The sequence below is a fragment of the Peromyscus maniculatus genome, chromosome 9, assembly GCF_049852395.1.
Source record: "Peromyscus maniculatus bairdii isolate BWxNUB_F1_BW_parent chromosome 9, HU_Pman_BW_mat_3.1, whole genome shotgun sequence".
NCBI classification, from domain to species: Eukaryota; Metazoa; Chordata; class Mammalia; order Rodentia; family Cricetidae; genus Peromyscus; species Peromyscus maniculatus.
In genome coordinates, this window is record NC_134860.1 from 82159244 (window position 1) to 82447601 (window position 288358).

Sequence of the window (288358 nt, forward strand, 5' to 3'; positions counted from 1 at the left end):
CACAAGTAATATAAAATATCTTATTGTAACTCTAACCATGCAAATGAAATACCTGTATGACAAGAACTTTAAATATTTGAAGAAAGAATTTGGAGAAGATATCAGAAGATGGAAAGTTCTCCCATGCTCATGGTTAGGTGAGATTAACATAGTAAAAATGACCATTTTTTTTTACCATAAACAGTCTACAGAGTAGACACAATACCCACTAAAATCCCAACAGAATTATTTCTAGACCTTGAAAGAGCAATACTCAACTTCATATGGAAAAACAAAACCGCTGGGTAGCTGAAACAGTCCTGTACAATGAAAAAACTTCCAGAAGTATTGTCATCCTTGATTTCAAGCTCTACTGCAGAGCTTGTATAGTAGTAAATCTACATCATATTGGCATAAAAACAGACAGGTGGATCAATGGAATCCAATCAAGGACTCAAAAGTAAATCCACACACCTATGGCCACTTGATTTTTCACATAAATCAAAATTATACAATGGAAAAAAGAAAGTATATTCAACAAATGGTGCTAGCATAACTGGATCTCAGCATGCAGAAGAATGCAAATAGATTCACATCTATCACCTTGCACAAAACTCAAGTCTACATAAATCAAGATACACTGAACTTGATAGAAGAGAAGGTGGGGAATAGCCTTGGACACATCAGCACAAGAAACAACTTCCTGAACAGAACACCAATAGTGCAGGCACTAAAATGGACAATTAATAAATGAGACCTCATAAAACTGAACCGCTTCTGTAAAGCAAAGGACACCATCAACAGGACAAACAGGCATCCTACAAAATGGGAAAAGGTCTTCCCTAACCCCATCTGACAGAAGGCTGATTTCCAAAATATATAAATAACTCAATGAAACTAGACATTAAAAAAAATCCAATTAAAAATGTGGTACAGATCTAAACAGAGAATTCTCAAAAGAAGAATCTCAAATCTGAGAAACACTTAAAGAAATGCTCAATGTCCTTAGTCATCAGGGAAATGCAAATCAAAATGACTCTGCTATTCCACCTGACAGAATGCCTAAGATATATCAGAAACACAAGTGATAACTCATGTTGGAGAGGATGTGGAGCAAAGTAAACCATCCTCCTCCACTACTGGTGGAAATGCAAACTTGTAGAGCCACTTTGAAAATTAATATGGTTGTTTCTCTGAGTTGGTAATCAATCTACCTCAAGACCCAGCTATACCACTCTTGGTCATATACTAAAAGATGCTCAGTTACACGACAAGGAAATTTGCTCAACTATGTTTAAAGCAGCTTTATTCATAATAGCCAGAAACTGGAAACAACCTACATATCCTCAATTGAAAAATGATAAAGGAAATGTGGTACATTTATACATAGAGCATTACTCAGCTGTTAAAAATGACATCATGAAATTTGAAGGCAAATGGATAGAACTAGAGAAAATCATCCTGAATGAGGTAACACAGACCACAAGGGGCAGACATCATATGTACACACTTGTAAGTAGACATTAACTGTAAAGTAAAGAATGGATATGCTGCAGTCCATAGACCCAGAGAGACTGGTTAACAAGGAGGGCCCAAAGGGACACTGGGATCTCCCAGGGAAGGGGAAATAGAATAGATTTTGTGAATGGACTGGGATGGATGGGGGTGGGAACATGAGGAAATAGGTCGGGGGAAATACTTAAAGAGCTGACTGGAAAAAGGGGGGCATTTTGAGTCAGCTAAAAACCTGTTGCCAGGAAAACTCCAGTAATCTACAAGGATTACTTCAGCTAAGACCTCTAGCAATTGCATATATGTAGCCTGAACTGGTAATGTCCTGTGACCAGGCAGGTCTTCCAGTAGAGGGACTGAGACAACATCACAGCCATACAACCTTTGACCTACCATCTGTCTTGCCTATGGGATGTGCTGGAAAGGCTGGTAAGGACCAAGGGTGGCACAGAGATTGTGGGAGTGCCCATCCAATGACTATACCAACCTAAGATCCATGGCATGAGAGTGTGCCCACTCCTGACACTGCCTGGAGTTCGAGGACCCAGAGGCTGGATGGCCCAGAGAAGTAGGATAGAAGCAAACAGTAGTAGAGGGGAAAATGTCCATGTAATGATACCTAAGGATATTTCACACTCATAGCTGTGTGCCTAGTCTACTAGTCCTCAGAGAGGCTTCCAGCAACTGGTAGAAACACATGGAAAGACCCACAGTCTAACATTAGGCTAAATTGAAGAAATTCTGCTGTAGAGAGGGAACAAAGATTGTAGGAACCAGAGGGGTCAAGGACATCACAATAAAATGCATAGAGTCAACTGACCTAGGCTCCTAGCAGCTCACAGATACTGGACCAGAGAGCTTGCATGGAACCAACCTAGATCCTCTGCATATATATGACAGTTGTGTACCTTGCTTTTCTTCTGGGACTCCTAACAGTGGAAGCAGGGGCTACCTCTGACTCTTTTGCTACCTTTTGGGACCACACTCCTCATACTGAGCTGTCTTGCCCAGCCTTAACACAAGGTGAGGTACTTAGTTACTACAGTTTGATGTGTCATGTTTGGTTGATCTCCATGAGAAGCCTGCCCTTTTCTGAGCAGAAGTGGGGGACGAGTGGTTGGGGGAGAGAGGAGGAAAAGAGAAGGAACTGGGAGGAGAGGAGGTTGGGGAATCTGTGGTCAGAATTTTAATCAATAATGGAAAAAATAATATAAGGAAAAAACTTTAAAATGAAAATCTGAAAGGCATAGATAAAACAGACCAGGATAGAACAAAATGTTGCAGAAGAGAATTTCACAGCTCAGTCCACTCTCACATCATTAGCTCCCTCTGTAAAAGACAAAGAATAAAGGAAACCCTAACAAAGATTTCAGCCACTTCTCCTTATCTTATAATTATCACTGAATATTTCATTTTGTGAAAGTATGTATCTTTTCTACCAAAGACTGATATAAAATGTAGACTCTTAATGAAGAACTGTTAAATGATTACTAACAGGTTTTCATTTATTCTTACTTTTAAATTTAAAAGGTCTTAATCAGTCAGAGCAATTGTGAATCCTATGTCTGGACACCTAACCAGAAGTGAATGGCAGTTAAAGCATTGATTTTTTCTGATATTGTAAGGCAACATAACAAACATATGAAGCTGTTTTCAATTAGCTTTTAATTTCTACCAACCTCTTAAGTAATTGATGGTTATAGTAAAAATCATACACTAGAGACAGCATTTCAAAACCGTGAGTTGTCAAAACACTTCACAGTCCAGATCTACATGCAATGACAAAGTATGATGAATTGTGATATTTTCAGAAAGTTATCAACAAAAAAATTAGCTTGCTGATCTTTAATCCACCTTTTCATACCAACCATGAACAATTTTAAGGACATCAAAACAAATGGGAGTAAATGTTCAATATCATTTTCCATGCTAATAATAAAAATAATTGAAATAATTAAGTTTTACTGTGGCACCATTTCAGAGATTCTCAACATGAAGTCACTAAATACCCATCATTTAAAAAGAGTCAGTACTATCCACATGTATAGACATAGCAATCACAAGAAAACTGGGATGGGGAACAAGACAAAACAAAAAACCCACAGTGTTTTCCTCCAATCATCCTGTAAATCACTCCTGCTTTACTTTCTGGATGATAATGGGAATGAAAAATAAATAAATAATGAATGACAGCATATTCATGAAAGCTTCAGTGGAAAGATACAACTAAAACTTCAGTCTCAATGTAGTAGTAAAAATATGAGGCAGTTAATATAATGCCAACTTGCAGCAAATTGCAGATATTAGAATGACAGGATACTAAAGGTTGAAGATGGGTAACGGGATAGTCATAAAAAAGAAGCCCAGGTCAAGTTTAAGCATTTTAAAACTTACTAAAGTTTCACCTCCCTTCGTGTGTGTATGTGTGGTGGGGGGCAGTGTTTAGGGAAGGCATGTTCAAATAAATGTGCACAAGTATCAAACTAACAGAGATGTGATTTATCTTCCAAAAAAGCATGGTTATTTTACTTGCTCACTAGAGAAATAGAGCATACTGTTTTGTCTGGTGAGAAAATTATCTTACCTAAATGTCCAACTTACAAGTTATTACAAAACTCATTAGCTTGATATGTGTGTGCTAACAATTATACATAATATATTCAGGAAGCATGAAACTATAGAAACTAGGAAGTAATTAGAAAACAATGAACTCTGAAGAAATCTGAAAGATTTAAACCAGAGGCTTTACAAAGATGGGTAAATCATGAGCGGTTTCTAAACCATGTTCTTAAACCAAGGAATTTACATCAAAAGGACATACGATTTTAAAATGATGATAATTGATGTAGAAGTTTTTAATATTACATGTGCCTCTTAGCTCTAAAACTTTATGTGCTATAAGTTCTAAATGGTATATGGTATTTGGAATACACAGTATCTATCTCATTGAAATGGTAATAAACATTAACTTAATTCTTACTTGTTTTGTTTTATTTTCATTTCTATGAATCTGCTATGTACATATAAATGTATGCATGAAATAATAATTAGTGGAAAAAGAGTACATGAATTCGAAGAAAAGCAGGGGAGGGTATGTGGAAGGCCTTGAAGAAGAGGGAAGGGAGAGATGTTGTAATTAAATTATAATCTCAAAAAGAAAAGAAAAGCATGACAAACCCTTCAAATTATAGTTCGGTATTATTATTTAATAAAATTATTATTATTTTCAAACAAATGTTTGTGCAATTCTCAGTTTTGCTTACCATGTAGATTACTTTACTTTCATTAAAGGACTAGCCCAAGAGGAAGCTTTTTTAAACAAATGATGACATCTATCAGTATCTAACTACAAAAGTGATGCTTCCTATGTAGGTGGGTATTATAAATCAAACATGGCTCCCAAGTCAACTCTTACAAAACATTTCATCGGAGTCTTGGTTACAGTTTCAGAGGTTTAGTCCATTATCATCAGGTTGGGGAGTGTGACCCTGGAACAGTTGCTGAGATCTTTACATCCTGATCTGCAGGCCAGCAGGCCCAAGTAAAAGGGAGGAATGCCAGGCTACCTTGGCTTTTGAAACTTCAAAGCCTACTCCCAGGGACCCAGCTCCTTCAAAGAGGCCAGATTTCTTAATCTTTCCAAGCCCCATTCATGAACTGGGGAATAAACATGCAAATATATAAGCCTATGGGGGATATTCTTATTCAAACTACCACATGGAGGTAACATTCATATAGAAGCTTGAAGAAATTACCAAAAGACATTCTGGTAGACTCACAGATTGGTGCCTAGCTCAGTTGTTGTCAGAGAGGCTTCATTAAGCGACCGATGGAAAAAGATGGAGACCCACAGCCAAACATTAGTTGGAGCTCTGGGAATCCTGAAGAAGGGGAGAAAGGGAGAAAGAATAGTAGGAGCCAGAGAGGTCAAGGACACCACAAATAAACCCACAGAATCAACAAACCTGGGCACCTAGGGGCATGCAGAGACTGAACCAACAACCACAGAGCCTGCATGAGACTGACCTAGATATTCTACATATATGTTACAATTGTGTAGCTTGGTTCTCTTGTGGGACTCCTAACAGTGGGAACAGGGGATGAGGTCTCTGGCTCTTGGGACCCTACTCCTTATACTGGGTCACCTTGCCCACCCTAAATACATGGGGAGGTGCGTAGTCTTACTGCAATTTGATATGCCTTGTTTTGTAGACATCCATGGGAGACCTGCCATTTCCTAAACAGAAATGGAGGAGTGGTTTTGATTGAGAGGTGGGAACAGAAGAATGGGGAGGGACTGAGAGGAGAAGAGGGAGGAGAAACAGCAGCCATGATGTTAAATAAATAAATAAATAAATAAATAAATAAATAAATAAATAAATCTTAAGTAAATACAAAGAAGAAAAAGAAAAAGAAACTACCAAACAAAAATATTTTGTAGAATATTATTCTGAGGTGTGTTGCATTTATTTATGCTGAGGAACATTGGTTTAATGATGCAAAGATGTGCTGCATTCTTTTGTGTTGTAATTATGTAACTTTGTGAGGCTGTGTTATTTTGCCTATCTAAACACCTGATAGTTTAATAAAGAGCTGAATGGCCCATAGCAAGGCAGGGGAAAGGGTAGGCAGGTCTGGCAGGCTAAAAGAATAAATAGGAGAAATCTGAGAGGAGAGGAAAAGAAATAAGAGAACAAGAGGAGGAGGATGCTAGGGGCCAGCCACCCAGCCACCCAGCCACCCAGCCAGCCATGAAGTAAGAGTGAAAGTAAGATATACAGAAGTAAGCAAAGGAAAAAGCCCAGAGGCAAAATATAGATGGGATAATTTAAGAAAAGCTGGAAAGAAACAAGACAAGGTAAGGCTGTGCATTTATAATTAAGAATAAGCCTCCATGTGTGATTTTATTTGGGAGCTGTGTGGTGGGCCCCCCAAAGAGCCAAAAGAGTAAAAAGGAAAAAACAACAACAGTATTTAAGTGCAGGGGAAGAGCTAAGGTATTCCAAACATTGTGAAGAAAATATACAAGGTTCCTGAGGTTTGAGGAATATCAGAAATGCAAAATCTGAAGGACTCATGAATACAAAATATGCTTTCTTCCATAATCATGTCTTCATTTTCTTGATCTATTTCATATATTTTAGTGAAATAGTACAATGTTTTATTAAGTAAATTTCATGCACACTATTACTTTAAGCTTTCTAATTCATTTAATACTGTTCAATGGATATCTACATTCTACAAATAAGTATGCTGTTAGTGTTTACATGTGGAAGAGTACCTTGGCAGATGGATCATGGCCAAGGAATGCCACACCATGCAACCAATCTCACAAAGGGAGAGCCTAGATGGCTGAAATGTTTTAAAGGGCCATAGGGAGAATATGCAACTCCTGGCATTAGTAGTAATGTGTCATATTTGCCAGCAGGTGATGATGTGGCTGCGGTCCCTCAGTCACTGAAGATGGCCTGGGGTGGGGGGAGACACACCTGGTTTCTAACATTACCTGGTTTTGTTTATTATAAACTGAGAGGAAACAGGAAGGGATGACTGATGAGGTAGGATGGGGGTAACATGCTCTTTGGACTGCCTCCTGTATCAACAACCCTGGGGGCCCAAGAAAGCCGGGAAGTGGCCAAGTCCTGGAGGAGAAGGCTGTTTCATGCACTGTCTGGGCTCTGCAGGACCATCTGGGCCTAGGCACATGCAGGTCACAGTTGGGGCAATTTGTGAGACTGGGACTAACTGAGGCAAGCCAGAGTTGAATCACATACATAGTAGGTTGTAGCAAATTTAACCTTAAAGTTCTCGTATCCTACAATAATCCATACCAATCCAAAACATCTCAGAATTGTAGTTGCTTCCTTAATCTCAAAAGGAGATACAATGGCAAACAGAGACTTCATTAGGACTAAGAAGGTTTGCAGTTGTTGTTCTATGCCACGTGGTCATCTGAAGATGATGATTAATTCACATGACCCATACTCTAACCTCAGTAAAGATGGCTGCCAGCCATGTGGCTGTTTACATTCTGATGAGGTCATCAGCTGAGATGGAGCAAAGCCACATTTTTTGCTATTTTATAGCATCTGTTTTCCTAGTACGTGTGTGTGTGTGTGTGTGTGTGTGTGTGTGTGTGTGTGTGTTGATTCCAAGTTACACACACACACACACACACACACACCTTAAATTAGAGTTCAATCCAAGGCATACACATACACAGAGTTGAATCCAAGTTATGTACACACACACACACACACACACACACACACACACACACATATATCATAAACAAGAGTTGAATCACACACATACACACACCACACACATAGATTTTTAGTTATAAATTTTTTGTTATCCATTTTAAGCCAAATTTTGTTATAGATTTAATAGATTTTTAAACATACCCAATGAGCAACTTAAAAATCCTGAGATGACACTTTACAGCATAATATTAAGAGATTTATTTTAGAGCAGAGCACAGAGAAATCATGGAGAGAAACGAATTTTAAGAGTGGAAAGTAGAGAAAGTATAAAGTGGAGCACGTTTAAATATAAGATATTTAGGGATCATTTGCCTGTGCAGCAGCAGTTGTTCTGATTTTTTAGAATTTGAAAGTCAGGTTCACTTTTTTTGCCATTGTTCTGTACTGAGGCCAGGTTGTTGTAATAAAGTCTGAGTCTGTGAAGGAAGAGGGAGACTGTTGCATAATAGAATACCACATCCTATGGGTGTGTTCCTATTAGCTCCAAGAGGGAGCCAAGAGCTAAAGCTATGGGACTGTAGACTGGAGCCTCCAGAAACAGCCAGGAGAGTGCAGGGGAAAGGGGAGCCAGTATAGAGTCTTCAGTAGAGAGACCCATTCCACCTGGTGTAAATGGCCAGAGCTGAAAGAGAGAGTTGCCCACATGGTAGGAGCAACAAGGGTGTAGAAGCTGGATCCAGGAGCTGGAGAGACACTTATGATATAGGACCAGAAGAATAATGGGTTAGGGAACAAGGAGAAACAACCAGGAACTGAGAAACAGATAGGTTACCCTCGTGAAGGGCACAGCAGGCCAGAGCGAAGCAGCAGCTGAAGAATCGAACTCGGGAATTTGGAATCAAATTTTGTCTGGGGTAGAAGCCAGCAGGAACACATGATCCATACATGCTTTACAAGTCAGATTAGCATTTTGGCTCAGACCCCACGCAGGAGAGAATATGTGGGTGCTAGGTGTGTTCACACCGCAGCTGGCCGGCACTTCTGCGTTCCCCTTCTCTCTTGCTAGGTCCCTGTCTGGCTCCCACTTTGCAACAATCTTACAGATCCATCAACAGTAACTTAAAAACAGGACACTCACACAATGTTGAGGAGAAACCAGGCACAAACAAACAAAGCTTGAAGCATCGAGAAAAAGGGAATGGGGAATGTTTTTCCATCCCCCTCCCCCTCAATCACTTGCAGTATAAAAGGGAATAAATTTGGAGCCCTTCCGAAGCAGAGAGGCTTTGGTACTCATGCGTGAGCAAGAAGGGATGGTCCAAGGCCTGAAGTACAAGGCATCCCTAGGACTCAGAGGGACTGAACAAGGAAGACCAAGCCATTCAGTGGGTCATTACCTCACTGGACTGAGGTCAAAGACTAAAAGCCTGAAGGAGACTCTGTGCCTAGTACCAGGACTTACAAATGAAGCCAAGAGGTAAAAACAGAGCACAAAAATGAAGGGAAAGGGTCAGAGGTGGGGTTAGCAAAGAGGGGCAACTGTAGCCTTAAAGACTGTGACTGGGGATACCTCCTCCTCCAAGAATATCAGAGGGGTGCCCAACGCTCGGTGGTCACTCCCTCAGATCCAGGGAAGTGTTTATTCTGACCAAAGGGAAAACTTACCAATTGCCGCGGACTGTTGGATTGGGTCAGTGAGCTGGAAAGTGACTCTGTTGTAGGTGGACTGGCAAGAAGGGACTAAATCATGGGGTGACTTAGACATGCCCTCTCCCCCACCCCACCCCACCCCACCCCACCCCACCCACCTAAGGGGAGAGCATGCATGCATGCACCAGGATATCCTCCCAAGTCTTGTCACCAATGTTAGGGGTTAACTGCTGATCTATTGGGACCTAGGTATGCCGCAGAAATCACGTCACAAACAAATCTCACACAAGATATTTATGCGAGGGGGGGCAAAAGGCCTCTCCAGAGCAGGCACACAAGAAAGAAAAAGAAAGAGAGAGAGACAGAGAGTAAGGACAGAGAGAGGGCCAGCATGGCAGGGAAGTTTTAAAGGGGCATAGGGAGAACATAGGACTCCTGGCAACAGTGGAAGTGGAAATGTGCTGTAGTTGGCAGCAGATGATGAGCGGGCTGCTGGCCCCATGTTGCTAAAGGCAGGCTTAGGAGCCCGTGGTTTTAGCATCTACAATTGAGGAACTTTCCCCTTTTATTTAAATTGGAACTTTTTCTAATTATCTTCAGTATTTATTCATATAACAGAACTTTTTTTGTTTTTGTTTTTCGAGACAGGGTTTCTCTGTGTAGTTTGGGTGCTCGGTAAACCAGCCTGGCCTTGAACTCACAGAGATCCACCCGGCTCTGTCTCCCGGGTGCTCGGATTAAAGGCATGTGCCTCCACCATCTGGCATAGCAGAACTTTTAAAATATGGGAAAAAAAAAATCTGTAAAAAGATGCGGTGATGTTTTGTGTTCCCCCAATATACTGTGCATCCTAATAAACTTAACCTGGGGTCAAACGACAGAACAGCCACTAAATAGACATAGGGGCCAGAAAATGGTGGCACACGCCTTTAATCCTATCACTTGGGAGGCAGATAACCATTCAGATCTCTGTGAGTTCAAAGCCACACTAGAAACAGCCAGACATGGTGACTCATGCCTTTAATCCCAGGAAGTGATGGCAGAAAGCAGAAAGGTATGTAAGGCATGAGGACCAGGAACTAGAGCTGGTTAAGGCTTTAGGCTTTTAGCAGCAGGTCAGCTGAGATTCATTCTGGATGAGGACTCAGAGGCTTCCAGTCTGAGGAAACAGGATCAGTTGAGGAATTGGCAAGGTGAGGTGACTGTGGCTTGTTCTGCTTCTCTGATCTTCCAGTGTTGACCCCAGTACCTGGCTCCAGGTTTGTTTTTATTAATAAGACCATTTAAGATTCGTGCTACATAAAGGTTATATAATTAGCTATCTTATCAATTTTAGCTTTTACTCCCATACATTTTAAAACTTAAAATATAAGCAATAAGTAAAGATTTATTAGCACTGGGAAAAGAATTGTGCTATTAGTTTCAACTGTATGTTAGATATGATTTTGAAAATACATAGAGAGCAAAAATATTATACAAAACCTTATGTCCTCCCAAACTAAGATAAAAGCAGTTATACTTTTCATATGTTTACATAATGGAAAAAATAGGAGCATTGCATGGTCTATCCACATGAGTTTTAGTTAAATTTATCTATGCACCAGTCAGTTTTACTTATTTTAAAGAGGAAAATAAAACTATCTTTCAAAAATAGCAAAAAAAATCACTAGACATAGAAAAATATTTCCCCAATTTATTCTCTGTTCTCTATAAATTATTTCCTTAAAGATTTATCCAGAATTATCTAAAGGAAATAAAGCTTTTATGATCATCACAGAATACACATTTATTTTAGTTTAATTTTTCTTGACTCATTCTCTTCAGGAAGTTCTGTAATAGTCAGTTTGTATTTGTTAGGAAAACCAAAAATGCTTATGACAATGTGCACTCCATATGGCCATCATTGCTTATGCATTTTCTCTAAAGAAAGGGCTCTTTTCCTCCTGTTGGGTTGCCTTGTCCAGTCTCAGTGTGAGAGAAAGGAAGAAAGGAAAGAAAGAAAGAAAGAAAGAAAGAAAGAAAGAAAGAAAGAAAGAAAGAAAGAAAGAAAGAAAGAGAAAGAGAGAAAAAGGAAGAAGGAAGGAGAGAGAAAGAAAGGAAGGAAGGAAAGAGAGAGAGAAGGAGAAAGAGAAAGAAAGAAAGAAAGAAAGAAAGAAAGAAAGAAAGAAAGAAAGAAAGAAAGAGAGAGAAAGGAAGAAAGAAAGAAAGGAAGGAAGAAAAAGAAAAAGGAAAACAAGCAGCAGCTTTTCTGGAACTCTGCAGCTTTGTACAGTTGTATTGGTGTATGTATGTGTATGTGTGCAATATGTGTGCATTTACATATATATGTGTATGAGTGTGTATGTGCTTAACATTTTATTACTTATTTATCAGGTATGTAAATAAATATGTATGTAGGAGTGATGGTTTAAATAGGAATGGCAATTATAGACATACATGTATTTGAAAGCTTGCTCCATAGGGAGTGGTACTATTAAGAAATGTGGCCTTGTTGGAGGAAATATGTTACCATGAGAGTAGGCTTTGAAGTCTCATTAGCTCAAGTTCTTCCCAGTGTGACACACAGTCTCCTTCTGCTGCCTGTAGATCAAGATGTAGAACTCTCAGCTCCTTCTCCAACACCATGACTGCCTGCATTCCACCATGCTTCCACCATGACAATAATGGCCTAAACCTCTGAAACTGTAAGCCAGATCAAATTAAAATGTTTTTATTTATAATAGTTGCCATGGTCATGGTGTCTCCTCACAGTAATAGAAACCCTAACTAAGACTGTAGATATAGGTTAACATACCCTGCTCTGTGTGGAGGTCAGAAGAAAGACCTGTAGAAATCAGTTCTTTCCTTCTACTTTGCAGGTTTCAGGGACAAAACTCAGGTTGTGAAGCTTGAGAGCAAGTGCCCTTACCCAGTGAGTCATGGCACTGTCTCCAGTATTTTATTTTTGAAACAAAGAGATCTTAGAATTGTCTTGTTTTTCTGTCAAGTTTGTAAGGCAGTTAGTACTTTCAGGGAAGTGGGCAGGGAGATGATCACTTCAGAATCATAGGCAGCATTTCACATCAGCAAATATTTCAAAATTACAACTGAGTTTACAAAGATGAGAGGGGGGAGAAAAGCTTGGCTGCTGTAGAAGTATGGTTATAATCATAAATTTTAAAAATTATTTATTTTCAGGGACAGTGCCCTCCAAAATTTACCTCATGTCATTTATTCCCTTAACGACCATCCTCAATCTGACTGGCCTCTAAAAAGGCCAAATTTATGTGGATTCATGCAAGGTCTTTTAAAAATAAATCTGAGGAATAGAGAGGTATATAAATTGCATATGAAATGTCAACTGTGAAGAGTGATCAGGGCCAGGAGGATGGAATAGCAAAGGGCATGAAGGCTGAATTTTGATAGAAACTTGGTGCCATTACCTACTTCCACCTTTCATCCATCAATGTGTCTCTTACATGCTGAATTATAGATAATGAAGTAGTATATGAAATAATAATTACCAATGATGATTATTAATGCTCAAGAATATAAATAAGTCAAATCACTTGAAAATATAATTATTCTATTCATTAACATGGATAAATCTCTCTGTAGTTAATCCAGGGTTACTGTTTAACAACACAATTGAAGCAACCCTAAATTCTTATTTTGTTCCACAATAAAGCATATGTTTCTCAGAGTTATTTTCAATGACTTCAATAATTTAATAAGTTTCTTTTGTATCTTCTGTAGTACTCATAATGGTAATGAAAACATTTCATATATTTAAAATAAAATCAATGATTTATGGAATAAATTAATAGCTTATTTAATTATATACTCATATTTCATCAAGTTGTGAAATTAGAGATTTAGTAAAAAACTATACCTTGAAGTTTTAATTTTTATCTTTTGTTTGGCTAGGAATGCATCTTATGATAGATCTTCCACATTAATTAATTAAACATTAAGCGATGCTCTTTAATAGAGCAAAATAAAAACATACATAGATAAAACCTCTGCCGCACACACATCCACACACAGAAGATCCTTGACTTATGTCAAATATGGTCCATATAAACCCACAGTACATAAAAATGTTAATGTTAAAAGTGGATTCAACACTCACGTTCTTTTGAGTAGTGTAGCTTATCAGAATAGTGCACTCTATTTACTATTTACCTACATGCTCTTGTGGCCAACTAGAAGAAGCAGGTCTTGACTGATTCCTTCAACTTGTGAAAGACCAAGGATAAATTCCTAGAGAAAGAAAAGATAAAAATTAAAACTTCCAGGTACAATTTTTACTAAATTTCCAAGTTTTCAGAATGAAAATTAAAAATTGTAAGTCAGACTACCTCAACTCCAGTCCCATCTGTGTGTTATGTATGTATGAGTATATAAACATACACATGCACATATTCACATAAATCTGTTCAATATAGTTCTACCCCTGAGCTTCATAGGGACTTTTCTAATCAGGAAAATAAATCTCAGAGAGGTTGTGTCATTCCCTACTGAAATTCATAATTCTCACTGAAATCAAAGGTCTAGGCATTTGTCCCAGACTTCTTAACTTACCACGGAATTCCTCTCCATGTTGTCTTTACCTTTCCGTTCTCATCACTTACAGTCGAGTCATACATTATCTTCTTTTCCAACAGTGAACAGGATAGATGTATTTTTTAAACTTTTTTATTATTAAGAGATTTTCTATTCATTTTACATACCAACCACAGATTCCCCTCTGTAGATGTAACCAACCATCTTATTAAATAAGAAACACAGAACCAATGTAAAAGAGAAAGCCAAGACAGAGCTCAGAGCTAAAATCTCACCCTTCGTCCTGCGAGCTCCTAGCTTCCTGAAAGAGAGCTTATTGATGTAATCAACAGTCTTATTAAATAAGAAACACAGAAACAATGTAAAAGAGAAAGCGGAGAGGTCAGAGCTCAGAGTTAAAATCTCACCCTTCCTCCTGCTCTCCCAGCTTCACGAAAAGAGAGCTACTTCCTGTCTGTAAGTTGATTTTCTAGTCATTCTGCCTTCTCATTGGTTGTAAACCCAAACACGTGACTGCCTCATCACTGTCTGAATGTACAACCCCCTAGGTCTTAAAGGCATATGTCTCCAATGCTGGCTGTATCCCTGAACACATAGAGATCTATGGGATTAAAGGCGTGCACCACCACCACCACACTCTGTCTATGGCTCTAATAGCTCTGACCCCCAGGCAACTTTATTTATTAACATACAATCAAAATCACATTTCAGTACAAATAGAATACCACCACAAGAGCTATTTCCTGTCTGTCCATCTTTTCATAGTCTTTTGTTCTGCCTTCTCATTGGTTGTAAACCCAAACACGTGACTGCCTCGTCACTGTCTGTATGTACAGCCCCCCAGGTCTTAAAGGTATATGTCTCCAATGCTGGCTGTATCCCTGAACACACAGAGATTTATGGGATTAAAGGCGTGCACCACCACCGCCACACTCTGCCTATGGCTCTAATAGCTCTGACCCCCTGGCAACTTTATTTATTAACATACAATCAAAATCACATTTCAGTACAATTAGAATACCCCTCTCCTCTCTCCTCCTGCTCCCCAGCATTCCCCCACAACCCATTCCCCATTCCCAATTCCTGGTATATATTTCATAACTACCCCATACACTTCAGATGGCAGAAGTTTCTGTGATTCATGATGACCAAAATGTCTTAGTTACTTTTCTCCTGCTGTGATAATACACCATAATCAAGTCTATTTGTAAAAAAGAAAGCACTTATTTTGGACAGATGGTTCAGTGTGTTAAGAGTTCACGATCATATCAGGCAGCACGATAACAAGTCGGTAGGCATGGTGCTGGAGCATTAGCTGAGAACTCACACATGAAGTGTCTTAGTTAGGGTTACTATTGCCAAGAAGACATACTATGATCACAGAAACACAAAGAAAATATTTTATTGAGGTGACAGCTTATAATTTCAGAGGTTCAGTCCATCATCATCATGACAGGGAGCATGGAGGCATGCAGGCAGATGTAATGCTGGCTGCATCTTGATCAGAAGGCAGAAGAAAATGAGCTGATAGTCTGAGGGGAGCTTGAGCAAAAGAGGCTTCAAAGCCCACCCCCAGAGTGATGCACTTCCTCCAACAAGGCCACACCTCCTAACAGTGCCACTCCCTTTGGGGGCTGTTTCCTTTCAAATTACATTGAGACACAGTTGTAGGTGGACTTTTCTATCCTGCCTACCAGCTCCCAAATAACCAAACAGAGAGTTCTGATTAATTATGAAATCTCAACTGATAGCTTAGGCTTGTTTTTAACTATCCCTTATAACTTAAATTAACCCATATCTTTTAATCTATGGTTTATCCACCACATAGCTTTTACCTCTATCCCATTTTGTGTGTCCAACTCATTCAGCATCTAGATGGCTACTCTTCCTCTCTGCCCTTCTTATTCCCAGCATTCTTTCTGCCCCCAAACTCCTGCTTAGCTATTAAACCAATAACACTGATACATCTTCACAGTGTACAAAAAGATTATTCCACAAAACACAGCCATGAGGCAGAAAGAGCTAACTGAGAAAGGGTGTGGTTTTAAACCCTCAAAGCCAACACCCAGTGGCATACATTCTCCCACAAGGTCATACCTACTAATCTTTCCACACACTTCTACCAACTAAGGACCAAGTATTTAAATATATGAACCTATGAGGGCCATTCTCATTTAAACCACCACACAAAATGTTAATAAAATTTTAGAGTCAGAAGGGGATAATTAGAAAAATGAAAAGCCCTAGCATATATCCCATTATTTCAATATTCTAATCCCAATTCCATTATCCCATTATTCCATGTATTCCAATTATTCCATGTATTAAATTATTCCAGTATTCCATTATTTCCACCTATACTCACAGTAAATAAGCAAAAATTGGCTTTCTTGACTTGGATTTCTTTGTGTAATGATACCTGCTCTGTGTTGAGGCATCTGTCCTAAACTGAAGCCAGCAGGGAGTTTTCAACTACGAATACATAATTTTGCAGTGCATTGACCTTTAGTACTGTTCTCTAAAGTTACAGACTTTAATACTGCTATTTGTCAGTACAGAAGCTATTCCCCATAGTGTTTCCTCTTAAATATTCCTTTCTTCTTTGTGTGCATACATTATGGTTGTGCTGTAGAGTCCTAAAGGGAAAAGAAAAGATCTGAGAATTATTTCTATATGCTGTGGACATTATATTTTCATCATTAATCAGCGTATGATATACAAAGCATGCTTGCTATGATGCTTTAAAGAACTATACAACTGCTAATCTGGCACCTAAAGTCACTTGTAAAAATATGGGTAAAATGCATAAATTGTAATATTGCTGTTTAAATTTTGCCTAAATTGAATTGCTTTAATATTTTTCAAGAAAGTGGTAGAGAACTTAACACAATCACTTCTTCAAGTTTTTGACAGTCTGAAATGGTAGGTTGTATCCTTAAGCAGGTTTTATTACTTGGATGTAATGAAAGTGTATCAGAATAAAACTTTCCACTTACAATTTTCTCACATCAGTGACTGATTTAGTAATTTATTTTGAAATTCTTTTTTATAGCATGGATAATTTATCTAGCCCCTGAAACAAAGATAGAATTGGTTTTGTTTGTAACTGATAAAACAGGATAGCTGGAAATGGATATGTCAGCACTTTTACGAGTTTTAGAGTAATCAGGAATGTAAAAATAGTTCTCTAGTGTTCCAAGAAATAAAACCATTTTGTTACAACATTGGGTGCAGACTCTGAAAACTTTCTAACAAATGCTATATTACATTTTCTCCCAAATGAGATATTTCTATGCAATCTCTTCAAAATATAGTATTCAAATAACTACTTCTTGAACTTGAAGTCCCATTTTTTAAGCTTACTTTTTTTGACATACTTTTGAAGTCAGTATCAGAGAGTATATAATTATCTTGTCATATTTTGTTTGCTGGATACATTTTCTTAAAATTATACATACAGGTCTTCAGAATTTGGGGTAAACACTTATGATCCACTATTTGTGTCTTCCATTCAGTGGCAAGAAAAGATGATAAGAACTTTACATACATTAGCACAATCACAAAAACTAAAAATGAAAACCTTCAGGAAACAGTGGTATAATGCAGAAAGGGATGTGGATTTATATTGCTTTATGTTTGTGTAGGTCTTGACAATCAATAATGTGTGTATAAGTGTATCTTTTGAACTGACTACATAAACTCAAGAGCTTTTTAATATTACTTATTTTTGTTAATTCATAGGCTAACAGCGTCACAAATGTCTAATTAGTTGACAAAGTCATCAAAATATTCTCTTGACGGAATAAAAACCAGCTTATTCTGTACTGCATGGCAAAATATTATTATGTGCTCCAGGCCTGGTAATGTACTTCAGAAGCAGAGACCTAGTATAACATGCACAGGGTCCTGGGGCTAATATATATACTAGATATATGCATGCATCTGAGCTTCTGCAGAATTCAGAATCTTAGTTTTCAAATTACATTTTAATCATAATTTGCCTGCCAAAACAAATGTATGTATAGTTTAGTGGGATCTGTATTTAACCTGATCCTACCTAAACTTATTTGTTAACATAAATTATTAATGATGAATCATGGGATTATGCTCTGTTTGCTATATTAGATGTGCAGAAGAATTCCTGAAGGTGAATAACATTTAAATTACTGGAAACGGCAATCTAAATTCAGAGGTCTAAAAGTGACAACCACTCAAAGTATAACAAGCCTGGCCCTGGTCCTGAACTGATTGTTGTATTGATACTAATGGTGCCACTCAAGAGCCAGTCTTCTTTGAATCCTACATGTCAAGACAGGAGATGGGGAAATGACTTCTTGACAGCTTTGAACACACATCCAGTAGAAGGTTGCAGTAGTTTAGGAACTGCAGTGTGAAACTGCATTTTTATAAAAATATATCTTACATTCTAAGAGATGAAAAATTTTATTGGAACACACAGTTGGAGTTAATAGCATACCTTGAGGTCCTTTCCATCTTAAAATTGATATCCTACCTTGTTTAATCTGCCTTTAAGGGAACAATGTAACAACCAGCCTTACTTGCCTTAGATTTCCCATGAAATAAACTTTTACATCCTAATCTAAAATATAGCTGTAGTCTTAAATTATATACTGTTCCATGCCCCTGACCCAAGAGTAATGCATGTGTTTTTACATGTGTGTTATGATAACGATTTGCTCCTGAAAACAGCAAATGAAGATAGTCTTATAAAATGAATGCCTGCCATAAATGTTGGATGCGACATACACATATTGACTTATAACATTGGTTTGTTTGCTTTCTGGTAAGATGGGGTCAGTTGGATTCAGTGGCTTTATCCTCTGTGAAAACCTCTAAGCTTCTTCTTTTTTTTTTTTTTTTTTGAAGTACTCCTCATTCCTTCCCCATGTCATACATTCTGTTATTCAACACAAGAAAGAGCAAAGTCCTTTATTTGGGCACACATACAAAGGAACACACACAGAATCACAGACAAATGGATTCACAAAACAGAATTCAGTCAGGTACAGACATTCATGCAACAGACAGACAGGAAAATGGAAGACATGGGGAAGGAGGAGTAGAAAATTCAAATCTGGGCTCACTCTTAGTTCAATGACACCAAGGGGAAGTACTTTATTATTTCTTTCCCTTAGTAATCCTGACGCATTATTGATGACCGAATTTATCATTAATGCATGGACCTCTGGGAAGTAAATTATGATTTGGGGCTGCGATGTTCACAAGTTTTACCAAACCAAAATTAATGCTAATGATGGAAGAGTTCTAGTCAGGATTATCAATAAGCAGTCAACCTAGTGAAAGAATTAATGATTAGTGATCATGATCAAATTGATCAACTATGCTACATTAAAGCAATTATGTGGGAAAAATTCAAGACAAAGAGAGAAATTGGGCAATTTTAATAATTCAGAAGCTGAAAGTTCTGGAGATGAGCCAATAAAATATTTGTGCTAGTAAACAATATGAAAAAACAGAATATAAATCCAAGGATGATACAGCTATTGTATAAAATAAATTAACAGAAAGATTGTTAAAATCAGGAACCTAAATATTCACCGTAATTCAATATAAATAATGTAATTTCTAATACATAACTGGAAAGGAGACAAGTATTACAAGAACTAGTAAAATGGTAGCAATAGCATATATTGATTTACTTCATTGTTCGCCTAATAAATATTAGTAGCAAGTTACATATGTTAAATTCTTGAGCTGTTATAATAAGTAAAGACTGTGGTTCCTTCAGATTCTCAAAGCACCTAAAATCTAGTACTGTATGATACATACAAATTAAAACATGTAACGAATTTACAGAATTCTACATAAGAATGATCTGATTGAAACTTATTTTTAGCCAATGAAAATAGTTTTCTTTGATTTTACACATCCAGTGGAAGGATCTGGGGACCTGTATCTTTCCAGCAGAGCAGCTCAAGTTAATATAAGCTCTGTTTTGTATTGTTCTTCCAAGATCATTACTTAGGACAAGAAGAAAGACCAAATGAGCCATTTGCTGACATTTAAAGTCTCAGTTTAGAAATGACACAAATGTGTCCCTTAACATTTCCTCAGCCAAAGCAAGTCACAAAATGAATAACTAAAGGTAAATAAAACCAGAAATTGCAAACTTACAGAGTAGGAAGAAATATAATGGAAAAATATGTGAATAATTGTGATTATTACAAACTTTTTTGATTTAATTTTATTTTATAATTTAATTTAATTTTACATATCAGCCATGGATCCCCTTGTTCTCCCCGCTCCCTCGCCCCCTCAACATCTTCCCCCCAACCCACCCCCCCTATCTCCTCCAGGGCAAAGACTCCCCTGGGGATTGAGTTCAACCTACTAGATTCAGTCCAGGCAGGTTTAAGGAGAGGAGAGAGAGGCATGCTTTGATCTCTTGCTCTTTTGCTTTTCCTTTTTTTTTTTTTTTGAGGGACACGAATATGTAGTGCATAACAGTGATGTATGTCATTTCAATGGTAATGTTTAAACGAGTTTATAATATCTGTCTTAATTCAAGGTTCTTCTGGCTGGCTCTGAGGAATACGGCTTCAGTGTTATAAGCCAGCTTTAGATATGGCCACAACAACTGAGAATGAACCCTGAACAAACTAGCAAGAGGCAGAGGTTCTCCTAACAAAAGCCTAACTCACCTGAAAAAGAAAGCAACCACCACATGAGCCTGGAAGAACATATATTTTTGATTTAAAAAAAAAAAAAGTCTGAATACAAATGTACCCCTACTCAACATGATGACCACAGTTCTCAAGAATTTAAACACCAAAGAAACAACTTGTGAGACAGTGGGTATGTGCTGTTTCAAGCTTCCAAACTTGTTATCATGCTATATAGCAATATATAAAAAACATACAAATGAGCTGTAGGAGCTCCCTGGCAGAACTTTTGGGGACACTTATGTATACTATCAAACCATCTGCAAGTAATGGTACTTTGACTTTTTCAATTCTGTCCCCTTGATCTCCTTTTGTTGTCTTATTGCTCTAACTAGAACTTCAAGTACCATATTGAATAGGTATGGAGAGAGTGGACAGCCTTGTCTTGTTCCTGATTTTAGAGGAATTGCTTTGAGTTTCTCTCCATTTAATTTGGTGTTGGCTATTTATTGTTGTATATTGCTTTTATTGTGTTTAGGTATGTCTCTTATATCCCTGATGTCTTCAAGAGTTTTATGTTGAAGGGGTGTTGGATTTTGTCAAAGACTTTTTCAGCATTTAATGAGATGATCATATGGATTTTTTCTTTCAGTTTGTTTATATGGTAGACTAAATTTGCAGATTTTCATTTGTTGAACTATCTCCACATCTCTGGGATCAAGCCTGTTTGACCATAGTGGATGGATCTTTTTTATGTGTTCATGATTTCGGTTTGTGAGTATTTTATTGGGTACTTTTTTATATCAATATTCATAAATGGAAATTGGTTTGTAATTGTCTTAAATGTTCACTCAAGTCTAGTGTGATATTCACTTCCTGTGACCTCTTGATCCAAATGTAGAACTCTGAATTCCTTCTCCAGCACCATGTCTGCCTGCACATCATCATGCTTCCTACCATGACAATAATGTACTAAACTTATGAAGCTGTAAACCAACCCCAATTAAATGTTTTCCTTTATAAAAGTTACTGTGGTCATGGTATCTTGTTACAGTAATAGAAACTCTAACTAAGACAGAAACTCTTAATAAAAAAAAAACCTTTAATTGATGACTGTTTACAGTTTTTAGAGAGTTAGTCTCTATTTAGCATGCAGAAGGCAATACTCATGGTTCTTGAGCAGCATCTGAGAGCAATATATCCTGATCCACAGGCAATAGGCAGAGAGAGACTAGATCTAGCATGGTCTATAAAAACCTCAAAGCCCACTCCCAGTGACAAACTCTCCAACAAGGCTACATCTCCTCCAATAAAGCTATACTTCCTAGTCTTTCCCAAATTGTTCCATTAATTGGTTACTCAGTGTTCAAATATATATATAATGTCTTGTAGGGCATTCTCATTCAAACTACCACAGGTACCATGCAAGTCTCTAAAGAAGGGAAGCAATCAACAGCCCTACAGAGCTATGATGCCTATGAACCACAATGATCAGCAGAATGGTACCTGTCATTATTGCTCCAATGATACACCATGACCAAAAACAAGGAAAGCGTTTACTTGGCTTATATTTTTCCATTGTATTCCATCACTAAAGGAAGTAAGGACAAGAGCTCAAGCAAGGCTGGAACCTGGATGCAGTAGCTTGTAGCACGAATCTTAAAGAGTCTTATTAATAAAATCAAACCTAAGCCAGGTATTGGGGTTAATGCTGGTAGATCAGATGCAGAACAAGCCACAGCTACCTTACCTTGCCAATTCCTCAGCAGGTCCTGTTTCCTCAGACTGGAAGCCTCTGTGTCCTCATATCCAAATGGCTCTCAGCTGAACTGTGCTGCTAGAAGCCTGAAAGCTTAACCAGCCAAATGCTTCTCTTGTTTCTGGTCTTCACACCTTATATATCTTTCTGCTTTCTGCCACCACTCCCTGGGATTAAAGCCTCACTTTCTGGGATTAAAGGCATGTGTCATCATGCCTGGCCACTTCCTTGTGGCCTTGAATTCACAGAGATCCAGAGGAATTCCTCCCTCTGGAGTGCTAGGATTAAAGGTGTGAGTGCCACCATTTTCTAGCCTTTGTATCTAGTGGCTGTTCTGTCTCTGACCCCAGATAAATTTATTAGGGTGCACAATATTTTGGGGAACATAATACCACCACAGTAGCTAATGCAGAGGCCATGGAGGGGTATGCTTTCCTGGCTTGCTCAGCCTGTTTTCTTATGAACCCAGGACCACCAGCTCAGGCATGGTACTACTCACAATGGGCTTGTCCCTTTCCCATTAGTTACTAATAAAGAAAGTGACCTACAGCTAGATCTAATGGAGGCATTTTTTTTCAATTGAGTTTCCCTCATTTCAGATGACTCTAGCTTGTGTCAACATAAAACTAGTCAGCACAGCACCATCCCCCTAACTGCTTAGTGAAGGCACACTATACATTGGCAGTTATCAGTAGCTATTGAATTGGACTTAAGAGAGGCTCAATAAGAGGAAAATCATACCTAGTACTGCACACCTGGCCAACTACCCCCCCCCCATGCTAGTGAAATCATGGATCTTAAATCATGGATCTACAACCACCACATTAGTAAACCTGCGTAATATTTACAACATGGTTCTGAATTTAGAGTCAAGAAGGATACAGGGAAGGGATTTAAAGATTTCTTCCACAGTTAAGGAAAGCTGCTGAGGTCTGATGTGTGGCAGGTAAATACCTGTAATGAGGCTTGGGAAGTCCACTGCATGAAGCTATGACTGAAGCCTTGGAGACCCCGAGATGTTGGAGATGCCAGTGCCCTTGAATATCTGCCAAGGATCATAGCAAACATGGTGGGGATCCAGCCCAAAAGAGACTGTGTTGCAGTTAGCAAAGCTGGAAGAGAAGAGCCATCTGATACACTTTTAAGCATCAGGCGTGCAATTGTAGAATTTAGAGATTGGTTTGCTTGTTTTTGTTCTTTCTTTGGTCCAGCATTTCCACATTATTTCCCTTTTTGTCCCTTTTGGAATAATAATGTATATTTTGTGCCATTGTATGTTCGAAGTATGTGATCTGCTATTGGTGGAAGTATTAACAACTCCACACAGTTAAAAGAAAGGTTTATTTTGTGGGGTAACTTACAAGGAAAGGGATAGGTTACAAGGTCCGGGAAAGGTGAAGGGCAGTCTGGCAGTGTTCTCTGGAGAACTCTGCTTGGTCTAACTCCAGGATCCAGGAACCCAGAGAGCCAGCACATCTGGATCTCAGATCTTAAGGGCTCCTGTCTCGGCCCTTCCTTGTAGGTGTGACAATTACCAGAAGCCTCAGTGAGGATAGTACTTCCAGCTCAAAGCATGAACAGCTACCCACTACAATCTGCTTTTTTTTTAATTTTCATTTTACAGAGGTTTAAAGTTAAGAGATTGCCTTGAGTTTCAGAAGAAATGTTGGACTTTTGACTTTTAAACTGCTTGAGTCTGTGAAAGACTATGGGGACTTTTGACGTTGGTCTAAATCCATTTTGCACTATTATATGTCTATAGGCCTATGATAGCTAGATAGTGGAGTATGGTGAATTGAATGAGAATGGGCCTGTGTTACCTGGTGTTACAGTATTTGTTAGATGGCTTTGGCTCTTAAAGGGAGCATTGTCAGCCTAGCTGGAAAATTTTCAGTTTAACTCTATGTGTGTATTTATTCCCCATCTTATGTGTATTATAAACATTTTTAGGAAGATAGTTAATATTATGATTCCTTATGACTTTTTCCGACATTTGTACTGTTACTTTTTGTTATGTTTTAAAGCATTCAAATTAACTGTATACATTTTGGAATATCACTATTTGCACATTGGTTATAAGAACTGCCATATCAAAAATTACATGCCTTGATAACATGAAATATTTTAATCACTGTATTGAAAAAACAGAAAATATTTGTCTGGCATTGATATAGATCTTCTATCAGCGAAAAAAGTGTGAAATTTAGTGTGGAGGGGTCCTTAAGCTGAGTGTTATCAAGGTATTCAGGGGAGTTGTGAAATTGTGTGCATATCTTTTCTGAAAGATAGCTCTCTAGTAATTTTTTTCATAAAATACCTGGATAGTTCTCAAAATTTTATACTCCTCTTTTTTAGTATGAAAAAGCTATGTTTGAACCATGTTTTAAATAAGGCATTTGATCATTCATAACCTGACTCATTTTTTTTAAATTTTAACTTAACAACAATATTGAGAAAATGGAGTGTTCCTTATGAAAAACTAGTAGAATATTACTTTTTAGAAAAAATTTTAGTTAGGAGTTTTCTCACATGGTGTAAATAACAATAACTACTTACTAACCCATTCTCTTGTGATAATAAATCTGTTTACTTAAAGGGTATTATTTTATTGTGTCCTTATAGATGAAGTATCAAATGTATTTTATAATATTTCCCACCTTAAAAATGAGAAAATTAAAGCCGGGCAGTGGTGGTGCACGCCTTTAATCCCAGCACTCGGGAGGCAGAGCCAGGTGGATCATTGTGAGTTCGAGGCCAGCCTGGACTACCAAGCGAGTTCCAGGAAAGGCGCAAAGCTACACAGAGAAACCCTGTCTCGAAAAAAAAAAAATTAGAAAATTAGTAAACTAAAAATTCTATTTCAGGATTCTAGTTCTTACAATAGGATAATTCAATGGAATTGATGGTGTTTTATTTCATCAGTACATGAAATCAATTTCTTTAACAAGGGTTCTCAACCTTTCTAATGCTGTGACCCTTTAATACAGTTCCTCATGTTGTGGTGCCCCCCAACCAAAAAATTATTTTCATTGCTACTTTATAATTGCAATTTTTCTATTGTTATGAATCATAATGTAAGTATCTGAGGTTTCTGATGGTCTTAAGCAACCCTTATAAAAGGGTTAGTTAACCCCAAGCGTCGTGACCCATAGGATGAGAACAATTGCTTTAGAAGGATGAGGCATTTCTTGTTATATTCAAATGTGGCAATGTTACTTTCTTTAGTCAATAAAAGTGTAAAAGGTATATGTCACAGAAGCTCTCAGAACCATCATAAAATTTGTGATGTTCTTTTATCTGCCTTTGTGATGACTGAGCATACAAGAAGCACAATCATTGTCAGCCTGGATCAAAAACTAAAAAGTTGTGGTATATACCCCAAACCCCTTGAAAATCTAAAGCCAAGAGTCATTAATAGGAAATTGACTTCATTTCTCTGTCCAGTAAAAACAAGGAATATATTTGTTGTTAGAACAAAACACACATAGTCTGATTGGTACATACAACAAGCATATTGGACAGTTTTGGTGGTAGTTTACATAGCTTGACTCCTGCCTCTAAGTACTTCACATTGTGGCTATATTACTGTTCTTGATTTTACAAGTGAACATTTTATTTTTTTCCCAATGTATGTCCTTTCATTTATTCTTTAAATTTTCTGAAGAAACTTTAAAATTCCTTGCCTGGTACCAGTTTGCAGAGAACAATAATTAGATATAAGCTTGTCAAACTTTCTCAAAAAGCTATTTTGAAGATGGGGATATATTCTGACGTTAGAATAGGAAATCTGTGTGAGGTCTAAAAATACTTATACAAAGCTAACTGAAGGAAATATGAAGTATATTTGGCCCATCAGTGATTCATAAAATATCTACTGTGAAATCGGTGCTATCTTGTTATAAAAAAATAAAATGATTTTTTTATAAAAGTACTTACTTTTTTTTCTACTTATATGACTGCTAGATTTCTGCAAGAAAATGGAATGGGATTGTCCAGAATATTCTATTTATAAACGTAAGTGACCATAAAAGTTTTGGCAAACAAGAGGATGCTAAGAATGATGATGAGAGGATGAAGTGAGCAGCTGGTATCAGTTGCCAGCTCATAATGTGTCAAGCACTAGGTAGCTTGTTTGCTGGAAGCCTTCTGAAGGGGGTACAATTACATTCTAAATGGTATAAAGCAGATGCTTGGTAGAATTAGTCCCTAGGAAACTGACTTAGAATCCCTATACTTCATTGTTCTTAATCACCCTTTTTACACTTCCCTGTGCAATACAGAGGAACTCTCAATTCCTCTAACACTAACATTTCTGATGATGTGGGACCACAGACTTTGGTCTGAAAATCATATTTTATTTCTCATGAGAATTGGCAGACCTATAATTAGAAAACACAGAATTAAATAGTCCCTCATTTAAAAGAACAAAAATGCCAGAGCCAACCATCTTCAAAACAGAGATGCACTGTTTATTTATAACAAATTAATTTATTATAATAGTAGTCTTCAGCATCCTCATATAATGCAGATCATAGCACACAACCAACAAAAAGAAACTGATTTGATCTTCTCTTCTCAGAAATCAGCCCCCTATAGCAGAGCTGAGTGGATCAGGATGGAGCTGAAATGTTGTCAGGGTTAGGACTGAACAAACAGGAAAAACATTGTTGTGAAACACCCTCCCTTTGATTTATATTGTATGATATTCTCTCTCTCTCTCTCTCTTTCTCTCTCTCTCTCTCTCTCTCTCTCTCTCTCTCTCTCTCTCTCTCTCTCTCTCTCTCTCTCTCTCTCTCTGCTGACAAATAAAGTTTGCCTGGAGATCAGAGGGTGGAGCTAGCCACTAGTTAACCATAGAAGCCAGGCAGTGGTGGCACACACCTTTAATCCCAGCACTTGTGAGGAGGAAGCAGGAAGATCAGGAGTTCAAGACCACCCTGGACTAAAGGAGATTGAACAAGTCCAAAAAAGAAACAGAGCCAGGCAGTGGTAGTGCACACCTTTGATCCCAGCACTAGAGAAGTGAAAACAGGAATGTAAGGCAGATGGAGACAGGATCTCACTGGCCACATTCAGTCTGAGGATTCATAGAGACAGGATATCTCTCATTTGGTCTGAAGAATTTGTAGAGGTAAAGAAGACTCTGGACTTAGCCCTCTACATGAGAGAGTTGTGTAGCTTGGTCTGTTTGAGGATCCCCTGACAGTGGGAATAGGATCTATTCCTAGTGCATGAGCTGGTGTTTTGGAGCCCATTACCTATGCTGGAACACTTTGCACAGCATTGATGTGTGTGTGTGTGGGGGGGGTGGTTGGAACTGCCTCAACTGAATGTGCTGGACTTTGCTAACTCCCCGTGAGAAGCCATAACTTTTCAGAGGAGGGGATAGGGGTGGGCTTGGGGGAGGTAAGGCTGAAGGGGGGAGTGGGAAGAGGAATGAGGGAGGGATCTGTGGTTGGTATGTGGAATGAATAAAAAAATTCTAAAAAAAAAAAAAGTATCTAGTGATTGGCTGTTCTGCTTCTCTGATATTTCAGCTTTCACCCTCCATGTCTGACTCTGGGTTTTTGTTAAGACTAATTAGAATCACAGATCAGAATTCCTTCCTTGTTCAGTTTAGTTTTACAAGCCTGAGTTTAAAGCCAGTAAAACATTTGTTTAATTAAATCCCAAACTATAAATGAGGTATTTACGTGTTTTATTTTTATAAATAATAATAATAATAGTAATAGTAATATGTATGCAATATACCTTAACTTTTAGAAAGAAATAAAATCAAATGAAATAATATTTGTTCAGCAGATTTCTCTTTTCTGAAAAAAATATCTGTGAAAACAGAGTATTATGTAAGAGTGTTGTATATTACCTTTTTCTTTCAGGTCTGGGGAGGGAAAATTAATTAAAAAATATACACACAAAATCATTTGAAAGGCTTTAATTCAGGTAAATCAGGAACTGAAAATACAGTGTTTGTCACAGTAGAAAAGTTAGTTAGTTTTGCTCTTTGTTGTCCTTCATGGATTTCGAGTTGCCATGGCTTCCTGTCTGTCATGTTCATGACAAGCATTCAGAGCACAGATACCGTAGGAGGATTACTTGTCTGAGAAAACGCATTCTACCGAAGGCCTTTATTTCTGGCTCACTGACACTATTCACCTAAACACGCAATGAATGGCCAAATAAGCTGTACTTAGCTTTTTTCTTCTGTTGTCAATGTCAGAACCTTTAACCTGGCATGCTTATTTCAGAGTAGGTTTTATTTCTCATGAGTTGTCCAAATGGTGCCTCTTAGTGGTAAGTGGGGGAATAACACAGTGTCATTAAATGCCCTTCATAAGCCCTTTAATTCAATTTGACTCAGCATTGTTAACTAATAGTCTCTTGATTACACATTTTTCTCTTGATACAGTAGTTACAATGCCTTGTTTTTGATTTTGTTTTTTCAAGACAGGGTTTCTCTGTGTAGCTTTGCACCTTTCCTGGAACTGACTTGGTAGCCCAGACTGGCCTCCAACTCACAGAGATCCGCCTGGCTCTGCCTCCCGAGTGCTGGGATTAAAGGCCTGCGCCACCACGGCCCAGCTACAGTGCCTTCTTATATCACTGACAGAAACATTTTATATATGTACTATCCACTATATTCACATACAGATTTTTAAATTAAAATTAAATTTCAATAGCCAGAAAGTTCTATTATATAGCACTTCATTCTAAGGCTATGATTATATTATATATAGTAAACATATATATTAGTACAAAACATTAATACTTAAATTAAATACTTTTATACATTATCAAAAAACAATCTATAATGTCTATGTATAAAATGTTATTATAGTTCAGCAATATTACTTTTGTACTAAAAGACATTTTTTGTTTAATTTCTACATTACAACTTTGAAACTTTGGTTTCTTGCCTGTGAACTGATTGATTTTTTTCAGCCTTTCTCCAGAGGCCCTGTGACATTTTGAGCTGAAATGACCAACATTTGGAGCTATCCTTTGTAATTATTAATTTCATTATAACCCCTTATAATTAAAATAGTTTTTTCCTCATTTATCTGATATTAATTCTGAAGATATTACTAGAATATATTTTTATCAGAATTGTTAATATGATTTGCACTTGTTTTCCTTTCCAACAAAATTATTGAAATTGGTTTTACATGCACACATTCAGATACCATGCATATACATAAATCATCATAAATTCACTTATTCCTTTAGTTTAAATTGCATTAAATGGTTTGGAAATTGAATGTAACGCAGGGTCCACCAGTCTCTTATGCTATGGAAGAGAAACCTAGAGGAAGAAAGACTTTAGCAAGGGACGTTAGGTCAGTGGGAACATGCCTTTAAAAACCATTATTATCTCATCAAGAGTGAGATAAATTGATCCCTGCCACAAGACAATAGCAACAACCAACAAAGGATGAATGCTTTGAAAAAGTGAACTAAAATAAGAATTTTCCTAATTAGAAAAATAGACTTAATTACTTGACACAGTGATTGGAAGAGGACCATCACATAGCTGGCTATTATAAAACCTTTAAATATTGTCTAGTGAGCCTTAGGTCCTAGAGTATAACCCATTGTTTTATTTTGCCATGGTGTCAAATCTTCTAAAAGCTTCCTAATGCTGTGACCTTTTTAATACACTGCTCACGTGACAGCCAACCATAAAATTACATCATTGCTATTTCATAGTTGTATTGTTGCCACTCATGAATATAGAGGATATCTGATATGCAACCCCCAAAGGGGTCACAACCCACAGGTTGAGAACTATTCTTCTAAACGCTTATGTTTATACCATAGGCCCTCGCTGCTCTCACACTTACTCAGAGACACTTCCTATGGGCAGTGTCAATCAATGCAGAGGGCAGGAATCAATGCAGAAAAGCATGGCTGGTCAAATTACCGAGAAAAAGACAGAGTGCTCAACCTACATGGGCTATCTCTGTATATTCCCTACCTCCTGCTAAGGCTAAAGGAACATTTCAGAAGAGAAGGTGGAAAGAATGCAAGTACTGGATGATGATAAGGAGTGCTGTGATGTGCTGTCTTCTGGACTTGACTTAACTATTGCACTTACAAGCTCCGGCACAAGACCTGCATAAGAACTGCACCAGATCAAACCAGTCAGTGAGCAAGGTCCTCTCCAGGACCCATCCATTACAGAGGAGCTGTTGGCAGTAGATAGATGGCTGTTGACTGAATGGTCATCAGTCTGAAGGTGTGGCCACTGGTTGGTTTACCATGCCCCACAAAGGCATACCAGGGCAGTACGAATTAGACCTAGTGAGTTACAAATAGTAAAGAGAAGAAGTGAAGTTAGAAGGGGAAGATGTTGGAGAGCACAGGGGGAGCTAGAAAGGAGAAATTGAGAGTGAATATGATCACATTTCATTGTGTACATATGGGAAATTCTCAAACAAAAAAAAACTATCTTTGAAAATAAACTATACTTAATACTCTTCGATTTAAGTCATATTTGTCTTCATCAACATTTGGTCTCAAACACAGGACAAATTATTAACTGAGGTGCCCATTTAACATATCAAAGTTGACCTGTCCCCAGATTCTCCCAGCACCCCTCAATCCCTACCTGTTACAGGGTATGGCTGGCATCCACCATCCTCTTCCCTGAATTGTCTAGCCCAGATATTGGGATGCCAATCTTCCAGTTGCTTTTTTCTTATATAATCCAGTACTTTTGACTACACACACACACTGGCCTTTTTTTTTTAAATCATTTCCCCTTTTGAACTCTTGATCTCTGCCCTGCCTCCATGCCTTGTCCTCACATGGCCCAGATCAGGGGCATGTTCACTTTGGACCCTCCTAGATGTCTCTGCCTCTTTCTGTTTTATCCCTTTTATCTATAATAAGCCTTCTCCCACTGTACTTAGGAACAGTCTGTCTTTCCTTTTTTCTTCCTTTCTTTCATTCATCTGGTGCTGAAATCATGGGAGTGGCATGAATGAGTTCCCTGCCTAGAGACTCAGCTGCTCAGAACCAAGCTGCTGATTTGACTCTCCTAAGGAATTCAGATCTGCTGGCTTCTGCCATCCATCAAACTTGATTCCAAATTCTAGGATCCCATTCTTCAGCTGTCACTTTCCTCCACTTGCTTCATAACTACTTAGCTCTCTCCTGTTCCATGTAACTATCTCTCTGGGCTCTGGCCTACTACATCCTCCATGTGGACAAATCGCTCTACTGAAAACATTTACTCTATACGTATATCTCTGTTTTTTGCAGTCTGCTTTGCCTCTGGCCTGCCACAGGGTATCTCTCTACTAAGTTGCAAGTTTCCTCTCCTCCCCTTTGGGGTTGCAATCCAGAGAGAAGCAGTATCTTGTATTTATACAAAATTCATAAATACATACATCTGCAGACACTAGACCTAAGCATATTTTTATCATTATTTCTGTATGATTCAGAAAGGAATGGCAAGAAACATAACTTTTATAATTAGCTCAACTTTCAAAATTGTATATTGCTAAAGATAAAATTCTACTTGGTCTTACTACGTATAGTAATCTCTTACTTTTCTAATATTTGAAAGTCATTATATTCATTCAGAATCAATTTAATGATTATCTTCTAACTGTGATGAGAATATCAGCCCATTTCAATGAAGTCACCTTCAAATTGTTACATATCAATTACTAATCAATCATATCTTTGTCAGTAGACATTTCTGTTTTCAAGACTGGAAGTTTATTTCTCCTTGTCTGGAAAGCAGGTGACCAATAGTGGGGAAACCCATGTCCAATAACTGAATGACAGACATCAAGATGTAACAATCAGAATCTCTCTACTAATTTGGGAAAGGGCAAACAGACATCTCAGCTTTATAAACACATGGGGGAAAGGCTGTGGTCTTTGGAGCATATATCTTACCCTAAATTTTTCATCTAGACTGTCTCATTATTTTTCCTTTTCACAAGCACTAATGATATAATATGTCCTTATCAATATATTGCCTGCTGATTGCCATGTTTTTTTCCTGAGTACTAACCTATGCAAAAATAATACATCTTTCCCTCAAAACACAAATTTTTCTCAAAGAGTGTATATGCATGTATGTGCTATCATTAGGGTAGTTGGTCAAGCTATTAAATTTTCCATATTGTGATTTAGTTTCCCCATTCTTAATGTAGGTCTATTAACTTTTGAGGTAATTGGAGAATTAACTAAAAAGACATGCATGTAAAAAATTAATCTAATACCTAGCAGTGGGAAATAATAAATACTGTTTAAAAAGTAGACAAATTTTGATTCATACTCCCACAGATAGAAAATAATATTTATTACTGGCCTGTGCATTTTGCATAAGCTAATTATATTCATAAATTGGCAGTTGCTTGATAAATGACTTTGTTTTAGTTAGCCAATTAAAATGTTATTGTAGTGAAATGAGGATCACCATATAGCCATTGTTGTGACTATACTGAAAAAAACCATAACACAGTATCCAGAAATGGACATTTCCTCAAAATAGTTAAAAGTGAAAGAAACCTCAGAACAAAAACAAAAAACACATAAACAAACAAAACAAACGCTCTAATTTATATTTCTCAGTGGAAACTAATATTATGTTTATATTATATCACCGATAACATAATTAGCAGAATAATTGAGCCAAATGAATCATGGATGAAAATCTGATCATCAGAAGGCACCATGCTGGTAATATAAAGCTTGTATGCTTTATTCTTTCTTCTTATTGCAAAACCAGATTTCTCTTGTGATTTAGTAGATAAGCACTGGTGTCTATTTCAAGGGTATCTCTTAATAACCAATGCTTTGATATCATGATACGTTTTATGTGAATGATGAACCTTGAATTAATTTATTACTTCAAAGAAGAATTTGCCACATGGACAACTGTTTTTAATAAATTTATTTACAACTAACTAATGTACAATTTGTTGCTTGTCAAAACATTAGGAATTGTATTCTTGTTCCATGTTGAAGATAATTAGCTAAAAATTTCTCTAGGAAATGCAAACAGAAAGAAAAAGCTACTAAATTAGGACTCAATATTCTATATTTAGTCTCTGTTTGATTTTAAAAATAAATTAAAGAAGTCTTCTGTTCACATAAAATAAAATATTTCAGCATAATATCTTCATGTCTGGCTGAATCATTTTTGATTTCAGGATAACCAGTGTAAACACAGCATATAAAACAGACTCATTTGGAATCTTTTAAATAATGAAACATAATACATATTCTTATTGGTAATATATTTTAATTAACACTCAAATCTTAGTGTTTTGATGTGGTGCTAGTGTCCAAATTTTAGTATAATGAAAAACTGAATGTAAAGATACTTCACAGCTAAAAGGAAAAAAAGCTGTTCATGTTCCTTAATTCTGCTGACCCTCTGACTCTTTATTGAGTGCCTCCTTGCTCAAAGGCAACTAGAAGTATATCTGTGTTGAAAGTACATTCCAGATCACTTTAAAAATATTAAAAAAACGACCGAAGTTTGAAATATAATCATTAGTTAGTATTTATTAAATATCCACAGAGATCTATTTACCTTCCTAATACTCTAATTCTTCTCTTTAGAAATAATTTCTACATAAACCAGGCTTGAAACACACACTTTAAATCCCAGGAGTCAGGAGCTAGAGGCAGGCAAACTCCGTGAGTTTAAGGACAACCTGCCCTACATAGTAAGTTCAAGGACAGACTAGGATACATAGTAAGACCCTGTCTGAAACACACACACACACACACACACACACACACACACACACACACACACACACACACACACACATGCAAGACAGAGGGGCTGTTGAACTGGAAGCTACCTCCTGCTGATTAGCTTTCATAATGCTGGAAGTTGTTCTTCCTGCTGCCCAAGAAAAAAAGTACAAGCTACCATTCAAATCTGGCAAGACAGATAGGCTCACTTGGAAAGTAGTGACATGTCTGTTTTAGGGTTAACTAACCACTTTCTGATTGGCATGAGGCTTATTTCATAGAAGAGAATTCATTCCTTGTACTGTAAAACTGAGGAAGACATAGGACCCAGTGGAAAAGCCACTACTGTTGTTTTACTGAATGGGCATTTTTCAAACTGCCTTTCAAATTTTATAAAATTTATAAACATAAATTTAAAATTGATGTTTACGGCCAGCATATGTTTATGCTGTTCTCAACCTTAGTCTATGTAGGATATTTTTACCGTGGGCAAATAACTATTAAACTACTTAGAATAAGTGACTACGGAGTTCTTGACCCCAAAGGGAACATCTATATCACCCCTTCCAAGTCTCAAGGAAGATCACAGAAGAGGGACCTTCTGCAGCAGCTAAAGAGTAGGGAAATGTTGTGAAACACTGTTCTGGATATGACATAAATCAATTGTGGGTACCTACACAAAACCTGTACAGGATACAGCCTGTTGCTATTCCATTGTGGATCCAAGATGGAATGATTTGACCTCTCCTTTCTCTGAGGAGTCATTCTCATTTAATGGCTGGGGTGAGGAAAATCAGTTTCTTCAGTGATATGGCTACTACTGTAAAAGTGTCCGTGCTTTGGTAAATGGCCCTACCCATGAACACACAAGCAAGCTTAATTAAGCACCTGAGTTATATATATATATAAAATCTGAGTAATAAAGTAAACTAGGAAGATGCATGAAAATAGGAGGTGTTCTTTTTTTTCTGAATGAAGAATTTAGCAAGAGTAGAAAAGAATGAAAAAGGGTAACAGAGGATGAAAATGACAAAATTACATAATGTATATATTATATATACATTTAAGAATACATTTAAAGAAATGTGGTAGGTTATATTACAAATTAAATAAGTATTTAGAATTGGGAGAAATAACTTCCACTCATACCTTGTTTCTTAATCATAATGAAAACATTAAAATGAATAAAGCAGCCACAAAAGCTCACAAAGACTAAGACATTTTTAATAAAATTGAGTTTATTCTGTAATGCACGATTTGAAACTTTACAACAGTTGAGAGTTGCTGTCTTCTGTCCATGACATGGCTGTTGTGTGCATGAATTCCCAGCAGTAATTGCTACTGAACAGGCGTGGGTACATTAACATAACAACAAGTGTGCAGGCAGGGCTCATAGGTCCCACCCCTCACTGAAGAGATATTTGCAGATAACAATGGCTGGGGAAAAGCAGGGGTAGTGCCTCAGTGGTGTAACCACTAATAAATTGCCCTTATGCAAGTAAATAACCAGAAAATCATGATCATGTAGCCCCTTAATAAACACAGTAGTCCAGAAGAAGGAAGAAGTGGAGACAAAAAGAAAAGTACAGGGAACTTGTTGGGAAGAAAACTTAAAATATGAAACAAATGTTTAAAATAATAAATAATAACTGAGAAAGTTCATCAGTAAAAAGGAAAGGTGCTTATAGAAGACATTGCATAAATACTCAGAATTTAATAACTTATACAACAGCCAGTCTTATGTTGTTTAGGGGGTTTTCTATATATTTGTAATTTTTTGTTAAGTATTAAGGTTTGAATGTGAAATGATTCCCACAAGAGTCTGTAAAAACAGCTCAATTAATAAAGTGTTTGTCATGCCAGTATGAGTGAGGACCTGGGACTCATGGGGGAAACAAAACTAACCTGGTGGCAAATACTTGTAAGTCTAGCACTCAAAGGCTGAGACAGGTGCTTCCCTAAAGTTTGTTGGGCATCTGGCCCTTCCTGATCAAGAAGTTCTCAGGCCACTGAGAGCCCTTGCTCAAAAAAACAAGGTGGGAGGCACCTGAGGAAGAAGGACACTCAAGGTTGTCTACACATCGGAAAGAGAGAGGAGGGACAGAGAGAGAGAAAGAAAGATTGATTTTCAAGTAAATAAAATTAGAAATGCAACCAAAGGCTCATATAAATACTTTGACTTCAGTTGATGGTGATATTTTGGAAGACAGTGGAACCTTTATGATGTGAGGCTATCGTGGCTTGGACCTAGAGGAGGGTAGACTCTAGCCCAGCCCTTTCTGGCCATAGTGTCTTTCTGCTTCCTGATGGAAAATGTGAACAAGCTTGCTGATACTGTATAGATAACAAGAACATAGATCCTTGTAACCTTGCCTGGCAAACCATGGCTTTGGCATTCATAAGCTCCAGAAGAGAGCTCACTACTATTATACTAATAAATCAGCATAATTTTAGACTGCCTTCTAAGTACTTGTCCTTACAACCACAGATTAGTGTAGCTTTCAGCCTTCACCAGAAAGGCTTCTTTTTGCAATGGCCATTGAATAATGGAAACTCACAACCAAAGTGCCAACAATAAGTGAGTGCTGACTGTTAAATTAAAAATGGCTGTAGATATCTCCACCGTTATCCCATCTTCAAGGCTCAGGGGATATCACCAAAGAGCTGATGAAAGATTTTAAGAGGCAGAGTTTCAGGATGATTGATGGAGGACAGGACAAGGTGAATGTACTCATGAACTCAGAGCAATCATGCTGACCTGCACAAGATATGCATGAGAACAACCTAAGCAACATTCTACCATGAATAGGGAAAACCCAACCAGAGCTGAGGACCAATTGACAGTTGACGGCTACTAGGAAAGCGAGTGTCATTTGTCTTCAAGAACATGGACCCTGGTATATTCCCCATGCTCCACTGGACTACACCCATCTGTTCATATGGGCAACTCAAATTATCAAAAGAAAAAGCAAAAGAGGAGGGAGGAGGAGGAAAAGGAAAAGGAGGAGGAGGAGGAGAAGGAGGAGGAGGAGGAGGAGGAGGAAGAGAGACAAAGTTGTGAAGGGGCACATGTTGTGGATGTTCAGGAAGAGCTGGAGGGATGAAGTATGTCATGCTTTGAATTGGAAATCCATCCTATTGGCTTTGGTAATTGAATACTTAGTGCCCAGTTGTTTGTGCTCTTTCAGGAGGCTTAGGATGAGCAGCCTTGCTGGAAGAAGTATGTCACTGGAGGCAAGATCTGTGTCCCACAGCCTCTCCTTATTTTTAGTTTGCTCTCTCTATTTAAAACTGTAGATATGATTTATCCACTACCTGCTTCTGCAACCATATAGCAGACTTTTATGCTTCCAGAGCTATATGTCAAAATAAATGCTTCACTCTATAAATTGGCTTGGTCATGGTGTTTTGCCACATCAACAGAAAAGTAATAAGGTAAGAGTATAAATATAAAAAACATCTGAACAACTAGAAAAAAAGTAGAGCCTTTGCTTATTAAAATATTTATTCCTTATAAAGAAATGATAATTTATACCTGCAGCATTAATTGTATACTATCAAATTTTGTAAAACAGTGGGAAATTTCCTAGCCAAAATTATTAAAGAACAATATAAATTATAATATAATTTATGGTGTTTATGGATAATATTTAAGATAATTTGAGTCACCACTATTTATTTAAAATGGCATGTTCTTTTCAGTGTAATGAAATTAAATATACGTTCATTTATGTTTATCCCTATCCGTGAGGCTATTACCTGAGATTTAAAGTTTACCCAACCAAAACCAATCTTGAGTTACAATATAATTAGAATGTCAAATCAAACACATTTACTTGTTTTGGCTTCACTTGAAGTCCCAGAGTGCAGCAATACCAAGAACTTTGTTAAAACGCTGTGTGTTTGTAAATGAGTCAAGTTTACTTTACATAATCTGGTCTTTTTACTTGTTTTAGAGTAACATAAGGAGAACACCTCTTTCTTCATAAAGGAAGAAAATTCATTTCTATGAGATGCTTGCAGATTCCTCCTATCTTATATTAGTGCTGACAGAATCATTAGAATGAAGTTTCTCAGTTATAATGCTGGATTTCTTTAGTACCACCTGGAGAACTGGACGGAAAAAAAATTGTGTTCAAGTCTGCTCTACTACATATATTTGAGATAAAGGGTTCGCTTTTTATGAGACTACAAGGGATGTTGATGATGAAACAGTGTAAGAAATGCCTCAGCAGGGGGAAAAGGTATTATACTTCAAATGCTCAAAACAGTGAGAGACTGCAGGATGTGAAACATACTGCAACACAATATAACAAGCTAAACCCACAGATGAGGCATGCATTGAGGTGCAGAAAGCCTAGGAAGCTAATATAAAGTTTCACTGCACCATTGGCTATCTTTCAGACCAACAAAAGCAATCCTCTTAAGAACAGGAATAACATCAAGGAAAAGTCATAATTACATGGGTGGATACCTCAAACTACAAATCCTATAGACTCACTAGTCCCTCTGTATTATGTATGATAAGTATACTATCAGGCGGTTTACCTCACAAATACAAAATCAAATGCAGAAAAGGAAGACAAAAAAAAGTTCCTACTTCAAATATTGACTTCTTCACTGTCTTCATATCTGGCAAGTCACTGGGGTTCTTTAGGCAGCATTAAACAATGATATTGGGAGGCGACAATGGCTCAGTGTGTCTTTGCAGAGCCCATTTAATATGGTAATGAGAAATATATTGCTATAGATAACATCTGTGAAGTAATAGAAAAGGCCACAACGTGGTTAAGAATAATGACAGAAAGAAGATTTATTCTTATTCTAAAGTGTTAGAGTTGTTATGAATCAGTCTCCCTTTTTTTTTCTATACAGAATTAAAATGATGGCCTGACTCAGAAGGATAGATGAGGACTAAATTGGACAATTATCACTTGCTGTGGACCAAACAATGTAGTCATCTAATCAGCCTACCAACATTGTATAATGATGTGTTGTTTTTTTATGTAGTTAAAAATTGGTTACAAAAGCTCAATAAAGGCTGTATTGCTGAAGAAACAAATATTATTGTAAAGTTTTACTTTTCTGAAATATGCTATTGATGTAAAATTAGGAATTTAAGATTAAGATAATATAAGATTTAAAGAATATTTTATCGCAAGTTAGTTTTATATTATAGAAAAGAAACAATGTATTCATGTTCAATACTAACGTCTTCTTATTTTCTGGACCAATTTGTGTGTTGAATTATCTTTGCTTTTTTCAGAATTCCAAACCATCTGGATGAATATTTATAAGTAACTTGTATCTTTTTCTTAAATTCTTTTATTATTTTTAAGATTTATTAAATATGTGTGTGTGTGTGTGTGTGTGTGTGTGTGTGTGTGTGTGTGTGTGTGTGTGTGTAACAGAGAGAGAGCAAGAGAGAGAGAGATCCCCTAAGAGCTGGAGTTACAGACAGTTGGGAGCCATCTGATATCACTGCTGAGAACCAAATTCAGGTCCTCTGTAAGATCAGTAATTGCTTTGTGCTACTGAACAAAGTAGCACAAAGAACTCTTCAGCTCCCTATTGTTTTAATTTTTTTTTACTATTTTCTTCTGTGTATGGTGTGTGTTTAAGTATATAGGTGTGCACATGTGCATGAGGTGCCTACAGAGGTCAGAAGAAGGCATCTAACCTCCTGGAGCTGGAGGTATAGGCAAACCCACTCAACATGGGTACTGGGAATCGATCTCTGGTTTTTTTTGCAAGATCAGCAAGTTCTTTTAACCACTGAGCCACTAATTAAACCTATCTTTATAAAACTATAATGTTCAATTTTAATTTCAAAACTCTGCTAAGAACTGAGGAGATAGATCAGCAGAGCACTTGCTGTACAGGCATGAGGACCTGAAATCAGACAGCCAGCACCCAGGTTAAAGTTTGGTGTGACCAGATATACCTGTAAACTCAGCGCTGGGGTAGAAAAGGAAACAAGGATTACTGGGGTTTTCTGACCAGCTATCCTAGCAGGAACACAGCAAGCTTTTTGTTCGAGGAGAGAGCCTGTCTGGAGGGAATAAGCCAAGGTAACATTCGAGGGCAGGGTACAAGATATCCCCCTGAGGCCTTGCAAGATGTGCATGCCAACATGTGCACACATTGGTACACATACTTACACCACACTCACACACACACACACAGAAAGACAGAGACAGAGACAGAGAGACAGAGAGAACCATAAAAAAAACTATGATAAAAAATACATTAAGAATCACCAAATAATGTATTTGAGGACAAATGAGATTTTCTTGTTTTGTTTTTAACCTGTTTGATCCACACAGAGTACTTAACTACCCCCTCCCTTAGCATCTTTTTATAGAGCAGGGTTTATATAGCAGGAATTCCTCTCAACATTTCTTTAAATCTACTATGTGATATGGATATGCCTGATCCACTCAGGTAATCCGCTTTTCCACCTGCTCTTTAAATATAGGGGTGTCCACTCAAATTCCTTAATCCACCAAGTCTTCTATGGCACATTAACCCCCTAACACTACTCCCACACTCACAGTTTCGTAATTAGTTACCAAAGTCATGTGATTTCTCACATATCTATGTAATTCACTTGTGTAATGAGTGCTGTCACCAACACAGGGGGCAGAGAAAACTCAGCATCTTTCCCTCCAGACCCGAGTATCTGCAGTAGATCTACTACACTATTCTCAATTGTTTCAGTTCTGCCTGACTTGATTAACAAGTCCTTCCCTTCTTATATCTCCAGTCCTACTACCTTGCATTTTCATATATCACATTTCTCTCCTGATTGTACAGTAAATCCTTAACTACTCCACAAATTCCAGCATTCCTTTGTGGCTTTATCACCATCTCTGTCTTGAAATATGAATCTGAAAAGTAAACAAGACAGTTTGGTACTGGCTCATATCACAGGGGAAATACACATTAATTTACAGTTTTCTCTTGCCCACACTTACTGCCAACTTGACCCAACAGGTAAGGAAAAGCTTCATGTTTCTATGAACAAACTAAATCCCGAGACAGGAAGGTGGAGCTTCCCAACATATCCAGTGTCTAGTGTTAGCAAGTCACATTAACGCCCAGGAATACAATGCCAGGTCTCCTTATGCTCTTGCAGTTATGTTCAGTATGATTTTTCCTTGTGGCCTTTATTTTCTGAAAATGCATTCACTTCACACATATATCCTAAGGAAGTTTTCCCAAGGTTTCACTTTGGAGGCTGAAGCCATTAATACTGCTAAGGAAGCCTCTGTGGAAGATTAATGAGATTAAGTCCCTCCTTGCCCATCTTTCTGCAGCCCCTCTTTTATATATGATTTATAGCCTTGATAAAATGAGAGCATTAGAATTTCCATAATGTTTCTGTCTTCTGGGCCTAAGTTCTTCATAACTGGGATCTCTTCAAAGACCATGTTATCTTTGATCCCAATCACTTATTGCTTCTTGGCAAGAAATATTCAATAAATACTTCTAATTATGTAAAATCCTAAGTCAGTTCTAGTCTTATGGCTACAATTAGACCAATGGGATATATAATTTTAAAGACACTGATCTTATTAATATCCCACAGTACTGTGCTGCCTGTTAGCTTTGCTGCTCACACTTCTACTTTGTAGCCCTGTCTTCCTGACACCTAACAGCCTTAACGTTTGTTTCTCAGTGATTGTTGTGAGACACACAGTACTCAGCATCTTTCATTATCTCCATTGCTCTATGTGTGAAGAGACAAAATAACAGTGATATTAGCACAAACCTAATAAAACATACACTCACTTAAACAACTTGCATGCACATTATAATTCTTAAGAATATGATATATTTGAAATTCATAGAAAAATATACTTTTGTTCTGGTATGTTAGGAAAAAATGAGAAAATTTTGACTAGATACTTTTAGTCAATCTTTATGGTTTAAAACATATTCTGTGGTGCTACTGAGGTGGCTCAGTCCAAGAACCCACACTGTAGAAGGAGAAAAATAATTCACTTCAAGTTGTCCTCTGATTTCCACACAATGTCTGAGATTGCATGTGCAGGCATGCACATGCAAAGGCACACACACAAATAAATATAATATTAATTTTTTTAATAAACATACATCATAATATTAAATATAAATATAATATTTTTGTAAAAACAATTAATATATTGACTTGTTTACTAACTGGTACTTCAGATACCTTCCCAGGAAAAACAAAACTGCTGTTCTAGTGTTTGGAGTACCATACATCAACTCTACTGAGTGTCAACTAATCTCATGCCACTTCTTTTCATGGTGCATTGTGTTTTATGTCTGCAATTGTTCAGTATTCCAGCAGAGGAGTCTGAGGTGTGTGAAAATGTCAGAGTGCAAAAGGGTGGCTGTCTCTTTGCATTGTGAGTCCACATTTACTACATCAATGTCGATCACGCTGTCATTCCACAAAGACACATCAACTTAAAATCTTCCTGGTGCAGTTTTTAGGTAAGGAAAAATGTATTATGCAAAATGAAGAATTGACAGCCAAGAGGTAAATGCTGCTAAATGTCAGTTGACATAATCATGAGCGAGTCACATGAGAAACCATATGTTTTCACTATATGTCAGAGTATTCGCTGAAAGAACAATTTCAGAGAAGTGGAGCAAACTTCTCACTACACGGGGGTTTCTTAGAAGCAAGCTTCTTTGGAAAATTGCTGATTGCATGAAACATTTCCTTTACAATATCTAGACAAGATTGTCCACAGTTCATAACAAAATGCAAGATTATTATGATCATCACATTCAACCATTTGTGAAGAAATATTGACTTGTAAAAATAAGCATTTTTTTTTCATGAAAAGGAGTGGCAATCACTGGGAAGAATTAAAAGGACAAGAATTGATTTTTTTCCCTGTAAACAATAAGCTGAGGGATGGGGAAGAGGTTCCGTGGTAGCAATAGTTGTCTCAAGTGTACAGAACCCTGGGTTCAATCCATAGTATTGAAAAGAAATATTAGCTCTAAAAAAAATCCAAAACTTCAAGAGGAAATGGATTTTTAAAGTAATTATTAAAATTCCGAATTTATTAAAGATTTGTGTACAGTTTCTATTTTGTTAAATTTAGAAATGCCATCACACACATAGTATTATACAAGATAATTCACTGATTCTTTTTTAATAAAATTGGTTGCGTCATTTTTGTACCTTCTGCTCTTTTATCCTACCAGTATCTTATAACATATATTTGAATTTTAGAATGTCTCTTGCTCTCTGGCTTGAGTGTCCTCTATTATTTTTCTTATATAGTATTGCTCTACTAGTTAAAAATTAAGTCTCTCTTGCAATTTAATGAGCACATGAGATTTACTTAAAAAAAGAATTCATTTCTAGTTGTCATTTCATCTAAACCAAATTGTCTTAAACTTAGTGACTTACAATGGTACTGTTGGCATCCTGTCCATATGATTTTCTGCATCAAGAATTTGGACAGGGCTTGGCTAGAGAATTCTGTCGCATACAGATTTGACTAACACCTCCTGATGCCACTCAATTGTGAGCACACTGTCCTAGGGGCTCCATGCAAACTTAAGGCTTTGGCATGGGTGCTAGAAATCCCTATCTCCAGTTAGACTCAGAGATTCAGCACATATAACAGTTTGCATTTGCATCTCAGGATCCAAGGAAGCAAACTGGAAACCTCTGAGTTCTAAAGGCATATCTAACATGGCAGAGTTATTTTTGCTGTTTGATTCATTAATGCTGAGGGTTGTTCCTCAATACCTATTGAAGATTTCCACCATGACCCCAAAGATAGCAAAACGCAAGAACATCCTACTCTCTAAAATATTTTTTTAAAAAATTGTAATATTGCTTGTAAACTACCCATTTCCCTCGATGTACTTAAAATTTGCAATAGAGTTACTCATAAAACCCACCACAAGTTATTGTTGTATAAAATGTCTTTAAATTGTTGTTTAGGAAATAATGAAAAGTGTTTCTATATGTACAGTAAAGGCACTATTTTAAGCAATATATTGTCAATCTGCATTTGTTTGTATTTAGGTTTGGGAACACATAGTCTCAGATTACAGGATGTTATTTGTTCATTATCACTGCCACAAAGCTGCCAAAGTGTAAGAAGGAATTCTGTTTTCCAAAGGGAAGACATAGAAAAGGAATTGTGGCTCCACTTACTCCACATGAGTTATTTATACTTTTTTTTTTTTTTTACATATCAAAGTCCTTACCCTTCCTCAGACTTCCAAATTCTGATCATTTATATTACAGCCCCTGAAGAAAATGACAAATTTCCAATTTTGAATATGGTAAATAATAGTAACTTATAAAACAAAGCTGACATTCCATACTAAACAATTACTCATTTGGGACATTTTACTTTAATGTAGAAAGAGTAGAGGAATTTCTTTTATATTCAGAAATTTTTTTCATTCAATATATTTTGATCATGTTTTCCCATCCTTCAAGTCCTCCCAGAAGTTCCTCTCTGTCTCTCTCTCTGTCTCTCTGTCTCTGTCTCTCTGTCTCTCTCTTTCTCTCTCTCTCTCTCTCTCTCTCTCTCTCTCTCTCTCTCTCTCTCTCTCTCTCTCTCTCTCTCTCTCTCTCTCTCTCTCTCAACAACAAAACCAGCTGAAACAAATCAAAATGAAGTAACAATTCCTAACACATGTCACTGAGCTTGTTTTTTCAGGACCAGAGCTCGGCCCGCACTAGAGTGCGGCTGACATGCCTGGTGACACTCTATGGGAGAAAACTCATTTTCCTTTGCTGGTGGTTGTAAATTGCAGATAGCTTCTTTGTCTTTTAATTTTTTTTAAATTCACTTTACATACCAATCACAGATTCTTCTCTCAGGCCTCCTCCTGATCCTCCCCGCCCCCACCTCACCCATCCCTCATCCCCTCCAACAGGGTGAGTTCTCCCATGCAGGAACAGCTAAGCCTGGTACATTCAGTTGAGGCAGATCAAGCCCCTCCCCGCTGTATCAAGGGTGAGCAAGTTATCCTGCCACAGGTAATGGGCTCCAGAAAGCCAGCTTCTGCACCAGGGATAGATCCTGATCACACTGCCAGGGGCCCCTCAAACAGACCTAGCTACACAACTGTCTCTCTTATGTAAAGGGTCCAGTTCGGTGCCAAGAAGGTTCCATTAGCAGTCAGTCCAAAGTTCATGAGTTCCTTTGAGCTTGATTCAGTTGTCTCTGTAGATTTCCCCATCATTATCTTGACCCGCCCCCCCCCCACTTGCTCATGTAATCTAATCCCTCTTCCCTCTCTTCGACTGGACTCCCAGAGCTCGGCCTGGTGCTTGGTTATGGATCTCTGGACCTGCTTTCATCAGTTACTGGATAAAGGCTCTATGATGACAGGGTATTCACCAATCATATTATCAGGGTAGGCCAGTTCAGGCATCCACACCAATATCACTAGTAGTCTAATCTGGGGTCATCCTTGAGGGTTTCTGGGAATTTCTCTAGCACCAGGTTTCTCCCTTACCCCATAATGTCTCCCTCTACAGATAGCTTCGTGGTTATGAATGGAATAAATATGAGCATAGTCCTATTATGTCTAGAAGACACTTTTTCCTTGGAGTTATTCATCACTTCTGGGTCTTACAATAAATATTTCCACCTCTTATGCATAGATCCCTGAGCCTTGGGGGAAAAGCTTTGATGAAGACATCGATGTTGGGACTGAGTGAGTGCCCAAAAGTCACTTACTGTATATTGCCTAGTTGTGAGTCTGTGTTAGTTCTCATCTATTGCAAGAACCCTCTCTGATGAAGGATGAGTAAGTTACTTATCTATGAGCAAAACAAAATGTCATAAGATGTCATTTTATTGCCATTTTTTTAGCAGAATAATAGTATTAGGTTTCCTTAGACCCTTGGCTTATGTAATCTCATGTTCTTGGCCATTTTAGTAGTATCAGTTGTGCCTGTGATGTTTGTGGATTTCCATTTTGTCTCTTTTGGCCAATAACACAAAAAGATGTAAATGATTCCTGGAAATGGAGGTTTTACTTAATTTCATAAGACACTAAGTTGAGGCATTGTGTTCTCTACTGTTTGATGGTTCCATTTAGATTCATCTCATATATGTATACACTTTAGGAAGGTTTTACAGCAGTAGGCTGCCACATGATTTTTCAATGAACTTTAGTAATAGTTGTCCATCCCCATATTTCCCTTCTTTCCCCTTGTATCCAATACCCCTCCTTATTTAACTCTCCTATTCTAGTTTTCTGTTCTGTTGTTTTTCCATAACAATATATTATATTTCTTCTCCCTTGGAAAATCTTTTATTTCATCCAGTTCCTTACTATGTAACTAACGTCTGTTTATTCAGATTGTAGCACACACATTGAAAGCTCAAAAGCTAGCATCTATATATTATATATATATATAATATATATATATATATATATATGAGAAAATATGCAATACTTGTCATTGGGGTCTAGATTACCTCCTTCAGGATGATTGATTATAGCTTTATCCATTTACCTGCAAATTTCATATTTCTTAACAACTAAATAATAGTCCATCATGTAAATACACTCAATTTTCATTATCCACGGATACATTTCTAAGGTATTTCTAACTGCTGAATATTATGAATAGAGCAGCAGCGAGTGTGGATAAAGCAAGGATATGTCAAGTGGGATACAGAGTCATTTTAATGTATGCCCAAGAGTGGTATGGCTATGTCTTGAGGTAGATTTTGTCACAGCTTCCTGAGGAAACACGCACTGATTTTTACAACAATCATACCATTGGTGGGAGATTTTACTCCTACCAGCAATGAAAAAGCATTTGCCCTTTTCTTCGCATCCTTTATAGCCTGTGTTGTCATTTGTTTTATTGATTTTAGACATTCTGACTAATGTAAGATGAAATTTCATAGTATTTTTAATTTGCATTTATCTGACTGATAAGCATGTTGAGAATTTTTTAAGTGTTTCTTAGCTATTTGTGTTTCATTTGTTGAGTACTCTGCTTCATTCTGTACCTCATTCTTTAAATAGGCTATTTGTTTTCTTGATGTTCAATTATTTTAACATTATGTATATGTATATATATATGTAAATAGAATCATAGGTAGGTAGATAGGTATGTACATACATACATACATAAATGATAAATATAACAAAATATATATGGTTTATGTCATTTGCAAATACTTTCAGGCTTAGGTCATGATTTTTTCTTTCTTGTCATTTACCTAACAAACTTCATTGTCATCCCCTGAGGAACTTGCTCAGCATATCCTCCAAGCTACTGTTTTGCTATTGGTACTTGCTTGTTTTATCTTATACTTGAATCAGCATGTATTTCTTCTGCAGGCAAAGTTTGCATCTAATTCATTTTTCACACTATAAATTGGCATTGAATATGCTAAATAATTGTCAGTTTTATGAAATCTTGAGCCTATTGCTACTTGTGGAAAAGGAATTAATTGCAGAGACCTGCATCAAGACTAGGTTTGCTATTTAGTCACTGTGAGTCTTCAAGAAAATTAATGTTCATAGAACAGAGTAAAAATTTTTGCATGCTTAAGGATATTGTTTCAGAATAAAATGAGTTGTGATATTCAAACCACATAGCAATGAAATGACAATTATTAGCCATTATTATCCAGGTATGCCCAAAAGATATTAAGTGGTACTCTAAAAGCATGAATGTTGGTAAAATTGTTCTGTAGTAAGTTGTTGTCAGAGTAGAATTTAATATTTTTCTTGTTGTGACCCAATTCTAGTAATTAACATTAAGTTGAGTTTATAAAAAGATCAGGGGTAGATTTATATGACACTGCCATAAGGAAGATTTGAAACTCCCAGTGCTTTGTAGTGCTAGAACGCAATAGCTCATTAAGGCATGTTAACACGTCCACATATTTCTAAAGAGAATGCCGTGATCTGGGTGTCTATTACTCCATCAACGTTTACAGCTCTATTTAGTGCATCTCTGTAGGCTATCATTTCATCCTTAAGTTGCCTATACTGAGTACAAAGTTAGCAGATAAAGACTAAATAACTGCCGTGAGAATAAACTAATCGAGAAAACACTTCTCGCCCCCCCCCATTTTATTTGAAAATAGCTTTGTTTCTCCCTCACATAATATTTCCTGATTACAGTTTCAGATCCCTCCACTCCTCCCAGTTTCTGCCCATCTCCCTTCCCATCTGGATCCACCCCAATTCTGTCTCTAATTAGCAAACAATTAGAAAACAGACATCCAAGAGAAAATAATAAATTAAAACAAAAATGTAATAAGATATAACAAAAACCCAACACACTGTAAAAGGTCAAAACAAAACAAAAACAAACAAACAAACAAAAAACAGAAGGAAAAGAGCCCCCCAAAGGCACATTAGACAGACATAGATGCAGAGACTCCCATGTGCATACTCAGAAATCCATAAAAACACTAAACTAGAAAGCATAGAGTAAGCAAATGACCTGTAGTGTAGAAAGACTATATATATATATCATATATGATATATACATAGACAAGCTGACACATACTTCTGTCCATTAAAAAGTTTTTAACCAAATACTTGAAGTTTTTTTATATGTCATCCATTTGTGAAATAACCTTGCAGAGTTTCAACAAAATATACTATTTTAAGTAAGAAAATAAAGTTTAAAATGTGTAATGCTTTGTTTTCATTTTCATTCAATCTAGAAAATATTTCATTACTTTTTTCTTACTATCTTGACCCATTTTTTTCATTTAGTAGTAAGTTGTTCAGTTTCCATGAGTTTATAAGCTTTCTATTGTTTTGCTGTTGTTGAAACTCATCTTTAACCCATTGTGGTCTGATAGGATGCATGGTGTTATTTCAGTTTTCTTGTATGTGATGAGACTTGCTTTGAGTTTGAGTAAGTGATCAGTTTTGGAGAAAGTTCCATGATGAGCTGAGATGAAAGCATCTTCTTTTTTGTTCATGTGGAATATTCTACAAATATCTAGTAAGCACATCTGCTTTACTATGTCTGTTAGCTCCAGCACTTCTCTGTATGGTTTCTGTCTGGATCATGTCAGCAAATATCTGTGTGTAAGGGCCAATAAAACTTTAGTGCTGTTTTTTGTTTGTTTGTTTGTCTTTTACACAAACTTGGGTGCCTTGTGTTTTGGTGTATAGATGTTCAGAATCACCATGTTCTCTTGGATTTAGTGTCCTTTCCTATCTCTTCTGATTAGTTTCGGTTCGAAGTCTGTTTTTCAGATATTAAAATGGGTTCAACAGCTTGCTTCTTAGTTGCATTTGCTTGGACTATCTTTTCTATCTTTTTAATCTGAGATGATGTCCACCCTTGATGTGTCTCTTGGATGCAGCAGAAGGATGGATCCACATTCCTTCTGTTAGTTTGTCTATCTGTCTGCTGTAGAGCTGGAGATGAGGTTGGTGAAATGGATATAGTGGAAAGGAGGAAGATGTGAAGATCTTCAGCTAGCCCAAGCTGCTTCTCTTGTTGGGGTGGACTGCAGGTTCCCAGGAAAATACCTGTTGGAGTTGGTGGATGGGATTTTAAGATGGTTTTGAAGGAAATTTGGAGGGGAATGTCTGTGTGATCCACTGGAGATGGGGCCAGAGAGGAAGGGAGGTTTCAGTACACAGTCAGCTACAGTCTTGGGGAGGAAACTAAGGGGATGGATTTGGAGAAGAGGATCTGAAGAGGTGAAGAGGTACACTTAGCCTACCTGCTTCCCAGCCAGGAGTCCAGAAAGCACTTCTAAAAAGTCATAATGTCCTAACTCAAAACACAAATTATTAACAGCAACATTGCACTTATGCCTATAGAAATTCTCCCTTGTTTCTACTTTTTTATCTATCATCTACCTACCTACCTACCTATCTATCTATCTATCTATCTATCTATCTATCTATCTATCTATCATCTATCTATCTATCTATTTTAATCTGCATATTGATATTGCGTGTATGTGAGTGTATATGAATGTATGCACTTGCCAAGGTGTGTTTACATGGGTAAAAGACAACTTTCAGGAGTCATATCTCACTTTCCACCTCTCTGAGGCATGATCTGGATTGCTTGTGCCTCTGGGCTATGCACTCCTTGCTAGGTGGCCCATGAGCTTCCAGACTGTGTTCCTGTCCTCTCCTCCCATCTTGCTACAGGGGTGCTGGAAGCACAGATGTACACTGCCACATCGTGTTTTTCACATGGATTCTGAGGATGCAGTACTGGCTCATCAAGCCGGCAACACCAGTGTCTGACCAGCTGAACTACCTACCTGATCACCGCAAACTTTGTGTCCCTAATTTCCTTAGTTTAGACTATCATCATAGAGATAAGTTTCTCAAACTTTTATGGTTGTTTTCAAAACTTGAATATTCTTGAATTGTCTCTCATATTTTGTGGAAAGCACTATAATGAGAAAAAAATGCTATACCAATTGAAGATTTATATTTTTGTAAAGAGTCTTTGTTTAATTATTTAAAAATTTTCTGCTAAGATAAAGTAAAAATTCATTTAAACATAAGAACCAGAAGGTAGATATATTTTGACTTTCAATATTATAAAGAAGAAACTATCATTCAATAAAGTATATTAAGGGAATAGCTTCCTGAAAATTATTAAACATGTAAAAAAAATAGATGAAATTTTAAATGTTAATGAATGTAGTTATTAAAGAACAGGGTGTTATTAGACAAGAAAACATAAATTGTAAAGTTGACTTTTTAAATTTTTAACTTCTTGCATTTACAAACTGTTATTGAATTATTAATGAACCTCAAAGAAGACAATTGGTCCATGCATATTTCACTGTATTAAATTCTAAAAACATATAATATTATCAGTGTAAAACTTGAGACATAGGTATATATCAGTTAAAATAAGTATCTTGGGGTGAGAGGAGGGAAGAGGGGGATCTGTGATTGGTATGTGAAATGAATAAAACATTTCTTAATAAAAAAAGACAAAAAATTAGTATCTTACTGTGAAAGCATTCGTTTTAAAGCATAAAATGCTTTCATATTTTACTGTTATGCCATGAGTAGTTCTAAATCATTATATACATATACACATACATATATACATACACACACACACACACATACACACACACACATATATATATATAATTCTGGACAATTTAAGATTGAAATCTTGGAAACTGAATTTATCTCTAGAAAGGTAATTGCCCTTATTTCTGAAGTAACATTTTAAAATTATTGGCCTGTAATCAACTGCTCAGGCTCTCATAACAAACACCATATACTTTGTGACTTCAGAAACGGACACACTTTCCCTGGGTTCTATACAATAGAATACAATATGGAGGAGACAGTTGCAAGGGTGTCTCAACACTAGAGTTTGATATGGAGGAGCCAGTGTAGGCAAGGTTTGTTTCTACTAGATTTCTTATATTGTCATAAAAATACTGTTATCTCTGCATGTGGTAGACAATCTTCTTGTTAGTCTGCAGCGATTTAGAACAATACAAGAGACTGAAGCACAGCTCTGAGTGCTTCTGTAAAGGCATTTCCAGGGAGAACTGCTTAAGGGGAGTAGACCTGCTTCCAATGAAGGCAGCAGCATTCCTTGGGCTGAACGTTTACTCTAAATAAACAGAGTTTTATAAAGAAGAGTACAAATTGCTAGGAGACACTTTCAAAATGTTCAACATTCTTTGCCTTCAGGGAAATGCAGACTAATACTAGTTTAAAATTCCATGGTTTCCTTTCTTTTTTTTTCCCTGCAAGCAGAGTTGGTTTCAAATGAGAATCAAGGTTGCAACATATCACAGCGATTATATAATATTGCAAGAATGATGACGATTAAAGTAGTAGCTCTTCAGTGTCTCAATAATAATAATAATAATAATAATAATAATAATAATAATAATAATAATGGTAAATAGTAATGACATGTTGAAATGCTGAAAGAATTTTACTTAACACAAATATGTACAGGATATTCTTATAACTAAAAAAAAGGTAAAAATAAGTAATGGTTGTATGACAAGCAGACAAATCAAGAAACTAGATAACACAGATGACAGAAACCTTTGGGAGGCCATTGGTGACAATTAACATTCTATTACATCAATAAGTATAATAGGAACCTAAGAAAACTGAGAAGTACCTGACAAAAAGTACTATTTACCATGGTGAGTAAACCCTGGGGAGGGTAAAGCCTGTCTCCATATTGTGAAACACCTCTACAAGGGTGTCATAGATGAGGGAAAGTGTATCTAAATAAAACAGCCTGGTCAATTTCCACAGAAATAGCTATTTAAATAGATATATGTATTTAATATTCATGTAAAGTACACTATTAAGTGATATAAAACTAAATTTTCAAAAGTGAATTAAAATTTAATTACCTATCAGGTAAAGGAGCTTATAAGTTTGAACCTATTATATGCCAAGGAAAAAAACCTCCATTTTCTTTGCACATCTGAGTGGCTTCATTATAGTATAGTTAATATGCAATTCCACTGTAAAGAACCTCTAAACATTGGCTTTTAGAAACACAACCTTAAATTAATAAAAGGAAAAAATAAAATAAAGTACAAAGAATGAAAATTCCTAAAGCAGGAAATATAGTTGTCTCCAAGTGAAGCTTCCAGTTCTGGGAATGAGCTACATTAAATCAAACTGTTGGTCAAATGAACCCCATGGGGAATCCCCCCCCCCCAAAAAAAAACAATTTATTGCCAAGGATATTGATTTTTTTCCAGAAACTAATGATAAGACCTTATTGCTGAAGACAATACCTATATAACTCATTGAACATAGAGAAATCAAGTTTGTGCCTAACAAGAGCCTGGACCACCTACTGACAAACGTTCAGGTACTAGAAGGTACTGTTCATTTACTACAGGAGTAAGGTAAACAACAACCTTACTACAAGCTCTTCTATCTACAATGTGATCTGTCTACAGGATGTGCTAGTGCAATAGCAGCACAAAGATGGGATTGACAAATCAAATCTGATTGGATTTAAGGCTTACTCAATGAAATGGAACCCATCCCTTGGTACTGCACAGGTGGCTTAAAACCCTAAGATTAGATAGGTCAAGGACCTAGCTGAGAATCAATCACTCTTGTTCTGCTAAAGGAACCCAGCAATGAAAAGATTCCTAAAGGACAGTCTGTTATATCAGTAGATCTGTATCTCACTCAGCCATCATCAGTGAAGCTCCCCCCCCACACACACACAGTAGAAGAGAATAATACACAGACCCTGAACTAGACAATATGCCGGGAATGACAGATCTTGGAACACTTGATCCTAAATGGGTTGCCTCCATCAAATCCCTCCCTTCAGGTAGCAGGAAATTCTGCATAAGAGGAGGCAAGAAGATGGTAAGAGCCAGGATGAGACCAGGGAAGAAAGGGTTTCCATACGTAGCAGAATGGATGCACAAATGAACTCACAGAGAGTGTGGCAGCATGCACATGGCCTGCATAGATGCCTATGGGACCCCAGTATTGTGAGGAGAGGGAAACTCAAGCCTGCATCCCTAACTCAGAAGCAATCTCCAATTGAAAGACACTTGCAAAGAAAAGATAGGTTTTATTTCCGCAAAGGAGTCTCTTTGAGTGTACAAAACATTCTTACTGAAGTCCAGGTCCCATGCCCAGTAGTAAATTACCAACATAAAACAAATTCATTGGCATTTTTGAAACTTCTTTGTTGATAGTACCTTGCCTGGGATTATTATTTTATTTTTTTTAACCATCCAGATCCTTTGTGTCTATAGTACATAATGTGATTTCTTGTTTCATGTTCCTATGGGATTTCTTCATGTAAGAACTGTGCTTCTCTGCATTTACATGAGTTTCTTAAGCTTTTTCTTTTACTTTGTTTCTTCTTATTTGTTTCTTTTGTCCTATCCTATTTTACTTATTTTTATTTCATCTAGTGAATTTTAAATACTAGTTTGTATTTCAATGAAAGAGAGAAAGAAAAAGTGTAGATTTGGTAGAGGGGATGTGGAAGATCTAGGAGTTCAGGGAGAAGAAATCATAATCCAAATATACAGTATTAAAATTATCTATTTTTCAATGAAAATGTATCTTATGGAAAAAAAGATTAATGCAGTAAGAAAGAACCTATGCTGAAAACATGATCCAATAAAAATAACAAAAAGATGAATGAAATAAAGTAACTATCATTTATATTTTTTTATATTTACAAGACTTTAGTGTAGAATTAAAATGAAATGACTATGAGAGTAATAAAATGCTCTTATTATACTAATGTTCATTCTTCAAAAAGCACATATAAATGTACTACAGTCTTTTCATTGATAAATAACATTCTTATTTCCTTGACTACATAGTCTGAAATGTGAGTTGAAATAAAAATTATACTATGTTCAAACCCTATTAAGCAGACTGAATACTCTTCTGCTTGTTTGTGGAATGGGTAGTTGAGGCAGAGAGAGCAGCTGGAGACAAAATACAAATTTTATGGTAAAATTTGCAAATAGTATTATTAAACAAATATTAAATAGCTTAAGTTAAATCAAAACCTCTCACAATTAATAATGTATTTTAATTATGTGTTTTATAAAACTAAAAGGGTGTAATACATCAGCTACAAAGGCAAATCTCATAAAGTACCACATTAGTTAATGATTGGACAATTTCAACTTTTAAATCCTGAAAAAGTAGCTAATTTTTGCAACATGAAAAAAATCATTCTGATAGGACTTTCACTTTTCCTTATGTAGTATAAATATCTCCATGATGTAGTTTCTACATTCATAGATAATCTTAGAGGAATTGGATCCAAATCATGTTTTTGCATAGTAGTATTCTTTTTATGTAAGTGTGCATGAAATGTTGGTCCATCCTAAATTTAATAAAAAAAAAACACTATGAGACATGAAAGGAAAGATACATCAAGATGCAATAATAGCAAGTGATTTCAATACATTACTCTTATTAATAAGTAGATCATTGAAATCAGATAAGCATCAACAAAAAAAAACTTTATTATTAAAGTGTGTGATCAAATAAATGGACTTAACAGGTATCTACAGAATATTCATCAAACAGATGAGGAATATACAACCTTGTTTGTAAACAGAGGATGAGTCTTTCTGTCCTGATAACTGTCTGGTCCCAAATACCTGCAGCAGCTTTCCAAATTACCACACAGAGGCTTATATTAACTATAAATGTTTGGCTGATGGCTCAGGCTTATTACTAACTAGCTCTTACAAATAAATTAGCCCATATCTATTAATCTATTTATTGCCACACTGTCTGTGGCTTACTAGTTCTCTGGCATCTTGCTTCTGAATCAGTCAGCTTAAGTCTGTCTTGACTCTGTCCCTCTTCTTCTGAGTCCTTAGTTTGATTCTTCCACCTAACCTTATCCTGCCTTTCCATTGTTATTATTATCATTTTAATTTTTATTTATGCTTTATTATCAACCAATGAGAGCAATAGGTATTCACTGTGTACAGAAGGATCATCCCACAGCATTTCCACCTTTCTGTCTAATCAAAAAGGAAGGTTTTAACTTTAACATAGTAAAATTGCATACAACAAAAATAGCTATCAAGCAAGAATTATAGTTACAGTAACTAGTTTATTTATATTTGACAACATCAGAGAAAACATTCAATTATATTATCTTATCTTGGTGAGTCTGAAGTTTCATATCTAATTGACCTTTATTATAACTAAGCAAAACTATAATTATAGCTATCTAGTTTTTTTTTCATTTTACATACCAACCAGAGACCTCCCATTCATCCTCTCTCCTGCCCCTGCCCCATCTTCCCCTCACCCCTCCCTCATCCCCTTCTCCAACAGGATAAGTTCTCTCATGGGGGAACAGCTAAGCCTGCCTGATACATTCAGATGAGGCAGGACCAAGCCCCTTCCCACTTTTTTCAGAGGTGAGCAAGTTGTCCAACCATAGGTACTGAGATCCAGAAAGTCAACTCATGCACCAGGGACAGATCCTGATCACACTGCCAGAGGCCCCTCAGATCCATCTACACTACTGTCTCCCATATGCAGAGGGGCCAGTCTGGTTCCATGTGGGTTCCACAGCTGTTGGTCTAAAGTTCATGAGTTCCTTTGAGCTTGGTTCAGTTGTCTCTGTAGATTTCCCCATCATGATCTTGACACCACCACCACCCCTTGATCTCTTTCCTCTCTTCAACTGGACTCCCAGAGCTTACCTAGTGCTTAGTTGTAGATCTCTGCATCTGCTTCCATCAGCTACTGGATGAGGGCTCTATAATGACAGTTAGGGTATTCACCAATTTGATTACCAGGGTAGGCCATTTCAGGCACACTCATCACTACTGCTAGTAGTCTAAGGTGGGGTCGTCCTTGTGGATTCCTGGGAATTTCCCTAGCACCAGTGATATAGATATATAGGATATATAGATGATAAGAAAAAGGGTAGATTAATGAACCTACTTTTAAAGAACAACTTGTTTAAAATGTTTTACATTGGTATAGATTTTAGTTTATGTTTAAAATGTTTTACATTGGTATAAATTTTAGTTTATTGATATAAACTTGAAGTTAATTTTGTTATACTGTATATATATTCTTGTTTGAGGTATTATGTTTATGTAACTCATTTAAAATTGTAATGGATAATTAAGAAATAGATTAATAATTAGTCATCTATGATAATCATATTTATAGCCATGTTAGTTAAGTCTTCTAGGTATGCATAGATATATTTCAGATAGATAGGTAGTCTTTAAGCACTTCAAAGACCTACAGAATATGGCATTTAAAATGTTTAAAAAATTTAGACATTCTGGACAGTGAGACATGTCTGCTCCTGACAGCACTGGATTTACTTTGGAGAGGAGGATGGGCATCGAAGACACTCCATATGGAGTTTATCTTCACCTTAGCAAAAATATCCATTTGGGCAAGAAACTGTTCTTGCCTGGACTGCTTGATCAACTGGACATGCAGGACCCATAGGAAGGTGACCACTGAACTTTGCTTGATAAAATGGTCCTTCAGGTTCCTGCTTCACAGAGGAAACAGCCAGACATTCTACAGGACACAGAGAAAATTGAATGAGAGACTCTAGGCCTGTGGGCTGAAGACAAATGCCCCTACTTTACAAGAGAACTTTGGATAACTGTCCAGGCTGTCAGCTGTCGCTGTCTACCCTGCAAGACTCCCGAAAGTTGCTTGCATCCTTCTCCCATTTCTCAGGTAGTATTATATCCTTCTGAAGTCTTTGATGTGGTTAAAGACTAGATACTTACAATTTTCCTTAGTTATGATAAAAGATAAGTTAGATATAAAACCTTAAACTCACAAATATAAGATAGATAGGATATCTTCTTTAATATTGTAACTGTAATTCTTGCTCGATAATTGTTTTGTTATATGTAATTTTACCATGTTAAAGTTAAAACCTTCCTTTTTAAAAAACAAAAGAAGGAAAGGGGAAGTGCTGTGGATATCGCTCTATATAAATAAAACACTGATGGCCAGTGACCAGACAGGAAGTATAGGTGGGACAAGGAGAGAGGAGAATTGGGGAAACAGGAAGAAGGAGGGAGAGACACTGCAGCCACCGCCAGGACAAGCAACATGTAAAGACACCAGTAAGCCACCAGCCACATGGCAAGGTATAGATTTATAGAAATGGGTTAATTTAAGATATAAGAACAGTTAGCAAGAAGCCTGCCTTGGTCATACAGTTTATAAGTAATATAAGTGTCTGAGTGATTATTTTATACATGGATTGTGGGACTGCGAAGCTTGGTGGAACCTGGAGAGAAGCCCTCCAGCAACACACCAGGTTTCTCCCTTACCCCGCAATGTCGCAATGTCTCCCTCTATCAAGATATCTCATTCATTCCTCTCCCACTCTGTCCCTTCTCCAGCTTGACCATCCTGTTCCCTCATGTTCTCATCACCCTTCCCCTACCCTCTATTGCCCCCCTCCCAATCCCCAGTTTACTCATGGGGATTTCTCCTTCCCAGGGCAATCCTGGGTCCTCCTTGTTTCCTAGCTTCCCTGGAGCTTTGCATTGTGATGTCATTATCCTTTGCTTTACATCTAATATCCACTTATGAGTAAATACATACCATATTTGTCTTTCTGAGTCTGGGTTACCTCATTCAGGATGATATTTTCTAGTGTCATCCTTTGCTTTCAAATTTCATGATGTCATTGTTTTTTATAGATAAGTAATAATCCATTGTGTATGTGTACCTCATTTTCTTTTCCCATTCTTCAGTTGGAAGGCATCTAGTTGTTTCCACATTCTGGCTATTACAAATAATGCTGCTATGAATATGGTTGAGCAAGTGTCTTTGAGGTATGCTTGAGCATCTTTTGGGTATATGTCCAAGAATGATATCATTGGATCTTGAGGCAGATTGATCTCAATTTTCTGAGAAGTCAATATACTGATTTCCAAAGTGGCTGTACAAGTTTACATTCCCACCAACAGTGGAGGAGTGTTCCCTTTGTTCTATATCCTCTCCATCATAAGCTGTCATCAGTGTTTTTGATCTTAGCCATTCTAACAGGCATGAGATGGTATTTCAGTGTCATTTTAATTTGCATTTCCCTGATAACTAAGGATGTTGAGCAATTCCTTAAATGTCTTTTGGCTATTTGGGATTCTTCTGTTGAGAATTCTCTGTTTATATCTGTTTTAGCCCATTAAAAATTGTTATTATTAAGAAATTTCTATTAATTTTACATACCAACCACAGATTCTACTCTCCTCCCTCTTCCTGTCTCCCAGCCTCCCCCGCAAACCCAACATCCCAGTTCCCATCCCCTCCAAGTCAAGGTCTTCCATCGGGAGTCAGCAGAGCCTGGTACATTCAGTTGAGGGAAGTCCAAGCCCCTCCCCACTGCACCAAGGCTGGGCAAGATTTGTAAAGACAGCCAGCCAAACTAGTGGAAATCCATGAACTGTGGACCAATAGCTGTAGCTCATTTTTTAGATTGTTTGGTATTTTGCTGTCTAGTTTCTTGAGTTCTTTATATATTTTGAATATCAGCCCTCTGTCACATGTGCAGCTGGTGAAGATCTTTTCCCACTCTGTAGGCTGTCATTTTTGTCTTACTGACCATATCTTTGCCTTACAGAAGCTTTTTAGTTTCAGGAGGTTTATTAATTGTTGCTCTCAGTGTCTGTGCTACTGGTGTTATATTTAGGAAGTTGTCTCCTGTGCCAATGCTTTCTAGGCTACTTCCGACTTTCTCTTCCATCAGGTTCAGTGTAGTTGAGGTCTTTGATCCACTTGGATTTGAGTTTTATGCATAGTGATAGATATGGATCTATTTGCAATCTTCTGCATGTTGACATCCAGTTATGCCAACTCCATTTGTTGAAAATGCCTTCTTTTTTCCATTTTACAGTTTTGGCTTATTTTTCAAAAATCAGGTGTTTATAGGTATGTGGATTAATATCAGGGTCTTCAATTCAATTCCATTGGCCCATGTGGTGGTATTGTATTTCCCAAAGTATTGTGTACCCTAAAAAACTTATCTGGGCCGGGCGTTGGTGGCGCACGCCTTTAATCCCAGCACTCGGGAGGCAGAGCCAGGCGGATCTCTGTGAGTTCGAGGCCAGCCTGGGCTACCAAGTGAGCTCCAGGAAAAGGCGCAAAGCTACACAGAGAAACCCTGTCTCGAAAAACCAAAAAAAAAAAAAAAAAAAAAAAAAAAACTTATCTGGGGTCAGAGAACAGACAGCCACTAGATACAGAGGCTAGAAAATGGTAGCACTCACGCCTTTAATCCTAGCATTCTAGAGGTAGAAATCCATCTGGGATCTCTGTGAGTTCAAGGCCACATTGGAAATGGCCAGGCATGGTGACACATGCCTTTAATCCCAGAAATCGTGACTTCAATTCCAGGGAGTGGTGGTAGAAAGCAGAAAGGTATATAAGGCTTGAGGACCAGAAACTAGCAGCCTTTGGCTGGTTAAGCATTTGGCTGGTTAAGCTTTCAGGCTTCTAGCAGCAGTTCAGCTGAGACCCATTCTGAGGACTCAGAGGCCTCCAGTCTCAGGAAACAAGATCAGCTGAGGAATTGGCAAGGTGAGGTAGCTGTGGCTTGTTCTGCATCTGATCTACCAGCATTTACTCCAATAACTGGCCCCAGGTTTGATTTTATTAATAAGACCTGTTAAGATTCCTGCTACAGGCCCACATGTAGGTTTTTATGCCAATACCAAGAAGATGTACTACTATCGATATTAGTAGAGCTTGAAGTCAGGAATGGTGATGCCTCCAGAAGTTGCTTTATTGTAAAGGATTGTTTTATATATCCTAGTTTTTCTATATGAAGTTGAGTATTGTTCTTTTGAGGTCTGAGAAGAATTGTGTTGGGAGTTTGATGGGGATTTCACCCAATTTATAGATTGCTTTTGGTAAGATTGCAATTTTTGTTATGTTGGTTCTACCTATCCATGAGCATGGGAGATCTTTCCATGTTCTGATATCTTCTTCAATTTCTTTCTTCAAAAACTTAAAATTCTTGTCAACAGATCTTTTACTTGTTTGGTTAGAGTTATCCCAAGGTATTTTATATTATTTTTGGCTATTGTAAAGGGTGATGTTTCTCTGATTTATTTCTTGGCCCATTTATTATTGTGTATAGGAGGGCTACTGATTTTTTTTAGTTAATTTTGTATCCTGCAACATTACTGAAGGTTTTTATCAGTTGTAAGAGTTCCCTGGTAGAATTTTTGGGGTCACTTATGTAGACTATCATATCATCTGCAAGTAGCAAAAGTTTGACTTCTTCCTTTTCCATTTTGTATCCCCTTGATCACATTTTGTTGTCTTATTGCTCTATCTAGAACTCCAGATACTATATTGAATAGATAAGGGGAGAATGGGCAGCCTTGTCTTGTTCCTAATTTTAGAGGAACCACCGTGAGTTTCTCTCCACTTAATTTGATGTTGCCTGTCAGCTTACTGTAAATAGCCTTTATTATGTATAGGTATGATCCTTGTATTCCTGATCTCTCCAGGACCTTCACCATGAAGGGGTGTTGGATTTTGTCAAAGGCTTTTTTAGCATGTACTGAGATGATCAAGTGTTTTTTTTTCTCCTTTCAAATTGTTTATATAATGGATTACATTGACAGACTTTCTTAAGTTGAAGCATCCCTGCATCTCTGAGATGAAGCCTACTTGATGATGATGGATTTTTTTTAATGTGTCTTGGATTCAATTTGCCAGTATTTTATTAAGTATTTTTGCACCAATGTTCATGAAGGATATTTGTCTATAATTCTCTTTCTTTGTTGCATCTTTGTGTGATCTGGGTATCAGGGTAACTGTACTCTCATAGAAAGAGTTTGGCAGTATTCCTTCTGTTCTCTTGTTTGAAACAATTTGAGCAATGTTGGTATTAGTTCTTCTTTAAAATTCTGGTAGAATTCTGCACTGAAACCATCTGACCCTGGGCTTTTTTTGGTTGAGAGACTTTTAATAACTACTTCTATTTCCATAGGAATTATAGGCCTATTTAATTGTTTATTTGGTCTTGATTTAATTTGGGTATATGGTGGCTATCCAGAAAATGGTCAATTTCTGTTTGGTTTTCCAATTTCTTGGAGTACAGGTTTTTGAAGTATGACCTAAGGATTCTCTGGATTTCCTCATTGTCAGTTGTTATATCTCCCTTTTCCTTTCTGCCTTTGTTAATTTGGATATTCTCTCTCTGCCTTTTAGTTAGTTTGGATAAGAGTTTGTCTGTTTGTTGATTTTTTTTCAAGGAACCAACTGTTTGTTTCATTGATTCTTTGTACTGTTCCTTTGTTTCTGTTTTGTTGATTTCAGCCTTCAATTTGATTATTTTCATGGCATCTACTCCTCCTGGGTTCGTTTGCCTCTTTTTCTTCTAGAGCTTTCAGGTATGCTGTTAAGTTGCTAGGGTGAGATTACTCCAACTTCTTTATGTAGACATTTAGCACTATGAACTTTCCTCTTAGTCCTGCTCTTTAGTGTCCCATAAGTTTGGGTATGCTGTGCATTCATTTTCATTTAATTCTAGGAAGTCTTTAATTTCTTTCTTTAATTCTTCCTTGACCCAGTGGTGATTCACATGAGCATTATTCTATTTCCATGAGTTTGTAGGTTTTCTGTAATTTATGTTATTGTTGAATTCTAACTTTAAGGCATGGTGGTGTGATAAAATAACAGGATAAAATGAAAAAATAACAGGAGGTTATTCCAATTTTCTGTATCTGTTGAGATTTGCCTTGTGACTGAGTATGTGTTTAGTTTTAAAGAAGGTTCCATGGGGTGCTGAGAAGCAAATATATTCTCTTGTTTGGGTGAAATATTCTGTAGATGTCTATTAAGTTCATTTGAGCCATAACATCTGTTAGTTCCCTTATTTCTCTGTTAAGTTTCTGTCTGACAAACCTGTCCATTGGTGAGAGTGGGAAATTAAAGTCTCCCACTATTAGTGTTTGGGGTTTGATGTGCGATTTAAGCTTTAGTAATGTTTCTTTTATATATGTGGGTGCTCCTGTATTTGGGGCATCAATGTTCAGAATTGAGACTTCATCTTGATGGATTTTTTCCTGTGATGAATATGTAATGTCCTTTTTTATCTCTTTTGATCAATTTTAGTGTGAAGTCTATTTTGTTAGATATTAGCATAGCTACACCAGCTTGCTTCTTAAGTCCACTTGACTGGAAAGACTTTTCCCAGCCCTTTACTCTGAGATAATGTCTATCTTTGAAGTTGTGGCATATTTCTTGCATGCAGCAGAAGGTTAGATTCTGTTTTCATATCCATTCTGTTAGCCTGTGTCTTTTTCTAGGCAAATTGGGTCCATTGAGACATTAATGACCAGTGATTGTTAATTACTGTTATTTTTGGTGGTAGTGTTGTGTGTTTCCCTTTCTTTGAGATTTGTTAGTGTGGGATTATCTACTGTCTGTGTTTTCATGGGTGCATTTAACTTCCTTGGGTTGGATTTTTCCGTCTAGTTCTTTTTGTAGGTATTAACTTGTGGATAGATATTGTTTAAATCTGGTTTTATCATGTAATATTTTGTTTACTCTGTCTATGGTGATTGAAAGTTTTGCTGGGTATAATAGTCAGAGCTGGCATCCATGGCCTGTTAGTGTCTGTATAACATCTGTCCAGGACCTGTTCACTTTCAGAGTCTCCATTGAGAAGTCAGGTGTTATTCTTATGGGTCTACCTTTATATGTTACTTGGCCTTTTTCCTTTGCAGCTCTTAATATTTTTTTCTTTATTCTGTATGTTTAGTGGTTTGATAATTATGTGGTGAGTAGACTTCTTTTTTTGGGTCCAATCTGTTTGGTGTTCTGTAACCTTTTTGTATCTTCATAGGTATTTCCTTCTTTAGGTTAGAAAAGTTTTGTTCTATGATTTAATTGAATGTTTTCTGTGCCTTTGAGTTAGTATTCTTCCCCTTATTCTATCCCTATTATTCTTAGGTTTGGCTTTTTCATGGTGTCTCATATTTCCTGGATGTTTTGTGTTATGACTTTTTTGCCTTTAGTATTTTCTTTAACTGACAAATCTATTTCCTCTGTTGTATGCTCCACATCAGAGATTCTCTCTTCCATCTCTTGTATTCTGTTGGTTATCCTTGCATCTGTAGTTCCTGTTCATTTATTCAGGTTTTCATTTTCCAGCATTCCCTCAGTTTGTGTCTTCTTCTTTGTTTCTATTTCAATTTTCAAGTCTTGAACAGTTTAATTGCTTTTTCTGGATTTTCTTGGCTTTCTTTAAGGGATTTATTGATTTCTTCCAATTTTTCGTTTGTCTTTTCCTCAGTTTCTTTAAGGGAATTTTTCATTTCCTATATTTAAAAACCTCTATCATCTTCTCCAACTCATTTTTAACATCATTTTCTTCTGTTTCTTCTAAGTTGGCATGTTCAGGTCTTGCCGATACAGAATCACTAGGTTCTGGTGGTGCCATATTGCCCTTTATGTTGTTGAATGTATTCTTATCCTGGTATCTCTCCATCTCTTCTTCCAATTGGTGCAAATGGTATATGTGTCTCAGGGAACCACTCTTGATCCAATCGCAGCTCTTGGTCCAATAGGAACTCATAGAGTCAGTGTCTCAGAGAGCAGCTGCAGTCTCAGAGGATGTATAAGTTTGCAGGGTAGATTGGGGCTTGTAGGTTATAGGGTCTCTTGGTCCGATCAGAATTTGTGGAGTTTGTGTCTCAGAGAGCGGCTGTGGTCTCAGATGATGGGTGGGTTTGTGGGGTGTGAATTGAGGCTTATAGGTTATGGGGTCCCATGGGGGATGGTGGTAGTCAGGCCTATCTGCAGGAGTCCTGCCTGGTGGCCTGCAAATGGGAATTTTGGTTCAATTGAAGCTGCAAGAGTCTGTGTCTCCGGTGGTTGCTGAAGTCTTTGGAGGATGGATGTGTTTAGGAGGTGGATTGGGGCTTGTAGGTTACAGGGTCCAGTGGGGGTTGTGGTCAGGCCTGCCTGCAGGAGTCCTGCCTGCTGGCCTGCAACTGGAGCTGCAGTGGGTACGGAATGGGGGCACTGGTTATGACCCTGGGCCTAAAGCCTAGAGGCTGGGGTGATCCACTAGGAGAACAAAGACAAACTTCTTGGTCCAATTGGAGCTGATGGAGTCTGTGTCAGGGAGCAGCTGTGGTCTCAGAGGATGGGTGGACTTTGTGGGGTGGATTGGGGCTTGTAGGTTACAGGGTCCCATTTGGGATGGCTGTAGTTGAGCCTGCCTGCAGGAGTCCTGCCTGCTGGCCTACAACTGGTTGTGCCCCTGGGCCTAAAGCCTAGAGGCCAGGCACCAGTAGTATTTTTATCTGCAACTATTCATCACTTAGGGGTGATTGTTTATAACGCTGTCCATCCATATGCATGTGATTTTATAAATTATATATATATATATATATATATATATATATATATATATATCATAGCATGAGAAATGGGTAAAAATATTTAAATAATGATGAAGAAATATCGAAATATCACTTTTTACTATTTGTGTCTTAGTGTTCCTATCAATTTCTAAGGTGCCTTTGAGCTACTGGGTCTCTATCTCCCGGGCTTTTACTTTAGGCAGAGCTAGATTCTTTCCAAAAGTAGGTATAGATTTGCTGCCCTAAATGGAGTGTGAAATTATCCCCACTGCTTTTACAAGATCAAGTAACCAGTAAAAGGGAAATTTTATGAATTTACTAGTAAAAAATATGAGGTTCCTTTTGCAACTAAGAGGTCAAAAAGTCGTTAGAGAAAGGAAAATACTATGAAAATTAATGACAGACAGAAATGTAACTTCTTTAGTGTCTTGAGTCTGTCTGTACTTCATGGTGACTGTCCTTTCTTCCAAACAAATGAACTAAAATTAAGGATAAAAGCAAACACAGATGGACTGCTGTACCACATGCAGAATACATCAGACAACACATGAAGCTCTTAGATTGAAATAACTTTAGAAATTTTTCTTGAGAAAATGGTATATTAATGACTTCTTGCTTCACTTTCCTAGATGCAAGATCACTGAAATGCCTATAAAGTATTTGCTCTACATTATGCAGAAATGTCAAATATCAAATATCACAGTCATATGTGCTGTAGTTTGTCTTTATTAAATTTTATTTCTGGATCACTATGTAGTTGAAATCTCTCTTAAAGAAACGCTACAATAACAATTTACACTCTAACTACAACTGGGAAATCATAATTCTCAAAATAAATGGTTACATGGCTGGCACTGCAGTTAGTGATTTTTAAAAACCTATCAGATATCCTAACTCTCCCAAATAACAAAAGAGCAACAACAGCAACAATAACTGGTTATAGAATGAAAATCCAAGTTAATCTCCTTTATGTATAAATGCTTTCATCCCCTGTAGTCTGCTATGGCTGGGTTTTTAAGAAGCTCTGTGACTGCCACTGTTGTAAAGTGGATGCACGACTCAAAGCAGACTTTCTCTGCTGATTCTGCTTGATTCTGCTCTGCTGTGTGTGGAATGGCTAGGATAAACACCACGAAAGCACAGCAGTATTTTACAAGATAGAATATTAATCAACCACCAGGGAACTCACCCTATATCAGACCCCCTGAGGATTCCCAAAGCATTTTCAGTAGTGCAAGCCTAATGCCTTTGGCAGTCACGGAGTTTGGGTATGTTAAACTTGACTGCAAATTTCATTGAGTAGGAGGCAGGATGCTTTGAAATGAATGTGGTGGTGTGTAGCTGTTAGGAAGGTGTGGGTTCTCTGGATTTTCTTACATTTATTTCATCTGACAGAATCCTAGTTATGTCAAGGGTTTTAAGGAGTGGATAAGAAGGACTACCTTTTTCTGACAGTTGAATAAATGCAAATTTGCAAACAAAACTGGAAGTGAAGAACAGCCAAATAACGCTGCAATTGTCAGATTATTTTGTTATAAATTGGTTTTGAAGTCAATGTAATATTAGGTGACCATAGTAATAACTGTACTCTTTTTTCCCTTTCGTTGTCTTTTAATTCCATAAAAAAAACTCACCTTATTTTATAATTTAAACATCCACTCCTACACACAGTCCTTCAACTTGAGGTAAGTCTTTGTCAAATTACATTAATTAAAAGCTGTCTGCCTAAATAGAATGATAATTTCACAACTTGAATACTTGCATTAAATTTAAAGAATTAATGATAATTAAAATCATATAATGATTTACTAAGTAAACCAACAGAATATTCTCTACTAACTCACTCCTATGTATAGCATTTGTTTCTTCATTTTAATCTATTTTAGATTATTGAAGAGTGAGCAAGAAGAAAAAGTATGAGTGGAAAAATCAAACAAGAAAAAAGCTTCTCATTTATAGCAAAAGCAATTACAAATGAATGAAAATGCACAAGAGTTAAACTATCTACAGATTTGGGTCTTTTCAGTCCATGCTTTTTAAAGGTTTCAATATCAAGATGTTGAAAACTTATGTTATACTCATTGTGAATATATAATAAAAAATGAATAGACATAATAAATATTTTAGGAACTACATTTAAATATACAAGAAAATTAGGAACTACATTTCAATATACAAGAAAATAGTAAATTAAATCAGTGAAATATCATATACATATTTAAACATACAGAAGTCTAGTTTAAAGTAGCTTTTGATTTAAATAAAAGTAATAGTCAACAATTTTTGTGCAGAGAAATATGAAGTTATTTGGTTATGTGTATATTATCTATTATGCTGAATTCAGCTCTGTAACTATAGCTAGCTCATTAACATTTTACAGATATATTCTAAAATTACAAAACTTATGTGTGGATTTTGCACTATTGAATTCATGAGGTATTGTAGATCAACTGGCATAATTGGCTCTGAAGAAAAGAAATGAGATTACTGAAGACATTGTTTCAAATATCTGTTTAATTCTTATTAATTTGATTTAATTCTGCTATATGAAATTTTATGCTGAGTTAACTAATTAAACCTGCTTCTTGAATCGTCTGTCCAATTTTTATTCAAAGCTGTGGACTCATTACTTCAGTAAATATTGATGCTTATGTACATTCATTTAGCTTCTAATGTTGTTCATATTGCTACACGACACTCCTTTTTTAATGTTCTAAATTAACATCTTTGTATTTCCTGGGGTTCATCCTACAGGAATGAGCTTCTCCCTTTCTCAGAAGAAACATATCGACATATTGACATAGTGGTTGTTACACTTAATATTTTGAGGAAATTTCGTTGGGACTTAAGTCATACATACTTGAAGAAGTATAATATGGTGTGGTCATTCTTGAAAATCGTATCAGTGCATTTGATATTTTTTCCATATCAACAAATATATTGTTTTGCCTATAAAGGCATTTTTGATGTAACATATGGTCAGTCATTCTGAATTTTGTGATACTAGAAATAATCTAGTGTTGTTGCAGTTTTCTTCAAGAAATCTTCAAGGTTTGTGTGTTCTAAGGTTAGCCCTGACTATACAGAAGGGTGTTTTTAAAATCCTGCGCTGTTTTCATTCATTAGAAAGACCACTATCCACATTTATTTTCCCTTATGAATCTCCTCTTATATTGCAGTTACATTAACTATGCCGCTCACTGTTCTTTTCTGTGTTCTCTTTTCCTTCCTTTATCCCCCCTCTCTTCCTTCTTCCTTCCACCCTCTCTTTTTTGATTATTTCATCTTTCTTTCTTAAATGCATAATAATTTACCCTAGATATCTGGAAATCCGTTTAACTTCATCTTCAATATCACAAAGTACAATGTGTAGGTTTTGTCTTCAGTCACAGAACTACCAGAATTCTGAGTGTGGTAGTTTATTACAAAGATGTGTCATTTTAAGCAAGTTATTCAAATTCACATTCAACAGCTTCTAAAATATTCTTATTTAAAACTACAAGAAGAGAAAAAACTCATGGACTTTTGCTGTTAGTTAGATTGAGTTACAAACTTATCACATTTGTAGAACAGTTCTTTGGCCATTATAGCCAGAAATGAATCGTGCCCATCTTACCAAGGAGTTGAGTTTGGGTTCCACTGAAGTTTAGTTGTTGATTTTTCTATATCAAAACTAAAGTGATTTTTGTTTGATTTCTTTGATTTGCCTTTCTGTAACTAAATCTGGTTCTCTCATTTGCTCTCTTGCTTTCTCTCTCTCCATACATAATATAATATTATATATATGTATATATATACATATATATATCCTAGAAATTTGAAGAAATTCAATAGTATGTGCTATTATTAGAATGTTTTATTATGTTATTTCTAAATTATTTATCAATTTGTTCTTTTTTCTTTATGTTTTGCTATTCTCTATGTACCTGGTAATCCATATACATCACACATGCATATAACACACACACACACACACACACACACACACACACACACACACTTGCACAAAAAATAAGTCTTTCTTTATTATAAAATATAGATATAGGGCTGGCAAGATGGCTCAGTGAGTAAAGGACTTGCTGTGAGAGCTTTTCCATTCACTTTTACCAATGATAACCATGGAATTGTGGAAGGAGAAAACTGACTTCATTAAGTTGTTCTGTGATCTCCAGAAATTTGCTGTGGCATAGGAGCCCATGCACTCATCATGTGTGTGAAGTGTGCACACATTCACACACACACACACACACACATACACACACACACACACACACACACAGAGAGAGAGAGAGAGAGAGAGAGAGAGAGAGAGAGAGAGAGAGTAAAAATTTTTAAAAATATATAAATACATTTAGTTTTATTTTTAGTTTCTGTGATTCTGCATCCAGAACAGACTTTTTTTCCTAATATGTAAGGTCAACAATTAACATCATGGATGTGAGCCAGAAACCTCTCTGCAAAATGCCTAGGCATCTGAACTTTGCACGGTCACCAACACACATACACACATACACACACACACACACACACACACACACACACACACACACACACACACACACACAATGTACTCGTTGACTGCAGTACTTCAGTGAATACTGATACTAACCAAAACAGTCCTCAAACTTTACTTTTTTGTGTTCTTCAAAGAAGCTATGAGTCTTTTTCCTGGGCCCTAAATTTTGCTTTCAGCATTTCCTATGCCTTACCTATCATTAACTTGAAAAGTGGCTTGTAGTTTTAAATCTAAGTACAAAAAATATCCAGTGTGCAGTTTACATGTGTATGATTAGTGGAAGGGAGGAGGGCAGTGCAGGCTGCCTCAGATGTCTTAATTAAAGTTCTTTAATGAATGAGCTAGGCATGTTGTGTTTTGTAAAGTTATTGACATGAGCTTAGAACTTCTCTGCAGGCATTTGGCTGTTCATCCTCCAAAGTCCAAATCCAGGATTCTCTGACCAACATGTTATATCATGTTCTATGGAACTTTTTCTTCCTTAAGGAGTTCCATTATTTGGGGATAAGCAATTTCAGCAAAGTAAATAAAGTTATTCAAGTAAATTTACTTAAAACAGAGAATATTAATATATTGAGAGAATACATGGTAACATTTGGTAAATTAACTCTTTCTTTACTAAATTTGCATGTGATATAGCAATTATTAGTCCCTAATATTATTCTCCTTAGGCATAAAAAATATCTCAAATATTTTGTTGAAAATATGAATTAAGTGCATATTTCATTGTGGTTGCTTGCAATACACTACCCTAAAGGATTAAACTGTTGACATAAATATAATGATAAATCTGAAAGCAGGTAAAATTACAGATATATTCCATTGTGTATCTGAATGCAGACATCCACGGCTGGGCCCCTGGTGGAGCACTGAGAGTCTAATTAGTGAGAAAGAAGAGGGTTTATATGAGCGAGAATTGTTGAAGCCAAGGTTGGATAAAGCACCGGGACAAATAACCAAATGAATGGAAGCACAGGATCTATGAACCAAAGGCTAAGGGGCCCCCAACTGGATCAGGCCCCCTGAATGCGTGAGACAGTCATTTGGCTTGATCTGTTTGGGAGGCAGCTGTGCATTGGTGCCAGGTCCTGGGCTCCTTGCATGAGTTGGCTGTTGGAATCTTGGGACTTATGCAGGGACACTTGGCTCGGTCTGGGAGCGGGGGAATGGACCTGCCTGGACTGACTCTACCAGGTCGACCCCGGTCCTTGGGGGAGACCTTGATCTGGAGAAGGTGGGAATGGGGGGTGGGCTGGGGGGAGGGGGGGCGAGATTGGGAGAACAGGGGAATCTGTGGCTATTATGTTGAACTGAATGGTGTTGTAAAATAATAATAAAAAAAATTACAGCCGGGCGTTGGTGGCGCACGCCTTTAATCCCAGCACTCGGGAGGCAGAGCCAGGCGGATCTCTGTGAGTTCGAGGCCAGCCTGGGCTACCAAGTGAGCTCCAGGAAAGGCGCAAAGCTACACAGAGAAACCCTGTCTCAAAAAAACCAAAAAAAAAAAAAAAAAAAAAATTACAGATATATATTCAATGTCTGCAAAGAAAAAAATACTCCTCTGTTAGTCCAGGAATAAACCTTCCAATCTATAAAACATAATCAGATGTTTAAAATATCTACACTGTTGATGGTAACAGTTGATTATGACTAAAGACTAAGACTTAAAATAACTTTATAAGTTTGAAATTATACTAATGGATTGCAAATTATGTCTGGCAATTGTAACCTATATACACATAAAGATGTGGAATACAAAGGACAGTTTGCTTCATTTTTTTTTTTTAGAAAACTTCAGTTTGGATGTGTTCATTCTTTCAGAAGATAGGGAAGAAATGAAACAAACGTCTTATTAACTAGAATGAGAGAATGATTGATTTGTTGCTTAATATTTATTCTTCCATGTATGTTAAATTAGTTCCACTGCTGATGATAGGGTAACTGCCATGCATAACACTTAAGCAGCATAAATAATGAATTATTACATTAAAAAGAACTGCAGTATCATCATTGTTATTTGCTATTCATACAAATTATGCTAATGATTACCATGGCACATTTTAAGAAATTTAAGTTGAAGTTCCTTAAAATTAGGCAATAAATTTAGAATATGAATTTATATACTGGAATATCTAATTTACAAAAGAAATATTATATAATATATTATTTTTAGGAGATTGTCTTAAATTCATAACTCTACCATGTATTTTATGTATTATTGACCTATTTTTATTTATTTGATATCAGCCATTTTGTGAAGATTCATGAATTATGAAATAGACATTTTTATCTTTATCAATTTATAAGATAAAAGGTTACACAAATTATGAAACATGTTCTCACTGGCCCATTTTTGGCTCATTTGTGGCAAACTAGATCTAGCCGTGCTCCCTGGACTAGTTTCATAGATATCATTAATATAGGCACTGAGATAGCTGGAGCGTCACTTTAACTAAAATTATATAAAACTGGCCAAGATATTCACACAAGACTAGGGCAACTTAATCCAATTTTTTTATTAAGAAAAATTTTTTGTTCATTTTACACACCAATCAAAAATTCCCCCTCTTCCCTCCTCCTGCCCTTCCAGCCTCCCCCTCCCAACGCACCCTCTACTCTCTCCTACAAGAAGGTAAGGCTTCTCATGAGGAGTTACATTTAGTAGAGATAGGTCCAAGGCCCTCTGTCTGCCTCAAGGCTGTGTGAGGTATCCTATCATAGTTAGTGGGATCAAAAAAGCCTGCTCATGCACCAAGGATGGATTCTGATCCTTCTTCCAGGGGGCTCCTTATGCAGATCAAGCTACACATGGTCTTGCTATGTAGAGGGCCTAGTCCAGTCCCATGCAAGCTCCACCGCTAAATTTCATGAGTTCCCACTAGTTTGCTTTGGTTGTCTCTATAGGATTCTCCATCATGATCTTGATGCCCCTTGCTCATAGAATCCCTCCTCTCTCTCTTCAGCTGGACTCCTGGAGCTCAGCCTGGTGTTTGGCTGTGGATCTCTGCATCTGCTTCTATCAGTTTCTGGAGAAAGGCTCTATGATGACAGGGTATTCACTGATCTGCTTACAGGGGTAAGCCTGTTCAAGTACTCTCTCCACTATTGCTAGTAGTATAAGCTGGGGTTATCTTTGTGGATACTTGGGAACTTCCTTAGCACCTGGTTTCTCCCTATCCCCATGATGTCTCCTCTATTATGATATCTCTTTCATTGCTCTCCCACTCCATCCCTGTTCCAGCTCAACCATCCCAATCCCTTATGTTCTTATCCCCCATCCCCTACGCTCCATAGCCCCCTCTCATTCCCAGTTTACTCATGGAGATCTCATTTATTTCCCTTTCCCAGGGCAACCCAGGCATCCATCTTCGGGTCCTCCTTGTTAGCTAGCTTCTCTGCAGCTCTTAGTTATAGTCCTGCTTTTTATCCAGTATCCACTTACGAGTGAGTATATACTATGTTTGTCCTTCTGAGTCTGGAATACCTCACTCAGGATGATATTTTCTAGATCCATTCTTTTGCCTGCAAATTTCATGATATCATTGTTCTCACTGTGGAGTAGTACTCCATTGTGCATATGTACCACATTTTCTTAATCCATTCTTCTGTTGAGGGGCATCTAGGTTGTTTTCAGGTTCTGGCTATTATGAATAATGCTGATATGAACATAGTTCAGCCTGTGTCCTTATGGTATGATTGAGCATTTCTTGGGTATATGCCCAAGAGTGGCATGGCTGAGTCTTGAGGAAGATTAATCCAATTTTTATTGAGTGTTATTTGCACCACAATCTGCTAAATATTGTGGTATACAAAGGAATGAAATTGTTATCTTTATCTTTCAAGTCTTTAGATTCGTAGATGGAGAAAAGTGATGTCTGGCATTAAAAAGGGTAGTGTAAAAAAAAATAAAATTTGGGCCTAAGCCAGCAGGGGATGCAGATGCTCCCCACCCCCACAGATCTCCTGGTCTGAGCAGGGCACAATCAACCAAGAACCTGTCTCACACTAGGCATCATACCAAGTGCCACCTGTGGTTTGGCCCTAAAATGCAAGAGAAGAAAAGCAACAGCTCTGTGCCATGCCTTGCTGCTGGGGCAGGCAGGGGTCAAACAAGTGCCATCTGTGACTCAACCAGGATTCCTGGCACCAGGCAATCTAGAATCATTATTGTGAGCAAGGTGGGGAAATAGAAGAGAGAAAGCAGCAGAGTGGTTTCATGGGCTGGGGAGAGAAGCATATAAGAAGAGGTGAGTGAGAGTGGTGAGGAACAGGCTGACATGAATGGCCTGCCACTCAAGTCCAAAGTAATTTCAGGACCTGGGCTATTGCCAAGGGCCAGGTCTTGGTCTGACACCCTACATCAGCTATGTTGGTCTATAAGGGTCTATATATAAGCTATATAAGGGTCTATGTTGATGTCTGGAGCTTCTGTTGCCACTGAGGGCCATGCAGAGGCCTGGAATCTGGACTGCCACCTGGGGCCATGTTGGTATCCAAGAGCCATGGAAGCCATGTCAGTCTGAGTAGCTTGCACTGCCACCTGGGGTCATGGTGACATCTGGGCCTGGGATGCTGCTGAGGGCTATATCTAGGTCCAAGGTCCTACCACAGCCAGGGTCTGTGTTGATGTCCCTTCCCGTGTTGTCACCAAAGATCACACAGATGTTCAATGTCTAGGCTACAACCTGTGACCACTAGGGTGTCCAAGGGTCATGCAGCCACCAGGGCCATGCTGATCTGAGTGGCTTGTGCTGCCATCTGGGGCCATGGAGACATCTGGGCCTGAGCTACTGCTGAGGGCCTTGTCTGGGTCTGTGGTCCTGATGCAGCTGGGATCTGTAATGATGTCCATAGTTCATGGTAGCACAGAGCATCATTGGAATTATGCTATACTGAACCATCCCCACCCTTCACTGACCCTGGAATACCTTCCTGCCCCTTGCTACATACTGCAACAGGAGATCTGGACCCTCCCCTCATGGGATAACCAGCCCCCTGTACTTGGGAAAGATGGCCCCATTCCTTACCACAGGCGTGTAACTCACCTGGGCTGCACACTAGAGCTGATTATGGAGGTTATGGGGGGTGAGGGTAGGGCAGGACCCTGCCTGGGCAGCACACTAGAACTGATCCTGTTATCAGGGGTGCAGGGGAGCCAGCCCTGAGGGCATGATAACAGGAGAGCTGACCCCACACACACCCCAAACCCCTGCATATACATTACAGCAAAGAGGAGAGAGGACCCCACACCTTGCCTAGGCAAGACAGCAGAATAGGCCCTGGTGGTGAGTGTGGGTAAGCTGGATATAAGGACATGAGAAGAGAACTAGCCTTGCTCCTTGCTGCGGGCTGCATTAGGTGAGCTAGCCAAGGCAGTGCTGGAAAGCTTGCCCAGGTAGTGAAGATGAGAGAAAGCTGGTGGTCTGACCAACCGAGCTTCCATTCAGGCCCAGAACCAGGGCTATGAGTTAGCCCACCCCAACATCCATATCATCTATGAACTAATGAAATATGTGAAGGGAATGAACCTACAGATCCAAACCAGCAGGATCCCCACAATTACCCACGGCAACAACAGGATATCCAAGAGGAGCCTCAGTGAGAGCCCATTTTCGGTGGTGTAACAGAAGCCAGAGGCCTCCAGCCAGACTGATGACTCCTGGAAATTAACACTTGCAAGTAAAGATGAATGGACTAAAGGGTAACTTGTGTGACTCCACAGCTCCCATGATGAGCTGCTTCTTCTTCTTCTTCTTCTTCTTCTTCTTCTTCTTCTTCTTCTTCTTCTTCTTCTTCTTCTTCTTCTTCTTCTTCTTCTTCTTCTTCTCCTCCTCCTCCTCCTCCTCCTCCTCCTCCTCCTCCTCCTCCTCCTCCTCCTCTTCTTCCTCCTCCTCCTCCTCCTCTTCCTCCTCCTCCTCCTCCTCCTCCTCCTCCTCCTCCTCCTCCTTTACCCTTCCTCCTCCTCCTCCTTCTTCCTCTTCTCCTCCTCCCCCTTCTCCTCTATCTTTTCCTCCTCCTCCTCCTTCTTTTTTGTTTGTTGCATTTGGTCATTAATTTTTCTCTTAAATTTTCTTTTGTTTAGGGGGAATGTTGTAAGGGCAGAGGGAGGTTGTGAGGGGATGGAGCAATAAGTGGGATTGGGTTACATGATGTGAAATCCACAAAGAATCAATAAAAGTTAAAAGAATTTTAAAAATAAAATATGTATCATAAACAGTTATAAAGATGTCATCTAGTTTGCCTAAGAAAAATACATTTCATCTATAATTGTAAAGGATCTCAACAGAATTTGTAGAGATGTTTTTTGATGGGTTTAAAAGAGATGTGTGTAAAGGGATACCATCTCAGAATGTGATCATCAAAGCCCTGATGTTATCTTACCAGGTACAGATGACATGCTGAAGGCATGTTAACTAAAAATGGAGCAGCACATTTAAGGAAAGCCATTGTTTCTACTTGAGAAAAAAAATGTCAGTGCAACGATGCCTAATGATATTCTGCTATACTCATAGATTGGTGCCTAGCCCAACTGTCATCCGAGAGGCTTCATGGAGCAACTGATGCAAACAGATACAGACCCACAGCCAAACATTAGGTGGAGCTCAGGGAATCCTGACTAAGAGGGGAGAATGGATTGTAGAATCCATCAGGGTGAAGGATACTATGAAAAAAAAAACTCTGAATCAACTAACCTGGGCTCATAGAGATTGACAGAAACTGAACCAACAACCAGCAAGCCTGCATGGGACTGACCTAAGTTCTCTACATATATGTGACACCTAATAGTGGTACCCCTAACAGTGGGAGCAGAGGCTGTTTCTAACTCTTTTACAGGCATCTGGGACCCTGTTACTCATACTGGGTTGCCTTTCCTAGCCTTAATTCATGGGGAGGTACTTAGTCTTACTGCAACTTGATATGCCATGTTTTGTTGATATCCATGGGAGACCTACCATTTCCTGAACAAAAACAGAGGAGGAGTGGATTGGGGGTGGGAAAACAGGGAGATGGGGGGAGGGAGAGACTGGGAGGAGAGGAGGGAAGGGAAACTCTGGCTGGGATAGATAGTAAATAAATGAATTAAAAATATTTAATCAATTTTGAAACTTGAAATTACTATGGAACTATGGACTTTTGATTCTATAAATGATATAGATATTTTAAAAATAAATCCTTGATTAATTTAGCAAAAAAAAAAAAAGAAACAATAACAACAAAAGGAATACCAGGCAGGCACAGACACTACAGTATGCATCATCTGATCAGGTATTGTTTTCCCTTTGATTCTTCATCACATTCACCCCTAGAGAAGCAAAGGCAGATCTTGATGAATTAGGTGCACATGCTTCTTTTGAAACACTATGACAACACTCCTCTAATTTAATTTAATTTACACTTATGGTAATAACCCTAAATGCAAGGTATACATTAGTAAAGCAATATAAGTACCTAATGTTCAAGTCAAACTTCCATGCTGGAAATTAATGTGACACAGATATGTTCCTGTTTATTCACAAATTCTAAAATAGCCAATAAGATGTAGAAAGGTAATGATGAAAAATATAACACATAATATACAAACTTCCAGCAGTGTCTGCTGGATAAATTGAATGAAAGGCAGAATTTATCCACAGCTTCTTTTTCTCTACAACACCATCACCATTACCTTAGAGAGGACACTAACAGATAGTTAAGATGAGAGACTTCCAACTTACTGTTAGAATTGTGTATGTGTGTATGTATTGTTTATGTGTGCTGTGTGACAGTGATTGACTTTGTGTGTCTTCCTCTATCCTTTGTGTGTCTATTGTTATTGCACTCCTTTTTTTGGAAATGTCTCTCACTAAAATGGAGGTCCATGATTGGACAGACTGACTAGTGAACCTCTGGGATCTACCTGTCTTCACACCCCTGCCCCAGGTGGAGCCTTCAGATGCACACCACCATACTTACTTTTCAAGTGGATGCTGGGAATCTGAATTCAAGTCCTCACACTCGTACAACAAGTACTTCATCTAGTGAGCCCTCGCTCCAACATCTCTTCTACTTTTATTCATATCATCAGTAGAATCATGACAAAAGTAAGCAGGGGTACTACATGGATCCCCAAAGTGTTCAAACCCTGAGCTATACTGCTTATGGTACCAAATATTTGGACAAAGATAAGTTTTGGTAATCCCCTGTACCTGACATTTGCATGTTAGTATATTAAAGGCATTCTTAAGTGCCATGGGTAAAGAGCACAAGTTTGACCTGCTATAGCTAAACATGCTCTTTGCCCATTAATCACTTCCTGAAGAGTGTTAGAGTTTTAAATTGGCTTTCACTTGAATCACTAACTCTGAAATATCAGTGACAGAAAGGTTGAGATCAAACTTTAATGAGGTTCAAATGTAAGTTATTATAAATATTTCTTGTGAAAGTAACTGTTTACATGAGGAAAGGAAATTTCATTGAAGATTTTATATTCATTTGTAAACTTAATGAACATATTTTGCCAATAGCAAAGAGAAAAATATCTTGTATGCTGTTTTTCCATCATGGCTCTTTTCTTGCTCTCAACCATAAGTAGTTAATATTTAATATTAAAGTTAGAATAATTTGAAATTTCACAACTCATTTTCACAATTTATAAATTTGCATCATAAAATTTTGTTCATAATTTTATTTTAAACAACATTTGGTCTTTTTATGACAATCAGGTAACAGAGAGATTTAGAAAAATAATACAAATATCATAATTTGGTCCAATTAATATACATATCATCCACACAGATCCTAGGGCAAAGACTTTTGAAAGTCTTATATGGTACTGTTTGCAGTGTTGTGACAAAATGTCCGACAAGGAACATCTTAAGAGAAGAAGGAATGAATTTAGATGAGAACTAGAGAAGAACCAGTCTAAAGTGGAAGCGCATGTCAACAGGAAATGGAGACTGCTGGTCACACTACAGCATAGTCAAGAAGCAAGCATAAAGAGAAAGTGAGGACAATCTGTAAAACTTTGAAGGCCACCATAGTGACCCATTTCCTCATTATGACTCCACCTCCTAAAGCTTCCACTAGCTGTACAGACAGTGCCAGTAGCTGGTGGCCAACCATGCAAACCCATAGGCATATAGGGGGGCATTTCACATTCAAACACAGCAGTAATATTTCTGCCTCAACCCCTTAGACTGGAAGTGACTGGAAGTCATATAGATTAACTTCAAGTATACAAAGTGTACACATATCTTTGTAGGTTACTGTTCATGGACAGCCACCTCACTGCAGTACTTTATGACGGATGAGTCAACATTTTCTAAGACGTATCTTTCAATGCCTGTCACTGTAAAAAAAAAAAAAAAAAAAAGTCAAGAAGTTGTTCTTAATTACAGGGTTTTGTGTGTATTTTCAGATAATTAATGTTCAGAACATTATTATTTAACTAATTATTTCTGAAAATAGCAGATTTCAACATGTAGCATAATGAGGTACTTTCTTGGAGTCACAGAACACTAAAAAATCAGTTGAATAAACTGAGTTTATTGAACAGTTGAGAATAATCATTTTGAAAAGAACAAAATTGGGACACAGAGCAAAAAGACATTTTCATGCAGGACATTTTTGATCCATTAGCATTCTAGTTCTCGATCCTACTATTCTTAGACACCATGACCTTTTAATTTCTTATTCATCACATACATTGTATTGAGTATAATATATTATGACTTAATTCAAATTCATTAAACTACACAATTAGCTGTATAATTTAATGCATTTTTCTTCCCACCATTTATTTCCAAAAGATTTTCAGAGTTTTACAAATTAAAAGTAAAGTAAATGTCCTTGAAGAAAGTTCAGTAACTCGGCCTTAGTAAATATTATAAAAACAATAATTTCTTCATCAGTATGAGGAGCCAGCTGCAACAAGCCTGAAGAATATGAATTATATCTTGTCTGGGAGAAATGGAAAAGGTTAAAATTCATCATTTTAACTGATAGGCTCTCTACAGAAAAATAAGCAAGGCAAAGAATACCAAATGCTGTTTTAATTTTTAAGGTCTCCTAACTACATTTTCTAGGGGAAAGTGGCTTAATTATTTGTATTGTAAACAAGATTACCTTGTGATGATCATCTATTTTATGTTTAATTGGCCTTAAGATATATTTCTGTGTTTAAAACATACTAACTGAAGCAGTTTGGTATCTTTACTTTTTTAAACACAATGTATCCTGTGAATAGTAATTTTAACTCCTTCATGACAAGTACATTATATTTAATACTTAGATTAGGCCTGAGTCTGCCTTTCTTGGGTTTTGCAAAATAGAATTAATTTCATTATCAAGATACAAAATCAATGAGATTTAAAAAATGACCTTTATTATTTAATCTCTTTTATTTTTCTTCATGGACAAGTTAAAAGAGTAGAAAAAGTGTCAGGCTATCAACACCAACTGATTTCATTGGGAAAAGGGAAGAAAATTAATAGCTATAAAGTTGGTTATTGAAATAAATCATTTTCCTTATTTTCTAGCCTTTACCTAAGTAATCAGTGTTACTTTCATGGTACTCTCTGAAATCATTCACCTTTACCTGGAAGGAAAATTTCTCAGACAAAGCTTAATACCCAACTATAGATTATTTACAAATATCAGGAGCCAGAGTCTTGTTATATTGCATAGACATGCAAGAAAGTTTTTTCATTTCTTCCTTCTTATCTGCTACAATCTGTATTAGTGTTGACTCTCTCAAGGAAAAAAATACAACAGAGTGGATATTTATTAAAAGAGCTGTATTAGATTGGCTTCCAAAACTACAATATGGGTTGTCAAACAATGGCTGTCTTATATCTGAGAGGTCAAGAATCCAGTAGTTTCTCAGTCTAAGTGTCTTGATGTCTCATTAGTATCATTCTGGAACTGAAGACAAAAAGGATTCCATGAGAGGAGTTAGTCTTCAATCCCATTGGAACCCTAAGCTGAGTACTAATATCATTAAAAGAATTGAGCAGGAGCAGTAACAGGGTAGATGAACTTGTCAGTGAGATTGAAGGCAAACTGGCAAAAAGCAAAAATGTGTCTTCTTTTTACCTGGGCTCCCTCTAAAAACAGTTGTCCATCCAGGTTTAGGATAGGTCTTCCTACTTCCAGTAATTTGATCATAAAAATCACAGAGTACTAAGCAACTTGAATATAGTTGATTCTATATCTGGTCAGGATGACAAATAAAAGTAAGCAATCAAAAGTCACCCACTTCTTGTCAACTTGACCCAGTTCTTAGGATTACTCAATTTCTAAATATAAACAATAACCATAACAGGCAAAGATGCCCTTAGGGAAATCCACAAAGTGTTGTTATATGAGCTTAGAATAAGAACACAATATTGCTAAAAGAAGTTATGGAAGGGAGCAAGCACATGTGCGTTTAAGGGACATTATTGAAAATCAATGTTTGAAAAAAAGGAACTTTTATATATGGTGTCAAGTGAACCATGGGGGAGAGTTAGACAAATCAGAAAGGGGGATGAGTGAAGAAAAAACAATTTTCTTCCACATGGAGAGGTATATGAAACCAGTGTGGGTGTGGACTTCTTTTGTGACGCAAGTTATGAACTAGATATTTCTAGTCATTTATTCTGTATATTAGTGAGAAAAAGCCATAGAAAAGGGGCTTGTCTCCCCAATTCTAATACCAGATGAAAAACTAAGTAGATTCCCATGGTTTGGATAGGAAGTACTGTGTTAAAGGTGGAATTGGACAGTGATTGAATTCACGGCTGAATATTGAGGAAAGGAATCAACCCCTTGTCCATATTTACAATGCTTGGTGTACAAATTTCCAACACTTATTCCTACTTTAACTTCTTTTTCAAAATATTTGTCAAATTTTGCTTATATATTTTATTGATTATTTTCACCCCTTGTATGATATGTTATCATTTAAGACAAAGAAAATCCTCTTATTAAAATCATACCTCAAAAATATAATGTTCTAACAATATTCTTTTAATATTAATCATGTCATTCAAATATGTTCTTGATTTTACAATTTCATTGTTAGTGATAGAGCCATCTTAAAATATTGGCTGTCCTTTTTGAATTTTCTCATCTTTAAGCTTCAATAATTATACTTGAAATTATTTTTTTGGAAGACTAACTGTTAAAATCACTTTTAAGTTGTAGAACAATAAGCATAAACTTTAATGTTAGAGACATAGCTCAGTAGTACAACCCTTTTCTAAAAAATATAAGGTCCAGGCTTTGGTCGCTACCAACAACAGTTCTATCTACTATCTATCTACCTGTCTGTCTGTTTGTCTATCACTTATCTGTCTATCTATTGGCATATATATGTATATATAGGCATATAAATAATATATCGATCTATCATATATATAAAATCTATCATCAATCCATTTCACCTATTTATCTATACATATATAGTAAATTGTTGTCCCCCTAATATTCTGTCTTGTCTCTTAATTTTGTACACCTTTCTGCACCTGGCTTTGTTTAAATTATATTTGATTATATTATGGGCACTTCAGCTTTGTACAGAGCATTTTCATAGTCATTCCATGAGAAAGCTTGCCAAGTAGGTGTCCATTATAGTTCCAGTGTATTTGCTCCCAAACATGGAGAAGAGAGGGGGCAGGTCTATACAGTTTTCTCCATCTACTCACCATAATGAACAATGAATTTCCTCTCTTTCATATAAAGCCCTCATTGGATATGAAAATACTATAAAGCACAAGTTTAACACATTTGCTAAGAAAGTTATAAATGCACATATGTCTAGAAAAAGCACAGTCCTCCCTTTTAAAAGTTTGTGATTAAATTTTTTTCAATAACAATAAAATAGCCTCAGTTACCAACATAAATAAAAATAAAAGAATAAAATAAAATAAAAATTTAAACAGACATTTTGGGTATGAGGACAATGTTTACAGATTCCTGTAGGGATTATAATATTTTATTAAATTAGTGGTTATAGATTCTTTCCCAATAAATGTGACTTCACTAACATTGAGTAGTTAGCAGAGTTTCAAGTACCAGGAGTGATTTCCCTCTTGTTGAGTAGGTCCTTAAGTACAATTAGAGACTTATTACTCACAGATAAGTATAGTCTTCACCCATCATCAAAGAAATTTTTCATTGCACCAGGTGGAGACCACTACAAATAAAAACACAACCAAACAAAATGTGGAGTTGTGGAACCTAGTCCCAGTGGGCACATCTAAAAACACTCTGGCACCTAGGGCTCAAGGAACATTGTGCAAGATGAAGTGAAAAGATTCTAAGAGCCAGATGGCCAGGGAGCTTGCTGTGAGACTATGTTTCCAAGTAACATCAGAAGGTACACTCATACAGTTACACCAACATGATTGCCCAAACATGAGCTGAACAAGAATGGAACGAACAAATGTGCTGAACCACAAGGGGAAAAACCTTTGAGGCCCCAACCCTACTCACAGAACTAGAGGCAACTGAGGAAAGCTGGGAGTGGGAGAGATGGCCTTCCCCAGGGACAAACATACCAATTGGTTGTCTAGTGCCAAATGGGTAGCTCTGGAAATATATATACAAGTAACATATAGACTGACCAAGTTATGTTTTGGAATATGTGTATGTGTGTATGTTTATATGTCTGATTTAATTATTCATTTAAAATGAGACCATGCCATGAATTTGAAGGAAGGTAGGAAGGGTATGTGGGAGTGCTTGGAGGGAGAAAAGGGAAGCAATAGATATTTTAATTATTTATAACCTCAACATTTTTTGAAGACATTTTGGTGCAATTATAGTCAGCACATTTTAGCTAACTGGAGTCCACCTGTAGTGCAATGATGACAAAATTAATTACATCTTCCACTTTTCAGTGCTTCATATTCTTTGTTCATACAATCAAGTGTTTTGAAAGTTGTTTTATTACATCTATGTCCACACGTTTAGCTCAGCTGCATAGTATACACTGTTAATGAAGTCATGGGCATGGTGACACACATTTTCAGGCCAATTAGTTTTATTCTGTTCACAAACCATAACTCTAACTTAAGGTAAATTGTACTAAGATTAAATGTCTTCTCTTATAAAGCAGCCAGGATTAGAACATATGTGGTTCTTTTGCCACAACTAAAGAAAATCTCAGTATCCATGTTTGTGAAGATCTAGTAACTGTAGTATCAAACTTCGCATCTTACATAAAGGCAGCACATTAGAATAAAATAAATTGTATTAGTATATGGTCATACATTTCTTAGATTATTTTTTAGAAGAGTTCTATTCATTAGTATCAAAATCAGTCTGAATTCTTTTTTTCATTTACTTCATCCTTTTAGTGTAAATAACACTTGTATAAATTTTTCTAGTCATAGGTATGAGTAGCAGTTTTTACTACAGATATGTTACCTTAATCCAGAGCGCTTACAAAGAAGTTTAATTTACATTTTATTCTCCATGAGTCCACAAATGAAAATATTGTCTGAACTCCTAGGTCAGTTTATCTTTAGAATTGAGTTTGATGGATGATCTCTAGCTTCGGCTATAGTGTGAGTTAGGTTTATGATTCCCACCAGGTGTGGAGCCTTTAGAAGAGCACATATACCTTTCACCATTAGTTAGGCCCTAGAAGTGTGACTGCACATTTGAAAACACCTTATAAATCATCACAATTAACAACCTTCAAACTGTCCATCCAAAGCAACTGGCTTAACATGCCATCTGTTATTTTCCTTCAAAACCCTCTAGTCTGTTTATCTAAGGCAGCCATTAACATTTAAAATGATGTTCCTTTTTAAGATGTGTGATGGGCTGATGCAGTAAAGCTTTTGTTTTAATTATCAACAATTTCTATGATGCAATATAATTTTTGTGGTACTCGGGGCCCTTTACAAATCAAAAGGAATCCAACTAAAACAGTAATTAATGTCAAATGACAAGTCACAAAAGGCCCTATTTAATTAAAAAGTTCTAATCTTTGATTACACCTCATCATGCATTCTACTGATTGCAAACTCTTGTCTGAAAAAAAGGAATATAATTGGTGACATAGTCTATTGTGTCTCCAAAATGACACCTGAAAATTACATGAAATGGCTCTAGTGTGCTTAGAAGTTGGAAAAATCATACTAAGACATATTTTTATTAGTTATTTTCTTTTTTGTCATTAAGTTGAGGAAAATTATTTTTCTGCACTATAAAATAAAAGATGAAACAAAGTGCAATAAAATTCAATCTATTATTAAGGGTATTGTTTAACTACTGTATTTCTTATAATTGAATTTAAAGAATAACTTTGCCCTTACAAAATCAATAAAAAGTCTGTTATAAAAATACAACATTGAGTCAGTTCATTATGATATATCTTGGGCTTATAATTAGAAGTACTAGCTGGATGTGGTGGCACATTCCTTTCATTCCAGCACTCAGGAGGCAGAGTTCTCAGGAGAACTCAGGAGGCCTATGTTCTCAAGGCTAACCTTTTTAGAGTGAGTCCTCAGACAGGCAGAGCTACACAGAGAAACACTGTTTTGAAAAAACAAATGATAATAATAAAAAAGCAAAATAATATATACTTCAAAACATGATTTTTTTAAAAAACTACATTTTTGTCAGGCAGTGGTAGTGCATGCCCTAATCCCAGCACTCAAGACGCAGAAGCAGGTGGATCTCTGAGTTTGAGGCCACCCTGGTCTACAGAGTTAGTTCCAGGACAGCCAGGGATACACAGAGAAACCCTGTCTTGAAAAAACAAACAAAATAAATAAATAAGTAAACAAATAAATAAACTCACATTGTCCTTAAATCTCATATGCCAGTATGGATAGATTCTACTGCATGTGAAAGTTCCACTGTACTAATTCTATGTCATTATCAGAATCTAATGTTTAATTTCAGGAATGTTAAACTTAGCCACCAATAATGTCTTATTTACCTTAGATTATCAATCATAGGTGTAGTCCTAAATGGATATGACAACAGAACCTTGTTCGAGTATTCCTGGAAGTCCATACTGTCATGAGATGGTCACTGTTTCAGCAACAAGGATCTAAACCAGACACAGTGCAGCAACAGGGCAATTAAATGTTAATGTTACGAACAGTCAGCTTAATACCTTTTGTTATTTGAGTACAGCATACTCTGGAAATACTTTTATCCATAACCCACAGGTTTCAGCCTTATCTCAGTTAATATTCTATCCTCACATGCTAATCTGGTCACAAGAGCAAGAATAAAATACAGATTTAAGAAGAGCTAAAGGAGAAGATTGACAGATGAATTCAGAGCCTGCTGCTTCCTGTGTGAGGTATTGGATGGACATCATTTCCCTAATGTACCAAAATAGATCATTCACTGAATCACAGTTTAAATGAAAAACTTATGCAGGATATGTATAACAGAAAATGTCTATACAATAGAATATGTAAATATTGCTATTATACTGACGAAAACCATACGAAGTGCAACTAAAACTTTTTAACAGCAAATATCTTTGCTTATTACAATTTATTGTTCCATAGAATTATTTTAATACTAAGATCAAGCTAAGGCATATAGAAATAATGTTTTCTTCAGTCTTTCTTTTAAAACAAGAAAAGAACTTGATTAATTGATACAGCACATCTTTAAACATCTTAAACACAGCTTTAAGTCATTTGTATGTATGACTTATGTGCATAAAGCACTTTGTTAAAGTTGGTAGAACTGACTCTTTCAGTAACAAATGGAATTAACTTCATGAAGATAATTGAAACAATAAAACAAGTTAAAAGGCAAATCACAAAATGATTTTTTGTTTAATGTAAGCAATATGAATTAAATTTTGTTATTTGATCTAGCTATGTCCTTGTATTAAATATCTATGGTGATATTTTATTTGTACTAAAATGTTATTTTTATGTTAATAAATAAAGTTGCCCAGGGGTCAGAGCTATTAGCAAGCCATAGGAAAGCTGGGCGATGGTGGTGCGTGCATGTCTTTAATCCCAGCACTTGGTAGGCAGAGCTAGGTAAGCCTCTGTGTGTTCAGGGATACAGCCAGCATGGAGACACATGCCTTTAATCTCAATACCAACCATAGAAGACCTGGAGGTCTGTACAGACAGGCAGTGACGAGGTGGTCATGTGGTTGGGTTTACAACCAATGAGAAGGCAGAACTGAAAGTCTTTATAAAGACTTTAACACTGGAAGTAGGTCTCTTTCGGAGAGGTAGGACGACTGCAGGAGGAAGGGTAAGGTTTTAGCTCTTAGCTCTGACCTCTTAGCTTTCTTCTTTGCATTGGTTCTATGTTTCTTATTTAATAAGATGGTTGGTTACATCTACAGATATATATATATATATATATATATATATATATATATATATATATATATATATATATATATATATATATATTTGTCACTGTGACCTAACCGAAACACAAAAAAATGCTTGAAGGAAGAGAGGTTTATTGGGTTCACCATTTGAATTGTTGCAATACATCAGGACAAGGATGACATGGTGGTTGAAGCTAGTCCAGGATATGGCAATAGGGAGGTTTTCCTTTTGCTACATTCCAGCTGGGAATGAGTTGGAACCACTAGAATACACTATACCATCAAGACCGACCTCTCAGGTATCTACTTTCAGTGAGGTCTGACCTCCTGATTCTTCCATAACCTCCAAATAGTGCTACCAACTGGGTGTAAAGTTTTCAGACATATGAAATTGCGGATGATAGGCTCTGCATAATAAACCATAATTGTCCTTTGTAACATTTTATAAATTAAGAATTCTTAAAATTCTTAAGTATTTTTATCTACTGCTATCTCTTTAATTATTAAATATATCCGTGGTTTTTCTTTATTGTTATAAATCTATAAATCTATCTATAAATCAAATGCTATTTTGAAAAGCATTATTTCCCTAAAATTTAGGATATACCTATTTAGTAATAAATATTCATTTTAGATAGCTAGTTAACTTCTTCCAAGTTAATCTCATTTTTACATTCCTCAAATGTGTAAATGTTTTCTACATTTTTCAAATCTCAATATTTAAAAAGTAAAGCACTATTATTAATATATATATCATATATAGTAAAGGAGCCAGTTGCATAGGTGACAATATTTCTTTTGTCAGATTTTATGTCCTGTGTATCCACCCATTCAAGAGAACAGTGTTCTAGTACAGAATGACATGATCAATATATAAAAATATTAACATAATATAATATGCCCTGTTGGATATTTCTTGTTATAAAAGGAAATGACTAGAACCAGATGTGGTGCATACACCTATAATCTTTCCTTCAAGAGTGAAAGGCAGGAAAATATCTTTTGAGTTCTAGGGCAATCTAGTCTTTACATGGCGTTCCAGCAAAGGCTATATGTTAAGACACTGTCAAAAATAAAGAAGAAGCTTTGAATGAAGTACATTTTGAAAATATGTTGTTAATAACATACCAAAACATTCAAATTATGAGACTAATATAAATTATTAAATGTATTCTGAACCCTAAAAATCATAAATTGAGCTAAAACAATTGTGTGATTTATAACAACATAACAACATCCAAACAGTATTATAACTAAAGATTTTTATTAAATAAGTCTTCTTTTAACAAATTTTCTCTACAAACTCCAGAAGAAAACCAGTATTAATTAGTGTTTTGGAATAAGTTAACTAGTTTAAGTGATTACTGTTAGCTAGTTTAAGTGTTAAATTTTAGCTATATGTCTATTATGTAGTCAGAGAAATGTGAATGTGTATGTATCAAGCATCTATCAAAATAATGGGTAAAAATTATCCTTAAAATCATCAGGGGAATTTTCAGCAGAAGTACCACAGGAAATGCCCTGCCCAATACACAAAGACACGTCAGTTCCTCCTGCCAAAAATCATGCTATTGACAGCAGAATACTGCTGCTAATTGGAATATATTTTCTTCAAGAAGTGAAAACTTAACCTTACATTTGACAGATGTTTGTGTAAAATGTCATGTGATATTTTGAGAGTGTGCCTGTGTTCTCTATAATTTTGTTTCTGTTGTCACACATTAAGAAGCAAACACCTAAATAAACAGAAGAAAATTACTAGTTATTTACAGCTAAGCATATATATCAGAAGTAAGACATCTTCAAATATATAAAACAACGGATAGATCACAGAAAATATCAACTCAGAAAACACATTTCTAAATATTTAAAACACTCAATGATAAATGGGACAGTCAAGAGATTAGCTGTTGCAAATAAATTGGATTGGATAGAAAGCTCAGTAGTAGATCTTTTTTGGCTCCTGGGAACAGTTCTCAATGCTGGAAATAAACAAATAAATGCTTAATATATAAATTACTTAATGGTTAATGTTATATCTGTTATGAGGATATCTTTACAACTGTTATGAGCTCACAGTACCTGTATTTGTAATGATTTAGCTACAAAGGAATGAGAATTGTTTAGAATTTGTGAAAATTTTCCTATTACCTGATTCCCACAAATGTGGAAGTGGAAATTGGGTATTTTATCAGCATTTGTGAGAAAATGGTTTTTGTGATTTTAGCTAACTTATCTTTAAAACTAAACAAAAGCCAATAGAATCACTATCACTCTGAACAGCTCCCCTATATGCTGTCCCAAGTTCCTTAAAAAAGTGTAGGTCCCAAGGGCTGAGATCTACCTGATAGACTCAGTCCAGGCAGGTCCAGTCCCCTCTTCCCAGATTGAGCCAAGTGTCCCTGCGTAAGTCACAGGTTTCAAACAGCTAACTCATGCAATGAGCCCAGGACGTGGTACCACTGCCAAGATGCCTCCCAAACAGATCAAGCCAATCAACTGTCTCATCTATTCAGAGGGCCTGATCCAGTTGGGTGCCCCTCAGCCTTTGGTTCATAGTTCATGTGTTTCCATTCGTTTGGCTATTTGTCCCTGTGCTTTATCCAACCTTGGTTTCAACAATTCTCGCTCATATAAACCCTTCTCTTTCTCGCTAATTAGACTCCTGGCGCTCCACCCGGGGCCTAGCTGTGGGCAGGAAGGGGGAGAACAAGGGAATCTGTGGCTGTTATGTAGAACTGAATAGTATTGTAAAATAAGATAAAATAAAATAAAAGTGTAGGTCCTATAAGAATTCCAATGATCTTTGGGCTGACAATGCTTCTCCAAGGGTCCAAGACCATTTAATAACTATTCTATCACTAAGCATGAGAAGCTTTCTTTTGCATTGTTGTTTTTGACTTGTTCAAGAGACCCTCAAAATATTATATGCTATTGCTACTGCTCTTGGTTGTACCCAGGAGGTGGAAGGTAAATACCTATTGCTGGAGATACCATTTACTTTAGACATAGGGCATATAGGCCCCTGAGCTGGAACTGACAGAAATATCTCTTCCTTAGAGTAGTTTTTATAGTAACAGAAAGTGCAATGCAAGCTTCCAAAGGAGAGAAACAACCAACAGGTCTGTGCAGCTATGATTTCTATGAACCACAACAATGACCAGCATGGCACAATAACGGATGCATGGTGGTAAGCATACCTTGGCAGCAACCAGCAGCTCTCTGATTGGACTTAAAACTTCTCAACAGGAAAGAAACCATGCCTGGCGCAGGAAGCCTAGTCAACTGCCCAGGGCTAGTGAAGTCATAGAATTTAGAAAACAACCTACCCTTGACCCTTGCCCCCTATGGCAGTCGGAAAGAGTTGGTCCCAGGGTCATGAGAGTTGGTGAATTGACCCTGCCCCTCACTGGCTGCAGCATTAAGAAGTGCAGGTTCTGTACCTCATGGCGGCAGCAGAGTAGAGTTGACCCTGTTGCTGGGGGGCCACCGCTGATCTGCCCCCTGCAAAAGTGCATGGGAGATCTAGCTCCACCCTTCATCAGCCATATGACTGAGTGAGCACGCGAGAAGGCCTCTCCGCTCACCCACCTATCGCTTCCTGGGGCTGCTGGGAGAGCTGGCCCTAAGGTCAGAAAAGTGGGAGATTTAGCACTGTACCTCTCCCAGGCAGCTCAGTAAAGCTAACCCTCTTGGCAGGGGTGCAGGTGAGTCTGCCCAGAGGGTGTAAAACAGAACAACGGACCTCACCCTCCCTCATCTGCCATGTGGTGGCATGGTGAGGGAAAGACGCACCCCCTTGCTCTCTACCACCTACGGGCAGGTGCGAGAGCTGGTCTTGCTCTCACCAGAGGCAGCACACAGAAGAGCAGGCCCTGCAGGTCACCTGGGCAACACACTAGCACTGACCCTTTTTGGTGGGGACTGAGGTGAGCTGGTCCTGTGGACTGAAAAAGGGAGAGTGGCACCTGCTCCCTCTCTTGTTTGCCAAATCATGGCATGAGTGAGGGAAATATGGCCCTCTCCCCCCAGCCAATTGTGGCAGGTAGGATAGCCGGCCTTGGGGGCAGGAGAACAGAAGAGCTGGCCCTGACCCTCACCGGGAGCAGCAATTGGGAGAGCAGGCTAGACACCTATCTTGGGCAAAACAGTAGAGCTGGCCCTGGTAGCAAGAGCAGGAGAACGGGCCCTGCTCCTTGCTGCTGCCTGCTGCATTGGGTGAGCTAGAATGGGCGGTGCTGGAAAGCTTGCCCTGATGGTGATGATGAGGAAAAGCTGGCAAGCTGACCAACCCAACTACCACCCAGGCCCAGAACCAGGGCTATATGTTAGTCCACCCCAATATCCACCTCATCTATGAACTATTGGAGTGTATGAAAGGGCCAGACTTGCAGATCCAAAGCTAAAGGATCTCCATGATATAGTACAACAACAGGATATGCAGGAAAAGACTTGGTGAGGGTCCAGTATCAATAGGGTAGCAGATCCCAGAGGTCTTGAGCCCTGCCAACAATCCATTGCAATGAACACTTACAAGTAATTATGTATGGACTAAGGGGTATTCTGTGTGACTCACTGGGCCACACTACAGCTTCCATGGTGAGATTTATTTTTCTTTTATATTTGTTTTTTGGCTATACTTTTAAGTGTTGTTTTGTTTTGGAATGGGGTTGCAAGTGCACAGGGTGGAGGCTAGGGGACAGGGACATGAGTGGGATTGGAATGCATGATGTGAAATCCACAAAGAATCAACAAAATTTTTTTTAAAAGAAGACAAAAAAATACAGTGACTACTTTACTAAACCAACTAAAAGAGTTCCTAACTGTATTCTGAATATTTGTTCTTTGACTGAGACGTAAGTATAGTCTTCATCCCTCATCAAGGAAACTTCCCTTTGCAATAGACAGAGACCATTATGGAAAATCGCAACCAATTCAACTGTAGAGTTGTGGAGCCTACTCCCAGGGGATACACCTACACAATTCCTGCACCTAAGGCTCAGAAAACAGTATGGAAAGGGGGTAGAATGATTGTAGAATACCCAATTGAATACATAACAGAAAATTTTCAATTTGACATATGTGAAGACACTTGTACCAAGAAATTTTGTACCTACATAAATAAAGATGGGAAGTTTAACAAATAACTTCTTGGGCATGTTAAACTACAACTAATGTTAAACTCCTAGTAATGTCAGAAGTTATATCCATAAAGTTTCACCAACATGACTGCCTAAACATGAACTGAGCAAGGGTAACAACAATATATGTGATAACATGGGTGGGGAAATGCCCAGAAAGCCACAACCCTACACAAAGAACTATAGAAAACTAACCAATGCTGAGATCTAAAGAACATCTTCCCCAGGAAAAGCATACCAATTTGTTAATACCAAATAGTCAGACCTTAAAGCATCCAATTAATATTATACAGACTTAGCAGGGCACATTTATGTTTTTTTGGAATACACACACACACACACACACACACACACACACACACACACACACATTCAGCTGACTAGAATGGGCCATTGAGTTCTCTGGACAACTAAGGGGAAAGAGAGGCACACAGGGAAGGAAGAAGAGGGACTATGGGATTGCATGATCTCTTGGATCCAGGAAGTAGAGAGGGAGAATCATGTCTTGGTTGCTCTGGGGATTTCTTGGATTTATTCCTTAATCTTTATCCCCAAGTTTTATTTTTCAATAAATTCAATAAATTTTTCAATTAAAAAAAAAAACAACAATATCTAGCACCCAACTTGGGGCTTTGAATCATGCCCCAAGTGGAAAAACCACCACAACTGTGCCTACTCCACCCCAGCCAGCTGGCACTCTGGACCTGGCACCAACATTACTGTGCAACAGAGTACAGTCCAGACCCACATTCTGTCCCAGCCACACTGGGTCCTGCACTCTGCCACTAATGGCAGGTCAGATAGTCCTATACCATTCTGCATCCCAGCAGTAAGGGTTTCCTCCTTCTGTTTCCTTACATTTGCTCATTGTCTCTACCAGAACAGCACATGAGTAGCCACACTGGCTCCCAGCCAGTGTGTGAAATTAGCACAGCTCGGGACACCCTACTGTCCACCCAAAGTACCACCACTACAGCTAGCTATCCAACCCCCAGTACATCTCTGCCAATGCTGTCAGCATCATCAAATATGGTAAGACACTTGGGAATTTTTAAATGGGAAATTAAGATATAAAAGTGGGGGGGGGGACTTTCCCATCTTAACAATCAAAAATATCACAATTCAGGGCATTAGAACTCTGTTTACTGCCACTATGGATAACCTACAAATGGAAAAAATGAATGAGGGAATGAACAACTTAGCTGATATTGACATAATTTCAATCATAATTATTATCAGTTAGTTAATTCATATATTATCCTTAAAAATGGTTTGATAACTGTGCCAAATATGATAATTTTACTGATAATATACAATCCTTAGAAAGACTTACTATTAATAAGACACAAGCCTTAGGAAAACTTACTATTGATAAGATACATGCTTTAGAAAAGGTTACTATTGACAAGATACAAGCTTTAGAAAGACTTACTAGTGAATATAATCAAAATTTGACTGATAAGATACAAGCCTTAACAAGACTTACTAATGAAAATAATAAATCTGACTGATGAGATACAAACCTTAGAAAGATCTACTAATAAAAATAAGAAAAATACTCAGACACAGACAGAGGAATTTAGAGCAGAACCTACTATACCACTGCATTATGAAACTACAGAGGAGCAGCCTAAAGTGATTAGAAAGCCAACCTTGAATTATTCAGTTGCCATACAACAATGACCACCAGATGACAGGCATTCCCAAAGCTATGCAGAAGCTTACTGCAATCTTGTGGGAATGTTAGATTTTAGGAGATATAAGGAAGCAATAGCTTCATATGGTGTGTGTTCACCTTTTGTGAGATAGATATTAAATTCATGGTCAACTAGGAGCAGAATTATTATACAAGATTGGAAAGATTTAGTTACAGCGGTATTGAAAGCTGGTGTTCAGTTACAATGGAAAACATGGTAGAGAGAGGAAACTAGAACAGTGAAGTAGGCCTAGAGGTATTGAAATTTCCCAAAATCAACCTCTTGAAGGTTGATTTATGCTGATTTACAAAGATATTCTGATTTTATGATCACACCATGGCTCTATGCCACTCACCAGCTCTGAATGCTTGGGACAGGATTGAAGAATCAGAAAAGAGTAATTTATTAAAATTATGTAAGGGCCAAAAGAAGCCTTCACTGATTTCTATCTACAAAGATTGACTGCATCTGTAAATCATAGCCAGAAGTTAGACAAATATTAATTGAATCTTTGGCTTTTGAAAATGCTAATTCACAATACAAAGGGATAATCAGGTCTTTAAAGGTAAGATCAATGCCCATAGATGAATGGACCTGACATACAGTCGATATTGAATCTCATACTCATGATCATACTTGGATAGGAGAGGTGATTTACAAAAACTTTAAAAAAATGTAAATGTCAGCTGTTTTGATTGTGTCAAACAAGGTCATCTAAAAAGGGATTGTAGGGAGGACATTCCTAGAAACAGTATTTTTTCTACAGATAATCCAACCTGAAGACTCCAGCCTTCCGGAGTATGTGGAAGATACAGCAAGCTCAGATGTTGGACTAATGAATTCAGATCAACAAAGGACAGTCAACATAATCCTTTGTCATTGGGAAAAGCCTAGAGGGGCGGCCCTCTTGCAGATCACCGTGTCAAATGTGGTTTAATCATTCCCTGTCACCATAGAGGAAATTCCTCCACAGAGCAATTAAAGGACCTGATGCCTGATGTTAAAAAAAAAAAAATAAACAAACAAACAAAAAACATACTGCTATGGATGACAGAACAGTTTCAATAGGCAAAAAAAAAAAAAAAAAATTCAGGAAGGACCATAAAATAAGTATTTTGGCAAACTTCTATAAATGACTAGATGCAAACTTAAAATACCAATAAATGACATTGAAACTGAGGGTCTAGTAGAGACAGGGAAAGATTTAACAAAATTTCACTGAAGACTTGTCATCCAATTTGGTCTCTTCAGAAAGTAAATGTTCAGCACCTAGGGATTTGGAACATTATCTTAGGTAAAACAAGGTACATGATGAGTAGAGTATATAGGGACAGAAGTACACACAGGAAAATTAAAACTATATGTGGCTAACATAGCAATGTATGGGGACATGATTTATAACAAGGGAAAACACAGATAAACATTCCTCCAATCTCAGAAATGAACCATAAAATAAAGAATGCTTCTGAGAGAAATATTAAAAGGTATTATCAAGAATGGTCACAGTCTGTTCAAGTTGTATGTAAACAGGCACAACAGTTAATGATCTTTCAAGGGCACCAACTTTCCTACCTTTAAAATGGTTAACTGACAAACCTGCCTGGGTAGAACAATGGCCTTTGGCATCAGAAAAATTACAGCATTAGAACAGCTGAAACTGGAGTAACTAGATTTTCAACATATTGAAGCATCTACCAGTCCTTGGAATTCTATATTTGTCATTAAAAATAAATCTGTAAAATGGAGAATGTTAACAGATGTAAGAGCCATAAATAAGGTGACTCAGTTAATGGGCTCATTTCAGCCCGGAATTCCCTTGCCTTTCCTATTACCTAAATAATGGTACATTATAGTGATTAATTTAAAAGACTGCCTTTTTACTATACTTTTACAAGAAGAGGATAGAGAAAATTTTGCCTTCACAGTGCCTACTTATAATAATTCTCAGCTTGTTAAAAGGGATCAGTGGAAAGTTCTGCCATAGGGATATTAAACATCCCTGCCTGTGTCAATATTTTATACAAGAGACATTGGGAATAATTGGTAGTTTCCTCAATCTATAATTTACTATTATATGGATGATATATTACTAGCTGATTCAGATGCAAATAACTTAGAAAAAGGTGTTTGAAGAAGCAAAGAAATTTTGCTAAGTTGGAGATTACAAATTGCTCCTGAAGAAATGCAAAGAGAAGATTCTACTAATTACCTGGAATATGAGATAGATTTGCAATAAACTCAGGCACAAAAAGTACAAAGTAGGAGAGATCAATTATAAACTGTTAATGATTTTTAAAAATTGCTGGGAGATATTAATGGGCCACAGCCCACAATTGGACAACTCAGGAACTAAATAAAGTATTTCAAATCTTACAAGGTGATAAGGATTTAAATAGTCCAAGAAAATTATCAGCTGAGACTGAGAGAGAATAAGCTTTGATAGAAAAAAAAATACAAGATGCATACGTGGATCACTGGAATCCAGGGCTTGATTGTATCTTCATCATACTACCATCTAAGCATTCCCCTACAGGAATTCTTAGGCAGAGGGAAGATAATATTTTAGAATGGGCACTTACGCCACATGTAAACAGGTTAAAAAATAAAGACCTATGTATAAAAGGTTTCTTAATTGATTCTAAAAGGAAAATTGAGACTTCATAAACTAACAGCAATACACCCAGCAGAAATTGTAGTGCCTTTTACTAATGCTGAAATTTCCTTATTATTGACATAAAAATGGCATAGGCAAAAAACTTGCAATAATTTTTTTGGGAGGGTTAAGCAACAAATATCCCCAAATCAAGAGACTTTAGTTTATAAAAGGAACCAATTGACTTCTTCCTCACATTGTGTGAGAAACACCAATTTCTGGAGCGCCTACATACTATATTGATGCAAATAAATAAGGAAAGACAGGTTGTGACTCTGGAATATTAAGTAGAGTGGCCTAAAGCCCTTATGATTCCATTCAAAAGTAAAAATTATATGCTATTCTCATGGTACTATTAAAATTTCCAGAACCTCTTAAATAGTTATTGACTCTCAATATGTAGAAAAAGTTGTTTTACATATTGAAACTGCTGAACTTATTACAGATGATTCAGAATTAACTTTGTTGTTTACTCAATTACAAAAAATAATTACAAATAGAAATCACCACTTGTATATAACATATATCAGATCCCACGTGGTTCTACCAGGTCCCCTTCACAAGTTAATGATGAAATTGATCAGCTGTTGGTAGGAAACATGCTAGAAGTTCATGATTTCATAAGAAACACTATGGTAATAACAAGGATTTGAAGAAAGATTTTTTTTCTATCACTTGACAACAAGCCAAGGAAATTATTAGGAAATGTTCTACTTGTACCTTGTATAACCAATCTCTACTACCTGAAGGAACTAATCCTAGTGGTACTCAAAGAAATGAAATTTGGCAAATTGGTATGTTTCATTTTGTGGAGTTTGGAAAATTAAAGTATATATACTACACCATAGATAAATATTCATGAGTTCAATGGTCAACTGCTTTGAGTTCTGAAAAGGCTGATTGTGTAATCACGGACTTATTAGAAGTTATAGCCATTATGGGAATACCTATACAAATTAAGACTGACAATGCTCCAGCATATGTCTCTAGTAAAATGAAACATTTTTTTGCCTATTACAATATAAAGTATATTATAGGTATACTACACAATCCTATAGGACAAGAAACTGCAGAAAGATCTGATTAAATGATACACTTAATAAACAGAAGGGAATAATAAAGATCCCCAGAGATAGATTGCACAATGCTTTATAATCTTCAAATTTTTAAATGTAAATGAAAAAGGAACAACAGCTCTGGAAAGACATTGGATAGTAGAAAAATGCTGGACTGAATCAACTTGTATACTTTAAGGATTCCATACCTCAGAATGGAAACCAGGATATGAGTTACATTGGGGAGGAGATTTTGCTTTTGTTTCTACAGGAAAAGAAAGGCTATGAATATAATCAAAATTGATAAAGATTTGATTTGAACATGAGACCTCTTGATTAGGAGAGGCAATAGTTCATTAAACAGTGTGGCAATTCAACCTGACAAAAATGGAAATTCCCCAAATTTAAGATTGGGGCAGAGTTTTGTTTTTGCCTTTCCAGAAGAATAAAAATATCCAACTAAGAAATCTAAATACCATTGGACAAATGAGAAATCTGAGCAATAAGGACAAATCACTCAGAGGAAATGCCCGAAGAAAAAAAGTAATTTAGCCTAAGGGTATAGCACCCTCCCAACAGAATAAAATCTCATGAATCTTCCCAAATGTTTTTTCTATTGTTCTTTACAGATATATAAGGTAACTGATCATTTTTGTAGCCTCAATTCAATTGAAACCTAAAGCTATCTTCAAAGACAAAGACAAAGTTGGACCATGGCTGTCTTCTTCTCAAATTCAAGTGTGCATGTTAAAGGAAAACCCAAAATTTCTGCCTCATGTCAGAAGAGCCACATGGTGTGGGACAGAAGAAAAACAAAAATTAGGGACAATTCTATTGCCACAAACTCGTAGTCCTTTAGTTTTTGACTCCTTAAGACTTTTCTTTAGGTATAAATATTATCTCAAAATTTATTTAAACATTTTGTCATGATATTACTGGTCATATAGAATAGTACTAATTCTGGAAATAGGTTTCATCTAGCTTTCTATATGTGATTTTGGGCCTGAGTCTGAGTCAGGTAACTAGGAAATAAGTTTGTATACCACACATGTATTTATTAGATTGTGGTCCTTAACCCCTCCGATATCTACTACACATGACATTTAAATTGTTTCCTTCAGTGAACTATGACCATTCCTAACAGCAACTTTTAAAGTCTACAAAAGTATGTTGGGGCCTCACAATGATGAATCCACCTGGATTGTGGTAATGCCACTAAGCTGATGATCACACCCAAAAAATTAGCTTCGTACTACAAACTGCTCAAGACAACCTCAAAGTAGTTAGTGAAAATGGTCCAGCCTTCTAGACTACTCCAATCAGGATTTCAGATAAGTCTTGCATCTTCCTATCACATCAAGATTAGACAACAGCTAGCTCTCCCTGAACTTGGTCTTTATTTCAATTTTTTCAGGGCCCCTAAAGATATTGTTGTATCCCAGACAACAGTAAGTAATTTTAAGAGCATGACACCTACATTCCCAAGAGATGGGTGGCTGCTCTTTGGTCCTTCAATGGATGTTTGTGATCATTTATGAAGGTTGGTTACATGTTGTTATTAGCCATGGTCATGAAGAAAACTAAGCATAGAAAATTAGATTCAGGTTTCTCATTCTGAAAAGAAAAAAGCAGATACGGAAAGTATAGGATTAAAAAGGACCAATCATTGATTGTATTTCAAATTAAAAGCAACTATTAATCTCTAATATTTTACATTGGCATGAATTTCTGTATATTGATAGAAATTTAAGGTTATTTTTGTTATACTTTGTATATTTTTCTGTTCTTATTTAAGGTATTATACCTATGTAGCTCATTTAAAAGTACACTGTAAAGTTTTAGTACTTGAAAGTTATTTAGGATAATAAAGAAATACAGATTAATAGTCAGTCATTTATAACTATAAAATTTATAGTCATTTTAGGTGTATTTTCGAGGTCACACAGAGATACATTTTATATAAATAGCTGATCTTCAAACACTTCAAAGACCTAAAGAATATGGCATTTTAAAAATGTTTTAACAACATAAAACTTTTCTTGACAGTGGGACATAATTGCTCCTGACAGTACCAATTAACTACAAAAAAACATGATGTGTATTGAAGAACCTCCAATTGGAGTTTGCTTTTTCTGGCGAAAGTTAGCCATTTGGGCAGGAAACTGCCCTTGACTCAACTACTGAAAGTATGCTATCCAAACTAGACCAGCAGGACACAAAAAAAGCAAATGCTGAACTTTGCCAAGACAGGGTAGGACAGTCCTTCAAAAATTTCCTGCTTTACAGAAAAGTTTGTCAGTTATTCTAAGCATGTAGGCCAAAGATGGATGTCCCAATGTTACAGTGGATATTTGGGGGACTGTCCAGGCAGCCAGCTGTTTTTATCATTGCTTATAGTTTTGAAAGTTGCTTGCTCTGTACTTCCTGTTTACTCGGGTAATATTATATTCTTTTGATGGGGTTAAAAACTAGATAGTTAAAGAGTTTTCCTTAGTCATGATAGGAAGTAATTTAGGTATAAAACTCGGAGCTCATCAAAAGATGATAGTTAGTGGAGTATTTTCTCTGTATTTACAGAATACAAATGGACCAGACATTATGAATGTAATTCTTACTTGATAATTATTCTTGTTGTATATAGTTTCATTTTTAAAAGATAATCTTTCCTTTCTGTTTAGAGAATACCTGATAATTGTTCTTATTGTATATAGTTTTACTATGATAGAGTTAAAACTCTTCCTTGTTATTTAGACAAAAATGGGGAAATGTTGGAGAATATTTGTTCATGCTGATTGTTCTGGGACCACCATGGAACTGATCTTGGTTCAATGGGCGAAGTCCACAGTCAGCTGTCTGGAATGGGACATCAAGTTCTCTGGCTGATTAAGAGGAGAAAGAGAGGCACGCAGGAAAGGAAGAGGTAGGGTCAAGGGGTTGCATGCTCTCTTGGATCCTGAAATAGAGAGGCAGGATTATGTTTCTGTAAATTTCTCAGGATTATTCCTTAATATTTATCCTCAAGATTTTTTTAATAAATACTAAAATTATCCAATATACATAACATATGCAACAAGAATTAATGAAAAATGAGAGTTCATGCATTTGAAATAAATCAAGGAGAGGTATATTGGAGAATTTAGAGGGATGGAAGTGAAGGGGGAAATGATGTAATCATATTATAATCTCAAAAAGTAAAAGAATTTTTAATAGTGCCAGTGACTCCCAGGTACTTTATTATATAGCATAACTTTATTTACAGATGTGTTGTGGAGTGAATTTATTAATTCTTCCACAGAGGTGCATTGTAGGGCCACACAGAGTCATCTTTGTTCAGATCTTATGTTGAAGATATTTTAAATCCAGTTGAATACATGACAGATAATTTTCAATTTGACACATGTGAAGACACCTGTGTCAATGAATTTTGTGGACTACCACTCTTTAACAAGAAAAATATTATTTTATTAACTACAGTTTTAATATAATTGATGTACATAGGTAACTCATGAGGTATTCAACTTAATATATAAAACAAACATAACAAATTTTTGTACCTACAGAAATAAAATGGGAAGTTTAACAAATAACTTCTTGGGCATGTCAAACTACAGCATAATAAATCATAGATCCTTATTTTATTCACCCGTAAATTAATGAATACATTTATATCTCATTACTTGCTTTCTCAAGACTGTTTAAAGCAGTATTATTCAAGAAACTATACCAAGCAAACCATTATTCTACTTGAGGTGATTGCTTATTTATTCTCCATCTAATTGTGGGAAACAAGAAAAAGTAGGAAAAAGCAATCAGTTACTTGTGAAACTCTGTAATTTTGGAGATCCAAGAGATTTCAGTGAAATAAATAATTGTCTGTAAGAAGAAAAACTTGCAAACAACAATAAAAACAAAGATAGTCTATACAAAAAAGTAGCAGCTTAATAGAAATTAAGATATTGGTGAAGAATAATTATTACAATTTTTTTCATGTTTAACATGAATGAATATGTTCAATAATACAACACTTAAAAACTGGTGCCATTTAGAAGTCACTCACTGCACTGCCATTCCAACATGTGTTTATTGTTTATCATTAAACATGTTTCATGCTCTTGTTTTTCAATGTACAGCTGTATGCACACAAGCTTTAAGAATATTTTAATATATTTAACATTTATTATTTGATGCAAATTTAATTTTAATTATATTAAATTTAGTGCTACATAAGGGAAACACTGTCATGTAACAATTATACAAGTTCCTATCCAATTATTTTAGAACTAGACTGTATGGTCCCATTCCCCAAGGGATGTCCAAATCCTAATCCCTGGAATATTCTCATGTGCTACATTGTGTGGGGAAAAAAATGAGTGTTTCAGATGTAACTAAGATTAAAGTTTTGAAATATCCCTTTATTAAAATGTATTGAAAGTCAAGCCAGGCGGTAGTGGTACACACCTTTAATCCCAGCACTCAGGAGGCAGAGCCAGGCGGATCTTTATGAGTTCAAGGCCAGCCTGGTTTACAGAGAAAGATCCAGGACAGACAACAAAACTTCACAGAGAAACCCTGTCTTGAAAAAATAACAACAACAAAAAACAAACAAACAAAAAACCATTGTATTGAAAGTCATAATGTGAACCTCCAAAAGCCACAGAAATTTCTTGTACCTAAGGCCAATGATATTCAGAGCAGAATTCAAGAATTAGATCGATTTCAGTCTTGAGAGAGAACAAATTTTGCTGATTTTCGATTCAGGGACAGCACAGATGTCCAGAAGGCACTTGAAAAAACTTTCCTCACTCTGTGGGCACCAATAAGTGAATTTAAGCAACAACCTTAAGGATGGAACAACTCATATCAGTTCCATCCTTAAGGTTTAAACCTCATCTGCTCAGTCAAAGAAGAAATGAATTATCTTCTTTTCTTATTCATTCATTGTTCTTAAGGTCACTTACAGTAGTTTTTTTTTTTCTTTTTTCATTACAGATAATTCCACTTGTCTTTGTTTTTAAGAGCTAAAAGTTCTATATTAAATATTTGATATTGTTAGGATGAGGGATTTAGAAGAGGAGTCTATTTTGTGAGATATAAGGGTGTTAGTGTAAGTTACTAAAAGGAATTGTTTAGGAAATGTCATGGAAAGCCATACAACACAGACAGATCAGGCAGAACTATGGAAACTGGAATCCTTCTGATGCTTGAATAGGAAGAAGCACAAACACAGAAGGGCCTAAGTGTACATGTCAAGGTCCTTGAATTGGCTGCATCATTCTCTGATTTTGAGGACACAGGGAGTATACAAATGAGTTTTATATAGTGAAGTCATGAAGAAAATGTATGTTATCCCCAAAACATTAAATTGACTCCAAGTGATAAAGTTCCTGGGATGTTAAAGAACTTTCGCTTCTTCCATAATTTTCTCTAAGAATGTATCCACAAACCAAGCAAGAAGGTTTCAAGTGGTCTTGCTCTTTGTATCAAATATCAGTTCTGCCTCCAAAGCTCACCTCCCCTGGAGATAACAGGACCTTTTCTTGTGTTGATTAGTCAGTTGGAACTTGAACAAATGCAGTCAACTGCATCTCATCTTGGTCCTTGGCCTGAGAGCAGGAACCACCCAAAGCAGCACTGCAGAGTACCATCTAGAATGAGAATTGATACTTCCTTCAGAATTCTTGAAATTCCATCATTAAAAGAACATATCTGTATTAGTTTTTATATTGTATCTGATACCCAATGAACTATTGTAGTTCACAGGCCTGGACATACTTTATCTCTCATCCAAACCTGTGTGCTCGGCCTTTCATAATTAAACATTTTTCTGACTCTACTGTTTTTCTGCCTTCAGAATTTCTGTTACTCGGTGCTGCCTGTTTCTTCTGCATTGCAGAATGCACATAAATGTTATAATACTTTCTAATCACTCTTATATACTACCTCTTTTTTTTCAAGTCTCTATCATTCCCCCAACCTTGTCCCAACCTATCCCTTTCTCAGATTCATGACGTTTTGGTTGGCTTTGAACTACCTGGTTAGTTGTGAACTATTCAGTGTAATAAGGGAGTTATGGTATTATGTTCCCTCCTGGGGCCTCTAACCTCCCCCACTACGGATAATTTTTAATAGGTTTATAGTACAAGGCATGAATTCTCTTGTGAAGCTGGCTTCAAACACAATCTGAGAATATTTGGTTAGCCTATAATTTTTGTGCCACAATTTCACGAGTTACCACATCATGCCTGGAAGTTTGGCATTTTACTTTATAAGAGTCATGGCTGGCTAAGAACCTTAGGGGTTTTTCTCGCCCAGAAGCCCTCACTGCACCTTCAAGACTATGCAAGCTATTTGTTAGGGGGAATGCTTAGAGCTCAGCTCATTTATTTTTTTTTTTTCAGCATGGTGATGTATTATCTAGCTCTGCTGAATAACCGAGGGGAATAATAAGCACCCATTTTGTTTGGGGGCCTTGTGGAGCCTCTGTCATCAACAACACACATAAAGGTATCGTATTCCTGACACTGGCATTTTTCTGCCACATTCTTTTTGCTCTTGGTCCGCACCTACTGTAGTTTTTAATTTTGTATACCTGGTGTTTTAAATTTTATATTTTTGTTCTTTCATGAACTCTAGATTCATCTTCCACTTGTTCCACTTCTCTAGAATCATTCTGAAAATATCACTTGTGGTGGTTAGATTTGGTTAAATTTACACAAACTAGAAACACCTGAGAAGAGGAAATCTCAACTGAGGAATTGCCACTATCAGATTGGCCCATGAGCAGGTCTATGGGAGTGGATTTTCATGGTTAATGGGTGATGTCGGATGGCCCAGCACACTGAGAGTGATAGATACCAGCCCTGGGCATGTGATCTGTACTGTATAAAAAGGCAAGCTGAGCAAGCCACTTGGAATAAGCCAAAAAACAGAGTTCTTTCATGGCCTCTTCTAATGTTTCTGCCTCCAGTTTCCTGAGCTGATCTCCTTCCCTGGCTTTCTTTGTTGATGGACTGTGACATGGAAGTCTATGATAAACAAACTCCTTTTTCTTCAAGCTTTTTTTGGTCAGTGTTTTATCAGAGAAATTGGTACCAGGAGTGGCTTTTTCCCCCCCTGAGGGCACTCTTCCCTTTGTTCCAGTACTGAGTAAAAGACTCCTCCTTAACTGTGCTAACCTCCTTAACAATTACATCTTCCCTTTTAGCTCATGCCTTGGATTCAACATTGAGGTTGCTAATGTTCCTTTTCTCTACATACTGTACATTTGTATTTCTTTTTGTCCCACTTCCCTTTGCACTATAGATCTGTATAATCAGTATCAGTAATAAATTACATAGATTCAATATTATGCTGTCTTGAAATGTCTTCCACAAAAAAGGAGAAAAGGCATCCATTAATTTTCAATACAGCCTTTGATACATTTTTAGGAAAGATAGAAAGCAGCCAGATGCTTTGACAAAATATCACACAAATGGCCTCTAGTACAGGTGCTAATGAAACATTTTGAGCTGAGCCTCCATAATCTATATTGCTCATAGAATTACTCTCACTCACACTCGAATGCCACAGTAAACTCTGCTTAAAACATTCAACAACATTCAATCACTTTTCCAGTCCCAAGTTTCAAACCCCTTGTTATTTCTCAAAAAAAAAAAAATAATAATTGACATGGTTAGTATTCTTTCTTTCTTTCTTTCTTTCTTTCTTTCTTTCTTTCTTTCTTTCTTTCTTTCTTTCTTTCTTTCATTTTTGTAGCTACAGTTCATACTCTCATACCAATTTCTATATGAATTATTTTTCTTTTTCTGAAATAAATGCCCATGATGAAGACAACTTGAAGGTGAGTATATTTTGCCCTATAAGTCCAGAAGAATGAATCTACCATAACATGAAAGCATGGCAGCCAAGGGCAGGCTGCTGTGGAATAATGCTCTTGTACACTGTAACGATTTGTCACTTGAATTGGTTTAATAAACCGCTGATTGGCCAGTAGCTGGGCAGAAAGTTAGATAGGAAAGCCAAACTGAGAATGATGGGAAGAAGAAGGGCAGAGTCTGAGAGTCACCAGCCAGAGGTAGAGGAAGCAAGATGAGAATGCCATACTGAGAAAAGGTATCAAGCCACGTGACTAAACATGATAGGAATTATGGGTTGGTGGGCAGTGGTAGTGCATGCTTTTAATCCCAGCAGAGCCAGGTGGATCTCTGTGAATTGGAGGCCAGCCTGGGCTACCAAGTGAGTTCCAGGAAAGGCGCAAAGCTACACAGAGAATCCCTGTCTCAAAAGAAAAAAAATTATGGGTTAACTTAAGTGAAAGAGCTAGTTAGTAATAAGCTTGAGCTATTGGCAAGCATTTATAAGTAATATTAAGCCTCTGGGTGGGTATTCAGGAACTGGCGGGGGGGCAGAACCATCTGTTTTTAGCAGGCATCATGTGCTTAGCTGAGAAATCATATCTTTGTCCACAAGCACAAAGCAGAGAGAGGTAACTAGCAGTTCAAACTCCACTCCCAATGACATACTTTCTCCAATGTGACTGTGCTACCTCATCACAAAACATCACCGAACCAAGTGTTCAAATGCCCAAGCCAACTGGGGAAGTTTCTCAATAAAATCATCACACTGGCTTTAATTTTCATAAAGATTTACTTCTATTGCCGTCTTAATTCTGCCTCATGAGAGAATATGTTTTAATTTCTCAATCCTGACCTTCATAACACATTTTCTGCAATGATCCATGCAACTTTTCATCTTTCGAGAGCAAGTTAGCACACTTCAGATTTTGATCTGATTTAAACAAAAACAAGGACACAGGCTGCCAGGTTCATAGAACTACCAGGAAAATAGGTACCCACTCTTTTACTGAAACACCCGCCCCTTTCTTTTTATTTTTATAACTTGAAATTAATATCTAGTTTTCTCCAGCTTCTCTCCCTCCTATTCCCAGGGAAAGGTTAATAATGATTAAAGACTTGATAACTCTGCCTCTATCTATACTCTTTATACCTATGAGTTTAAATCACTGTTAGCTCTTCAAATATGTCACTGATGTTCTTATCATAGTAATGGCCAATTTTCTTTGCCTTTGTTTTACTAGCAAGATGTGAGATGAGAAAAAATAAAAAAAGAAAGAAAGCATAACTACATTGTCACCTATTCAGTTTGAAATGAGGGGAAGGACTTAGAAGTTGATTGATGTTACATAATATTTTCTCTATGTATAGATGGTTTCCTTTTCTTAAATTAAAACAAGTTAATTACATTTTATGTGCATTGGAGTTTCATTTGAGTGTATGTTTGTGCACCATGTGTATGCATGTATTGGCACAGGAAGCCAGAAAAGGACATTTGATCCCCTGGAACTGGAGTTATAGAAAGTTCTGAGCCACCATATAGGTTCTGAGATATAAACACAGGTCCTCTGGAAGAGAAGCCAATGTTCTTAAAATGTAAGCTTCTTTCTAGCCACTTTCTAGAAGGATAATTTCTTAAATTATCCTTCTTACCTTAACTCAATTGTGAATTATTATTCAAAAACTCAAAGTGCTTCATAATACACTGATCAGGATTTTGTGTGTTAAAATGACTTCCATTCATTTATTTTATTCTGAACAATCTGGTAAATAATTTTAATGATTAGGCACATTGTGATAATGCTTTAAGTGTGTTTTCATATGCAAAAACCCCACAAAATGTATACATTAAATTTTCACATCTTCTGTTGATTCTTGGACAAACCCCTGACTCAAGAATCTAGTTTAAAATGTTAGTATAGGGCTGATCTACATTTCTTCAAATGTTGAAACACAAAATAAACTTCTAAAATTTCACAATTGATTATACCCTTTTCTGTTCACTTTAGCTAGCAGGCACTTCATCACGAACTAAATAGAATTATACTGTCCTTCTTTCTCCCATGTGAGGAAAAAAGATCCCTGTCTCTCAATGGACATGCTGCTCTAGCTAGTACACCTGAGTACTAAAGAGAAAAGCCTGTAGTAATGTTCGCATCTAATGAGTACATTAAATTGCCTATCATGAGTGTGAGTATATGTAATAAGTATATGTGATTCTTACAGTTTGTGAAGATAGCTGTATAATCTAAATTACAGCTCTCCACCAAATTTATTAGGGAAGGGTTCTGCAGCAGTCTGTGGATTCCTGGGGTCTTTGTCACAAAATTGTTTAATTACCACTGCCCTTATTGATATGCTTTCAAAAGATTGTTAATTCATATTTGTACCAATGCCAGAGCTGTCATAAATGTTATTTTCATTATATCTTTCATTTTTTATGGCCTTCCCTGATTCCTGTACCTCCAGGAGAGGGAAAATAGATCACCCAGACTCATCTAAATATAGTCAATATATTTCTAAATTTAATCTGTATTGTTTTGAAAAGAATTGCCAATATAGCTTTCTTCAATATGTTTACACTTAAACACATACATCTTTTTGATTAATACTGTATTTACAGTTGTCTCATATCAAGCTTCTAAACACCATTTTGTATGACAAATAAAGATATCTCACTCATTTTTTAAATCAAATTTGGACGTAAACCCTTTAGTGCTTAATTAAAATTGAAGGTCATTCTGCTTCTATCAGTATGGGTGATTTGTAGATGGTTCATGGCCCTTTCCCTGGATACTATCAGCATTTCTCATTCAGAAAGGTATGGACAATCTTGAAGTTTCTGAGTTCAGAAGCTCAAAAAAAAAAATCAATTCAACCTCAGTGACTTTTAATGATGTTCTATTGCATTGATTTCTTTTATTTGACATGATTTCAAAAATATCACTCAGAGAAACCCACGGAGTAATTTTCTGAGCATGGACTTGTTTTTGAACTGGAGGAAGGCTAAATCGAGGTGCTTTATGTAAAGCAAAAATGTGCTATGTCCAGAGTTACTGACAATAGCTGCTTGACAGCACTTGGTTTGCAACTGAAATATTTCTAGCCTTTTTAAAGATGAAAAAAATACTATGCATAGCTCACTAAACGAGAATTTACATAAGGAGGCCATAATTACCCAAGTAGGACCTTGTCACAGAAACTTGGGAAGGTTAACGATTATAAAGATAATTAAAATGCAGAGGATTTGTAGAACACTTATTTGTTTTCCTAAGAGCTCAGCTACTTCTAGCATATTCCTCTCATTGATCTCTGTATGATAGCTATATAACAAGCAGGTTAAATATCTTATAATAATGGAGAGAAATGTGTGAGCCGTTAGCACCATTACTGATCATAAGCATCTGGTGCCGGCCTCACCTGAAAGGCAGGACCTCCTGTGACACAGCCTTTTGAAACATCTTTTCAGGTCACCACTGTGAAACTGACTCTGAGGAAAGAGTGCCACCTACTGAATTGTATTTCCCGGGTACCTTCCAAGGGCTGATTTCCCAGCCTCAGTCAGCACTGCCCTAATACGTTTAACTCTAAAAAATAATGAAATTGCTGCACAATGCGTGAAATCATAATATTATCTTTTCTCCCAGTGTCAACCAATTTAATGATCTAGCAGTCACATCTATAAATTAACTATTTCACTCAAAAGCTCTGCATTTTAAAACGTAATATGCCAATATTAAACATCTAATTTTCCTATGCAGCAAATTTCCCAAATACCCGAATGTCTCTCAAAGTGAACACAAGGGGGAGCTAGTATGTAACTTCTTATGGGGCAGGAGTGTGGCAATTATGGAATTGATGTATCCTGTTCTTTTTGGCCGGCAAGACAGAAAAGGACATACATATGCTATTTGGAATTTGTTGAGATGAAGGTAATGTTACTTTTATGTTAATGTTAAATGTTAACGTACACAATTTAATCTAATCCTCATCTTTATATGCATTAAAATACTTAATATGGAGTAACATTTTGGGGTTGCTCCACATCAGATGCATTAATATATGTTAATATACATTTTTAAGTATGGCTTAGCTTATCTACTTACACATACTTACATACACTCACACTCACCTGCACAGTCTCTCTCTCTCTCACACACACACACACGTACACGTGCACGCGCGCAAAGAAAAGAGACATTTTATATTAAATAACATTTAATCATAAATTTTAAATAGCGAATTCTCACCTTTAAATTTTAAATTAGCCTCTGCAATTCAGAATATTTGTTCTAAGACATGTTAGAGTTCCTCACTTGATCATTGATTATAAACTTATCAGTGTTTTCTTCTGACTTATACACTTCTAGTTTTATGGAAAATATACAAACGTCTGTTGTATGTCTGCTTCATTAATGGTGTGAACTGTGAGTTAATCCCTCACACACTCAGCTGATGGCTTCACTCTGTAGCTCCATTATTAATATATTGAAGTAAGGAGGCCACATATATCTGAATAGGCTTTCATACTATAACATATAATAACAGAAATGGTATTTAGAAGAAATTTTAAATATAGGATTTTTACTTACCCATATTTCTTAATTGCAACATTCCATAACTTTAATAAAAAGTAGACAAACATCTTACATTTAATTTGCAATGCTATTTTGATATAAATTTCTGGGTTCTTTTATTTTAAAGGTTTCATTATTTATTTTTTATTATTATTAGTGTGCAGGGCATGTGTGTGCCTCTACCCAAATGTGGAGGTCAGAAGACAGCTTGCAGGAGTCAGTTCTAGATTTCTACCATGTGCAGAGAGAAATCTTTTAAAATATAATGCATTTCATCTAAAGTGTAAAATGTATAGTTAATTAACATTGCTTATTCTAATTCATAGTCATCACCAGGGAGAAAGATTTTGAGTAGTGTCATTTCATCATTAGTTAAAAGGCAATGCTTTGATTAAAAGTCTGCAAACAGTCAATACTAGTATAAGATGGGAGCCATACATATCTTTAAAAGATGAGAGGCACCAGTTAAAAACACAATACTTCATTCTTTTGAGAATTTATATTTGATTGGGATTTGGTTTTCTAATACCTTCTGCTATTAAATTTAGTTTGTAATGTTTCGTACATTAAAAACAAACCTGTGGAATCAGATAGTGAAATGATAGAGACAGAATTATAAGAAGGATTTTTTTCATGTAAATAGTGGCTGCATAGAAAGCAGTCGCTTCGCCTTTTCATCTTAAGAGCTATATACTATCAAATTGAAGGTTATAGCAAAACAGAATGAGTTACAGGAAACTGCTACAACAGTGGTTCTGACTACAGGAATAAACTCTTGAAACTACATTTTTAACACATAATTATGCATTTTTATGCAATGTCTCTGAGCCAAAATTAAATAAATTGTACAAAATTCCATAAAGTCCTATTTTAAGATTCCCCTTTAATACTGTGAAGTCAATTATTTGAGTGGTATAGCAGCATTTGCTATTCCTTATTAGTCTGTAAAATTAACATGCAATACTTCCATTTGAAGTCAGTCCAACGCATCAATCAATTTGCCTTTACACTCAACTTACCTACACAATTTTTTTTAAATTAATCAAATGTTAAGTCCTTTGCAAGTTCTCACATAGATTCTAAATAAGCATACACGATCTTTAGATGGTCAGAACATGTTCGTTTAAAGAGAGAAGGATAAGACGTTGGCTTAGGATTCAATCTGGTTTGAAATTACAAATAGTGATTATGAACCGAGCTGTTCTTGAAAAATCTGAGATTGCTTTGCTATGCAGACATCGTTATAGTGTTCGAAACACCTTAGCATGGTGGCATTGTGACATGCACAGCCTTCCACTGCCTAATATATTTGCATCATCTCTTTTTTCCTAATGGAGCTCAATATTTCAAGAACAGTTCATCATAAATCCTTAAGTAGGTGTATTATGAACACAAAATATACATGAGGGGAAGAAAAAGATAGGCTTTGAAAACTGTTTAAGATTTTTTTTTTTTTTTACATTAAATGTGATTATCAATCACAAAGGATGGAAAACAATCCAAACTGGAACTGAGATATCAGTCAGTCCCATTTCTGGTTTAAAAATAAAGTATAGATAATAAAGATAAAATTAGTTACTTAGGTTAGCAGTGAGTATCCAGTAATCATGTTCAACTCTAGAGGTACATGAAAAATAATAGGCTTCCTGGGTTTCTTCAGTTCTTGGCAGATGCCCTATGGCATTCACCATATGCATGCAATTCTTCCATCAAACACTAGGGGGCAATGTGGCATAATTACTCCTGGTGGGGGGCGGTCCTCAGCAAACATGCTTCTGAGATTATTCTTCTCATAAAGTCCTTTCTCAGGCATTGTGTTTCTAGTCTTCCCTCAACTGCATAGATTTATGTTGAATTAAGTCTAATCAATACACTATAATAACCTTCCTTGGAATTTTTTATTGTTTTGTTCTTGAATTATGGCAGAATTCAAAGATATCTCATTACTATGCAATTAAAAATAACTTTGGAATGATGATTTTGAAAAGGTAATTCACAGCGTTCCTGGGGACATAGCTAAGAATTACAGCTCTTGATTAGCTTTGCAAGGCCCTGGTGTTTATCCTTAGAACTAGGCCGGGATGAGATAAAAAATAAATAACTAAATAAATAAAGATTGATAGATAAATGTCTAAATGTGTGATCACTACTCTTTTAAGCCAGTTCCTGCTTTTAAAGATTTGAAGCCTCAACTTCCAAAGTACATGTTTTCGACCAACATCATTATTAACCCCAGAGACATAAAGCTCAGACTGTACAAGGCTATGTGGTTAAAGACCACTTAACAAAACAGCCTAGATTTTGAAAAGGCTGAGCCCTCTGTTCAGTAAAAACATAGATATAATAAACCATCTATTTAGAAAAGACAAGACAGGAGCATTTTAGAATTTGAAGGTCTCATTAAAAAAAAAGCTTCTCTGAATTTTTGAGCTGTTGGTCTCCCAAGGGAGTGGTAAATTTGGAAAGAGACCAGACTGCAAAATCAGACTATAGGTTATCTCCTTGAAGCTCTGGGAAATTAATAGCTCCTCTACCTGAATCTGTAAGCAATTATCCTCAAAACAATCTCCAGAACTTTCTTGTAATTGGTCTGGATTTGATTTTCTTTGAAATCCTGAATGATTCATGTTACAGATTTGTACGTTAGTCATTCACAATTTATAAATGGCAACTTAACTTCAGTATTTATGAATTACAATCAATACTCTAGCAATCAAAACACTCACCTTCTCTACTTCAATGCATCACTTTCCTTTTTCGAGACTGCTAGATCACACGCAAACCGGTCTTGACTTGTGGACGTTTGTGATAGGAGTTTAGGCAAAAGCAAGTTTTGAGACCGTTCAGTCGTAGAAGATGAGGAATTTAGAGCCAGGGTAGTGTGTGTGTGTGTGTGTGTGTGTGTGTGTGTGTGTGTGTGTGTGTGTGTGTGTATAAAACAGGCATCTTTGAATCATTGATCTCCTACTGATGTAAATTCTTGACTAACAGTTCAGCTTTTATACACAAAATATTTTATAAATATCATCAATGACTATTTAGAAAAAAAAAACATCAGATTGCTATTTGGAAGTTTAGTAAGATGAACAGAGGTGAGCGAGACAACAGCTATTGGGTGTCAAGGGGCGTTGGAGTGCATTCAGTGTGGGCTGTGGTAGGAGATGGCTGAAGGGTAGAACCCTAATACCGTTCAGCAGATTGCAGTTTCATGAAGCTGCAAAACATCTTAAGAGAGGTTTTTTTTTTTCCTCCGAGGAGCCACTGCCTCTCTCTCCACCGGCGTCTGCTTTTCTTCTGAAACACTTTCATAATCAAGTGACTTTCCTTGCATGGGTGCCTGGGGACAGCGGGGATTTCTCTGAGGATGAGGAAAGTTACATATTGATTACTGTTGCTCCCGGCGTGTTTTCTCCCTAGCTAGCTTGCACACTACTCCGCTCTCCAACGCTGGACTTCACAGGCACTCACTGAAATAAACAACGCACTGTGCGAAAACGCGTACACACACACACACACACACACACACACACACACACACACACACACACACACACACTCCGCACCTCCTTCAGATGAGTGCACGCGGAGTCAGAAAATCTGCATCTCCCTTGGCCTCTGTGTGTGTCTGTGTGTGTCTGTGTGTGTGCGTGTGCGCGCGCGCGCGCGTGTGTAAGCTGACGACGACGTGTGTTCGAACGCGTGTGCACAGAAATGCATCAGGAAGACCGCAGCTACCTCACTCTGCAAAGTAGGCGGTGTTTCTCAAGCCTGGCTGTGTATCTGGTCCCCAAATACAATCGAGTCACTGTCAAACTTTTTTTTTCTGTCTCTGTCTCTCTCTTTCTAGAGAAAGATAGCCGAGCTGCCTCGCCCTGGAGCTGAGGACCCGGACGCCGGGTGGCTCAGGGCTGGGCGCCGCCGCCGCAGAGACTCAGCGCGGGCTCTGCTGGCCGCATAGCTCTCGCCGGGGACTCAGCTCGTCAATGACTCTCAAGCGCTGGGGCTGCTGGCCCCGCCCCCGGCCGCCGTTTCCCCACCTCCCATTGGGCGTGGGCCGAGGAGGCAGGGCCTGGCTCGCCACGCCGATTGGCTGGCAGAGAATCAGTATCAATGTTTAAGCGGCGGCGTGAGGTGAATAGAGTCAGTCAGCAAGAGACGCTGGGGAGAGAATCCGGACTGCCAGCCCCGGCGGCTGCCGCAGCGGCGGAGGGGCAGCCCGGAGACGCTACTCCAACTGTTGAATTGAATTTTCCACCTTCCATTTCCTCCGCGCCTTGGCTGGCGGAGATGGATTTACTCGGTTTGAAATCTGCACGGCTTTCTCAGGCTTTGGGGTGATTCTGACAGGCACCAGACTGAAAGAGACCACCCGTGACAGAAAAAAATAAGGAGGAATTTTTTTTAAAAAAAAAGAAAGAAAGAAAAGAAAAGAAAAAAAAAATCCTCCACAACAGACTGCACAATTAGCTATGCACACCGATGCTGGACTTTGTGAATAGAGACCACTGGGAGGAAAAATCTTGAACTGTGATCTTGGGCTAAGCTGTGAATCATTACTGGAAACGTGCTTTTCCCCCCCTAAGACTGAGAGATCTGGGGGCATCTCACGCCTAACCAAGTGGAAAGGGTTTTTTTTTTTTTTCTTTTTTAAAAATTAAATTAATACTCGTAAGCAAAGCAGACGCCTTGTTTTGCAGAGCCTCGGACTCCCGGCCGAAAGAGGTAGAGTAAAAGTGCTGCTGGGTTCAGCCTCGCCTTCCTCCCCCACTCTCTTTTTCTCGTTTTCTGCCCCCCCACCCCCACCCCTCATGAATCCAGCTTTTTTTTTTTTTTTTTTGGATTATTTTTCCTATTGAGTGAGTCAGAGAAAGCGTTAGGAAGAAGCCGCAACTAATGTCTGTGAAGGGAGGACCGTGAGGGGAGAGTGAATACGATTCGTTCCGCTGCTTCTGACTCATCCGGCAGATCAGAACACCTGCATTTTCTGAATGTGTCATTGCCTGGAGAAGCAGAAATAATGTGTAGATCAACCCGCGCCTAACCTCCCCTGGGTGGTGGAGGTAGTTTCCCCGGGTGGGCGCCCTGGCAGAACCCCTGGTGGCCGCAGCTCCTCACCCTCTGCCCTCCCCAACTCGGCCAGAGACCGTGAGAGAGCCAGGCTGCAGAATGCAACACGCCAAACCTTGACGTGTTTCCATCCACCCTACTCCTGCCTGTTTAAAACAACAACAACAACAATAATAATAGTAATAACAATAAGGGGGTGAAAAGCCTGCGCTTTATTTTCTTAAAATATTCCCCACTCTTGTTCCTCGCCAAGGTTTTCCTTTTTAGATGAAAAGGACTGGGAGGCTGGGCCACTGGAAGGAGATGCTGAATAGAAAGAAAAGAGCCACTTGACAGCCCAGCCCTGTGAATGCAGAGACTGTTTCCCTTCTAGCGAGAGACAGGGAGAGTGTGTGTGTGCTAGGACTGAGAGGGCTGCCTCCCCCTCCTTTCTAGCCTGCCCTCCCCCTTCAGATCTGCACGTCTAACCATGAGTTGCCTGTTGATTTCCTTTCGCCTGGCAAGAGGAGCAAACTGGAATTAAACTGCGTGGAGTGAAGTCCTTGCTTGCAGGAAGAGGATGGGATGGTAGTGGCGGCTCCCGGCTTGGCGTAGATACACCAGAGTGTTCGACAAACCGAGGCGGAGATAGATCTCTATATTTTCTCCTCCCAATAGGCTCTCGGCGCAAATGCTGATCAGGCTGTGGCTTTTTTGATTTTGGGGGAGAGCCTTCTCCGAGGAAGAGAGGGAGGAGCTTGGTAAGGGGAGGAAACTACAAATCGGGACACTAGGGTTTTTTTTTTTTTTCTTTCTTTCTTTTTTTTTTTTTTCACTGCATTTCCTCCCCTCCCTTTGGCTGCTCGGAAAGGAGAGAGAGAAAGGGGGAAAAAGAGAAAAGAAAAGAAAAAAGACTTGGCTCGGAGATGCAGTCCGCCGCCGCCGCCGCTGCCTAAACCAGCAATGCGAGATTAGATCTTCAAATGCAGCAATACACTGCCTGAAAGCCGACCATCCTACACACCGAGCAGACATTTCTCCGTGCTCCAGGGAAGCCTCACATATACATATGTGTCTGTGACTCTTTGCTTCGTCCCTACTCATTCCCATCCATTTCATCACCGAATACGAGTAACTGAGGATTCCACTTTCCGATCTGCCTGGAGACACACCTCCCAAAGCCCTCCCCCCACCCGAATCGAAGAGTATTCTGTAGGCTGCCGGAGGGAGTGGATTTTTGCAGCGCCTAGCGGGAGCAAGGAAAACCCACCAATTCTTCAGCTCATTATCATCTCTCCCAGACTCTATTTCCTTCTTATCGCCAGCCTCATCACGCAAGTTTGAGCCTTCGGAAGTCCAGGCGGAAGAGACAAAGCCTTGGGCTCGCCCTCAGCCGCAGGGAGCCGCCGCCTTGCTCCGAGCTGCTGCAGCTTCGCTGAGCCGCTGCTTCCCATCCAGTGCGAATGCTGTAGATCAACAGGTTCGGGCAACTTGAGCGGAATAAGGAGAGACTGACTGGTGCCGCAGCCCGGGTGCGGAGGGAAGGAAGGACTCACAGACTTGTAGCTCGCTCTGAGCTCTGACGCTCCGCCCCGGTTCCAGACTGGCGCGCACCCACCAGCTCGCACCTCCAGTCCGGCTGCTCCTGCTCCCACCCCACCGGTCTGGGATGTACCTTTCCATCTGTTGCTGCTTTCTTCTGTGGGCCCCTGCCCTGACACTCAAAAACCTCAACTACTCAGTGCCAGAGGAGCAAGGGGCCGGCACGGTGATAGGCAACATAGGCAAGGATGCCCGACTGCAACCCGGGCTTCCGCCGGCTGAGCGCGGCGGCGGCGGGCGAAGCAAGTCGGGCAGCTACCGGGTGCTGGAGAACTCCGCACCGCACCTGCTGGACGTGGACGCCGACAGCGGGCTCCTCTACACTAAGCAGCGCATCGACCGGGAATCCTTGTGCCGCCACAATGCCAAGTGCCAGCTGTCCCTAGAGGTGTTCGCTAACGACAAGGAGATCTGCATGATCAAGGTAGAGATCCAGGACATCAACGACAATGCTCCCTCTTTCCCCTCGGACCAGATCGAGATGGACATCTCAGAGAACGCGGCGCCCGGCACCCGCTTCCCTCTTACTAGCGCTCACGACCCTGACGCTGGCGAGAACGGGCTCCGCACCTATCTGCTCACCCGAGATGATCATGGCCTCTTTGCACTGGACGTCAAGTCCCGCGGCGACGGCACCAAGTTCCCTGAGCTGGTCATCCAAAAAGCCCTGGATCGCGAGCTGCAGAACCACCACACTCTGGTGCTGACTGCCCTGGATGGCGGTGAGCCTCCGCGCTCTGCCACTGTGCAGATCAATGTGAAGGTGATCGATTCCAACGACAACAGTCCAGTCTTCGAGGCTCCCTCATACTTAGTGGAACTGCCCGAGAACGCGCCCCTGGGCACCGTGGTCATTGATCTGAACGCCACCGACGCTGATGAAGGTCCCAACGGGGAAGTACTCTATTCCTTCAGTAGCTATGTACCCGACCGCGTGCGGGAGCTCTTCTCCATAGATCCCAAAACCGGGCTGATCCGCGTTAAGGGCAACTTGGACTATGAGGAGAATGGCATGTTGGAGATCGACGTGCAGGCCAGAGACCTAGGACCTAACCCAATTCCAGCCCACTGCAAGGTCACGGTCAAGCTTATCGACCGCAACGACAACGCGCCGTCCATTGGTTTCGTCTCCGTGCGCCAGGGGGCGCTGAGCGAAGCCGCCCCGCCTGGCACAGTCATCGCCCTGGTTCGGGTCACTGACCGAGACTCAGGCAAGAATGGGCAGCTGCAGTGTAGAGTACTGGGTGGAGGAGGGACTGGCGGTGGAGGTGGCCTAGGGGGGCCCGGTTCCGTGCCCTTTAAGCTTGAAGAGAACTATGACAACTTCTACACCGTAGTTACTGACCGTCCGCTGGACCGCGAGACACAGGACGAGTACAACGTGACAATCGTGGCCCGGGACGGGGGCTCCCCTCCACTCAACTCCACCAAGTCGTTCGCTGTCAAGATTCTGGATGAAAATGACAACCCGCCTCGGTTCACCAAAGGGCTGTACGTTCTCCAAGTACATGAGAACAACATTCCAGGAGAATACCTCGGTTCAGTGCTCGCCCAAGATCCCGACCTGGGCCAAAATGGGACAGTGTCCTATTCCATTCTTCCCTCGCACATTGGCGACGTGTCTATCTACACCTATGTGTCCGTGAACCCCACTAACGGGGCCATATATGCCCTGCGCTCCTTTAACTATGAACAAACGAAGGCTTTTGAATTCAAGGTGCTGGCTAAGGACTCGGGGGCGCCAGCGCACTTGGAGAGCAACGCCACTGTGAGGGTGACAGTATTAGACGTGAATGACAACGCTCCAGTGATTGTGCTCCCCACTCTGCAGAACGACACGGCTGAGTTGCAGGTTCCACGAAATGCTGGCCTGGGCTACCTGGTAAGCACCGTGCGCGCCCTGGACAGCGACTTTGGAGAGAGCGGGCGCCTCACTTATGAGATTGTGGATGGCAACGACGACCACCTGTTTGAGATCGATCCGTCCAGCGGCGAGATCCGCACGCTGCACCCCTTCTGGGAGGATGTGACCCCCGTGGTGGAGCTGGTAGTGAAGGTGACTGATCATGGCAAGCCCACCCTGTCCGCGGTGGCCAAACTCATCATTCGTTCAGTGAGCGGCTCTCTGCCTGAGGGGGTACCGCGTGTGAATGGGGAGCAGCACCACTGGGACATGTCGCTGCCTCTCATAGTGACTCTGAGCACGATTTCCATCATCCTCCTAGCGGCCATGATCACCATAGCTGTCAAGTGCAAACGGGAAAACAAGGAGATTCGCACTTACAACTGCCGCATCGCCGAGTATAGCCACCCACAGCTGGGCGGGGGGAAGGGCAAGAAGAAGAAAATCAACAAAAACGATATCATGCTGGTGCAGAGCGAGGTGGAGGAGAGGAACGCCATGAACGTCATGAACGTGGTGAGCAGTCCCTCCCTGGCCACCTCCCCCATGTACTTCGACTACCAAACCCGCCTGCCCCTCAGCTCGCCCCGGTCAGAGGTGATGTATCTTAAGCCAGCCTCCAACAACCTGACTGTCCCGCAGGGGCACGCAGGCTGCCACACCAGCTTCACCGGACAAGGGACTAATTCGAGCGAGACCCCTGCCACTCGGATGTCCATAATTCAGGTAGGAGACTTTTAGGGTAAAAGGGACTTCATTTGAAAGTTGCTGGTAGTGCTTTCCCAAGACCTTTGGATAGCTGAAAGCCACATGGCCAGCAGCAATGTGCGTGGGGTGGGTAGTAGTTAATTAACAATGTGGTCCACACCTTGGTCCCTGTGTGCACACCATTTCCTATTCAGAATCCCTCCTGTGTAAATAGTTTAAAATGCATGCCTTACCTCTATTACATTTTTTAAAGTTTATTTTTACAGATTTTAAAATGATTAGCAGCAGTTAGTATTTAAACTTTATTTTATCTGTGGGACTACATTTCTTTCCATAGCAAGATTCCTACAGTAGAACCAAAAAAAAATAATTCTCTCTAATGAGTTGTATTCCACCTAAAACTTTTATGTTGATATGAAATTTATATCCCAAATAAGAGCTAACTTATTGAGTATGGAATAGTCACCAAGTCAGTACTGTGAATCTATTTGAATAAAGTTTCACTCCCTGAGAAATCAGTTTTATGCTTTGAAAGTGTTTTAGGGACATGAGCCCCATTTATTCATGAACTAAACTTTCAGCTGAAGTGTTGGAAATATGGATCACACTCTGTAGTGCTTTGTACAGGTTAGGCATAGTGATCAGAAAAAAAATCTTTGAAAAGAATTTCTTTAGTTCAGCAGTTTTCTTGTGGGTTTCCTGTAGTAACCAGGGAATGAATAGTCTACTCCAAAGAGTCATAATATCATTTTATGCTGGTGATGACAGGGGAGGAAGTTGCACTGAATCCCACCTTATTTATTTTTTGAACCATGTATATTTTCAAGATATATATCAACATATATTGTTAACATAAAGTGAAAATAAAACCATTGCCAAAAGTATAGGCATTGATTCTTAAAGAAAGAAGACTATGCTGTGATGGTCTAAGTAACCATCTGGTTTCCTTTATTCACTACTGACTCATATCACCAAAATATTAATTCTTGGTTATCATAAAATTCATAAAATGTGTTGTTACAAATTACCCCAAATGAGCAACGCTTGAAGTTTGCAATTCAGCATAACCCAAAGTGACACTTGGGGTGGAAGTTTAGTTTGAAGTAAATAAGTCACCTGTCCATATTATTATATGTTGAAAAGCTTGACACAGTAAAGTTACTATTGTCCCAATAGTGTTGAAGCTTCATCGCCCTGCTAATATAGACCATTCATACCCTAAAACTTGACAGAAAATATTTCCTATGACAGCGTAGTGAACCAAGCTCATCAATGATGATGCTGTTGACAACTGAAGTATCGAATTCCACCTTGTATAGTATATGAGTAATCATGCTATCATGGATTTAAAGTTAATGTAATACATGAAAGAAATTCTCAACTATAAAAACTTGGCTTCTAAGAATGTCTTCCTCTAATTGTGTGAAATTGATATTTATGATCACTAATATCTCTATAAAGGGAATTATGATAAAATGCTTATTTATAGATATGCTGTAGTCATTTTGGAATTGGAAGTATTTTGTACAGTTTTCCTATATTTACGCCAATGGCAAGGTTGTCATTAAGGGCTAATATTTAGTCATCTACTTTAAGGGCTGTGAGTTGAATTCTCATCTAGTTTCCAGCATTTAAAAAAAATCACAAAATCAAGTTGGTACCGTAAAATTCTCAACAAGTCTGGCTTCTTAGTCAGACTAAGGAAGAGCACTCTTAAATAGAAATAGCAAAAGCTTTGGAGGGATATGGTGCCTATACTCTGTTAACAACATTGCCTTTGAAGCTGGTCATTGGTTATGGAGGATAGTGGTGGCTCCTCCCTAACAGTAAAACTCATGCCAAGGAAATCACAAATACTATCCAACCCCTCACATAATTTAAGCAGAAAATAAAAGACTGTCTTGATATTCTTTTACTTCTAAAATCTTACTTTATTCCACCAAAATACAAAATGGACTTTAGTTTTGAGTTTGCAGTTTTTCCCCAAAGTGTCTCAATTTCCTATGCCATTTCTGTCTTAAAAAAATCTCAACCTAAACTGCTAACAGTTATTTCCCCCATCATGTTTTTGCAATCCTTTAAAGGATGAGTTATAAAATCCTGATAATCTCCTTGGAAATGTACTTTATTGATACTTACTAACTATGAAAACCATAATAAATTATCAAGTTGCTCTCCCTACCCCTTTTCTTTCCCTCAATGATAGTGCTGCAAACACATTGTGCTCAAGTGGAGTGATGAAAGTCTGCAGGAATTCCATAATCTTGCATCAAGCTCATTTGTTAGCGTGTGTGTAATTTACCCTGAAAAGTAAATATGCTACTAATTTCATGTCTCTTCCTAAAGGTAGACTTATTTCACAAAATCAAGTTGGATCAACAGCTAGTAGCTCTGTTTCCTCTTTCTTTTCCAGTATCTTCCATGGTGCTTTGAAAGTGCTTAGTATCCATTTACAAATAGGTTAAACAAACTTTCATAACTGTGCTGCAGTATCTTTGTACAATAAGGTGATATGAAATTCATCAACTTTGGGACTGGAAGCCTTGCATTCTAGCTAGAGTAAAAACTGGTTTCAGTCAGAAAGTATTTTTATCGCTGGACCCAAGGTTCATGCTCTCAGTTTTTGTTTCATTATAGGTGTATGTATATTTATTAACAAAGACTCATGAAAAGAGATTTTATTTTTATTAAATTTTGTGACTTTGTATAAACAAAATCAGGATATAAAGTATTTAGACTATAGACATGTGACTAAAATACAACAGCACAGGAATCATTGTACTACATTAAAGTTTGTGTAAAATTGTATTTATTTTAAGGTATAGAAGTTGTGTTGAAGAATAGGAACACAGATTTTTAGTAGGTAAGGTAGATTACTGTATAAACATAACATCATTTCCATTGCAGATATTTCCATGTGTATTATTTTGTGTGGTGATGTAAAACATAACATTAATATAGTAATGTTTACAAATTCTGAAGAATAACTGTTAATTTTGGTTTACTAGGGACAAGCCCATACTTTTAATACCAGCTGTAGGGAGGTGAAGTTGGAGATCAGTCAGAAGTTCTATGTCATTCTTGGTAACATAAAGTTTGAGGACAGCTTGAGATACATGAGCCCCCACCTCAAGAAAACAAAACAAAACAAAAAAGTAAGTTAAGTTTCACAGACTTCTCAACAGGTGTTCTGTGTAGTCCTCATTGAGAAGAAGGGAAAAGGTAGGGACACCTTTCTGATGACAGGCTTTCCTGATTTTTGTCTTGCTTCATTTTGTTTTAAATGTCTGTGTTCTCCCCCAGTTCCTACTGCAGTCAGTTTTAATATATTCTTATAGAAGAAAGTGCATTAACGCAGCAAAAAGGTTTCCTGAAATTAAATTTTAAAAATACTCAGTTTTACAGATCAACCTAAAAAAAAAAATCATGTCCATTCACTTCAGAGTCCTCATGAAAAAAAAACAAACAATAAAATTTGTTTGAAATATGTTCATGGGGATTACAACAGAATTACAGCAAATATAAATTCAACACAATATATTGAATATAAATGAGGCTATTGTTAAGTGCCTAGAGCCAACCCAAATATGTAAAATTGAGAATGAATTGAAAAGGAGTAAGCTACCATGTGTAAACAGTTAACTGTACTTTAGAAAAGATGAAAGTTGAAGTGTCTTTGATAATGATATCATCCAATGTCTGTCTTTATTCCCACTAACACAGGAGATTCTTGACTGTACAATCCTGTTCATATGAGTTCCCAAGACCACACATGATCTTCCATAGCTTGTATTCCTTTAAATTAATGAATTCAGCAACAGATGCACAGTATAAATATGTTTTTGTGTCACTTCAAATTTTGAAGATATTTTGCTACAATTTTTTTGTGATAAGAAGCTAACACTTGCTTAATCCCACGCACTCATCACTCTTCATAAAGTATATAATCCTTACTTATGAGGATTATGTTGGATTGAGCAGGAAAGGGATGGCACTGTCATACTGCATGTCTCCTGAGATATTTTGCACTTTTCGTTTCCACCCCTCAAAGATTCTTCAAAACATAGGAGGATTAATTTCTACTTTAGTTTAATAAGTATACACCATCAAACATTTTTGTTTCATTATGCATTGAAAATACATGAAGTATTTAACAATCTAAAATTTAACCAAGCATTAAGTATTTGAAATTTCTTTGTAGGAGGGTTTAAATTTTTTGTAAAGTTCTAAACTTATTACTAGTGTTCTTATCAAAAAGCTAATATTATTCTTAGCTATATGTGTTTCTGTAGATATTTGACCTCCACTGTAAACCTGTATGCATTTCTCTATTTCACGATAAAGAAAAAATGTTACTACAAACTAGAAGCCGCAGAATTTTATTTTAATATCAGGTGACATAAATCTATTCATGAATTAAGAAGTTTGTTACCTACTTGCCTCCAGATTTCAACAAATTTTCCAAAATGATGGGCAGGTGATTCTTGATCACCTTCATATTGAGATGAAAATTTTGTAGGTTTTGATTGATTGTAGAACCAATTCAATTTTTTATTTTATTTTACTTGTGCGGGTGAGTTGAATTACTTTAATACATAGTACCACATATACATTTATATCAAGGATTTAAAAATTATATTTTAGCACCTTTTCTTATGTAAAATTGTATGTGATCAGAGAAAAAAAATGGCCTGAAATTCTTATCTCAACTTTTCAAATTTAGTTAGAAAATAATTTATATTCCTTAAAACAAAAAATCACCACTGATTGTATTGTTCACTCACAGAAAGTTCTGTCTATTAAGTCAGTGTTGCAATAGATGATGTGTATTATTAACATATGTACAGTGCCTAGAAAAAATTTCAAATGTGAATTTAAAATAATTACTCCTAAAATAACCCCAAACCATCATCTCAGTTAAAGAATTATGTATATTATAAGAGGGGAACATTCAACTTTTGGGAGTGAAAGTGTAGTGTTGTTTTTAAGTGCAGTTTCTTACTTTATCATGAGACAGCACTATTGTCATGTCTGAGATCTAAAATTCCTCATTGTGAGTACAACTTATGTAATATAATGCAACAGAAATGCATATAGAAACACAGTGTTAATAAGTTAAAATATCTTAAGATATTAAAATTAATAAAAGTTTACTTGTATTTAGTAAGGTTGAACTTGCCTATGCTTATTAAAATATAAAGAAATAAACTTTTGGGAGAAGTAGTTATGTGTATACCTATGTTATTTATTACCTGTGCATCTGAATATTTTCAGTACCAAATATGTATGTAAATATACAAGCACAAATATCTCATTTTTATATATTTTAATTCAAATGAGTTCACTCTATAAAGAACAACTCATACCTATATTTTCCTTTGAAAATATGTTCAGCGTGAGAACTTAGAGCTCATAGGGGTTAAGGAAAGTAAACACAAAAGTCAGGCAAATGTTTGGTACTTTGGGGACTGGTGGGGTGGCTGGAAATGTTAACAACATATGGTGTAAGACTGATGATGAAAGACCAAGAGGAAGAAGTCCCTACAGCTGGGCTCAGGTCAGTGAGGAAATGAAACTTAACTCCCTGATGCAGGGAAGTCTTGCAATACTCTCAATAGTGGGTACATTCTTACAAATGCACCTTCTAATTACGATATTACTCATTGCTCTAGAATGTATTCCCCTAGGTAATATGTCTGTTTAATAAATCCCACAGGGCATTACCTTAAAGTCATATTTTAGTAAAGCATTAGTGGAGTGATTTCTTTGGATTAAATTCCTTCAACCAGTGATGTATAATTGGTGGAGAATAGCACACAGTTCATTTTTTTTTTTTTTACTTATCATTTTGGAGATAGTGTGACTTCTGCCACCCACTTACAAGACACTTTCGAAGTTCATCAGACCTACACTAATCTATTGTCAACCTACTTTAGTAAAGGAGACTTTGACATGAATTCCCCTCAATGGCAGCATACTGTATTTTATAGCAAGTCATAGCTTTCACCGCTAGCTTTGACAGTGATGTATTGCTATCCTTTGGTCTCTGGAAATAAATCATCTATAATAAAGAAGTCCTTAATGGCATCAACATTCTCGCTGTGACTAAGCAGAAATATGCTCTTGCTTCCTTGCTACTGCAGAGGAATCAGTTCAGTATTTTAAAGGTGTAGCATAAAAGAAAACCTCACAGCAAGATAAAAATGCAAGTTGTGGCTTTATGGGAGGCCTATTTCACTTACATGCCATGTATTCTAATAGACGATGAAATTGTTTTCAGGCAGTGTTTGAGAGAATCTGTTGATATACATGTGACACAGTATTGTCTGTCTGTTCTGGTCACAGTGACATTCTGATTACTGGTATTTGTAGGCTTTGCTCTGGATCTGTTCCAGGCAGTTTTATTGTAGTGAAATGGTTCTTATGGTTCATTGAGCATCTAACATAACTATGCCAAATATGATTGGCACGTTTGCATATATTTATTCAAAAAATAAGGCAGTTAAACAGCATAATTATGGGAAAATGAATCATGACAATAAAAGACTATTTGAGTTAACAAGCTTTGTGATCAAAGAATAAATACAGGTTGGAGAAATGAAACTTTATATGTAACTAATCTACATAAATAGACTTTGGTCTGATTAGAGGAATGGAATATATTAAAATGCTTTAATGATATTAAAATGCATTTTACTTGGGCATTTTGAAATATTTCATGACCAATGTTATCTTATTTTCTTTATATTTAAATTCTATGAAATAGTCTTATCAACCGTATTAATGTTATATAAAATCTGTATGACAAAGATAATATTATTTTAAAGATCCTGCTTGGTTCAAAAATACTCTGCCTAAACAATATTTAATACTTTTTAAACTTGCAATGTCTTTATTGATTTTTAATTACTGAAACACATTAAAGGGACCATTTAAAGGACAATTTCTTGTTTACTTTCTTTATTAGCTAAAAGTCTTTTGTAGAGTTTAAAAGCCATAGATTTTAAAATTAATTTCAAGTTTCAAAGGTATACATTCAAAAGTGTTTGTAGATATTTACTGCTCTTTGCAAACATTAGTTTTATGCTTATAAACTATGCTAATAAATATGTAGGTGCTAGTTATAGTTTTTGAACAGTCCCAGTGTTATTTCAATGGCACTCACATTTTAGGTAACAGAACTTGAGAACTGGCTCATGTTCTCTACATGATGCTTTATATGTAGATTTTTTCATCTTTATTTTCATATAACAACTTAAAACATAGTTAATATGTAAGACCTAAATATATGTACTTACATTATTTTTGACTGAACTCTTAATAATCACATGGACATATACAATTTTAATATCTTCCAGTAAAATTCAACCCCAAAATTTTTGTATATTAGTACAAAATGGAAATATACAGTCATATTATTGCTTAAAAGAATTCAGGGATCAGATAAGGCTTTTTTATTCTTATTATCAAAATCTAGACTATGTTTTTAACACATTTTTAAATTTGTTCTTCCATTGTAAATATTCTTATCCATTTTGAAATCTTGACACTAGACTTTTCTCCCTTAATATATAACACTGTTTTTCAAACCATAGTTCTCAATATAGGTACCTTTACTAGCTGTTTACAAACAGCTAATTTGAGAAGTCAGTTGCCTATAAAACTGTTTCACTTGCCTGATTTGGAACAGAAGGGAACTGGCTTTTATTAAAAGGAATTATATTCTAACCCAAGCCTGGCAATTCCTTTATGATACACATTTTCATAAGTATTAGTCACACAAATATGCTGACAACTTTAAAATGGGTTACTTTGAATTCTATCATTAAATTGTGAAAAATAGGATAATATTTCATCTAAAATTTGGTGATCCCTTTCTTGGGACACACTGGCCTTACTTTCTAGCAGATTTTGCAGTCTTTCATATACTCTAGGAAAGTTTGTCCAAGATAAACTCATTTCACCAAGAACAAACAAAAAAAGGAGACTTCAGTTTATTATCATTTTTATTTTGCCTAAACAAAGGATTACAGAAAAAAAATCTCCACATGCTTTCATGGTAAATTATTTGGTTGTTTGCTTTATTTTATTTTCATTTGAATCTTTACATGGTCTTACATTGTAATAACAACCTCCCCCATATTTGTATCAGATTGTAATCTGATCTCATTACTTCAAAACTCTGTCATTTAAGAAGTTCACTGGGCATGGGATATGTGAAATGCCTCTGCAATCTCAGAAAACAGTTAAATTAGTCTATGGAATCAACTTATATTTAGAATATTGTGTAGAATGGTTGCTTTGTGTAGAATTGTTGAGAGCAGAGAGGTATGAAAATAGAAGACAGTTTAATATCAATTCATAGACTGAAGTAAACATCTCTAACCTTGCATTTTTAATGATGGCACATCATAGTTAGTAATTATTAGCTGTGTGTATGTCCTGACCTTTGGAGGAAAACTATTATTTATTTCTATATGATAATAAGTTTGAAAAGAAGTCATGATCCTTTTAAAGAAACCAACATTTAGTTCAATTTTTAAGAGTTGATACCAGAAGCCTGTTCTGAGATATCATCCTGATATCAGATGTGCCTGATACCAAAAGCCTGAGTAGTGAAAAATGAAGAACAGATGAGGAATACATATAAGACTTTTTATTTCTGATTTTGAGCAATAGACTTTCCATTTTTTTTAAATAATCAAGACAATTACACAGTAATTTGGGTTAGAATGCATGCCCAGTTCCCCATCTCCAAACCCAATTTGTTACCACCTGTGGCTATTTCTATTAAAAAAAAAAGAAACATAATTACTATGAGTCTCAGCAGTCTTAGAGTAAGTTTTTGCAATTACAATACCTCCCTTGGGCAGATGTGTGAAAATGGTAGATTAATTCCTGCCAGGATTTTTCTCTTCCTTGTGCGTTTTTAGGTTTGGTGTCTACTTATTAGACTGAGTGTTTGCTCTGGGTAAAGGTCATGTCAGTGTTTCTGTAGTAAATCTCCAGAAATAAAGATCCACAAATCATCCATTAAATTTTGCCCCAGGCAAAAAGCTGACATGTAACAACTCCGGGATGGAGTGGATAATATTTTCCATTACTGTCCTCGGTGGCCTAAGTTAAGTTTGAAGTGAAACACTAAGAGTATCCTGCTGTCCTAAGAAGCACAGCGAAAGTGTGTCTAACTGAGTAGATGCTGTGGTAGTAATTTTGCTTCCTCCCAAGGCTACCTGAAGCCTAAAAGTTTAAAAGATGATAATAAAGGTATTAGGACTCAAATATTAACAACCTCTTTCCTGCAGAAATGTGGTGCTGCGTAAACCCGGTTCTTGATAACACTTAATTGATGTATCTACACACAGCTTAGGGAATTCTTTTAAATTTCAACAGTCTTAAATGTCTGGATCAGTGTTTCAACAGTACAATAATATTATTCAACTAATTTATCTTGTCTAGGTATTTGAAGATAGGTACCATATCTATACTTTTTAATACTCTATTTTATAGATACATACAGTGTGTGATATCTAATATACATTTAAAATATGCATTCTTTGTAATGAAAACAAAGCTTTTACTTAAGAAGTTTCCAATGACCAGTAATTTTATATATATATATATATATATATATATATATATATATATATTAAAGCTTGAGCAGTGTCCAGTCTAAAACACATACATATATATACATATATATGTACATATATATATGAAGACAATATATAGGGATAGATATGAAAATAAGGTCTCTTGATGAAAAAATTTAAAGCACTATATTTAGAGAAATTTTCATTTATATTCGTACCTTTTAAATAAGAACATTAAGAATTTCTGTGTTTATGCAAATATATTGCAAATCATAGAAAAAATATTAGTGTTCAAAGTGTGCAGTTTTTATTAGCATCAAGCTTTCTCAGTATTTCTTCATACTATATATAGTATACATACATACAAATGCATATGTATATGACATTCAAAGAAACAATAGTGTTGATTGCCACTTACTTAAATATTTCTTATTCTTTGCTATGGTTTACACAGCATTACATTATGCCAGTGTTATATGAATTTACTAAAGCTGTCTCATCCAGCTATAATAAATTAATCATCTGAAAATCATTTTGTTTATATTTTGAGGTGCTTACACACAAATACTTTCCTGAATAATTTTTAAATGAGATGAAGTAATAGTGAAGCCATAAACATCTATTTGTAGTTGTTGAAGTATAATTTTATGATGTATTAAATTTGGTACAAAATGTCTATCAGTTGATAATTTCCATAGAAAATTATATTGAAATTATCAAATATTTAAAAAATAAACTTGCAAAAATGTTCACAAAATTCAGATTCTGTTTTTATTATGTAGATGCTGATGGAAACTTTATGTGTATATTTAAAAAGCTTTATAGATATATAATGCTGCCCATTTTTATCTTGTTATTGAACTTGCAGTCACAGCCTACACTTAAGTGTTTCATAATCATTAATTCAAGGAACAAATAGTAAAATAGTTTTTAAGTTAATTGAAAATGTTTACTTTTATGCTATTTTAAAACTTACTTGTTATCCGAATTCTATTTGCAAGGTTCATATCAAGTGATAAGGGGGCTTGAAAGAATAAAAGCTACAAGAAAATTGAGTTTTTAAATCATATTAAAAGTTCATTCAGGACTGAGGATATCTTTTAGTGATAGAATAGTTAATCAGCATTCAAGACCTTTGGTGTAACCTCTAAGAATGAAAAAAAAATATCATGTGTTCCTATTTAACCAGAGTATGCAGGATAAAAAGTAAAAAAAAAAAAAACAATAGAAAGGAACATATAATTCTAATTTTAATGTTTATGATTTATTTTGAATTTTGTACAGATGACAGACACTTCTTGAAATGTTAAAGTAATAGTTTTAAATATTGCATGAGGTGAGCCTGCAGATGGTGAACTCTCACTGTTGACATTTATATTCACACTCATCTAAACAATATGATTCTAGTCTATCTATTAATTCATACTTTAACATTGGCCTTTTGGACGAAAGGCACATTGACAATCATCCTAACAAATGAATACAATGCAGATGGGTGACTTCCAGGATGGCTGTTTTCTTTGTTGTTTCAAGAATATTGAAGCAAGTGCTCTACCAAACAATACCGACCAGAAACTGGGCCTGTCATAATCTCTTAATGTTTTATTCATTTCTCTCCTATATTTCTTTTCCTTAAGACATTTTACATATATATGTATGCTTTTTTTTAAAAAAGAATATAGCCAAAGCATCTTCCATATCTACAAATTCTAGATGATTTAGGGAGCACTAAAAATTTTGCAAAAACACAGTTTTCAAGCATTTGTGAATTTTTCACAAGATATATAATTTTAAAATTGTCATTTGCTTAACAACTATGAAATGTTCTTTAAATATTTTAAAAAAATGAAACTGTCATTTAAAACACCTATGTGGAGCATGCCTGTGATCTTACTATTTGAACATCAGAGGCAAGAATAGCCCAAGGGGGAGGCCAGGCTGAGCTACATAGTTAGACCCTGTCTCAGGCAGCCAATGTCTGTAAACCTTCCTCTGTGGTACAGCACATTCCTACCCATGTACAAAGCCTTGAGGCCAATCCCTAACACCATGGCAAAAGTACATAATAGTGGGGGTATATGTAAGGAAGTATTACTTTTGCCTTATACCAAACTAACATTAATCATTTTTCTCATCTTTGCCATGTTGGTCTTCTTTCTATGACTTTCCAGTGGAAAGTATGTATTTACTGTAGATATTAAAGTTCCTTGTATATTTAAAGCTATGGGAATGTTTTCTATTTGAAATTCAGGTATATGTGGTGACGAAACATGATGGTGTTTATCACTAAAGTAACTGAATTATGTTTGTACCTGGGATTGTTGTAGTTGACTTTTCAGTGTAGACATTCATCTGTAGTGATTGAATTAAGTAGTTTTATGTATTTCATTTTGAAAATACACTTAAGTAGACAAGAAAATTTGGAGTATTTATTAAAATAAACCATTTCTTCATTTTTTGACATCTAGGAATGAGTATACATTTTTAAAATAAAAAATTCTTTGATAGAAGAGCAAAAAAAAGAAACTTCACAATATGAGTCCCTCTTTTTATCCTCCGGGCAGGAATGCATACTAAAAGATACAGTAAAGATGCCCTTATGCAACCTGCCACATCTAAAAAAATAGGAACTTACACTAAATTTTGCTTTTTAGTAAACTTTTCTGTTTACAGATAGGTATCTCAGTTCACACCAGCATATTCATTCATGATGTAACAAAAGGAAATTCACTATGAATTTGGCCAAACATATCTCACTTTTTAACTTGAAATTTCCCATTGAGTTTCAGTATGTATAAATTTGGTGTTTATATGAAATATTCATGATTTCAATGTAGAAATTAAATTTTCAAGGAAGTGCTGGTTATTTAAGAATGCTATAGTCTGGGTTTGGAATTTCAGGATATATTATGACATACTGAAATGGTGAGAGAAGGAAAGGACTGCTGGTCAGTGTCCCCTGGAAATATACTAATTTGAGAAGAGGAGTATCATTTCACTTGGTTAATTGCAATAACCCATCATCTTGTTAGGACATTAGGGTACAATCAACATGGTGCATGAAAGCATTGAAAATCCAATCTTTAGCTTTCATTGCACCCATCTGCTCCCAGGAAATGTCATTAGAAATTTGAGCCCATGACCTTTAGCTTCCATTTTGGACTACAGATTCAAAACTGGTGTTTTCACACTGACCATTTTAAGAAATTTTGGTGAGTGCTCTACCCTGCACATTTCTAACCTAGTCACCCTTTTAAAAATTGCCAAACTAAAACCAAGCTAAATGGCCTTGTGTGTATTTGACAAAAAATAAACAAAGTTGTTCAATCTTGGGTGTGTTTAAAAGCAGGGGATGTTCTACATCATTATGGTCTCTTATTAACTAGGGGGACTGCTCAAATTGTGACTGGTATTTTATGACAGACCTCTGCTTCTCATAAATTATTCTCTGGCTCAAAGGCATGATTAATTTATGCCTATAACATCTAACTACACTGAAATTGCCTGCTAAAGTCTTTGGACAAAATCAGTTTATCTATTTAGTATTTCAGATGTTATCACAAATTTTGAAAATTTACTTGCCCTTGGCATTTTTTGTCAACATAAGTATGATAGTACAGAAACTTTCTAGATTACTTTTGTGTAGTCACTTAGAAGAGAGGAGTGTGATAAAATTATGTGCCTATCATAAGAAGTGAATTATGCAAATTGATGAAGATTTCTTGTCAACATTCATGTACTGCTTTGCTCAGTGAAATCCATGTAACTTGGAAAAGACTCATGATTAGACAGGTGTTTTTTTCAGCCCATGAGATCAAATTTCTGAAATATTTATATAGTGGCAAGCCAGATGTACACAGTTTAACCTTATAATCCCATTTCACAGCTTTTCTAAATACTTAGAAACTTGTTAAGTTAGAGGCTGATTGTTTTGGCAGCCTATCCCCAATAATAGGATTCAGATATTCCTTATTTACAAGCCTGTGCTGTTAATATAATCCAGTATATTAAATCACAGGGAAACTAAACAGGAGATTCTATGCAAGGGCTAATTGACAGGGAAGCTTTTCTAAAGCTTTTTAATTTGGTTTTTATTGACTACATAATATCAAGAAAACACATATCATAAGTGAAAGATACAAATGTTTTGGATGCTATGCTACTACCATTTGAGTGTGAAGTAGTTACTGTTCCGATCTCTTGTACTCCTATCATAATCTTGATATAAGCCACATAAGACCAGGCATCTGCTCTTTAAAATATTTCTTTCAACATCCTCTCAATTGCGAGGCTTACTGTCATTTGACATGTGGAAGTATTTTAAATGCACTCATCTGGGCTTTTTAAATGAATAGAGGCAATGTAGGGTAATGTAATAATGTGTCATGATTTTCATTATGCTTATTTATTGGTTCTGCAATAATGGAAAACAAGCTTATTGTTATGCTTTTAGCTAGAGCTATTATGCACTATGGTCCTCATGCTCCATTTTTGTATTTCTGCGATTCTGTATCCTCAAAGAAATGTTCATTGGGATTCTTAAACTTACTTAGATTAGGGAATGCACTTCATTTTTAAAAGTTTCTATATTAAATCTATATCATTTATAAACTGATTACATTTGAAACAACACATGCACTTGCAAAGATGGGAAAGCCTTATTTTTCAACCTGTAAACGACAACTCCAAGTTTTCTACTTTAAAGAAAAGTCAGGAGAAAGTAGGCTATTGAGAAACTATCTCCTGCTGCTTTATTTGTTTTAGGGAAAATTATGTAAATTGTGTTATATCTTTTTTCCAAAAAAGGGTCTAGTGTACCATTAAGAAATTGACAAACTAAAATATGAAACATTAGTTTTTTAACCCATAGAAAATTTCAAGAAGTGAGGATGAGACATCCATTTGTTTGGTTTCAGGCCCCAGCTTTTGTAAGATGATACTTCTGCTCCACTAGAATTTTTGCTTTTAGACGTATGTGGCTCAGACTCAGGGACCAGCAGTCTTATGTGCCTGGATTTCAGCTCCTCTGTCACTGCACCGGGATCTGTAAAAAACCCTTATGGATGAATATCCTACATCTGAGACTAAGTCCTCCTTTCCTGCCTGGGCTTGACTGAATTTTTAAGTTTGTCTATCCAGAAAAAATTCTTTAGGGAGCACTTACCTATCCCAAAGCCATGATATGCCACCTCCATGATTTCCTAGTGAAGTAATTTTCTATTGTTGATAGCTTTCAGTGTCTCCAAGTTTCTTTGAAAAAAAAAAAACTGACTATATACCTCCCCCCAAATTTCATGAGGAAATCATTGTTTCTGGGATGTAATGAGGTCTCATTACCTAAGTGATGACAAGAAGTATAAAAGGTTTTGTTTATATTTTTAATTACCTATAATTTGATAATCTGACCTAGTCATTGCTAACCTTTCATTTTATAAATCTACAATTTCTTTTCAATTACAAAAATCCACAGTACTCAAATCTAAACAGATTTAAGATCATTTGTAATTTTTTATTGATTTTTCTTATTGTGAATTGACATTTCTCATGCTGAGAGATTACTATGTTTACTATTGAGATGTTGTACCAGTCCTTGATGGGATGAAGAAATATATAACTATACCTCCAAACATTTAAAATGTGAAAGAGTTTTAGGCTTAGATACAGCCTAGTAGAAGGATTTAGGGAAGGGACTAATTTCTACTTTATATATACGCACATATGCACATGCAATTTAGTTTTTTAATGTACACTCTGAACATATACTAAACTGTGTTTCTCCTACAATTATATGAACATGGCACAGACTTTTTTCAATGTTGATAATGCAGTTTTATGTTGTCTAAATGGGGGAATTCTGGGTCCGTCAATGGATATGATTCATTTCATCAGTTACTCTCCATAGACAGATTGTTTACAAAGAAGTTCTATTCCCATGATTCCTCCTTTAAGAAAAAATGCAGCTCTTAAATCCAGGCACAGGTGCTTCTTTGTTTATGATTTATCTTTTGTTTTTTTTATAGAATATAACAACATCTTCAATTCTTATGGTGCCTATAGGAACTAAATATGATCATTCATATTATGAAGCACATGTTCAATAGTAACTAGGTGTTAAAGAAACATTAACACATATGACTACAATTATTCTCAAAAATGATAAAACATTTTGGATCATCTAAATCTAAAAGAAGAATTATGTAGACGTAATTCATAAAAAAACTGATATTTGAGTTGACCTAAATCCTAGCAACCATATAAGAGAAAAATCAATAATTCATATCAATAAGAATTTTATTTCAGAACACTTATGACTATTGAATTAATTTTACTGAAATGATGTGTTGTACTGCAAATTGTCATTTTGCATTCTCTAAGCTATGTTTTGTCCTCTTTGTTTTGTTTCATAAATAGGCGTTTTATGAAAGTAAATTTTTTAAAAAATACATTGTTAAATTTGGATTCCAGATATCTTAAATTTCTTAAGCTAACAAAATAAAAATTGAAGGGAAAGATGTAAGTTTCCTCAATAAACTGTTCTCTTTCTTTTAAACAGGGTGGCCTTGAGAGAATAGAAAGTTCACAACATGTCAAAACAGATATTTTTGCAAAAGAATTACAAAACAGTGAATATTAAAATATCAGTATAGGGGCTAGAAAATTGCTCGGGGGGTAAAGTGCTTGCTACTCAAGCATATGGACCTTAGTTCAGGTCCTCAGTACCCAGGAGAATGCCATGTGTGACACTAAATGGATACCTGTAATCCCAGTGCTGTTCAGACAGACACGAGGTAGTTGATGGTGACTGCTGGCCACTTAAATCTAGCTGAATCAGGGATCTCCAGGTTCAGTGAATGAACTTCTCTGGAAATATAATGTAGAGAATTATTGAGGAAGACACTTAGCTTAGCATGCAGGCTTTAACACACAGACATACTCACACTTGCACAAATACACATACAAACACTCACTCAAAAATCAAATTTAAAAATAAATATAAATACTTATTATTGCATTCAAAGTCATCTATATTCCTTTTCTTATTCAAAATTTGAAGTTCAAAAGCTTACCTACATGTATACAGGAAGTTCATCCGATGTAAAATTCAGAGTTCTTATGCTTTTTAGTATATTATGTTGGAGAGCATAGTTGATCAGATTACCATACAGTGTAGATAACTGGTGCTATGAATTATTACTCCTTAGTTCCTGAACCTTTGATCAATTTGGAGAAAAATTCTTTACATCATATGCACACAATACATTGAACATTTCCAGAACTGCTGTAGAACACAGAGTCATGACTACGTTCTCTAGCTTACCCTGTATAGTAGAAATGTTTCCAAATTGGAGACTTCAGAAACAGTCTATGCTTCTCATATTTAACCACAGAATTGCTGATGGTTCTTTCATTCTTAACCAAACCGACCCATAGATTTTTATGTTTTTATTTCTACGTCTTCAAAGCAAAACCATTGCAGAAGCAAAGCCATTTGAATCTGTATAGCCTGGCATTGGAAAATAAGAGATGCTTGATTAACAATTATTCCTTGAATAATAATCATAAGTCCATAAAACACACAACAATGATAAATATAAAAGACTGGAATGGAATAGTAAGTGTAATACACATAGAAGATGAGTCATATATGACATGAGTAGAAATTTTGAATCAAAAGAAGTTTGAGAAAAAAAAGAAGAAAAAGAAAAAGAAGAAAAAAGAAAGAGGAAAAAAAAGAAGAAAACACAGGAGGGGCTGAAAAAAAAGTTTGATTCACAGTACTTACTTTCGGTCAGCTCCACAGATAGTATTTTCCATCTCAAAAAGTAATGATAGTGTCCTTATTGTTACTCTAGGTGAGGGTGACTGGAAATATTGGACTTGGAGGGGGTTGCTGATCAGTGGTATTACCACCTTGTCAAGGGGGGGAAGAAGCACAGCATCAAGAGAACACACCATGGATGTGAGACAGCACATTCTTTGAAGTAACAGAGCTGAGAGTACTGTCACTGGGAAAAAAACACAAAAACCCAGTTACGTGCTCTTCCCATAAGAGCTCTCTAGAGGAATTTGTAATATACTTCAGGAAGCCTTGTGTGTCTAAGTACATTTCATTTTCAGGTGCTCCCATGGTGGTACTGTTTGTATGGTTTTAAGTACTTTGGAATTGAACATAAACATACTAAAAATCACCTAGCACTTGGTTCCACTTTAAAAATATGAGCAGTCTATTCAGGCAGGTGCTTTTCAAACGTACACACTATGAGCAACATCTATGACTTAGAGAGAAAAAAGGTGATTTATTTTTGTTTTTCTAGGCTATAACCTAATTAAAATAGTGCAAATTTCAATATGTCTTACCATTTTAAGTACAGAAATAAATGGTAAATGCTTAAATCATGTAATTAAAAATTGAGATATATCTAAGACATTTTGTTCCCTTAAAAGCTAGATGATCAACACTTTGTGTGATTAAAGCAATCTCTCATAATCACTCTGTCCTATTGCTGAAGCATAAAGGTGGCCATTGACAGCTTAGGATTCCATGGGCATGGCAGGATTTGGATAGAATTTTGCTTTTAAAAACGCTACGAGCCATGGGTCAAAGGCTGTTGTGAGGCATTAATGACTCAGCAATACTGAGGTTCTTATTTGTTTGTTCATTTTAAGTTATGTGTGTGTATGTAAATTTATCCCATATGAATTGTAAGCAGTTTTCAACAAAGTGAAACTAGCAGCTTAAAATTTCAAACTAGAGTTCAAGCAATCTGAGCTACTGTTTTATTAAGTAACTGCCATCATATCAGGGCAGTTCTTCCCCTAGAGGAAGGAATTTCTTGGAATTAAAATAACCAGGCAAAGTAAAACCTACACACTCTTAGGACTGGATATTTAAGTGACACTGATAAAAAGAAGAGATATGACTATTTACTTTCTCCCTTAACAATATTAATATTAGTAAAGTACCTTTGTTTGATTTTAATTTCATATATAACTCAAGGAGACTATTCTTCTTGAATCATAGGTACTGAATTTTATACTCCCTACTATATGTTATAGAAAAATGATATCCTATTAATTCAATAATATCCTGTGACTAATTAACAATGTGTTCAAATCTGGAAATATTTCTTGTTTTGTCATAGTGCTTTCTGAACAAAAGTCCACCATTGTTTGAATATTTTATCCTCAGTTTCCACAATTGGGTCTTAAATTACTCTTGTTTTAAAGCAGGAATTTGATCTAATGCATTAACATTTTGGAAATTCAAAATTCAACATCACTGTGGGACTTGTTTGTGCTTAACAGAAAAATTACCTTTGAAGCCCATAAGTGTAGTTAAAGTTTTCCTGTGGCCTATCCTACTGATGGTCAGGACAAATCTCTTTCACCCGCCAGTCCCACAGCCACTTGGACCCAAGTAAACATACAGAGGCTTATATTATTTACAAACTGTATGGGCAATTGCTTAAGCTTATTACTGACTAGCTCTTACACTTAAATTAACCCATAATTCTTATTTATGTTTAGCCACATGGCTTGGTACCTTTTCCCAGTTCTGCCTTCACATTTTGCTTCTTATGGCAGTCTGGCAGCTTCTCCTGACTCAGCCCTCCTGTTCCCAGAATTCTCATCTCTACTTGTCCCACCTATATTTCCTGCCTGGCTACTGGCCAATCAACATTTTATTTATTAACCAAACAGAGCAACAATTCACAGCATACAGAAAGACATCCCCAGTACATAAGGAAGGTTGAAGACTTTAGATTACCACTAAGTATTTACCAGCCATAGTAAAATGCATTGACTAATGGGTTGGCTAACTTGTTTATACTTATCAATAATTAATTCCCTCTGCCTATGGAAAATTAGAAGAAGGAACCTAAACAGAAATCCATGTACTAATTTTATGTTGGATTCCCTCAGTCTTAAACTTTTTTTTATTTAAATAAGAATTGGAATTCACCTGTAATACTGATAACATGAATTAATGATACAAAATCACAAGAACCACAGAAATCTTCCTTTTATTTTTTGTTCTTATTTACAAAACACACCTATATCAAAACAATAATTGATCTTATCTTTTGACAGATTATTTAATATTTTGAGTCATAAGATTACTGAACCATATTTAACAGAAAATCATTACATTTTAATGCTTTAAACCTCAAAATCTTGACAAAAATGGGCAGATGAAATCAGCTCCTCTCTTTTATTATATAAAATAATAAAAGTCCACCATTGTGTAATTATTGGTTCAACATAATGTCTTAAATTTCTTTTGTATTTCTAAGGTAAATACTTAGAATTTCCTGTGCTAACAATTTCTTTCAGTATAATTTTGGTAGGTAATCATATGATTAAGCCTAATGCATACAATTGAGTTTTGATAATAAATGGTCACTATGATCCTTTTAAGTTACTGGCCACAGAAAAACAATCTAGTTATTAAAATTTTGTATATATGTGTATATGTATTCAATATATTAAAATCATTTAACATGAAAGTGCACAGTCACTTTTTAGGGATGATAATAGTACCATTTTGCTTAGTATATAACAGTAATTTTTAAAAGACCTTTAAGGCAAGTTACATTAATTTCTCATTAACTTATTTCTAAAAATATTGAGATGGCACATTATTTCCCGTCCTTATCTGAGAGAGACAGCATAGAATTGGAGAGTCATGGCAAGCCTCTGCCAAGTGTCACTGCTTGGAAATGAATTGGGTAGATGACAGGCGACTCTGTGGCAGTCCCTTAGCAGCAGTTTCTCTGTTTAAAATGAATGTGGACAATAACTCCAGTGTGTCTACGCTGGCAATTGAGATGAATGAATAATAAACACCCAATAATACTGTTTCGTAGATCCTAACATAAGACAGAGCACTCCTAATCCACCACTGCCAAACGTACAAAAATACTCCAGAAACAGACACTCAAACATAGTGCCCTAGGCTTTCAAAGCATATCCTCAATTCCTAAGTGAATTAGAATACTAAAAACTGGTTTGAATCTACAATTTAGTTCATAAACATGTTTCTTTCCAAATTCTTTAGAAGTAATGAATTCTGATTCTAAGGGAATGTTCATCTATCAAAAGGTTCAGCATTCACAGTGGTGATAAGTAAAATAGAATTACTGATTTAGCTCCTTCCCTTTTCTCTTTCTGTCTCTACAAGCCTTGGTGCCATTGGAAAAAGCCCTTTCAGAGCTGCAATTGCTTTCTGCTGGTCACATGTAATGTGTGAGTTCTTAGTCCTGCAGGCTCAGTTGCAGAGAACCCACTTTAGGGGTCACTTCGAGAGGAAACACTCCTTCAATCCTCTTTTGAGAGAGGGAGAGAAAGCAGACAGGGAAGAAACCAGTCTCCAGAGACAAGGAGTCCGCCTGAGAAATGACCAAAGGCGGAAAAGAAAGCACTCTGAACTTCCCCTGCCACCTGCACTCCAATCACAGAGGAAGAAAGGCTTGAGAGTGCAGTGAATGGAGGTGGGGGGGGGTGCTAGGAGAAAAACCATCAAATATGATTTTATTTCTTCTGTGAGGTGTCCAGTAACAGCTACACCACTGCCCAAGAGGAAGCACCTCCAGCATTCAGTGGTGTATCCATGTCCCCAGGTTTCAGTGCTCAACCAGCAAGCATATAAAGGGAAGGAGCTGCATTCTCTGCATTGTATCTGTCTTCAGATAACAAAATAGCACTCATCTTACCTTTTGATCATCTCAGCTTTACTCTTGTCAAGGATGATTTTCTTAAAGGTTTATAAATTGCATAATTAAATTCTGGCACCTAAATTACTAAAGTTATCAGTGTCATTTATAGAAGAGTTAGCATTTGCAGAGGATTTTCACATAGCACCATATCTCCTTAAAAAGTCTATGTCATAATCATTGAGTGGTAGATGCAAAATTCTTTTACAGGTCATAGCCATTCCCATTTTGTTACTTTAAAGGACACAGAGTTTCACTTAGCATGGGGAGAATATATCCAGTGTTCTATTATCCCTTTAGTAAGAAATCACAAATGTCTACTATAACATACTTGTATAAAATGTATTATTCTGAAAACCACTGATAAATGCAGTCATTGCCATGCTTCATGCACTTTAGAAATTCCAAAGCCATGGATGCTGTCGGATAACTTTATAAGTAGTGGCTTAAAATGCTGTTGCCGACTTCAGCAATGTAGAAAGAACCGCACCATATATTCTGTGGAAGGCAAAGCTATCAGAAGGAAAGTCTGTATGAAAAGGCTGAAAATGAATTATTTCCCTCTTAACACTCCCTGGTGTTTAGACTGCTGCAAAAAGAATGCTTGTTAGCAGTGTGGAAAGCAGTGCCTTTGAATTAAAGGAAGCATTCAACTTGTTTTGTTTTTAAACCCCTGGCATCAATGTGTACAATCAACCTCGTGTCCCCAATTCAAATGAAATTTTCAAACTTTTTCTCCCTTGTGTCTGAATCCTGGGCATCTAAATTTAACTGTACCTCCAGCGGAATTTAGCAGTGTGCAGAGAGACAGTGGCTTTTAGCAAACAGGTGTGTGTATGTTACCTTAACTCCCAATTAGTTGAGTTCTTTATCATGTTTACAAATAGTGAGAGACCTACTTTCATTTTCACTCACTGTTTCATTTTCTGTATACCGAGGGCAAAATGGATAGTCAACTCGTGTGTATGTATCAGAACACAGAAGACAGTAGAGTTGTCAATCTTCCCCAAGTAATCAATAAATAAACCCTAATTCCATTCAATTTGTAGAAGGAGTCCCTGTAGATACAAACATGGTAATGCTTAAATTTGTACAGAAACACATTTGAACTAGATGAGCAAAATCAATGTCAAAAAAGAAGCCTTAAGATGGAGTCACACTGCTGTATTGAAGCTGTACTAATCAGGACACTGCAGCATTATCCCAAGAAGGGAAACAAAGATCAATGGAGCAAAAGACACTGCTCAGAAGCAAGGCTGCACAAATATGGCAAATTGATTTTCGACAAAAATGACGAGTCAATTCAATAGCATCAGTGGAAATGAACCATGATCAACACTTCACAGTTTGTACATACACATGGAGAGAGAGAGAGAGAGAGAGAGAGAGAGAGAGAGAGAGAGAGAGAGAGAGAGAGAGAGAGAGAGAGAGAGAGAATCACAGATCTAAATGTAAAGCATTAAACTATAAAGTCCAGGAAAAAATGAAACAGCAGCAAAAAAAAATCTTTATTGTTTTTAAGCAGAACTTTCAAACACAACCAAAAACCAAGATCCATAGAAGATAGAACTTTGTCAAATTATGATTGTTAGTTTTGCTAGTGACACTTCATGAGATTTAAAGATAGGTCACTGATTTGGGGAATACTTTTAGTACAATAAACTCTCAAAATTAAATGACAAGATAATAAAAAGGATTTGAACAATCCATTCATTATATTGTATTAGTGACTTACATGCATATGAAAAGGCATACACGATAATAGCAATAAGGGGTTTCAACTTTTCAATTTAAGCATTACTACATAGCCCTCTATTAAACAAAATGGTTAACAGTAATTAAATACATTTTACACTCTTTTGGGAACATAAAATATATATAGTTATTCTGGAGAAAATGGCAATTTCTTATGAAGTAGAACATATTTTTTAATTTCTAAAATGTTTATTTCCAGATTTCCCCTCAAAGATTAATATTATAGTCACAAGTATTTGCCTGTGGATATTTATAGAAACTTTTCTCCCAAACTGGAGTCAAGCTAGATATCATTAGGTAAATAAACAGCTAGACGCATGTAAAATGAAATAATTTTTATTTTTATTACACTTATTTATGTGTGTGTGCGTGCGTGCGTGTGTGTGTGTGTGTGTGTGTGTGTGTGTGTGTGTGTGTGTGTGTGTATACATGGCCAAGTTTTTCTTTGTGTGGTGGGAAGGGACAACTTGTCAGAGCTATTTCTCTCCTTTTCCCAATTGTGTCCTAGGAACTCAAGTTTTAGACAGCATTTTTAGCTACTAAGCCAGCGTACTATCCTGAAACACTGTTTTTTTAAACAATAGATGAACTAATGCAATAAATTAGATTCAACTAAAAAAAAAAAAAACTACTTCCCCCAAATTGCAAGCCATTTGATACCATGTGTAAGATGTTACAATTATATATAGTATATAATTATAATGTACATGAGGTCATTAGTTGTCAGGTGTTAAAGTTGAAGAGAAGTGGCCAGTGAACAAGAGAAAACTAGCATGATGCACAACTTGCTTGCTATACTGCTTTTTGCTTGGAGCTACAGATGCTAAAGAATTCATAGAACTATATGTCCCCGCAAAGTTCATATTACAGTATACTCAGTAAAAAGCAAGTGATAATAGCTGAAGCATACCTAGCATGATCATCTGGATCTATTGTCTGCTGAGGCCATTTCTCTCTCCATAGCGAATGATTATACAATTGCACATTATTTGAGAAAAAACATTCTCAGTGCAAAGTAGTTCTGCTTTTGACTTTTAAAAAGATGCTGAGTCAAAATGCTAAAATCTGTGAAGAGAGCCCATCTTCATTTGGACAAAAGACAAGTGTGAGACATGAAGATTGATTTAACATCTGCAAATCAAACAGCTCTAAGATACTCACCTTAAGGCCTAGTAAAGGGGCAGCACCCATCTTAAATGGAAAATAGACAGGACTGAAACTTGGAACACTGGGAGTCATCTTATGAAGGGACACATTCTCCAAGTGAATTATGCCTTGTAAAGTTGTCTCTACTTTTGGAAATAATTTAGTAGCATATGCTTGTAAACATTTAAAAGATATTTAATATAAATGTCTGAGGTATATTGCATATGCAGAATATTGTCAAAATAATTTTGCAACTTTGACAGTGGTATCAGGCTAATGCTGTCTAGAGGGCATGGCTGCATGTTTTCTACAAGAACATTTGTGCAGATTCTTAGCTGAATGATAAGATTTCTTAGTTAAGTGATAAAAAATATATATATTTATAAAAATATAAATCCTATTTATGACATGGCAATGGGGGAAATAATAATAAAATGAAATTGGGATAAAATTATAAACTATTTTTGCATTCTGTAAAATATTTGTAGGATTAGAAAAATAAAAACCCTGGTGTTTGATTGGAATTTGTAATCAATATTTTATAAATGGTGGAATACTAGTCTTGAAAGGTGCCATTGCAAAAAGAAGAGGAGTCACGTGAGCTTTGGGAAGCTGGGTTCTATAGGAAGCTTTTCACCATCATCCACACCACTTAAGTAAATATTACTGGGATGAAATCTGTGATCATTATAATCACACTTTGGTCATTAAATATAAAACAATATTGCCCATGCTTTGTTAGCCAGAATAATCGTATACTAACCACAGTGAGTTAGCCTTTCCTATTAAGAGGATGATTTTGACAGCCCAGGCGGTGCAGACATTTCTGGGGACCTTTTGAGGGGATTTGATTGCCATGGATTGAAACTGTTAGTATTTTCTTGATGTCCTTAGACCTTCCTTTCTTCTTTACCAGATGGAAGGCCTGTGAACCTAAGTGCATTCCTCAGATCAAAGGACAAGGTCATTTCACTAGTGCACATTTAGCTCACGTCATAGGTTGTATAAAAAAAATAAAATCATGCCGGGCGGTGGTGGCGCACGCCTTTAATCCCAGCACTCAGGAGGCAGAGGCAGGCGGATCTTTGTGAGTTTGAGGCCAGCCTGGGCTACCAAGTGAGTTCCAGGAAAGGCGCAAAGCTACACAGAGAAACCCTGTCTCGAAAAACCAAAAAAAAAAAAATCACCTATAAATAACAATACCTGAAATTAGAGAAAGAATTTCATGGCTATAATGTAAATGGAAAATAAAACTCATATTGAGCCCCAAATCAAATAATAAAAACAGTGCTAGAGGTGATATAATTTCTAGTATTTAGTAAGGATCATATAAAAATGTAAAGATTAAAAAATGTAAAGGCATAATGAAGCTAAGTCCCAACTTAAATTTTGGAATCTATCTTCTGCTACTCGCCTTAATGTCAACCCTGAAGGAGAAAAAGAGATATAAGAAGAATCTGTGGGGAAATTATAAAATAGGTTTTTTTTTTCAATTTAAAAAATACACTAGTTGTTATCTTGAAAGATGTCTCAGTAGTTAACTGAATGTTAAGTGAATTATCACTCTTGCAGAGGACCCATATTTGGTTCCCAACTCCTACATAGGGGCTTATAACCATCTGTAACTCCAGTTTCACAGAATTCAGTGCTCTCTTCTGATTTGCAACAAGCCTGTATGTGGCAAAACACTCATACACATAAAATAAAATAAAGTAAATAAAATAAAATAAATAAGGAGGGTTCCTATTGCAGAAGTATGTTCGTCTGTCCACTTAGATCTCAAATACATATTATCACTTTTTTAGTGTTCCACATATATGTGCCAAACAAGTATTTTAAATATGTATTTCTTTAATAAATATCACAGGGTGCTACAAGTACGTTATTTAAAATTGTGGTTTTGAACCATCCATCAACAAATAGGGTGAGTTTTTTGGTGATATTCGTGGATAAAGTCACACAGCACAATTCATTTACTAATTTAGGGAGTTTAGTTTGTCCAGTGGTTTACTGCTCTCTTTTAACTATACACGAATATGGCATATAAATATAATGATATTGCCTGAGAACATTTTATCCATTTCCAATTTGTATGTCCTTTGTTCATCTCACATGCCTTACTGAATTTGGTAGGACATTCCCTTCAGTTATTAACAGGAGATGTGAGAGGGAATATTTTTGCATAGGAGAAAAGCATTCAAGCTCTAGCCATTTTATATGTATGTGTCTATAAAATATATGGTATATTCATATATTATATCCACACTAAGAATACAACATATATTTGATATTTTATTACAATACATTGATAATTGTATACATTTATATTAATTATGACATAATTGTATATTTGCTAATCCATATATTCATAAGATTAGCATTAATTTACTAATATCTTAGATTATCATGATTTCCCAATTAATGTACTTGAGGGATTTGTTTCACACTGACAGAGAATTTTTACAATTGATGTTGGTTGTTTGATGCTTTCAGAATTTCCATTTATTCTATTTTAGTAATATAAAATCTTTTCTCCCTGCATTTATGATCTACTTTATATTCACATCTAATGTGTATGAAAATGACATATTTTCTTTCATAAAGTGTTACTCATTTCAGCCAACATGATTAAGTCTTACTGTATACTTTTTAAGGATTTCCCAGTTACTTGTTTTAATTTAGGATTTGTGCTTCATAATGCAATGAGGATAAGCTTATCTCAGAAGGTGGTATAACTTAGGAACAGCTTATTATTTATTGTTGCTGATACAAATACTTATGTGACCATGGTTTCTTAATACCATGTACTTTGATAAGTACTGGTGGAGAAATGAAGGCAAATCATCAAGAAAGATTTTTATATTCTGCAAAACTTAATCAACTTAAGTGTTTGATGCTTACGAGTATTGATTTGCTTGTTTATCCCAAAAGTAAAGAATTTCCAAATGTTTATTGTCACACACACACAAAAATAACCATACCAAAACGAAAAGAGAAAGCCACATCCAGTTTTATTTTAGTTCAGAAGTGTTTTGTTATGAGAAAATACAGACTAACTCTCCAGAGAGCTAAAGATTTGTAAAGGTCTGAGCTCATGTTTGTTCTCTTAGAAGATTTAAAACTTGAAGAGTCATCCCTGTACAAACCAGAACTCAATTTTTAAAGTACAGTCCTGTACATTAGCTGGAAGAGATTCTCTATCTAAATTTAATGAATGAAGCTGATACTTTTGACTCTCTTTTACTTTTTTTCTTTTATAGGAAAATAGTGTTATTTAATAGTAAGATAATGTTAAATGAATTTTCAGACACCTCTGAGCATAGATAATGAGAATTTTACGGTCTATATTAAACTTGTGTGTTTTGTAGTGAATTAGTTGTATGTTTGTAAAAAGCCAAATGGCTACTCTGCTAATTACACAGAAACTAATACAGTTTCTTGCTTTCCAAGTTACTTTAATTAATAAGTAGACATTACTCCTAAACATTTGACACTTTGTTACTAATAAAATCCTAAGCTCTTATGTTTGCAGTTTTGAAAGCTCTGGGATCATAAGCCATGCATTCTCTCTTTGATGTTCCTTTTACTCCCCCCCCCCTTTGCCTCCTTCTTAGATAGCAGTTTTGTTTTTCTTTTCCTCTTCTCTGTAGTTTCCTTTAGCTTGTCCTTTCTGCTCTTTCGTTTTCTTGTTCTTTCCCTTACCAAATCACTATTTCTCTCCCTTCCTTTCATTCTGCTACCTTCCTCTGAACAATTGTAGGTAGCAGTACTGATGTGTTGTTGTCACACATATTAATGCATGCATTTATGGGCACAATTTACAATCTTTTATTCAAAGGGAGAATGTACTTTACTAACATGCATGAATTTCCAGAACCTGTCCTTAGGATGAGAGGGAAAAGTTTCCTCAGTCTTTATCCTATGTATCACCAAATATAAATCATACTTAAGAAGTTGCACCTAATTAAAACCATTGGAGTTATAACATTCTTTATAATATAGTATACACCAATGTTTTCTAACTAACTTCCAATTTCACTTTACTCTCTTACTTTATTCTTAACATACTGAACTCTGTTATTCTGAAACCGTATGAGATAATTATGTTTGGCTTTTTTTCCTGGCAGTAATAATGAACTGGATACAGATTTTCACCATCTTAATTGACTAATTATATTTTATAAAATTTGTAGTATTCCCAAATTTATAGATACTATTAGAATTAGCCAATACATTTGTAAACATTGTGCCATCTATTTAGTTTAGCCATATTCATTTAGACAAAGTTTTCCTTCAAGTTGTTAATTTGTCATTATGGGAATAAAAAGAAGATGCCTCACTGAGTCCAGATTCAGGTACATTATGATGAAAACTACAGGCCTCCAACAGGTCATTAAATAGAGTTACAGTGAAACATGAATCTACACAGTTCACCTAATTTTTCATGTAGCTTGATAAAGGTCACCATGTCTACAAAATAAGATGATTACAGATTAAGAAATTTGTGAGTGTATTTTTATAATCTCAAAGTTACAGGCAAGCAAATTTGTATAATATTTTCCTCAACCCTTTTAAGTTTTTCTAGTAGCACTTCCCAAAGAAAATAAATTCAATTATTACATAGAAAGCAAAACAAAAACAAAAATAAACAAAAAACTACCCTCCCCTCATTTATAAAGAAAGCACACATCTCACTGCACTAATCCTTACCTTGGCCCTCTGGTTTCATGGATTGCATGCTTCGCATGTCTGATACTTGTGTGCTGGATGGTCTTGTACTAACCCAGAGCTGCTCCAGCACATAATTGTGTGATATGAAGGAATGCAGAAAACAGGAGAAACATTGTCACCGAGTCAGCTGCAAGAAGAAGTATCGTGTGTGAATGTACAGTATAGGGGAATCTATGAAAGATCCAGTCTATTTCTCCCAAAAGACTCTGTTCCAAGATACAAGGAGAATTCAGTTCTTGTTGGCAGACATCCATGTCAGTTTGAAAGCAGTAAAAACGACAAGACAGGCTTTTCAATGTCTTTACTCTTAATACTTAAATAACTTTAAATTTTTTTTATTTCACTCTGTCGTAAAGACCCAGAAAATGATATCCATTTCCAATGGATTGTTTGCATATAGTTTTTGTAGTTGGGATATAGTTAAGAAGGAAATAAAAATGAATTCAACCATTCATAACATGTTTGTATCTGTTTCTAGTAAAATTCTGAGGAAAGGCCATCTATCTTTTAATGGGGTAGATGACTTTACATGATATTACATCAGGAAGGGCATAGAATCCCAGCAGATGATGCAATTATGTATAAAAATGAGAGTTATTAAATAATGCACACTTTTAATATAGAGAAATTAGGTCATTTCCCCACTCCTCCCACAAATATTCAATCTTAATATCTATGTAATGAAACAACATAGATAGTGTTATCCATCCTGGTACTAATGGATAATGCCAGTTATGACAAGTTCATTGTTTACTTTAACAGGTAATTTGTGGACCGGAATCATTTAATTGTTCTCAGAACATAATTACATGTCAGCAATTTCCAATTTAATTAAAATGTACAAATCTGAAGATTAAGGGAATTTTTGAATTATTAATCATTTTTCCACTAGGAAATCTTGTTGCTCTGCAGGAGATTTGTCCAGTGTACAACTATACGTATTTTTTTCCTTCTCGTTCACAGACAGACAATTTTCCCGCAGAGCCCAATTACATGGGCAGCAGGCAGCAGTTTGTTCAAAGGTAAGGCCTATTAAATAACTTTCTCGGCTTCCCCATTTGCATTTGTGACAAAATTGCTTTGCAAGAGACTACACTCCAGGTTTAAACTGGTCGAGACAACACTTTCTCCTCTTTTTTTTTTTATATGTATTTCAGTAGCTCCACGTTTAAGGACCCAGAAAGAGCCAGCCTGAGAGACAGTGGGCACGGGGACAGTGATCAGGCTGACAGTGACCAAGACACTAACAAAGGATCCTGCTGTGACATGTCTGTTAGGGAGGCACTCAAGATGAAAACTACTTCAACTAAAAGTCAACCACTTGAACAAGGTGAGTGATGTCTTCCAGTGCTTACCAAGTGTAAAGCTTAAGTCATCTGCATAAGCTTATCAGGACTAACAATGCTGTTTGCCACAGTGAACTAGACTGTTGATAATATATCAGAGAAAGTGTGAAGCCCAAGGTAATTCTCAACAACAAAGCTTTTACTTATCACAACTACAATGGATAACTGCCCTTGGAGGTTCTTAAAATGGGAACTTGACTCTACACACTAGGTTCTGATTTTATGGATGTTTCCTAACCGGGCCTAATTTGGGTTTGACTAACAAGGAAAATTTGGCATGCACCAGCTTAATATTTAGGAACATTGTGCTATCATTTATATTATTCAAATTGGAAAGCAATTTTAGATGAAAAAACTTGATACAGAATTTATATTTCTTATCCATGTTGGTTTACTTTTAGCTTTGATTATAGTTTCAAAATAGATTTTTTAGGAATGCAATAATAGCTGAGAGATCCGGCTGCTCTGGATTTATATCTATATGTTCTCATAGATATCAAATTAATATAAACTTGTTTAAACTGATATAGATGAAAAAGAAGTATATGATATTGTGTATAGATTACCCTTCTAAAAGATTATATTAGGTACATTTGGTATAACTTCATATTATTTTGATGTTTTAGTTATTTCTGTTACTATGAGACATTTGTTAATGATTCCTTCACAGTCAACTAAGATGCTATCCTATGTAAGATAATGAAGAGATTTTAATTCTGTTTTATATACCATGAAAAGAATTGTCACATAAGTCAAATTTTACAAATAAAGATATAAAGATAAAGATTACATGAACATTAGTCTTCAGGATATCAACAGTATTTATGCTTGAGACATACTATTGTAGACTCCTTCTAGTGAGAGATCATACGTAAACTAAGGGCATGTAGCTTCTAGGTCTATTAGTGGTGATTCTTCCAAGTTAGTTTTTGTCTGCATTGCAGTATTATTTTCGTGATCTTCAAATCATAATGAAACTTCAATATAAGCATGTACTTGCCTACATGTCAAAATGCCTATGCCTACAAATACAAAAGTAAATATATATTCAGTGTAGAAGAATAAATGTTTGTTCACTCCAAAAATTTTATTGGATTTAAGGATACTCTCACATAAATACTTGTTTAAATAATAAGGTTTCAATGAATGGCTATATCTACTTATTTACCATGATAGCATCGTGGGGGTGGTGGTGAAACAACTGTTTTAAAACTTAATCTTAACAGAAGCAAATGGAGTATTTCTTTAGTATGCACCATTCCTTTAGCTTTGAATGACTACTTGAAGAGACTTAAGTGGTCATGGTTGGAGTGTGACTTTATAGTTTATATAAACATTTTAGGCACATTTTACTACTGGATCTTATTATATGAATACACAGCACAAAACTGGCCCATTTGGGTGTGTGATAAATAAGAAGAATAAGAGATAACACGGTGAATATAGTTTATACTGCAATATACAGTAAATAAAGTTTGTATATGTTGTGACATCTTTGCAGGACATTTTTAAATTATAAGCATAATAAAAAACCATTAACCACTGCAAACATTAACTCTGATTCTTTTATATACATTAAATCATTACAGTAGTGTATTTGGTGTATTTTCTCCTGTAAAAAAAAATATCTAGCTAATTATGCCTCAAAATATAAATTATTGTAAAATACTATCTCTTCAAGTTCTATATTAAAAGATAATGTCTTAGCAAAGTGACTATCATTCTTAAAAGAAGGTCCAATTAATCATATATTTGAATTACTATTACTCATGAAATAATTGCTAATAAAAGAATGAGGTTGTCAATAGTAATGTCTCTTGCAAAGTAAATCATTTGCAAACATTGCTGTGAAATACACAGAAAGGTTCTTATAAAATTGAAAAGCAGACTTAGGAGATGTATGATTTATGCAAGAGACCTTCTATTTTTTAAAACAATAAGCTTACCTTTAATATTCCCTAAATTTGTAGATCTATTCATTTCTTTTTTCATTACTTTAGTATCTATTTTAATATGTAAGTAAGGAATGATGAAAGTTTAGAAACTTCATAATAAATGGCCTTAAATGCTGCCTTCAAATAATCAAATGTAACTAGTATAGTTGAGATCTCTTTCCTTTTCTCATCTCTCTCAGTTCAATCTAACTTACCTGTCTGCTTGTCTTTCTTATGTACATGCATGTTTGTTTTTCTTCCCGACTATCTAGATTCAGAGAACAGAATTAAAGTTTATTAGGTTCTTACTACTATGTATAAACAATAGAAAAAATTGTTACATTAACCAATTTAACCTGGAATATCTAAAAAAAAAATCTCCTTTTATCTGACATGAGAAAGTAAAGGTTATTAGAATTTATTAACTTGTTTAAGAAGCCGATGTTTAATAGTAGGAATATATATGAACAAAACGTGCATTTTTTATAAAACTGTCTCTAACTGGGAGGATTTTTTCCTGTAGCCATTTTAATTCATGATGGTTGCTTTGATGAAATATCAGGACACCATTAATGAGTAAGTTAATACCTGAGTGGATGTTGGCTGAGCTAGGGAAGGGAATCCAAGTCCCTGGTATACACTGAATGAGTATGAAACACTCACTTTACTTATCCATTTAATCTTATCCATTTATTTTCATACCATTTACAAATAGATAAGTGTTATTGCTCTCACATTTAATGGATGTATGTACTTTTAATGCATGCCAGTCATAAACAGTGAAGGCAGTACTTGAAGGAAAACAGCATAGGATATCAAGAAATATGCTTTCAGAGCCTACCTTTTAATCTGTATTTCATACAATTTACACGATGAACAGTTTACTCAGAAGAAATTGGAAATGTTGAGTAAGTATATTGCTATTTTCTTGGTCAATATATTTTGCTAATTTGTTTGAAAAGCATCATGCCAGGCAGTGCCACAAATACTTGAGAGAACATGTATAGGAGACAACATTTTTTACTGATGATGACAGCCATGTCCAAATAATGATCTCATGTAGAGTTCAAATATTAAATCTTAGCAATTTCTAAAGAAAACCAGAATAGAAATTAAATAAAATAACTCATTTGCCTATTTGTCTTACAAAATTTATGACAATACTTTATGTGATTTGAGTTAAAAAAAAAAACAATACTTTATTGCATTTTATATTTTTGTGACATTCCCTGTGGATTATTTTCCTGTTTAAAAGATGTCTCTTTACAAAAATAATGTTTTATTTCTTAATTATAATATTTCAAACTCGTAAATGAAAAGCAATTCCAAAAACATTCTTCATACTTTTAATAATAAAAGTGATTTTCTTTTTGAGGTGACTTAGACATCTTGAGATTTTGTTTTGTTAATTTAAATGCTAGGGTTTTTTTCCCTCCATTTTGGTGGAGTTAATTTTTTCATCCATTTGTTCTGCTCCTGATAGTTCTGTATTTTTGCTGCCATCAGCTTAATAATACCAAATACAGAGCACTAGTATGCATTGCCCATTATTTTAGCAGAAAAATACTTGAAAGGATTCAGCAGCTAATTGAAGGTGTGATGTACTGTACCGTAGCTGACAATAGCTTTAAGGATTTTATGTTAATAAAACCTCCAGGAGAAAAAAAGCTATTTTAGTTTCTTTTGCTGTGTTTTAAATTTTTTCTTAAAGAATTTACTTAAGTTCTTTTTATTTTGACTGCATTTTGTATCCTTCTTCTGCATTTGTTAAGTGTATTTTCCATGTGTCCCTTTCAACATTTATCAAATAATAAAGGTACATAAGTGAGTGGGTACATAAACAGATGATAGATAGATAAATAATTAGATAGCTCTACAAAACAAGCAAGTACAAGTTTAATAGTACATCTATCTGGTAAGAGAAGTAATTATTTTTATAATTCTTAATAAACCATTTTTTATGAATAATGGCAAGAAATTGAGAAAAACACACAGTTTTCCTTTTATTGATTAATATTTTAGAATAAAAATGACTTACATTGCTGGGCGGTCGTGGCGTAGGCCTTTAATCCCAGCACTCAGGAGTCAGAGGCAGGTGGATCTCTATGAGTTTGAGGCTGGCCTGGTCTACAGAGCAAGATCCAGGAAAGGCACAAAGCTACACAGAGAAACCCTGTCTCAAAAAACCAAAAAAAGGAAAAAAAATGACAAGATCCAATAAAATACAAACAATACTTTTTTTTATAAATGTGAACCACATATGGTTTTATTATACTAAATCTCTTTCAAGAGTTTTTGAAGCAAATTTAGATTTATGCTTCAGAATACTCGTCACACTTTGACTTCTTTAAAGAAGTATTTTACTGTTGGATTTCTATCCATTAGAAGTCCTATAAATGACTTTAATGTTAAGAATAATGTTTTCATCTCGAATAATTTATAAACATTACCTAAAAGACAGTCATTTTGTTTGATTCCTAAATAGTAAATGGATGTCTTCATAAACACTTGCCAACCACTTGTCTGCGGATATAAGTTTTGAATTTTCCAATGACAAACAGTACTTGTGATCTTTTCATGTTTCATTGATGCCAAGTTAGTAGAAGCTAGCAGAATAGAATTTTGTTTTGCAACTTTATTGGCAGCCTGCATCAGAGGTGGCAAGTTCACATTACAGAATCTAAGGCATTGTTGGGAGGACTTTATTCATCTGTGCCAGGTTTCCAGTAACTCTTCAACGTCCTACATGCTGTTAGGTTGAAATTTGTTCCCATAGCTGATTTTAGAAGTCATTTCTATAGGTTTGTTCTAATATATGGGTATTCTATCCTTTCTCTACTTATAGAGATCTTGTCTTCTTAAATTGCAGTCTATTAAGACGGACTTCACAAGAGTCCTTGATCAAAACCCAATTATTAAAAATTCACAGAAAATTGAGACTAGAAATGTCAAATGCCTTCATTTGCTACAATTAATTCTATTGTCCAAGCTAAATTGTGTCAATAATTGACTTTCCTCTCCCTAAAGAATATTTTAGAAACTTTAGAAACTAAAGTTAGTGGTTTTTGTCTGTTTCAGTTAGTATTTGAATTTTTCTTGTGGGCTCTATAATCAAAGGACATGTAGGCTATCTTAAGTATCTTGTCTTTGTTTTATGATTTTTCAGTTTCATGGAGACTGTTCCCCATCAAATCACTTACCCTATTTCCTGGATATGACTGTATTTCCACTGCATTTTTAATTATGCCTGAGAAGAAGACAATTTAGGAAGCCTTTAAGAACTTGTCTTTTGCCCGTAGAGGACTAGTGAGAGAAGCTATTGTGGAAATAGATGGAATTAAGGTTCTTGTTCACCTGCATGGACATAGAATGCACAGACTTAGGTAGATTATTCAACCAGAGGATTAGGAGTGCAAACGTATTTGACCTACTTTCAAAATTCTCTCTTAAAGAGGAACTTCAGTCAGGCCAACATTTCTGCATTCTCAAGTGTTCTGTGTTCTGGTTTCTGTAGTTCCAACTCATAACAAAATCCTTTCCTTTTCCCAAACCTTCCCATGAGTGCAGAATCAAATCCATTTCCACACAGCAAGAGGAGGGGATGGCCTAGTGTATCCTTAGTAGCGATTTGTCAGTCTGTGATGCCAGTTTTTAAAAATGCTGCTGCAAACTCATTAACAATAAATTTATCTTAGGAAAGAAATTGAAATTATTTTCTTGTAAGAAGAGTAAAAAGGGGCTGTCGAATATTTAATGCTAGGAAAAAGTCATGTACAAAATTTCAAAGACATTTCTGTAGCTGGAGATTTCCTGGTCCTCCTTGGCCCATGGTCAGGACAAATCTCTCACCCACCAGTCCTGCAGCCGCTCAGACCCAACCAAGTAAACACACAGAGACTTATATTACTTATGAACCGTATGGCCATGGCAGGCTTCTTGCTATCTGTTCTTATGTCTTAAATTAATCCATTTCTATTAATCTATAAGTTGCCACGTGGCTCCTGGCTTACCGGTGGTATCTTAACATCTGCTTCTCATCATGTCGGCTGGCAGTGTCTCTCTGTCTCAGCCTTTCTGTTCCCAGAATTCTCTTCTCTGCTTGTCCTGCCTATACTTCTTGCCTGGCTACTGGCCAATCAGCATTTTATTTATACAGAGCAATATCCACAGCACATTTCTTCCTCATAAGTGACATTTTAAAAATTGTATCATTTGCCAAGACTTGCAAGGATTTTCTACTCATCTAAGATTTTTCTGAAACCATTTCTGTCCTCTAGCATGTCAGTATAAGTAGCCTCACACTTCTTAGTTGCCTTCTAAGGATTTTAGCATTCACTTCACCTTCTTTTGTGTAGGAAAAAAAAAACCATTCAGTATACTGTGAATACTATGGTTTGGTTTTGCTTATAGTCTATTACAGTTGTGCTGTAGTTTAGTGAATGGAGTTTCAGTGGCCCCTTTCTTCAGTGAAGATATCTGCTTCTCCTATCTGGCAGCTGATATCACACAGATTTTATTCTCTCATATTTTTTGCTTATTCTAACACTCCTATGAATAGTGCAATAATTTATGCTAGATTCAATGTCATTTTGTGAATCTCTTCCTTTAATACATATAAAAATGACTTTTCTTAAAAAAAAAGTCCGCTCACAAATTTTGATCCACCACTTCTCCAATCCAAAAGAGCAACCTACCATACCTTAGAATGGTTATACTCCTCAAAGAGCCTGGCAAAAGCAAAGATCTAGTTTTTGTGGGTTTTTTTTAAATATTTTTTTTACTAATATTCAGTACATGTTTTTGAAATTAGGAGCATGTCTTTAAACTCCAAACATTCAGATTAATATTTACTTTATCTGTTAATTAAACAGCAATAAAATAATTTTGCTCATTTAATATATCTAAAACTACCCTCTCCCAAATTTTGCATTTTTCACTTTGATAACATAACTCTGGTATAGAGGTTTCCTGATTTTTAATCAAAGTGATATTATCAGTCATTAAGGTTAGAAGAAAGCTGACATGTAATCATGCTTTTTACAAGAAGGCAGATTCTCTAGTAGTGACAGAAGTAGCAGAGAGAGATAAAAGTCTCAATTCTGTAAATTTCCATGCTATAGCTCCTTCTGTTCTACACTATCCCTCTCTAACACACAATTGAAAATTCAGTCCCCAATAGGCACATCAGATCTCTGTAGTACCTTATATTTCTTATGAATCTGAAGATTTAAGCAGTCGTATTTTACAACTTGATTGTGGATCCTAGATCAGATATTGTATGAACCTTTCAAAGGAAAATGAAATATATTGTTCTTGATGTAGTCACAGATAATGCCGTACTATTTAATGCCAAACACTGGGACTGTGAGCATTTCTTGCTGTGCACAATATCTATATTTTTCCCAACTTTTAGTTCCTGATACATTGGAGCACAGAGGAATGATGGATGCAGAGGAATTTTTATGCATTTGTTTGCTCACTCATTCCGTTAATAAAGTATAACTCTGTTAATGGGTACCAACATGTGTTAAAGCCCAGACTAGATCCTCAAAATCTCTCATTGTTGAAGAGAATTCTGTATATAAACTATGATATCAGAGAAATGTGATTTATTTCCATATGAGTCATGTAATTCTGGAAGGAAAATTCAGCCCAGATTAAAGACCCTGAAGATTTCTGAAGCAGGAGACATCTGAGCAGATCCTTCTGTTAACCTGGCATAGTGAAGTTGGAGGAAGGGAGGTGACAGGACCCTCTCAGAAGCACAGATGAAGTGAAGCAATGTGTGAAAAGTTGCTTTTAGGAGCAGGTGGGTAGGGAAGTGTGAGGAGTGGCAGATGTGAGACTGGGGAGGTGGCTGGAAGCCCAGTGACGTGAAACACGATGGAGATGGAGGATCACTGGATCATGAGGAGGGAATGGTTCAAACGTTCATGTTAGAGAGATTTGTTTCCTGGCAATGTCTTGGGAGACAGGAACGTAGCTAGGGTGATAGGGAAAAGACATTTGGGCAGTGAAGGGTAGCAGGAGTGAGCACGGGGAGAGATGAAGATGTTTTGGTGCCTGCAGTAGAGCCGTACTGAACCATTGTTTAAGTTTTGTGACTTAAAAGCTCTGTACTGCAAATATTTCCATATTACTTTTCTCCAAATGATCAATTCTTATTTTAATAGAAATGAGTAAAGAATTAATTAGATGAGAACTTATCACTTAAGGTGTCAACCATGCTGGTGATAAATAGGTAGGTAGACAGACAGATAGATAGATAGATAGATAGATAGATAGATAGATAGATAGATAGATAGATAGATAGATAGATAGATAGAAAGAAAGAATTTCCAGACATTGTAGATAGTATTTCAAAAAGAAGGAAGGTAGTTTAAACTCGGTAAGTTGTTTAAGCTTATGAGTGTGACTTCTGAAACTCAGTAGGCAAGGATTCAGGCTGCTAAAGTGGTGAAGAAAGGGTAAATTTACAGGAAAATACATTGGACGTGCTGGTGTAGAAACATTTGAGACACTGATATGTCAAGCAGCTAAAAAGTTCATTTGGTAATCAGAGAGGTCAAGATATATAAACAGAAAGTCATTTGTGTACCTTATACATAAATCCAGTTAACTTGATGAGAATTTTTGCTGGAAAGGAAACGGACCAGATTAGAATCTACCGAACTCAATATTTTAAAGTTCAGAAGACATAGAATCCAATAATCATTTTCCTAGGTAAAGAAATGATTACATGTGTTCTGGGTGACTCCAACATCAGGAGACATCTACTCAAATTATTTAATTATAGCCTGGAGTTTTCAGAATTTGACAGTTAAATACAATCAGTAGTCAAGTTAAATCAATACATTAGTCAAGCAATGCTGTTTTGTTCTAAAATGAAATAATACTGATATTGTTGTATTTTATAGTTCACAAACTAAAACTGAACCTAGTTTTAAATGTGTGTGATTTAGCATCCCCGGCCTAATGGACACCAATTATGTTCTCTTTTGAAGAAATACTACACTCTGAATTGTTAGTACCTCTTTGTTGAGTGCACTATGCATTGAGAACTACTCTACTTGCTATGTTGACTCCTTGTGCAGAATTTACTGAGTTTCTAGTATGTGCCAGTCACTGTTCTAAACAGTAAGGACTGAGGAAATGAAGCAAATACTCCAGCTCTCTCAGAACTTTGGTTCCTGGAAGATAATATTTCTTTGTGTGTTCTCCGACATTGTGGAACCTGTAGTCTAAATGATAAGATAAACAATTCAACACTTAACGAATGTGACAAATAGGGATTATACAGCTTGCAAAATGGGCACACAGCACTCTCAATTGTTTAATGTAATTCAAACAAGATAAAATTTGGGCTAAAACTCAATACATAAACATGACTTTTACTCTGAGAAGTAATATAAACTCCATAAGTAGCATAAACATTGACTATGCAAAAATATATCCAACCTTGAAGGACAATGAATAGTTTGATGTATTTAAAGGAGAATGGGCAGGAAGAAGGATTTATCAGTCACAACAGGAAATAAAATGTCACTAAGGAAAGGAGGGTGGGTAGGAAGTCACATTGTCATAGTGGCTAAAAATAGTAAGGAAGAAACAATGAGAGACACTAGGAAACCCCTGCAAAATGAAGCTCAAGGAACAGCTTCCCACCGAAAGCGAACAGGTCACATTTGATTTCCATAACAACAGCCATGGCATAGTTTTCAAACTAATAAATAAATGAAAATTAAAAAAAAAAAAAGAAAGATGCTTCAGGAGTGTGGACCATGAAAGTGAGGCCAGAAATCAGAGGCGATGTCTGCCCCTTTGAGAAGACAGCAAATATTAGGCAAGGCAGCGTGGAGAAAGCACAGGGCATATGGAAAGGAAGGCAACTAGGAAAGAGAATCCCACAGTTGAAAATACTTGGATTATTCAGAGTAAGTGAAACGATATGGAATGCTGTAAGAGCTCTAATCAGAAGGACACATGTAAAGCACTGGAATAGAGAAAAAAGACTCGCTGACATATAACAGGGTTTCAAAGAAACTCTCTGTCTTGAACAGAGAGAAAGAAGAGACAAATTTGGAAAGATGGATACAGAGGGAAAAATACTGTTCATAATAGATGTTTCTAAATCTTCCCTATAATGTCTTAGATGGAATTTATATTTCTCTCTACTCCATAGAATATTTGTTATATAAATGACATGCAGATATTGTGAAAACCCAGAAATAACCAGGAAATTACAAAATAGTCTGTGATGAGATCCTCCTCTGTCAAAACAGGGGGCTATTGTGTTATATTAAATAAAAGACAATAAATTGGAAACCTTGATTCGTCAGATTAAGTATATTAATATCAACATACAAATTTCATTTGCCTTTCATTTTCCAAGCTCTTATGTTAAAAAAAAATTAAAAGCTGATGCCATGATATATCTTGTAATTCCCAGGATAAGATGGTTTTAGAAACAAGAATTTTTCATATCCATGAGAATTGATATGTTTCCTCCACATGTTATTAAAGATTGAGACGACAACCTGTGGCAGCATCCCAACTCAAATACAGTGGTTTGTCGTGAAAAGTTCAAATATTCATAATACATAAGGTGAATAAGTAACAGAAATACCAATTCTAGTCAGTTCAAGTCAATTTTATTCTCACCTGAGTATTTCTATTTTTAAATACAATATAAGGAATATATACACTTGAATGAATTTGTATGCTGTAACTTTTCTTCCTTAAATTCTTGATAGTCTGTTATAATGGTAAGCACTCAAGTGTTAGTATAATAAAAATCATCTTCCCCAGAGAAATTATTGTATATAACCATTGTCCTGTGAAACCATAGCACACTATAGAGTTGAGATCAGCATTGGACTCAATAAAGGAAAAATAATCTGTTACTTTGTAATAATTTTAATATGATCATCATCTCTCTGTGGTAGGAATAAGACAATATTGACCATCAAAAGAGTTTAGCTATAGGATCATTTAGAGTAAAGAAATTAGGAATTGCAGGTCAGTAACAGTAGCACATCCACTGAAATTATTTTTTAAAACAAGATTTATATTTTGTGGAAATTGATTTGCCTCCTCTGGATTTCTTTCTTTGAAGTTTTGAAATTCGTATAGGAGGAAGACATTGTTGCTATTTTTTGGTTTGGGTCCTGAGTCATTTCCTTCCTAATTTTAATTGCTTTGCTTGTTTATTACATACTAAATAGGACTCTTTATATAGATAAGTGAACTTTTACTCTTATGTGTTAGCAGTATTTAAAGATTTAAGAGCTAATGGCAAGAAAAGCCCTGGGAAACTTTAATGTATTATACAGAACAATTTCATGAGACATGCTAGTATTACTTCATACTGCTAAAAACAGCATAAAGTAGACTGAATCTTAAGGAAATTTCAATCACATTTTAAAGGTGATTTTATGAGATTGTATGTGAATTTTGCTCCGGGCTTATCTTATAAACTTTAAGTAATATATCTATAAATTAACAATGCATAATACTATAGAATTCATATAGATAATATTCTGATATTTTATCAATGAGGTCCTTAGTCTTCATGGATACCAAGAATCTATTTCTTTAGCTATATTTTCATATATATATATATATTGATATGCAAATACAAAAAAAATAACTTCTGTAGAAATGAATAGAGTATGTCTTTAGAAAAACAGATGGGCATTCAATAAGCTCTTGAATGTGGAGTATGACTATGAGATTAAAAGGTTAGTTGACTATTGCAAGTGGAATAAGCATACCATCAAAGAGCTGGAGACTTGGCAAGTGATAATACAGCCTAGGAATGGCAAAAAAAAAAAAAGAAAGAAAAGCAGATATGCTTTCACTGAGCTGTGGAGTGTAGAGATAGATTAGAACAAAGGAGCTGTTTGTTGTCTGATTGCAGAGAAGTTTCATTGCCTTATTTTGGCTTATTTTGGAGAATAAACTGGATTTACTAGTAGTTAAAAACTTTATTTTGAGTAGAGATATTTAACCAGGCTTTAGTCTTATAACTGATCTGTTAATGACAGACCAGAGCATGTTTGGAAAGGAAGAGTTCCGTGGTCAAAGAGATCACACAATCAGGTACAATTCCCTTTTAGTTTTTAAACATTAGTTGTGGCTTACAAGAGTTTCATTCTGAACAATCAGTATAATTCATAAGAAATAACAAATAACTGAACATCATATATTGGCTGATATTATCATATATTATTGATAATACTCAAAGTTGATTTTTTCATTTCATTTTCTCACATAACACAAATGATGTCCCCACCAGGCTATCCTAGAACTGTAAAAAGACCCACCTACCTCTGCTTCATGAGTGCTAGGGTTAAAAGCATATATCACCATGCCCACCCAGGCACTTAAATACAACTTTAATGAAACTTTTAAAGGATTATAAGTGCATAACATTGTAAACTTTATCAGATATCATAATCTGGTACTACCAGGTAACTGAGAAGGAAAAGATCAAAACAGAACATATATTGAGCGTCTGCTATGAAATTCTGCATGAAGTACCTTTAAGCCAATATGTCCTGCAGCAGTAGATGTGGCTGCAAAGATGGTTTGCAGATTAAAACCTCAAGGACAAGAGAGCCTAGCCTGAGTCACTGCCCTTAACAGAGCCTTAGTTCTTGTATGATATGAGATCTTCATCCTTTCTTTTTGTCCTAGTTACTTATTTACCAAATTCAATAGTAACATGAAAGGCATGTCTGGAAGTTAATGAGAGTTGTAACTCTAAGTTAAAAATAGGCTATGACACTTTAAAAAGAATTACAACTGACTTCTTTCTATTAATACATATAGATTTATGAAGGGCATTTCCATATCATCTATAATCTTTTGATTTAATGCTGGTCATCATCATCAAGATCACTGCTATTACTATTAGATTATTTTGTTAAATACAAAGTACAAGGTTTCAAGTCTCCAGTTTTTGCTTGTTCTTCTGTATGCACTGTCTTCATATGTAGACATGTATGACACTTCTACTAATTTGAGGGAAATAAATAAAATCCGTGTAAAATACCATTTTATTATGTTTTAGTAATAAATTAGTGGTATATTTAAGACTAATAAACTACTAACAAATCTATTGTATAAATAAATTTTACTGCACTTGTTAGAGAATTGAATGCATGATACCGTAGTCTACATGCATTGAGAAAATTCAGCCCTGAAAACATACATAAAGTAACATAGATCATGACAATTTATGTTTAGGAAGATAAATGTATATGCATAATATACATATGTGCATATTAACAGCAATTAGTGAATAAAGAGGTCATGCTTTGAAGGAGAGGAGGGATTAGAGAGTTTGGAAGCAGGACAGTTAAAGGAGAAATATTGTATCATAATCTCAAAAATAAAAGAAAAAAGTCAGAAAAAAAGAAGAAAAGGAAGTTCAATATCTTCAAGTCCCTGTTCAGTGCCATAGCATAAAGAAAATGCAGCAAAAAGGACAAAACAGAACTCTGCTCAACTCTTTATTTTGTCTACCCCAACCTTGGCAGTGCCATAGCTCCATTTCTAACAGAAACTGTCTTCAGCCAGCCCTTTATAAGCCTACTATCTTCCTTATCATTCCAATCTGCTGCACACACAGGTCTTTTTATTTTTCTTGTTTTTTCTTTATCTCAACATCCATCTATCATAGGTGGTTAGCGTTACTCAATTCTGTAGGGAGTGTCTACAATTTCTGACCCTGCTGTGCCTCACAGCCCAGACTGTCAGCTTTATCTACTAGTATTTCCTCAGGTGGGTTTAATTTTTTTCCCCGTCTAATTACCAACCATTAGCAAGATGAACATCTATTTCCTTGAGATGTAAATTACACTATTTCTCTCCTCCAGTTAACTACAGGAAACTTTAAGAAACCAAACCAGAATAAACCAAAACTATGAAACACATCAACAATATATTTGTGTCACACCTTGGACCTCATTTTAAAACAGGTTTAGAGATTTTTCATCATCTCCCAGCTTCAGCTCTTCTCATTGTCCTCTTCTTTCTCCTTTCTCCCCTCTCTACTATACTATCTCCCCTTCTCTCCTCTCCTCTTCCTCCTGCTCCTCTCTCTCTCTCTCTCTCTCTCTCTCTCTCTCTCTCTCTCTCTCTCTCTCTCTCTCTCTCTCTCTCTCTCTCTTTAATATGGAGATTTCTAATGATGAGATATTTTTGCACTGATTTATTTTCTCCAATAGTCTGGATGCAGCATGTGGTGTGGGGTGATTTCTCTGATCCTCTACTGCATTCTTAATGGCTACTAAAATAACAGGAGAAAAATAACAAGAAACAAAAACAGCTACTTTCCAAGAATAAAGCATGGGGGCTGTAACATATTTTAGAAAACTTGAAGTCAATAGGTGAATAGGAGAGGATCTTGATTAAAATAAAGATGTCATACTTATTCATCCTTAAGCTTCAGGGAAGCCAGTTCCCATAGACCTAATATGTAAGTGGGTTTTCAAAGAACTTAATTATGTACATTTCCAATTTTTCATATTTTTGTGCATACAATTTTATGAGATAGGCATTGCTGTGTCCATTTTGAAGAGAAAAACTAGAGAAAAGCTAGTCACTGAGATTTTAAGGACACAAATACAAAATTTTGTCAGGATATCTAATTCTAATTTCATGGGTTTTCTGTATTTCACAATGCCCATAACTCATGTGAGAAATAGGGAAATTCTAAGCCAAGGTAAGCACCCTGTAATACAACAACTCGGGAAAAGAGAAACCGAAGCTGTAGGGTTTAGATGTCAACTCCAGCAGGGACTACATCTACAGAAATGGTCTCAAAATATGAAACAAAGGAAGCAACAATGTTAAAACCATAAACAGAAAAATAGAAAGCAAAGAAATAATGTTCTCATAATTTCCCAAAGGACAGAGAGATGGTCATATTTTGAGACCGTGTTAAGGATATTATCAGGCAAGTGAATAGTGTTGTTTGTCGAAAATAACAGAGAACATCAGTGTTACAACAACAAGCATGGGTAAGAGAAATGATGATGGAAAACTGTGCACAATCTACTTCACTGAAGCATATGCCTGCCTTTAACTAATGTGGGCATCCTTAGAGTATAATGAGTTATCTTACATTTGAATGTCTGTTAAATAATTTATATAAAGTGTATACAAAACACATATACAATATATACTATGAAGTATATATAAAACACACATATAAAGTGTATGCAAAACATATATACAATATATACTATAAAGTACATACAAAAAGCAAGTAGAAAATTGACAAATTCAGAAGAATAGTTGATCAAATTGACACTGAAAAGAGAAGCCAAATCAGCAAGAGAAAACTCATCCTGTTAGTTAACACAATATAAAATACATAAGAGTCTGGTAAATATGTCACGGGACTCAGAAGTAGGACTTCATATTACTAGACCCAGAAGACATTTTTGCAATGAAATAATCAGATTTTTGAGTAGCCAGATGAAAGTGTTCATTTATTGTCATAAATACTATTGGTGCAGTGTATCATGCATATATACTGATTTTAAAATCAATGTTTTATGTACATCTATCTAGAGCCATAAAGATTCGGTGAAAATAGTGGTGGAAAAGTAAAGGATGTGTCAAAAGGGTAAATATCACTAAGAAACAGAATAGTCAGAAATTCTTCACTTAGTGAATAGTTCCTAAAGAGAAGGCTAAGTGTACCTCTTCAGGGCATGATATGAGATCCCCCTGAGTTTAAGAGAATATGTACTTTAAATAAAAAGGTTAAAGACCATCTCTCCAGAGGCTAGAGTTTTTCTGTCTTCTTCTGGAAATTTATTGAGAACAGCAGCACTATCTGTGTGAAATCCCTTTTGGTAGTATATTGAGATTTTTAAAAAGTAGGCATTCCAAACTCCAGTGGTTAGAAAATAAGTCTTCTCTTACATTTCTATGAGTCGTGGTTTTAGTTTCTTATTACTGAACATATTCCATGTCTATGCTCTCACATATATTGGTCAAATATGCATAATATACTTGAGACATTTATATTTGTCATTAAACTTCGAATGTCAAAATCTTTATCAGTTATTAGTTTATAATTAGCAAAGATTTTCAGAGTAGAATTGTGTCAAACATATCGTGATGTGCATAGACTGTGTTTCAGAGGATAGGAAACTTGTCCTTAAAACTACAAAATATATATAAACAAACATATAATACTGGAATTTCACATAAACCTCCTGGCATGAGACTATTCAAATACATTATTTATCATTTTAATTATTTTGCATTCACATTCTAATATTTTACTAAACACTATTTTATAAATAAAGTTTATAAAATAAGGAAAGAAAATCACTTTTCGGAAAGCTATAGGCAAATAACTCATTTTATGCCATGAGTACTTGTTATGCTTTTTACAAAGAGAATTTAAGTACTTTCCTTAATTAGTTTTTAAAATGTTGAGTTGTAAATATAAACATATACTTTCATTTCAGTATGTTTGTTACGTCTCCTTCCCCAATCCGTTTGAGAACTCAGTATATCTGTTAGTTTTTTCGCTCTTTGAGCAGATAGCTCTTGTTTCCTTCAGAGGAAACTAAGATTTGTCTAATGTCAGTTCAATGATGTCAAACCACTCAAATTCACTTTAATAATACAACAATGTCATTAATGCTACCTGGGGGTATTTATATGCATTGTGAATAATTTTAACATGAAGTCAAATTATGAAATGCTTTGATTCAATGTCACAATGAAAGTCAACTTGAGTCAGTATTGTGTCACTTTATAAACCTTTATGATTGTAAAGATGAATAGATAGCAGTTAATACACTTTCTTAGGTAGCTAGCTCATTTCTTTAATGCTACTTGTATTTCATATAATCTTGTTTGTGCTTTTGAATACATTATCTATTTAAATATTGAACAAGAGAAAAATATCTAGAAATAATTATATGTTGGAAGGAAAACTTTTCTAATTTTTCAATGCATTAAGATCAATTTTTTGCTACTTTCTCAAGTGTAGTTTTCATTGAGGATTCCACAGCCTTTTTTTTTTTGACAAATGGGTTATAAGGCATTAATGATAAAAATACCACAAATAAGACTAATCTCTGCCTTTTTTGCTCATTTTCCCCGTTGGTATTTTTGATATTCAAAACTTTTAGAACGTGGTGCTTGGTTTCACACTGAGCTAGTGATACACACAAACCTTTAAAATACAAAACATACAAAAACAAAACACTTAGACCTATTTTGTGAATGTCAATGAATGATGAGAGTTGATGGTAAACATTGAGTAGGATGATGAATGAATAGGAGGACACTTACAGTGAGTAAGTGGATGGTGTGTTTGCAGTTTTCTATCGTATCTTCTCAAATTTTCTACACATTTAAAATTATTCCACATCAAAGACAATTTGAAAACTTTATCACAACAAAATACATTGAAATCAAACTGCCTAGACTTTTGTTTTTAACTTAAGAATCTAAGCATTTCAATAACCAGTGGACTATTACTGAAAATCTTCTGCCAACATAACTCAATTAAAGACGTTATCATGTATGAAGATGCTTTTTATGACCACACAAATTTAGGAAGCAGATGTGTTATAAGGGCATCATTTTAAGCCAAAAAGTTTCATATAAACTAAAGAAAGATAAGAGGCTATGTGGTAGTGATTATCTACAGGAAGATATACACTGGAAACTCTGTAAACAGCTAACAATGCAGGAGTTCAGAGGGGATGGTGGGAGTTCTTGAAGGTGACTGAGAAGTCATTGAAGGTGTGGGCTAATGTCTCTGAAAATCAACCCTCACAGAAACCATAAAGCCAGCGATGTCAAGGTCTTTTTATCTTTAACTTGAGAAATGAACTTGACAGGAAGAGTGAGGTTTTAGGAATCTATTATAGGTTCACAGGTGAGAGTTCCAAGCAAAGCAATAAGAGCCCCTGCATAGCAGGAATGAGTCCCAAGAAAAGATTGCTGTCAAAGTCTCCATCCAGGGGTTAAGGAGGCCTTAATGGCTTGGGCAAGGGGTGGGAGGAGCTTGTCAGTCCAGCTGTCCCATCCAGAAGCAGGTGTCACATGCTTTAGTTTTATTCACACCATCGTGATAGTTTCCAGACAACTGTGCTCTTTGTTGTCTCACAGAAGACTGATAGCAAGACACAAGACCTGGAGCCATAGCAAATAAACACATCTAGCATTTCTGGCTTCCAGCCAGGACAAAACCAAGGACATATCCAGATTTTGGCTTAGGACAAGCATCAGAACTGCTCATTCTGGAGGTCACTGTCACTAAAACTGCCTCTCCAGTTTTTATCTCCGGTTCTCATCAACAATATTTGACAAGCCTTTGGTTATGAAGTTATAGGAGAAAAATGTCTGAGTAATTGAGAGAGGAAATTTGGGACATGATGAACTGGATTTGGAATTGGGAAATAGCATATTATCTTCAGCTTAGAATATACAGCCCCTGATTGGTTCAAACAAGATAGGCTAAAAGAAGATGCATTTGGATTTGCAAGGCTAAAGGAAAGCTTAACTTACTTCAAGAATGTTCTTTGATTAAACCATTTAAAGCCTTTTCAGAAATGATCAAGGAATACCTGGAATTTTGGACCTGGCTGTCAGTTTTTACAGTCTGTTAATGACGGTAGCAGTATTATTTAAAACACTATTTTATTATGAATCCATAATGATCCACATCAGCTCAATACTAGGCTATCATTCCATCAGAAATCTCTATCATATCTCTCAAATACTAATTGTTAGAATAATCTAAATTACGATATGTTTAAAGTTTGAGTTGATGGGAGAGAATGAAGTTTTAGGGAGTCAACTCATTTTACTTTCATTTGCAGTTTTACTATTAAAAGCATTTTGGGGTTTTGCATTTTATAAGTGGTAAAAGAATTACCTCTGAAACTTTCACAGGAGGTTGAATGGTTGTAATGTTGAAATTCGGAAGTCACCCATAAAGTACCAATACTAACTTCAGAGAGGCAGTGGACACTCTTCGCATGTATGGAACAATCCAATAAATGGGGTTTTGAAATATTCTATTTAGAAGCTCCTAATAAATGAAACAGTCCCAGATACAGTTAGTCTTTCATTTTATAAACTAGAGTAGATCCTTAAAATTATCCCTTTTCACTTTTATTTCTTTAATTGATAAATAAAAAGTGTTCATGCATAGGAAATAACATACAATGATTTGGTACATGCCACATGGTATAATGTTCAAGAATAAGCATGTCCTGGGGAGGCAGAGGTAGGTGGATCTCTGTGAGTTCAAGGCCAGCCTGGTCTCCAAAGTGAGTTCCAGGAAAGGCACAAAGCTACACAGAGACATCTGTCTCAAAACACACACACACACACACACACACACACACACACACACACACACACACACACACACATATATATATATATTAAAAAAGAATAAGCATGTCTACTATCTTATCTCCTGAAACAGTTATTGGTCTTTTATGTGTGTGGTTATTTCATGGCTCTTGTTACAAGTTTTATGAAACATGCCGTGGATTATTATCATCAGTATCCATGCTGATTGATATAATCTCCTTGCAGATATCTTCTATCTAAGTTATTACAACTCACTCATCAATCCATACCCTAAGCTCACCAACTTCCATTAACTGTTGTTTCTACCTTCTTGTTTCAAAAGAAGCTGGACACTGTGTTAAAAAATCTTGTAACAGTATCAGGAGATTTCATGTGAAGAATGTCTTTAGAAAACAAAGGATTAAAAATAGACTTTCGCCGGGCGGTGGTGGCGCACGCCTTTAATCCCAGCACTCGGGAGGCAGAGCCAGGCGGATCTCTGTGAGTTCGAGGCCAGCCTGGGCTACCAAGTGAGCTCCAGGAAAGGCGCAAAACTACACAGAGAAACCCTGTCTCGAAAAACCAAAAAAAAAAAAAAAAAAAAAAAAAAATAAAAATAGACTTTCATTTAAATAGTATAGGCCTCTAGAACATTTTTCATTGAAACTCAGTGAAGTACAACTTAGAACATCATTACTATAATTGATAAAAGAGTCAGTGCACAAGCATTCCTCTATAAGGATGGGGTGTTCTCTAGTTCACTATATAACGTAATCACTCAAGATGGGGCAGTGGAAGGGATGCAAAACTGGGGCTATGTCCTCACACCTACTGGATGTTTGCCCTTCTAGTAGCTTCAAGAGTTTCATGATGGGTGGAATCCTGTGAGGCTGTCTATAAAATCAATTGCAGAGACCGGATGAATTAATATCATTAATGCTAAAGTGAGATACAGACATTTTTTGACACTTTTTTTTCTAATTTGTATAAAAAATTTAATAGCATCATTCCTCGCCACTCAGCTCAGTTTCTGCAACAGAGGCTGGGGGATTCACTTACACAGGTATAATATGTAAATTTGGGGAGATCATATTTCATATAAATATAACAAAAATTTCCCTCTTGATATTTATAAATTCATACTAATGAAATCAATTCTTCCAATCAGGTATCAGTCAGGTTAGTGACTGTTTTCACTAAAGCCCATTTCCCCTTAATTTAAGTGGTTGCATTCTTTTTTAAATTCCTCCTAATCATTAAGTGTCTGAGTCTCGCAGATAATTGTTAATGCTGTATCAATGTATTTTTAATATGACAAATAAATACACAGCAAGAGACTTCAAATGTTCTATATGATTGTGTTGAATACAAGATCAGGTTAGTACACTTAACTCTACTGTTGATTTAGTAACAATACCAAATGTCTAACTGTCTTTGGCTAAGAGCTTCCCTTATTTGACTGTATCTTAATTGCCACACATAGGAGGAACACACCAATTTTGATTTTTCTAAGCACCTCACATTGTGGAAACTGAAACGTTTTGCCACTGCATGACTGATTTGGCAAACTATTCAAATTCCACCAGTTATTTTCTTGGAATAGAAAAAGCAATGATGAATTTCATGAAATTAATCCCTAAAAATTTCTTTAGGAAAGAAACACACTTGTGTTCTTCAAAAGTGTCAGCTGTCCTATTGATGCCGTGGGAAATAGTATGAAAAATAGGATTATAGAATGTTAATCATTATAAATATTTTCCAACCCAAGTCATTCCTTCCTTTAACAAGCTTACTGAATATTGACAATGAGGCAGATATGGGGTTTGGAGAGTAGGTCTTTCTCATCATTGTATGAAAGCTAAAGAGTGAAAGGAAGGGAGGGAGGGAGGGATGTAGAAGATTTAGGGGGAGTTGCAAGGAGAAAGCAGGACCAGTGTGCTTCCCAATTGTCAGACATGAGAACAACCCCACAAGTCCTACCCAACTGAGATAGCATGAGATTTAAGTAGAAGACCTGGAGAAAGGAGAATGGATTGTATGTCACAGTGTGGAAAGAGAGAGAAGCAGGATTCCTGTTTATCACCTTAAGTGACAGTGCGGTCAATCTGTCTTATATTCTGATTCCCCAGAAAGAGTCATCTAGATGAGGTTTCTTCCTTAGTAGATATGTTTAATACATGCTTTGAATGCAATTATACATATCATATTTCTGTATGTAAAATACATATTTACATGCATCTATAGTGAATATAATGAATTTTTTATATATACACATAGGGAGTCATTTCTAATGTATAATCTGTGCCTTTTTCTTTACAATTAGTATTACATTCTGAGTAAATCCTTGATCCATAAATAACTTCAGTCCTTAGTATTACTCAATTTAACATTAAAAACTGTCATTGAACAAATCTTTGTTGAATCATTCTTCAATTTTTTAAAATGATGTATGTATATTTTATAATTATTGTTTATAAATACTGAGCTATTCTAGTTACATTTGCAAATAATATGCTTCTAAAGATGTCTTTTACAATAATACCTCTTTTTATTTTCACAAAGTTAGATACTTTGAATGAAATTGCTGTTGGAAAGAATATGAATACTTTTTTTTTTTTTTTTTTTTTTGGTTTTTTTTCGAGACAGGGTTTCTCTGAGTAGCTTTGCGCCTTTTCCTGGAGCTCACTTGGTAGCCCAGGCTGGCCTCGAACTCACAGAGATCCGCCTGGCTCTGCCTCCCGAGTGCTGGGATTAAAGGCGTGCGCCACCACGCCCGGCCATGAATACTTTTAAAATAAGTATTCTTGACAGACACTAAAACTTTACAGGAATCTAAAACAAATTAAATTTCTCATAATTTTCACATTTAAAACTAGGGCAGCAAACTAAAAGGAATTAAGAAATAAATATAATTAGAATTCAAAAATCATGCATTAAAATAATTAGTTTGAGACTTATTTTAACCATCTAAAAGCTGTATATTTTATGTTGTCTTTGTTATTTGAGAAAAAAGATGTTTCTTACAAATTATTTTCTGAAATTCCTATATACTGCAGTGCAATGGAAAGTATAGAGGATTCTGACAAGAGGTCTTTTATGCAACAAGAATGTGAGCTCATTTACTAAGTTCAAGATTCAGACCCAGCAGTTTAAAAACAAAAACCTTAGAACTACTATAAGAATATTCAGAAGCAAATATACCTTATTTCATCAAATTATGTAACTAAAACTAAACAGGACAGACAAAATTTAGCACGATCATGAACTGTTAACATGTAAAATTGTTCAGTGTGTATCTGAGATCATAGACTATGACATTTGAAAAAGACCTGAAAATTCTCATAGTAAGAATGGTATAACAATGACCTATAAACACAAATCTTTTATTGTAGCATTTATAGTTGTGATATTAATCATGTCCCCTTTAGCTATGCCTTAGACAGTTTTCACAGTGACCCAAACACAATGTGTATACTAATTGCATTACGCCAGCTTTGCCGCATGCCCTTCATTTGACACAATAACTGCATAACCTTTGAAAACTCTGTCCCTTGTGGCTTTTAAATGCAGCATCAACATTTTGGCAGAAGCATTTTGCAGACATTTAACTTACATTCATTTGAGTTAAAAATCATGTCCTCAGAAAAATGTCCGCAGTAGATGTTTTCATCTACTAGTTCACTGGAGGTCTCATTATCTCACAAGTCTTGACTTATTACTTCTCAAGCTACTAGTCAGCTGACCTCCAAAAATCAAACTTGAAATAGTGAAAACCAGATTTTTAACTATTTTAACCAAAATAGTAAACCTCAACGAGATAAAAGACAAGGGAAATGAAGAAAACTACTCTTTCATTTCAATGAACTTCATGTATTCATCTGTAGCTTTGTAATACTGGAAGGAAGATGGTCATATGTAATTCATTATCCTAAACAGTACATTTTTTTTATGTTGAAAAGAATATTTTTAATATTGCACCACACTTCATATTTCAGGACCAGCCTGAACTATTGTCAGCCAAATACATAAATATTTTTAAGACAATGCTCTTCATATTTTTTAAGATACAATAACACAAAGTCAGTAGTGAAGCCTAAATACAGCAGAACAATAAAACATGAGCTGAAAAACCAAACATTGTTCTCTTTGGTTCTCTAGTGTTTATTTTTAATACAAAATCTTTTAGTATTTTTATTTTAATTATTAAAAATAATGCAAGCTATATGCACTATACATAGATTTAATATGGGTACTACACAGCATTTAAAATTTTAATAGCTTTACCTTTAGCTTTATGTATTTTCCTTGTTTATTTAGTAAAAGTGATAAAATTCAAAGAAAATCTATATGAAAGAAGATCATTTAATTTTGAACTCAGATTATAAAGCCTATTTAGGCTAAATAATTGCTACATATAGGAAGTATAGTGTACTATATATTTAGATTTTTCTAAACAAGAATATTATTATGATATGAGCTGATAAAGGAATTTGATTTTTTAATTCGAGGCAAATCCATGTTTGAGTGTAGATAAAACAGTGTCTTTCTATTTTGAAAGTACAGTTGAGCTTATTAAATTTTAATTCCAGTAAACCAATTTAAGATGACTTATGGTTTAATAAATGCCGATGAGAACAGGAAGTTAAAAGGCTTATAAAACTGAGGAAGATAATTTTAACTTGATAATGTTTCATGGTGCAGGCTGACAACATTTTCTCTTTATCATCTGTTCTCTGGTATCTAGGCATTGATAGTTAACATTGTCATGTACTGAATAACAATTTCATGCCTATTACTAAATTGTTTGCTATGTAATGGAGAAGGAAATGAGGGACATTCAATTTTTTCAGCCATTCCCAGAAAGCACAGCGATAATTTTAAATGATCTTTATAGAAGTCGATACCTTTTCAGATAATGAAGCTTTCCAAGAGTTAATTTCCTTTACATTCTTTCTATAGTGTAATATGTTCTCAGGTTAAGAAGAGTGACGGTACTGATATATTCACACTTAAATAAGACATTTAATCTTTCTTATTAAACTGAGTTAAGATACACTATAAACCAGTTCAGCTACTTCTGTAGTAATTTAAGCGTTTTAATATCTAAAAGCTACATCTACGTTGTGGAATTTTAAAATGTGTTTCACATCTTTTGTCAGGATATATCTCTAAATACAAAATGAAAAGGTACAATGTTAAGTGCAAAACATAAGAAAGACAAGTTAACTTGTATTTTCACAATCTTTCACTAATTTTTAGATCAAATACAACTCTTCTTCTTTTCTCATCCCTTTGCAGAATCCTCTCAAGCTTTCTCTTTTTTTAAAAGGAGGAAGATTTGCTCATTTTATTAACCATGCCTACGTTATAAAACTAAATCTCACTCTCAAAGTCACTATTTCCTCTAGAAAACAAATTATATGAACACATATAAACAGTCATTTAATAATGAAACTATATAGTATATTTTGAATTTAGATTTATTTGAGCTTGTGTTATGATCAAATTATTTTATGTTCATTTCTCTTATATATGGAAACACCATATATAAGATTTCTTGAGTTGAAAAATGACCCAAATCTTGGAGCTTCCCATACCCCAAAGGAGTCTGTCTGTGAGGCAGTTGGACTGTGGGGATGATTCTAGACGACTGACACCAAGAGTACAAAGTCACTAGCATTTCTGCTTCCAGGTCTCCAGTTTTCAAACACTAAGAACATTAGTGTTAAGGGAAGGTAGATACTCCAAAACACAACAATATTTTTCATAATCAATATTATATACTGTTATAAGATGAAATAGTATGTGAGATAGAAAAATTAATAAAGAAAACATGATATATTCACTGAAGTTTAATAGACGTATCAATAATTAAAACTCCACATAATTTCTCTAATGTAATTGTTCAGTTTTGAAATAGATATATGATGAATCCATATATCTTCATGTATTATTTTTAAGTTTAAATATGTTATTACAGGGACTACACATGGGCCAGAGTGAGAATAAATTATATATATATATATATATATATATATATATATATATATATAATATTTGCAAAGGTGAGGAAAATCAAATGACTTGGGATCCTATTATTTCAAATATTATGATAGGAAAACACAGCTATTCAACAATGAGTACAGTTTATTTTTTAAAATTTTTTCATCTATTTCAGAACATTTTGTGATAAGAGGAGTTTTAAACAATTGTACAGCATTTTTTCAGCCAAATAATGATTTTCTTAGATTGAATAAGGATTTTGTGTTATTTTTCTCTTGAGCTATCTATCTATCTATCTATCTATCTATCTATCTATCTATCTATCTATCTATCTATCATCTATCTATGAACATATATATGTGTGTGTTTTTTAATTATTTATATTATTAGAAAAATACTATTATTTAAATATTTTTTCTATTGAACTTTAAGTTTTTAGAATGTCATTCTCCCTATATAACAATGTAAGTTGTGTCTTCAGAGACTATAGGTAAAATATTTGTAAGGATACTTCCAGTTCATAAATTGTGTCTACATAACAATTCGAAACAGTACTGCAGCATTGAATAAGGTATAATTTAGACAAGTTACTTGAAGAATGACATAAGAAACTTTGAGAAATACATGTTGGATATTTTGTAGCCAAGTTTATATATTTTTTCATAATTATATGTGATTCGATACAATATATAACTAGTATGGACTACATATAGAGATACAGGATATATCAGGCATGATGAGATGTTGCCCAGATTAGACCAAGACTCTGGGCTTACGCCGTCTTCCAGCCCAAACTTCCCAAGTTGCTGAGCTATGGGCATCTGCTCCTGTGCCTAGCCTTGATATTTATGTTTCTATCAAGATCCAATTACATAAAAAACTAAATTATTTCTGCCTTGATGTTGTGCAAGTTGAGTAATTGTCAAGATGTGAGCACCGGAAACAAGCAAATCACTTCACACATGAGAATCTTAAGCTGTTCTCTTGGCCCAAGGTGGTGTTTGTTTTGTTTTATGCTAAAACACCCAGTGGAGAGACTTTATCTTTGAAATACTTTTCAGATATAATATGATTGCCGCCACAACTGTCTTATCTGTAACCATTATATCAGCAATATCTCACAGGGTTACCATAAACAGAGTGGTTTAAATCCCACGGGTATTGAATATGCAGAGATATTTTGATAATACACTTTCTGCAACTTATTTTACATAGAAGTTTCTTCTATAAGTTAAATGTCCAGATACTGTAAGAAAAATTGGAAGTTAAGGCTAATGTGAGTTTTCAAAATATAATCTGAGTAAATTCATTCAACATTCTTCTCAGTCTTCAAAATACAGACTACAATGGTAAGTTATATATACATATGTAAATTGTATACACACACACACATATATATATATATATATATATATATATACACATATATAAATATCACATTCTCTGTAAGTAAAATCTTTTCTCATGAAGCCATCATTTGATTTTTTTTAAAGTTTAACCTTTTTTCTATTTTCATGCAAACTATAAAAACAGCTATGGTATGCCATAACGTGACTGTTCCATTTTGATGGTCTATTTTTTCCCCAGTCCTCAGAGAAGTCCTATGTAGGCCACTGCCTGGTGTACAGATGTGTCCTTCTGGAGTTTATTAATCAAAGGTCTGAATCCTCTAGCAACACCTGTGTGCCAGCGAAGCTGGGTCAGAATGTTTTCATAATTCCCTGGCGAGGAGTAGGAAGATATTGAGCTTTCGTGCTACATAGATTGTAATGTTTTCTATTTTATGAACCTCGTCACTGCTGCAGTTTACCTTTTTAGTTAGACTCTCTTCTGTTATAGTAAGCGAAGGCTTCAGTCCTCCAAGGACTGAAATATTTGGAGTCTTCCACTTCCTGGAAAAGAAAAGGAGTGAATGGCATTTCTCTTTGTAAATAATTTAAAAATCAAAATTATGGAGAAGGGAAGTCTGGTTACCTCCTTCCTGTTATGGAGAACATGCTATCAACTGATGATATCAGGTAGATTGATAAACTGCATGAATAACTGTCAAAAAGGAAAGACTATGTCATATGTAGTATGTAAATTGTCACCTCTCATGTAGCATTTTGAGCTGAACTCGTTGGCTTTGATGTGCTACCCAAACCAGGATTCCATAGAAATCCATGCAGGGTAAAAGTGAGACTAACTATAAGTGCATGGAAGAAAACAGAACACAAGGAGAAAGTGGAGGAATTAGCAGGATAGAGCAGGGGGGAGAAAAGGAAGAAGGAATTTTTTCTAAAGGTAACCTGAGTGTTCATTAGAAATTCTTAAAAAGTACTTTAGTTACTTAAGAGGGAATCACATTTTTATTGTCTAGCGATAATCAATCTTTTCCTCAAGAAGTAAAGCTTTTTTGAATAAACTCGTTTTGAGTTAGGATGGTGTGGTGAATTTTAGAACCGTGGACCCTGGAAGGTAAACAACTCAATGTTTCCCACGTGTCTGGCTCCTCTCCCTTCCGTTACATATTGGGTGTTTCCTCCCAGATAAAATCTACTGTAACAGAGACTAGCACCCTGCTAGAAAAGCCATCATAGTCACTGGGCATTCTATGTAACCCAGACTCTGTTGCACTCTCCTTTTTAATAGAACAATAGATAATGGAGCAGAAAATCCAAATTCTCATTAAAACTACAATGTTGAAGCATAGCAAGGTCCTTTACCTATTTAGACTTAGGATCTTTTTTGAAATCCAGGTCTATCAATGTCCACCTCCCTCAAGATGACGTTCGAGTCTATTCCTATAGGAAAGCAATGGGTAAACTCTGTGACTGCTAAGTTGATGCTGATATAAAAGTTGTTGCTGGTAAGAAGGAATACAAGCTGATAATTTGTGGTTTGTCCATAAACACTACCTTGTCTTTCCAATCAGTTACTTTTAACTTTCAATAGATAATATTTAGACAAAAGCCAATATACAACAAATAGAAATACAAGTCATCTTGGTTGTCAAAAACAGAAAGAAAAAAACATTTGCAAATATTTATTTTTAGGTAGTCAAATTATGCTGCTTTTATGTGTTCAAAGGACTTAACATTCCATATAAATGTACCATATATTAGATATGACGTTTGAAGAAAATGATTGAATACAGAAACATACAAAAGAAAGAATTTTTTAAAACAGAAAATGGTAGTTATTTTTGATGGAAATACAGGTTTATACATTTTGCAAACATCAGTTTAAAGAAAATAACTATAGTAATTTTAAATGTCTTTTAGTTAATATTTTACAGTCTTTAGTAACTATAGTAATTTTAAATGTCTTTTAGTTAATATTTTACAGTCTTTCTGAAGCTATATCTTGGAAATATATATATATATATATTTATGACAGTGTTTATATATATATATATATATGATAGTGTTAACAGTTAATGAAGCATATTTTTATCATTAACACCAGATAAAGATGTTAATGATTTTCTTTTTTGAGCAAAACTCATGATTTTACACATCTTGGATATTGACAATAGAAATGATAAAATAATTATGCATTGAAAAATCACAATGAATAGTAAAGCCATTTCCCTTCTCTCTAAATGGTGGAGAAGCTCCTGAAATATTTGTCTGTTAAAAGGAGAGAATCAAACATGAACACTAGCAGCAAGAATGTGGACTCCTGTTCTTCCCACAGCTACTTCATTGGCACTCAGCAAACTGATAGTTGCCCACTTGGTTTGTTTTGAGTTCTTTTGGATTTTTAAGTAGGCTTGAGAAAATTGGGAAACTATTGCTTCAGATGTGGTCATTTGTTTTTCCTAATGCAAATGCATAGAGACAATCTATACATTGCAATACCTGCTTATATTTTTTATGCTTCTCTCTTCACTGAATTGCACTGCCCAGTAAGGGAAGAACTCATGAATTCAGGCTAAGTTTCAACTATTTCTTGTCCATGATTATAGGGGATATCCTCTACTTACTGATAAAATTAATGATTTTTATACAGTTAACAATGTAAGAGAGGTTGAAATGAAAATTTCCACATGATTGCTTTATGCTAGTAATTTAAAAGGAGTTTTTCTTCTCACTGATATATGCTGTTATTTAAGTGTTATGTTAATATGTTTTACATCTGATGGCATAATGCACATATAAAACAATGTGTTAATTTTGTACAAAAAAGCAAAATATGCTAAATATTAAGAGGTTAACTGATTACATATACAGCGTGAATAGCTAGTTCTCCAGACATACTTTCTGCTAGATCAACCTTATTGTCACGTTTCTACCAAGAGTTAACTGTAATGCCCTGTTTCTAAATCATACCCTCTGGATAAGACTGGATCTATTTACATCATTTATGTAGAATATATGAGTAAGAATATGATTGCCTGTATACCAAAGTCAGTTATTCTTGGAAAAAAATGGTGGGGTACAAATATTAAAATGCAGTACAACGCTTTAACATCTTTGCAGCTCCAAGCAAAAATGACTATGTTGAGGGTTTCAAAGAAAGTTGGAATAGGGTCAAAAGAATCCACACAACATGAACACCTATTCTGGTGACAGTATGTTACATAAATCTAAATTGACTCTGTTGTCAAATAGGCCAGAATTCTCATTCTTGTTTTCATTATTTTTTTTTCAAATATGTTAAGACTTATTTCAGTATCCTAGCTGTTCTTCAGTGGCTACTGCAGGAGACCATGCCACCTGGTGGGGTACAGAAGCCTTTGGAGCTGTGACAAAGTAGTAGAATGTTTGGGTGTGATATTGGGCAAAGATATTTTATCAAGTATATTTTTTTCTAAATTTGTCAAACTTCATATTGTCCTAAATAAAAACATTCTGTACTGACTGAATTGGCTGCCTCTGGACACACACACGTGTACACACACGTGTACACACATGTGTACACACACACACATATACACATACACACACATGCCTATGAAGAGGCTATTTAGAAGGAACTAGTGTATGTAAATTGTTTTTTTATTAACTGAAGATTTATTCTGATATTAAATATCATTCCTGGAAAATATTCTGGGGATAAAATTGTCCTCTTGATCATATGGGGAAAGTGATTCCAAGCAGTCTATCATAGTATTTTGAGCTTAAGGAAAATCAGAGTTGAGACACTTGCCCTCAGAAGTTTACAGATTCACATTGCTTTTCTTTCATCTTCCTGGAAAACCGATATTATGAACTTTTGACAGCTTCCTGTGTTTGTGTTACTGAAAAACACACAAAAAAGCACATTATGGTTATCGAAATTTCAATTACGTATTTTGATTCCCATATAGTAAAGTGAATTTACCTATTACACATAAATGCACTCAGAATGCCCCTACATGCTCTCTCCCACTCTGAGGTGGCTTTATTAAAGCCACAGAGATATGAAAATCAGGAATAGTGTTACATACATAGATAAAGCAGGCTTTTAGAGCATAAAACTCAAATGAGCAGGCACAAGTATTCACGAGGAAAAAAGAAAAAGAACTTTAGTGTCCCATAGACCATCAGAATAACACATCAGTGAACTACTACAGGTATAAAGTTAAAAGAAAAAAATAGCTAATTATACTAGCCTTGACATCTCTCCCCCCAAATCAGATTCAGTTACATGTAAACAGAGCTTCATCCTGACAACTGTTTAGCTCCAGGCAAAGATCTGAAGTATTAGAGATAATGGCAGAATTATTAGATTAGCTGTTGCTAGGATCTTTGGTGTCCTAGATAATTACTAGCTGTGGTAAATCTGAATGACTTCCGTCTCTGTTACTGTTATGTGTATGCATTCTCTTGAAGGCATTGATGTTGTGTCAAAGAGACATTTGGAAGTTTATATAAACTTCCATTATGTTCCATTGATTTGTGTTCTTAAAGTTTGTGCATATAAAACAATCCATACCTCTATTTTCTCTTATCTAAATTAGGGGTGGGGGAGATGGAAGAATATAATAATTTCTTGCCTTTAAGAGCCTATTCTCTCAGCTCTTTCTGTAATTTTGATATTGATTTGTCTTTCTCTGATTATTCAGTGTGTGCCATAGAAATTCTTTCTCCATTTGCACATTGTATTTTCCTTTTCATTTCAAATGTTTAATTTCAGTCTCCTTGCATAGCTAATGTTTTCATTCTGATTCTAATGCCTTTTTCTCAATTTTAATATGTACTGGGCTTTAGGTTCTTATCTATTGATTAGATTCTTTAAGTCGTGGTTTTATTGCTACATTTTATAATTTTTCAATTTGTCTTAACATATAGGATTAGCCTAATATTTTATATTGTTCTTTCTACCATTTCATTGATTTTATTTATGTGGGTTGTCTTTGTTACCCATAAAATCAGTAAAGTTTTTCTTTCCTATGTTTTCTATATACTATGATGAAAATATTAGTAAAAGCACTTGTAATTGTTTTCAATTTTAAGAAGTTAATATTTCACTTTGTTATCCATATTAAGATTATTAGTCTCAAATGCAACTTGTTTTCTAGATGACATTTGCATAGCAAGGTTGTTAATAAACTTTATCTTTTTTTGCCTTATCATATTTTACGAGTCACCATGTATTACAGTCCCCATAGAAAAGTTCTGTTCCTTCTATCTAGGCATGCCTTTCAATAGTAATCCCTAACTTCTGAAATGTTACTGGTTAGACAAAACCTTATGTACTCAACTTGTTCTAGATGACGGCATCCAAGTGAAACAATAGGGAACATTTTGTTGTGGTGGCCAGGGAAGATAAGCTTCAGGAGAATGAGTTTTGTTTTGCCATGAACTCACCTGAACTTCAATATCTTTATCTGAAAAATGGACATTCTATTATATGACATAAAAGTCGCCCCTCCTTGGTAAACCACAAGCAATCTCATATTCCACTTGAGATTCAAATAAACAGAAGCTTCAAGGGAAGGGCCTTAGATATCTATATGTGTTTTAAGAGACTGGAAAAGCTAGATTGTAGAAATTAATATTTCCTCTCTTTTGTTTGGAGTTATGTCAATACTAACCAGGTGTGTGTGGAAAAATATATAAAATAAATCCATGACTTCAGATATCACTCTTTGTATGGGAAAGCCGTTGTGTTCATGGAAACCTGAAGTAGGTAGACTAGAACAGCTCAGTGCAAACAGTTCTGAAGATAGGAGTTGATCCAAAAAGTTCAATGAAAAAGTAGATAAGTTGTCCTTTTTTGATTTACCATTTTATTTAGTTTTAATAAATGAGATATAGATGGTGAGTATTAAGTTAAGGCAAAATATACCTTCATTATTCTCCTTCAGAACTGAGGTCTGGTGGAATATATTTTTTAAATCCAAATATAGCCTACTGAAAAAAAGTTGTTAGAAAGACAACATGTATTATCATCTTTTATACATTACCAAATTTCACTTTCATAGTATGATTCTGTTTTTCTCCTTATTTTCTGTTCCATGTATTATAGAGGGAGAGTGGAACAATCATCTTGTAGTAGAAATTGACATACTTACTTCTAAAGTTTGGGTGGCCTTTGTTTAATATTTTTTCCTTCACTGTATTTTTCAGATTTGCTTTCCTTCAAAAATTTTGACAATTAAGAGAAATTGATTCATTCTTTCTTTTAATAATTTTGCAAAAGAAAATGTGCAAGCAATGTATCTCTGTAAACAGTCTCCTGTGAGAAAGTCGGGAGGACTGGAGAGATGACTCAATTGTTAAAAGAATTTTTTGCTCTTGACGAGAACCCAGCTCAATTCCTAGCACCTATGTGGTGGCTCACAACCACCTGTAACTTCATTTCTTTTTGGAAATTTTTGACCTTTTTGGGATTCCAAATACACAAGGCACCTACATGGTGTACAACCATACATACAGGTGAACATTCATACATACAAAATTTAAGAAAGAAAATAGAAAATCATGGTGACAGATTATCAATGACATTCCATATCCAAGTCCATTCATTACAGATATGAAACAGAGATAATGAATGTCACATATATGTTCCCATATCCTTTAGATATAAATGAACCACCACCCAAAAACTATATGTATTGAACATTGTATGCTTACATTAAATGAGCAGTATAATACTAAGCATTTTAAATCAAGTAAAAACTAATGCAAAAGTCTCAAAACAAATGACATCACAAATGCCCTACAGTCAGCTAGAGTTTGTCTGAATTACACTGCACTTGCATTGACATGCCAAACTTGCTGTAGCATGGTAACTTAATACTAGATTTTACTAAATTCTGACCTGAGGGCTTTGCATAGATGGGTACACTTTGTCTTCAAAACAAGCAAATGAGAATGAATTCCCCATTTTATAGATAAGAAAATGAAAGCTTTAGGGATTCCATCAAGAACATATTCCATCAAGTAAAATTTTGAACCTAGTTAAATTCAACTTGCCTTTCTCTAATGCTGTTGCTAAATTTTATTTATTCAGAATCTTTAAAATCTAAGTCCCAGGGTTGAACATTTGAGCTGAAACACAGAAGGTGGCTAAGGTCTCAAGAGTTCCCTTTACATACTGCGGGAAGTCAATGGCATTAAATGTACTTGCATGTGTATCTTTGACATTCAGGTGACACACGTACACAAAATAGAAAGCCCTATGTAGTCCAAATATGAATGCCCCATTTGCATTGAATGTGCATGACCATGGACCAGATATATAAATGATCCATGTGTACTAAATATAAATGACCCATCTGCTCCAAATTTAAATAACTCACACAAACCAAATATAAAGACTCATTTGTACCAAATGTAAGTGACACATCTGCATTAAATACAAATGAGGCACATAAACTCATAAAAGGGTGTTCTTTTGCTCTATGTGTCCATTTCAAATCCCAAACACTTGGTGCTGGCAGCCAGTTCACAATGTGGGAAGAAGGCAAGTCTACTGGAAATGGCTCAGGAAGAGATACTACAGGCTTCACATGATACTGGCCCTTTTGCCTCTTTCCCTACAGAAGTATGTATGGGAACATGTGCATAGATATATGTGTGTTCTGCCTTGTCTCCATTGTTCTATCGCTAGTTACTTTTACCACAGTTTCATAAACAGAAGAGTCAACTCACTCTTGAAATGCTTGCCCCTCTGAAAGACACATATTTATTGGCCAAGAAGTTATTCTGAAAGTTCAAGAAAGGTGGATTAATTCTTTGATATTTAAAGTATAATTTAATCAGTGTGCTTTTAAGCCCAGCATTATAGTAACTGTGTGTTGGTTGACTGAAAATAAGGTTTTAATGAAGGATAATGCCTTTGGATTGAGTGGATACAAAAGTTCTAAGGTCAGGCTAATAAAACCCAGATGATGGATGCTAATTGTGAAAGAAAAGAAAATTAATCTTAGGGTACAGATAAAGAGTGTTAAGTAGAGAAATAAGAAGGGGGAAAGAAATGAATTTTAGAATTGATAAAAGTGTTTCACACACCTTCAGAGAGTCACATGCATGTCTGAGAAGTGAGAGTCTAATAGTTTTCAACCTGATCTTCTATTGTATTTTATTCTTCTCTGCTGTTAGGACTTAATTATCTTGGGATTTCTAGTATTGTAATTTAACTACTGCCTGAATTTATCATGCTTTTTTTAAAAAAAAAATTTTTTTTGTTTATTTGTTTGTACTTTTGTTTTTTTGAGACAGGGTTTCTCTGTGTAACATACCCTGTATGTCTAGGAACTCATTTTGTAGACCAGGCTGCCCTTAAACTCACGAAGATCCCATTGCCTCTGCCTCTCAGTGCTGGAATTAAAGGCATGCACCAACATGCTTTACCATGCTTTTGTTAACTAATCTATAAGCTTATTTAAAATTCACATTTTACATAGTAAAATACTTTTATTATGTAACAAGATACATTTAAATTACAAAAAGTGAAATAATGAACAATCTCCAAAGTGAATAAGAAAACAATCCTTCTGTAATTCTGGAATACCTATAAAAATCTATATGCTTGACTATATAGTTAAGCACTGTTTGCTTTCTGTCTTATGAATGCTGTTGTATCTCTTTTCCATTTATAGCTATTGCTATTGTTGTACAGTTAAAGAAATTCACATAGAGAACTTCAGATAAGATTTGTTTCTGACCTTGTTGGATATATTTATACCCATAGATACCTGCTCTCTGACTTCAAGACTAAATAAATGAGAATTTAGTTATATACATTCCTAGTCTCTGAAATTTTATGAAAACACAGTGTGAACTTACCAATATAACATTTTGTTTTGACATAAAAGTGAAAGGACTTTAGTCATTCTTCCTATTTTTGTAGCCATTGTCAATAATAATTATTGCATGGCTTTTATGTCTTCCTGATTTTGTAGAAAACATTACAGATAATGAAATCTGATCACTAAAGCAGCCTAGTGGGCAAGAAAAATTCTGTAGAAAATCAAAAACTTATCAAACATTTTCCCTTTGATTATGGTTTCTATAATGCAAAATGATTTTTTAATCTGACTTTCTATTATATTTCTGGGTCATTACAGTAACTAACAGACAAATATTAATAATAGTATTAATCTCTACTCTCTAATGTAAAACCTGGCTCCCGTGACTCAATCCATATTAACAAACTACTGAAACAAAGAAGTGGACTGATTCCTCAGAAAACATTATTTGAAATGAAGTTGAAGTGGTAACTTACTATACTATAATAAAATGGCCTTTGAGTTGTTACATAAGGGAACTGGTATCACATGGTAGAAACTTTCTACTGTGAGCAGTATTACTAAACAGAAAGTCACATTTTATTGCATCCATGTACTAAATACTATTGTTGGGACACTAGAAATTGACCAGCAGTTAATAGAGCTTACTGCTCTTGCAGAGGAGCAGAGTTCAGTTCCCAGCAACCAAATGGTGCCTCAGAACTGACTGTAACTACAATATCAGAAGTTTCAGGGATATCCTATTCTGGCCTCTGCAGGCTTCTGTGTCCCAGTAGTGCACACAAACTTACCTAAGCACATACACATACACTTAAAATAATAAATGAATAAAATAAGTAGTTAAAAACAATTGTTACATTTAAAACATCATTGGTTCAAATGACTTTGATGATGAGTAATATATAACTTATTAGACTGATGATTCTCACTCTGTTTTTGCACTTACTAGAGCAGGTGAACACTATCTAAATTACTTATAAAATAATATGATTTAATCTAGTTCACAACAGACTGGAAAAAATTTACTAAATTTTTAAACTTTAAATGTGTTCCTTGACAATCTCATATGTATATGTAATGTTTTCTGGTTGCAGCCATCCACATCGTTTCTTATCTGCCCCCTCCCCACATTCAGCATCACGATCCTTACAAATCCATCTCTGGCTCTCATGTAATACTGTTTTATTTAAAAACTTTCGTTCTTGGCATCTCATCTTCCTTTCCACAGCATCTATTCAAGTACAGTATACTTGAGAAAAATCTATAGTAATATATTTAGAAATAAACTCAAAAAGAAATAGTCGAGGTAATAAATTAGCTTATCCAGTATTATTAGATCATTTTAAGGAAACAGCATTTTCCATTAAAAAAAAAAAAAAAAAAAAAAAAAAAAAAAAAAAAACGCAGACCCACATAGGAACTTATTGAGACTGTGACAGAGCTCACAAGACCTCATGCCAGACAAAACCCCAGCATGGAAAAGGAGAAGATGGCACAAAGAAGTATACCTAGCCAAAGAGGTATTTGCATTTCATAGCTGCTTTGAGAGGGAAAATCACCTTGGTCCATTGAGTGACACTATATATATACACACTATATATATATGTATAGTATATATATATAGTATATATATACACTATAGGCTAGGAGTAGTATACAAAATAGACTCCACGATTGTTTAGTGGCTTTTGTCCTTTTGTTTTTGTTTTTGTTTTTTTTCTTTTTTAAGAGAGAACAAGATCATAAAGTTGGGTGGGTAGGAGGGCAGACTCTGGGAGGAGGTGAGGGATAGAAAGACTAGTACAAAAATATACTGTAGAAATCTGCAGAAGTTAAGTACTCCACTGTTGTTGCTGTTGTTATTGATAATAAAAATACACATAGATGAGAAAATGCCTTCAGTTACAAATTTTGTTTAATAATAAAGGACAAGGAAACATCTTAAGTAAATTCGCCACTTCTTGTGGAACTATCAATGTGCTGTAATGTCCATAAAATTCAAACCCAACAGCAGATGAAAAGAAATGCCTCAGCCATTTTACAAAACAGCAAAAGCAGCTGATTGTAGACATTTGGAGAAAGAATTCTACATTGCCTCGTTGCCTTTTGCTAGGGTTGCACCTCCTCAGTCTATCCTGAAATCAACAATTGTAGCAAGAATCTTAGAAGGTCTTATTAATAAAATCAAACCTATAGCCAGGTATTGGGGTGAAGCTGGAAGATCAGAAAACCAGAACAAGCCACAGCTACCTCACCTCAATGGATCCTCAGCTGATCCTGTTTCCTCAGACTAGATGCCTCTGAGTCCTCATCCAGAATTAATCTCAGCTGAACTGTTGCTCCAAAACCTGAAAGCTTAACCAGCCAAATGCCTAACCAGGCCAAATGCTTAACCAGGCCAAATGCTTCTAGTTTCTGGTCCTCACACCTTATATACCTTTCTGCTTTCTACCACCACTTTCTGGGATTAAAGGTGTGAGTCACCATGCTTGGCTGTATCCTTGAACACATAGATTTTTGCCTCTGCAATGCGAGGATTAAAGGCGTGTGCTACCACTGCCTATTCTAAGTATCTAGTGGCTTTTCTGTTCTCTGACCCCAGATAAGTTTATTAGAGTACACAATATTTTGGGGAACACAATACCACCACAAACAATAGCTGTGAACAATAACTTAATTCACCTGACCAACAGTGCATCCATGCTAAGCAGCTTTGTGTTACCTGTTACCAAGGATTTCCCCTATTATCAGCTGGCTGACAGGGAGCTGAGAGTCCTAATGAGAGCATCAGACCCTGCATTGTTATCTGAAATACAATGAAAATATATAAAAATTATTTTCTACTGGATTCATGCTAGTTTTTCCATTCTCATAATGTCAAAGAATCCTAAGTCAATTGATCATAAGTTGTAGATTACGGTTATCTGTAATTCAAGGAGTTTTTAGATTTCAGAAAAAAAAAAAAAACGTTAATTCTCTGGATGATCTGTCAAGTTTTGTATTCAGGGGTACCAATTGTCAGCAGCATGTATTCTTAATTCTTTGGCCAAAGGATTTAGGACTCATTGCATCGAAAACAACATCAACAACAAAAACAACTTACTTTTAGCTTGTCGTGTTTTAACTTGGAAGTGGCTATTTTTTCATTTGTACCTAATTGTCCCATCCCCTTCTCCATAGATACTTTTTACTCTTTGTTTATTTAATGATTTGATGCTTCTTTTTGAATAGGCAGTGTTAGTTTGCAAGGGTTTCTGTAGTAAGTTACTGGAGACTGCGTAGCTTTAAACAACAGTTTTTAAGATCTCACAGGTACAGAGACTACACATACAAAATTAAGAATCTAGTTGAGCCATGTTCTTGCAGGTAGTCTTCCTTGTTTTTTCCTAGCTTCTGGTGGTTATCAGTAATGCCAAACCCACTCCTAATGGCTACCACCAGGGTCCCACTGAGATCTCCCTGTCTATCTTTATGTCTCTGCTTTGTCTTCATACAACAATCTTTGCATTAGTCCTACTGTAATCCAGTATGACTTCATCTTAGGGAATTCATGCTCGAAGACCCTATTTATAAATAAGTTCCTATGTGCTAGTACTAGATGGAAATAAATTTTGAGGTCTTAGTTTCTACTCACTGTACAGCCATAAACTTACTGAATTTTCCTAATTAAAGTTGGTCTGTCTTTTAGATGGCTCTACCCATATTATTGTAAAACTATACAGTAGTTTGGCTATATCTTAAATACATTAGATATTGACTGGTGAGCCATTAGTTAGAAAAGCAGGTTTATTTATTGGTTGATAGGATTAAAAAAAATAAGAAAAGTGAGTCATATGCAGAAATAACACTGTCTGCTAACAATTAATATCAATGAATGCCACTGGACATACACATTTTTTTTCTATGCTTGTGATAAGAAATGATGTTCTTTCAGAATTTTTAAGTGACCACTGTAATGAGGATACCTTGAGACAGCTTGTATTATGCAGATTCTGTGTTTCATTTTCTGTGATGAATATTACATTTACACATGTCATGAGGCAGACCTTTTCAGGTGTTCCATCTGTTGTTGGAGTTGTGCTTTAAGAGTGGGAGAAAAATACACAAATTAAAAAGGAAGCTGGCAGGAGGTAGAGAAGGGAAAATATGTGTAGGGCAATAGTGGAAAAAGTGCTTTAGCTCTTAATAACTACTCAACCTACTTTACCTCCGAGTCTGCATATTCTTATTCCAGGGGAGGGGGAGCACAAGATGTGAAATTTGTCGTGAAGCTAAGAAAACGAGATTGTTAAAAAAAAAATGAAGTTACCTTTGCTCACCAGTAATCATTTATTTTTAGTTTTTTGTTTGTTTGTTTGTTTCTGGCAGGACTTTTAGGCAGCAATTGATTCCACATATTCATTGCACATTTCAGTAATACAAAGGCAAAATGAAATGTTCTTTCTTTTTTCTTTATTCTAGGAAGTAGACCAATTGTACATGCCCATGATATACCTAAGTCAGAGGCTCATAAAATGAAAAGCAAAAATATCAAAAGGAAAAATGTGTTGTATCTTTCTAAATTTATATTGTTACTCTTTTCACATTTAACTAAAAATTACACTCAAAATTTAAACATATACAATTTTAAAATAAGTATTATATAGTATTAGGATATACATTTGGATGAAAGAAATACACATTGCAATATATAAATGTACCTTAGAAGGTATACATAAATATTTTTTATATATTTCAGAATATATTTATATATATATATATATCACTAGATAATATATTAATAGATAACCATTACTAAAGTAAATCCATTCTTAAATATTAATTGATCCCTAAAAGCTAATTTATGCCTAATATATTGTTTGGACTTCAGACAACATATATGGTGTAACTAATAGTAAAATGCAGTGAAAAATTTGAACAAGCCTTGATCTGTGGGTGTTAGAAAATAGTTTTGGACTTTAATTTTGGTTATTTGCTGATTTACATCTTCGATTCACTCAGGTAGAAGCCTACTTAGCTGAATACATGAACGTATCATCATACTGATAAGGGTTCCACTGACAGAGAGTCTGAGAGTTACTCTGTACTGTTTCCACCTCAGTTAAATGGAAATCTCCTTTATCGTAATTTTTATGGGAAAAGCTCATCTTATGTAACAGGAATTGTCAGTGACCATAGCGTTTTGGAATTGATTGTTCTCTGAAATTTAATTTAAAAAAAATCAAATTGATAAGGAAGGATTCGTGATTCAGTTGGCCCTTTTTGTCCCACTTGGTCTTTCTATTTGTTAACTAAAAATATTTTATTTTTCAAGCATTCCCGACTTTGCTTTCCTTTGCTATCCTCACCCTACACACCATCACTACTAGACTTCAGTCTGTTGACCCGCTTCCTCCAGGTGAGCAATTTCTTCATCTGCTAGCTTTCTTCTCTGTGGTCCGAATTTTACTTGTTAGATGATGGCACTCCTCTGACTGTGCATTTGCCATGCAGAAATACAGATCTTAGTTCTTTAAAGGGAAAATAGCAGTGATTTGCATTGGCCCTACTAGAATTTCAGGAAGAGTTGTGTGCGTGGAGTCAAAGTGAGGATACAAATAATGCGTGAGGTCAGGGTTTCTGTTGCTTATTATACTTCAGTGAGTTTAGTGGGCCGTTGACAATTATTTCATATGTAAAATCTATCGGTTGTACCAATTTAGCATTGTAGACAGTATAGGTTTTGCCAAGTGAAAAAATTACGCACTGCAGTGGCCTGTACAGGGAGGAGGGACTTGACTGTTACATATGTTGTGGGTGTAGAGCAATGTACTTCACAGCCACAGTCTGAAGAACTCTGTTTTGCCAGAGAACCTAGGTCCCCAAAATTCTTGTGTCTTTTTGGACAACCAGTTGCTGGTCATCTGAGATAAGACTTCTTTTATGGGAACTTATTAGAGGCTTTTTATGTACTACTTTAAAAAAAATCTTTACACATCATTCTAATGTGAATTCCTAGAGGCAAGGCAGAATCCAATTCATATGAATTTGAATAGCTGGTGGAGCACAACATCACAACATTCTGAAGTGGAGGCAATTTGTCAATATATTCTAATCTCTAAGTATGCTCTGGATGTGATATAGATAATCTGAGCAAAATGAGGTTTGTCATAGCTGGTCCAGCTGAGTGGAAAGCAGGAAGGAGAATGGGGAGAAGTCTTAGTTCAACATACTATGTATATATTTCTATGTCTGGATTTGTATAGTCTCAGTACTGAATCATTTGAATGTATTAAAGAGACTTGATTGCTCTCTGAGTAGTTTAATCTCTGCATATGGGAAGGCCTAGTCACTGGAGAAAATGGTCATGTCAGGCTGTTGCTGTGTTGAAAAAAATATATAAAGGTATATTCTGGCAATGTATAAATCACTGTTAGTCTATTTGTGTTGCTTGACTTATGCCAGTAATAGAGAAAAGATTGCCTTATTTCCTGTATGGAAATGAATGGAAATTGGAGATAAGACATAAAGAAAATAAAGCCTTAAATGGATAACATTTGGTGTGAAAAATTATTCCTGTCTCTGATTTGGAGATTTTTAAGTTAAAGTTGAAAACTCAGGTTTGTGTTCATACCTACACATAGAGACATAGTCTATATAAAATCTTCACTTTTCCTTAAATAATTTAACATAAATAATTCCCTTAAATAACTGATTCATTTTAACTAGTAGAAAAGGAAAGTTTTATTTTGTAATTTAGTACAAATTAATTTTAAGGTTAATGTATATGCCAAAAAAAATTCTTAGCTTTCAGAATGCAAATTTCCATACCTTGTTCCCTATGTTTCTATGTACATTTTTCTCTTGATCTGACATCCACATTGGGCTCAAGTGCATACCATATGTATTATCAGGTACATAGTCACATATTCAAAGACATACGTATATTTTGCATGATCATTGATGAATTTGAATTTCTGAGCTGACTGTGAGCTGTGACCAAGCACCAAGAACCCAAAAACTGTAGTTAGGCAGAAAAGCTTTACTTCCATATCCACTGGGTAGTGCTAAGCCTTTTGCCTTAAGGAAAGATCCTTTCCATTCATTTCCATGTGGTATAGGAATTTTATCCTGTTTGCAGAGAGTGCACATCTATGCCTGTGTGCCTTACATTTAGTATTTTTTGGTGATAATTATGTGGCAAATTTAAAGTTATCTTATCATTTCAAATATTTGCAGTTTGTTTTTGAATGTATCAATATCATCAACACAGTGAAGCCTGAAAAATCATCCATTAACATATATTATGCAATAAAGCTTCAATTTAGAAAACAATTGTGGAGGTTTACTGAATTTAACACTTTCCTAACATTTATGTGTTAGGAAACTACCATACATGATATAACCATTTACCTAACATTATAAAATAATTAGAATATAAGCACTTTATAAATAAAAATATCTACTATCTTATATAAATCATTCATGTAGGTCCAATTGTCCATCTGTTTTCAAGGGTTTTAGAGTTATATACGCAACCAGCCAGGTAAAATAAATTCAGAAAAAAAATGTATCTGAATTCAAAATGCACATATTTTATTGTCATTATTAACTTACAAATTAGAATCACTATTTAGAAAGTATTTACAGTTCTAGATGTCTGAAGTAACCTAGAGATGATTAAACTATGCAGGTGGATATGCATAAGTTTTATCAGAAGTGATCCCATTTTTGTGAGATTGAGAAATGGCTTTCTACAGGGCATATCAGGTACTCCATGGATACCAACCAGGAAGTCTACCACTCTTTCTGTTGTATATGCAATAAGGAAATAAGTCATGTATATAAAAACAAATTAAAGCAAATACTATATCATTTATTTTTATAAGGTGTATGTAAATATATTTAATTTTTAATAATAAAATATGCTTATTTAGTAAATAAAGAAAAATGGACAGGAAGTTTCTATCTACCAGCTACTGCTAGTCTAATATTATTTTCCAGTTTTCAGTAATTCTACAAATACCTAGATTTGTGTCTTTCATGCTCATATACATTTTTATGAATTCAATAAATGAACACTAACAGTTTACTAGAAAACTACCAAATACAATAGTTAAAATTATATTCCATTTTAAGGTGAGCCTAGGGATTTGATTTGGGAAAATGATAGGCTAAGGAATATACATACCTGAAGCATATAAAGTAAGGCATGGATGAATTTTAGGTGAGAATAGACGGCTATACAAATTTATGTTGTTTTCTCCTTTGAGCAGAAATTTTGTGATTCCATCTCTGTGCTCAGTAGTTTTCCATATTCTGACTTTTGTAATGTTATTTCTAAAATAATTTTAGGCTTTAGTTGGGAGATTGCTACAGTTTTATGACATTGCAAGGAGATTTGCTTAAGGCTGCAGGCAGTTTGCTTGTTACTTCCCAGTCTGCTGCCCTTTGTAATATACTGAATAGCTATCTTTCTACTAGAGGATGGAGACAGGGAAGGAGGGAGGGAGAGAGATTAACAACATTAACATGCAGGAATTTCTTTTCCTGTGCCTAAAGCTTTATGTCAGCCTGATTATGGAGCACTTTCAACACTGAGTAGGTAAAATGACTTGCCCTTTTGGTGAGTACCAAGGAAATAATGCAACAACAACAACAACAAAACCAGATCACTCTTTCTTAAGATGGAGCATACAGCTTTAGAGGAGAAAAATTCAAGTCCAACATGCCTGAATTAGCAAAGAACATCCTAATGAATTCTCCCTGTGAGGTCAATATGAATTTGTTTTTTAAAATTAGATTTAGATTACAAGGCTGAAACTTAAATATGTTCTCATGTCGTTTTGAATTTGTTTTCTTGGTACTACTGCTCAGGGGAAATATGTTTCCCTTTAATCATCTCTTCTTTGTTCTGGATGTGGTTGATTATCAATTAAATCAGAAGTGCTCTCTATGATAAGAACAAGTTTAAAAACCCATTGCAGATAACTTCTGGTGTGTGGGCTGCATTACACATGGAATTGTCAGGAGCTTTTGGCCTTTGGTTGGTTGCATAGCGCCCCTGCCTACTAGGCCACATATCTTTGCTCTCTGAGTTTCCTGACCTTTCCTTTTCGGCCTCTTCATCTCTTCAGTGTGTCTTAATGATTACAGAATATTAAATCTGTTACTAGAAAAAAAAGGCTTGTCCTTGCCAGTAAAATCCATTACAAGAAACATTTCAGTATATTTACTCTAGAACATGGAAATTGAATCTATTGATTTTACTTAAATTTTCGTGCTTGGGATGACCCAACCGTGCATGATAAAAACATTTGCTTCCAATAAAACTACAGCATGCTTACAGGTACTAACAACAGATGATTTCAGGAAAATATTCCAAGAGGACAGGAAAGTTTTCTATATCTCCTGTTTTTTTAACAATTTTTCATTTTTAATATTTTTGATTTTAGTGTTAGTGGTAATGGTGATGTCAGCTGGCTAGTGATAGATGAATTGTTTTAGTGAAATTAAGTTGAAATTGTTGAGATTCAAACATCCAATATCTCACTCTGAATTAACCTTTAGATACTATCTAACACTCTATTAGAAAAATTTCCTTTAAGACAATGCAATTTAGTGAAAGTACATGTTTCTTATGATTTATGTGTGTTGTGAGAGTGAACATGCACTTGAAAACACACCCGTGACCAGGCAGTGGTGGTACACACCTTTAATCCCAGCACTGGGGAGTCAGAGGCAGGTGGCCAGGTTTGAGGCCAGCCTGGGCTACAGAGTGACTTCCAGGAAGGGCTCCAAAGCTACACAGAGAAACCCTGTCTCAAAAAAACAAAAACAAAAACAAAAAAACAAACCAAACCAACCAAACAAACAAAAACAAAAACACAAAAAAAGAAAACACACCCATGGAGGATGCTTCATTTTGCTTTTTATCCTTAGTAGAGATGAATTATTATTATTATTATAGGAACTGTTTCATATATATATATATATACACACACACACACACACACACACACACACACTTTGAAAATACTGATGTGATGTAAGTAGGGCACCTATCTGCTCATTTAGAATTATATCCATCTCGCCGGGCGGTGGTGGCGCACGCCTTTAATCCCAGCACTCGGGAGGCAGAGCCAGGCGGATCTCTGTGAGTTCGAGGCCAGCCTGGGCTACCAAGTGAGCTCCAGGAAAGGCGCAAAGCTACACAGAGAAACCCTGTCTCGAAAAAAAACAAAAAAAAAAAATAAAAATAAAAAAAATAGAATTATATCCATCTCATTCAGCAACTGAAACCTTACCTGTCTCTGTCTCTTTTAGGATGTCACTGAAAGATAATCTAAGCAATTAAAATCTTTCTTAAAAATCCATCCTTTACAATAGCTATCTTCTTTTGAAAGATGTTGATTGGTCCATAAGTAATAAACAGAAGATTAGCTACCTATGACTTAACTCTTTTTCTATGGAAGCTAAGAGTGACATTGATTCTGTTGACTTGTTTCTAGAAATTGAAAACAAAGACATGCTAGAAATGAGCTGAACAACAGGATTTAAATTGGTAAATAGATGTACTTCCCCAAAGAAATCAGATAGCAGGCATGAGAGAGAGAGAGACACACTAATAAGACTATCTTGTTTGCTGCTTACAGAATTTGGCTTAATGGGCATGTTTTTATTGACCTTCCTTACAGGATTACCACTTTGCTAGGAAGATGACTTGAATCTTAAATGTATTCATCCATGTCATCAGAAATGGTGCCATTATCAGAGATAGGGTTAGCTTACAGAGGCAATAAAGGCATAAGGAAAGCATCCTCCGGGAAGACAAAGAATAGTAGCATATTTACACAGTCTCTGGTCTGAAGTTCACACAATTATTTAAGTTGCTAGAATTTAAATTTGTCCTTGTAAACTAAACAGCTTTTGCTAACTATTGCATACCAGAGCTTAGGCTTCACACCGAATGTAAATTAGGTTCTTCTGGAAACATCTTAACTCTTTCAAGACCCAACAATTAGGAAGACATTAATTTATATGTAGATGGCAGCTTTCTGATAGAGTCTGAAATATAAAGGCAGCTAAGTTCAAACAAAGAAGCTTACTCAATTTATATAACACTGCCACAGAAGACAGAAAAATAAAAGGACAGTAAAAGAAACCTGTATGTGATGAAGTGTGGGCCTCCCAGATACTCACTAATTTCATAATTTAAAAGGATTATTTAAATATAGGTTTTAGCAGTCTCACTGGTTATTTTTTTTTCCATAGGGAAAGTATTCAGACCTATAAATTTGAGTGAATAATATTGCCAGGCAAAATTTCTTTTTTTATCATTTAAAATTGATATCTTTAGAACTTGGGATTTTTCTACAGACATGGTATTTAACAAATGGATCTGATATTACTCTAAGCATTGTATATATCACAGGAACAGAGAGCATCTATGTAAAACTTGGATACTTCTGGATCAGTCTGCAGACTGACACTACAGGCACCGAAACAAATGATTTTAAATTATGTAAAGTAATTGTTCCTATTGCAGATCACTAATTGGCTTTGAAAACTTTTAAATTTAACATTCCTTCCTACCATGGTCTCTTGTTCTCCTTTGGAAATATATATTGAATTGTATATTGTATGGTGAACTGAAAAATATGTAAACTATTGTCTTCCTCAACTGTCATAATTGTTTCTTTCTTTCTTTCTTTCTTTCTTTCTTTCTTTCTTTCTTTCTTTCTTTCTTTTTCTCTCTCTCTCTTTCTTTTTTCTTTCTTTTTACTCAGAATCATCATTTTTCATTTCTTTTGTTTTTTATTAAGAAAATGTTTTCATTCATTTTACACACCATTTAAAGATTCCCTTCTTTGCTCCTCCCACCCCCCAGCCTCCCTCCCTGCAACTCACCCCCCACTCCCTCCCACAAGAAGGCAAGGCCTCCCATGGGGATGCACATTCAGTAGACATAATTGTTTCTTAAGGCAAACAGATGAACCAAAATAAATATTTGGGCACAATGATGGACCATGCAGATTATTGGGAAAGTCATTACATTTTTTTTTATCTGAAACTGAAATGCTTATTTTGGAGAAAAATTTTAGAGGCTTCTTGTAATTGTTTATTCCTATTGATTTCAATTATCTGCATTATTGGAGAGAGTTCAGAGATTCATACTGTTGCCTTATTTGAGATTATTCTTTCTCTTATAGATACTTTACTTTCTAAAAGGTTTTACTTCTTTATGTATGTAATCACATATATGAAAGCTGGTTGGTGATCATGGAATATTAGAGAAAGATAGAGGTTGGAATGGAAATAGGAAACATTTATCTGATGCATGATTGCAATCTATATTGGATCTATACTGAAAAATGAAAAAAAAATGTTATTTGAACCCAAAGACTTTAAGATTGTCTTTAAAACAGGAGAGGTAGCATAGTAAAATGGAACCTGAATAGCAAATATTTGGGAACAGAATGACCATGCCTGAGAACAGTTCTGGGAACAGTGTATCATGGTTCTGTTAAAGATAGGAAGATTTGAGATGCAAGCCTTTTGAAAACCATGCTGATTGGGATAATATTGTTCTTAGTGCATCTAAATATTGTAGGGTCATAAATGGTGTTCATTATCTTCCCCATTAAAGGGTCAGATACTTCAGAAATCTTACAAGACATGTAGTCAACTGCTCAACCACCTTTGTGCTGCATGTCTGCTGACCTGAGTCAATAATCTCATTTAGAACTTTTCTATTCTATTTCCAGGTGCTAGCTAATTTTACCACCATGGTTATTTAATTTTATTTTTTATTATTGTTTGGTGATGCAGCATACATTCTTAAACTGATAAAGCTAATCTCTCAGAGTTCCTTGAAATGTACATTCCTATGTGGCTATTGTTTCTCTTTCTACTTCTTTACCTGGAACACATTCTTCTAAAACTCCGTATCAGTGCTATTCATCCTTTGAATTGAAGATCAAATAGCATCTTTTGTATAAATTCCTTCATGATATTATTATCTACACCATTCTCCAGATTTCTGTACCTTGGCATTACTATGACACAGTTCAAAATGTAATTGTTCATGAATCATTTCCTTTATGTGTAATTCAAATCTACTGCATACTTTCTTGAAATTTAAGCTCCTTGGGGATGAGTTAAAGTGTCACAAACTTGTGAATTTAAAAGTGGTTCATTTGCCATAAACCACTACCTGTTATAACATCTAGACATAAAGTAGTTGCTTAATACATTGATACATAATGAATCATCAAGCACAACAATCTTTAAAGAAATTGAAGAAGCATGCAGAGCTCATGCACCCACAGAATCTCTATATTGGAACACTGGGATTATACTGTTTTGCTTTATGTGGTTCTGCAACAGTCCTTAGCTCAAAGCATATGCAAACCCATATCTGTGTACTATACTAAGTCTGAGAGCCAGTTCTCCTAAGGGTACCTGTTAGGAAAGAGATGGCTCCATTTAGCTGTGTCTTCACATCCAAGCATCTGCTGGTGCCCCAGGTGATAGACGCGCCTCCATAACAGGACTAAGGGAGGAGGGCAACTAAATTTTAAATGATAATCTCAAAGAAGTGTGCCGTGGGACACACTTATATTTGTGCCATAAATTTCCACTGTGTGGTTTAGAATCTCATTGTTTTATATACCAAGTACTTTGATATCAAATTTCCTTATATTGTTTTATACTTGTTCCATAACATAAATTTCATTTCAATTTATCTCAGCTTTTCTTCATCTCTTGGCACTTGCTATGCATTATATACTCTGATAGGCATTTTATTATGTCCAAGAGGTCACAGGCACTTAAAACCATCCCTGAAGGTGAGCAGGTGCATTAAATAGTGAGGGCTACTGCTCCAAGCAGCTCCAAATACCCAGCTGTGATTGGATTCACTTGAATAATATAGGCCAGTGGTTTCTGGTGTCTGAATGCATCCGTGGCAATACATTTAGAAGCATTGTGCGATGCAGGTGCACGCTTGAGGATTGGTGCTTCAGTGCTGCCACGGTTTGACTATTTGATGGTATTATAATAACCTCCTCTTCAAAATGTGCTCTCTGCCTATCTAAAGCAGGTAGAATGGCATCTCACAACTAAAATAAAGTCTGGAAGCTGAGTTGGCTGTGCATTCAGCTAAAGTACGAGTGCTTCTTTCACTGTATTTTTGTCGTGTGAATTATGTTTCTAAATTCTTATCATTTATGGATAATTATTAGAAAATAATTGCACTTATTGTTTCTTTTTTTCCCTTTTATTTTATTTTACTATACCATTCAGTTCTACATATCAGCCACGGATTCCCTTGTTCTCCCCTCTCCTCCCCCCCTTATTGTTTCTAATAGTAAGGCTTTCTGCCCCCCACACACACACACCCATTAAATCACTTCAGTGTGAACAAGTACCTCCTGTAATGAGTAGATTGTAATGTGATATTTTATTTATTTCATCAAAACTAAAATGCAAGTTAACACCTTACCTCCACCTATAAACAATATAGCCCCTTGTGCTCAAATGAGAAATACAAGAAATACAAAGCAGTGGATGAAAGATTGTCTAGCTAAGTAAGTGATTGGTTTTCTCACATCACAATGTTCCATCCCCATTCTCCTCTTCTCTTGCATAATACTCACGCCACATTTAGTAAAAGGTGGTTAAAATAAAGCAAGTGAGTTGCATGAGTACTTGTTAAGAAAAACCGTACATCTAATACAGCTACATTATCATAATTTTGTATACTAAAAGGGAAAAGAACAGTCTTTGAGGCAACATATCTTTACTTCACATTCTTCAGGATAATATTGAAAGTGAAATCTGTATTCCATTCATAGGCAGGAAGAGTGAAACAAGGTTTATTTTTATCAAATATTCTAGTAAATGGGGTCACATAAGTTATAACTGGAATTAATTTGTATGCGTATAAATTGTTAAGATCCTAGTTGTTTGTAATGACTCACATCATCACCACAGACTCTAGGGATTTATAGAATGGCAAAGGGAAGTGAATTAATAATAATACAGCCAAAAAAGGAAAAAAAACCCACTGTTTATGTTAGAGAAGTGTCATTTCACAGGATGTTACAAGTCATGCCAACTTAGTGAAAGAAAACTTGCTTCATTAGGTTTATTCAACTGTGTTTTAACAAGATTCCCAAGTTGGCAGTGATAATTTTTTTTCTGAAATGTAAGAATATATTTGAAGAAATTGCAATGTGTTTTGTTCATAGAGAAGCATGTACATCCTGATATGTGCATTTATGCATATGAACTAAAGAGAGAAAAGAGAAACAGCAGGCTGATGTATGGAGTTCTATGCCCTGATTTGCATTCAAAGGCCTTGTTTTGTCAAGGCTTGCAGGTAGATGAGAATCTGAGATGGATACTATGTTTAGTTTCTGTAGAATTAGTTTAAAGAGAACCATGCCAGCTAGAAATATAGATTAATGCCTAGTCCACTTTCCAGACAGCTAATAGGTGTTATGGAAACTTACATTGGCCAAATAAGGTAAATTAGCAATATAAAATGAGAATAAAAATGGACTTCCATTTATAGAGTGATCTACTTGGAAACAACTCTAATTTTAAGATGTTCTAAGAAACACTACCAACAACTGCTGTAATAGAAGAGCACCGTGTCTATTTAAAGCTGTTTACAAAACAGAAATAAAAGCATCTCAGTAGTCACAAAACACAGAAGCATTCTAAATACCAATCTCCACAGACATAGTACTGTGAAACTTCCTCACTGACACTCTGTTTTATAGACAGGTATTCAAACATCTGTGTCACAGATATTACTACATCATTATATATACATGTGTATTTTTAAGTAGATCAGAGTGGGATACTGAATGCATATGCTAACTCTGATGCTAGAAACTCTGTGTGTGTGTGTGTGTGTGTGTGTGTGTGTGTGTGTGTGTGTGTGTGTGTGTTTTCTCAGCTATAAGAACATGCAAACTTTGGAGGTAGCAAGTAAATCTGAAACCAAGAGCAGGGAATTTTTTTTTTTTATGTCCTCTACTTCCCTAAATGGTATCAAGTTAATTGCTAAGTATTTTTTCTTAGGTGTGCTGTCTAGCACTTTGAAGACAAGGGAATAAGTTTAAACCTATGATTCATGATAAGTTTCTGACTGAGAGCAAGACAGAAAAGAATAATGAAATAGTTTCACTATGAATTAAAATTGCTTTGGCTGATTATTCAACAGGTTTTCTCTATAGTAGACAAAACACACACATACACACACACACACACACACACACACACTAATGGCATAAAAGAGAATCATCTGAGTTTTGCAAAATATTTACATTTGACAAATCTCAATTTTCTTTGCTGACCCTTGCTGGCTCCAATGTCTTGACTTTTAGTTTCATTGTTCATTGTAGTTGCCAACATCTTTCAATGAGCTTAGGAATGGCTAAGTATGTCTAATGATGTAGTGACATTCCAAGATTAAATTTTGAGTGTAAAAGGTAAATCCTGTCCTTTCCACTAAGGATGATAAAAGTCCAAATATTTAAGTGTATTGTGTTTAATTATGAAAATATAAAGTTAAATATAATTAAGTTATTGATCTACTCACTGATTTCACACTCAACTATACAACAAAGGTGATAATTAAAATGTCATGTATTGATTTTTCTTTACTTTTCTATATCTATTTATCTGTCTATCTATCTGTCTGTCTATCTATCTACCTATCTACCTATTTATCTATCTTTGTTTCTTTCTTTGTTTTTTGTTTCTTTCTCTTTTTTTTTTTTTTCAGACAAGCTCTTACTATGTGGCCCAGACTAAAATACTGAACCGGCTGTCCTCCTACCTCAGCTTCCTGAGTGGTGGTTATATGGCATACATACACACATATATACATACATAAATACATACATACATATATATCTCTATATTTGGAGGGTATGTAGTCCAGAGTCCCAGTCCAGGCTTCCCTGAAATTCAGAATATTCCTACCTCACTATTCCAAGTCATAAAGTTACAGGCATCTACCACCACATTTAGCTGAAAATGAATCTTAACACCAAGCAAATTATTGAAGCTACTTGTTTGTCATGAGGTGTTTCCTTGAATTAGATACGTAAGAGATCAGACTCTGTAACTTCTATTCATTATTTGTCGATATTCAGAATTTTGTCTGTTTGTTGTTTGTTTGTTTGTTTTTATAATGCCTCAGTTTCTGTCATGTGGATTCCTTTAGGTCTCTGCAGTTTTTCCTAGAATGACCACATTCTTTGAAAGGGTGAACACATTGTGTTGAAGCAAAGATGACAATAAATGTGAATTATTTCTAGGTAATCTCAAATTAGAAGGTAAATTGGAGTAGATCAGCTTTGTTGTGAGATCTTCTTCCCAGGGCCTCTCTACTTGTCTAACACAAATACCAAATCTATATAAATACAGATGATGTGCTTGTCCACAGTCTCTAATTTTGAAGTTTTATTATTCCATGTGTCTTTTCTTGGATCATTCCTTCCAAGACACAAAGAACAAATTAATTATATTCTTTTGTAACTATAATGTCTGACAAAATACTCTTATGCTTTTCTTTATTATATATTGTGTTTGTGGTGTGTGGCCCCTACCCTCCTAGTGGATGGAGCCGTGTTTTAAATGTATACCTTCCTAACAGCCTTCTTTCTCTTCATATTTCTCTATCACTCCTCTACCTTTACCTCTCTCCTGATCTAAATCCTTTGCGTTCTTTTCCACCCCATCTTTTCCTACTTCCTTTATCCTTCCTTTTACTATTCACTCTTTCCTTACTTTCAACTGTTTCAATTTGCCTGATACCTTCTTTCTAGCTAACTATTCCCTGAGTATAACCATGCCTTTTTCATACCTACCCATTTGTCTGTTTATTTATGTTCATTCAGGAAGGTTCCACTCATGAATTCTTTCTTGAACTTTGGCAGTGATAGTTTACTTTATGGTCATAGTTTTGTGCTGTTTATATAAAAATGCCATTCGATTTTCCTCACTGTCTCTGAACTGCTGGCGTCAAAATTACAGTCTAAGCACAAGGTGAATAGCTTGTAATGTATCATAATCAATACTCAAAATTTGCTCCCCTGAATGTGACATAAAGGAGTCCAGCCTAAAGCTGTGATGTGCAGCAGTGAAGCGCAAACAGCCATTTTTATGTTGACGGTTTCAAATTCAGGGTCGATTCACATTTTCTTAAATCTGCATTAGTCTATCTCTTTCTCTGACCTTAAATCCATGTTGAGTTCATTCAGTGCTGGTTATTTAAGTAACTGAAATGGAAGTCCAGTCAATATTGAAATATAAAACCATGTCGGCAAATTTCAAAGAGTATATTAGTTGTAAATCATTTTAAGATAAAATGCCTGGCTCTAAAGGATACAAAAGATTAACAAAGTTATATGATAGCCATTCAGGTTAGGTAACAAAAATACCTGATGCTGAATCTTTGAGATATTAAAAATACATTTTAATCTGAGCTCTGATTTAAATACATGTCTTTCCACAGTTTTCTGGGGGGGGGGGTGTCTAGGTTCTTCTCAAGTAGTTCAAGTTCCTCTTAGCAGGCATCCAATCAGAGACTGTCTTACTCTGTTGATGCATAATTCAGTCTATTCCTCAAGATTCTTGCCTGCTTTATATAATAAATTAAAAAGGTAATACTGCATTTCTTTCAAGGAAAATATTTCTTTAAAAATGACAAGTTAAAATAGATGCAAGCAAATTAAATATATCTAAAAAGTCCACAAGTGTGAATTACACATACTATGAGATATCACAATATTTTGTTTTGTCAAGGTGTCACTCTGATACTTGGTAAAGTAATAATTATTTTATGGCTCAAACTTCTTGTGGTAAAATAGTTTGTAGGTGTGTTTGGTTGATTGATAAGTTCTTTATGGGCTTTAAATATAAAAATCAAATATTTTGCATGACTTTGAAACATTATCACACAAATCATTTTAAATTTGCTGTTTCCTATATTATATATTGTTTGTAGACTTCTCTTTTCTTGCAAAATACACCATTTATTTGTAGTGATCATCTAGCATCAATTAAAAGACGATCCCTAGGGCTCCTAAATGTGTAGGGAATTCTACTCCCATCACATAGAAGTAAATTGTAAATATCCTCTTCTTCTAGTAGAAGTCCCTGATCTAAAATGCATCATTAAACAAAAGGGAAGCAACCATTCACAGAGGAAGGAACAATTGAGAAGATGTAATTCAAAGACGTGATTGAAAATATTGGAGTCAATGGGAAGTTCATAGCTACCATCAGACCAAAGGCATCGTACTTCATGTTTCCTTGTCAGCATCTTTAAAATAGTAATCATTAAATAATGCTTTATATAGACTCTCCATACCTCTATTGGCAAAAGAGAGAAGTACAAGTTCTCACACAAAACATTAATATTTAGGATAGGAAATCATGAAGCGTCGTATTATTCTGAACTATACCTGTTGAATAAATCCATTTTCACCTACTTACACCAAAAATAAAAACCGAAAGTGAAGGAGATGCAAAACAAGATCTGCATGCTCATATAATAAGGCAGGAAAGTGCCCTTTTGACTAGCTTATTCATAACACAGTCTGATAGAAAAAAATCCATTTGCCACACTCAGTAGGAAAAAAATCAGCTTAGGACGCAACCCTTTTATTTCATGACTGTCACCAAAATAACAATTACAAGTAAAATAAGGATGAAATATTTTAAAAGCACCTTAGCACTTACTATGGAAAGTTGTGATCCACTCTTACCTATTATTTGATTTAACAAAATGAATCCTGATCAACCTTTTTGAAGTTCACTGTTTCTAGGACGGGCTACATAGAACAAAGACTAGAACCTCAGGGGATTAAGTTATAGCACTGAGAATCATTCTCCAGTGACCACTTTTTACTTCTTCCCAGGCTATGGGAATTCGTTAATATCTGGAGACTAGACTTAAATAAAACCATTGTCTCAACCAGCAGGTTTATGCAACCATCCTGAAATGTTTTAATTATTGTTTTCTTTTCCTTTTTAATTAAGAGACCAGAGGTCAAGCAAGCCCACTGAGAGCTGATCACAGCCTCAAGTAGAAATGTCAGAGAAACTCTAATGATTGGATTTGTCGTTTTCTCTTTTGTTTTGCAGAACCGGAAGAGTGCATTAATTGCACAGATGAATGCCGAGTGCTTGGTCATTCTGATAGGTGTTGGATGCCACAGTTCCCTGCAGCCAATCAGGCTGAAAACGCAGATTACCGCACAAATCTCTTTGTACCCACAGTTGAAGCTAATGTTGAGACTGAGACTTATGAAACTGTGAACCCCACTGGGAAAAAGACTTTTTGTACATTTGGAAAAGACAAGCGAGAGCACACTATTCTCATTGCCAATGTGAAACCTTATTTAAAAGCCAAACGTGCCCTGAGCCCTCTCCTACAAGAGGTCCCCTCAGCATCTAGCAGCCCCACCAAGGCATGCATCGAGCCTTGCGCCTCCACAAAAGGCTCCCTGGATGGCTGTGAAGCAAAATCAGGGGCTCTAGCCGAAGCGAGCAGTTCCTATCTGCCCACTGACAGTCAGTATCTGTCACCCAGTAAGCAACCAAGAGACCCTTCCTTCATGGCTTCTGACCAGATGGCGAGAGTCTTTGCGGATGTGCATTCCAGAGCCAGCCGGGAGTCCAACGAGATGGGAGCCGTGCTGGAGCAGCTTGATCACCCCAACAGAGATCTGGGTAGAGAATCCGTCGATGCGGAAGAAGTTGTGAGAGAGATTGATAAGCTCTTGCAGGACTGCCGGGGAAATGATCCTGTAGCTGTGAGAAAGTGAGGGGGAAAGGCATTGGCATTTTCTTGTCTCTTCTGTTGATTTAAAAAATGATTACTCTCGGTGACAACCCATTTTACAGGGATGGAAAAGGACCAATGCTGCTTTCAGGCTTTTGGTGAACATCTGAAGTGCCCACAAGTATGTTCTTTTCACTGCTGTTTCTTTTACAGAAATAACAATGGTTTTGACCAAACTTATATTAGGACAGAATTAATGACGCGTAAGGCGAAACAAGAAAAGAGAGAGAGAAGAAACTGGAGAGAAGAAAAAGGAGGATGAGGAGACAAGTTACCTTTTGACAATCTGTTAGGAAGGTATACAACGTGGGACTTAAAATGTTTCTGATCACTCTAAGACTGTCCTCCGAGATCGATGCTGACTTAACTGTTTACCTATAAACCCCATACAAAGCAGGGTCATATTTGTTATCTGTGGTGGATTTCTAGCTGACATCACAGGCTTCTACTGAAAGTCCTGAAAAGACCTTGCAGTAGTCCAAGCTACACCAAACATTAACACATATTTGTGGTAAACATTTCTGTATAAAGTACCTGCCAAGCATAGAAACACAAAGACCATTCCATATCATTAGTCAGAAAGCAAAAAAAAACATATATATAATAATAACAAAACAGAAAAAAAAATACAACAACAAAAACCTTGGTCATTTGTAAGACACTTCATGTCGTATAAAAGTTCAATGTAAAAAGATATAGTCCGTGTTGTCCTGAACACATGTAGACCTATTCACTTCATTAAAGAAGAAAATTTGAAGACTTTAAAATGTCTATTTAGCATTTTAGTGTCCAACAAAGATATAAATGGTGGCGAGTTTGTTTTACATTGGAGCAATTCTGAATTATGGTTATCATTGAGTGGTAATACTGAGAGAAAATTAACATAACTGAAATATTTTATTCATTCTTGGACACTAAAATTGCTCAGGAAAGTGAAAAAAGTCTTAGACATAACAAATCACATGACCATTTAAATGTGCAGATGTAAGAAGATTCAATGTGTTTACATCAAATGACATATTTTTATTGATTTATTGCAGATTCCGTGCATATGAGCCAAATTGTTGAGTGTATAAGAGCTATATTGTGTATTTTATTAAATTAATATATAGTTGTGTTGCAAAAATATTTGGGCTTATATTGTAAATGGCAAGTGTTGCCTCGGTAGCTGTCGAACTCTATGAGTTTTGTTTTTTCCTGCTTCCTTTTCCCCATGGAGCGTGGGAAGCAGTGCCTCGGAGCAAAGTCTCTTGTTTAATGTATAGTCTACCAAGTACTACAGTACGTAATTCTGTTCAAAATGTGTTTGAGTGAGCTGATGGAACTAACTGAAAGGTCAAAAAAAAAATACATCTGTCAGTCATAGTTCTGTGCAAGTCCTTGTAGAAGCTTTGATTAAAGTCATGCTAAATCATGAGAGTTACATTTGTACCAATACCTGAAACTCATTTACCATGTTTTCAGTAACATAAAGCTCTGCCTATGTAGATATCATAACATGGATTGGTTCTCAAAAGTATCTTCAGTGGTTCAGGTGTGTGTACACATCGTATTACTAAACATGACAAATGTTTTAATGCATGTGTGGTACCAGTGCTGGTTATATGCATTGTGTACTGTGTTTCAAGAGGTCTTGGTCTTAACAAAATTTGTTTTCCTTTATCTCAGTGCTCTTCTGCCTCCTTTTATTGGTGTCCTTTGAGAACAATACCTTTTATTCCATCACTTGGTTGCACCTTTTCTTGTGACATTTAGCAAGTTTCCAACCTACTTCCTTCTTAAGCTATGACAACTCTAATTTCAGGAATTGGGAAAAATAAAATTAGCACTCACAGAAGTAGTAGCAGATGGAGAAAAGCCTTGATTGACATTTTCCTTCAGCATTAAAATTTTGTTTTTGGCATTTAACAGCTTCATGGCAAACAGTTTGAGCCCATACCTTGGAAAATGTGGTGCTGAGTTAAATAAAGGCTGTTTGTGCACTGGAACAGAAAAAAAAATGATTATTTACAAACTGGGAGAGAATTTTGTGCCTTCTTTTCTGGCCACTAAGCCAGTGTAGAAACAGCATAAATGTCATAAAATCCTTATACTAAAAACAGAAGGAAAAGCAAAACAAACATTGAACTAAATTAAGTTTGTAATTAAAAAAAAATCTGCTGGAAGTGTTTCCACCATTTCACGAAAGTTTTAGATTGTACCTCACTCGCAAAATTGCTCTAAGGGTGAGAATGGGTGACTCCCATCAGCCTTATTCTCTTGAGAACTGCATTTGGTTCTTGGTAACAGCCTTTCCACAGCTCTACTCTTGCTTTTTGTTATCTGTAAATGTTTAAATTAGAAAAGAAGGGATCTTGTACATGTGAAACCCAATTGACACTATATTTTGGCCAACTTATGTATCTCCAGTGTGTTGTCTCTGTTCTATGATGTTACTTTTTCCAGGAGACTACAAAATGACTTAGCTTGATAGATAGTTGAAAGTTGATGGAAAACTGTTTCCTTTTAGTCTTTCCAAGCTCTGCCTCTCTCACACTCTTCAGATAACCACGTAGTAAAATCTAAAGCAGTGTGCAAGTAAGTTCAACACACACACATACGCAAAAAATAGGTTTATTTTTAAAAATTTCCTAATTCTAAGTAACAAGCTGTTCAATGTATTGTCAGTGTCTGACGACACCACAACACCACGCGATTCTCGAACTTGATTGTGCCAATAAGTGAGGGATTGACTTGAAGCTGCCACCAGTAATTTACTAGTGTTAGCTGTTTAATATGTTATCTGGATTTAGTAGTGATTATTTATTTACAAGTTGGTGGTAGTTTAAGTCAGGACTCTTGAGTTTTTATAGTTAAGGGAATCTTGCTTTTATTCATCTCCCTGGGACCTGCCTTTACCACAGAACTCTGGTGCTTGGCTTCCAAGGAAACCTTTGTGATGCCAAAATCATACCTTTGGGGAACAATGTCCCTAATGGGTGGTATATCATAAATAAAGTTGAAGGGGTTTCTGGAATTTAGAATGCTTTACACACACATACACACACACACACACACACACACACACACACACACACACACACACGAAAAATAATGTCTTTTAAGTTTAGAGCTATTCAAGTAGAGGAAAACTACATTTTGGAAATTTTAGTAAAAGACTGAAAAAACTAAAAAATGCTTAATGGTGAACTGCAAATAAAACTTCAGTAATGAAATCGTTTCACCATCTGTTAATAATGAAAATGTTTTCTTTAAAGTTCAAAATAGTAGGAATCAGTGTTATACTATATCATAGTAAACACTGAAGAAAAATATCTTATGTAATCTCAAAGAAGGTTTCCACATTTTTTCTTTATCCAATGAATTTATCCCTATTGCAAACAACCTATAAAAATTGGACCCTGTTTCTTATATTCACTGAATCATTGGGTGAGAAATTGATTGCTCCTTTCCCTAAATTAACTGAGTGCTTGTAAAACATAACTTTCCTTTTAAGGGTGTAGGCACTGTTCAAATTAAAAAAAAAAAAAAGCACCAGAAAAGATAGTCATGTAGTAATGAGCAGTATGCTTTATGAGAACCAGGTTAAAAGCTGTTTGTTGTCTAATGGAGTGGAAGTTGCTGGGGTCAACAACTAGACTAAGGACCAGCATAATATATATCTACTCATTATTGTCTAATTATATTCTTTTGACAGAGAGACAACATTTATCAGAGCATTAATTCCATGAGCGTTTTGGCTATCAAGATGTGTTGATTTGAAACATAATTGAATGAGACCTGATTAAAGTCTGACTCTCCTGTCCCCGGTGTTTTGCAGGTTAGCTATTTCCATTTCTCAATCCCATCACTTCATAAGGCTCTTCCTGCACCAAGTGATTGGTGGACAAGGACAACAACAACAAAAGCAGCATACATTGTATGGATTTATCTCAACGCTATTGTTTAATGGCTGTGTTTCATGTGACCTGTCTGGAAAATGAGGACTCCGAATAAAAAGCTATTACTAATAGTGGTGTTGCCTTCCCTTGAATTCATTAACACAGAAGTGATACATTCCACACTGCACACCACAAAGGACCCTAGCCATAATTATTTTTAGAAAAACAAATATGGTATTACAATTGTCTTTGCTAATTATCTGCTTTCCCATAAAATGAGATTTAAAAATTACTTAATAATATCTGTCATTTGTTTCTAACAGGAGTGAATTAACTTTCTTTCACACATCTTGGATAAATGGGTCAGTCAAATAATTACCATGAAACCATGACTCATAGATTCTTACACCTTTCATTATTTACATTTACATTATTTACAATAATTTGATACAAGATCCCAAAATTATTCAGAGAAGTCACTTGATAAAACTCCCCAATATCTCATATGAATGATGAAGGCAATTGTTTGTAAGAACATTTACAGTAAGTATATATGTTTATTTAAACACTTTAAAGTTATAAGCCATTTCAGCAAGCATCTGTTGAACTCATATCATGTATTTGCCTGACTAGTTAATATGCCCCAATATTACACTGTGGCTGCAGGAGGGTGTCTGGGTTGCCTTTAGGTGCTTAAAAATGGGCAAGTTAATCCATCCAGTTCTTCAGAAAGTTTATTAGATTACTTCTGGATTTCCTGAGTTACGTCAGACACCCTGTGTTCTTGCTAATTCACAACAGATGACAACTTTTACAAGTCACACCTAAATAATATTTTGCCTCATAGGCAGTTTTGTTTTAGTTTTTATGACATCACCAATTATTTTTGTATTAATTAGACTTATTATCATAGAGTAAATAGTGACCTGTCTACATTTTGGTTCATTTATATTTTGTAGTTGGAGTTTCCTCCAGTCCTGCTAGGGCCATAGCCTCTCAGAGCCAAATAAATACACAAAGACTTATATTACTTATAAGCTGTATGGCCGTGGAAGACTTCTTGCTATCTAGTTTTTATATCTTAAATTAACCCATTTCTATTAATCTATAACTTGCCACGTGGCTTGTGACTTACTGGTACTTTTACCTCTCACCTCCTCTGTGTCTGGCTGGTGACTCCTGCCTCTCCCTTCCTCTCGCCTTGTCCTGCCTATACTATACTTCCTGCCTGGTTACTGGCCAATCAGTGTTTTCTTCGTCAATCAATCAGAGCAATACGTTGAACTTTTTGTTTCAGTGAACATTAAGCTAGATGCCAGTGGCAACAGAAGGGTCCTAAGGTACAGAGAAGCACCAAGATAACCACATTTTGCATGCAGAATCCTTATAATTTATACCTTAGTGATACCTACAAACATAGGAATTGACCTGCTCTTTCCTAAGAGTAAATAGCAAACACTGTTAGCCTATTCTTTTGTTCACTGCTTTAAAATATAAGGGCAGATCAAGGCACTGCTTATTCAGTCATGTCAATCATGTGATCAGTGTTGAGGGAGAATGGTGAAGAGCCCTCTCTACCTATGCCACAGTAAGGAGGAGATCATGAGCACAGCTTACAGGAATGTCTCTGTATGTCAATGAAATGCTAGTCTCAGAAATTACACCTACTTTTGAAGATGGAAGCAAAAAACTGGTGATATTGTGTTCCCCAATATATCATTCACCCTAATAAATTTATCTGGGGTTAGAGAACAGACAGTCACTAGACAAACATAGAGGCCAGGAAATGGTGGCACACACTCCTTTAATCCTAGCTTTCTGGAGGCAGAGATCCATGTGGATCCCTGTGAATTCAAAGCCACACTGGAAACAGCCAGGCATGGTGACTCATGCCTTTAATCCCAGGAAGGAATCGCAGAAAGCAGAAAGGTGTATAAGGCATGAGGACCAGGAACTAGAGTCGTTAAGCTTTTAGGCCTTTGAATAGCAATTCTGCTGAGATCCATTTGGATAAAGACGCAGAGGCTTCCAGTCTGAGGAAACAGGATCAGCTGAGGAATTGGCAAGGTGAGGTGGCTGTGGCTTGTTCTGCTTCTCTGATCTTCCAGGATTCACCCCCAAAAACTGGCACCAGGTTTGATTTTATTAGTAAGATTTGTGCTACACAAAACTGTGGATCATATAGCTGACTCATCACCCATTAACTTAAAAAACATATTACTTGTTATTTTTGAGCCTCTTAACCTATTTTCGTTATTATGAGATATTTAAAGTTTATAGCTTCATAAAGTCACATAACTTGTTCAAAAATTTTCAACATTTTTTAAAAGAGGTAAAATACAAATTTTGAAGTTAGTTATATTTTTCATTGTTTCTATTTTGTTAAAGTAATTGGCATTTGGGAGAGTTTATATGAAAAGTATTCCCATTTCTTCATGGTTTACTGCAAAACAAATTACACAAACTTATTCGATACAGGTGAATTCCAGTGCTAAAAGGCTTTTTATGTTGCAAAGTTTTATACAATGAACAGAGTCACATGGAGCTCTGAAGCAACAGAACACATCTAAGGACATCTAGCTAAGATACCTGCACTTAGATGCAGATGTATAATCTGAGTGTTCAGTCCAGATTTTCTTAATTCTAAAATCTTGAAGTATTTTATATCTTCTCCAGAATGTTCAATTTATCATCTTAAAATTTTTTATATTATGTTGCTAATTTGCATTTCCTTTTAATTCTATGTCTTTAATATCCTGATGGTTCCTATTTTTTTTGTAAATAATTTGAAAAGAAAAAAGTACTTTCAGTCCCCAAGAAAGTAAAACAAACAAACAACCAGAAAAATAAACAAACATTGTGAGAATCATAAACATCAAGCTTAAGTTAAGTGTCCTTAACTTAAGATGGTGTGTGTCTGTCACCCCAATACTTAGGAGTCTGAGGAAGTAGGCTCATGAGTTGCAGGAAGTCCTGGAAAGGGTGTGTTTGTGTGTGTGTGTGTGTGTGTGTGTGTGTGTGTGTGTGTGTATGTGTGTGTGTGTGTGTGTGTGTGTTTGTGTGTGTGTTTGTGTGTGTGTGTGTGTTTGTGTGTATTGGGCAGTGTTTGATGGTAGAATATTGAATTGTGTCTGTCTTAATATCATCCTCTTCCTATCATTATCATTTTAATTTTTTCCCAGTCCTATATTACAGCTGCAAAATGGAATTTAAATAACAAAAGAACATCTTTTTTTCTGGAGTTAGACTTAGAACACAATTGTGGAAGACATCAGAACAATATTATTGATAATTGGTTAATTGTCATCTTCAAAGTGTTATACAACTTTTGTGTTATTATGTCTCCCCAGCCCCAAATGATAGAAAACCAGTTTTCTGGTGAATTTAGTATGCATTCACTTGGAAACAATCATGCAGATGTTCATTTAATTATGTTAACTCATGAAATTTGTATATGCTTAACAAATAGCATCATTAATTGATTTCTTAGAAATGATTTTATAAACTCTACTAATATTAAAAGTTTATATAGATATATAAAAGTGGATGAGAATCTGGTAATTTCAAAAGCTACTAACATAAAGAAGGGTAAGTCAAGCAATTCTGATATGGCTAAATAATGCCTAACACATTTGAACTTGACTCTTCCTTCACTCTGGCTGTGCGGTACACTATGGGTCTCTTCAGAGGTCAGATGGAAAGACAGCAATACCATCACAGTCAAATTCATTGTCGTTCATCAAAAGTGAGGCTGGTTTGTTCTAATTAATCAAATAAAATTAATTTTAATTTACTATCTCCCACACAACTCACAGAAACCCCATCTCATTCTCAGGAAGACCAATTATACTAATGCCCCTTTACTGCTGATTTATTACTATGTATTTTTGAAATCTAAATTAAAATGGATCAGATGCGATATTAATTAATTTCATTAGTCAGCTAAAACAGCTCAGTCCTAATTATCTAACAATTCTTAAATTGTGTTTTGAAGGTATTTTCCCTTTCCCCATATTTTAAAGTCTATTAAATCTAAAAGTTTATGCTAAGAGAGGTTGGAGATTTTCATTAAAAATCTGATTCATACCAATTGCATTTTGTGATAAATTAAATGAACATCCCGTAACATTTGTAAACTCTTTTTTAAGGGATTATCTTATTTTCATCTTAATTTCATAGCTTTCTCTATTACATAAATGCTATGTTACCTTTGTCATCTATTAAAATAACTTTTATAAGTACATTATGTTGCAAATTAATTGGTGAGCTCCCAAAGACTTTATGATTATATTAAGTGGAAATTTTTCATTCCAATTTTCTAGGCCTATATGAAAACTTGCAATCCTTCTTAAACTCCCACATGGAGTGCTAAGATTGACAAATGCATAATGATTTCTAACAGGAAGTTTACAAAGTGAAAGTAGGTCAGGAACAGGGATTTTTAGAAAAAAAAAAAACTACGTGGGGTGCTGAGTACTTTATTGGAAGTCTGAATAAGTGATTAGAAAATTAATGATCTTACCATATTATCACAAAATCCTATATATTAAGAAATCCTCTTATTAATATCTCATGAATAACATGTTTGACATTGATGGAAGATAAGTAAAGATCCTCTGAGACTATTATGATTGCTCATCCTTCACATCTTCCTTAAACATCTTCATACTTTAAATATTATGTAAATTTATATGTATGTATGTATGTCATCTCTTTCATTTCCATTAAGTGTAAAAACTACTCTCTGCTCATAAACCAGAGGGGGAAAGGAAGTGAATGAGAGGGTAAAAAGATGGTTTCTTCTTTTGGAGAATGTGGCATTCCCAATTAGTTCAACACTTATCTGTGGAATATACTTTGCATATTTTGGCAAAATGGGACAGATACACATTAACTAAATGCCATTTCTGCCTCTATGAAATTATAATAGTCTGAGAAATTATGAAATTTATAAAAATCAGAGTTTTTTTGTGCTGTGTTAAATGTGAGTTGCAGGTGCTTAGAAAAGAGTGAGATTGGAACAGAAACATTTTCAGGTAAAAAATCTGAAGTGGTAGAGGGAGCAGCAATGCCTTCCTGGAGAAAGCAGCATTTGAACTAAGCACTGAAGAAAGGTTGGAGATTTTGGCAGCAAAGCTAGAGAAGAAATACATTTTGGACAAAGAGACAGGTGTGTACTAAGGCATAAAAATAAAGTCAGGATGTTTTCTGATATGGAAGATAGAAGGGGTTGGAGAGGTATGCTAGATCAAGTTAGGATGATCTAAATAGGAGATGCCATGAGAATGCCTTTTGTAAAGGTGAAGAGATGTAAGGACACCTGAATTAGCATTACTGGCTAGGAGAGTTCTGCCGAACTCCTGCCAAGCTGAATATGGTTTCGGGAAAATAACACTAGGACAGCTTGCTGCTGCCTGGTGATCCATTCTTTATAAGATGCTGTCTAATAGCACCTTGTACTTGGGTCTGGTCCAGCTATCGAGAGCCAGCGCCAGCTCTGCTGAATCTTGAAATTCTCAGCTTTAAGCCATCAGCAGAGTATTTATGTGTGTTTCCAACTTCCCAGAAATAATTCTTCCTTTCAAATCTGTAATCATTTTTGATGCTTTGGAAAGCAAGACAAAGGTGAAAATCAAGGGTATGGATGTCTTCCATCCCTGGAATGGTGACTTTTTCATATTCCTGGATTCTCTGAGCACCTCCTGGAATGTACTGCATGAATTCGACTAGGTAGAATAATGTCAATAATTGTTCCTGTGGCTATCCTAGCATTTTCAGGCAGACAGAAGTGACCTATCATAGTATACTTCCATGATATCCTAGGAATATACTAACATACATATGTCCGGCCCGAAAAAGAGAGAACATCAATGACTTACAATAGTAATTTAAAACAGGGCAATTTTCTCCCTTAAGGATATTTGACAGTGTCCACTGATAATGTTTTGTTATTAAATCATAGAGGTATGCAGGTTTTGACTGTGGGCATCTATGTGGCAGAATCTGAAGGAGTTGTACATTCTACAGTGTGCATGGTGGGCATGGTGGCTATCTACACACACACACACACACACACACACACACACACACACACACACACACACACTACCCAAATCCCCATGATTCCCTGTCTGAGAAATTCTATGTATGATATAAAATGATGTAATTTGAAAAAGAAGAGCAAGAAACTTTAGGGTTTAGAAGTTTGATCTTGAATGTTGATTGGATTATGTGTCTTCTTCCTGAGTTTGGATAGGAGTCTGGGAGTTTTAAATTCCTGAGCACTAAGGACTTCTCCGCACTGTCTTCTTTGACAATTGGCAGGGCCAGTGTCTTTCTCTGACAGTCTTATCTCTCACTCTAATCAGTGCCAATGATCCGTGGAATGAAAAAGCTGTTGCTTTTCTGTTTCTAATCCAGATAAAGGGGCTTAGAGCGCTCATACCCTAAGGCAGAAGAGAATTCCCCAACTCCCAAAGGTGAAGAAAGGAAACTGCCTTGGGGACTGTCTCAAAGGTATAACCTTATAGGTCAGTTGCTATGACCCACTTCTATCCTCAGAACCAAAGTTATTTCGTGTGTGTGTGTGTGTGTGTGTGTGTGTGTGTCTGTCTGTCTGTCTGTCTGTCTGTCTGTCTGACTGGCTGTGTCTATGTTGAATCTGTCTCTGCCATGGGGACATACAGGAAAAAAAGGTGATGATATGAAATGGAGATCAGACAAAGACATTGCTCAAGCAGGAATTAGTGACCATATGTTAGCGTGATGTCACAGAACAGATGAATTTATTGATCTTCTGGGCATCTTCCAACCATAAGTACTGATTTTAGTTCTTTCAAAGTAATACATGAAATGCCAAAAAAATGTCAGATTGACATTCTAAATGAGGTTAGGGGAAGGTGAGTGCAAACAGTCTCTTAAAAGTCTTATTTCTCTTGACACATACTCTGTTTTACCCATCTGTAATGCAGGGTAGGCGGTTCCAATGCACATTTTATGAATTTGAACTTGAAATGACTCTAGTTTTAAAATAATAATGGTAATGTGTTAAAAGGGTGACAAGAACTCTGGTGGCAAAGTTGAAAGTCTATGCATTGACAGGCAAATTAATATAAATAGTAATTACCATAGCCAATGCACATTTGGGATTCCATTTTACTTGGATAAATAGGAACTAAGTATATTAAAAGGTAAATGTGTATTATCCACTCTGGTGAATTCTGGGGTTTCATACAGATGAGGGCTGCTCTCACAACCAGGTTTTTTAAGAAGAGCCTGAAGAAAGAAGCGACGCCTCATCTCTGAAGTTGGACTTTCCAGTGGACACTCAGGAACCTACTGCCACATGAAAACAGCCTTGAGTGCATTTTCTCTGATTAAACATTGCTGTATTACAAAGCAATGCAATTGTGATACACTACTACTGTTCAAGCTAATTTACTTCCTAATGGTCTATTTGCATAGTGGAATTTGCATTTTATTTCACAGCAAATGTTATGACGCCACCTGCCCCATTTGAGACAGAACACCAAAACTAACAAACTAGAAGTGCTTGGAGCTGAGAATGAATATTAGAAGCATTGTACCCACTCTTCCTCACTTGGCAGCACTGAATCGAACAGCCAGGACTCAGCTCCAGACAAAGAAAACTAAAACTGATCATTCTTGCTCTCACATACAAGTTCACAATTTTTGTCTCAACCCCTATTCCTTCCCTCTGTCTCCATCCTATTTATTCATTCAGTTCAATGAAGGTAATTTTCCTAAACCATACTAAGTTCATTCCGAGGACAAATTTATTTTGGGAAATGTTAAAGACAGGTGAGACATGCCAAAATGCAATAACCTAACAACCTTACAACCTTTAATATCACTGCTCTTATTTGACTTTTTTTTTTTTTGGCCACAGACACCTATCCATACTGTAGGTGATATATATAACAACCTAATCTAACAAATTATTACTATCTGACCTCCTTCTGTTAGCAAGAGCATAGAATTTGTGAATGTGCTTTCCCTTTGGCTGAACTACTGCCTATCTATCAGGATACCATCGATTTATCTCCATTTTTTTTTTGTCTACTTTAAGGTTCAAATCCTAGGGTGACAGCTGCCATTTTAAGATGACTCATTACAGTCATTCAGAGTCCCCTAACACATGGGTAGAACTTTGCTTCCCAGAGAACGCTGACAGGTTACAGATCTCAGCAGTGTTTCTTCATTTCATCAAACATACACACATCTGTCAATTACTTTTTTCAGGAAAATGAGAATATGGCTATCTGAGAGGGTTTTTAAAGTAATAAATGGAAAAATTCACAAAATGTTTTCATGAAGCAAGTAAATGTATTTATAAGTCCTTTAAAGAGCATCTAAAAGTTTATATTTCAATAATATACCTAATATCTATGTAACCACTAAAATATGTTCTTACTTATTTCATAGGTTAAAATGTATTAAGGACAAAACTAGGAAGATATAAAACTTTAGCAAGAGTATTTAAAGCTATTAATTAACCAGATTCACTTTGTCGTTATTAATTCTGTCATTATGTTACACTAATTATCAAATGAACAGAACTGGGAGTTTTTAGGTTATCTAAAGGGAGGGGAAGTAGAGGATACTTGAGCTCTGCCATGAACTCTGAAACTGGCCTGCCTGGGGGAATACAAACCCTAGCTTGCGACTCTCCAGTCTTGTGATCTTTTACCAGGGTGAGCCAAATGCAGTCCTGGGGCCAAATCTAGTCTTAGGCCTTCATTTTGCAATAAAGGTGTACTGGAAACAGGTTATATCTAGTTACCTACATATAGTTTGGGGCTTTTTTCTAACTAAAAACTTGAAAAGTTAGGAAAAGTCTACAGGTTTTATAAAACCATGAATAATATTTAATCTTATGCAGAAGAAATTAGCTGAGCCTTCCCTAAATAATGCACCTGCTATCTACTTATGTTTTCTTAGTTATATAACATGAATAAGATCAATTCATATGGTAAATGCGTGGAGCAAATAAGATAGTTCATGGAAACCTTAAGCACATGTGCACACATAGCAAGCGATCAATAACTGTTATTGATCACAAATGGATGCATGCCAACAACATGAATCTATCGTCACATGACGACAGAATGCAAAATACTATTGAAGATCTAAGTGTGATTATTCTAACACATTGGTTCTCAAAATTCCTAATGCTGTGACACTTTAACATAGTACCATTCTGTGGTGAGCCCCAATTATAAAATTATTTTTGTTGCTACTTCATAACTATAATTTTACTACTGTTGTGATTGATAATGTAAATATTTGTGTTTTTCACCCCAATGGCCTTAGGTGGTCCTGTGAAAGGGAAGTTAGATTCCAAAGGGGTTGTAACCACCAGGTTGAGGATCTCTGTTCTAAAAAAAATACACAACCAAGAAAGCAACAATAGAAAACTAATTTTCAAAACACCCTTTAAGTTAATGCTCCGTTTCTTGTTTCTTAACTGTTTGGAGCAATTGTATCTGTTAAAAATTAATAGCCAATAAGTCAGTTCAGCACGGCAACCATTTCACCAGAGCCCCGTAGGCCTTTGCCTTGTTTGCCAGTAGCCTGTAGAAGTATGTAGTCCATGGTCAAATGCTTCTCAGTAAAGTTAAACAAGTGGCAGCTGGCACCATACAGCTCTGTTATAATGAAAACACGGGGTGGCTGCCATTACACAGTCCTGCACTAATGAGAACAGTAGGAGACTGGCATCACAATGGTCTAATGAAAACAGGAAATGGCTGGCATTAAATTGGTATAATAAAAACAGGAGGGTGGCTAGCTTTACACTGGAGGAATAAATAAATTAAGAGATGTCAGACCTCCTCAATCTCATCTCCATTATATATGAGCACACAATACTCACCACTTAGATCTGACCCATTCAGACTCAAACGAGTATGGAAAGATGCAGGAAAGCACATGTTTTTCTTGTGACTCCAGAGTTTTTCTGTTCTGATATCTATGTCATCACAGGTTGTTATAAAACAACAGTATAGCTGGTGCTAAATTATTTTAGCCCTTAATTAAAAAAGAAAAGCAACAGCATGTTTAGTCAGAAGATTGTCTAGAATAAAAGCCATCAATTCCAAACGTTTCTAATACAGGCCTGAACATTTACTCTGAATTCTCTTTTAAATATCCAGTGGTGACAAAATACTCCATTGCATAAATCACAAAAGAGGAACACAGAAAGAAGAATGCTACATAGAGAAAAAGTTTACACAAAAATCAATCACTTAAGTAATAGAATTTTCCCCTAAAGAGAAGGCCAGAATTTCTCCTGTGTAGAGGTTCCCCCTTAATTGTTAGAGTATCTAGAGAATTCTTCTGTATATCTCCCAGAGAACAGATTCACAAGAGTCTTTTGCTTTATTGTAGCTCACACAGACATAGGCATCTGATTAATCCATTCATTCTTTTCTTTTTAATCTGGGCTGCAAGTTGAGCAAGCTGGCACAGTGTCAGGTAAGAACATTAGGCCAGCACATTAGTCCTTTGCTGTTCAGTACCTCTAACTCTTACTTAAAAATTCTGTATTAGCCACCTCATTTTGTTTTAATTTAAAACGAATGTATGTGCATTTACAATAGACATCCAAAGGAGACTATTGACAAAAGGAATAGACTTGTTTTGGAAGCTGCTACAATAGTATCCAAGTGGAAAGAAAAGGAAAACATTCTGGAAAGGTACCCAGGTTAGAAAACAGAGGTATGATTAACATTGCATAAAGAGTAATATACTGATATTTAATTTATTTTCATTGTTCCCTAATTTTTATTAGTCTCCTTGAAGGCTTCTGACTTACTTAGTGAATATATATTTCTAATATATACTAAAATAGCAAACAGATAGGAAAAATAATACTATATTATTTTACCTTATTTATAAACTCAAGTAAGACTATTTTTTTGAAACCTTATAATAATAACTCATCGGAATTAATATGAAAGTCAAGAAAAACAGGAACAGAAAGTCAATTAAATCTGGGTTATTTGTTTAATTTCAAAGATGTAGAAGCCATGACATACAAGAAGTAATTTTGGTTATACACTTAAAGAGATTTAAATCAAGGATACACTGAACATTAATCCATGTGTCTCATGAGATCCGGTGCTGTGCTTGCATGGGGCTCATAGACATGGCTTAATCGAGACACAAAGTGATGTGTGCCATGCATTCAAAATTAGCATCTGGCTGGGGGCCACTGAATTTGGCATACGAAGAACTGATTCTATCCTCTGCCAAGTTTCTGCAGGGACTAGACTCACTGAATTCTGAATCACAGACTCATTTCCCTTCAACAGAATCCCTTTGAATCGTGGATCCCTTAGAAACTTGCAAGTGAACATAAAAATCAGATGTGGAATACTGAACTTGCCAAAAAGGAAAATATTATATGAAAGATACATATATAGAGAGAGACATTAAATATTTCCAGTTAATTAATTGTAATGTGGACTGCTTACAAGCCAGCACAGCTACCCAGTCAGCTCATTTCTTGCAGGGCACAATCTCTAAGTTGTCCATGCTACCGAACACCAAAGAAATCCTTAAACACTTATGGATTATTAATGCTATAAGTTCACTTGGTTGTCCTCATGACATTTTATTAGTTAATTTTGAGCAAGAAATAGAATTTTTCCCATCTGATCATTTTCGTCATTGTTTTTGTCTTTCTTACATTATTAAATACAACAATCAATACCATCTGCTATAATTGAATATTGCTATATAATGTAGTTGTTAAAACTATCAATTCAAAGTGTAGGAAAGCATATCACTTCAATGAAATTAAAAAAAAATAGGTCACCACTTCAAAACTCCTTATTTAGAAACATGAATTGACCTTCACTCAGAGTTCTCAAAGGCTTGATAACTGTGCTCCACTGTAAGAGTGTGTGCTAAGCATTTGACAAAATAGATAGTTTCCAGTGTTAGTGGATCTGTAATCTGTGAACCCAAAGTGTGTCTAAACTATAAGGTGGTCCCAACAAGATGAGAGACAAAATGCCAGACTAACCTGCATACTTGACATTAAGAAGGAGGGAAATGAGAAAGGCTTAGGAAAGAGAGAGAGAGAGAGAGAGAGAGAGAGAGAGAGAGAGAGAGAGAGAGAGAGAGAAGACAAAAAGGTAGTCCTTTTATAAAAATTACTTTTTAAGAACCAGAAGGAAACACTGTGTTTCATAGAGGTCAATACATACCTATATAAAAACAAGTAGAAAAGTTGATAAGGAAAAGAAAAACTCAAAGAAAAAAATTGCAAGTGCTCAGTTTTCTTTTCTCTGCATTCTTCCATTAAAACATTTTTAAATGCTTGTATAAAATAGGAACATTGGATTTAATTAAATTTCTACAGGCAGAGTCAGCACTACTGAAAATGTCAGCCTCTACTCTGGAAAATGCAGTTTTGTTTCTGATTTCCCTTGAACCCTAAAATTGAACAACTGCTCACTTGTGTTTTCAAATGAAAGCAAAACATCGATTTTTTTCATACAGAACAAAATTCCTATGAAAATCTTAATTTTTATCAGACCTGACTTTTAGAATTTCTTTACAGAAATATTGCTAATAGTTTACATTGTAGCCATTTGTGATTTACTTTAAATGAGAGTAAACTGAAATGAAAAGTTAGGTAACCCAAATACATAAAATGATATATAACCATGTACTTAAGTCTAAGCCATCCTTCTATTGCTCTGAAGAGACACCATGACCACAGCAACTCATAAAAATATGGGGATTGCTTACAGTTTTAGAAGTTGAGTCTACTATAATAATGGCAGGGGACATGGCAACATGCAGGCAGACACTGGAGAAGTAGGTGATAGCTGAGAAAGAGAGAGAGAGAGGGGGAGAGAGAGAGAGAGAGAGAGAGAGAGAGAGAGAGAGAGAGAGAGAGAGAGAGAGAGAGAGAGAGAGAGGAGATATTGAGGTGGGAAGGGAAGGGAGACTGACTCTAGGCTTGGCATGGGATTTTGAAAGCTAAAAGCCCACCCCCAGGAGCATACTTCTTCCAACAATGCCAAACCCCCTAATCCTTTCAAAAAGTGCCAATCCCTGGTAACCAAGAATTCAAATGTATAGCCTATTGGGGAGCCATCTTATTCAAATCCCCACAACTTGCTAATTACTATTAATTACTTGTACTTTAAAATAGAAGTGTTATGCATTTCTGGCATACATGATGGTGTTTAGAAATATGTACACCTATTCAAGCTGATTATGTGGCATTACTTGAGTAAACACGTACTTTGATGGGTACTCTATTAAGCATATTGCATTCAAGGTTATACAGAAATATTTACCACAATTTTGATTTAGGAGATTCAAATCCTTCTAAAATGGTTTTACTCAATAAGCACAATCCATTACATGTGTTCTGCCTAAAACTAGTTTTCCACTGGAAATGTGAATAGAAATAAAGATGGCCTATTTAGGACTGTTTAGGACTCACTGCAGGTGGTTTCAAGCATGGCTAAACTGGCATGCACTTTGCAATGATGTAAATCTCCCATCATTTATTTCTTTTTGGCCTATTGTAAGGCATTCATTATTTAGTACACATACACCAGTGTCTTTTGTCTGAATGCATCATTTACATAACTTTTTCTCTTTGTGCTATTACACAAAATATAGTCTTTCCTATGTTTGAAGTAAGCAACTAAATGTTTTGTTATTTTAAAATAAATGCTATACAATTGAAAAAAATGGATAAAAATATCTCAGTACCCAATGTTAAAAGCTGCTCAGCCAAGAGGAATAGTGTAATCTAACTGAGGGAAAATATTTAAAAGGAATTTGTTTTGTGATGATTTGATCACACCTAAGTGGTTAAGTCTGAATGGTTTTTGTTTATCATTTTCCTCACAGAATTTTCTATAAAATATATGAAAAAAGTATCAGGTTCAGGAGAATGAACAACTAAAACAAAAGATGTGATATGACCATAGCAAACTGTGCTTGACTTTATAAATTTAATAGAACTGTGACCTGCCTGCCATTTGGTTGATGGCAACAAATCAGTGTCAATCGTGGAGACTCCGCAACAAGACATATGTGGAGTGATCATCTTCAAAATATAGAAAGACCACTGACATAAGGCCCTCCTTATGAATCTATTCATCAATCCACTTTGCCAATTTCCCAGCAAGGTAGTAAGCAGGGGCATCGTCATGTATATCCACTTCATGAGATTGAGTTACATTTCTCTGCTGTTTCAGTTAAAACACACTGGAAACACGTTGATTATTTTTATTTTTGGTATAGTTAAATGATAAAGAACAAATTTAGTGATCTGGTCTAGCATGAATAGAAATCTAGTGTCAAGGCAGATAATATATTTAGACTCATCTGTACAACTCCCACTTGAAGTTTAAAAGCGATAGAACAATGTGCTATACTAGAGTTAAGGAGTTACTCTAAGAAGTCTTTCTTTTTTTCTACATAAATAAACTATTTTTGCCAAAAGGAAGTGATAGCTTGGCACATTTTCAAACTGTGTTATTTGAGATTCATTCACGTATTATCTGGAGTCTAGAAGTATGGCCTTGTCTCACTTTACCAAATAAGTACAATTTAGTGTACTAAAATATGGCAAGCGGCTTCCATTTACACCTTAATTGAAATATTGTACTATGTGCCATAGTATCTTGTGATATATGTGTGTGAATATCTATTGGCTGATTAAGGTCTGCATAGTGGCCAAAAGCAAAACAACAAAACAAAACAAAAAGCGAACTAAAAAACATTGGCAGGAAAGATGATACATATGGATGTGGGTGGTAGTGTTTGAACAACAGATCTGGTCGTCCCTAAGGGAACATTTCAGAAAAAAAATATTTATACCAAACTAGCACATTGTATTATATTAAGTGAAGGTTTCCACCATGCACTTGCATGCTGTCAAAACTATAACCTTTGGCTTGATACCTTTAGGTCTTGTATCTAAGAATGAATTTAGTACTTGGCGTTGCTCTCCTTTTAAGAATTTACTTTAAATTCTTTTTCTCATATATGGCATGTACAAATCCTGAGATATCTTTACATATATTTCACAACATAGATATTCATGTGCATTCATTTTATGAGTCTCTCCACATGAATACAGACGAATGAAGAGAAAGAGCACACTTGAGACTCATTATGTAATGTCTCTAATACCCCTGTCTGTTCCTTTGTTACATCAAAAATATGAGTTACATTTTCAAATCATGTATTAAGAACACAGTCTTTGAAACCAGAGGCATTATATAGACAAGCCCTATATTATTACAAAATGGAGGATCTTGGGCAATAATTTAGATTATCAGCATCATGCTTTATAATTGTAAGATTATGCTTTCATCAATATACTCTCTTAAAGACAAAAAGGATGGTGTTTGTATGCAATTTATAAACAGCACCTAGATGATGGTAATTTTTATAAGTATTGCTGATAATTAAGAAATGTCCTTATTTGTTTCAATTTTGAAACATAAACATAACTTTGAAACATAAAACATTTGCTGAGATATGTTAGATCATTTATAAGAGAAAATATTATTAATATTTGATGTATAAAAATAAATACAAAAGTACTTAGGAAAGTTAAAAGACTTAAATATTCTTCCAATTAGAGTAACATATTTTGGAATGGAGAAATGGCTCAAAGATTAAAGAATGCTTGCAATAGAACCATAAGGACCTGAGATCTCAGATCTTAGCCCCATTTTGCTTCAGTGGTCCCTATTCTCATGGCTTCAATCTGTTTGTGCATGCTTCTTACTTTTTTATCTTGAGCCTGTTCTTCTTTTGCTAAATTCCACTTCTATGTACCAAACACCCTTTTTAGTGTGTGCACTTTCTCTGCCTAATAAATATCTTAAACTCAACATATCCCAGAATTGATCTTTGAGCTATCAAACAAACAAAACGATGATCTGCAGCTTTCTCAACATCACTAAATGCCAACTTTATACTTTTAATTGTTCAAAACCTTAATAATTAATCTTCCTTGAACCCTTAACATAGAGTCTCCCTCAGAAGTGGAGCTGGTGTCTACCTAGATCCTTAACCCTACCAATGTCCATGGAACTACTCAGCACACTAACAGGAGAAGAGGAGTAAACACCAACCCAAATATGAACCTTGTTATCTACAATGGTGACCTGACAGCAAGAAACACTGGTGAAACGGTGTCATGAAAGATGTTGAAGTAACCAACCACTGTATGTATGATTGGGATCAAGGTCCACTCCATGAGATGGAGCCCATGCCTCACACTGCTCAGGTGGCCAAGAACATGAGACTAGATGCATGCATCTAGGAGAAACCAAATATTACTGTTCCACTAAAGAGACATAGAAATAAAATGACTTCTGACAGTGTTCTTCTCTACTCAGTTTGATGGGTTGAATAAGAATGCCCTCCCCCACTGCCCACAGGCTCATATACTTGAAGGTGTCATCACCAGGGAGTAGCACTATTTGTAAGTATTAGAAGGATAAGGGGTTGTGGCCTTGTTGGAAGAAGCATGTCACTAGGGGTGGGCTTTAAGGTTTCAAAACCCCAAGTCAACCATAGTCACTCTCTCTTCCTACACATGAAGAAGTAACTTTCAGCTCCTCTCCAGCCTCCCTGCATGCTCATGCTACAGACTGCTGGGAATGTCTTTCTGTATGCAGTGAGTATGTTGCTCTGATTGATTGATAAATAAAATGCTCATTGGCCAGAAGCCAGGCAGGAAGTATATTATAGGTGGGACAAGAGAGAGGTGAATTCAGGGAAGAGAAAAGCTGAGTCAGGAGCCACCAGCCAGACACAGAGGAAGAGAGATGTAAAAGTACTGGTAAGCCACAAGCCACGTGGCAACGTATAGATTAATAGAAATGGGTTAGTTTAAGATATAAGAACTAGATAGCAAGAAGCTGGCCATGGACATACAGTTTATAAGTAATATAAGTCTCTGTGTGTTTACTTGGGTCTGAGCGGCAGCAGGAGCCAGGTGGATACTGGAAAACTCCAGCTTCACCAGACCATAATAATAATGAACTAAATCTCTGAAACTGTAAGTAAGCCCCCAATTAAATGCTTTCTTTTCTAAGAGTTGCCTTAGTCATGGTTTCCCTTCAGAGCAATAGAGCAGATACTAAGACAGAAGCTGGTGCTGGGAAGCTGGATATTGCTGTGACAGTCCTGACCAGGCTACTTGGTGGTGGAATGTGAACTTTGGGACACTGTATTAGGAAAGTAGTCAGATACTTTAAATGGGACTTAATGGGTCATACTATTACAACAACAGAAGATCATGATGCTGAGAGATTATAATGGTCTGGCTCAAGAGGTTTCAGAAGGGAAGACTGTTAGGAGGTAGCCTAGAGACCATTCTTGTGATATTTTGGCAAAGAATGTGGATAATATTTGGCCTTGTACTAAGAATCTGCCTAAGGCAAAATTGAAGAATTTTAGATTCATGGTTTTAGTAGAGGAGCTTTCAAAACAGTGTAGTATCGATTATGCTACATAGTTATTAGGAATCACTTTTATTAAGACCTATAATGAAAAGGAGCCAGTTGGATAAAGAGAAACACAATGTACAGTTTAAGAAGAAAAGGAAATCCAGAAAGTGTAATGTAGCTAAGCTCATGGAGATAAAAAGTTTAAAGAAAAGCCTGATGCTAAATGTAATAAAGGGAGTGGTAACCTCAGGGCAAGACCTACCCAGCCAAGCTTCCAAATTCTGCAAAGGAATTAAAGAAAGGCTTCTGGCAGTGAAGGAAACTGACAACAAAAGATGAGGCAAATGGATTTGAAGCCAAGTTTCATCCCCATAAAGCAGCAGAACTTGGCAGCTTCTGCCACATGTTTATGGTTTTAGAGTCAAAGATACAAGAAAGTAGCTGTGGAATATCCCAACTCAGTTAAGGAAAGCCACTGAGTACAGGCATGTTTTGGAGGTGTCCCTGCATGGATGCTCACAGAGGCCATTGCTTGAAGCTGTGGAGGTAAAGCCTGGATTTCATCGAAACCCAAAGATTTTGGAAATGCCAGAGTGATGAGATACATGCCAGGAAAGGTACAGACCAGGTGTGCAACCCACCCAAGAAAGATTAAATATGTTGCAGTCAACAAAGCTGATAGGACTTGGAGAAATGAAGTTCAGTTTAACATCAGACATGGAGATGGAGACATAGAATTTAGTTTGTCCTTCTGGTTCAGTATTTTGCCACTATGATCCTTTTCCTCATTTTTGGAATGTTAATGCATATTCTGCACCATAGTATGTTGGACGTATGTGATCTGCTTTTTGATTTTCATTTTATAGAAGTTCACAATTTAAACACTGCCATGAGTCTCAGAAGAGATTTTGAACTTCTGAGTTTTAAGTTGTTGAGACTGAAAAACTATGGGGACTTTGGAAATTATAACTAAATGCATTTTTCATCATGATATGGGTACAAGCCTGTGGGGGCCAGGAGTTGACTGTGGTTGTTAGAATAAGAACTTACCCCATTGACTCATATATGTGAATGCTTCGTCACCAGGGAGTGACACTATTTAGAGGCATTAATAGATGTGGTCTTGTTGAGGAAGTATGTCACTGCAGGTGGGGTTTGAGGTTTTAAAAGCCAATGCCAGCCCCAGAGTCTGTCTGTCTGTTTGTCTGTTTCTCTCTCTCTCTCTCTCTCTCTCTCTCTCTCTCTCTCTCTCTCTCTCTCTCTCTGTGTGTGTGTGTGTGTGTGTGTGTGTGTGTGTGTGTGTGTGTGTGTGTGTGTGTTTCCCTCTTTCTCTACCTATGGAGCAGGATGTAGTTCTCATCTACTGCTCCAGGCTCCAGCACTTGCCTGCATGCCACAATGCTCCATGATAGTGGACAAAACCTCTGAAAATATCAGCAAGCTCCAACGAAATTTTCTCATTTATAACTGCTGCCTTGGTCATGATGTCACTTCACAGCAATAGAACAGAGACAAAGACAGAGACCCACAACTGGACAATGTGAGAAAGTGAGAGACCTTGTCATACTCAACCCTAAATGGGATGTCTTCATTAAATCCCTCCTCTCTGGATTCAGGGAACTATGAGAAAGAGGTAGAAAGATGATAAGAGCCAGGGGGATTGAAGATATTAAAGATATAAGGCCTTCTAGACACAACAAGAGTATCCCATCTATGAAGTCTCAGAGACTATGGCAGTATGCAAAGGGCCTGCACAGGTCTAAGTCAAAGAGAGTCCCAATACTGAGAGAAGTAGACACAAGCCTCCATCCCTGTTCAAGATGCTATCTCCAATTGCTAACCTCTCATAAATGAGGAATTTGTTTTCTCCAATGGAGTCTCACAGGGTATACAAACCAGAATAAGGGCAAGTTCCATGTCCAGGAGCAGATAGAAAACGCAAAACAAACTCATTGGTATTTTGGGAGGAATTTTGTCTCAGAATACTTTATCTGGGTATTTCTTTTTCTTCTTCTTCTTTTTCTCCTCCTCCTCCTCCTTCTTCCTCTTCCTCTTCCTTTTCTTCTTCCTCTTCTTCTTCTTCTCCTTTTTCTTCTTCTTCTTATTAATTCTTATATTGAGTGAAAAATGTGGTAATTAGTATGGTTATAACACACAGAATTCTCTGTGGCATGGTATCCCCAAAATCTTTATTTGATTATAAATCAAGTTCATATAATACTCAATGCAATGTGCTCAATGAAGTCATTAAGAACAAATAGACAAACCTAGTGGACAGGATACTTACAAGTTACTGGATTGTCATGGATAAAATTAATAATCAGGAACAGGTAAATGGATTAGCAGGTAAGGCAATTATGACCAAGCCTTATGATGTGGCATCCGTTCAGTCCTACTTGAAGTCTTCATTGTGTTTCAAGCAACATTAATCGAGGAAAGAGAAAGAATAGACAGTAAGAAGGCTGCAGGCAAGTAACTCAGGTAGTCAAGCAATGTAAGACAGAACTTGGGTTCTCACAAATGAATGTTCCTATTATATTTGTCTCGTGGTGTTTAAAAAAATCCCTTTCCTAACAGAAGCCTGCAACCTTAGAAAGTCTCATGCAAAGACAAGAAAAGCTATAATTTTGTTTCACAAATGGATGTTAGAGATACAGAGAGCTGAGTAGGAAAATAAGTTAGTAAATAAAAACATTTAGTTATTTAACAAAATACCTTTATTGCTTTCTCCAAAAGTAATTTTTGGAGGATTTAGAGTACTGTGAAGGAGGTACATTTATGCCATAAAGTGGTGATTTCAAATGAATATTAGCAATTATTGCTTTCTTGGTATTTAGGATAATTGGCATTTTTTTTAAAAAAAGTTCCAGTTCATAAAATATTTTTAAACACACATTTTACACTTGTGTTGATAAAGAGTGCATACATGGTGATTTATATGCTTAAAGATCAATAATCTTATAATACGGAAATTTTTTCACAAATCCTCCAATTCTCTACACATCTCTGTCCTGGATTTACTACTTTTCTAATACTATGAAATAAAATATAAAGCACCAAGCAAAGACTGACTCTATGTGTGGCTAGCTTTATGTCAACCTGACACAAGCTAGAGTTATCTGAGAGGAGGGAACATCAACTGAGAAAATGCCTCCATAAGACTGCACTCTAGACAGGAGTTTAGGGCATTTTCTTAATTAATAATAGAAGAGGAGGGCCTAACCCATTGTAGATGGTTCCACCCCTGGGCAGTTGATTCTGGATTCTATAAAAAAGCAGGCTGAGAAATCCATAAGAAGTAAGCCAGTAAGTAGCAATTCTCCATGGTCTCTGCATCAGCTCAGACTTCTAGGCTCCTGTGCAGTTCTCCTCTTAGTTTTTCTCAGTGGACAGTGACTTGAGATATATAAGCCAAATAAATCCTTTCCTCATCAAGTTGCTTATGGTCATGGTATTTCATCAAGAAATAGTAGCCTTAACTAAGATGTTATTATAAGCATAGTGTAAATCACTTTTCTATTTGTCATCTAAGTATGTGTATATGCCTACTTCTTCAATAATACAGATTGGAAAAATGAAGGTCAGATCTTCAACAATTTGCTCAAAGATACATACATAGCAAGAATAGATCTCACCATTAAAAGAAATTGAAATTGACTATTAATACTGTGGAGCTCATCTAATTAACTCCTTTACATTTACTCTTTCTATGGAAGCAGAAGCATAAACTTTGCTTCATCTGTGTGTGTGTGTGTGTGTGTGTGTGTGTGTGTGTGTGTGTGTGTGTGTGTGTGTGTGTCTGTGTGTGTGGTATGCAGGGTGTATGCCCATATGTGTGTGAGCATGTACACACTTTTGCCCATGTGGGTATCTGATGTCCTATTACTCTCTGACTAACTGTTTTGAGGCAAAATCTCTCATTGATTTTGAATCTAAGCTGTTAGCCTACAAGCCCTCTAGTCTTTCCATCTGCCTCCATCTCTCTCAAAGTATTAGAAATACCAGTGTCTTGCAAACATGCTGATCTTTTAAATATTAGTTCCACTGATTTGAACCCAGATCCTCATCTAAATGGGGTCACCTTCTGAGCCATCCTCCCAACACTTCATCACTGTTTCAAATTAATAGGAAAATAAGAGGAGAAATGATGTGTGCTATGTGGAATGCAGAATAGGTCTCTATCCAATTACCTTATTGAAGAGACAAAGCTAGGGAATAAGGATAAAATCAAAAGACTCCGTGTTGTTGAATATTATTTTAAGATATGTTGCATTTGTTTATGCTGTGGAATATTTGTTTAATGATGCAAATGTATGTTGCATTCTTTTTTGTTGCATTTGTTTAACTATGCGAAGCTGTGTTATTTTTGCCTGTTTAAAATACCAGACTGGTCTAAAGAAGAGCTGGACAGCCAAAAGCAAGGCAGGAGAAATGATAGGAGGGGTTAGCAGGCAGAAAGAATAAATAAAAAGAGGAAAAGAGGGTTAGAAAAGCAAGAGAGATGAAGGAATGAGAAAAGAAGAGGCCAGCCAACTAGCCATACACCCAGCCATGGAGTAAGAGTGAAAGTAAGGTTATAGAAATAAGATAAGGAAAAAAAACCCAGAGGCAAAAGGTAGAGAGGGTAATTTATTTAAGAAAGGTTTTCTAGAAATAAGCCAAGCTAAGGCTGGGCATTCATAAGAAATAGTAACCCTCCATGTATTTATTTGGGAGCTGGGTAGTAGGCCCCCAAAGAGCCTAACTGTAAAAAACAACCAACGACTAGATGTAAAGCAAAGAATAACCAGAGTGCAACCCACAGCTCCAGAGAAGCTAGCAAACAAAAAGGACCCTAAGAGCGATGCATGGATCGCACTGGGAAGGGAAAATAGATGAAATCTCCATGAGTAAACGGGGTTGAGGGGAATGGAGGGTAGGGGATGGGCGTGAGGACATAAGGGAATAGGATGAGCAAACTGGAACAGGGATGGAGTGGAAGAGCAAGGAAAGAGATACTATGGTAGAGGGAGACATCATGGGGAGAGGGAGAAACCCGGGGCTAGGGAAGTTCCCAGGAATCCTCAATGATGACCCCAGCCAGCTTAGACTACTAGCAATAGTGGAGAGGGTGCCTGAACTGGCTTACCCCAGTAATCAGATCAGTGAATATCCTACCTGTCATTATAGAGTCTTCATCCAGTAACTGATGGAAGCAGATTCAGAGATCCATAGCCAAACACCAAGCCGAACTCCAGGAGTCCAATCTGCTGTAGGATGTTCTGTATGTCCTGTGGGAGCCCATTCTCAGGTTCTTTGTGGCATTACCCAGCAGGTCCGTATAGAGGATGATTAGGACCATGGGCCTGAGTGCAGGTGTTTGAGATGGTCTGCACTTGGCTGTGCTGGGGGATGGTCTGTATGTCAAGTTGCTCTGATTGATTAATAAATAAAACCTGATCGGCCGTGGCTAGGCAGGATAAAAGGACAGAAAGGCAGAAGGAGACGCTGCAGCCGCCGCAATGACCAGAGAGGCTGCAGCCGTCGCCATGACCAGAGAGGCTGCAGCTGCCACCATGACCAGCAGCATGTGAAGACGCTAGTAAGCCACCAGCCACATGGCAAGGTATAGATGTATGGAAATGGATCAATTTAAGATAAAAGCACAGTTAGCAAGATAAGGACAGTTAGCAGGAAGCCTGCCACGGCCATGCGGTTTGAAAGCAATATAAGTGTCTGTGTTTACTTGGTTGGGTCAGAACGGCTGTGGGACTGGCGGGTGACAGAGGTTTTTCCTGACTGTGGGCAAGGCAGGGAAAAATCAAGCTACACCAATCGAAGAGAGAGAAGAGGGATTCTATGAGCAAGGGGCATCAAGATCATAATGGGGAAATCTACAGAGACAACCAAACCAAACTAATGGGAACTCATGAACTTTAGACCAATAGCTTTGGAGCCTCCATGGGACTGGACTAGGCCCTCTGCATAAGTGAGACAGTTGTGTAGCTTGATCTGCTTAAGGAGCCTCCTGGCAGTAGGATCAGGATCCATTCCTGGTGCATGAGCTGGCTTTTTGAAGCTCATTACCTATGGTGGAACACCTCACACAGCCTTGAGGCAGCGGGGGGGCTTGGACCTGCCTCTACCGAATGTACTAGGCCCTGCTGACTCCTCATGGGAGGCCTTACCTTTTTGGAGTAGGGAATGGGAGTAGGTTGGGGGGGAGGGCTTGGTGGGGGAGGAGGGAAGAGAGGTGGATCTGTGGTTGGTATGTAAAATGATTTTTAAAAAATTCCTTAATAAAAAAAAAATTATGGGCAACTAAGGAATTTGGGGAGTGGGAGAAATATACTTCCCCAGGGAAGAGCACACCATTTGGCTATCCAGTACCAAATGGTCAACTCTGAAAATAGACATATGAGTTACATTATATAGACAGAGCAGGTTATGTTTCAGAATATACATGTAAATACTTGTATGTATATAACAACAATAAATGAAAAAGAGGCCATGAATTTGCAAGAGAGAAAGGAGCGGTATATGGGAGGACTTGGAAGGAGAAAAGGGAATGCATAAATGATGCAATTATATCATAAACTCAAGAGTAATGGAAAAAAGTAAAATAAAAGATGTACAGTTCAGAGAATTCCAGAATCAGTTATCCCATCTTCGTTTCATTATGAAATTGATATGTAGAATTGTGATTTTTTTATTTCCTCCATTGAGATAATATATGATCTGCTAACATTCAGTAAAGATTAATTAGTATTCTTTGTTTTAAGGTTATGTCCTCAAATTAAAATGGGGACACGCTATTTGAAACACTGGAATACAGAAAGTAGAGTAGTCGAGGTTTATCAGAACCCCTGTATTTAACAGCAGAATATGTATTTGCCATTTTCCTGTTGCAATAATCACTTCATCTCCACTTTGTCTATGTAGACACAGTCATATTAACTTTTATGGACTGTGAAATCAAGCAAACTGGAACTAATTGATGTATTAGTCAACAGTGTACTCAAATTGAATAAAGTAAGATTAATATGGTTCAGGTAATAAGTGACATACATGTGCCAATTTGGAGAATCTCTTTTTCAAGGTGATCACTGTATTCTACAAAATAAGATATGAAGCAATTCTACTAATTTAACTATAAAATTCTCTATAATGCATTACTCTGCAGATATGCATGAATATGTGAGAATGTATGTTAATCTTGGTACACCATCAGCACTCTAGGAAAAATAACCTAGTATAATATTGAATTAGCTGTAAAGAAGATTTAAGTACACATTTTATTTTTTACTTTTAGTAAAACTGGTTGATAATTATTTGGTTAGCAAGTAATTGTAATAACTATTTTTACTTTAAAACAATTATTTACCATATGACAGGATTTGACTGGGACTCAGTCTATAGCACCATAATGAAGAAATTTGGTTAACCTATTGGTAAGTTCAGTATGAAATCCTTTACCTACAAAAGTTATCTTCAGTAAATACTGACTGTGTCTCATTTTTGCAGTCTCTTCTACTCTAGTTGAACTAATCTAGGCTTCATCAGTGGGGCAGATTTTGCCCTAGAGGACATTTAGCAGCCCTATTTGGGTTGCCACGACTCCAGAGAGAGGAGCTGCTTCTTCCATCAACTGGAAGTTGTCAGACATTCTAGAAGTTCTCTAACATACACAAAAAATGCAAATTTAGTCCAAAATGACAACACTAAAGAGTTTGAAGAATTCCTCATGATCATATTTTGGTGTAGATCAATAAGTCAGTATATATTTAACCTTGACATGTATCAGATTGATCATTGAGTTCACTGTGGGTAGTAGAAGGAAGGTAGTATTTTTCTTTGTAGTTATAATCTAATTTCTCCAGCATCTTTCTTGTGTTTCTCTTCCAGTTCCAATACTCTTACTCTCATCTTTTTGAACAGCCCATTGGTAATTTCTCCAATTTTCTCTCACTTTTTATTCTGCAAATATACTAGTGCTCTCTGTTATGACCTTTGTTATTTATTAATATACCACTACAGAAGGCTCGTACTAATTTTCTCTCATACACCAGTGTGACACCCATGCCTAACTCATAAATGTAACCATGACTATTTTCAAAAATGCTTATTTACTGTCTAATTTGTGAAGAAAGTATAATTTCTGTAAACGTTTCCTAAGATATAACTGTAGTGTTTTTTTATCTGACTCAAGTACTTTTTTGTCTGATAAATTCAGTTGCTTGAAGCTCTCCTCGGTGCTTTCAGGAAAAATTTGATGAATGGAGTCTCCACTGTAGCAGGAATCTTAGAGAGTCTTATTAATAAAATCAAACCTGAGGCCAGTTATTGGGGTGAATACTTGAAGGTCAGAGAGACAGAACAAGCCACAGCTAACCTCACCTGGCCAACTTCTCAGCTGGTCTTGTTTCCTCAGACTGGAAGCCTCTCTGTCCTCATATCTGAATGGCTCTCAGCTGAACTGTGCTTCTCAAAAGCCTGAAAGCTTAACCAGCCAAAATGCTTCTAGTTTCTGGGCCTGACGCCTTGCCTTATATACCTTTCTGCTTTCTACCACCACCCCCTGGGATTAAAGATTTGCTTTCTGGGATTAAAGGCGTGTGTCACCATGCCTGGCCGTTTCCAATGTGGCCTTGAACTCACAGAGATCCAGAGGGATTTCTGTCTCTGGAATGCTAGGAATAAAGGCGTAAGTTCCACCATTTTCTACCCTCTGTATCTAGTGGCTGTCTGTTCTCTGACCCCAGATAAGTTTGTTAGGGTACATAATATTTTGGGGAACACAATACCACCACACTCCGCCATCTGGATTCCGGAATAGTTATGTGGTCTAGCATTAGTTTTTAAATGACTAATGGTTTCCATATCTTAGCTCGAAGAACATTTAGATCTTCTGGTTGAGAGTAAGTTCATACCTGGCAGGGAAGAGGACTTCTTAACTCCTGTTGAGTAGCAGACTCCGGGGGCCACACACACTTACCTCACTCTGTCCTGTCATAAATGCACATCTCCAGTAGTGGAAAGATAGCTAATCTTTTCCCAAGGGCACAAGTCACCATCTAGCTACATTATTTTACTTTCTTCTTCTATTCTTTCAATATGAGAAATGGGCTTTCATAGCATGTGTAGGTCTGACAGGTGTATACAATACAGAGAAAAGAGAGAGGTAGGCAAAAGAAGGTTGGTAGACTATGTTTTTTCTGTCTGGTTATTCTCATGTCTCTCCTGCATGCTGATTTTGAAATCTATAACTTAAACAAGTGTAAATAAACATTTTGAGTCTGGTTTGACAACCTGGATCTCAGTAAGAGAAAGAACTGTGACTGATCAAAAATACAGGAGAAGCAATATATTGTAATGTTTCACAAAGTTTCCTTAGTATATTGGATGCTATGGAATAACTATTAAAATCACTCACCCTTTCTGATTATGTGCCTAATTATTTTTATGTGTTTCACCTAATGGAATAGTCTACATTCCTGAAATTTTAGTTTGCTTCCTTCCTGGGGATATTTTCTGTTTTTGAAAGCACACTATAGCACACATTCCTTGATGTAGGAAATTATTCACAAATGTATTCTACTAACAAAAACAATGGATAATATGCATTGAAAGTGCAAGAATTATTTAGCTTTTTTTTCTTATATTGTAAATTTCTGAAATCAGAGCTTTTTATCTCATTGTTCTGTAGCAGTAATACACTTCAGGGACACAATTATCAATTGCATTTATGGTTATATATGTAATATATACAAGTATTATACTTCTAATGTAGCCTGTTCTGTGAAAAGAAAACACTTGAATTAATTTAGCATGCAATTTTAATACAACTTGAGCAATATCATGGTTTCTGTGTAAATATACAGAACAAAAGCTTAGCTCAATGTGGAAGGTGGATGACAACAGCATTTCTCTTTTTTGAGTACATACTTTATGGGCATTCCAGATTCTGCATCCTCACTACACCCATATAATGGTGTCATAAATATTTCAGCACCAATCTGAATCTGTTCATCCCTTTGTACAAGCAATTTCATTTTCCTTTGCTTCCTGGGACAGACCAATTGCCCATCGTTGAACCTCCAAACTAAAGAAATACCATCTTCCACAATTTGTCACCTTGTGCTAGTAATAAGCAGCCAAAAAAGGGGGGGACATCCTGTTAATGTCATCATTTGCATAACTATTCATATCCTTGCACACAAGTACACCCAATGAAGGAAGAAGGAGAAGCTTCGTATTTTATTCCATTAAGAAACAATTAATATCAAAAGGCTAAATGCTCCAAACTAACCTTTTAATTATTGTTTCTTTCCATGCATTTTTAGATAAGTTTATTCTTCAATAAAATCGAGAAGAGCTTTCAGTATTAAAACAAAATCCACTAAAGATTACTCTTGAATATGAGAATGAAAAAAAAAAATACGGACTTGTTTCTCCAGGGAAACTTCGGTCCTGCACATTCCTGAAATCAAATATTTCTATGAGTGCTCACTGCGGATGTGATTGCCTGTTTTACTGCTAGATTAGGTCAATGCTGCTATTGCAATCTGGCATCGTTCTACCAGCAAAGCAATTTCACACAATTAATTTCCTTCTTTAAAGGCAGCAATAAAGGACAGGCAATTGGAAACCTCAAGAATTGCACTAACTACTGCACACATCTGCAAATATAAATATCTCCCTTTCACATGCATTTAAACACACAGGTACATTCACCTTTTAAATGGCAATTGGATTCTAAAAGAGTCTTTATTACCTTGCTGTAGGTCAGGGGAGAATGAACACACACATACACACACACACACACACACACACACACACACACACACACACGGGGGAGAGAGAGAGGGATGGAGAGAAAGAGAGAGGGAGGGAATCACAATGAAAAATCAGGCAGCACAGATTAACACACAAACTTCAAACTCTTCTCATGGTACTTTGGTACACATTCGACATTTCAGTGTCCTTCGGACTTGTGAAGGTGGCCAAAGAGGTAGTTTCCAGAAAGTAATGTAGCAGGAAGATAGAATCTCATATCTAATTTAGAAGGCTTGGCAAGCAATGTATGGATCGATTTCATAATCATTTTGTTATTTTTTAAGTTAAAAGGCCATGTAAAATATAACATAAGCTCTCTTTTCTTTTATGTGGACGTACTTTGCTTTTTGGACATCCTTTTACTGTCAATACTTACATCTGTTGTTTAAAAAGCTATTCGTGGTGCAATTGCTTTTTAAATGCAAACCCATATGTGTGATCTCTAGAGGAACTGGTAAATTCCACCAAATGGGCATTCCTAAATTACTTGCCATCTGTAGCTAGTGAGGAGAGGACTGAACCTGCTCATCTGTGATTTTGCACCAATGTTTCCATCATTTTGATTGGCTCTAGGGAAATCAACAGCTTCTGGCATCAACTCTTCTAACCCCAACAGGTTATTATGGTCTGCTTGAGTTGTATTGGCTCAAGAAATATTACAATTTTTTGGCACATGTTAGAGCACATTTGGCATTTTGAATATGTTTCCTTACCACATTCTACCATGATGGCTTAAATCTTTTTCAAGCTTTCAAAGTAGTCGAGAGATCAGAAAGGCATTTGTGTTGCCTAGCTGGAGTTGTTTAAACCATTTAAAGAAAAGTAAGTAAACTCCTAAATTGGCCATTCAAACAGTGAAAATATTTTTGTAAAAATTACATTGTACAAGTTGAGGCTAAAGTTTATGATGTAAAAAATATGAGAAAGCTTTTTTCTTAAACTTGTTCTTTGACAATTTGGGCATATATACAATGCATGCTGATTACTCAGTCTCACCTTTTCCCTACTCCTAACCCTCCTCAGCCCCCAAAACTCTGCAAATTCAATTTCTATAGTCTTGTCTTTTGTTTGGCTTTGTAACTCAAAGAGTTGAACCATGGACCTCTGTGTGACCATGGGTTTGGAACTACACAAAGCATCCCAAATGGTTCACATGTGGGAACATAACTGCAGACAATGACTTCCCCTACCCCACTATCCATAAGTAGTCTATGTTTCAGTAGGGCCTCATAGGTCCCTCAACAAAATTGTGCCTGACTGTTGACAGGTATAATATTGTGCATGACCATTGCAGGCAATTGCAGCTGCTGTGAATTCACAATTGTAATATCTATTTCATGCCCAGAGAAAGCACATCCAGGGGAAAGGGGACATTTTAAAAGTACTGTACTACATTTAAATAAAATCTATTTTGATTCTTTGAATTTATATGTGCAATTTATCATATTTAATTTCTTTTCTACTCAGAAGTCTTTGCAAGTTCATATTCCAGCTAATGTTCTAAAGCTTTTATGTGCCAAAACCACCAAAGAAGGTATTCAAACTGTTCATTTGATGATTATTTTCATTTTTGTCTATGATACAAATCAAAGTTAAAAACACTGTCATAGAGCATTTGATTCCCTTGCTTTTAATAAACTAATATTCAAAACAAACAGATTAAAAGCCTTAGCATAACAAATATTTAAGTATGTGTCTCCACTTTAGGCTTCTTAAAGTACTTCCCTCTTCCTCTTTAGACTTATGTCCAATTGTATATTATTATGTATTTTTCAACTTTTCTTAATATGAAAAGATGACTAGTACAAACCTGTGGCAGAAGAGAAGTCCTGTTGTAGACCCAGGTGATGAGAAGTTAAACTTGAAACATAGGAGCTGGAGAAATGGCTTCCTGATTAAGAGAATTTGCTTCTCCCATACAAAGCACAGGATTCAAATTCGGTTTCCAGCATCCTTGTCAGGCTGTTCACAACTACCTGTAACTCCAGCTCCAGGGAGTCCAAAACCCTCTTTTGGCCTTCATGGGTGCTATACACACACACACACACACACACACAAAACCCTCTACACACACACACACACACACACACACACACATATACATACATACATAGAAAAAATAAGTTGGAACACAGTAAGAAATATGAACATTAACTTTATACAAAGCAAACTGATTGGGCCTTATGTTTACAGTCAATATGATGAACAGGATTAACCATAGATATAGAGAATGTAGAAATATAATTTTTTCTATCAAAATGAAGTAATAAAAAGTAACCTGAAGGGCCAGCCCTATATGCAAGCATGAGATTGAGCACCCATTCACAGCTTGTCATTTCGAAGTCTTTTGGGCTCTCTGGTTTCTAACCAGGGTCATCTTGGAGAACTGGCTTGTGACAACATTACTCACAATAAAATATACAATAAAAATCAAAATTAAAAATTTGACCATTCAAAGGCTGAGCCACGTGATTATCAGAGATGCTTGTTAAGATTAGCTCCACTCTTCCCTTTGTACTCCTATCTTTATGTAGAATGGCTTCACTACATGGCACAACATTGTTGTCATTTCATGTAGTATTTAATCCATGATATAATTTGCTAAGGGTAATTTTAAAATAATTCCTGCTGAAAACTGGCAGCAAAAGCAGTCTAAACCTCCCAGGATATATGTGACACATAGTAAAGTTTTGATCTATGACCTCTTTCTTTTTGGTACGAACAATGGATCAATGATATAGGGTTATTTATCATTCTAGAAATCCTAGATTTATGACATAGCAAAACTATAAGGTCTTTTACCAATGTTTTGGGATACTCACAGTTTGGATTTCACACTATGTAGTAGTTTAGCTAATGAATAATTACACTTAATATTACCCACATATGAAGGAGGAAACTTCATGGAAAGAAAAGGACATTTCCAATCATCATTTTAAGAGATTAATCTTACATGTAAAATTGTTAAGGAAAATCTTGTCACCATTTTTCCTTATATATACCCACAATCACACACAGAAATATTAGAGCAATTTGTCCTAGGCTTTGCAGAGACAAACAAATATTTTGTGTAGGATTTCTTTATAATATTTTCTAAATCATACATAGTTACCCAAAATGTCCTCACATGTAAGCTGGAAGGGATTAATATCTCAGTAGAAAAATGTGGAGAACTGTGTTAGAGATAATTAAAAACAAACAAACAAAAAAAAAAAAAAAAACCAGAAGAAGGGAGTAGGGCAGTGATGACACACACCTTTAATTCCAGCATTCGGGAGGCAGAGGCAGGTGGATCTCTGTGAGTTCGAGGCCAGCCTGGCCTGCAAAGCTACACAAAGTAACCCTGTCTCAAAAAAAAAAAAAAAACCAACAAACAAAAACAGGAGGAGGAAAATATTAGAAAAAATACAAACTAGTCCCTAAACTGCAAGCCAGGTATCTTGCTTGTCTGGAGCACCAGTAGCAGAGGAAGAAAAAGGAATCTTGGACAGTGATGTCCTGTGAACTTTTGAAGTACGGTATATTAATTAACACAAGGATCTAGAAAAATATTTGTGTAGGGTTGTTTTATAATATTTCCTAAATCACACATACTCATCCAAAATACCCTCACATGTAAGCTAGAAGGGATGCATTTATTAGGATAGACGATGTGAAGTCATCAATAGGTCTTTTTCATATAAAAGTAAATTTTTTTTTTTTTTTTGGTTTTTTGAGACAGGGTTTCTCTGTGTAGCTTTGCGCCTTTCCTGGAGCTCACTTGGTAGCCCAGGCTGGCCTCGAACTCACAGAGATCTGCCTGCCTCTGCCTCCCGAGTGCTGGGATTAAAGGCGTGCGCCACCACCACCCGGCCATATAAAAGTAAATTGTGGGTGTTCAGAGGGTTTGGGGAAGATTCATACTCGATATGGTATTATTCACAATCAGATTTATAAGAAAAGCCTAAAACATTCACGTTGTTGGAAAGTTCTGGTTGCAAAGGGAAAAGAAGTAATGAGTGCTTCCTTGTAGACACAAATCATGTATCTGTCAGTTACTATTTGGTGGATCTTTATGTATGCATTTGTATGTATCCATTTGTGATATGTGGAATTAATATTCTCTTTCCTGACCTTAATTTTCTTGATATTCTTCTGAACCTGTATAAATTGTCTATATAGGTATGTCATTTTCTAACATGTATTCATGAAGTCATGTAGGAAAAATGATGTTTAATTCTCAATGAAATCTGTTAAATATTATAAAAGTTGCCAATTGTTCAGAAGTGTGTTTGTGTGTGCGCATGTGTGTGTGTTCTACTGCACACTCAAGGACATGCATTTGTTGCTTGAAATCAGTTGCTATGAGAGCATTTATATCATTGACATTGACAAGTTCTATAAACCAAGGCTTCTTCCTCTGAAAATACGGTTATTAAACACTTATTGAATGTACTCTGCTAAGAGCTAATCATATTATGATATGACACACACACATATTTTTCTCTCTATATATCTTTTTGTGTCTATGTGTGTGTGTATTTTTGAGTAAATTACAAGTAAAATGTTTTAATATTTTAATTATAGGTCTACTTGATATTATCATGTTATATATTTTTCAATTGAGCAGTTATGTAACTTAGCTACATTTTCTTAGGAAAGTGTTTAATGATTCTATTGTTTATCCTTTGGCTTATACTCATGTTATAACTGGTATTGAAGTTTGTGTCATACTAAGATCTAAGATCATCAATAACATAAAGAAATAATGTGTCCCGATGCCACACCAAAGAAGAGAAAGGCCATATGTCTTCAATAATCCTCTAATAAGAGATTTAAAAAGGTAATGATGCTCTCTGCTCTTTGCTCTAATAGCTAAGCCAATCTGAAACCTGTAGCATTGGTTTGCATTAACCACAGAAAAGGTTCTGTGAACAGGTAAAAAGTAGACATACTCCTCTGTGCTTCTTTGAACTCTATGAAGTCCAGAAACTATTTGCTGAACTCGACTGGAAGGTAGTGTCCTAAACCTGTAAGTGAGGGTGAGCCGACTAAACAAGGGTTCAAATGTCACAATAGCACATAATGATAACACAATAAACAGTGTCGAAAGTGTTGGAATTTGTTTAACAGTTCCAGTCTACCGGTTAAATTCTATGTAACCTTCACTACGTGAGCCACTGCACTCATGTTTATTTGATTGGACTGTCACATCAGAGAATTGGTCAATAGAGAAAAATATTTTTTTTTTATTTTATCACTTGATTTAATTTTACATATCAGACACGGATTCCCGTCCTCCCTCCTCCCACCCCCCTCCCCCTAACCCACCACCCATTCCCATCTCCTCCAGGGTAAGGACTCCCCTGGGGATTCAGCTCAACCTGGTAGATTCAGTCCAGGCAGGTCCAGTCCCCTCCTCCCAGGCTGAGCAAAGTGTCCCTGCATAGGCCCCAGATTCCAAACAGCCAGCTCATGCACTGAGGACAGGTCCTGGTAACACTGACTGGGTGCCTCCCAAACAGTTCAAGCTAATCAACTCTCACTTATCCAGGAGGCCTGATCCAGTTGGGGGCTCCTCAGCTATTGATTCATAGTTCATGTGTTTCCACTAGTTTGGCTATTTGTCCCTGTGCTTTTTCCAACCTTGGTCTCAACAATTCTCACTCATATAACCCCTCCTCTTTCTCACCAATTGGATTCCTGGAGCTCCACCTGGGGCCTGGCTGTGGATCTCTGCAACCGCTTCCATACTCATCACAGGAAAGATCCACAAAGATGAAGTTTCAATTCTGAACATTTCTGCCCCAAACACAAGGGCACCCACATATGTAAAAGAAACATTACTAAAGCTTAAATCGCATATAAAACCCCACACATTAATAGTGGTAGACTTCAACACCCCACTTTCACCACTGGACAGATCTTCTAAATCAAAACTTACCAGAGAAATAAAGGACTTAACTGATATTGTAACTCAAATGGACTTAAACGATATCTACAGAACATTCCATCCTAACAAAAAAGGGAAAAATATTTTTAATAAATGTAAATGAAATAAATTACTGATTTAAAAATTATTAGCTAGTAGCAAAGCCACTATGAATGCTGAAGATAGCAGCAAATTAGCAAAAGCATAACTGTTCTCTCTTCAGTCAATCAAATGTAGACAAAACACATTGGGGTCAGGAATTAGAAGCACTGTGGCTTCACTAATAGCTGAAGCAACCAATCAATCAATAGTTGTATGTGTGGTATTACATTCACTCCAACTGTCCTCTGCACATGTTAAATCAGTACTCTACTTCCAAAATCCATCTCTGCTCATTGACCACATAAATTTTGTATTTGCTCAATTTTTCATGTTTTACAAATATGACTACTATCCTAATAACACTTAAATATATATGTTCTTTATACATATAAATAGACATATTACATAAGTATATTAAATAGTAACAAATATGATATATTTAGAAGCAGACACAGGGAGATAATTCTTTGTTTAGAAGTAAAGAAAAGTCTTACTCTGAATTTTTGTTTGTATTTTCCACAGGAGAAAGAAAGAGTCAACGATGAAAACCTTATATTTCCCTCCCTCTGGTTTTCCCTTGAGATATAAGAAAAAGGAAACAATTGAAACAGAACATTTATACTCTACAATAGAAGAATTTAAAAGCTTTATTTTGTTATCTCTAAAATTTAAAAGACACCAGGGTATAAGTGAAAACAAAAAAGTATCAAGAAAAATCATATTATGGAATATTTCAAGCTATTTTATTTTTATCACTTTTCTATTATTTTAAAGTGTTCTCTTGTGTGTGTGTACGTGTGTGTGTGTACGTGTGTGTGTGTGTGTGTGTGTGTGTGTGTGTACATATTTGCTTTATTTTTCAACATAGGTCAAATCAGATAGAACTGTATCATGAAACAGTGAATATAAGCACAAAGACATGTACATACTATATTTTTTCCCCTCATGTCACATATTGTTCCTCAGAGACATTCTATACCTTGACCCTTCAGACTTATGATGATAGAGGTAATTGCTAAAGATATGGCTGAATTAAAAATCTACTGCTCTTTGGAGTCTTTGTTCTTACAAGACCTTAGTGTGTACTGTGCTTCCAAAGGACCTTCTGCTGAAAGCCTACTGTGGTCCATCATCATTAATTACACAACTGATTAAAATAGACTCCCAGACTTTTTTCCCCTTTTTTTTCACTTTTTATTCCAAGCCCAGAATATTAAATCACTTTCCATGAGGAATGACCTAAATTATATTCAAGCTCAAATTAAATTAGAAAGAAAATAGTGCTTTAAATAATGCTTTATTTTTAAGAAGATTTTATTTCTACTAATAGCATCTAAATATGTTAAAATAATCCAGGAAAATTTCTTAAACATGAAAGTTAAAATTTAGCATAAAAAATCAGCCAAGTAGTTTGGCTTCATTATCACAAGCAATAAATTTGAGTTACTTGAAAAGTCTCTATAAATTCAAATGTTTCTAGTTCCTTTTATTGGTGTGTGTTCAAGGAAAATGAAATGAAACTTCCAAATAATGTTTTTTATTTGCTTAAAATGTCTGTATAAACTCCATAGATTTATCAAATACTTTTTAAGTAACATGCAGATTTGATATTACTATTTGATGGAATAGAATAAATAGTAAATAGCTATCTAATTTATTTAATTATTTATTAAGTAGATATTTAATTAAATAAATTAAATAGCTACTTTTATTCATGTCTCCCTACCTACTGTCTGCATGTAATTTTACATATCAATTTAACAAAGAGTAGAAAAACATGACAAATACTCTAACACTCTGAACATTGGTCAAGCAGAAGAATTATCCTAGTTAACAGGTTATAACTTTTCAGTTAATGTTGAAAGACATTGGCTCATACATTTACTCTAATGCAACTAATTGCAAGTATAATAAAAATGACTTATTTTTCACTGAATACTTGTTTATTAGGAAGTGCTTTTGAGCAGAACTAAAAGTTATTGATAGGTTTATTTTTTCCTGATTATAGGCAAATACATGTGTATTTTTCCTGAAATGTCTCAAGGTATAAGAATATTTAGTTACATTTATAATAACTGTAAGTTATATTTTGTTCCTCCACTGTACTCTCTTGATTTCTACTCTTAACATGCTTTTCCTCATTCCTTTTTTAGTGCTTTCCCACATTTAGATCTGGACAAAGCAAGAGTCTCAGTCTTCTTTCCAATAGGTTAATACCATTTACTGTTATTTCAGTACATCATCTTAATGGAGACATTAAACTGAACGGTTACTTCCCAGAAAGGCCTGGAACCCCAAAATGCCAGCTTCTGTCTCCTACCACACTTTCTCTAGTGTTGACAGTGTGTGTCTTCCTTCCCTTCTTCCCTTCCTTCCTTTCCTTTTCCTTCCTTCCTCCTTCCTTTCTTCCTTCCTTCTCTCTCTCTCTCTCTCTCTCTCTCTCTCTCTCTCTCTCTCTCTCTCTCTCTCTCTCTCTCTCTCTTTCTTTTATCTTTCTTCTTTATAAAGGATAAAGTTTCTAAAAACACTGCATGATAAACAGTATTTCCCATACACAGTCCTACACTGGTTCTTGTGAACTCACTTCCCTGAATTTCCATTAAAAACATTTTTGTTCAGGTTTCTGGATTTCCAGGGAATGGTGGCTTTCTTTAATAAAGAGGGGAGGCTACATGAGCGCACCTCTTGTATGTCTTCTATATTTCGAGTAATTTGGTACCATGGAAAAAAATCTTGATATTCTGCAGAGAATGTACATCACATACAAATAAAATGAATAAAAATAACAAAATGTTCTTGAAGTGTTTCCCATTTTGCTAAAATTGGCAAAAATTTAGGACAATTTTCCTCAATTTACTTCTTTTAAATCTCTACTACAGAATTTCTGATTATTGTATAATAAATTCATTGGTAGTCATTTCTTCTCTAAAGAGGTAATAATTTTACATATTCTAGTACCATAATGAGTGGCAAAGTAATGAATTGTGAGAGAAGAAAGAATAGAGGTAGAAAACAAGATATTCATTTTTCAATCATTTAGTTAGTGAATTTGGCTTGATTTATTGAGCAACTGGATATCCAGAAAAGAGAATGAAATCTAGGGGGATTCAACTTTTTTTGAACCCTGATGACTTTCAATGAAAAGGGAATTTTAGGAAGATAACTGTATTTTCAGTAATTAAATAATCAATGCAAATGGGATGAATGATGGTTTTAAAATACCTATGAGATAGTTGGGTTTGAAATTAAGTGAAGAAATGTAGAATGGGATTAAATATTAATCCAAAGTACAGTTGATAGATGAAGCCATAAAATTAAGAAAGGTCACCTAGGGAGCAGGTAGTATGAGATTAAAGCTACAAATGAATTCCAAAGACTATCACCATTTAAAAGATGGGGACAAGAGGACTCAAGGAAGGAAACTATATTAGAAGCCATTATTATGTATAAGCCTTAACAAAATTCTCAAACCAGATATTTTATGAGGATTGATTTCATCTTTGTATAAGGTTAGTCAAACCAACTGTAATTTTAATCCTGCCATGAGGCTGGAAAAGGAATGTAGGTTATCTGAGTGTTGTATTAATCACCTCCAGAGTCTCATTTTCTGATCACCAAATGTTCAGTATATTCTCCTTTTGATACTGTCATTTTCTCACCCTCATTCAAGCAAGTCCAGAAATCCTAACCAGTCATAGCTTTCAGCTAGTGACCTCTCTTTATGTCCCTTTATCAAGGACAATGAAAGATAACATTGATGCTACTCCTTTATGATAATGAACCAAGTATAGGATCCCCATGCTACACTATCAATTTCTGATTGAAAGTTAAGTCAGAATAGTCACAACATGCATTTTCACACAGAAAAGAGACACAAAAGCAATACCAATTCAGATATCTCATGTAGCTGATGGCAGTGAAATTCCACTACCCAGGGAAATAGAATGCTTTAGACCATTATATCCATCTCTGCTCTCTGGGGAATGTTCCTCTCACTTCCAGGTTGTTATTTACATTTTCCCTTTCTGTTGTCCTCTCTGAACTTTGCTAAATTAAGTAATCTGGCTTCACTCCTCCTTAAGAACCAAACTTCTTCCTGCTGGTAGACTGTTAGAGAACCAGTAAGAGTTTCACTCCAAGAAGGCACCAGTCAGCCGGGCGGTGGTGGCGCACGCCTTTAATCCCAGCACTCGGGAGACAGAGCCAGGCGGATCTCTGTGAGTTCGAGGCCAGCCTGGGCTACCAAGTGAGTTCCAGGAAAGGCACGAAGCTACACAGAGAAACCCTGTCTCAAAAAACCAAAAAAACAAAAAAAAAAAAAAAAAAAAACAAAAAAAAAAAAAAACATTTCAAGCCGGGCGGTGGTGGCGCACGCCTTTAATCCCAGCACTCGGGAGGCAGAGGCAGGCGGATCTCTGTGAGTTCGAGGCCAGCCTGGGCTACCAAGTGAGTCCCAGGAAAGGCGCAAAGCTACACAGAGAAACCCTGTCTCGAAAAACCAAAAAAAAAAAAAAAAAAAAAAAAAAAAAAAAAAAGAAGGCACCAGTTATTACCTTGGAGTATTGCTTTTGTAGAATAGCTGTCTGAATTCTTCATTGACTTCCTATCTGTGTAGTACCTCTTTAGCTCCAGGTACCAATTCTGGTTTTTGTCAATGAGATTCTTAAGATTGTTCTATTTCCTTGTTACAAACTGGACCTAACTATCATTCAAAATCTCACAATTAAATGCTCAAGATTGTTTTGTGTATTTTTCAGTTGTTAAATTTTGATGAGAGGGATAGCTATTGTTTCTTTCCTTAGAACTGTTTAGTCTATATGAACAGAGTTGTCATTTGCATAATACCTTAGCTATGCAGATATTTTTAATAAGGAAAAGAGTAAACATTATGTTTTTTCTAACTCAAATACTTTTACCATTTCTAAAGCTGCATATTCTATTTTTTGGCATTAAGGCACAATTACATTTTCTACTTCTTCCAGTTCTTGCATTATCTATTTCCCTTCTTCAAAATATTCAGTGTTTCTTGGAATCATATTTCTTACAATGATATCCACCACAGGTTACTAAAACTCTATTTTCTATCTTCTTTTCCTGGTTCAATAAAATCTTTCTCCAAAGATATGATGAGGACTGTGTTCATAATTATTTCACTGCATCAATTTCTGTCAAGAATTCATATTAGTTTTCTTGTCACTTACCACAATGCTTCAAGCAATTAAACACATTTTAAATTTGACAATTCTCTATATTTGCATAATGATTTCTGTATTAATCCTATTATATTGAATTTTGCAGTTAAAATAGAGATTTAAAACAATGATTTAAGTTCTAGGTGGCCAATCCTCTATGCAGGTCAAATGGTTTCCCCCTTATCTTGCTCTAAACAAAATTGAAGAGAGAACACATTAAGTTCCCATCTCATAAATGATTTAGTGTGATGCCTAATGACAAGTCACTACATATTTCACAGAATAAATTCAAGAGTAGTTCAGAGAAGTGCTAATTTGAAGAGGCAAGCATTCGTTTTTGATGGGGACCTGACTGCAGAGACTTGAAGGAAAATCAACCTAGATCCACAGTGTAACAGAAAGTAAGCTGTCAACTTAGTTGTGTAGCTGCATAGGTCATCCTACTGTGTGCCGAGTCACATGCCAGTTGTTGTTGATGAATAACATCATCAAATAGTAATAGTAGTAAAATTCTTCCTTGAATGAGTGTCCACAAATCAAAATTTGAAGACATCTAAAACTGTTTCATTTAGTTCTTACATTTAGCACCTTCTATTGACATTTTAAAACAGGTTAACAGTAGTATCTAACAGTTATGAATGCATACATTGCCAGTCTGCCTCCTATTGTATTTGCAGCTGGGCACTGATCTTTAATAAAGAGAAATGGTATCTGAAGTTCAATACTGTCATTACAAGAGGCATTGTAAGTCTGGTTCCTTAATGAGCTAATTCAGTGAAAAGTGAAGTTTCCTTGGTAGAGGTCAGCTGAAATTAATCTCACAAAATGATTGTGTTAATTATTATTTGTTTTTATTCCATGCTAAGCAATGACATATTCAAATGGCATTTATAAGGCACGTCTGCAAATCACTTAATGAAGACATGCCACCTTTTCATAGTTGTTTAATGCTTCATTGCTGCTTCTCACCAATGATCTCTTTTATACTCAATGTAGTCTCCCGAGATATAAGCAGTTTGACATATTGCCCACCTGAGTGATGACAGAGTTGAAGCCCAGTGGAATTCTTATATCATCCAAGGATGTGCAGTACTTGAAAGAAAATGTCCTTACCATTTTGTTCTTTGTGATTAGTCCTAGATTTCCTTTAAGTATATGATTTCTTACAAGCTAAAATAGAATTGTTAAAAAGAATAAAACAATGTGTAATATACATTGTTTTTGTTAGATAAAATTCACAATAATGATTAATAATTTCCTCTTTTAGCTTAAATTGTGGTATCCTTGAAGGCGTCTTTGGTTTTGGGTAAAGCTATTTCTCTTCCCTATTTAGAATAGAATAATCAAGGGATTAAATGACATGCCTAAAAAATTAGAATAATTCTTGGTAGTGTTTAAGTATTTTAGATGTATTTATTTTATTATTTTAGGTGTATGAGGGTTTTGCTTGCATGTATATATGTGCATCACATGCATGTCCATAGCCCTTGGAGGTCAAAAGAGGCCACCTATTTCCCTGAGACTCGAATTACAGGTATTAACTGCCGTGTGGATACAAGGTATCAAAACTGAGTCCTCTCAAGAGGAACAATTGCTCTTAAACATTGAACTAACTCCCCAGCCCCAATACTTTAAGTTGTTCAACCTTGTTGCCTTGATGACATCCAAGGGTGATGCTCACTTTCTAGTATTCATAGTATTTTTTCTTTGCAGATCATTTACTTTGAGAGTAGCCAAGTGCCATATGGGGTGATCACTTAGGGGTCACTGTGTGAGATTGCTGGTATCCAAAAATTTAAGCCTCTAAATCTGGAACATTATAAACTATTTTTAAAGACATTTTGTGAGGCCTCATGCAAAATAATCTACTTGCTCAGATTATGACTACACATAATGGTCGCTCTGAAGCATATCTTCCAGCTTTACTAGTGATTTTGAATCTGAATCATCCATCTAACCTGCATGCACATTTCAGATACATAGGAACAGTGAGATATAAGTGGTTTAGCAATTTTATGCTTTTTGTTTCTGATTAGTAGCTTATATACCAGCAGTAAATTTTTATCATTTTAATATTCCTCAAATCACCCACATTTCACTAAGTAGACACTAATACAGTGTAACGTTCGCAAATGGTTGGATGTTTGGAAAAGAGGCAGTCAACTACAACTAGAAGTAGCTGAGAACAGGAGTTCTCTGGGAGCCATGGAGGAGCTGGCATTGAAGATTATAGACTAGTGAGGTAAAGGAAGGCAAGCACAATTACAAGCCCAGGCAACAGACTATGTGCAGGCAATAAAAAAAACAAACAAACAAACATTATTACTGGCAAAGATGGTGCCACTGCTGTGAGCAAGAGAATGATAGATACAGGGCCTTTTTGCTATTTTATTTTTAGTTAAAATTTAAATTAGAAAGACCTGATGTCAGTAATGTTTCTAAGCAAGAGAATAAATTGTATTTTTAAGTAGCCACTTAAAATAAAATTTGAAATGCACCATACTTTTGTAATTTAGAGGCAAATAATAATTTTACAATCAGGTATACATTGTATCTGTTGCTGCACATACACATAAATTTCAACATCATTTTTTGTGGTTTTATGGAATACACATTATTTTGTGCAGTATTGAGGGGTCAAAAACAATAGTGACATTGTGTAATGGCTGGACACAAGGGTGCTCATGAGGTCAACTTGTTTCTTTTGAGTGGATTCTTATCAGGAAATTCCAGGAAATAGTGGGAAGATCCACTCCCAATATGAGTAATGTAGATCTCTACTCAGGACTCTAAAAAATTTATAATAGGCTTTCTATATGGAAAGTGATCAAAGAGAATGAGACTGAGAGCATGCATGTGGTGAGATTCTCCAGAAATAAACTTAGAGGCTTCTGAGCAAAAATGGTACCATTATTATACAAAAATTCATACAAATAAGCATACAGAAAATTTATGGTTGTACTCAAATCACATGCATACACACACATATACATATATATTCACACATACATTTATATGTACATTTATAGATATATATGCAGACATATGTACATATTCACACATACATATAGATAAATGCACATATAAACACATAAAAACAGACATAATATCCTATTTTTGTTTTCATTGCTGTGATAAAACATCATCAAAAGCTACTTAAGGAAGAAAGAGTTTATTTAATGCTGGGGATGTCTTTCTGTATGCTGTGAATGTGTTGCTCTGATTGGTTGATAAGTAAAATGCTAGTTGACGAGTAGCCAGGCAGGAAGTACAGGTGGGATAAACAGACAAGGAAAATTCTGGGAACAGGAAGGTTGAGTCAGGAGTCACCAGCCAGACACAGAGGAAGCAAGATGTAAAAGTACCAGTAAGCCACAAGCCACGTGGCAACTTATAGATCAATAGAAATGGGTTAATTTAAGATATAAGAACTAGATAGCAAGAAGCCTGCCACAGCCATACAGTTTATAAGTTATATAAGTCTCTGTGTGTTCAGTTGGGTCTGAGTGACTTCAGGAGCCAGGTGAACATAGGAAAACTTCAGCTACAATTTAATGTCACAATTCCAAGTGACAGTCCATTGTGGGAAAGTCAAGACAAAAGGAACTTGAAGAGCTCATCACATCACATTACAGTTAAGAGCAGGGCAAGTGAATACATGTGTGTTTACTTGGACTCAGCCCTTTCTCTATATTTACACACCCCTTGATTACCTGCCAAGGAATCATGCTGCTCAGAGTGGGCTAGGTCTACACATACCAATTAATACCAGTCATTGAGATTATCCCCCATAGACATGCCTACAGGCTACCCTGATCTAGAAAATTACTAATTGAGAATCTCTTCCCAGATAGTCCAAGGTTGTGACAAGTTAAGGATTAAAAGTAGTCTTCAAGTACATGTAGACCTACAGTAAAAGGTATATACAGATGTACACACAAATATACATATATCTGCATGTATGTATACATGAGGGAAAGATCTGTTTCATGAAGTCACACTGGATTAGAGATAACCATATTTCGTTGTTTTTTGTTGTTCCCACTCTGTAAATGTCTGTGTGCATGTTTGATCTTTTCACACAAATTAGCCATATTTGAGATGGCTGTGGTGGTGCATGCCTGTGATCATAGTACTTTGAAGGTGGAGGAAGAATGATCAGTTGTTAGGTGCTAGATTCAGATACATAAGAAATTTGAAACCACCCTGAGCTCTATAATATGTTACCTCAGAAAAACAAAGCTATTGATTATATTGGATCTTATTTTTTCCAGAATCATTTCCTTTTTAGTTATTTCTGTAAAGACCACATCTCTAAGCACTGTCACATTTAGTGTTAATAGAGGATAATACATGAATGTTTTAACGTGGGATCATAATTCAACTGAAGACATTTAGTAATACCAATAAACATTTAAGTGAAACAATGGTATTGAATAAGTTCCCCAATTTAACAATATGTAAAAAGGAGAAACATGTTATATGCTATTAAATCAAATAATATTTGTAAATACTACCTAGAGTGCCTGCTCATATGATATACTGAGGACCATACCCCCCTTGTGTATTAAGTATGTCTGTCAGCACTGAAAATATTCAATACTGTTTTGTAGAAACAGTAGGCAAATTCATATCTGGGTGAAAATTTACCTCTGGAGGTTTTTTTTAAATATCAAGGTCATAGAGAACAAAACTGGATTAAGAAAATCTTGTTGCCTTAAAAGTGCCCAAGGAATTGGGACAATTACTGTCTTAGAATCTAGATCTGTCAAGAGTATTTTTGAATAGTAGGTTAAGTTGAAATATGATCTGTACATGAGATGGCAACAGCAATTTAATAGTAATTTCTTGATATTGGTTGTTGTATTTAGGAGAAATCTTCCTTTAGGGGAAATAACTGGACCTATGAATCTGTGAGGCTTTGTGATCAATGAATAATAGAAGACAGGTTCAGCTGAGCCTTGGATAATATAGACGATGGAGAACTGAAATAATTGAGTTTTTCTGTACTATTCTATAAATCTTTCTCTAAGATTAAACTTGTTTTTTTTTTTAAAAAAATATGTATTTGTAAACTCACAAATACACAAATTAATAGTTGCCAAATATTTTTTATAAACATTATTTTTAAATTTTGAAGGAGAGAATCTGCCTCCCACTCTCTATCTCAGGGTTAACTGGTCCCTTTACTCACCACCCACACTCCTTACAATGCATTTCTTTTGTATCTGTTATATATCTTAGGTTCATGTGTTGTGTCGGATACATGTGTTTCCATTCCATTCTGTTAAAAGCAATCTCAGTATTCTGTCTGGCTGACACCCAAACCCTATTTCCAGCTCTATTCATGCTAGTATTGATCTAGTTCACCACTGCTTTTAACTCTGACCACCAGTGTTTTTTTTTTAATCAAAAGAATATAAAACATTCTTTTTTATTGAAAATAAATTATTTTCAAGTACTATGTTCTGATCATGGTTTCCTCTCTCTCATCTCCTCTCAAATCCTACCCACCACCACATCCACCCAATGTTATGCCTTCATTCTCTCTCTCTCTCTCTCTTTAGAAAACAAGTTGGCCAATAAAACAAACAAACCAGAATAAAACAAAAAAAAAAAACATACAAAGAACACAAACAATGAAAAAAGCACAAGAAACACACATACACACAAAACATAAAATCAGAAACCTTGATGGATTAGCGAAAGACAAGTAAGGTAAAAATTACAAAAACATTGAAACAAAATGTCTCCCCGAAGAACTCTGCTTTCGTTTCGTGTTGACCATCTATTGAAGGCACCAGAATTCCCTTAAGTGTGGGTTGTATTCCTAGGGAGATGACACTGGAGGAAACGACTTCTTCACTTGCCATCAATTGTCAATTGGGGCTCATGTCCAGTTCCTCTGTCACGTATCTGGCTTCACTCTCTGCAGGCTCTGTGCGTGCTGCCAGAGTCTCTGTGAGTTCTTAGGTAAGAATAAGCAATATTCTTAAAACATCCTTGCAGATGAGAACTAGATAGATTCCAATTCCTTAATGATATAAAATATTCTTTATTAATTTTTTAATTTATTTTACATCCACACTGCAATTTCCCCTCCCTCTTCTTCACCCTGTACCTCCCCCTCATCTTCCCTCAGCCCTACCCTTAATCCTCTCCTTCTCAAATTCTATTCAGAAAAGGGCAGTCCTCTGAGGGATATCAATAAAACATGGCATATCAAGTTGCAGTAAGACTAAGCAGCTCCCCATGTATTAATGCTCATCAAGGCAACCCAGTATGAGGAGTAGGGTCCCAACAGCCAGGAAAAGAGTCAGAGACAGACCCTGCTTCCACTGTTAGAAGTCCTACAAAAAGACCAAGTTATACAACTGTGACATTTATGCAGAGGACCTAGGTCAGTTCCGTGCAGGTTCCCTGGTTGTTGGTTTAGTCTCTGTGAACTCCGATGTGCTGAGGTTCGTTGTTTCTGTGGTTTTTCTTGTGATATCCTTGACCCTTCTGGCTCCTCCAATCCTTCCTCCCTGGCTTCAGCATGATTCCCCAAGTTCAGCCTGATGTTTGACTGTGGGTATCTGCATCTGTTTGTATCAGCTGCCGGATGAAGACTCTCTGGTGACAGTTTGGGTAGGCACCAACCTATGAGTATAGCAGAATAACTTTAGGTGTCCTCTCCTCTCCTTCTCCCCATATCCTGGCCCACACATCTGGTGGAAGCCCCCTTTCCATCAAAGGCCAGGCCAGCATCCTGAACTCCAGGTAAGCCTGCCCCCCCCATCCCACTGATGCTTACCCAGCATAACTCCAACTGCCCCTCTTCTCCTCATTACCATAGCCTGGCCCACAACTCTGGGAGAAGCCTTCCACCCTATCAGAGGTCAGGCCAGCTACCTGAAAACTAAGAAAACCACCATTCCACCCTCCCTACCCAACCTGTGCCCACCCAGCTTAACCTTAAGTTCCCCCTCCTCTCCATGTCACCTTATACCAGTCCACATGTCTGGTGGAAGCCTGCTACACGACAGGCCAGGCCAGCATACTTATCCCCTGGTAAGAACACCGTGCCCCCTGCCAGTGCCTGCCCAACATAACTCCAGCCACGCCTCCTGTCTTTCCCACCATTTCAGGGTCTACACCTCTGATGGAAGGTTTCTACCTTATTAGAGACCAGGTTAGTATCCTGAATGCCAGAGATCAGGCTTATGCCTGAAAAGCCTGTCAAAAACCTCCTGCTGCAGCAAAAGCCAGGGGAGCATCCTATACCCCAGGTAAGACTGCCCCCAAACCCTTCCCGTTCCTAACCATCATAACCCCAACCACCCCTCCTCTCCTTGCTACCAAGTCCTGGCCCACACTTCTGGCAGAAGCCTCTTCCTCCAAAGGCCAGGCCAGCATCCTGAATCCCAGGTTATACTGCCCCTCCCTCTGCCTGCACTTGGTTAGCATAATCCAACTGCCCCTTCTTTCCCCATCACTCTGTCTGTGCCCACACCTCTGGAGGAAGCCTCCATCACATCAAAGGCCAGGCTAGATTCCTGATCCCCAGAGACTAGACCAGCATCCTGAACCCCAGAGACTGGGCCAACTCCCTGAAAACCAGACAGAAACGTCCTACACCACGTAGGACGTGAGAAGCTAGGCCAGCATTTTAAACCCCAGTGGACCCTCAGCCAGATCAGAGACCACACATACATGTCAGAACTTCAGCCCCAAAAATTGGGCAGCAAACGCGTGCTGGACCAGAGGCCATCCAAGGAGTGGAGACCCTCTAGGAAACCACACGCCATGGCAGCCAGAAGACCAGAGAGAAAATAGAAACCAAAAATCAAAAAAGAAAACACCAGTTCAACAAAGAAAAATGCAGAAATTAGCTCCCAGACCTACAATCACCCCAATCCAGATGCCTAAACTCAAGTATAAGAACACAAACAATAACAGCCAGAGCAAAATGTTACCACCAGAGCCCAGTTAACCTACTGCAGCAAGCCCTGAATATTCCAACACAGCTGCAGCACAAGAAAATGACCTTAAAGAAATTGAGAAATAGACAATTAAAAAAAATGGAGGAAATCAATATCTTAAAGAATGTCAAGAAAACCAAGAAAAAACAGTTGACAGAAATGAATAAAACTGTCCAAGACCTGGAAATGGCAGTAGAAGCATGGAAGAAAACACAAACTGAGGGAATCCTGGACATGGAAAATCTAGGTAAGAAAACAGGAACTTCAGATGCAAGCATCACCAACAGAAAACACGAGATGGAAGAGAGAATCTCAGATGCTGAAGACACAATAGAAGAAACAGATACATCAGTCAAAGAATACTAAATCTAAAAAATTCCTGAAACAAAACATCTAGGAAATCTGGGAAATAATGAAATGACCAAACCTAAGAATAATAGAAATGGAAGGAGATATTCTCAGTTCAAAGGCTCAGAAAACATCTTTTTTCAATCATAGAAGAAAATTTTCCTTTCCTAAAAAAGGACAAGCCTATAAAGGCACAAGAATGTAACATAATTTTTTCTTGTAGGCCACCAACCAGCTCCCAAATCACGAGGAGACTTATTATTAGTTATAAATGCTTGGCATTATCTTAGCTCTTATTTTAATCTGTATCTCACATTTTGCCCTGGGGCTTCTTTTCTCCCTCCCTTCATCCTTCCCTTGATCCCTTCATCCCCTCTCCCTCCCTCTCTCCCTCCCTCCCTCCCTCAACGCCTCCCTCCCTTCCTCCACCTCCATTTTTTCCTCCCTCCCTCCCTCCTCTCTCTTTCTTTCTTTCTTTCTTTCTTTCTTTCTTTCTTTCTTTCTTTCTTTCTTTCTCTCTCTCTCTCTCTCTCTCTCTCTCTCTCTCTCTCTCTCTCTTTCTTTCTTTCTTTCTTTCTTACTTTCCTGCTGTCTTCATGGCTGGTGCCTAGCTTCTAGCCTTGGGTATGTCTCTTCTCTTTCTCCTCCCTAGCTTCCTACTACTACTTATTCTCTCTGTCTGCCAGCTCTGCCTATCACTCTCCTGCCTAGTTACTGGCCATTCAGCTTTCTATTAGAACAATCAGGTGCCTTAGGCAGTCAAGGTGAAACAACTGCAACACATCTTTACATAATTAAACAAATGCAGCATAAGCAAATGTAATGCGTCTTTACATAAGTAATGTAATATTCCACAACACAAGAAGCTTATAAAATACCAAGTAATATGGACCAGAAAAGAAAGACGCCCCCTCACCAGCTAATCAAAACACTAAACATACAGAAAGAATATTAAAAGCTGCAAGATAAAAAGACCAAATAACATATAAATGAACATCTATTAGAATTACACCCAACTTCTCAATGGAGACTAAAGTCCATAAAGGCCTGGACAGATGTCCTAGAGACCCTAAGAGAACACAGATGGCAGCCAGGACTATTATACTAAACAAAAAATTCAATCACTATGGAGAAAACAATATATTCCATGATAAAGTCAAATTTAAAAAAATATATATCCACAAATCCATTCCTACAGAAGATACTAGAAGAAAAATTCCAACCCAAAACCAAAGAGGTTAACTACATCCATGAAAACACAGGCAATAATTAAAATTTGCACCAGCTTAACCCAAAGAAGGAAATCTCTCTCTCTCTCTCTCTCTCTCTCTCTCTCTCTCTCTCTCTCTCTCTCTCTCACACACACACACACACACACACACACACACACACACACACACACAAAAAAAAAAAAAAAAAAAAAAAAAAAAAAACACACATACTACCACCATCAATAACTACAAAAAAATTAACAGGAATTAACAATCAATGATTATTGATATCTCAACATCAGTGTACTCAATTCCCAACAAAATGATACAGACTAGCAGAATGGATGTGAAAACAAGATCATCCTTCTGCCACATACAAGAAACACACCTCAGCATCAATGGTAGCTATTACCTAGGAGTAAGGAGTTGGAGAAATAGTTTTCTAAACAAATGGCTCCAAGCAGCAAGCTGGCATAGTTATCCTAATATCTATCATAATTAATTTCAAACCAAAATTAATCAAAAGAGATGGAGAAGGACACTTCATGCTCCTCAAAGGAAAAGTCCACCAAGATAATGTCTCAATTCTAGACATTTCTGTCACAAACACAAGAGAGCTCACTTTGCAAAGGAAACATTATTAAAACATAAATTACACATTGATCCTCACACATTGATAGTGGGTGACTTCAATGCCCCATTCTTACCAATGGACAGGTCACCCAGACAAAAATTAAGCAGAGAAATACTACAGGTGACACATATTATTACCCAAATGGACCTGACAGATATCTACAGAACATTTCACCCAAACACAAGAAAATACACCTTCTTTTCAGCGCCTCATGGAACATTCTCCAAAATACTCAATCACAAAGCAAGTCTCAATAGATACAAGAAAATTGACATAATGCCCTACATCCTATTAGACCACCATGGATTGAAGCTGGATTTCAACAGCAACTGAAATAACAGAAAACAAAAGAATTTGGAGAAATCTAATGCTAGCGACTTAACAGCATACTTGAAAGCTCTAGAACAAAAAGAAACAAACACACCCAAGAGGAGTATACAGCAGGAAAAACATCAAACTGGGGGCTGAAATCAATAAAATAGAAACACAGAGAACAATACAAAGAATCAACGAAACAAAGAGTTGGTTCTTTGAGAAAGTCAACCAGATAGACACACCCATATCCATACTTAATAAAGACATGGAGAGGATATCCAAATTAACAAAACTAGTAAGAAAAGGGAGGCATAACCATGGACACTGTGAAAATCCAGAGAATCATTAGGTCATACTTCAAAAACCTATACCGCACAAAACTGGAAAATCTAAAAAAAATGGACAAATTTCTTGATTGATACCATTTACCAAAATTAAATCAGGATCTGATATAAAATCTTAATGAAGTAGCTTGTCTATATTCACGTAGTTATTTATGTAATCTTTTTCTGGACATTATTATTTTTAAATTATAAGAAGCAAGCATCATCATATTTGTAAATATTGCCAATTTTAACCCAGTAACAGTTGTAATACGTTATAAACATTGTTTCAGTATTGTTTTATTGCTTCTCAACATGGTCTACAATGTACCCCCTTAATTTATGCTCCTACTAATTCTTAACTCTTATTTAAAAGAAGCTTTGTTTACTAAATAATTTCTCTGTTGTAAATTATTATGATTCACATTGTTATCTAAACTTCTCTAACTGTCCTTTGTGTGTGCAAAGTTTAGCTTTCTTTTCATATAGGGGACATTTTTTCTTTCCTATCCATTGAAATTGGAATTTTTTTGACAGAAAATTAAATGTAATTTACCAGAAAAGGCCAAAATGAATGTATTTCAACCAGCTAACGTTACTTAGAAGGTCAAATAAGTTGAAATCATTAGAAACTACATTTAGAAAGAAATCTATACTATGGAAAATCCAAAAGTCACCTTTTAATTGGGGGATGAGGACACTAACATTGCTGTTCATGATATACTATTCATGGCTCAAATCTTAAAGAGTTTAGCATAAGATGCATACATCAAAAAGTTTAAATATTCAGTAAGAAAATGTACTCTACTCAAAATTAATATGGTTCTTTATATGTACACGTGTACATATATCATATTTACATGTATCATATATATATATAACATATATATATATCATAGTCAAACACCTGTGAAAACAAGAACCACTTAATAAAATGATTGGCCATAAAATCAATATTTAGAGCCAGGAGATTTTACTTCTAACTACAAAACTCAGCAATAGACCATATTACAAACAGAAGAAACAAAAGACCACTAAAAAATATTAAAATATGAGTACATACGTGCACTGTAATTACTAATTCTGATTAAATAATGTATGAGCATTTAATTATGTATATACATACATTATTTGAACAGAGTTGATGGTTATGGTGTATATATATTTTTCAGAACTAAATTTTATATAAGAAATACATAGAATTTTTTCTATTACTTAAAAAAATAAAGAGTATTTAAGAATAATATACTCAAAGTTGTTGCGATTGCTCAGTTGGAAAATTGTATGTTTTGCAGAAGTTAGTTTCATCACCACATCACACATAAACATGCCAGTGTGGTGGTTCATGCTTGTAATTCCAGAACAGATGAAGTATAGACAGAAGAATCCCCACGGCTTAATGGCAGAGAAGAAAAGAATGAGTTTAGAGCTATTTCTTGCCACAGATGAGTAGAGAACATTACCATGAAAATTGGAATGGTAGTGAATTTAGAAACAAAAAGTTCTAAGATATAGGTTCAGTTTTTAAAGTATGGGTCATACTCAAGCTATGATAAAATGAGAGTATCAAAGAATAAAAATACTTATAATGGATTGTAAATAGTTTATACCCCTAAATATTTTTGAATTAAGTAATGTCAGAAATAATGTCCTCTGAATGCCTATATGTATATGTGTGTGTTCTTCATGTTCCTACATATGTACATGTGTGTACCTATTGGTCAGAAGGATGACATCAAGTATCCTAAGTCCTTTATTTATAAAAGTGTCCCTCTTGTTAGTTTGGGAAAAACCATACAGACTGGGGTTGTCTTGATCAAAGTGAAGGCAGTACCCCATCAAATTAGTGTTTATTCTTTTTTGTTTGGTTGGTTTTTTTGCTTATGTGTGGTAGTGGACCAAAATAATCATGTACACATACCATGTATAAGTGTATATGTAGTAGTTTTGGCTTCTAAGTCACTATCAGCATTGGAAAGGAATAATGGACAGCTATTAATTTCTCTGACACATTTTCCCACTGGATTTGCCCAAACAGCTAATGTTATGTTATTTTTTTCAAATACAATTGTGTATTTTTACAACATATAAGCCAATGAATTGCAAAACAAACAAAATAACCCTGGAGTTTGGAAATTGATATTAATCCACAGCTATCAATGATAGGATATATTTGAAAAATATTAAAAATGAATAGCATTCATTATTTACTGCTAGCTGCATATTATAACTAGAAGTTTGAAAAACTGTTTGCAAAGTGCTGACCTAGAAAGAAGCCTTTAGAAAATCATTTGCTATGGACTTTTTTAAAGAACTAAACATTCCTTTTTTCCATGTTTGCTATCAATTTCTTGTCAGAATCAATTCAAAAATCTAACTGTAATTCTTTAAGACTTGAATGAAGAAGATAAGTATTTCTACTCATTATTGAATTCTGTGTTTATAATGTGTGTTCTTTAAAAGACATACGTAATGCTGGTTGAGGCCAGAGAAGATTCCTAGGAACTGGAATTACAGACAGTTGTGAGATGCCATATGGATGTCACCCAAGTAGTGAAGAGAGATACGTGCAGGAAAAACACTCACACACATACAAATGAATAAATCTAAAACTTTTAAAAAAGACATATGTAAGAGTATACATTTCCTCATTTCCTTGGTGATGCAGTTTGATGAATATATTGAATTTTTATTAAAATCCAAAATTGTGAGTTTTCAGAAGCTTGCATTCCCATAATTTCCTATACTAATGTGCAACTGCTGTGTTTTGCTTTGGAAATTGCTAAAGTGTTCTTTATGTTTTACTTGGAGTATTTTTGGGAAAGTACTTTTTGGATTGCAAGATATTTTCAATGACTACTACTCCATTTTGTACACTATGGTGTGTTTCTGAAATCACTGTATACCTACAGAACACCATATCACTTTGATCAAAGTGAAAACAGTACTCCATTACAATCATAATGAGCCCATCCACCATGCCATGAGTGTAATATATTATTATCACACATAGATTGCATACAGGTGACAGGGAAAATCATCAGAGAAATCTGAATTACCAGGGAAAGGTCATCAAATGGTTTGTGAAAATATAGGAAGACTTCAAAATACTCAGATCTCATGCTTAAATTGAAATGAAAATTAGACTTATTTATTTTTATTTTTATGCACATAAGTAATTGTATCTTCCTCTGTGTATCATACGTGTGTCTAGTCCCCTCAGAGGTCAAGAGAGAACACAGAGTCCCTGGAATTGGAGTTATAGGACTGAGGTGATTACCATGTGCATGCCAGGAATTGAACACAGGTTCTCTGTCAGAAAAACAAGTGATCTTTAGCCATGAGTCATCTCTCCACCCCTGCAGTGGTCTTATTTATTTACTCTTTTAAATGAGAAGCACCAGCTACATATTGTAGAAGTCTCCCTAGTTGTAGAACTGTATTTGATTCATTCACACTCTTTCATGATACTTCTAGAAACTTATTCTTTCACCAAAATGAACTTGGATTAGATTCTCTTTTATTTGATGATGATGTCTTTATCTGGTGTATATATTTCATTATATCTCTCAAGAACAATCCTTCAAGAAAATTAATTTTTAAATTTTCGCTCTTTCCTAGTTATCTGTGTACTATGGAACCTCTGATTCCTGGCCCCTCAGGCAGTGTCAGGCCTGGGCTGCCTCTCATGGCATAAGTTGGACCAGTCATTGGTTGGCCACTCCCAAGAATCCTATAACACCTTTACTCTAGCACATCTTGCAGGGGGAACAAACTGTAGGTCAAAGGATTTGTGCCTGGATTTGTGTACCAATCCCTCCACTGGAAGCCTTGCCTGGTTACAGAAGATGGCCATTTCCGGGTCCATATCTCCCATTTAAGAGTTTTCATTAGGGTTACCCTTGTAGATTCTTGGGAGTTTTCATTGCACTAGGTTTCTACCTCACCTCTGAAATGCCCTCTTCAAGTCCAGTTGTCTTTCACAGCACTCTCTCCCTCCATCCCCCTCACCCACTTCCTCCTTCTTCCATCTCCAGGGCAAATTCTATTCTATTTCCCCCTCCCAAGGAGGAATGGAACTTGGGAAGAGGGGAGGGCTGGGGAAGGGACTGGGAGGAGGATGGAGGGGAAACTGTGATCAGAATGTAACCTGTAACCAGGCAAGATTTCCAGTGGAGGGATTGGGGCACAAATCCAGACACAAATCCTTTGACCTACAATTTGTTCTCCCTGCAAGATGTGCTGGAGTAAAGCTGTTACAGGACTCTTGGGAGTGGCCGTATGAGAGAAGATTAAAATGATTGGCTCTATTTGTGATTCCTTGTTCATAGACAATTGCATCAAGATGAAGGCAAGGGCTACAGAGACGGCTATGCACCTGATGTGCTTATAGTGCAACCAAGATGACTGGAGTTTGGATTCTCAGAATTCATGTAACTATTGAGTCGACATGAGAGTGTCCTGTAATTTCAGAGTCAAAAGGAGGAGGCAGGTCATACCAGGAACATGCTGGCTCCAGTTACTAGTGATATTGGTGACTCTTGATTTTATTAACAGCCCCTGACTTAGAGAATAATATAGAAGATGGGTTGAGCAAGATTCTTGACATCAACTTTGGACCTATACAGACATGTAAAATATACATGCACCTTTACTAATAAGTGTACATGCATATACAACCATATACACATATGTATGGACAAACACACACACACACACAGAGAGAGAGAGAGAGAGAGAGAGAGAGAGAGAGAGAGAGAGAGAGAGAGAGAGAGAGAGAGAGAGAAGAGACAAAAAGGAAGAGGACAAGAAAGAGAAAGAAGAAGAAACAAAAAGTGAAGTCGATTAACATTGGCTAGAAGTTGGAGATGAATGCAGTCTTGGTAGTTTTGATGAGAAATGTTGCTGTGGATGGAGAAATAATAGGTTGTGATGTCTGAACTGGCTGTGAAAATGATACACACACACACACACACACACACACACACACACACACACAAAAAAAAAAAAAAAAGCTTTCTCATGGTGCAGGAATGCTTGACCCACAACAGAGTATATATCGTATGAAGCAAGTGATATTACATTTGCAAACCAAGGATAACTGGAGACAAAAAGCAAAGAACTGTTTGGATGCCATTCTGCTTGTTCTCAACGTGAGTCCCATGAAAGGGAGAAGGGTTGAAGGAGAAGGACGTGTCCTGGTTGACAGATACTACTGTCTGGAGTTCAAAAGGGCCAGTAGCCTTCACATACTTTTCAGTCTCCCTAAGGAAGACGATCTCTATGAATACATTGTTAAAAAGAACTTAAACAAAGAAGGTAAGAAACTGATGATCAGACAAAAACACAAAATGTTACTCCACATGTTCTTCATTCCACAAATGCCAATATATTTTCAGTAAGAGCCAGACAGTAAAAAAAAATAAATAAAAGAAAAGAAAACCAACCAACCAACCAAACAAACAAACAAACAAAAAAAAAAAAAACAAGGAAAATCCTGCAGAATATGGTCAATTTTAGGACAAGAGATAGAAGATGCCAGATAAAAGTGCCTGGAGCAGATCACTGAGATATGATAGCTGACTTCCTTGCTGAATTTCCTCGGGTTCTAAGCATGAGTCAGGTTAAAAAAAGAAAGAATAAATTCTCAAATGATTCAAGAACTATGTACTCTTCTCCAATAGCTGTAAGTTATTTTTTTCATGTCATGAAGGGATTCATATGATTTCTTTAGATATAAGAAATTACATAAAACATAGATAACAATTTTTAATTATAATAAGCAAAATTAGGAACTGTGGACAGAAATTTCTCCAGTCCTGACTTGCCCAGAAGTCCAGACAAATCTCTGCCACCTGAAGTTCCACAGCCACTTATAAAGTAATTATTCAGAGGCTTAATATTAATTACCGATTGCATGGCCTATGGCAGGCTTCTTGTTAGCTAGCTCTTATAACTTAACTCATTACTATTAATCTCTAAGTTGCCACATGGCCGTGGCATTACTGGTCTGCCATCATCTTGCTGCTCCTTCAGCAGTGGATGGAGTCTCTCTCCTCTCCTTTCTTCTTCTGTATATCTGCTTGGATTTCCTGCCTGCCTCTAAGCTGCCTTGCCATAGGCCAATGAAGCTTCATTTATTAACCAATCAGAGAAACACACATTCACAGTGTACAGAAAGATATCCCAAAGCACTGAGCCTTTTCTGTCTAATCAAAACGGAAGGTTTTAACTCTAACATAGTAAAATCGCATAAAATAGAACATTTATCAAGCAGCAATTACAACAATAATATCTAGTCTATTTGTATTTGGCAGAATTAAAGAAAATATTCTATCTATCCTATATTTGTGAGTCTAAGGTTTTATATCTAATTTATCTTTCATCATAACTAAGGAAAATTAAAATTACAACTATTTAGTCTTCAACTATAGCAAAGGCCTCAGAAGTAACAGGAAGTGCATTGTAAGCAACTTCAAAAAATCTAGAATGACAGAGACAGATGGCTTCCTGGACAGTCACCCAAAGTTTCCCTGTAACCTTGGGGCATCCATCTTCAGCCTATAGATCTAGAATTTTTTTAGTTGCTTCTCCCTGTGTCCTGTAGAATGTCTGGCAGTCTCCTCTGCAAAGCAGGAACTTGAAGAACCATCTTGCCTTTTGGGGAGCAAAATTTAGTGGTCATTTTTCCATGGGTCCTGCATGTCCCATTATAACATTTGATATATAATGATATAACATTTTGTCAATCATTCCAGGCAAGAGCAGTTTCTTGCCCAAATGGACAGTTCTGTCAAGAAAAAGATAAACTTCATATGGAGTGTCTTTGATGACCCTCTTCTTCTTTAAAAAAATCAGTGCTGCCAGGAGCAGACATGTCTCAATGTACAGAAAATTCTAAGTTTTTTAAACATTTTAAAAGCCTGGCGGTGGTGGTACATGCCTTTAATGCCAGCACTAGGGAGGCAGAGCCAATCGGATCTCTGTGAGTTCTAGGCCAGCCTAGTCTACAGAGTGCAATCCAAGATAGGCACCAAAACTACACAGAAAAACCCTGCTTTGAAAAACAAAAACACACAAAAAAACATTTTAAATGCCATATTCTAAATGTCTTTGAAGTGTTTGAAGATTACCTATCTAATTGAAATATACCTATGTATATCTAGAAAACTTAACTAACATGACTATAAGTTTGATTATCATAGATGACTAATTATTAACCTGTATTTTTAATTATACATTACAATTTAAATGATCTATACAAACATAATACCTTAAACAAGAGTAGAAATATACATACAGTATAACAAAATTAACTTTAAATTTGTATCAATAAACTAAAATTCATAGCACTATAAAACATTTTAAATAAGCTGTTGCTCTTTAAAAGTAGATTCAATTGTCTACCCTTTTATTCCTATCTTATCTATACTATCTCCTTTTTCTCTTTGAAAGAGATCACATTAATAATCAACCCCTTTAAATAAAAATAAGCATTTATAAACAAGATTTTGGGAATTTGGGCATAGCTTCTCCTACTACTTCCTGCTGATTGTGGGTGCTGGTAATCGTATGAAGATCCTGAGAAAATTAGGAATTATAGTTAAATCTTGGTTGTGATAGTCTGTGAGGATGGATCATCTCAGCCAGTTGCTTGGAAGCTGATTTTGGATGTTGGATCATCTGAATATGAATGTTTATCTCAGCAGCCTTTACAATCAAATGTCTTTCTGCAATTAAAAATCCCAAAGACAATATAATCCAGTCTTTCTGTGTGTTTTCTATCTTTATGTGGCTTTTTTCATTACTTTTACTGTCTTTTTAAATTATGTATTTCTTTATATAACTGTCCATCCTCCTTTTCCTCTCTCTTCCAAGCCTACATACATTTTTACATGTAATGTAAACCATATAAAGGTTTATTCCATCTGAATCTGTCTTTTGTTTATCTATAATCCTTTTGTAATCATTGCAAACTGCAGCATGGCTAAGATTGAAGTGGCAGCCCAGGCTAGTGACTTCACCCACTTCAGCTTTCCAACATGGCAGAGGGATCCAGGAGATTCATGCTTACCCTGCCAACTCTGGATTCCATGCTTCCTTCAGGTAGCATGCAGCTGGCCCATAAAACCTTTTTGTCTATATGAGTAAAAGCTAAATTCTCCAGGTAGCATGCTGTGCAGCTTGGAGACAGCCCTGTGTACCAATGCAGGAATCCTCCATGCTGCACTCAGGACTGAGTGCTGTGTCATCTCTGTACCATGGTAACTTCTGTACTGTGGCCCACATGAGACATGAAGTAGGAAGTTGTTTTTGGCTCCGTTTTAGAATCTCTTATTAAGTTGTCTTGGGTTTTAGGTGGAAACTTGAGCCAACACATTGGGCAGCCAAATGTAGATGGAAATTTCTCTGGTCCTGCCTTGCCCAGCAGTCCAGACAAATCTCGCCCTCCTACCTGTGGTCCCACAACGACTTATAAAATAATCATTCAGAGGCTTAATATTAATTGCCAATTTCATGGCTTATGGCAGACTTCTTGTTAGCTAGCTCTTATAATTTAACCCATTTCTATTAATCTATATTTTGCCACGTGGCCATGGCATTACCAGTCTGCTGACATCTTGTTGCTACTTGGGCAGAGGTCTCAAGTCTCCCTGATTCTGCCCTTCTTCTCTCTGCATCTCTGCTTGGATTTCCCACCTGGCTGTAAACTTTCTTGCCATAGGCCAAAACAGCTTTATCTATTATCCAATGAGAGCCACATGTATTCACAGCATACAGAAAGGAACTATTAGTAATTTTACCAGATGTAGAGAAGTGTGAGAAAGGAGCTGAATTTAGGAATTACTCCCTGTGAGGTATGGTTAGATCAAAATCTGATACTGTAAACCAGTAAGCTGAAGGCCAAAGGTCCAGTTTGAATTCAAAGGAAGTCTACAGACTGATTTCCAACTTGCACAGAAGAGACAATTTTCCTTTGTAGGGACCTCTCAATTGACTGGATGAAAATCAGTCATGGAGGGTAGTCTGCCTCACTCCAAGCACATGGCCGTAGCCTCTGAAAGGAATCGTATTTAAATGCCTTTTCGTGACTCTTTTTATGATGTACAAAACACAAGTTCTGTTCACTGTTAATGTGTTCTGCTTCTTCTTCTTCCATTCCCCAAAAGCATACTTTTCTGTACTTCAAAAAACTATTCTTCTCCTTTACATATAGTCTTCATAGGAGCTTTATAAAGCTAATTCTAAGTTTCTCCTTTTCTATTTCATTATGTTATGCTTACTTTTCCCCCTAATAATGTTACAAAATTTTATATGCCTTCCCCCTCTCCTCACGAATTCACTATAAAGTTCTGTCTCAGTATTTAGTATTAACAATGAGTTACACATTTAAATGGTCAATTCAGAGATTCAGGAGGCTGAGCAGCGGGAACAAAGAGCTTGACCTAACAAGATACAATTATTCCAACGTTATTGTGAAAGTGATGTTATGGGTCCCAATGTCCAAATCTACTTTTATGTTTAGTCTTGGCTCTGCTGCAGAGGCAGTTTTTGCTGGGGCCACTTCCTTCTGCATAGTGTAGAGAGCATAACCTCAGGGAGGGGACCCACCACTGCTTACTTCCACTGTATAAACTGGTACACATTCTGCAAATACTAGGGAAGCTCTTTCTAATGCTATTTTCTGCTGTGGAGAGGTTTTCTGAGTAGAGCTGTTACTTGTCTCATGACTGCCCCAATTTCAGTCAACTATAACACAACCTGGGAAAGCTAGGACCCTGCCACGGTATTCCTTAAAAAAATTATATAATAATACATTTGTTATGAGTGATTTTAGCTCCTGTATTAAAAACAAAAAAAGGAACTGATCTTATTTTAGGCAGTTGTTCAGCACAGCCCAATCTTTCTTTGAAATTTTTTTTCTCATTCCCCTGAGATGTATATCTATTTCTGATTCTGTTCCCCAAGTCCTCTGAGAGGATAGGAAGGCAATGAACTCATTTGATTTTTGTTTTAGCAAAGCCTGTCTTTCCAGTCAGTAAATTGTTCTGCCCTACCGTAAGAAACTCCACTCACTGTCACTGACCTTTTCTTCCTTTCATGTTTGAAAAATGTCTTATTATTTGTCTTAACATCCTCTGCAACCTTCCTTTCATTTGTCCTCTTTCCTCTTTCCAGCATGTTTCTCTTTTACACATCAAGCTTCAAAATCATTTATATATTCACACATTTCTCAGGAGAGTTCCTTTCCTTTCGTCTCCTTTCTGCCTCTGGTGCTTCTTGGTAAGAATTCCCTCAGTGGTCCTCTGTTTGCAGAGCACTTACCGTGGCAATTCAATGGAAATGTAAAGTGATTACTTTTAGCTTTTCCTTATTTATATCTGACCTTTGAAAGTGAAGGAGAATTCACTTAACAGCACTCACTAAATCGGTCATTAAACAAATTTATATTAAGTACTTATTGTACTTCAGGACTGTTCTTTACCTCAAGCTCAATTTATATCTTTTCTTATTCTTAATACAAGATATTTGATTTTTTCTGTTTAGTTGTAGCATGTTGGACTGCTTATAGGGCTGATGAATATGTCAAAATCTAAATCCCACACATGGCAAAGGTCACTTATGTGAGACTCTATTTCCTAAAACACATGTCAAAAATGATAAATAACATAGATCCTCAAAACTTTCTTCAGTGATGTTTGATAATGCTAAGGAACTCTTCAGTGAGAAGAATTATATACCAAGCTATATGAGCATGCTTTTGTCCATATTTACATCACATGCAGATGGTTTAGGCAGCGCAGGGTCTGAAAGGGCCTGATTCTTTTACATTCAGATCATACACCAAGGCGAGAGCTTTGATATAGGAGTCAGACATTTTTCAATGCTAAAAAGTTTACATGGTGCAGAACTTCAAGAAAATCAACACCAATTAAGCAACCCACTAACTTAAAATGACAAGAAGATGTATTTAATTTTGTGTAAGCAAATAAGCAAGTTATTTTAAATATTTACTGGAACAATTTATATATTATAACTTTTTAAAACTTTTTTAAAGTAAGTTTTCCTTTGATCCCCATAAAGAATAAACGACAGCAATGAATTTGAACTCATAATTCAAGAACTTCAACTATTAGTGTTGCTTTTGCTCTCTCTCAGTCACCTAGTAATAAACATATGAAAATACACATTTGAGTAGCCAGAAATGTATGTGTTATTACAGATATATGTAAGGAACAACAACTAATGAAAAAGAAGACCCTGGATTTGAAAGAGAGCAAGAAAGGCTATATGGAAGAGTTTGGAGGGAGGAAAGGGAAGGAGAAAATTATGTAATTATAGCATAATCTCAAAAATGAAAGCAATCTGAAAGCAGAGAATTTTATACTTCCAGTTAAACTGATAGGTAAACCTTAAACCATACATAGTTTTCCACATGTATGGAAATAATAAATAATATTTAATATCTATGACAATAATAAATAGTGCATAACAGTACCAAATAGTATCCTAGCTTCAAACTTATTTTCATTTTAACTCGATCTCATTATTTAAGGCAGGATTTAAACTTTGGTGGTGTCCTTTTCATAGTGTAATTAAATTTAATATTGTACTTATACCCACCTCATTCTTTATATACCACAATGTAATTGAGAGAAAAACCTAGATACGTTATAACCATTTCACAGTATTATCTTATTTTCTTTAAACACATTTGTTTTTTAAAAGTTATGGAAACAATATTAAATATTCCTCTTCATTTTCTCTTTATGTCTCTTCTTTAGATACAATGGAATTTCCATTGGGTCCTCTTTTTGAAGACTGAGAACTTTACTATCTTTTGTAGCGTGCTTTCTGACAGTAAGACCTCTCTGTTTTACTTCTCTAAGATTGTCATTCTTGTTTCATTTTTGATGTATTCCACAATACATCACATATGTATCTATATTACACAGCATATAGATTCTTTTTAGTAAGCATCTTGTCAGTATTTTAATGCTGCATTTCATTTCTTTCTGGCCTCTTTGCTTCTGACAAGAAATTGATCTAACTGATGTCTTTATTCCTTTGTATCTATCACATTATTTTCTCTGGAAAAATTACAGAGTTTTCTTCTTAGGTGTTTAAATTGGTAATATAATGTACCTTAACAGAGTTTGCATTGAATTTATTCTGATTTAGTTTGATTGGTAAAATCCAATGGTTATGGAACATTCCAACCACTGCTTCCTCTACAGTCTTTCTCGTACATAACTTGTCCTTTTCTGAGGCTTCCAAATCCATGAAGATGTTGGAGTCCTTCTCCTCAGACCTGAACTTTGGTTTTGAATCCTCCTTCCCTATTTAAGCTGAATAATTTCTACGCATTTTCTTTAAGACTGCTAAGTATTGCTGTAATCCTCTACAGCTTACTCTTAATACCATTTGTCAGTTAAGCTGTCCTGCAGTGTCAGTGTGCGTGGGCTCCATGACAGCCTTGAACTGGAGTCGACCTTGCATGACACCCCTGCATAACTAAGTCTAGTTGACCCATGGTCTGGACTTAAATTCTGAATTCTTCAAATAATCTCTCCATTATTATTCTACCCCAGGCAAGGTAATTGTTATATTGAGGGGTTGTATGAAATGGACAACACAAAGACTTATTCTCTAATAATTTTACCTGTGTGTATTTGAGGCTCCTGATATAGAACCTGCAATAGAAAAGAATGATTGTGGTTAATTTCAGAGTACATTTTTAAGTTTTATGATTTCTTTTTCTTCTTTATAATAACATTTTCTTTTATTTCATAGATTTGGCACATGCTAGACATTAATATAATCTTTTATTTTAAGTCATTGAACAAGTGTTATCTAATAACTGGTATCTGCTAATCTAAGCTTCTTCTCAGTGTTTCTATTGATCAATTTATTTAATTTTGCTTACATTTTTTTTATATTTTAAATTTCTATTTTCTTCCTATATGACTGTAATGATAATTGCTTTTAAAAATAGTGTTATATTTTAACATTTGACTTGGATTTCTGACTTATTCTGACCACAATGTGAATATAATCCTCTTATCTTTGGAATTGTTTTATTTAATTGTTTATCATTTGAAAAGAAATAGTAATTTCTATACCATTTTTGAAGCCATCAGGGATAAATTTATATATACATATGTATATAATTTTGAAGTCACCAGGAAAATATACATGCATATATATATATATATATATATATATGAATATTATCTGATAATTAATCAAATTATCTGGATTAATGAATGAGAAATTTATTAAGATAATATCTACAATGAGAATACAAAAATGTCACCAACTTATACATTGAATCACACTGTATATTTATTTTATTTTTCATTGATTACTTGCCCTCCTCCTCCCCTTAAAAAAAAAAAGAGAAGCCTATAGTCATCTCTCTGATTTAAAGATAGTTGTTTCTTTATGTTGGTAAAAGTAATGAAGCACCATTTGGCTTTTTCTATTTCCTCTACAAGATGTGGTAACTTTCAAGAAGCTTCTTTAAAAGAACAAATTCATATTTTTCAAATATGCCCTCTAATGGTGGAGTATATATTTTAGCATATTATTTGAGACATACTGAAAGGTACTTGATTACTGAGTAATGCAGTCTTAATATCGCTGTTTTCTGATCATTAGATTATGTGTTTAGGTATTGGTTCTCCTAGGCTATTGCCTAGGAAGGCAGTAAGGTAATTTGCTTTTCAGTTGCGCGTGAGTAAGTGTCCCTATGACACCATTGTGATGCTTACTAACTGAGCTAGCTATTCTTGCTAAGAATGAACAAGGCAGCCTCAGCTAATTAGGCAATTAAAATTAAGGAGCATACAGCAGAAAGAGATTCTCTGTATTCAGCTCACCTCAGCATAAAATGTTGTTAATTCAACATTCAAATGAACATACTCTTTAAATAAATACAAGACTTTTGGTCTATCTAAGGCTAATTGTTTTATCTTAGTAAAAGAAGCTTTTAGATTTAGATGCCAAACATTAAATGTTAAGTTTTAGTTGTCATTTTTACCACTATAATTTCTACCTTTGACTCCTGAACTACATTTACACTCAATTCTTTTTTTATTATTATTAAGAAATTTTCTATTCATTTTACATACCAACCACAAGTGCCCCTCTCCTCCCTCCTCCTTCCCTCTCAACCCCCCACCCCATACACACCATTCCAGCTCTTCCAAGGCAAGGACTCCCATGGGGAGTCAGTAGAGCCTGGTACATTCAGCTGAGCAGGTCCAAGCCCCTATCCCTGAACCAAGGCTGTGTAAGGTATCCCACCATAGGCACTGGGCTTCAAAAAGCAGGCTCATGCAGTAGTAATGGATCCTAATCTCACTGCCAGGGGCCCCTTAAGCAGGTCAAGCTAAACAACAGCTTCTCATATGTAGAGGGCCTAGTCTAATCCCATGGAGGCTCCACAGCTATTGGCCCACAGTTCATGAGTTCCCACTACTTTGGTTTGATTGTCTCTGTAGGTTTCCCCATCATGACCTTGATGCCCCAGTGTAGCTGAAGTTTTCCTGGTCCTTCCCGGCTCCCACAGCCCTGTGGCTGCTTGGACCCAAGTAAACACACAGAAGTTTATATTAATTAAAACTGTTCAGCCATTTGTTCAGGGTAACTACTGTCTAGCTCTTACACTTAAATTAACCCATAATTCTTATTTATGCTTAGCCATGTAGCTTGGTACCTTTTCTCAGTTCTGCCTTCACATCTTGCTTTCTCTGTGTCTGGCTGGTGACTCCTGACTCAGCCTTCCTCTTCCCAGAATTCTCCTCTCAGCTTATCCCACCTATAATATACTTCCTGCCTGGCTACTGGCCAATCAGCATTTTACTTATCAACCAAATCAGAGGAACACATATTCACAGCATACAGAAAGACATCCCTAGCATCCCAGCTTATAGAATCCCTCTTCTCTCTCTTTGACTGTACTCCTGGAATTTGGCCTGGTGCATGGTTGTGGATCTCTTTATCTACTTCCATTAGTTCCTGGATGGAGGCTCTATGATGACAGTTAGGGTACTCATCAATCTGATTACCAGAATAGGCCAGTTCAGGAAACTTCTCCACTATTGTTAGCAGTCTAAGATGTGGTCATCCTTGTAGATTTCTGGGAACTGGCCTAGCACCCTATTTCTCCCTGCTGAACTGTATTCTTAACAGAATATCAATGCCAAAATCAAAGAAGAGCCTCGCCAATGATGTACATGAGTTGATTTTGATAAGGCTACTGAAATTTGGTTGAATTCTGCAATATTGTAATGTTGGCGCTATGTTATTTAAATTGTGGTTTTTCGGTAGTACATTAACTCCAAATACTGTACATGATTGTGTCATTTAATTAATTTAAAATAAAGTATGTTCATGTACACATATCTATACGATGGCTTATTATAATTAGCATAGTCTTCTGAGTTTGCTCACTTTAAGAAAAGCTATCCTTAGGAAATATCTCAAGCTGTACTTTGAGATTTTTGTTTTTGGGATTTTGTTTGTTTGTTTGGGTTTGTGTGTGTGTGTGTGTGTGTGTGTGTGTGTGTGTGTGTGTTTCTGCTTGTTTTTCTATTACTGTTTCTATTACTGTTTCCAAATCTCTCCACTGATCTTCAAGGTAGATTATGCATTTTTGGGCTTTCGGGAATGATTTCTAAGGCTTGAGTTTACTGGGGTCCTTAAATTTAAAGTGATCAGAATATGGACACAGTTAAAACTGTGAGTTTCTTCATTTTATTGCAATTCAGTACTTCTTCTCAGTGTTAAAAAGATACTAGTACCTCATATAAGGATGTTACATATCTTATGGATTTAAAGGCAATGCACAAAGTAAATCAAGGGCACAGGAAGAAAGAATACTTGTCATTTGCTTGAAAGTTAGGCTTGGCTATTTTTGTGCTTTCCTAAATATGAATATGGTGATTGAATTGTTGAAAGGCTAGCAATTACAATCAGTATGTGAGTTCATATAATTTTGATTTATGCACTACCCCATAATCCATATTTATCTGAGTATACGCTTCACACTTCCTGGCTTTCTGTAGCCTATGAATCCATTTTCATGGTATTGTTGATTCTACCAGTGAGAATTATGTTTGCTTATGTATGTGCAAAGATCAATGTCAGAGGCATTACAGGCAATGTCCAGCCATTGCGATGTCTGGGAAAACACAGGTAGATTACAAGTATGCTTTGCTATTGACTAGAGAACATTTTTATATTTGTTGAATTTTAGTCAAGGGTTAAAATTAATTCAACTCACTGTGTCATGGGACACATTTAATAGCCAAGAAGAATACATGGCCTGATGAGGTTGAAGAAAAATAGCACATTCAGTATTAATAACATTTCAAAATTATAGATTATGCTGAAAATTTCACATTAGCATTACATTAGGAACTGGTGATTAAAGAAATTTACAACCAAGTCTCATTTGCCACTTGTATTTTGGAAAGGTGATCGAGAATGACATAAAATGACCAAGCTAATAGTCTGTAATGTGGCAGCTTCACGCTTAACTTCATTAATGTCACTTCCTGTTATAGTTACATGCTTGTTGAGATGTACTCTAGTTTAATGATAGCATTGAAAGTATCTAAAATATACCCAATAAAGCAAAGACATGAACACTACTCTTTTTACTTGCTAGCTCTGCTCATGATCTGGACACCAGAGCATATTCTCAAGGTGAAGCAATGGGGGATTTCTCCTACTTGCAGGTGTTTAACAACAAGAAGAGGTCAAGAACTGCTGACATCCCAAGGCTTGCCATGCACAATGTGACTGAGAATACAATATCAGCAGTGTCTGTCTATGAGGACATGTGTGATGGATCACAGTTCAAGGTTCTACACACTACAGTTTGAGGGATTTCTTGGACAAGCATGACATATGGCATATTTCAACTACAGTAATGTATTTGCTAGTAGTCCTACATTTTGGGCTCATGTAATAAAACATATTACATTACCTTGTCCTTTAATATTTCTAATTATTACTACAAAGACAAAATTGTATAAAATAAATCTATATGCTAAGAAGAATGAATATTTGATATAGTTTTTCAAAGGACATAACTCAATATTCCAGTAAGAACAAATATTTATGAGTTCATCTAATGGTTTTCATATATGGATATTGGCCTAAGACCATTAGAAATTTCCTGTGGGGCTGCACTCTTCATGCCTCTTGTGGACAGCAGTGTGCTATATATGCCTAGCAGAGGTACTAAGACACATTACTTAACAGCTCAATCAGCTTTTTTTCATATACTAGTAATGACTTAATAATATATATAATATTATATATATTATATATATAATATAATATAACATAATTATAATATTTTTAATATGGATTTTACTTATTTTTGAAGTTATGGGGAACAATGAAATTCTGACTGCAAAATAAATTACAATTCTTGAAAACAAAGTGTATTACAAATACAACATGTAATAATAACTTTTTCTCAGACTTGCATTTTTGCATTTCTGGCATTTTCTTGGTAAAGAAAGGGGAGGTGAAGTTTCTTCATGTGATTTGAAATTTGTATTGAGTCATACCCTTTCTTGCTGTATTGTTTTCTGATGAATCTGGATATTTCCCAGCAAAGATAAATCTTTGTGCTGCGGCAGGATGAGTCTGCAGGACATCAAAGAAATTAATGATGGAAAGATTCCATTCTATTTCTAAAGTGCCTTGTGGAGCTTGAGCATAGCTGAGACGACTGGGTAATCTAAATCAATTATATTGAATTCACATAGGGTGATTATGCCCTGCCCAGATCCTCCCTCAGCCAGCTGTTCCTAATCAGTCCTCGTTCCTTAGTTCAACGAATGCCCCCCACAATGCTGACTGTGTCTTACTCCAGCAAGACTTCTTAATAATTGCCCACTCATTTGGATCAAACTCTCACATCACTTGCCTTTCGACTCTTTGTTTCCTCCCAGTTACTTCTGGCTTCTTTACATGAAATATTAATGGCATCTTATTGTTTTCCTTTGCAAGAAATTTATATAAAATTTTGAATTTGGAATGTCAACAAATATTTTAAATAAGACAGTGAATGTCTGGAGATGATAAAATACTCCTATATTTGTTTCTTATCATAGCAAATTTTGAGACCTAAAATAAAAGTCAAGAAGTAGACTTCAATCTTTCCATTTTATAATTATTTCAGAGTATTGTTAAGAAATAGAATACCACATTCATATACTTGTGTAAGGCCTTAACTAAATTGAACTAGACCATTTTTAATGGTTTTTGTGGTAGGGTAAATAAGGGATTTAATTTTGTTGTTGTTGATTTGATTTCATTTTAGACAAATTCTCACTATATAGCCTTGTATGGCCTGGAAAATTCTATGTACCCAAGGTTGGTCTGGAATTTCTAGAAATCTGCCTAACTCTATTTCCTGAGTGCTGTTTATAAAGGTGTGTCACTATGTTCTTCAGGGATTTTATCTTTAAATTGAGGAAATTGTTTTATACTAAACAGCAACAATGTAGATCATCCATAACTTACTTTGAATTGAAATAGATATGCTGAAATTAATATAGGGTCTCCAACTGCATAGTAAAGAATGTCACTATAAAATCATCAGTCAGTAGATGAAGCCTCAATATATTTCATTGCTTGTCCTAGTTAAACTCAGTGTTATTTGTCATACATGAAGCCAAACTTTTAAATCATTATTTAATTCAAAGTTTAGTATTTTTTTAGTATAAAAACATACAAGGTAGGCTTCATTCCTAAGTTGCATATAGAAATATTCAGGAACCATATTCATGAGTTCAGTTTCCTTGGTCTAATCCAAATTTTCACTCCAAAAACTAAACAAGTGTGTATCATTTTAGCCTACTATTGTCCTGTGTAACTGAATCACATAAGCAAAGTGGCCATAGAGCTTGCTAACCACAATCCTTCCTTATACTACTTTAGCTTAGTTTTAAAAATATAACTATGGGTGTATACAAATGATGGACATGTGATTGTGACCAAGTGTCCATGTGGAAGTCAGAGGATAACTATACACAGTTGGGTCACTCCTTCTACCTTTTCCTGGGACATAAGGGTTAAGCTTAGGTCAACAAGTGCCCTGACCAGCTGAGCCACCTCGCTGGCCCTATATAAGCTTTAGTTCTTTAGTAGTTAGGTCCCTTTTACACAGAATTTTCACACTTTAAATAAACATCCCTGTCTTCTCCCCAGTTGAGAAAGTTCATATTTTAGAGAATAAGTTTAAGGAGTTATCATGGAAAGGAAACATGCAATTAAAGGTTTAATGCTAATGTATTAATAATTAATTAAAGTTGATGCATTTATTTCCCTTTCCTAGCATAACAGCATTAACGTGCATAAGAAAAGCCTATGCTTATCTTAAGGCACTTCCTATAATGGACTTTTCAACTATGAGAAAAATAACTCTGGGTGAGAGTGTTTTAAACTTATGAGAATACTGTTATAACATCTGGGTCACCGGAAGTGCAATGGTGGCAAATCTGGGAGGAAAACAGGGGCTGTTCTTTAGGAAGATTGAGCGCTGTCTTTAATCCCAACACTCGGCAGGCAGAGCCAAATGATCTCTGTGAATTTGAGGCCAGCCTGGACTACAGAGTGAGATCCAGGACAGGCACCAAAACTACACAGAGAAACCCTGTCTCAAAAAACAACAACAACACCAACAACACCAAATAAACAAACAAAAGAAGAAGAAGATTGAGTGAAAACCTAGGTAAAAGGAGAGTGGGGTCTCCAATGGCTCCAATGTATACATCTGAACATCTAGATGCAATTTGCCTGAGGAAATAGTTGTAGAAGGGACTAACATCCTCATTGTGAACCATTTTTAGTTCAGGTACATTTAAATCTCCTAAATAAAAATGTTGAGTAAGCAGTGGGATACAGACAATTTGAAGGTCAGATCATGAATGAGGCAATCATGGAGTTGCAACCACCAGTATGTGAAATTTGAAAAGTGACACAGAGAGAGAACATTGAGGAATAAATATGAATAGAAACAAAGGAGAGTGAAGACAGACATCTACTGTCTAGGAAAATCACCACCACTACATCGTTCTCTTTCCCCATTCTTATAACATTGCTTATTAACAAAATACTGATTCTACTGAATATTCTATATCAAAATCTAAAGAATAATTACACAGGACTTAAGATTCTGTCTAGATATTATGTTCTTCATATATCTTGCCAAAGGTGATGGTTGTTTTAGTAGAGAATCCTAGTATGACAAAATGATTTTACTTTAGCTTGGACATTATCATTGCTATTAATATTTTTGGCAGGTCTTGGGCTCTAACTCAGTACCTTGTTGCTACTAAGCAGGTCTTATATCTATGACTACATCATCAATGTTAGTCATTTTAACTTTCCATTGTCATCCATTGCATTAAAAACTTGCTGAAAATTAAAATCATATATTCTTATGTCCAGCACTATGTCTGAAAAATTAAAGATACTAATGATTTAATACTTAACAAACAAAATGGAAGAAATAATAGTAGAAAGTGAGAGAAGAAAAATAAGCCAAGTAAGCAGCAGAAAAGGTGAATATGGAGGAAACATATGCATGGTATATTCTGACATGTAATATGTCCTAGCATGTAAACCTGATTCTGTAATGCTGCTAGCAGTTATGAAAAGCAGAAATCCACAACAAAATAGCCAATGTGATTCAGTTTCCTCTCTCATAAAAAGAGAGGACTGATATAAAGTCCTCCCGCTTGAAATTGCAAAGGCCTTATGGCTTTCAGAACCCAAGTAAAATAGGATCTGCTATTTGTGTTCATTTTCTGCTTCCCCAGTTTAGACACGCTCATAGTCTCCAACATTTCTGCTGGTCATCCATGACTCTGCCAGCCCTGCTTAGTCTCACTTCCTCTCCAACATTTCCACTAACATCTTTCATACCATTGTCTGTGATGTTCGTATTTGGTCTAGATTTGTTTTAGTTTCCTTTTCCATTTGTAAAGAGGGAAAAAGAGACCTTGTGGTTTCTTTTGCTGTCATGCACTTTTAGGTTTTGACATTGTAAATAGAATTATCCAGAAAATATATCATTCAAAAATGTATGAAGAAAATCTGGTGGGAATAGGGGACAGGGACTCGCAGGGATGACTGTGCCTTCAGAAGTGACTGTGCACAGCTGTTTGTCACTGATTCACACTGCTCCATTGCTGGCCACAGCTAGAAATGCTCAAGAACAGCAGCCCCAGCTTTGCCCCATCTTCTGCTTCATCCACGTGTTGCTATTGAACTGCAAACCACACGGTTGCTGGAAGCTAATCCCAATTAATTCTGCCATCAATGGCAATTTGTTTTTGAAATTGGGCAATTTAATTACTAGTTTTTAAAAGCTCAGATTACACAAAATCCTATGGAGGAATGTATCCAAGTGTTTATGGCAAAGTGAAATAAAGCCCCAACTCTAAAACTCATTAAACTAAAACTTATTAGGTCAGCCTTCAATCCTGTTCTTTCTTAGTACTTAAGGAAATAATGCAGGCACATTAGCCTTTCTGTTCCTGTCAAATAGAGAAACTGGAGCAGATTTTTCATTAGAGAGGGGATTACATTTGAAAACCAGAATAATGGGAAGGTTTAGTGATACTAAATGAGTCATATTATGTTTGTAACCTAAATTCTTCCTTTTTGATTTTAAATAATTAAGGAAATGATCTTTCAGTATACTGTTGTAGAAGTAATATAATTATTGTGTTGAGGAGTGGACCTAATTTCCTATCATTAATTGTATGTGTTAATTGAGAGTCATTTCAACCAATCAATCAAAGGCAAGCCCTTAATGAATTTCTCTAATGTGAAAAATTCTGTGTTTAGTTTTGTACAACTTAGCTTTCCAACTTTTAAAAATTAAGATTCACAGTTTGGAACTATGTTTTACACACTGTAAGGAGAGATTAATGTACATATTTAACAGAAACACTGAAGAACCATCATATTTGTGAAGCACCTTGATATCGTCTTCACTGTCTAATTTATCATAGTCTATAAATTTTATCTGTTACTTTATCCTATGGCATTAAAAATGTTTGAGATCCATGAACAGAAGCATTAGTACCACAATAGAGGAATCTGTCTATAATATAGACATGAATAAGAAGAGAATTGTTTGAAATGGCACAGTTTCACATAAAGGTCAGTGAAATTGATATCAAGTGATAAGAATTAAGAATGATTCTGAAGAACAAGTGTAAGTCAGATATGAAAAAAGCGAGCACTGGGTGAACACACAACCATTTTTGCAGTAGTTGGGGTGCCAATTCTAGTTGAAGTGTATATATGCTATTAAAACAAAGAAATTACAGAGAAGGGAACTGTAATTATAATAACAGCTGAGAGTGGGAAGTACAGATTTATTTCTAATATAGGAGAAACTGGAGAGCTATTAAATATTTTGATCATTAGAAATGTGAAATTCTTTTTTTTCTTTTTCTTTTTCTTTTTAATGGGAGAAGAGTTTATTTGGCTTACACTTATGGGTTATAGACAATCACTTTGGGGGATGTTAATGTGGCAGGAACTTGAAGCAACTGATTAAATTCCACCTGTAGTCAAGAGCAGAGAGCAATGAAGTAAGATGTGCTTGCCAGAGTTCTGTTCATTCTCTCGTTTTCATTCAGGGCAGAGCCACAGCTACTTTCAGCATATGTCTTCTCATCTCTACTAACCTCGGTAGGAAATTCCTCTTTTACAGAGGAACTGAATGGACTATTTAAGATCAGGCGGTGCTTTTGGTCATACTGTCCTGGATGAAGCTAAACTATGATCCTGGCTTTCTTAATTTTTTTGTGTTAAAACATTTTGAGGGTTTAGACACATCTGACTCTGAAACGTAGTTCTGATTTAGCTATTTGGCCCATATAGAAAAGATTGGATTGTGTGAGCAAGTATTTATAAAATGGGGATAAAGTAGAATTGTGATGTGCATTGTTTCTGTTAGGCAACAGTGATTGGCAAACATAGTGTGTGAATGACAGCTGCTGTCCCTGTTCTGCTCTGTTGGGTTCTGTAGGACAACTGTCCATGCATGTGAATGCCAGAGCAACACTGTAGGCTTGGATCTAGTCCTGCCATCTACCAGCTCTGTGACCTCGTGAGAAGTCCCCTCACCTTGTTTTATAAGGATACCATCTGAGGTAAACTGGTGGAAGGGATGTAACAACCTGAAGAATTACTAAGAAGATGGACTTCATGAAAGCAGAGAATTAAAAAAAAAAAAAAAAACATGTATCACACCACTGCTATCAACATATGTGCTCCTTTTATTGTGGTCTTACAAAGGAAAATAAAGAGGAACAGCGTTAAGGAGGTCACTGCTACATAGTCAGATGAATTTTAGTGAGAGAAGCAAGAGTGTGAAATGTGGATCATTTAAAGAGGTCAGCACAACCTTGGAGTCAGGAATGCTAGATACCTGTGCCTTGTGTAGATAGAGTTGTCTTTCTGAATATTTCACATTCAGGTACAGCTGAAAATTGGTTAGACTGCACATTCCCCTTGGCTTTCCTTGGTCTACTGTTTGTTCCTCACCCCTGGTGATCCTCTGTCTTTTGCTTTATAACCTTTCTTGTTTCATTACCCTGGAAAATGGTTCATATTTTCCTTGGATTTCTAAAAATTCAGTGAGATAAAGCTATGTAGGATATTTTCTAGCTTCATATATGTTTAATTTTGAGTTTAAATTTCAAAATAATGTATTCTTATGACAGGAGAAATTATTTTGAAATGCTTAAAGTTGCTCCCTATAAGACATTCAGGTCACAGAAGCTAATTAAAGTTCTTCATGTAACATAATAAATAACACAATCAGCTACCTTTAGTTTAAAACATAACTTCATTATGATTAACATCAGTTAAAACAGCAAGTCATATTTATGTATGTACATAAAAATAAGCTGTCATTAAATCCTAATGACTGTACTTTCACAGAGTTCCTATCAGGATTTATGAACTTCTTCTCTGAAGAACCAACCCTGTGGCAATCTATTACCTGGTGCTCTAAGACATCCACCACACACAAAACACTGACTCTTTAAGCGGTGTGCTTTTAAATGATGATGGTAATCTAAAAAAAAAAATTAAAAAAAAACTATTAATGACCATATTGGTTATGTTTTGATACAGTGTGTACCATTTTAATCAAGATACAAGTACTTACCTATTTTAATACTCAATACTAATTTATTGTCAAAAATTAAAATTCCTTTCTTCTAGCTTTCTGAACTTGTAGTATATTAATGTGCTTTTTAAATCAGTCTACTGTTCAATATTGTACCAGATTTTCTTGCTCCTATCTAGTTATATCTTATCCTAGATCAACTTTCCCAACTACCCCATGCCATACCACCTTCTCGATCCCTGGCAGTCACATTCTATTCATCACTTTCATAAGATAGACCCTTTCCAATTCCAATCATTAGATGTCTACTTAACCTCAAGGGTACTTTCTTTCACTGCTAGGCTATGGCATTTAGCAGAATGAATTCCAGTACTATCCATGCTGTTACAAATCACAGGAGTTCAGCAGCTTCAAATCTCTCCACACCATTCCTCTGCTTGATGTAATGTGAGCAGAAAATACTCCTTTTTTGATGTCAGAAGAAAGGAGAATCCTTTAAAAGACAATTAATTTTGCATGTGCTTGCTTGTCAAATCCCTTTGAATTCCTCTATCCTGGGTAGCTGTAGTGTGAGCTTGTACTCATTGAAACTATGATTTTGATTTTCATCTGTTGCCATAGAGGTCAAGGACACCACAAGAACACGGCCCATAGAATCAACTAACCAGGGCTCCTAGGGCTCCTAGAAATTGAAGCAAATATCAGGGACCCTGCATGGTCTTAGCTAGATCCTCTACATGTACCTTATGGTTGTGAAGCTTGGTTTCTTGTGGGACTCCTAACAGTGGGAGTAGGGGCTGTATCTGACACTTTGGCCTGTTTTTAGGACCCTTTTCCTCCTATTGGGTTGCCTTGTTTGACCTTGATATGAGGATATGTACCTATTCTTATTGTAACTTGTTATGTCATGTTTGGTTGATAGCCCTGGGAGGCATGTTCTTTTTCTGAAGGGAAATGGAGGGGAAGTGGATCTGAGGGAGAGAGAAAGTGGGGAAAGAGGGACTGGGAGAAGAGTAAGAAGGAGAAACTGAGGTAAGAATGTAATATATGAAAAAAGAATAAATAATTTAATTTAAAAATACTCATAGATGAAAACTTTCCCAATCTAAAATAGTGCTTAAAATAAACATGACCAGAAAAGAAACTCCCTACAACACATGATAATTAAAGCACTAATCATACAGGACAAAGATAGGATATTAAAATCCTCAAGAAAAAAAAGACCAAGTTACATATACTCTTTTTCTATTCCCAAATGTAGTTGGTTTTTTCATGTTACATGGCCTTCTGGGTAGAAAGTTAGGGTTCAGATAGACTATCCTTCAGGGTAAGGCAGGCTTCATGCCCAAGATTACTTGACTAACACAAAATTAATTTAATAGTATTATTTTGGTTTGTGTTTGCCTCATTTTGAATATGGAGACATTTGGGGGGGTGTATTGTGTTGTCTTATTGGTCTTTTGATTCTTTATTACGGTATCTTCTTTGTGCATTTTTTATATTTTTAAATTATTTACTAGCGATGGGAAAGAGAGATGAACGGGTGTAGAGTTGGGTAGGTAGGAAGGTGAGGAGGACCTGCGAAAGGAAAGGTGGGTGCAGTAGAAAGTGTAATCAGGGTAGGCTGTATGAAAAATTACTTTCCATGAAATATAAAAAATAAATAAAACAAGCAAACCAAAAGACTACACATAAAAGTAACTCTAATCCTAGGTGTAACATCAACCCTAGCCCTAGCACTAATCATAACCTTAACCCTAGTGTTATCCATAATCATAATCTAAACCTAGACCTAACCCTATCCATAACTTAACCCTAACATGAAACAAAGCCTTACAAATAACCTCCAAACTATCTCTAACCCTAGTGGTAACCTAGAAACTAACTCTAACCCCATTCCTAATCTAATCCATGTATCTAGAGGTAATCCTAGCACTAACCACAAATCTAATAATATCTCTAAAGCAAAACTGAATTTGAATACTAACCCCAAACTCTAACTCTACCTTAAACTTAATCCTAGTTTCAAACACTATCCCTAAAAATGCTCACCTTAAATGAAATTATAACCCAACCCTACCACTAGCCCTTAAAACTAGGTCTAAAATTAACTTTAACTTCTGTTCTAGCATTAACTGTAGCCTTTATACTCTTTATAACAAGCTCTAAAATAATCTTTTCCCAAATCTTAACTCTGACTTTGCCATAATCCTAAACCTAAACCTAGCTTTAAGCCTATCCTTAGAACTACTACTAATTCTAATGACAAGTCAAACCTTAACCTTAAGCCTGAGGATAACTCTAAACACTAAAACTAAATTTAGAAATAGCAGCAATGGTTTTGTCATCTCTAACCCTAATCCTACGTCTAACATGTATCTTATTATTATAAGATTCTAAGCCTGTCTCTAGCCCAAAGACTAACCTAGTCATAACTCTAACCTAATCCTAATTGCTTCAATCAGAATAGCCAAAAATATTAAATAGTAACAGACCAGGGTGTAAGATGAGATTTACAAAAATGGGGAAATAGAGTAAAGAGGTAAAAGTTTAAAAAAAATAGAATTAAATAGGGTAGGGAATGGGAGCCCTAGGTTGATTCCATGCAGGCTTCCTAAATGTTGGTCCAGAGTCCATGTGCTCCCATGAGTTCTGTCATGACCTTGGCATCCCTGGCTCACACAATCCCTCCTCCCTTTCTTCGGGAGAACACCCAGAGTTCAGCCCAGTGCTTGGCTGTGGATCTCTACAGCTACTTCCATCAGTTACTGGATAAAGGCTCTCTGATGATAACTAGCATAATCACCAATCTGGTTACAGTAGATGGCCAGTTCAGGCACCCTCTCCACTACTGTTAGGGGTCTTAGCTGAGGTCATTCTTGTGGATTCCTGGGAGTTTTGCTGGCACCGGGATTCTCCCTAGCTCTCCATCCTGACATGAAACCACCTCCTACACCCAGCCCACCCAAACTACTCCCTCAAGCTCCTATCTCCCCACCCTCCCTATCCCACCTCTTTGGGTGGATTTCCCAGGACATCTTTTCTATTTCCCCTTCCCTGGGAAATCCATGCATCCCTCTTTGGACCCTCTTTGTTATCAAGCCTCCCTGGGGCTGTGGATTGATTGTAAGTTGGTTATCCTGAACTTTACTCCTAATGCCCACTTATGAGTGAGTACATACCGTGTTTGTCTTTCTGGATCTGGGTTACCTCACTCAGAATTACTTTTTCTAGTTCTAATCATTTGCTTGCAAATTTCATGAGGTCATTGCTTTTTACAGCTGAGTAATATTCCGTCGTGTACATGTACCACATTTTCCTTATCAATTCTTCGATTAAGGATCATCTAGGTTGCTTCCAGGTTCTGGCTATTATGAATAATGCTTCTGTGAACATAATTGAGCAAGTGTTCTATGGTATGTATTGAGCATTCCTTGGGTATATGCCCAAGATTAGTATACCTGGGTCTTGAGGTAGATTGATTCCCATATTTCTGAGAAACCGCCATACTGATTTCCAAAGTGGCTGCACAAATTTGCACACCCACCAGCAGTGGGGGAGTGTTTCCCTTACTCTGCATCCTCTCCAACAAAAGCTGTCATCAGTGTTTTTGATCTTAGCCATTCTGACAGGTGTAAGATGTTATCTCAGTGTCATTTTAATTTGCATTTCCCTGATGACTAAGGATGTTGAACAGTTCCTTAAGTGTATTTTGGCCATTTGAGATTCTTCTGTTGAGAATTTTTAAATTGGGTTATTTGGTATTTTGCTATCTAGTTTCTTGAGTTCTTTATACATTTTGGATATCAGCCCTCTGTCAGATGTGGGGTTGGTGAAGATCTTTTCCTTTCTGCATGGTGCTGTTTTGTCTATTGACAGTGTCCTTTGTCTTACAGAAGCTTTTTTAGTTTCATGAGGTTCCATTTATTAATTGTTGATCTCAGTGTCTGTGCTGCTAGTGTTATATTCAGGAACTAGTGTGCTGTCCCAATGTGTTCAAGGCTAGGTCTCACTTTCTTTCCTATCAGGTTAAGTGTAACTGGATTTATGTTGAGGGCTTTGATCCACTTGGACTTGAGTTTTGTGCATGGCAATAGATATGGGTCTATTTTCATTCTTCTACATGCTGACCTCCTTTTTTTCCATTGTATAATTTTGGCTTCTTTGTAAAAAAAATGAGATATTCATAAATATACAGATTTATATCAGGGTCTTCAACTTGATTCCATTGATCCATGTGTCTGTTTTAATGCCAATACCAAGCTGTTTTTATTACTATAGGTCTATAGTAGAGCTTGAAGTCAGGGATAGTGATATCTCCATAATTTCCTTTAAATGGCAGTCTTACCGAAAGCAATCTACAGATTCAATGCAATCTCCATCAAAATCCCAACACAATTCTTCACAGACCTCAAAAGAATAACACTCAACTTTATATGGAATAACAAATTACCTAGGATAGCAAAACAATCCTGTAAAACTCAG

The 288358-nt window shown here is 36.1% G+C and overlaps 1 protein-coding gene and 1 long non-coding RNA gene across 5 annotated transcripts; one reads left to right on the forward strand and one right to left on the reverse strand.

Moving 5' to 3' along the window:
• Positions 1–77931: 77931 nt before the first annotated feature.
• Positions 77932–113188, reverse strand: LOC121832388 (uncharacterized). Its single transcript, XR_006076044.2, has 3 exons — positions 112400–113188; positions 102754–102888; positions 77932–78726 (listed from the first exon to the last, which is right to left on the reverse strand). It is a non-coding gene; the product is annotated as an uncharacterized LOC121832388 (long non-coding RNA).
• A 1828-nt stretch (positions 113189–115016) lies between these two features.
• On the forward strand, positions 115017–208115 carry Pcdh17 (protocadherin 17). 4 transcript variants are annotated; one of them, XM_015999374.3, is made up of 5 exons: positions 115459–118950; positions 148835–148893; positions 149029–149201; positions 189983–190066; positions 204820–206103. In XM_015999374.3, the coding sequence occupies exons 1-5, from the start codon at positions 116389–116391 to the stop codon at positions 205500–205502; spliced, it is 3561 nt and encodes a 1186-aa protein (XP_015854860.1). In that variant the 5' UTR covers positions 115459–116388; the 3' UTR covers positions 205503–206103. The 4 variants fall into 4 exon arrangements, with proteins under 4 accessions (XP_006981000.1, XP_015854860.1, XP_015854862.1 ...); XM_015999376.3 differs by having other exon boundaries at positions 116250–118950; positions 149032–149201; positions 204820–205644; XM_006980938.4 differs by lacking the exon at positions 189983–190066 and having other exon boundaries at positions 115017–118950; positions 204820–208115.
• The last annotated feature ends 80243 nt before the right edge of the window (positions 208116–288358 follow it).

What these genes read in the sequence shown, in the direction of transcription:
- Pcdh17 (XM_015999374.3), top strand. Translation starts at nt 116,389, where the DNA reads ATGTACCTTTCCATCTGTTGCTGCTTTCTTCTGTGGGCCCCTGCCCTG. An exon ending in AGGCAGCAGTTTGTTCAAAG is followed by an intron (nt 148,894 to 149,028) that starts GTAAGGCCTATT and finishes TATGTATTTCAG; the next exon opens with TAGCTCCACGTTTAAGGACC. An exon ending in AAGTCAACCACTTGAACAAG is followed by an intron (nt 149,202 to 189,982) that starts GTGAGTGATGTC and finishes TTATTTTTCAAG; the next exon opens with CATTCCCGACTTTGCTTTCC.